The sequence below is a fragment of the Cladophialophora immunda genome (genome assembly GCF_000835495.1).
Source record: "Cladophialophora immunda strain CBS 83496 unplaced genomic scaffold supercont1.5, whole genome shotgun sequence".
Classification (NCBI taxonomy): Eukaryota; Fungi; Ascomycota; class Eurotiomycetes; order Chaetothyriales; family Herpotrichiellaceae; genus Cladophialophora; species Cladophialophora immunda.
Window position 1 is genome coordinate 4361418 of NW_015622545.1, and position 248315 is coordinate 4609732.

The following is a 248315-nucleotide window of genomic DNA, read 5'->3' on the forward strand; positions in this document are numbered from 1 at the left end:
CAGTCTGGCTTCAGGCCATCGAATGAGCGAGCGGACAGGGAGAGAACAGCAACAAGCAACATCAAACCGGCAGGTCTCGACGGCGGCTCAGTGGCGTTCTTTCAATACCCTACCCTCGGCGTATCGCTGAGGTGGGTTGCTACTCACCGTCTCTATCCAAGGGGCTCAACTTGGTGGGCCAGTCGAGACCTTTTAGAACATATACCAAATTGCCATGACTGTATATACGATGCTGGTTCCTTTTCCCTTCTCTGCTTTGCCCCATACCTAGAAACCTACGAGCCGAAAGGACCTCCCGGATAACAGTCCTGAAACATCCCACTCATTGCCCTGATTCCTTGGTAGGGTATCTAGGCACCCAGGTACCTACAAGGTACGGAGTAGTTACAGGTCAATCTAGACCTTGACCTTGACCTTGACCTTGACCTGGACCTGGACCGAGTCGAGATCGAGGAGCAAGCAAGGATATGAGTGACGGCCTTTGATTCGATTGCGGATTGTCTTTTTCTTTCCTTCTATCTCCTCCCAGCAAGCAGCCATCCGGCTTCTCTTGAACAGGAAACTTTCCATCCACTCCCCTCGCGGCCCGTCAATCATTGTAATGCTGTGCTCTGGCATTCCGTGCTATCTATTCTATTCGGTATTCATTCTCGCACGGGGAGGCAGGGTGGGTGGCGGAAAACGGTGCTGTTCATCCAAGCGCCCTTTGGCCCCCGCAGATGTAGGTACGTATCTCTTTTCTCGACGTTTCATCATGCGACGTTCAGTTTTCCCTTGTCTCTAGCTGTGGTGATATGCGTGCGTATTCTCTTCCATATAACTTGTTGGCTGGGGTCTCTATTTTCCTTGACACTCCAAAGCATTTCCTCCAATTAATTCGTTAACATCATCCTGTCGTACGCTTTTGTCATGGTACAAGCTGAAGCAAATTGTATCTCCGTGCAAGGAAACCACGTCCGTCGCAAGCTTCTCTCTAGCCGTTTCAGAATATGTGGCGAAAATGTGCGGAGTGTCGTGGGTAAAACACTCCCTATACGGTTCAGATATAGCGTGAGAAAGAATAAAAATTGAAGTGGTGTCAACGCCCGCCAGATATGCTGCAATTCGCTCTGCACACTTTCAAGGACTGGTGATGCATAATCCTCCGATTTGGCGCTGAACTGTCCGTTCCAAGGTCGACAAGAGGATCCGTGTTGATTGCTTCGTTGCAGTGTCCGAGACTTTCTAATTCTGGATTGTAATCTTCTCTTGAGTCAGTCCTGGTGCCTTCTCATCTCAAGACCATTATGAGGTCGCCCGTCACGGCAAAAACACATCGACGCCGACCTCGTTGCTCCATCCAGGCTCCAGTTCCATCTCCTCCCATGCTGAAGCAACGTCGATCTCTAGGATACCACTTCCCTCAGGTCCATGTTCTGCATTGAACGCAACAACATGTTGTGGCACGGCTTTTCCTTGGATGATGACCATCAATTCTTCCACCTTGCGCTGCCGAGACTCGACATCTGAAATCCAAATGCCGAGCACGCCAAGGGCCTTCAATTGCACATGTATCTTCAGTCGATGGGGAATAGATTCGGAGTCTACCTCAGCATGGTTGAAGCTCGATTCCATAATCGCACACGCGCCGGTGAATTTGCCCAGTAGACCCAGCACGGCGACGTCGACATCCAAGTTCGAGGCTGGGAGATGAAATGTGTGCACAGGAAGGGACGTCCAGACGTCGTACCCTCGTGGTGGTAACGTGCACTGAAGCAAGCTTTCTGCTCGAATCGGATCCGAGGGGTGAATTGGAGGGGTGATGCGTTTTGACATGTGGGAGCGGGCGATCCATTTCCGACTCGAAATTTGCGTTGCTCCGTCCGTTGAAGCTGGGGCATTCACGCCAGGGAACTTTGTGATTGGCAGGATGAAGCTGATTTCCGACTCGGCAATATTGAACACACCTAGCATTCCCGAACCAACGTCGGACCTGCCATCGTAGGCGCCAATTTTGAGAACCCCTTTCTCGTCGTACTTGTCGTAGACGCCCATGGTCTTGCCAACGCAGCTAGGACGCAAGATGACCGTCTGACCTCTCGGATTCAAAGCTGTCATCTGATGGATCAAATCCACATCGTGCTCTCCGGGTGTGTCCGTAATATAGATAGGTCCGCCTGATACACAACGTGCCGCCGCGTGGAAGCCGCTGTACGGGTGACTTGATTGAAACATGTCCCAATCAGGAAGTATATTCAGGTGTTGTGTAAATAAGGCGTTATGCGCATTGACAAAGACGTGCCAGGCATGGGACGTCGGCACGTCAGGAAAGAAATCGTCACTGTTGCGGAGGAGAATCCTGGGTGTGGTCGTGGGAAGGAAGCTGTGGAAGAGAATTTGTGGAATCATCGACATACACGAGATGGCTTTTCCAGAAAGATGGCGTAGATGTGCCTGCGTCCACGCCGACTGGTAGGTGTTGGTAAATGATCGTCGATCAGATGTGTCCGCCAGGAGATCAAGTGAAAACTGAACATCGGTTTTGACGCCAGTCACCCCAGCGTTAGACAGGAAGCGGTAGAAGTCGTCGTACATTCTGTGGATGTCGTCCGGGTGGATGGTGAGCTTGCGTCCAGCCATGGGAGTTCCGTCACGGAATGTGACCTCGAGCGTTTTGTACTTCTTCGCGATATCGCCTTCTGGAGAGATACCGCCCCAATAACCCATCAATGCGTGCCAAACAGCGACGTCACGTATCTTGGGGTGAGCCTCTTTGATTTTGTCTATGGAAGATTTGAGTCCGTCAGGGAATCCCAGAGGGTTCGCTTCGAAGTCCTTCCACCCTCGATGGAACTGGTTCGTGGCTCCTTGAGTGCCGTCGAGAGACTGCCAGTTGTCGTCGATGATCAAGGTTGAGATATGAATCTGGTGTTGTGCAAGGGAATCCAACCCGGCCATAATCTTTTCAGCATTCAGATCCTGCCCGAGAGAGTTCCATGTGCAGTACGCCAAGCTATCGTACCAACTTGCCAGCCACTGTGGGTTGATGGCGGGTTGATCCGACGAGGGTCTGTCGTGATTAACAAGAACCGTGTCCGAGTCAAGCGATTCCGACCTGATGCTCTTTGGCAGCTGCTCTAGTCGTTCAAGGTTTTGCTGATAGACCGCAGACTGTCGGACCAGCTTTCGCATCTCATACATAACGGCAGCATTTGCGATTTCGAACTTCCATGCTGAAGCCGCCAGGACCTTGAACTTCCGATCCCGCCCAGAGTCGTTTCTCGATTGAACCACGATCTCGCCATCGCGCGTCGACCCAAACTGAGTAAGGACGTCGTCAATTCCATTGATAGCCAGGATCACAACATGGAGACCATCATATCTCAGAAACGACAGTAATATCGCTGGTTCCGATAGCTGCAGCTGATGCTCGCCATGCCGAGGAGCAAACCATGGTTCCCATATGCGAACCAAGGCAAACCACCGGCAGAGCTGGGTCACTCTGCCCAGGACGAGCGATTCGAGTTTCGCATTTCCTTGACTTGAAGGGATGGGTTGAGCTGACTCGATGGTGTAGAGGCGCGCTTCTGGCGCATCGCTGGGGGTCTTCCTAAGAGTCCAACCTTCACCGACTTCGACTGGTGATGCGCCCAGGAAGTTGGGATCGACGGGAGGCTGTAGAATGAGTTCCCCATCACGGATGCCGAAATTGTGATAGACCCAGGACCATTCCGAATTGGGATCGACTCGATAGCGGACGGTAAAAGGGACTCTGCGACCCTTGTAAGTTTTTTCGGCCGAAACGAACGGGCTGTCGAGGTCTCCAGAAAATGTGTAACGATAATTAACTGTTTGGCTATCGTCATAAAGGACCGCTGGAGTGGTGTCGACTAATTTCAGATCCAGCGCAAGCCAGGGAGCCTTGGTCCCAGAGTAGCTCGCGTGATCATACCATATCGATACCTCCCACGGTCTCTCCGGCAATGATTTCGAGGACTCGAGGACGACTGTAAAGTTGAACTAGGGGAAATGTCAAAGCGATGAACAGGGTGTGGAGGAGGGACGGTCAAGGAGACGTCATGATCACGCAGGGAATCATGCGACCATCGAATAATGTTCGCAGGCTCTCCCTATTGAGTGCCAAAAGACCACGGGAGAGTGGACAGGGAACTTACTTTGTCTCTTGTCGGAGGGACAACCGTAACCTGGGCCAGCGGAGGATATGTTGCCAGTTTGGCGAAAAGGGCCATTTGCGCAGGACGATAGAACTTTATCTGGGTCGGCTTCGCAGGAGGAGAGGCGTGGGAGGGAGAGGAAGAAGGAACGGCGAGATCGGAGAGCGACATGTGAAGAAAAGGTGCATAGCAGGACTCGGAAATGATAATCCAGTGCGTAACAAGTGGCGTCTTGGGAGATACAGCAATGAAGCAACGGCTATGGTCGAGGGGAAAGCGATACAGAGCCGGGGGGTTCCAACTGTAGTGAGCTTGTCGGATATGGTAGAGGGACCAATAATGGCGTAAGCCCTGGATAGAGAGCCGGGCTGCCAGACGTACGCCACAGAGCTTGATGGGACCCAGAGTTTGGTAACACGACAATGTGGTTGGTTAGACGAAGGGGGGCGATACAAGGCCCAGCAAGGGGCCGGTTGTGGTCGTCAGATGTAGGGATGAACTCCCGTGCTCCCCCAGAAACTCCCACTATTCAAGGCACCATGACATATTCTCGCAGCTTCTTCTCACGGGTGCCAATTCCGTCCCACAGCGCCCGAGGAGGTATTGTTTGCTGAGCAGATGGAGGCGGGGTCCGAGAGTGACGGTCTTTGACTCGACTCTGAGCGTTGAAACGTCGATCGAGGATCGTGGATCGTGGATCGTGGACCGCAGAGGGAAGAAACTGCTCGGTCCTCTTTCCGAAGTGGCCCTTGAACGTCTAGAAATTTCTGTTTGTCTTCTTCCTCTTTGACCTTATTGGGGGGGGGGGGGTGCAAGAGAAGATGTGAGGGTTGTTGAGTTGTTGGGCAAGAGTTTGAAAATGAACAGCGACCAGAGGGCGAGTCGAGCAGCCTGAGAGAGTCACGTGCCGTTAGAAGCCACACATGCCATTTCATTGACGGTGCATGTTCTCCGTCCACGACACAGCTACTACTACTAGGTACCAAATGCCTTTGCAACGTTCATCAGTACTTGTATATCCTCCAGGCGCCTCCTGTGTACGGCGTACGTATCCTGCTGTCCTATAACGGTTCTCCTACAGACACCCTTGATAAGTGCGCTGGGAGCAAAACTCAAAACGGGAACCCGCTTCTGTCGTGGTCTCATCTTAGTGACCGCTTTGAATCCATCGCCCCAGCCAGGCTCCGGTCGGGTAGCAGTACATGTGCCGCTCTAGCCTGAGAGGACTCAGTTCTACTGTAGCTATCAAAGGACTTGTACCGGGCATCGCCCTGCCGAATCAAACTGGCCGAAGATGATCCATACCCCCCAGTAATCTCGTCTACTGACTCGGCACTTCATATTCCGTATACATCCTTCAATTCGTCGTCCTCAGATGCTGAATCACTGCCAAGGTCCACGCCGCTGTCCACGAACCCAGTCTCGGTGCCGTCTGCACCCACATGGCTCCGTTCGCGTGGTAGCTGATGCACCAGATATTCCACTGGCGCCCGTTGCTTTTTGCTCATCACTTCCTTCATGTGTTCCTGCACCACCGGCAGTATCTTCGCTGCTTTCGCGATCGTCTCTATCGTCCGGTGATTCAGGGCCTTGATGCTCATGGTCACTGGCTGATAATACTCTTGCTCCGCTTGCCATTTGCCTTCCTTTTCGCCCTTTTCTTCCGCAGGCTCCCCGCCAGCCGTCATCTGCGAACCTTTCCGTTCCACCAAGAACGAACAGATCATCTCCAATCCTCCCGGACGGATTTCCAAGACCGCATACTCGGGAAAGAGCCATCTGTCCGGACAGGCAGCTTGATTCCCCGATGGAACGCTCGTAATCTCCATTACAATGTGCTTGATGAAGGGCTCTGGTCGGGCTGGGGGTGGTGGTGGCGGCTGCGGCGGCTGAGGATGATACCCAATGTAGCTTCCCATTGGACCTCCACGCCCAGTTGGTGGAGGAACATGTGGAAACGTGTGCATCACTCCGGGTAGTACGCCTGGTCCTAACGGTGGACCTGCAGAAGCAGGAGGAGGGGGAGCAGGGGTAGCAGTATCTGGATGCTGACGTGGCGGCGGTTGTGAAGGATTGTATGTCGACGAGCGCCCAGGGACCATTGTAGGTGAGGGATTTGACGAGGGTCCTGGGGGTAAAGAACTAGGGGCAGTGGGGTTAGACTCAATGGCCGACTGTTTTGAGGCTTCTGGAACTGTTGGCGTTGTTGACGGTGGTTGCTGGCTTGGTGGCCGCGAGTCGCCTTTGGGAAGGCGCTCGACTTCCTGCCGCCGGATCACTTCGTTGAATTCGTCAATATGAGCCTGGAACTCTTTTAACTGCTCAGGTGATGCCCTTGAAGTTGCCACGATTTTCATCAACTCCTTCAACTGAGGATCAGACGCTGCTCGTGCTGCTAACATTTGGATGACTGGATCTGTCGTACTCCCTCTCCCCCCCGGAGGCGGATTTGGCCTTGACTCCGGACGCGGCGTCTGAGGTTGTTCGCGCGGGGATTGGGCCGGAGGAGGGTTTGGCGGAAAAGAAGCAGCGCAGGGTCTTGAATCCTTTTCTTGTTTGATCTGGTTCGGAGGAGGCCCAATTGGCGAGGGGGACGGAACCGCTGAGGGTGGGGTATCTCTGACCGGTGCGGGAGGGTTGGGAGCCCGAGGCAGGGCTGATGTCGACGGCGATGGCGATGCAGACGGAGGTGGATGCAGAGGTTTGGCATGGTGGTATGGACCAGGAGGCGGAAAGCTGGTATAGGGAGAGTGAGGAGGCGGCGGCGGAGCGGCCATGTGCTTCAAGGCATGTTGATTTGGATGGCGTTGAAACGGTGGAGGACCCGTTTGATCACGAACCGTGTAGAAAACTATATCAAACGTATGGGGCTCGATCGTCATAGTCGCAGCACCTAACCTTTGCATCGATTTGGCGTCGGGGTTGTTGGGAGGAGCCTCTATAACACCCTTTCTCTTGACAGGCTTGACCCAGTACTTTTCGAAGATGCCATGGTATAGCCACTGCATCCGAGAGCGGTGAAGAGATGCGGCAATGACCGCACTCTCTGCAATTGACTGATATTCCCGCACGGACAGGTTGGAGGGTTGTTTCTCTTTGATCGTGGGTAGCGGCTGATTCGCAACAATTCGAGTGGGAAGGACATCCTCGCCAACAGAGATCGAGGGGGGAGAGCGTGAGACCGAGATTGGTGTTTGAACTCGAACCAGACTGGCGCGTTTCTTGTAAGGACGCTTGTGGCGAGGTTCTGAAGAGACAGCGGAGGTTTGCTTGCGAACAGCAGGAGTTGACGCAGACGCGGGTGCAGCAAGTTGCGCAGGCGAGGACGCTCTTCTTTTCGATGCGGGATCTCGTCTGTCACGCGCGGGCAGAACCCGTTTCTGAGGAGTCACCTCGGCCATGACCGAATCGAGGGCGACCTGGAGGTTAATAAGCCCTGCTGCCGGCCCAGATTCTGACAAAATGAGAATAGTATACAAGGTGAACCTCGTGCATAGGAGAGATATTGGATGTCTGAACAATTTCGCCGCAGCAGGTGACTGTGGAAGGTTAGCCGGATTCCCTACACCGCGCCATAGCCACCGCCGCGCCAACCTCAGTGGGCGCAGTGAGAACAGTGATTGATCAATCTCGTATTATGTGTCTTGTCACCCAAATTGTCGCAAGTCCCAATAGCTTTCGCCTATCTGTACACACCCAAATTCTGCAGGTGGCATTCAGCCTGTCTCGAATAACAGGCTTCCACAATGGACGTGGGCAATTGATCCGTCTTGTATCAAGGCCCTTTTTGTTCCCATAAACAGCGTGCGGCCGCTTGAATCCACCTGCTGGGCTTCATGCTGAGATGGCTTTTGACAGCTTGTTCCGCAAAGCCTTCTGGGCGCTGGCTGGATGCGGATTGATCTATGCCCTGGCTATGGGTGCTTTGACTGTGCCGGTTGTCCAGCGCAATGCGACCTATGTCCACAACATCAATCCCACTTATTTCCAAGATCTGAACAATACTGAGCAGTTTGGCTTCCTCCATCACCAAATCCAGCCCTTTACCGTCGTCACTCCGGACAATGTGACACTGTTTGCCTGGCACATCCTACCGATACACCTGTACCACAAGCACGAGAAATCCTTGACAGAGCAGTCAGATTTTGGACTCAAACCGTTCGAGGTTGCGTCCAAAAGCACTGGCCTTCAACTCCTCCTCAATGACCCTAGAGCCACTTTATTCGTACTTTTCCATGGTAATGCCGGTCATCTCGCCTCCAACTACCGCCCTTCTGCATATCAGCAGATTCTGGGGGTGACGACACCGGAGAAACCGGTGCACGTCATTGCTTTCGACTACCGTGGATTCGGCCTGAGCACTGGCAGTCCCACGGAGCAGGGTGTGATTGAGGATGCGGTATCGTTATTGTCTGCTCTAACTGGGGAGTCTGATGACGGCAAGAATCGACGCAACACAGGGCAACAGTATGTGGACCCAGCCCGGGTAGTTTTGGTGGGACAATCCATGGGCACGTTTATTTCGACGGCCTTTTATCACAAGTGGTTGGAGCTCAACAGAACCCCGTTTAGGGCTTTGTTGTTAATCGCCAGCTTTACTTCATTGCCCAATTTACTCGAGTCTTATTCGTTCAAGGGCCTCACTCCTCCAATCTTGTCCCCGTTGATGGCATATCCTCGACTCCAGCAATGGTTGCGCTCCCAAATCCAGGATCAATGGGACGCGAGCTCTAGGCTAGTGGAGTTGGCAAAGACGCCCGAGGTTCAACTCAAACTGGTCATGCTACACGCGCGCGACGACTACGAAATCCCGTGGCGAGAGGGACGAGCCAATTGGGACTATGCACTGGAGGCTGCAACTAAAGGCAAAGTCGATTTCCCTCGCAACCTTGACCGAGAGGAATGGAGAAGCTCAGACGGCAGAAAGCATCTACGCTGGGAAAGGGTGCGGCATGGAGGGCATAATAGAATCCAGACAAGTGAACAGGTTCGGCTAGCGATATTGCGACTGATAGAAGGTGAATAGACGGGGCTGCTAGAAGAGATGGAAGCATTGCAAGCCCAATACCTCGTAGGCCTGTGTTGTTGTCGGGTGCCTATGCTGACAGGGGTTAAGCGGGAAGACGGTGCTGGGCTGCCCTGGAGATCGTCTTTGTTCACGCCCACAATGGACTCCACCACGGTCAGATTCAGAGATTTGGATGACGCGAGATGCGAATCTTTTTCTGCTGCAATGGGTGGCATTGAATAATATGGCAGCCTAGTTTTGGTGCGTGTAGGGATGGGAGACGTGCGCTTCGGGGTGTCTGAGTGGTGACCATATGGACATCTGTCGTGTTACCATAGGACAATGTGTTTTTTCAGTAAACACGTACCAAGCACAAATTAGCCTCCCCTTCAGCCACGAGCACTGGGCATAGAGGTATACCTATCTAGGGATTAAATGCTCAAATCCCATGGGACGATTTGCCTGCAACCAGCGACCCTCCGCGCAGCCGTCCGCCCTTAGTCCGCCCTTCGCCTACCCACCTCGCCAGTTTCGCCACCTCAAATCACCACCAACTACCGCTGTTACAGGAAGGTGGCTTGCTGTGACGGGCACAGACCTGGCAGAGACTGGTGGCTTGGATCATGGCATCACCGCTGGCTGAGACTATTGACTGAGTTTTGAGACTCTGGCTTACATTCAGCTAGTTGACACCAACTAACACGCCCAGTGACCAACCGCCATCCAGAATCTTTTGCCGACTCAGCAACCCGCGGTTGCGGCATTTCAGTAGCAGTCGGTGCACTCGTTCGTTCGCAATTCCAGCACTCAGACATCAGGCACCAAGCTCCCTCTATTCGGTCTGAGCCATTACCGCCTCGTTCTCTGGATCGTCTTGCAGCTGCAATGATCCCGTCGGCCCCTGCGCGCAGGAAGCTGCGATAGTCCCTGCAGTGCACCTGCGCTCTATGGGCAGGTGACTGAATGTCGACGTCTACACCTCCAAATGGCCGAGCTGCCAACGACGATGTCGGAGGGTCAGAGCACCTGGATCCCAATCACCTGTCTCTGCCTACCTTTCACTCCGTCCGCGAATCTTCCAACGAACGAGACGGTCGAGGCTCAAGGACCGAGTCGACTGCTTCAGGTTCTGCGAGCCGTCGAAGTCGAAGTCGCAACCCCGACCTGCCATCTTCCCGATTACTAGAGCGTCTTTCCTTTGGAGGAAGCAATGCTCGAAGCGACGGGGACCCTAAGAGCAAAGAGAAGGAGAAGGAGAGGGAGAAAGAGAAGGAAAAGGCAAAGGAAAACGACGCTCCGCGGCACAATGTCTCTCGACGTTCTGGTGGCTTTCTTCTCGAGCCCGTCTCAAATTCCAAGCGAGTGTCTCGCGCATCGCCGGTTCCTCCCACTCGGAAAGATCCTGAAGGGAAACGGAATAGCGGCGACTCTGAATTGACGCTGGTAAAGAGAAGGCACAGAACAAACGGCCACGCCAGCTCGTCGTTCAAAAGTTCTCCATTGGCGGGCGAGGTCAAACAGGATCCCATCATATACAACTATCCCAGCTCGGATCAACTTGTTCCTGGTACTGATGTTCGACGGTCCCTCTCATCCTCGCACAATGGCTCCCAATTTACAGGCATTCCCGCATCAGCCTCGCGTAATGTCGAAGTGCAAAGAACGCCCGTTGCCATGGTCGGTTTTGACAATGATCCAGCGCAGATAGTCAATATGGCTCTGAGCCTAAGTGAAGGTCGACGACGCCTCGCTTCAGGAAGGAGGTATGTCTCGACCGAGCAGGGCGAACGTCGCGTCGTTTCCGCTGCATCAACCTCAAATCCGAACAACACCGTCCGGAGACGAAGCATCGCACCCTTCCTGGCGACCAACCGTCAGTCATCTCAGGGTGGCTCTCCCAAAAGGCACACTTCTAGCAAACACCGGGACTCGAACACGCCGGCGACGCCGGTGTCCGTTGATGTATCCGTCACTGAAGTTGTCCCCAATCTCGACATCGATCCTGATTTCGTGGACCAAATCTCGCCGGCCACTGCAGCCCGTGTTGAGAAAGCAAAGGTGTATTTTGAACTCGCCCACGAGCATCGGCGTCTTCTCCCACATCTACCTCCAATACGAAAACCAGGTACTCAACTTGGATTTACTGGACCAGAAGCGATGCAAAAGGCGTACAATCCTTTGCAATACGTCCGAAACCGTAAGCTCCGCATTTGGGAAAAGACACCGATCAACAGCGAGGCCGAGGGATGGCATGATGTCCAGAAGGTCAGAGCCTGGGTTGACGCAGTGGTTTCGAGCCACCCAGACACGCAGCATGATTCCTTGGAATGTGTCCGGTTACCTCCGCTGGACCTCCGGAGTGCGGATACTGATCGTGAAGATACGGACGACTCGCCGGATGAGCCAAAGAGTACAGTCCTGCCTCGCGTTTTGGACCAACTTCATCCCAAGCCCACTCGCCCGCGATCTGACTGGGTCACTCATCCAGGCGACTTGATAGCCGATGCATATTGGTTGGAGCAAGGCATGAACAAAACGAAAATCCAAGACCGAGACAACAATTTGATCTACCCGCCAAATACTCATTTCACATTCTCGGGCTGGCGCAACCAAACACCTGTCAATATCCCAACTAGATTGCAGCAGTCTTCTCCACCTCTGGAGCCTCAAGAAGATTCTTTCCAAGAGACGCCTTCATCCGCTCTGCCCGAGCTGCCGACTTTTAAGTCAGCTCATCATGCGCACAAGAGTGGGCGCCATGGCCGCCGCAGAGACATCATCAGAGACTCTGTTCACGGCAAGAGCGGCAGCAGCTCCAGGGAACGTTCCCGAATACGCAAGAAGCTGTTTCAGGACAGTAGCGATTCAGACTATTCGGCGTCGATGTCTTCCGATGATGCGGGCATTGAACGCGGCCGAAATCGACTTCGGCGGAAGAGGCACGAAACTCCGGTCAATAATGGTGCGGAGAAAGGGAGTCATTCGCAGTCGAAGCAGACATCGCAAGCATTTGGGCACGGTCACGGTGACTCTAGTCAAGGGTCCTCTGCCCCAACGTCGAAAAGAACCTCAATGGATCATACTGGGCTCAACAAACTCTTCCGAGTGGACAGTCTCAAGAAAGCCTCGCCCTTGACTCGGTCACGGAACAGACAGGATTCCTCGCGGCCTCGATCCGTACAGGTCCCCATCCGGTCAAGCCTCGAGCACGAACACCAACCTCGCGCATCTACAGAATACGATACTACTACAGCCCCGAACTCCCCTAACGGAGTTGAATGGCCGAGTATCGCCATCAACCTCTCCCCGCCTCCGAGTAGACCAAGTTCGCCATCCAAGAATCCGATATCTACCATCTTGCATCCCTTCCACCGCAAACCTCACAAGGGTCAGGGCCAAACCAGCACAACTGACTTTGCGCATGTTCCACCAGTGCAATCAGTCCACGAACATGAATTGGAAAAGCATGTTGACAGTCCCGATTCCCGTGGTCAAAGCCCCATGACCAGGGGCCTCAGTTCGCTGTCCAAAAACCAGACACACTCGACAGAGCCAGACGACATGACCCCGCAATCGTCCATTGAACACAGACACAGTACGGCGAGCAAAGTCAGCACGCGGTCAACTACCCATGCAGGAAGCGATCATTCGAGGATTCGCGCTATATTCAAAGGAGGTCGCATTGCTGAAATCGTCGGGAATGAAGTTTCCCGAGTTGGGGACTTTATCTGGAAACGCGACCTCCCGATCATATACAGACACAGAGGCTCTGCTTCCGAAGGCAGTATTCGTTCTTATGATGGGTCGGATTCAGAAATAGAGCAGCACCATCGTCATCATCATCACCAGCACCAACAACAACAACACCAACAACAACAAAACGGCACGATTCTCAAAACACCTCCGCCCCTTGCACGCTCAAGATCATCCACCATCTCAAGTACTAAAAGCGACCATGTCTCCCCTGTTGCCACGAAGACAACCAACACAGGTAATGATCGGCCTAGATACAACAATCCCAATCTACCCAGCTTCACCTCCCCTTTCCAAAAAGATCGCGAACGTCAAGAGAAACAGCAAGGATACCTGGCCCCAGATGATGCGGCGACACGGGGTGATTCTGCTGACCACATCTCTCGGCTCGCCGCCCAGCGTCGCTCGGCCTCACATTCGCCACGACTCGCTGCCCTACCCAGGCTTGATACCGGGGCGCCCACTACGCCAAACGAAGTGAGCCGACAGAAAAGTTACGGCTTCGGCGCAGCTCTGGACCTCAGCAGATCGCGAGATGCATCCGACCAACTGAACTCTGTCATCGGTCCGGTGACTGGGCTGAGCGGTCTCCGCCCTTCCAGATCTGCCGGCGATCTTTCGAAGATGGGAGGATCCGATCTAGGTCAAGAAGACGGCGAACCTGCAGACGTGACGTGGCGCGATATTGAACGTGCCCAGGTTCTCCTATATACCTCAACCGTCAAAGCTCGGGAGATTGGACGTCGGGCTGAGGACTCGGGTGAAGAACTGCCACCATTCCTTCTCGAAAGCCTCACGCCCGAGAACAAAGCCTTGCATTCTGCGAAACCCCTACGTGTCAAGAAACGAGAACGACATATTGTGGCAGCACAAAATATCATGAAGACGCTGGAAGGCCACTCCTTTACCTTCAATAAGAAATTACACTCATTTACCACATCGCTCATACCCGCTCTGCACAGCCAACTCCAGATCCTCGAGGATCAGGTAGAGAACAACATGACTCCGCAGGTTCGAATAACGGCTGATTCAGCGGGCGAACTGAGCATGAAGCTTTCCACCACTAGTACGCTTGCCGTCAAAGAACTCAATGACTCGATCGAAGTCGCTTTTCGCAGGAAGCGGAGGGGTCCCATCAGGTTGTTCCGCAAGCTGTGGTTTGCAGGCATTGAGTGGACCGTTGTCGGGCTACTGTGGCTCATCTGGGCTGTTGTTTCCGTGGTCAGGTTCACTCTAGGAACGGGCAGGTGCGTGGTCAAGGGCGTAAGATGGTTGTTTTGGATCGATTGATCCACCTCAATCTTGCAGACCAGCCAAATCGAGCTGCGCAGCCACCGCCCTTTGTGAAGAACATGGGTTTGAGGAAGAATCTGGGTATGCTGATTAACTGGCAAGACGTCCGAGACGGGGGACGTAAAAAGCTCTTTGTGGGTCGTGTTGTTGGATCATGCTTATATTCGAAACCAGCGAGGCGTTCCGGCACCGATTGCAACCTGTTTGTCGTCATGGCATCGCGCGATCGTTTTTGCTGCTTTTGAGATCACACGTTGGAGAGTCATGAATCACGAACACCCCATCAATGGCCTGCCCTGTTGGACACCGGGGACATACGCCATCTTTGTGGCTGTTACACGATACGTATACTTTTATTTTGTATAGCTTTGTAATCGACGGAATTGAGGGAAGCCAAAAAGACCCATGATGAGCATTTCATCCAGTAGTTTTAGTATTCAGACTTTACATTACAGCAGAGACCTTCCAGCGAACCTATGCCAATCCCCGCTGGCTTTCGCGAGCCTCATCAACATCCGGTGAGAAGCAGAAGATGCGCGCGTATGGTGCGCATAAACGAAGACGAGAAGCAGGGCACTGCACTCAAGTCCCACGATCCGGGCAGTCTTGGTGGAACCCTATCCATGGCAAGTTGCAAACGGCTTACTCTTCAGCTTCAACCGGCCTGCTTCTTGAATCAACTACTTCCGCAAGGAGGTACAGATAGTATAGATTCTATACTGGTGTCTATTGTAGAGGATGATCGCCCCGTCGAAAAGCAAGAGTCCCTCCGGAAGGCGAGGCACTCTGGAAAACATTCTGCGCACTATCGTCGTCGACGACGACGACGACGGAGGAAACACAAGTAACGGGCCATTGCATGATGTTGTGGCTGCGAAATACATATGTATACACAAACCCGCCTCCTCCTCACCCTTTTTCGGTTCCTGCCGCTCTACCTTTCCTTGGTCTTTCCCATCCGCTGTCCCTATTGCTGTCTCCCGCGTCTATCATCCTGACAAGGACCGTCAATCAATCATCCCACCCTCAGGCACTGCAACCGGGCTTCCGTCTCGATGACGTCCAACGCCTGTCTGACCTCGAGCACCTTCCTCACGTCTCCCAACCAATCCCTGCTTAACACCTTCGCCCAGCCTGTCAGAGAGTTCATTTCCCTTGCGGCGCCATCGAGATCTCCTTCTTCCAACATTGTCTCCGTCCGGGTAAGGATGCTCTCCACGTCGTTGCCTTCGGGTTGTCCGTGCTTCTTGAAGAGCACGTTCGACAGGACTAATGAGGCGGCATGCGACGCGATCCCCGCGTTCTCGGGGAGGAGTGATGCTTTCCTTACTTCGTGCGCGACACGGCGGAAGCGGTCGATCAATTGTGGCTGTGAAGGTATGCCCTTTTGGTACGAGGAGGGGTTGATGGATGCGATGGCTGCATCGACAATGGGGTCTCCGTCAGCGCAGAGTTTGAGAGCGGCCAGTTCCCGTACGAACGCGCGAGGTTTCGCATCTGAGGCGGCGCTTGCATCAAGCGCAGAACGGACGGCGTCCACGGCCACTTGCAACTTCTGGGTTGCAAGGTTGGAGTCGATCACGCCGTTCCAGTTCGATGTGAGTTCTGTCAGGTTGTCGATGTTGGTGCTGAGATCAGATAGCTTGCTTAATCTTCCTTGTCGTTCAGACTCCACCAGATCCTTAATCTGCGCCACGAAGTCGCGCTTCAGCTGGATTGCTTGCTCGGCGAGCTCGTTCTTAAGTCTCTGTTCCGCTAGCTCGGTGCTCCGTTGAACTTCGGTCTTCACCTTCTCCTCATATAGCTGCGAGAGACGGGCTCGCTCAGTCTCGAATTCCTCGCGGTAGCGCGCGTCATCCTCTGCCTGGGCGGTCTCGATCCTCTTCAGGAGTTGCTTGGCTCCTTCGTCAAACTCGCTATGTGCTTGCGCAATTCGCTCCTCAGCCGCCTTGCGTTCTGCTTCACGTAGCGTGGTGATCTTGCTGGCGACCTCTTCGAGTGATTCCTTTGCCTTGGTCATGGGAGCGGAGTATTTGTTGGCAGCATCCGCGGAATCAGAGTTGACGACAGTAATAAGGTCATTGACGATTTTGACCAGTTCTTGTACTACGGGTTCTTCGGCGTTAGGCACCGTGACTGGGGAGATATGTGTGACTGGTGGAATAGCAGGTGGTCGTGAATCAGCCGTTGATGAGCTTGAAGACGCTGCCGAAGCTGTCTCGGCGGCGCTGGACTTAGCAGAAGTATCTTGCGCTGCTGATGGTGGAGACGCGGCCTCTGTTGGTTTCCCATCTTGTTTTGCTGCTGCGCTCCTCTTTGCAGTGTCAACCGAGACACTTCTTTCTTTTGCTGTAGCGCCGTGCGGATCTTGTTTGGCATCGGTAGCTTCCTTTGGTGTCACCGTTTGGTTTGCATCCAAAGCACTCATGTGCTTGCCCTTTTGTGTGACATCGCTTCCCTTTTGTTCCGGTTCCTCGACGGGTCGCCATGAGAGGCCAGATTTCTGGGGAATCGTGGTGACCTTGGTGTCTTCCGGCCTTGCGTCCTGTCTAGGAGTCCTTGTGACATTATGTCTTGCATGCGGGAATCTCTTCTGGAACGACCTCTCCTCGAAGTATAGGACTGCATCCTCGCCAAAGGGGATGTATTCCGTGAAAAAATCATGGAAATTATCATTCCTCAATGCGTAGAAGACAGCTCCACCGTAAGACATGGCACTCAAAGCAAGCAGGTAGAGTAGCAGGCGAAATCGGGAGAACCTCTTCCGGGGTGTTGGTGGCTTCTGAGGAGGTGGCGACGGCGGCGGCGGAGGAGGTTCGGCTGGACTGACTGATGACGGAGTCGTAGGAGGAGCTGTCTGCGTCTTTCCCGGGCTTGGAGGAGCGAGCGGGACATTCTGAGGGGGAATAGTCGAGTTCGAAGAAGGTGAAGCTGGTGTGGCAGATGTTTGAGGAGCTGGACTTCCAGGCCCTCCCGGCCCCAAGGGGACTTCTGTCTTGACCGGAACAGCGCCAGATTGACTACCTGGCAAAAACGCCGGATCCGAACTCAAGATCGAGTCTTTTCTGTCTGCAAATGCCCTCCTCTGGAAACTGAAGTCAGTCGCGCGAGCTCCTCACAATTGACCTCGAAGACTTCCAGACACATACCTGAGACAAAGCAGCGTGGGCAAGTAATTGCCGGCGCACAGAGGCGCCAACAGGCCTCGCTAAACGCAGCATTGTAAACTGCGCCGCCCGGTCCGGGCCCTTTTCAAAACGAGTGTAGAATACAAAGTTGGTGATTGAATCTGTTGAAGTTTTATTGCGAAGCTCCAATTGATCTCCGAAGCTCGGGTGCCGCCGCTTTTGTGATGGAGACCGGGGCGAGGCACGTGACCTTCCTCGACTTCAATCCCCTTGGTGGCAGCCTTGGGTGGCTAGTATTTGATGTTTGATAGACGACTGGATTCTTTCTGATACCTCTACCTCCTACTTTTTGAGTTTTGTATTCTAGGACCTCAACGCCGCGCTAATGGGCACAACAATCGTAAGCTACGAGGGTAGATCTGGATCTCTGGTCTCATCTTTTTCCGGCCTTTTCCAGCTTCCTCCGCTTCCTTCGCAATTTCTCGGCCTCTTCATCCCGCTTGTTGTTGGAGTGTTGCATCTTCTCGTACAGCTTGCGCTTCTTGTTACTCATCATCATCTTTTGACGTCCAATCTCCTCCTCTTTTCGAGATCGTTCTGTCTGCCGGGCCTTGATGGACTTGGCCTTGTGGTCTGCTCCGTTCGAGTTCGACTTGATAGGTCGTCCAGCTGCTTCTGCCTCAAGTTCTTTCTGGTGTTGAGCGTCCTCGTCCAAGTCAGACTCCTCTGAGACATCATCGTCGAAGCCGGCGAAATCGTCCGCCTCGTCGTCAACTTGCTCTTCCGATTCGTCATCCGAGGGCGCGATATCCATGCCATTTGCATCTATTTCATCGTCGTCATAGTCATTGTCATCGTCCTCTTCCTCCGTTTCTGCTTCCCAGGCAGTGAGCTGAGCGGTCTCTTCTCGTGATTCTTCATCGTCGCTTTCTCCAGCAGTAGCAGCATCAGCCTCGCCTTCACGCTCCTGCTCTTCTAACGTCAACCTTGGATCATATTGGCCGCTGACGGGCTTGACCCATGGGCTTAAGTGGGGGGGCAGCGTCTCTCCGGGAGCATATAGGTCAGTCCGCAACAATTTGCCCTCGTTTACACAATCCCAGATCCATTGTGGCTGGATATATATCCTTCCAGGCATGATATGCCCGGGTTTGACGGCCTGAAGACTTTGATCTTTGGAGCCTTCTTGGCCCCCGATGGAGGTAAATGGTTGCGCCGGCGCGGGTCTGTCCGCAATTTGATGCGTGATTCTGGGGTCTCTTTCATCATGGGTGAAAGCACCTTCTCCCAGAACGGCATCCCATCCCACTCGTTTGCAGCCAAATGCTCTGAGTAAGAACTCAATGGGGTGACGAGGGGCTTCGCGGGATATGAAAAAGGTGAAGTCCGAGAACAAATGTGCTGCTTCGTCGCCAGTCATGTCAGGCTGCGGTAAGGTATCGCCTTCTGGTGCGGCGGGAGTGAAAGTGTCAATCGCATCAGTGTGTGCTTGCTCCTCCGCAGGCTCGTCCTGCTTGATGTCTTCCTGAGCCGGGGCTTCTTGGACAATCTTGTCTATTTGAGCCTGAACTGCCTCTGTATTCTCATTTTGTGCATGACCGTCATTCAAAGTTTTCTGTTCGTCTTGTTGGCCAATTGCTCCACCAATCCCACGCCCCTCGAGAGTGAACGCAGCTAACTCTGCTCCTCGCTCGTCAGACACCACATCGAATTTGGGCGGGTACACGAGGCCGATTGAAGTATAGAGCCTGTAGTTGACGAAGCCCAGAAGTGTGCAGTAGAATTCCACGAAGGTGCCCATGATCCTGTAATCCACATCTTGTGTTACCTGCTGAACAAATTTGTAAGGGACCAACCACATTATATCCTGCCCCTGAATTGTCGCCTGGTAGTAGATGCCTTTGATTGACAAGAAGGACTTTCGTAAGGAATTTGTGGCAATCAGGTAATGTTCGAACTCGTGGCAGAGGCGTTGACAGCGCGAAATCACCTTGGCAGGCACTTCGGTGGTCGAGGGAAGGTTTGCGAACAAAGACAGCAACGACAGTGCATCGTCCAGGTCCCGTAGGGCATCAACAAATGTTGGGTATCGTTCTCGCACAATGTGATCCAACTTTATCTTGGGCATGCCATGCTTCTCCAGCCGGACCGCATCTTGCACTTCATTGCGACCTAGCGACCTCGCAATCTTCTTCTCGAGGGCCTTTTGTTCACGAAACTTGGCCAGCAACGGTTCGTGTAGGAGGTATTGGATGTCTTTGGTATAGTAGAATGTGGTCGAGTGAGTGGCAGACTTGCTGGCTTTTTTGATATTTCGTGGTTCGCGAGGGTAGATGCCCTTGAAAATGCAGAGCCGTCGAAAATCGGGGAGGGATATCTGCAGCCTGCGGACAGCTTGCGTTCGAGTAAGGTAGTTCTTCGCCTGGCCGGACTGGCCCTTTTTCTTCTGCTTCGCCATCTCGGAATCACGCAAGAAGGGCAATTGGTGTTGGCGTGGGTGCAGAGCGCAGAGATTGAGAGACAGGAAAAAAGTTGAAGATGTGGAGAGACCAAGTGCCGGGGTTTTGCCGAGATCCACATCCTCGCCTGCGGCCAGTTGGTAACTTTGCATCAGCCTCGACCTCCTTTTCCTAACATCTTTCGACAAACCAACAAGAATATCGAGCCAAAACACCAACAACCAATAAACCAATGTGGTCGACAAGATTGAGCGCGTTATAACAACAATGGCAATATCGCTGGACCGCAAGACGGTCGCGATATATGCCGGTGCGATTGTGCTACGTCTGGTCATTTTTCTCGCCTTTCCCGATGTCCCCGAATTCCTGACCGCGAGAGTGGAGATATCGACGCCGATATCGAGCTTCCAAAGACTTCAAGAAGGCCTCTTTCTCTATCAGCACGGCTTGTCACCTTACGATGGCGGTGTCTTCCACCAAGCACCGCTGTTACTGGTCATCTTCGAGATGCTGCCGCCCACGCTGGTCTTCGTCGGGCTGGATGTCCTGAATGCAGCATCCTTACAAGTCATCGCGGACAAACTACGCATCCCGACTTCCCGCTTCCACCAACTGGATGGGTCCCTGATCGCTGCGGCTTATCTCTTCAATCCCTTTACCATCTTGTCATGTCTTGGCAGGAGCACCAGCATCTTTACCAATGCCGCCATTATCCAAGCAGTCTTGAATGCTCAGTCAGGAAATGCCATCCGGGCCATGTTTGCGCTTGCAATTGGTACCTATCTGTCAATGTATCCGGCTTTGCTTCTTCCACCCACGCTGCTCATGATCCACAAGAGCAATCAGTCCGCGTCTCTTGCTCCTTCAATCCTTTCCTATGCCGCAGGTCTCGCTGCTCTCCTGGTCACGACGCCCGTCTTGACCAGCGGGTTTTCGGACTTCCTGGCCTCGTGCTACGGCGTCCAGATAACGGTTCCCGACTTAACACCGAATGTTGGACTGTGGTGGTACTTTTTCATCGAGATATTCGACTCCTTCCGGGATTTTTTCATTGGCGTCTTTTGGTTGCACTTGGTAGGATATGTAGGAGGCATGACTCTCCGACTTCAGAGCCAGCCTCTTTTCGTCATCACCAGTCTGTTGGGCTTGTTTGCCATTTTCAAACCATATCCTAGCATTGCAGACGTCTCGTTGTATCTTGGATTTCTGCCAATGTACCAACATGTGCTTCCATGTGAGTGTCTCTCCGTAAGTCCGACACGTGGCACTGACAATTGCAGTAACTCGATACACCTTCATAGCTGCATCAGTGCTGCTTTATTCGACCCTGCTAGGACCTGCATTCCACCATTTGTGGATTTACGCCGGGTCGGGCAATGCCAACTTTTTCTATGCCATCACGCTGGTTTGGAGTTTGGGCTTGACCATTCTTGTTGGAGACACCTTGTTTGCGGTCATGCGCGATGAATGGGAGATGGAGAGACCCGAGATGAAGGGCAAAAGCGTACGCCAGATATAAAAAGGGCCCTCAATGGGATTGATTATCTTTTCACTTGCTTCGAGAGAATGATGTGACCCGGTTCTTTGACAGTGCCGTTTCTCAACTTACGTGGAGCGGGAGAGAAATCGTCTTCTTCATAACCCAGTCGCGTATACCAGGTGACAGCTCGACTGTTTGCCCTGAAGACAGTCAACATGACTTTGGTGATTCCGACGTTGTAGCCAATGAGCTCGGCGACGGTCATGAGCTTTTTGCCCAGTCCCTTCCCCTGCCACTCGGGCGTAAAATGAATCTCGTAAATATAGAGGACCTCGTAACCATCCTCATAGGTGATCATGAAAGAGACGAAGCCGGCAAGATGAGAGTTCCCGTCAAAGAGAATGATATATTTCATGTCCGGTGACTTCATCTCCCGCCTCTTCTTGGACGTTGACCATTTTATCTCCGAGTTTTGATAGTCCTGAGCACTGGTCTGCTCGATCAACTTAAGGCATGCATCCAACCATCGACTAGGCAGGTTTGCAGCATCCACCTGGAGTCTTGACAACTCCACCTCAGGGTGACCAACCCCCAATTCGGTCAACGATTCCCGTGGTGCATACTTTGCAAAGAAGTCGTCCGCTGACAGAGCATTCACTGTTTCGACAAGTTTCCTCTCCGCAATTGCCCGACGTTGCGACTTGTTCTTCAAACTCTGCGGCTCCTGGGGTTGAGGATCTGCCATCTTGAGGGTGGCCCGTAGCGTTGATTTGTAAACAGCCCTGTCTGGCTGCAGTTGGTGGTCAAGGCGCGGTCTCCGGGAAAATATCGTAGCGCCAGCAGGCTGCTCGGTGCGCCGTAGTTGATGTCGAGGCTCCGTGATAAAGCAGCGGCGGGGACTGCTGCAGTGGCTCTATAATGCGCCGTACCAATGCGATGACATCACGCACTTCTCCGCGATGCACACATTTTAACCTTGTCAAGCTTCAATTCGCATGAAGTAATTGTGATATACAGACTCGAGCCAGTCAAACACCCTTCAACTCCTGCCTGAAGCGGATCCCCTCTTCAGATTTTAAGATTCTCAATGCGACTACGCTCACCCTATTGGTCATGACTTAATTGAGGAGGTCAAGACATATTGCACGACGAATACTAGGCAAAATCTCCTCCCACCCCCGCTGAAGCGCCGCCCTTCTTCCTCTCACAATGGCCTCCTTATATATACGCACCCTCCTGTCCTCTTCTCGCCCTCGTCTGGCCTCATCCTTGAGAAGAGCAGCCCATCCCTCGTATCGAATAGTATCCGTCGCCAATATGCATTCCGCTCCCAAACTCAAGGACCCATCTCTCCTCATCTCCCAAGCCTATATCAACGGCGAATTCGTCGACGCCGCCTCCTCAGAGACCTTTGATGTCGTCGATCCTGGCTCGGGCAAGAAGATCGGGTCATGTGCCGAGCTTAACACAGAGGACACCAACAAGGCCATCGCCGCAGCATCAGATGCATTTGCTTCCTTTCGCAAGACTCTCCCTCGGGAGAGAGCGACAATGCTAAGAAAGTGGTATGACTTGATGATGGAAAATGCTGATGATCTGGCCACACTGATAACCTGGGAGAATGGGAAGCCGTTCAATGACGCCAAGGGCGAAGTGGTCTACGCGGCCAACTTTTTCCAATGGTTCTCGGAAGAAGCGCCTCGAATATATGGAGATACCATTGGAGCCACCGTTCCAGGCAACCGAATAATGACATGGAAACAGCCCGTCGGTGTCTGCGGCCTGATCACGCCTTGGAACTTCCCGGCCGCCATGATTACACGAAAGATCGGCCCAGCCATCGCGGCAGGGTGTACCGTAGTGGCCAAGTCTCCTGGGGAGACCCCCTATACAGCCAATGCCATTGCCGAATTGTCCCGCCGAGCGGGTGTCCCTCCGGGTGTTGTGAACGTCGTCACAGCTATGAAGAACACGGCCGAAGTCGGGTTGGTCATCACCACCGATCCACGTGTTAAAAAGGTCTCCTTCACGGGATCGACGAACGTGGGGAAACTTCTCATGAAGCAGTCGTCCTCGACGTTGAAGAAGCTGTCGTTCGAACTCGGCGGCAATGCCCCCTTTATCGTCTTCGACGACGTGCCCGACCTGGACGCCGCAGTGGCAGGAGCAATCGCGTGTAAGTTCCGGTCCTCGGGCCAGACATGCGTGTGCGCGAACCGGATCTACGTGCAAGAGGGCATCTACGACGCCTTTGCCCAGAAGTTCACCGAAAAGGTCAAGAACTTCAAGGTCGGGTACGGCTTCGACGACGGCGTGACCCACGGCCCGGTCATCCACGACCGCGCCGTCGCCAAGGTGGAATCGCACGTGCAGGACGCGACGAAGAAGGGCGGCAAGATTCTCTGCGGAGGGAAGAAATTGCCCGACCTGGGATCCAACTTTTATGCCCCGACGGTCATCGCCGGCGCGACCAACGACATGGCCTTGGCCCACGAAGAGACGTTTGGCCCCGTGGCCGGGTTGTTCCCCTTCAAGACGGAGAAGGAGGTTGTCGCGCTGGCCAATGACACCGACGTGGGCTTGGCGGGCTACTTCTACTCCCGTGACATTGGACGCATTTACCGCGTGGCCGAGGCGTTGGAGGTGGGCATGATCGGCGTCAACACCGGGTTGATCTCGGATGGCGCCTCTCCCTTCGGTGGTGTGAAACAGAGCGGATTCGGAAGGGAAGGCAGCAAATACGGCGTTGACGAGTATGTTGTCATCAAGAGTGTGACTGTCGGTGGAATCAGCAACGACTTACAGGGTTGAAAGAAAGGGAGAGGTGAATGCGATGTGTACACGCACCGATTGCTGAGCATGAATAAGAGGGGCGCGAGACGTTGATACCTTGGTGCTGTGCCGCATACCCAAAATGCGCCGCATACGGCTTGTACAACAGCAAAAAGGAGCGGGCAAGTCGGAAAATGTGTCGGGAGGGTTTCCTGTACGCCATGCAAAAGACGAAAGTGTCAATGTAAGAAGGTCTCGGTCGAACAGGTGCAACGATGGGCAATATGTATTATTGCAGGCTCTCCATCTGTCTCGCTCCCCTGCGTCGGATTTCATTGAAATTGTCCACTGTCTCTCCCATCTTTTTGTCATCTGGGCATTCATATGTCCCTGGTCACTCGGCAGCTCCCTCCTAGAAGTCACAGCCTCGGCTTTGAGCAAGATGTAGTGTTTGATGCCCAGCTACGTAGTATGTCCGCACGTCAAGCAAACAGCCAAGTCGATCTGTTTTCAACCCCAGCTCCCTTGTAGGAACCAGCTCGTACTCCGCAGCCTTGATTGATATGTGAACACGATTGCACGGGCCGGTGACCGGGCGAATTTTGTTGCTGGTCGCTGGCACGTTCAAACCTCCTCATTTTATTGGTAGCCCCTCCCTTCAGGCGATTCCTCAGCCATAGCGTTCCTTCGCCATCGCTCGGGCAGTGCCGGCCAGCTCATCTGTTTCCTCGAGTTGCTTGGTCACCTTCGACAGGAGATCCTCGCACGTTTCTCCGTAAGCTGGATAGACCTTGAACAACCTCTGATTGTCTTTTGAGGGCTGGATCGCTTCGAGGTCCGATTCGATGGCCTCGATCTCGAGTTCTAACGACGCTTTGATCCTGGCCCTTGCGCCATTGATAACATCCTGAAACTCTTCCAAAAGGTGCGTCCTGAAAGCCTCGACAAAATCCTCACTGCCAACACGTTTTTGCACGGTAGAGTGGCGCGTCTTATTCGAGCCAAGACCTATCCATTTGTCAGCTTTCAGTAGTCATGTAGAAGCCCACCCGGGGGGGGGGGAGAATAGAAAAGTATACCTGTAACTCTACTGGCTTCCCGATATGTTTCGAGCATGCAGTCCACAATGTAAGAGTCCTGGTGCGTTCCAATTGCGTGGCTCCTCATGGCCCCAACTCCCTTGAGATAGAACTTTCTCTCGGCTTCAATGGTACTCTTTAGGACGTCGACCCTCGCGGCAAGGGAATTTTGGAAATTGACGGGGGCTCGGAGTGCAGAGCATTGGCTTGCATAACCCTGGAAGACCGTGATGATGTTCCCGATTTCGGTGAGTAGTGGATCAGTCTCGACTTCAAAATGGTGCCAGCTCTGACCCATGACCGCATCGTCGAAACACTGCAATAGCTCGTTGTTCCAGTTTCTGGGACCCAATGCGCCTCCCGTATAGTTTCCGTCATGCCTCACACACGAGGCTACTGACCCAGCTTTCCATTTTTCCCATCCTTGAGCGACTTTGAGGCAAGCTGCTCGAATCGATTCTGAGGCAGCTTTCAACGGCGTATTGAAACATCTTTCGAAGACTCCGAGCATCTCATCGGCCCAGGGTCCGACTTTGTTAAGACACATTCTCAGCTCACTCGCGTCGGGAAGCGGCGGGCGATTTTCAAGTTCGAGGTCAATCCTGCAGGACTCCACCCACGTAGCATAAGAGCTGACAAGCGCTGGAATCTTTTTAGCTAAGAAAAGATCACTTGCCTTGAATAGAGACTCGGCCGGAAGATCTCTGAGATGTTGTCGGAGAGCAGGAATGCCGCTCAATTCTCGCTCTTCGTCCCCCGTGGCGTTCCAGTACATGACGTTGTCAACACAGAACACTTTGAGTATCCCGCCCTTCACGTATGAACCATACTTTTTGAGCAGATCTTTTTGTACCTTCTCATTTCGAGTAGTGATGAGAAGCGTCGTCAGTCGGCGCTGGGCATGCTGCTTAACTTTCTCATCTGCCCCTTTGGCCTTTTGCACCTCAGCCTTGGCATACAGGAGCTTGGAGGTATTGACCAGCTTTTCTAAGCTTCGATTTCTGTCCAAGTCTGCAGCAGATTTTGTGCATATAATGGTGATATTGACGGTTGTAGCTTTCTGCGCTTCGGCCCTGGCTCGGATGTGTTCCAAATTCTGCTGAAGAAGGGGATTATCAGTTGCCCTTGAAATCTCGACCACGAGGCAAACTTCGTCACAGTTTGACTGGGCTTTTCTTGCCGCCCTGATCCTTGCCAGGTTAGTGTCATTAAAACCCGGCAGGTCGATCAACGTGAGCCCGTTTTCGAGTATGGGGCTATCGGAGAAGATGGAGAAACTTATCACCAGAGGCCAGAGACCACGGTCATGGAGTAGTGATTGGTGGTCATCGCACTCATCTGCATCTTGTGCTTCCTCCACCCATATGCCGTCCGGTGTCATATTGTCTGGAAACTCCAACCGGCTGCACAATTCCATCAAGTAATTCTTGGCTTTAGTCATGCTGCCGTTATTGTCGTCATAGTTGAGGCGGTCCATGTCGAAGTCGTCCATTCCTCCGAAGGTTGTTTCAAAGATGTCCCGTGCCGCCTTGGTATCCTCGAAGATCTTCGGGTCGTTCTCTTCAGAGTCTGTTTTGTCGGCCGATGAAATGCGCCATAGGTCACGGAGCAGATCGCCGACGTATTTTCCCAACTCATGTTCGACCATTAACCTGCAGCACAAGGTGAACGGAGCTCCTTGGTCCGCCTGACGAAATCGATATTCAGCCGCAAAAGGGGTCACGGCAGAACCACATGAACCAGTCTTCGCAAGGCCATCGTTGTCAAAAAGAGAATTAATCGTGCTGCTCTTCCCGGCCCCGGAATTCCCGATGAATCCAACGAGTCTTTCCACTGGTCGCTGATAGGCTGCGAGGCGTTCTGCTTCTTGGATCAAGCGTTGCGGAGGATCTCTTGGAGAGGCTTCCAAGATCGGAACAATCATTTTGGCAATATTAGAGCTTTGAGCTACAGCCATCTCGAACGACGGCTCACGATAAGGAGGATATTGAAGTTGCGTTGGTGGTATGACTGCAGACTCTGAAGCGGGTGCTTCGGCTGGCGGCGACAACATTATGCCTTTGGGTTATGAAGACTTGAGCTTGGTTGAGTGCAAAGAGTCTTAAGATAGAGGTCGATACATGAGAGGCTGAGAGGGGGAGAAGATTCTAATATAAACCGAAAGACAATCGAGTCAGCAGAGTACCGGGACTGTTGGATGAGATAAGTTTTGACTAACCTCAGACCGGTGAATCTGAGCTCACACTTCGTAGCAGCAGCTGATCTTGCAGCGACAATGCAGGTCAAATTAATCAAAGGATTCAAGAGCTGTCTCAGATCAGAACAGGTTAGAGTAGTTGCGCTTCAGAAAGTATGACTTCCAAATGAGATGATTGTGTCGATGAACAGGGGCAGCAGAGAATAGTAGACAAAGACAGATAAAGGTGAAGTTAATAAGAAGAGATGAAGTAGAGGTTAAGGGCGGGCGAAGTGAGACTTGATGGAGGCGTCGGAGAAGAGACCTTGCCCGTAACAGAGTGATCGTTGCTGTGATGAGGAAGCGAAGCTGAGAGCAAGTTCTAGGAACAGAAGAGAAGATAAGGAGAAAAGGAGAGGTTTGGGATACCATAAAGAGAGCAAAAACAGAAGAGAAGGGGAAGATGATGAGAGGGTATTTATAAGGTCGCCTTAGGTAGGTATGCGGCAGAGTTGTCCATGAGGAAGACGCTCGAGTCAACCCAAACGCTCCAAGAGGTGAAGATAGAGGACTAAGTCGGACCTGAGATGAATGTGAACACAGTATTGAGACAAACCCGATTTTCAACGGCTGTACTTTTCTCGTCCAGCGTCTGCTTCTCTCTCGCCACAGGGTAGATTCTTATGGTCTACGCTGGATCGATATTGGAGCTGGTGACAGGTTTTCCAGGCTCACGTCGTTGGTCCAGCACGGGATTGCGACGATACCGCGGTGTCAAATATTGCACGCCCAGCTTCATCATGCAAAAAGCCAATCCAGGGAAAAGCGCTCAGCTGCCTGTGTAGAACACACCAGCTATGCGCATCGCACAACTGGAGGTTGACTCGCACCCAGGGGATCAACCAGGCGTCATCCTCAGGAGTGAAAATCGAGAAAGAGCCAACCATGAGGAGCCAGAGAAGGAGCTGCGGGGTCAACATGCTAGGTAGCTTAAGCGTGAGGAGACAGGTGCGATAGAGATGAGGAAGGGACGTATGGCGCGGTCTCACATCTTGCCAGTTGAGGAAGATATGAGACGAGAAGACAAGGAGGCCAAGGCGGACGGCTTCGTCGAGCGAGGTGGGATCGAAGCTGCTCATCTGGATCAGGCGGTACATTACTGCAGCCATTGCCTTCAGCAAGGTTTCCTTGGGCAACTGGCGATTGGTTTCAGCGGCAGAGTTGACTGTTGAACAGAATGCCTTCAAAAATGTCCAGGCCTGGACTAAGTCTGCGTCGAGGTCCAGCTGAGCCGACTTCCAACCAAGCTCAACTGGCCGAGTACTTGGCTCTTCGGCGGCCAGCATTTCCAGATCATACGGCATCAGAGGTTCCATAGATGGGTCGTTGAAGAATGTTGGAGAAGTGTTGTTATGAAGTGCGATCCCCAAGTCACATCTATAGTCCGGTGAGGCACGTATTGATTAGAGCAGGTCGTCGAGGGAGGCGTTCGGGGATGCTTACTTCAGTAACTCGATGACCAGCTTAGTGTTGTAGTTGAAAGCTATTAGACCGCCTCTCAAATCGACAATCTTGCGCAGTCCCTCCATGTGCTGCATTGCTGTCTTGTAATCGATCATGAAATGGGCGTGCAGGGCAAAATATAACACCACAAGCACGGTTGCGTCCGAAACTTTGTTATCTTCAGCTGACACTGATAATCTCTCGCGGAGCAAGTGAAGTGCTGAAGAATAGTGTGCCATTGCTCGTCTAGCCGCTATGGGAGTTGCCTGAGCGGATGTATGGAGGATATAGGCCTGGGATGCGAAAACTGCCGCGTGCACGTAGGCAGCATCGGAGGTCAAGAGCTCGAACCATGAGGTATCAACCTTGGTCTTTCTGTGGAAGACGATATATCTCTCCAGAGGGTACATGACTCTCTTTGCGAGGAACGAAACTGGGGTGTGCCAGAGGTGAGAAGGATGGTCGCAGGAGTGTCTTGCCACGCAGCAGAGGTAGCGACTTACATTTCAAAAGGTCGTGCAGGAAGGGCTGTTCCACAACAGCGGCAAACTGTGTAAAGGAGAGATCTGAACCGACCTTTTTGGGGATCGTGGAGTAGCGCATGTTGATCAACAGACCTGAAGCTTTATCTTGAGCCCCCTTGTCCTTAAAGGGAGACGGTATCGTCGTATTGACGGGCTTGACACTCCGAGTTTTGCCTCGGTTCTTCCCGAGCATAACGTACTTCCTGATGAGCTTCCGCTTGGCTGGTTCGGCCTTGCCTTTGCCATCCGTGAAGATGAACGGGATATCTACTGTCCGTGGCTTATCAGAGTCTCGTTTCGGGGTGCTTGGTGAGGGCTCTGGGCCTACCAGCTTTATCCGGAGCAGCCATATTGCACCGGTTTTCTCGACGATGGAAAAATCGCTTGGATTGGTTGCTGCTGAGATCGTGTGGAGTCCGAGAAACTTAATATATCAATAGTCCAGCATATCAAAGCTGCGCTCACAGCATCTGATATGCAGGCTTGGGGCCCTCAAGATTGATTACCTAGATGTATAGACCAACAGTGAAAGAGATGTATGAGTTTGGAGTCGAGATGCTGGCAGGTTGCGAGATTTGACGTTGGCCAAGGCAACTGGATCCACGACACCAGGGTGCTAATGCAGGGCGATTGACTACCGTATCTGGTTTAGTGTCGACTTCTCATACTCGCATCGTATTGGCTGATCCTATATTTGGCTCTATGAATACACCGTCCCTCCACTGTATATATACCCACAATCACTCCCCTTGCCCCAGACAATGTCAAGCAGACAGAAGTCGATATCTTCATCTTTCCATCGTTATTATTCCTGCAACACTATCCGCACCCCGGAACAAAAATGCCGTCCTCCAAGGAAATGCCTCCTTCCAAAACCCCTTTCTTCCCTAACCACTTTATTCAGAATCAATTTTGCACCAAACCCCAATTCCCTCCGCAAGATACCGACCTCACAGGCAAGGTGGCTATTGTGACGGGATCCAACAGCGGCTTGGGCCTGGAATGTGCCTGCCAACTGCTCTCCTACAAGCTCACTCGGCTGATCATGGCGGTCCGCTCCACCACAAAGGGTGAGAATGCAGCTGCTGCGCTACGAGAGCAGTACCCTAATGCCACTGTTAGCGTGTGGCAGTTGGATATGGCATCTTACGACTCCGTCCGCGCCTTTGCGGCACGCGCGGATAGAGAGCTCTCCCGTCTTGACATTGCCCTCCTCAACGCAGGTGTAGGATTTGGCGGCTTCAAGATCGTGCCCGCCACCGGCCATGAGGAGACTGTTCAGGTCAACTACCTTTCAACGATGCTCCTGTCCATCCTTCTGCTTCCTATATTGAAGGACAAATCACCGGCGGGGTCGCCCGGGCGATTGACCATAAGCACAGCCATGCTCTCCATCACGGCCAAATTTGCCAACAAGAACGAGGTCCCGCTTCTGCCCTCGTTCGACGACCAGAAGTATTTCGACCCCATGGACATCTACTCGACCTCGAAGCTACTCGGCCAGTTGTTCGTGTGGAAACTCACCGACTTGGTGTCTGCCGACAACGTCGTGGTGAACCTGGTTGAGCCGGGCTTCGTCAAAGGCACGGATCTTCACAGGGATAGATCCATCCCCGCGAAGGTGTTCATGAGCTTCTTCAAAGCAGCAGCTGCCAGAACCGTCAAAGTCGGTGCTTCAACATATCTCGATGCTTCAATCGTAAAGGGCAAAGAGTCACACGGCTGCATTTTGATGAACTGGGAAATTGCACCGTAAGTTTGGATCTTATTGTCCGGTCATTCGAGTTTGAGCTTACAAGATACTAAAGGTATGCCCCGTTTGAATATACACCGGAAGGCAAGACTGTTATGGAAAGACTCTGGCAAGAGACAATACACGAGTTCAACTTCGTTGATACGATGGGCATCCTTAAGTCGCTATGAAGGCATCAGTGGAGTTGATAACGGATGTGAGAATGAGGCTTGGACTGAGGGACGCACACAGGCGCCTTCAACAATTTTATTTCCTAGGACGGCTTTCCTCCTCTTCCAAAATGCACAGTCTTTCCCTGTGCACAATAACCTTTAGTTGGGATATGGCGTGGTCCCTTTAATGTACAGCGATCACACCTTCGCCTCTCTGGATCCTCTGTATCAGCGACAATGACACCTCTTAGACCCATCTAGACGCCTTTATTTCCTTCCAGTGCTTGAAGACTCTACTCCTCGGCCGACCGAGGCCGAGTCTGCCTTCCAAGTCCGTAGTGTATGCGCCGAGTACCCAATTTGGTTGTGCCAGAAAGACCATCGCTTTCGAGATCACAGTATGCAGCGTGCCGTTCTCCGCGCCAGCAGCGTATATAAGCTCTTCAATGAGGGATAAAGTGAGAACATGTCCATCACAACCTTTTCATTTCAGAGTATTGCAGCGAGAAATTTGTCAGTATCTGCGTCATAGATTTGTTGTTCTTCCTGATAGCATACTGCAATGGAGATTCGTTGTTGACGCTGGGCGTGGTGGGATTTGCACCTTTACCAAGTAGCATCGTCGCGATGGATATGTCGCCTCTGTAGACGGCGCGATAGAGTGGCGTTTCTGGGTTGTTGGGATTGCATTCGTCAGGCGGTGCTCCGTGCCCGAGTAGTAACGAGACCACCTGCGTATTTCCAAGGTAGACCGCACGATATAGACATGTTTCTCCTGAGGGACTCCCAGTTCTCAGATTAGCTCCATAACAGAGTAGTAGGGCACATATTGAGGCGTCGCCCTTGGAAACTGCCCGATACAAGGCCGTTTCTCCCTTCTGGCTCTGCACATCGGCTTTAGCTCCGTGAGCCAACAGAAGCGATGTGACTGCTGCATTCCCATTGTAGACTGCGCGATATAGGATTGGATCCGCAGAGGCATTGACAGCATCGACGTCCGCGCCAGCGCTTAGCAAAAGGCTGATCATGAAAGGGTCACCGCGCGATACCGCTTGAGAAAGTGGACTGTCTCCAGATTTGTTGGCAACGTTGACGTCCACCCCCCGGTCTAGCAATTGGTTCACCAATGTACTGTTGCCGTGTGAGACTGCTAGATTGAGCACGGTTTCCTCGTTCGGAGGTCGTTTGTTGGTGTCGGCGCCATTCTTCAGCAGCAACTCGGTGATTGAGGAATTCCCCTTCGATATGGCTATGTACACCGGGGTTTCGCCCTTTTCATTCGTCGAATTGATGTCGATTTCTTCCGTGGCGAGGAGTAGCGACACTATAGAGGAGTGACCATGAGTAACGGCAACCGACAAAGGAGAATCCCCTTTTCTATCCTTCGCTTTCGGGTTCGCGCCATGTTCCAGAAGAGTTTTGACCATGTTGGTACTTCCGTTCACGGCGAAACGGTTGAGTGGCGTGTCGCCGTTTCTAGACCTCTGGTTAGGGTCGACGCCGCCGTCCAGGAGCAGTTCTATAATGGAAGAGTCACGCCTGTTGACTGCGACGTCTAGCATTGTATCTTTCCCCAGTGGCCTTGTGTGAGGGTTGGCGCCAGCCTCCAAGAGGGCCTTGGTGTTCTTTGTCTGGCCGCGAGCCACGGCGAGATACAAGGGGGTCTCGCCTGCCGGAGTTACTTCTTCGAGTCCCTCAACTGACTTCTCAATTAGCATCTTGAGAATACTTGAGCGGTCGTAGATTACTGCCGTGTGAAGAGGGCTATTTGCCCCCGGAGGTCGAGCTTGTGGATCGGCGTTATATTCCAGCAGCAATTTCACAATCGATTTTTCTCCTTGAGAAACCGCACGGTAGAGCGGTGTCTCGCCTTTCTTGTTTCTCGCATCAATGTATTGTGAACCTGTCTCGAGGAGGAGGCGGACTTCGGATTCCTTGCCTCTAGCGACCGCTTTGTGAAGCGGAGTTTCCTCTCCATCTCGCTGAGAAGTTGGAATCCCTCGAGCGCTTTGCTGAGAGGCTTGCCTCCCGGCAAGTGACGAGTCTTCGGGGAATAGAAGGATGATTTTCAGGCCACGAGGCTCAAAAAAGCCAGTGTTCCACTCAGCGACGACGGACTGAATTCTGATTCTCCGAAGACGTGAAGAGTCTGCAACACGTCCGCTATCAGATGCAGATCTCTTGTTCGGTGGAAGAGAGAGCCTATCAACCAGTTCCGTAAGCCCTTCTGCTCTTGATTTGGCATTTTCGAAGCTGCTCGATGAAAACTGCTGTACTCTAGCGGTCTGGCTCGGCGTAGTCCGTTGGTTTGACCCGGCGAGCCCGGACGAACCCCCCCTTTGCATAGGAGGAAACAAATGATTCACAAATGTTCTCCAATCGTATTCATCGACTTCCCGCAGCTGGAATAGAGAATTGCGTGAGGGATATGGTGATGTCTCTGCGCTGGCATGTGACTCAATCACAATGGTATGGACGAAGAAGTCGTGAGGCTGTGGACGACTAGGTGGACGAAGCTCAAAGTACGGTATTGCCGAGATGAACCCGGACTGCTCAATTTCCTGAGGGCTAGTGTTGTGCGTACCCGGTTCGTGAGATAGGACAGCGGTGTCTTGCGAGCCATGTGGTTGCGAATTGGTGGGAGCGGATAGTTCATAAACGGGGGCCGCAGTCGGTCGTACATTCGGGCTAGGGTCATGAGCGTGATATGGTGGCGGTGATTCATTCATTTTGTGTCAAGTACAGGATATCTGGCCGACTGTTTGCGAGGGACTCACAATGAGGTTGTTGAGAAAAGCAGCGAACACCGGAGATTTATTATACCAATGTCGCTCTCGGGCGCTCAGGCTAGGCACCAATCATTCCAGCCAACTTCTAGGCAGAACCGTTCCACCGAGAGCTGAAAGACTTGGTATTAGCTAGAGTTTGGCCCCCAAGAACAAGCCCAATCATCCAATGTTTCGAAGGGATAAAGGAACAAGCATTCGCTTCTTTAGCTAGATTTCTTCCTTGCTTGCGCCTTCACCAAAAGTGGCCCTTTTAAATCACTGATACCGACGCTCACCATATCTGGTATTTGTCCCACGTAAAACCCTCTCAGCGCATCAATATTCTCCTGGTCAGACGCCAACTCGAAGTGGAATTCTCTCAGCAGCGTGCTCATGAGCTTATAGATATTTGTTGTTGCTACGGTTTTGCCGATGCATTGGCGTCCGCCGAGGCCAAAATGCATGAGGAGGCGTGATTTTGCTGCAATATCAGGGCGTTCCCACCTTGAAGGATCAAAGTTGTTGTGATCGGGACCCCAGACGTCTGGGTTGTGATGGAAGGCGTGATTGCAAACAGCCACCGAGGTCTAATAATGAAACACGTTAGCACAGTATTCCGTACTCCCATTGAGAGTCGACGGCCATTGAATTGGAGGAAATGTCGACTCACTCCTTGAAGAATATGCTCCCCCGCAATGACAATCCCTTCTGGGGACATTACCCGCCTAGCAAGAGGCATGGTGAAGACGGGAGTGATGCGAAAATTCTCCTTGATACAATTCTTCAGGTAGGGCAAAGACGCTTCTGCGACGGTGACTGAATAGGCTTCCTGGCCGGCTTCCAGAGACGGGAGATTGGCGTCAATCTCAGCGACGCATTTGTCCATTTGGCCAGGATTATGGAGCAAGTGATAAAATAACAAAGAAGTTGTAGCGCTTGTTGTATGTGTCCCAGCAATACTATAGAGGACGATGTTAGTGATCTTTAAAGTGACCAAAGATTGCAGAAACTCACATGAATCCAAATGCTTCAGTCTCCAGGTCGATTTGAGTCAGCCTTTCGCCAGTGTCTGGATGTTTGGCCAAGATCAAGTTCGTCAGGATGTCTTTTCTTTCGGCCACATCCGGGTGCTGCGCCTTTTGGTATTCGACATCAGCCAACCTCCTCCGGACACATTCGGCGGCTAGGTCGGCGCACGCCTGACGTCCCTTGAATAGTCTTTGAAGTCCAGGGTGAGGGACTAGAGGGAGATATTTCTTGAGCCGCTTCGTCATCAACGGCCATGCGCCCGTGACCGCGGCGAGCAGACTATGCTCGACCACTGGTGGGATTCGTAACTCATCATCTGTCTCCTGGATTCCAAAAGATTTGCTAAAGGCTAACTCTCCGAGAGCATCAATCACGTAGTAATGCAGTAGTTTCTTCAGGTCGAATATCTCCCCTGTGTTGCAATAGCGCATAATTTTGTCTTTCAAGAGCCTGATGTTCAGGTCAAGAAATGGTTCCATCTCTTTGACGTAGCTGATAGAAAAGCTGTAAGACATATGGCGTCGTCTAATGGAGTGTACCTGTAGTTCTCTATTGTTAAAAGAATGGACCCGAGAGAAATCATGAAGAGGAGCTGTCCTCACATTTTCATCCCGCATCCCGAAGACATTCGGATGGGCGGCACCGTATGCATCGTAAAACTCCGTCTTGGGCATCGACTTGGCGGACTTCTGATAGATTATTGGGATACAGTCTTCGTCGGTGATGCTCAGCTTGTCCGGGCCATATCGCACGATAGGGCCATATCTCTCGTGCAACTTGGTCAAATGGTATGGCTGCTGCAAAGTCATGAACTGATAAGCCTGCCAAACATCGGTCAAGGAAGCCAGAAACGGCCCCGGATACTTGGCCAAAGGGTGGAAAAAGCGCTGATACACGACGTAGACAATCAATGATACGATCAGCAGACCAGAAGCCCATGGCAGAGGACTTGCCAGGACTTCTCGAAGTAACTGTACCATGGCTACAGTATCGTACTTGGGATTTGATGATCTCGCGTCTTGATAATCTCCTGGGCTTGTCTTAAAAAGGGACTGAGAATCTTTTCTTTCGAGGACGATTGGAATTATTCTTTTATACCATTCTGTGATCTGAATTACCAATATATCAGCATAAATCCTCGACATCTGCCGTCGGATAGACATGTTCTGACAGGCAATGGTGTTTCGGGAGGCTGCCAACCGATTGGTGCGCTGTTTCCACCTAATTATATTCCCCCCGCTTTCTGACCACCCACATTGTGGTGTGGAGAGTCGAACTTACCACTCCCGCATCCTCCTCCCGCTTAATACGAAGAGCCCCGGTTTCCCTCGACCCGCGGTCCGTCTTCATCATATCTACACATAGCATGGGAATCGGAAACTTGGAACCGCGCTCTTCCCCAAGTTTGGCAGCTTGACTGGCCCGCTACATCGCTTCCCGACCGCCAAGGTCTGTGTTCGCCATGTCGCCAGAGTCTTTGATGAAGCGTCGCCGAACTGAACTAGCCTGCTCCAGCTGCCGGCACAGGAAGCACCGCGTAAGGCTCTCTGCTTGAAGATTACTTGCTGACTAGACACTACCGCAACCTCTTCACCTCCTATCTCAAATCTTCGTTGACTCTTTTGCAGTGTGACGGCGCCCGACCAAAATGTGCTTCCTGTCGACTTAAGCGTCTGGAATGTGTGTATGAGCCACCTCCTCGCGTGCAAGGGCCAAGCGAGAAAAAAGGTGCTGGAATGTATGTTTCTACCAGCGATTGGCCAGATATCTCGCCTAAAAGGAGTATAGGACACTGTTACGCCTTCCTCAGTCTGCGGCCTTGCCAAACACCCAGGAAAACCGAGGCGCTACAAACGTCGGGCTTAACCAGCAGCATACCCGAAGCCAGCAACAACCCGAAAATGAGGGCAGGTCAAGCTCTCGAGACGAATCCGCAATGCCACCACCAGACGAATCTTACTTGAAGACTCCTAGATCCCTAGCACAGGGGCAGGCAGTCACAGTCGACGATGACGGTCTCCCAGATGTGCTCGCAACTGCCACCTTCAGCGATATGCCGGATGCCGATATGGGTTATTTTGGTGGGCTCATTCATTTCCGCCATCCTCTTACCAGAAGCTGACATTCGCTTTCAGGACCATCGTCGAACCACTTTCTCTTCCGCTCCCTTACTGATGTATTTGTCAAGATTTCAAGGATCTTTGTTGTGGGAGAAGTGCAAAGTCACGAACAACCCCCGATCATTCCACAGAGACAGACGAGTGAGAGTGCACCGGCACACACCGATCTAAGGAAAACAAGCGATCGAGATTACCGACCGGATGGCGGTGGCATATGCTACGCCTTACCTCGGTATCAGGATGCGATCTTACTGATTAATCACTACTTTGCTACAGTTGGTCTTGTGTTACCGTACGTGGACAAGGCTGCATTGGTATCTCAGTACCTCCAGGCCAGCGGTCAAAGACCTCCTCACTTCCGGCGAGGGTTTTTCGCATTAATATCTATCGTTTGGGCGCTCGCACTCAACTCTCTAGGCAATCCGCAGGCCGAGACTTACTATCAGAGGGCCTTGACCGTACTTAATCCGCGATGTCTGCGAGGATCAAGTCTGGAAATCGGTCAGCATTGAAGTTCTCCCAATTGATGATACGTTGAAGCTCTGACTCGATTCCAGTCCAAGCTCTACTCTTAATTATAGCTTACCAGCAGAACAGCCAGCGCTCGATAAGCAGTTGGACGACACATGCTCTAGCTGTAAAGGCTGCGATACAGCACGGACTTCACTCACCCACTACTCGGAGTGGCCAGGTTCAGACTACTGGAGATCTGATGGAACGTCTTTGGGCCGGGATTGTCTTCAACGATGGGTAAAGACACCTCTTCCACGCTTAGGTAAAAGCTTAGTGGTATTAGGATACTGGGTTCCGCTCTGGGAAGACCCGGTCTTGTCCATCCTCGATTCCTGCGGTACCAGCCATCTCAGAGACTCCGAAATCCATACCGTCCAAAAGGTGCGGTTTCCACTGAGCCGATAGGTGGACATGCTTACCTTTACTCACTCACGTGGGAGAAACCTTCCATCTATTCTAAACACATCTAACGTCCATATAGGTCTTCCTCAACGCTACTGGCCTCGATAATCGAAGTGATGTACAATGATAACATTGGACTTTCGGAGCCACGCAGTGTGTCAGAATCACTACATGATTATGGTCTACTAATGGGTCGCTTACAAGAATGGCGCGAGGGTCTCGACCACTTTGGTGGCCTTGCCTCCTCCGGGGATCTCAAGCCTTTGGCGAATTGTTCTTTGGAACCGTTAAGGTTGCGCATTCTTTTGTCCATTCACTATTACCGCCTCTACTTTATGATAAGTTGGCCTGTTCTTATCGCGCTGGTCGGCATGCTAGTGGAAGATCAGATAAACTCATCTCCTGAACGGTCCGACCTTTGGAATGATCTTGCGGTAGTGGCCAAAAGCGATTGGAAAGTCGCAAATGAGCTCAACGAAGTGATCAACACAATAACTGCGTGCACGGAGCCGTTCTTGCATTCGAACGCGGCGTGGTTCACCTGCAATTACACATGTGAGTGCGAACATATTCCCTATTCCTGCAGGGGGCATATCAACATATACTAATCTATGAGCGCAATATTCACAGCACTGACTGTATGCCTTCACGTTTTCGTCTTACTGTTAGCATGCAGTCAAGACAAAGACAACAACCTCGGATTTTCCATGCTAGAGGCCCGATCGGCGATCGAGTCGAGTCTGAATAATTTGAAATTGTTGGAACGAACCAGTTTGATGTCCTACAAAGCTCGTCGATGCTTACTCAAGTTGATGGGAGCGTTTGATGCATTACGTAAGTCTCTCGCATATATCTTCCTCTCTTTTTGGTGAGAGTTGTGTTCGGCCTGTTCAGAGGCTCGCGGCTCGCCACATTGTACAAAAGACCGATATCTCACAATTGGGCAGTGGAACAAGAGCGAGATTCGCCTCTTCGACTAGCAAGTGACGGAGACATGGACGTTCCTGAGTTCATCCAAAGTTCAGCCAATGAGTTCCTCTTTGAAACGAGTCTTGACGACTTCTTGAACAGCGATGTTGGATCTTACAGCGACGACAATTGGTTCGGAAGTACCTGATTGCTCTTCACTCAAGTTTCGGCAAGATGCCTTGCTATAGTCAAAGACCAGTTCCACCTCCAGGCATACATTGACTAACATTTACCGAGATTCAAACGTGTCCGAATGATGTGTAACGAGTATGGTTACCCATTTTTCCAGCATGACTTTCAAAAATAACTCCCTTATTTGCGTCTTTCTTCGTAAATATCCACCATAGCATAGCTCCTACTCATACGTATTGAAGAACGTTAGAGGCCTCAGAAAGAGGCACAATAAGACCAACTATTTTCCAGACGCGCGCTGTATCCCCATCTCATGCGTAGGCGCTCCTGTTGATTGAGGCGGTGTTCACTCAACGGAACATATATCCCTTCCATTGAAGATATATCGTGGGTAGGACACTCACGGTGACCAAGAGCGCAACAACGATGCCGGCAGAAGCGTACAGGCCGGTATTCTCGATCATCTCGGGGAACCTGTTACGGCCTCAAGTTAGTAAAGGTTGCTCGGTGTCTCAATAACGGCGTTTGGATATGCCTCCGCCGAGTACACACTTACCAAAAAGGGCCAATGAATCCCCAAGTCTGCCTCACAAAGGTGATGAAGACGCCAACCGAGGCCGCCTCCTCACGGTAGCAATCCACCGCGTAGGTAATCATGACAGTGGTAACAATCTGTACGCCTGCATACCCAATTCCAGCGCCGATCAGAGGAGTGACGTTCCACTTGTCCGATGCTCTACCAATCTGGACCAGGAAGACCACGACGCCGCAAATGCTGAGGAGGTGTCCGATATGGCTGAGCCACAGCCGATACTCGGGCTCCGGGCGTTTGAGATGCCGGCGTTCGCGTCTCAGCATCCACTTGTCCGACATGAGGCCGCCGATTTGTTCACCTAGGATTGCCCCGATCATGAAAGAGATATTTTGCAGACCAATCTGTTGTGTGTCCAGGCCGAATTTCACCACGAAGATTTGCGGGACCTCGATTGTGGGGAGCACCCCTGCAAGGAGAAATACCATTGAGTAGACTGCCGCAGGGACGACGACGCAAACTCGGCGGGCCATCGCCAGCGGCCGTAAGAAGTCCCAGATAGTAAGGGGCGTGGGGTCGATACGGCGGAAAGAAAAGTACTCTCGTCCCAATGTTGAGTTCCGTGTGATTGTCAGAGTGTTGCCGGAGGTATGGCTGCGCATATAGAGAGTTTCCGGCCCCAGGAACAAATACAGCACAAATTGGACGCCGTTGATCTGTAGCATAGGTTAGCTCCCGATATTGCGGCACAATATCCACGTACTAAACAGCACGTGTGGCGATACTACTCACGATACAGAGAATCCAATATATCCACCGGTAGCTTAGTCGTTCCGCCACAAAGCCCATGATGAACGGGGCCGAGGGTACTCCCATTGTCACCATGATTGTCCAAACCCCGATGTACCTGGCGCGTTGCTTCTTGAAGAATGTTTCTGCCACGACAGCGCTTCCGATGGCAGCTGCAGGGCTGATAAACCATGCGGTGATGGCGCGGCACAAGCCCATTGTGGCGTAGGTGGAGCTCTTTGCACATCCCACATTGCCTAAAAGGCTGCACAAAAGGGAAAGTAGGAAGATAGGGCGACGACCGAATCTATCGGCTAGGGGCTTCCAGAATAAAGGGGCGCCGCCCAAGACGGCGATGACAAGCGAAGTCAGGTAGCTCGCACGCTGGAGCGAAACGCCGAGATCCAAACCAATCTCGAAGAAGGCAGATTGGATAGCCCCTGCCGTAAACGTTGCCATCATCGCATGAAAGCTGACAAGAGCAAGGTTCGTGATTTTCTGGAGAGCGAGACCATCAGCGAGTGTTCAAAAGGGAATATAGGAGATCTCGATGCACTCACCTTCCACATTGGCCAATTGTATGGATCCGCGTCATCCATGGACGGGATCGGGTCAAGTTCCAATGTACCATGCACTCGTAGAAGATATTCTCGATGTTCCGGCGACAATGTATGAATGGCTTCTTCTTTGTCGATCGGAACGCCGTGCTGGCTAGCTTCAATTTTTGGATGATCCTCTAGATCTTGATTTGTACTGGAGTCGTGTTCTCCTTCAACATGTTGGGTGATATTTTTATCCATTTCGGTTTTGACAGCGTTGGAATTATAGACACCAGTGAAAGACAACTTGCCTCTACTGACAGTCAGGAACACAACATGAGGAACACCAAATCATTGCCAGGAACCCCGCCATTCTTATATATATCAAAGCAAAAACCCTCCCACGCCTGAAAGGCAAGGCTAGAGTGTGGGATGCGGAGATCTGGAAGCACATTACGGAGAAATCGTGGGGACCACCGGATAATGATGCGGGAGCCGATCGGGAAGCCCTCGTTTGATAGGCTGGTGTGGACGTTCGTCCGGGGAGGAGGGACCCACCTTGGGACCCGATCGGGTCTGTGGTGCTTCACATATCCCCATTGTGTGGAAAGGACTCGGGAGGATCTTTTGTGACGGACACTCCTCCTTATCTGCGAGAGTCTCGCCTGCCTCGCTGCGTGGGCAATGCTCTGAGACTGCCATTACAATTGCATTACTCCAATTGCATCTATTCCTTTAATCCCCACTGCGTTCGAGCATCACCGAACCCCGACGTCCATCCTTTTACCCTCATCAGACAAGTCAATTTGCGCAAGGCAAGAAAGACGGTCTGCTGAATCATCAGAAGTGGCTCTTGCTCTAGCCTCACGCCTTATCCTTTAGTGGGCACTGTCATTCCCTTGCAACTCGCCATCGGTAATTGTCGAGATAATGAACGCAGTTTCCTCAAATACCGCCCAAAGATTTGCGTTCCGAATGGCTGCCACTTCTTGCACAGCGCACAAGGTGTGTTCACTGTAGAGGCCACTTCATTGACTCAGATCTGGCCAGACCTTGTCACCGTTCAAAGAATCTTTCGCCTGACTCAATATCATCCAAATCTTAGGAGAGGGTGCTTGGTCTGTTGGCGGGAGGCCATTCCCAGGGATCGCTGGACTGGCTGGGGAGAACAGGCTTGCGGCAGAGGCCTCGAAATAACGCAACCTAGCTCTAGCTCCAGTATCTGATCATTCAAGGGGGTGGTGAAGTGGAAGAGTGTTGATATACTCGGAGGAGAGGCTTGTCGAACAATGCAAGTTCTGCACAACATACGATGCAAAATTGTACACTATGAGCTCTACAGACTAGGGATACCTGAACCGATGACAATATAACAATTGGAGAGGACAATGCCCCATATCACTTGGGACGACCGCTCCTTCGGGCAACACCCGGAAAAGTTGCTGCTCCATCCTCAGAGAATCAACTTCAGTCTACCTCGACCAATCCCGTCGTAAATTTGTTCAGGCAGCTTTCGCCTTTTTTTTTTTTTTTTTTCAAAAGGGATAGGGTCTGTTAAGACATCTCGCAATCAACTTCTCTCTGGATTGAAGCATTTTGGCCAAGTTTGCGCAAAATTCAAAAATCACTCGGACCTGGCTTGTTGTGGCCATCTCTCCAGCTAAAAGAGACCGAGACGCTGACCTGGTGAGGCTCTTGTACTAAGTCACTAGAGTATGAAAGAGGCAAGTACAACCATTCCGCAAGAGGAAATGAGCCCTCTTGCTACTTGGATGACTGGACTCAACATCACGGCGGCTGAGGGATGTCATAGCTTCTTGAGCCAGGGGCTCGTCTCTCGGCTCATCGCTGGAAGGTAGACTAGGAGGAAGTCATATATTGGATTACGTACGAAAGAACCTCCGGAGCATTCAGGCCCTAGGATTTGATCCACGACGAGGCGGCCAAGCCAGGCGCATGAACGGTTGTCAAGAAATAATCCAGCACTGTTTGCGCTCGGTGTGCTAAATCTAGTTAGGCTAGAAGGGGCTTGCATTTACAGACTAACCATTCTTGGAGTGCCGCGCGCTCGTTCCTGATGCGGATTAGTATCAGCTCGACAGCGGGAACCAATCTATATCACCGCGCGACAATCAGAAACAAGAAATTGGGATGCCTGGGACCAAACTCAAGACAGCTGATCTTCATGGTGTGACTTGATTTCCACTGTTGCACGCAGGAATTCCAGCGTCATAGCTTACAAATCGGTTCAACTACACTCGACGTGCCGGAGTGTTAACCTCCCGAAGGATGGCAGAGGGACATGCGTATAAATACAGGCCGTCTGGAAGGTGAGCAGGAGAACTCAATTCTCAACTCCAAGTCAAAGCTCGCCTCGAACTTGCCAGGTTCCTCCACCTATCTCGACCTAAGTTTATTGTTTCCACAACATCGGAGTCATGGTTACCGTCGCAGTCGCTGGAGGCACTGGTAATGTGGGCCGCACAATCGTTGATGCGTTGAAGGAGAGCCCCGAACACGAAGTCATTGTTCTGACACGCACAGTAAGTGGTTATCACAATGTATATTCTGGTTCTGCGGTTGTTACTCACCCAACAATCCATAGGAACCCAAGGACCAGGAGCTGGGTGTCCCTGTCTTTGCCGTGGACTACGGAGATGTCGAGTCAGTCTCTCACATACTCGAGGCAAACAACGTCCATACCGTCATATCTGCCCTTAGTATCAGGGGTCCTGTAGAGGGCGCGTCTGAAATTAGCCTTGTGAAGGCAGCAGCAAAAGCCGGACCGACAAAGCGTTTCATGGCGAGTGAATATGGTACTCCGGCCCCTGTCGAGAAGTTAGTAACATTCACCATCTCAGCTTTGTTCCCCCTAACAAGTGACTGAGACATGAGCTAACAAAGCTTTACCGACGAGACAGAAGTCTACAATTACCTCAGCATGAACACCGTCTCGCAACGATAGCCGAGTTGAAGAAGACGGACCTCGAGTGGACCAGAGTTCACAATGGCTACTTCCTGGACTATTTCGGCATACCCTACATCGAGAGCTACATGACCCCAGTCGCATTTGCAATTGACATGGCCAACAAAGCTGCTGCAATACCGGGCACGGGCGACGACATGGTGTCGTTCACGTACACAAAGGATTTGGCAAAGTTTGTCGTTGCGTCCCTGGGCCTGCACCAATGGGACGAGTCTATGTTCTGCTATGGAGATAAGGTGACGTGGAACGAGTTTCTGGGTATCGCGGAAGAAGTGAGAGGTCGGTCTATCTGGTTTTGGCAACATTTTTTGATTTCTACGGAAGCACTGACATGGGTAATCACCCTCAGGTTCCAAGTTCACCGTAACCTACGACAGCGTGGAGAAGCTTGCCAGCGGTGAAATCACCGAGCTGCCCTCTCACCCCACGGTTTACCCTTTCTTTCCGAAACCGCTTTTCCAGCAATACTTTGGCAAGTTTGGACTGTACGTTACGCAAGGTCTGTTCGATTTCCCCGAAGACACGACTCTGAACAAGAAATTTCCCGAGATCAAAACAACCACGGTCAGAGAGATGCTCAGTGTCTGGGTTGGCAAGTAGTGTTGCTTCAGAAAGACTGAGAACAGAGGGCTTGTCGACTTGCTGCTCACACATTTTGGGGTGTTTTACTAGCAAGCAGGGTGGGAGGGCAGAGCATCCAACATCATCATAGTGTCACAATGGCTGAGAATGTTTTATTTCGAGCCATTGCCAATATTCGCCTGATTTGATCCCTAAACCAGCAACGCAGGCGTGCCCAGGACTCGGAAACAAGCCGCAAGATCCCACGTCTGACTATCCAGGACGTCGCGATTCTCCCACACTCGTTCCATGATTTTCCTCGCCTCCTCCAGCGCACCAACCAAGCTGAGTCCGTCCATGCTTGTCAGCAAGTGTCGAAATTCCTGTTCTTGATCGCCCGCCTCTGACATACAGCCGGCCACGCAGAGCGGCCAAGCCAGTGTCCGCAGATGATCAGGGCAGCCTACCCCTCGTAGGAGATCCAGAATTCGAGACACGCCGGAGCGGACTTCTGCGTTAGAGGGCTGCCAGCCAGAAACAACTACCGCGAGGTATATATGGGCCGCGCAGGCCCCAATCCGGGTGTGGGTCGTGGACTGCTCGGAAAGGCCACCTTTTAGGTAAGATCGCAAGTTGAAAGAGGTGGCCTTTCCAGGGATTGCTGTTGACCTGTCGAGGGTTGACATCCCGTCATCAAGAGTACGGGATATTTGGTTCGCCCGGCCCACCAGTTCAATCATTGACAAACTCGCAGCCTTTTTCATATCCTTTTTCCATGCATTCAGAACACTTATCTGACTGATTGCGAGCAGAACCCAGTTCTGACAGCCCACGAGGCCCGACAACCGGAGTGGAACCAGGCCAAAATCTGGCTCGCCATTGTCTTGAGCGTCAAGAAGATGTGGGTGGCACTCAAGTAACCGAGGCGGCTGCTCCAGGGCCGTGCTGGCAATAATATCGATGAAGACCAAGAGGCCCGCGAAGAACCGAAATCCGGCCTGCTCTGGGCTCCAGATGTAGTAGCCTCCATGGTCGGCGCCGAAGCGAAGAGGTAGAGCTATTGCATCAAGAGCGGCAAGCAGCTTGGGTGCCGACCCTGTCGTGGTATCGCTGTGCCATATCTCTTCAAAGAGAGCGAGCGCCGGCGTCAGATGGAGATTCCAATCGGCGGCGCTGCTGAGCGCTATCTCGAACATCAGAAACTGACTGATGCTCTCCATGACCCGTGCTTTTTCAACGACAGTAGACTGCGGGCCGCGAAGCCTGAGATCATGGATGTCGTGCTGGATCATCTCAAAGCACATATCCGTTTGCCTCCCCACTTTCTCCCAGAGCTGGTGTTTGCACGCCCCGTGTTGCCCTGGGTATGTCTCGATCAGCGTAAAGATGAAGAAGTACGCACTCAAGCTCATCACGGAATGGAAAGCCACTCGGCTGCGTCTCAGAAGTGCGAGCACCCAGCTACGGCCGGTTTCTTGAAACCCGGGTCGATAGAAGGGGAACAGGAGGGGGAACACGTAGTCCAAGTATTTGGCCAGAAAGTCGATGTCGAAATCCCGGCCCCATGCCAGCATGGGGTGACGGTCGTGGACTTGCTCGTATTCGTCGAGAAACCCAAGCACGGACGCCATCCACTGTCCCCTATCGGCCTCCGTGGTTGAAGAGGACGTTGTGATATTGGGGTGTCTCGTGTGGACCGGCGGCTGTCCTCCTCCCGCCGGCTTGTGGGAAGTGGCCTGTCCTGACTCTATGATGAAGTTCGGGGCTCCTGGATCGTCGGAGGTCGCTTGGGCTGTTTGCCTCCCTCGCCGGGCGTCGGCGTGTCGCTTGATCTGGGCTTTGATTTTCTCTGTCATTTCCCTCTGTCGCCTTCCTCTGTCCATCCAATCTGGCTTGACGGTACCACTGTGACAACAGATCTCTAACGAAGCGCAGTTCCTACATTTCGGTCTTGCCCCATCACACTTCTTTCGGCGGAGGCGACAAGTCCAGCAGCCACCTTCACTCTTGCCCTTGCCAGCCATTGTCGGACGATCGCCTTGTTTGCTATGGTTCCCGTTTGCTTACAGGTGATTTGTGAGAAGGAGAGGGTTGTCGTTCAAGGATTGGGGAGAGATTTCGGACTGGAGGGGCATCTGTTTCACCACGAAATACAACCCCAGCTACCGACTTGCTTCGGGCGGCGATCTTAAGGCCAATCCTGTCTATTCACCCCATGCAGTCCGATGTATTACTCGATTAAACTGTGCTTTCAGCTGGATAGCTAGACCGTCAAACTCGAGTGCTTCAATGCTCAACCGCTCCGGCCGAAATGGCCGCAGCTCAAGCTGTCGATCAGCCGCCGGAAGCCAATTGCTCCGCGTCCGATTCTCGTAATTCGTTGATTGTTCCGAACGCTGCCACGCAGCTCTGGTGCTGTCCGCCCCAGCTGGAGAAGCCAAGCCAACTGTCACTCGCTGATCGGGATCTCGACAATTACTTCTCACAGCCTTGTTCGGCCATCTTTTGCCTCTTTTACTTCGTCACTTAATATTGCATTTCATAATGCCGAACTTGAGCATTAATGGAACGAGTATTTTCATCTTTCTAACCCCAAACGATGTGAACGGGACTTGTTCTTTGTTTCATGCACTCAATACAGCTTTCTTACGTGTAAGGAGCTCCTAAATGATGGGACAAAGATAGGTTTTCGGGTTTTCAGACGAACACTATCATTTTTACGGTCAAAGTTGTCAACTCATCCACTAATTCTTCCAGTACATCCACCAACATGTTTCTAAAAGAAGGAGAAGAAACCCTACATATTCCTTCGACCAGCTAGTTGGCTCCCGCAGATGCAGACTGTCTGTCATCATGGTGAACATCCTCCAAATGAATCTCCGTATGTCGCTTTGGCGCCATTTCACCCTCAATCCCTGTTTTGTCGATGTCTACAGGGATCTCCGTCTTTGCGAAAAAGAAGTCGATCTCTTCCAGAGATTTCAACTTTGTCTCGGGATACAGGAAGAAGACAATGGCGGCAATGACCGCATTGAACACACAAAGGATGACATAGAACCGATAGCCGATGTTCGTGAGGGCGATGGGGGTGATTTCGACAATCATGAACTGGAACATCCAGTAGAAGAAGACGGCAATGCCCATTCCCTTCTCGCGGATTTTCAGAGGCATCAGCTCGGCTGGATAGAGCCATGTAATGGGAAACCATGAGGTGATGTTGATGGCGTAGTACAAGAAGAGGAATGCCAAAGTGACGATGCCGTATGTCGAGCTGCCTCCTTTTGGAGCGGTTGCAAAGAGTGCTGCGATGATGGCAAAGCAGATACATTGGCCCGCGCTGCCGATCCAAAGGAATGGTCGCCGACCGAGCTTGTCAACCCACAAGACGGGCGGAATGCAGAAGACGACGCAGACCACGCCGAAGAGACCGCTAACCCAGAGCGAGGTCGAATGGGAGGCGTGAATGAAGGTTGTCACCAAGGTAGGGACGTAGTAAGTGACGCTGTTGATACCGTTCAGCTGATGCATGATCATGATCCCAGTCCCGAAGCAAATGCGCTTGAAGTTCTGGGTTGGGCCATTGACGAAGACACCACTGAAGAATCCGCCCTCCGTTCCTTCGAGTTGTCTGGCCTCGGAGATCTCGAGGAGTTGTTGTCTGACACGCGGGTGATCTCGAGTGGCACCATGCCCCTCGAGGCGTAAGATGACCTGCAGGGCTTCCTCCGGGCGATCGTTCTTGAAGAGCCAGTGAGGAGACTCCGGAAGCATCGCGACCAGGACGCCAATGATGGCAATGAAAACAATCTGAAGCGCCAGAGGGAAGACGAAGGCGGTGCGGGAGGTGTCGCTGTGGAAGCCGTAGTTGGTGTAGAAGGCAATCACCAGTCCACACCCCCCAAGCATGAGTTCCAGGCACATGAACATGCCCCGGATCCTGGGCGGCGTCGTCTCTGCCTGCCACAAGCCGACGGTCGAGGTCAGAACGCCCACACCGACGCCCGTGACAATGCGGCCGACCAGCAGCTGGGAGAGTTTTTCGGCAGTGCACTGGATCACCACCCCCACGGCCGCAATGCCGCTGCCATAGAGAATGCTCTTCCTACGGCCAAGGTGGCCCCCGAAGAAGAAGGCGAGAATTGAGCCCCCCGCGCAACCCACATTGTATAGTGCCGATATGGTGCCTAGGATATCGGAACCGGGGTGGTGGAAGGCATTTAAAAACCACGGCAGGACAATAATGCCTCCAAAGACGGCGTTGTCGTAACCAAACTGTCAGAGAAGCCCATGTTAGCCCGCTGATGGCGTCCAGATGTCCCAATGTAATCTGTTTGGCAGCATCGTCTTACCAAGATGAAACCTGAGGAGGCGGCGATTGTGATAAGAAGGAGCAAGGGCCTGCCCTCAACTTTGCCAAGTGGATTCCACATGGTCACCCCACACTGCCTATCCTTGTATAGTACTGGTCAAGGTTGACGTGCAAGAGGAACGAGAATTGGAGAGTGGTCTGGAATGGCCGAGCTCTATATACAGGATGAATCTCGAGAGGGCGTACAAGGGCGCAGAAGGACGCCACGAGCCGGCCAGAAATTCTGCAGCTTCTTATAAGTGACAAACCGACCGTGCGAGGTGCGAGCCGCGAGCCCAGCCGGGACTACTAGAGTTAGGCTGGGGGGATGCTGGCCTTGAGGACAACAACGGCGACATGCTGATGGTGGCGCTGATGGTGCTGTTTGCGGGGACCCCAGGGCGGGCCCGCAACCTATTCACCAGCACTCACACCACCCTGGACCACCTGCAGTTGACCCCTACCAAGTAATACCTAGTTAAACTGCCCTGCCCAAGCCGTTGCCAGAGATCTGGGGCCCCCCTTTTCCCCGGCTGCGCTCCCCTCGGGTACCTACCCCAGCCACGGCATACTAGGCCCCAACGCCGCTCTGGCACCTATTCCGGAGCCTGTTGCTTAGCTTGGACTGGGCTGTGTCCGGCGGTATATCCAGGCTATAGGTATGCAGACACTCCATCAGCACAGTTGAATCGGCCCCAAGGTTATACTCAGTTTTATTTTGCGAATTGGCAATAATTATATCGACACAGGCAGACAATCAATGGTGGTCCAGGCTTGATGCGATCTTTCCTAGTTGTGTAGCTTTTGAACAGCCGGGAGAAAGATAATGCCATGTATCATCTTCAGTCTGAGTCAACGTTGTGGAACAACAACCGATGATGCCGGGTTCAACCCGTCAGTCCAGGGTTTAGGATAGGCGAACTGGCCGAACAGAGCCCAAACCTCTTTTGATTCTTCTGACGGACTCTGCCACAAGGTAGCATTGGGTATCGCAAGCCTTCAGACGCGATAGTGACAAGCAAAAGCTCCTGGCCTCGCGAACAAAGACGGCTAATCGAGTACCGCCATTGATGAGATAGGAGACTTGTCTTGCAGAGAGTTGATATAGACGGTCTCGAAAATGTCCCATGTCAATTTCTGAGTCAATCATCCTCCACGGCTCGGCGGCTCGGGTTTTGGCGGTGATCGTGGTATGTACACCACGTGGAATATGTAGGGGGATAAGCCGTACTGTAGCACCCTACTGCACGCAGACTATCTGGGTCGCCCCGGGTCAAGAGCCTACCCAATAGCCATACTTTTCCATGCAAGGGACGTGGCCCATGGGGGCACCGGGTCACAACCCGGAGACGAGTGTTTTAGGGTTCACCTTCCGACACAGGCACATAGGGTTGAACTCCTCCTCGGCTACACGGCGACACTGCGAATAGCGTGTGTATGCTTTGCCAATGGCACGTCGAACGTCGTTCATTGGATTGGTAAATTCAATGCATCAGGAGAGCACTGGCTTGGAGTCGTTATGACTCCATCTCTGAATCGCCGATCGGTCAAGCTCTCGACTATAGCTATCCAGAAGTCAAGACTGACGTCCCGACGGAGACTTGGAGAATAGTTCATCGCCGTTCCGCTCACACTTGGGGAAGGATCGAATCATCTCTAATTGCCCTTTCCCTTGCCTTGAAAGGTTCAAAGACGTCAAAATTTGGGGTCTCCCGTGCCTAGACAGCAAAATGGCCTGAAGAATGCTCAAGATGGGAATTCAAACATTACCAAATTCCTGTAGAAAACTATCATTTCGACTTTTTTAGCTATAGCAATGATGAAGCAGGTCCCAGTTTCAGTGCCGTAGCTCCGTTTCCCATCTAACCTATAAAAGCCGGTCAGGTCAATGACACGTTGACGGCCTTTTGCTGAGTGAACGCGATCAATTCGTCAAAGCACTCCTCCCTTCCCAATCCCGAGTTCTTCTGCCCTCCAAACGGCATGTTCAGATAATGTTTTGCCACGTTGTTCACCCAGACGTAGCCCGTCTCGAACCTGCTCACCGCGTTCTGTGCCGTCTTGAGGTCGCGAGTGTACACGGCCCCGGTTAAACCGTAATTGGTGCTGTTGACTATCTTCCACATCTCCTCCTCGTCCGTCCACTTGAAGATGCTTTGGATGGGACCGAAGACTTCTTCCTTGGCGACCCGCATGTCCGGCGTGACATCCGCGAAGATCGTGGGCTCGAAGAAATTGCCCTCTTTCATCTGCTCGGGCTGCTTGCCTCCGAGAACCAGTCGAGCGCCCTCGGCGACGGCATCTTTGCAAAATCCTTTGACCCGTTCCAACGCCGCGGAGGAGATCAACGGGCCCATGGTGGTCTTCTCGTCTGTAGGGTCGCCGGGAACGAAGGATTGCTTGACCCGTTCGACTACCTGTGCCAGAACCTTGTCGTGGACAGACTCGTGGAGGAAGACACGAGACGTGGAGCCGCAAGATTGTCCTGCCCACAGGTAGTTCATTCCCCGAGTGATGCCATCGACAAGCTTGTCGAGGTCAGCGTCCGGATAGGCCACGAGGGCGTTCTTGCCGCCGAGTTCGAAAAGAAGAGGTTTCAGCGTGCTCGAGGCACTCCGATAGATAGCCTTGCCGGTAGGGACACTGCCAATCAGCGTGATCATTTTCACTAGGGGATGTGTGGATAGAGTGACTCCGCTGTCGATACCACCATTGACAATGGAGACTACTCCCGGAGGGAAAACGCCGTCGAGGAGTTCGGCGAGATAGAGAGCAGACAGAGGTGCTTGTTCGGCTGGCTTCATAATGACCGTGTTTCCTGCCGCGAGGGGCGCGGCCATTTTCTGCGCACAGAACATAATCGGGTGGTTATATGCCACGATCCTCGCCACGACGCCCAGTGGCTCTCGCAAAGTATAATGGAAGCCTTCGGTCCCCATGGGCACAGTTTCACCTTTGACCATTGGAATCAAGCCGGCAAAGTAGTCCAAGGCGTCGGCGGCGGTGATGGCATCCGGGATCATCTCTTTGAAAGGGTTTCCCGTGTTGATGGAATCGATCAAGGCCAGTTGTCGCGCATGAGCCCGCACAATCGACGCGGCTTTCTGAAGGTATTCCCTCCGTTTCTCGGGATGAATGTCGCGCCACGCGGGAAAGGCTGCGTGTGCCGCCTTGATGGCTGCTTCAGTGTCGGCCGCGGTGGCCTGCGCGACTTTGGTGATGGCCTTGCCGGTCGCGGGATTGAATGTTTCGACATAGTTCTTGGGTGTCTCGGGCGCCTGGAACTTGCCCGCGTAGTACAGATCGCGCTGCTTGGGCAGCACTGTGGCGAGGTGTTCAGGAAGATCAACCATTGTGTGAAGGCGTTTTGGATGGGAGAGTCGATAGCTGCCTGGATAACGAAGCGGCCTTTTCCAGACCGGAGAGTACCTCGACATTGAATATGATATTTGCAACTCTACAGTTGTAGGCCCTTGGGTGGTGGCTGGACATGTTGGATACTTCAACCATGCTGGACGGGCTTTGTTCCGCGGCCTACAACCCGTCGTATTGACCAATGCAGGTGCGCTCTACCCCGCAGTTGAAGCTGTTCTCGATGTCTGGGGATTTTCTGTCTGGTCGGTACTTGGGTGTGGGTAGTGTTCGCGATCGAGGAACGGTGGGATGGCGGGGGTGGGGGATGGAGGGGACAACCAACGCTGCATGTTGTGTGATCAAGGTTGGAACAAGAAGACACCATGCTCTAGACCCGAGAGGAAGAAGGCTCTCTCAGTGCTCTGCTTCCTGTTGTCTTACTCCAAGATCCACACCATCGAGACTGACAAGACTGGGTCGCCGTTCTTCGGGACATGTGCCGGGCGCCAATCAAAACCTACCCATTTCCGCCTTACTTGTGGATCTCGCGATGCTGGATGTATTCCGTCCGTGGGTCAGCGATAGTCCCCATGGCAGCTCGCAGAGGTTCGTGCGAGCTAGATTTGGAGATCGTCTTTAGAGGCAAACGATCTAGGATAAATTGTTCAGATATCCTTGTTGTTCTCTTTATTCAAGTTGAAATTTCCTACACACCTTAAAAATCACATTCTGAACACTCCTAAGCGAATACAGAACCACAGTCGTTGATAAAAATGGGAGAGATTGTATCAGAGAACGCCGTCAACGGTGAAATCGGTGCGGATCATACCAATGGCACGAATGGTGTGGTGACCAAGAGAAAACGCCCAATTGCCATTGACGAACCCGTTGGCCTGGACGAGAAGACACATGCAATAGGATGGGGCAGCGACGCGATTGCCGAACAGATTGCACGGTTAGACATCCCCTACATCGCGCTGTCACCGGGATCCAGTTATCGAGGACTACACGACAGTCTGGTTAACTACAATGGTAATACTCCACAGATGGTTGTTTGTCTGCATGAAGAACACACGGTGGCGGTAGCCCATGGATATGCCAAAGTCACAGAGAAACCGATCCTGGCCGCCGTACACGCCAACGTTGGGCTCCAACACGCTTCGATGGCTATTTACAATGCATTCTGCGACCGAGTTCCTGTCGTGATTCTGGGCGCCACCGGGCCTCTGGACTCGGAGAGAAAACGGCCGTGGATTGACTGGATTCACACATGCACGGATCAAGCAGCCATTGTCAGGCCGAGTCTCAAGTTCGACGAACAGCCGTATTCAGTCAATGCTGCCACCAAGGCCTTAGCTCGCTGCTATCAGGTGTCGGCCACCAAGCCCTGCGCGCCCAGCTACCTGTGTCTCGATGTTTGTCTGCAAGAAGATAAGTTCGACGCCTCCAAGCTGGAGTTCCCCGATCTTGAGCGCATGAAGCCACTCCCACCCCAAGGACCAGATCCAAAGGTAGTCGATGAAGTAGTCGGTCTGTTGGCCGAGGCCAAGCGACCGCTTTTGATGTTTGGACGCGTCAACCGCTCGCAAACTTCTTGGAACGAAAGGGTCGAGTTGGCTGAAACAGTGGGCGCCTATGTCATGACCGATCTCAAGCAAGGAGCAGCATTTCCATCTCGCCATCCTCTACATCCCGCCGCCCCGGCCGTTTTTACAACTCCTCAAAACATTGAGCTGATCAATGCGGCTGATTTGCTCATCTCATTCGACTGGGTGGATCTCGCAGGCACTCTGAAGGCAGCAGAGACAACTCTGCAAGACACAAAAGTGGTACATATCAGCATGGATAGTATTTTATACAACGGCTGGTGTAAAGATCACTTTGGGGTGCCTCCCACCGACGTGCCTGTGTTTGCCGACCCAGACAAGACTCTGACGGCCTTGCTTGCCGGCATCAAGTCCGCCAAGATCCAGCCCAAGGCTTGGAGCAGCGTGGAAGCTACTCAGAGACTGCCGCCGCCGAGCATGCCTGATGTTCCGGAGAACGAGATTCTCATGGGCCACCTTGCAGCCAATCTCTTCGAGGCTCTCGGTAACGCGAACCAGGAGTACTGCCTGATTAGATTGCCCTATGGATGGCGAGGCTACGATCTGAACGCCACCGGGCCCATGTCGTTCCTCGGCTTGGACGGCGGTGCGGGAATCGGATCAGGACCAGGCCAGACGGTCGGCTCTGCATTAGCCTTGAAGGACTCCGGGATCCTCGCCGTGTCGGTCCTCGGTGATGGCGACTTCCTCATGGGCGGCAACGCACTGTGGACAGCTGCTCACTGCCGCCTCCCGTGTCTTATTCTGGTCGCCAATAACCGCAGCTTCTACAACGACGAAGTCCACCAAGAGCGTGTTGCTCGAGCTCGTGGTAGGCCGTGGGAGAACAAGGGCATTGGCCAGCAGATCACCAATCCGATCCCTGACCTCAATGGATTTGCCAAAGCGTTGGGTTTGACCGTCCCAGGTCCCTGTGTGACCGACCGCAAAGATTTGCCTGGCATGATGAGCAAAGCCGTCCAGCTCGCCCGGGAAGGCCATTCCGTCGTAGTTGATATTGCCATTCGCCCGGATGGGTATTCTAACGCTCTGGAGAAGGCGAGATGAAGTGTGTTTGTGTCCTCATGGCCATGAACCTTGAAGTGGAGCTAAATGCTTTCAAGAAAGGGGAGAGGTCCTTATTGTTTTACGTGCTTCATGTAGATGAATAGATACACTATCACCTGAATAACGAGTAGCAACCGATCATTAAGAAGCCAAATATCTTCCTCATAAGATTGTGCGCCGATAAGGTGTGACCTCTGACGGACAGCACGGTTCTATTGCAATCAACACATACATCGAGCAAAAAGAAGTAGAGAAGCTCATGAAGCTGTAAGTGTACATCTTGAGCAGCCGTATAACAATCCCATATCCAGGCTAGTGGTAGGAGTAAGTGACCACACGTGCCGAACCAAAGATATAGTCCGGACGTCTATCCCCTCAAAATTACAAGGATATTACGTCGCGAGAGAAAGAAAATATATGTACACTTTATCTCATGGTATACCGGCCAGATAGCAGAAGGCCTTCGAAAATATCGAAAATAAGAAGCACAGTCTGAAACAGAAGAGCTGCCATCTTAGAATATAGCCAAGGGAACTCAATAGTTGCGAGGTGCCTGCCGGAATCAAATTTCGCTGGTATCATGAACAACTATCGGGATACCACTGTAGCCAACCATACACTAAGTACCCTTGTGAAAGACGACAACTCCCGAGCTAAGAAGTCAGAGTAAATACCATGTAACTTTTCTGGTCAGAGAGTGCCACTCATTTTGACGCCGGCTCGCCAGTCAGTCAATCAGCCCATACGAAAGGTGTCATATTCCATACTGTCCAACGAGCCGAAGCCGCCACCATTAAAAATATCCGACGTGGGATACGGTTGACCCATGGTCGAGTATTCGACACCGATAGAACCCATCGATTGGTCTCCAAACCCATCCAGCCCTTCCATGAAGAACAGATCGCCCTGGAGGGGCATCTCAGGCAGGGGATGGGGAGCTCCGGACGGCGGTGCTCCGCCTCCAGCATCGGCTGCATCATTGGAATTTCCACTGAATAGCGAATGGGGTCCGTTGAGAGTCCGTTGGCCCCCTTGGCCTCTGCTAGAAGTTGATGATTGCTGGCCACGGGAAGGAGCAGCACCAGCCGTTTGGGGCCTTGTTGTGGGGACAGTGTCTTCGTCCTGGGAAGCCCGAGACGTCCCCGCCCCGTGTCGTTCTTGGGCAATGGTGTCTTCGAAAAGCTGTTGCAGATTCTCGGCGTACCGGTGGATCATCGAGCTTCTCCTCCCAATCTCGCGGAGGAGACTGATGCCTAGTTTGATGCTTTTATCTTCGGATTCTAGATTGTCGAGGCCGGAAATGGCAATCCGCCTAGCGCTCTCCATCGCCCTGCAGCCGACGAGGGCGGCGACCGACATGTAAAGGTCTGCACTCAGTGTCAGTCTTGAACCTCGCGCCAAAGTCGTGGAGAAAATGTCAAGACACTCCACTCACATTGTGCGTCGGTCCACCACATATTGACCGTTTTGCTTTTGTGCAGGCCGTCAAGAAAATTGATCAGCTCTCGCGCGTTGTTCATGCACTGTCGGACGCTCGAGATGATCAATGCTTGCTGGAAGTCCTCCTGGGGCTGATTGTGTCGGAATGCCACAAACGATTTGCGGTGCAACATGACTCGAATGGTGACATACTTGGTGTAAAGGATGTTGGCTTGTCTTTGGAGCTTCCAGTCCGAGTTTTTGGCATCGGGTCGGAGGTGAGCTGGTAGTGTCTGATGCCAGTCTACCAGACCACAGTCCAAACGGACTACAGTGGAGAGGAACCTTCCATCGGATCGCAGTTTGCTCGAATCATCACCGCCATTGTCGACAATATGACTGCCGTTGCTTGGATAGCATTCAAGATAGAGTTCTCGTACGATGGCGGCGATATTGCGTGAAAGGCTAATGTCAACCAACAAACTGTGGCAGCGAGCTGGCTGCCCATCTGGTTGGCGAGATTCCGCAGCTTTATCTCGCAGGTACTCTCCATCAATTAGCTGTGGTAGCCGCACATCCGATGTCTTGTCCAGGTCTGATGGTGGTCGACCATAGCGCAGACTCAACATGCAGTCAACCACATAGCAACCCCACCAGAGCCGGCGGCGGAATTCCTGCTCGATATGGCTGATGTGCCAGCGCGATGGATCTAGATGTAGGCCCATCCCATGGGCCAGGCGGATACAAAGACCCACGACACTCCAGCATTTGTTGAGATTGTTTGTGCCCTGCAGATAGTGGCTGGTGAGAAGAAGAGTCTGAATTGTTTCAAGATTCGCCGAGTGGAATACTTGGGAGAACAGTATCGTTGTTGATCGTTTGAAGAATCGTGAGCTGGAGAGACAGCCGGCGCCGCGCGGGCTGCTGTCGGCATATTCGCTCCCAAAAGCAAAAACCAGATTGAGCAATGCAAGCCATGATAAGTCCTGGACGTCTTCTGGTCCTGAATTGTCTCCCAGCGGTTGCCAGGTGCGATCGTACTTGGCCCTGAAACTAGGTTCGTGTATGAAAGGCAGGATACTGTCGATGTAGGTAAAGTACGCATTGACCAGACGATCCGCAACGTACCGCTGAGGAAGGGCGAGACAGTCATCCAGTTCTCGACCGCTTGTGTACCTCGCCAGTCGTTGCACCGATGAGACTGGTGGACTGCCGTCTGACGGTCTGGACGAACGCACCGACGGCGACGGACGGTTCCCAGATTCAGTCGATCGCACAGTTGACATGAACGCCACCATTGAAGACTCGCCGAAGTAACCTGGATGTGTAGTTGATCCGGGCTCGCCTAGATCTCTTTCGTCCTTGACCTCGTCGCTGACGTTTCCGCTATCGTCATTTTCAACCCAGCCACTGGGTGGGTTAGCAACATTGTCATGCACAGTTTGATTTGGTAACGTCGAATCAGGCAAAGTAGGAGTTGCAGTGTCAACGCCTTGCAGGGGATTCTCGTCCAAAACACCCGCTGCTGCAGCGCCAGAACTACTACCTCCTCCAACACGTTGAGGTGGTATGGGGTTCTGTGGAGGCTGGCTTTCTCTGAGATCTCTTCGCGAAATCGAGGGGACGCGCTTAGAGAAGGTTGATTGATTAACTGACGCGGCAGAGAGCGTTTCAGCCGCCGAATCGACATGATTCTCGTTCACATCTTGTGAGGCATTCTGGCCTCCAAGAAATGACTGCAAATTCCGTTCCAGATCGCGATTTCTGCCTTCGAGGTGTTCAATATATCTTTCATGCACAGACACTGGTTAGCCACCATGATCATAACCGGTTCAGTGCCCGAATGCTGCAGCCTGAAGAGCACCAATGCATCATTCTCACAATCCCAGCAGGGCAGCACTCACTCTTTCGCAACGCTTGCGCGAGCTCTCCATGGTACATAGAAACACTCGGTCCGACGATCTCGACATCCACTGCAAGGCGGTTTGGAGCCATCGCAGCGACTCTTGCGCAGTCGACAAGCCTCGCAAGCCAGGCGTACCCTCTTTCGAGCTGTGCTGCCACCATCCCAGGATGATTGTCTACGCTGCCCGTAGACGTTGTTGTCGACGGTTTCCGGAGACAACGCGCCCTGGCTGTTCCTCCCGCCAGATGGATTCGTGCTCTGCATGGTCTCCATTGTGTTGGTGACAAGAGGATCCGCGGAACAGGAGAGGAGGACAACGGATAAAGAGCCGCCTCGGTTCGGGCGAGATGCCGCAACAGTAGCCTTCAAAAACCGGCCAAGTTCCTAGTGGCAAAGCTACCTAATTAGTGCCGCGTGAGAAAGGGGGCGCCTTGCTTCCCCCAGGTTCTCACAAACCTTGTCATGGGGACAGTTATCTACGAGTCCTCCTCGAAAGAGAGATAGAGGTGTAACTGCCCTTTCGGCACAGAGGGGACACAGTGGAGTTAAGTATAGCCAACCAGTGTTGTACGGTGATAGAAGTCACCAACTAGGATGCAGCCAGACCACCCCGCATTGGGGTAATTTGTCTTTCCTGCAGGTCTTCGCTTTGAATTTAGCCAAGAGGATCTGAGGATCTAGAAGGCTGAAGTGCAACGGGCACGACTGACTCCGCGACGCGTGGTTCGGGGACGTTGGACAAGAAGGAATAAGACTTATCAGCGAGAAGAAAACAGCGACGGGACGTGATGGGTCATCCAAAATGCATTCAATTTGCAGAACACCCCTGATTAATCGAGGACTAACAAAGACAACAGCTGGTCAGGGATCAAAAGCATCAATAGCTCGCCGCATTCAGAACATGACAGCGCCTCAGATGATATAAGACGTTCGTTGTCTCTGCAGTGTGGATGTAAAGTGTGGACGGATCAGTCTTGAAGTTGGCTTCTCTTATCGAACCAAATATTCATGAGTGCCGCAAGGAAATTCTTCGATATCATGGCAGAGTGAGCTGAAGGCGGCACCGTCGTAGTTGAGGCCGAATAACAACTCTTTTCATTCTACTGGACACCATCATTAGGGACATATTAGCCTCGACGCTGTCGAAGAACGAAAGTACACGTCGCTACAGAAAATGTGACAATCAAACCCACCTTAAGCGAAGTAGAACTAGTAAATATAGTGACCTGTCTGGCTCTTGAAGGCTGGTTCTAGATGAAAGTGACAAGGCTTGCACTAAGAAATAAACGAAGGTACGAGCTTAATTGATGCAGGAGGACATCGATTCCTTGGAAGGAGGATAGCAGGGGTAACTGGGAACCGGACTTCACAACAAGATCCCGCGTTTCCCCTGTTTTAGTCTCCTATCTTACGAACCAGATCCGTCGTGGGAGCTCGACTGTTAAAAATCTTTCAAGTTACTTAACCTGGTCAGCAGTTTCTGTTCTGTTAGATAACAACATGATCTTGGGACGAGTCTCGAAGACACTGTTCACCGTTTTCCACTTCCTCAGATCGAACCGTGTATTCGGAAGCCGCCTAGAGCCAATGCTGGCCAGTCAATTCGAACGCCTAGTTAGGTAGCAGTTGGCCTTCTCCGCTGCTCTCGCAGGGCTCTCACATCCAGGCAGACGGCCTGGCCGCGATCATTGACACGTTTCATGATGCAGGATGGAAGAGATGCTGGGCCTGTTATTTTCGTACGACAAGCTTTGGACCCGTCTCCTATTTCTTCCAGTGAGGAACATAGGCGGGCGTTGCGGGCCAGTTCGAGGGCTCAAGAAAGAGACTCGACATCGAGGCGCCAATACCCCCTTCAGCAATTACATTCTGTCGGGGTCGTGAAGCCGTCCCGCTGGAAGAATGCTAGTCTGCCGATGTAAGTGCACACTATTGTCTCTTGCAGGTAATGAAAACATTCTTTCTGTATCCTTAACTTTGACTCCCCTGCAGCAGCACCGGGAGACATGCTGCTGGCGTGCAGTATGTACAATTGTCGTCTCAATTTGTCGTATGTTTGCTTCGCCATCGTGTTGGAGAAAAATTCTGGACAGAGCCGACCTTATGAGTCCTTTTGTTGAAAATGCAGAATGATCCCTTCGGAAGTGTCACTACATGCATGGTAAGGGAAAAGATGCCTCTCCTGAGGCCGATCGGGATGAGCAGCAGAACTGAAGAGGCGACCTCGGGGGATTGGAACAAGAAAGAACATGCGAGAGTTGAGTTCTCCTGACTTCATCGGATAGGCATATCCGGAGTTGGCGACCGAACGCCCACGAGGCTGTTGATGATGAGGTCCTCAATTTATTTTGCTAATATATTCCTGACAGAATCTTTCGCTGGAACTGATCGGAGTCCGATCAAGGGATTTTGACAATATGCATATCGATGGAATCCGCGAGACTCAGCTCGGGGCTCGAAACGTATCATATTACCATGTTGAGAGGCCATATAGTAATGTGTGTACATCTGAAGATGTGGATCTCACGCTGACACACTGCTGAAAACAAACACTCGAAAAGGGTTGATGCATGCCGACCTTGTCAATTTTGCTTGATCTTGACCGTGGCAGACAATCATTAACACCGTTAAGCTCGCAAATCGTTCCCTTGTGAGGAGCTGTTCCTAGAGTTCTGAGGGGTTCTGTCTTTAGCAACCAAGGATACCATTCTCCATCCCCTGTCCAAATAAAGGCGTGATCCGAGGTATTCTATGGGCAAGTCCGCTCTCACGAATCAAAGAAGTCACATTTTCCACACGGTGCAGCCTTTCTCAGGTCGACCTGGGGATCGGGTAAAGGGGGCGGGTTGCTTGGTGCGCTACCTGTTTGAGGATGATCAAGTGCCCACAGGCGGAATAGGATGGTTCGGAAGGTGACTTTCTAGCTCTCGTAAGAGGAAATGGAGCTGTTGAGCCCGGCGACAGCAATTAACCCAGATATTGGGACAAAGAGGAGGCGAGCTGCAGAAAGTCCGCGTATATCGCATTGCGGTTTATGAGAGAACCTGGTAGGCCAGCTCAAAAAGAGGGGGAATGAGAGAATTTTGCAGGATGTCTATTTGACACAAGCGAGGAGGTGTTAGGCTAGTAAAGCGCTGAAGCTGCTGCTAGCGCCAGCGGCACCGGCAACAGCGGAAGGTTGGAGCTGGTGACTTTGACGGCGCCCTTACCGGCACGCAAGCATTCGCAGGCACTCACAGACACTGGAGTCTCCCATGGTTGGCCGCTGTGCCGGCGCTTGACGCCTACAGCACCAGTCTCGCACTAACCGCCACGTCCAGGCATTCATTCTGCGGAACAAGCAAGCTCCGACCCGGTGTCTGTCAATCAAGACGTCCCAAAAGCGATATTAAATGCTATCGCCTCTGACCCAATGTGTGGTTGTGATGAATCGCGTTGGCGTTGGCGCGGGCTCCAATCCTCGGTTAAGCCACAGGCCCTGTAGGTTCCCCGCAAGCCACTGACGACAAGTGTCTACCTGTACGTAAATCTGTCGTGTTCGATGCCGGTAAACACATGGCCGAACTTTTAAAAGGGGGCGACCAAGGGGCGTAGCGAATTAGTCGCAGTGGCTATCACTGTGAGCTCTGGGGAAGAGCGCCAACGAGGGTCCCTGTGTTTGATAATATGCGAGCTCTTCTGCTGCTTTTTCTAGACGGCCGAGCTGACTCTTGGAGTGTATCGCGATCGCCGAGTACCGAGTGCCGTGATGGAGGGAATGACGACAAATTTTCAGGGAAGTAAGGATACGAGAAGAGGCGGAGGAGGAACACTGGTAGGCTGCTGTGAGGAGGGTGAGAAGATCTCAAAATCGACGAGGGGCGATGTTTGTCTGCATCGGACTATCGGACACCCATAGCAGTGTCAATAGACCACTGACTTGCGGACGGGATCGATCGGCTGAAGAGTTGTGATGATTGATGGGCCGTGTGTTGATTCATTTTAGTCTTCCAGCCGCCAGTTTTTGCCTCAGCTGCATCATGCGCCGAGCCAGCTAGTGAGGCGTCAATGACCACTCAATCCTCACTCATCATTCATCGCCCAGCGTCCATCGGTGTGACCGCAGTCGATGACCCTCCCTCCTTTGCGTCCTTACGCCGAATTGGCACACAACCACCTACCCTTCTCAGCTATCAACCCCTCACCTCTACCTCAAAGTGGCGAGGAGCGACCAGCACTGGTGGGCGCCAGCCTAGTGGTCTGATCGAATTGGATCACATCCAGCCTTGAAGCCTCAAGTCAACCTTACAGACAGTGCTGTGACCTCCAAGTTTGTTATCCACTTTTACTCAAAATAGCCGACACAGTGACAAACAGGGGACTACTGAGTATGTCACCAGGATGCGACCGACAATGGATGTGGCAGGCTGTTGGACTGTAATCCACGCTCCATTCCCAACCAGCTCGCCAGATCACCAGGTCTTATTTTCGGTCACAATCTTCATGCACTGCAAGAGACGCTCGGGATGAGGTTCCGCAAACCTTAAGCACAATCGACCATCCATGGTTTTTGTGATTGGATCAACACCAAGCTAGCCAGACGCTGGGGTGCCCGTGAGTTGCTTTTGCTGCAACAGCTGCATGCACCGGTCCAAACGCTCCAATCCTTGGCTTCCACATGTGAGGGATGAAGATGCATTTGTTTGCACTTTCTGCAGAGCTCGCAGAAGCTTGCCTCCAATAACCTCGAAGCCCACAGCAACCACAAGGACATTACATCGCCCGTATAGCCTGAGCTGCCGTTGGCGCCACCATGATTTGCTCACCCTGCTGGAGTGAGAAGACGTCACAAGTCCAGTTGGGACTCTTTAATTCAGGTCGTCGCCCACCTGTAATTTCTAGGTGCCTCTTCTATGCTGCTTTTGCTCGCTCGTCATTGGAATTGAGCCATCCTTGCTGCTTAAGAGCGAAGATACTTTCTGTACAGTGAATCTATCGTGACTGAATTATCCTCACAACAGAGTCGAGAAGCCTCAGATCTTTTAGAGCCATTCAATATTCAGGTCTAGGCAGATCAACATGTGTTACTTTGAAAGGACTGATTTCCAATGCGGCGATTTTAGATGGGGAAATTTGCGATTTCGGTGTGTACGACAAGATCGCATCGGAGAGAGGTGCCCGGCGACTCTTCTCGACCATCTTAATCTATTCAAAGCCCACGGCAGTTGCAAGATATGCCAAAAGATTGCTGTCAAAGTAAGGAGGCTACAGAGAGAAGAACGTAACATTAGGAGATGGCAGTCTGAGGGCAACAGATTGCCGATGATGATGGACAAAGCCATCAGAACTGCGGAACGGCTTCAACAAGAAATCGTCACCTTACATAACAAGAGGACCTCAGTCCGATTGAGTCCCAAAAACAGCCACTGCACCTCTTTCCGTGGACTATGGCTTTTATATGCCACTGCCTGAATGGCAAGGTCACCAAGGACCACTTTTGCCGCACCATGTCGCCTTGCCTTTGTATATTTGGTCGGGATTCAAGCAACCTCAGAAGAAGGACAGTGTGGGGGACACACCTGCCGAGAGTGCGCCTGGAGTTAGCGAGACCTGAGTCTTCTATCTAATGTGGCAGCTGCTGGAGACTGATTTTGGAGGGAGCTTGGGAAGTTGTTTTTATTTCGGAGAGGAGCGATCAACTGAAACAACCAAGCCAGAACCACAGTCAAGCCCTACAAGGGACCGCCTTCGACTGGGCACGGCTGACGATGACTTATGACCTTGGTTGGGACATATGGGGGACAATCTTGAGACATCTTTGAATGATACCCCAATTGATTTCGGAGAGCTGCTGGAGAAAGGTACTGATCTAGCGGGACTTCCTTTTCCAATTTAGTTACTGAAAAAGGGCTGTCGTTTCGATGGCTTTCTTGTTGGCTCTTGTTTCTCATTCGCTCTCACAGAGCCGTTGGATATATACGAATCAATGATAATTCTGCGAGAGACTTGAAGCACTTCTCGGATTCTACACAAGTTTCTGGCGACCATGTTCCGTTCAATCTTCTTGCTTAACACTACCGGCATGACTTCCGCCGCTCTCGGAAAAGACTTGGGCATATTGCGGCATCTTGTCGCCGCCATCGCTCTACTGACGTTTCGTTCGCTCTAGGACACTGCTGAAGAGGCCCTTGATAGACGGCCAGCTAAGATGACGACCACTCACACATGGTCTCTGAGTGTCACGCTTTCATTCTGCTTCACACTCATCAATGATGCGGGTTTGGTGGGCAATAGCCGCTAATACTATTCTTAGTATAGGTTTTAGGAGCCGAACGGGGGCTCAACGTGATCAGGCTGGAAGATAAGACACAGAGCACGGCTGAGAATAGTTGAACCTCGTTGTTTGTTATGAACATCTCTATGTCCACTATCGTTTCAAACAATAGATCTCGACCGCAATTCCGGTTGACACATATCGGCCGAGTTTTGGGGGACTCGAGTCGAAAGAAGGAAGCGAGTTCTCTCTGTCCGTTCACCCAGTGATGCAGCTAGGGGGGGGGGGTGAATCAGGTGAGCACCATCGAAGGTCCAACAACCTTTGTATCGTTCCAAGACGGGCTGCCAGTATCCATTCTTCCCTCTCCCCTCAGTCGGGCCAAATTATGTTTGGCGCCAGTATGTCCACAGCAGCATTCTTGCCGGTGAGGGCAGAGGCAAGGAAAGGACAATCAAGGCAAAGTATTTGTTGCCGGTGGCCGAGAGCGTTTGCCAAAAGCCAGGAAGGCAGTCAGTTTCGGACAATCAATTTCTAATCTGTTGGCTGGTGCAGTAATTGTCTGTTGTCTAGACCTTGATAGTGAATGGGTCTCGAACCTCGTCGCTCAGGTCGATCATGACGTTCTTGATCCGCGTATATTCCAGCAACGCCTCAGTGCCACGCTCTTTGCCATATCCACTCTGCCCGTAACCGCCGAAAGGCGCCATGGCGGCGCCGGCCCGGTAGGTATTGATCCATATTTGACCCGCCTTGAGTTGACTGGCCATCTTGTGAGCACGTCTGATGTTCATCGTCCATATCCCGGCGGCAAGGCCAAAGATGGTACCATTCGCAATCTTGACTGCCTGCTCGTCCGAGTCAAATGGGATCACGGCAAGGACGGGGCCAAAGATTTCTTTTTGAGCGAGGTCGCTGTTCGCGTCAACACCCCCAAAGACCGTAGGGGCAACGAAGAGCCCTCCGATCTTTTTACTGGCTTCTCTTCCTCCCGCCAGCAATTTTGCTCCGTCCTTTTCGGCTTTCTCAATATGTCGATGTATTGATTCCCATTGTGCGGCGTGTGCAGCAGGTCCAATGTCCGTATTCATGTCCTGCGGATTACCGAACCGGATTGATTTGATCCTCTCCAGTATTCCCTGGACCACGGTATCGTACTTTGAGCGGTGAACCAGTAGCCGTGACCCTGCAATGCACGTCTGGCCCGATGCTGCGAAGATGCCCGCGACACTGCCTGGGATTGCCCGGTCCAACTCAGCATCATCCAGGATGATGTTTGCCGACTTTCCTCCCAGCTCGAGTGTCACCGGAACAATATTTTGTGCGCCTTGCTGAGCGACGATGCGCCCAACATCGACGCTACCCGTGAAGCTGATGCGGCCAATGGCCGGGTTGGTCACCAGAGCCTTGCCCACTTCTGCCTTGCCAGCCACGACATTGAACACACCGGGCGGGAATCCGGCTTTCTCCACAAGCTTCGCAAAGTAAAGTGTACTCACCGATGTGTACTCGGAAGGCTTAACAACACATGTATTTCCCGCCGCTAAGCATGGGGCCAGTTTGTTGGTTAGAATCGCAATGGGACTGTTCCAAGGAGTGATCAAAGCGCAGACGCCGTAAGGCTCGCGCATGGTGTAGTCGAAGACCTGGGGGTTGTCCATTGGCTTCACCTCGCCCGTCAACTTGTCAGCCATTCCAGCAAAGAATCGATAGTTTCTCGCCGAAAAGTACATCTGGCTCTTTGTCTCGCGTCGAATCTTGCCATTGTCGGACGTCTCAATTATGGACAGTGCTTCAGCTTCTTCCTCGATCAGATCGGCTAGCTTGTTGAGTAACTTGGCCCTCTGCCCCCCTGGAACTTTTCCCCAGGTTTCAAAGGCCACCTCAGCCGCCCGAACTGCTGCCTGCACGTCTTCGACAGATGCTTGTGCCACTTTCGCCCAAGGTTCGTTGGTGTACGGGTTAATCGTGTTTTCACTGGGTTGACTACCCTGACATTCTTTGCCGTTGATATAGAGCTGATATTCTTGTGCCATCCTTCCGGGAAAATGATGGACTGGGATCTTGGCTCAGCGGGTGCGACAACTCTATCAGTCAAACACACTATTTGGTAGAAACAGAAACACTCAGAAACTCTATCAACGACGGTATCCAGACTAGCTCAGTTCTCCTTTTGATATTGATCTGAGACGTCCGCACTCCGCAGGAGCAAATGAGTGCCGAGGTCGTGCATGCAATGCGTCTCCGACTGGAGTGCGTTCTCCTCAAAAGGATTGAGGATATTTGTCCGGTGAGGGGGCGGCTGATATTAAGGCAGAGAAACTCATTCTCCGCGTCTTACAAGGGCGCTGGTAGAAGTACCTTTCGATGCCTGCTGACCTCGAGTGGGAGGGGCATGTTTGACGCAATGAATATTTATTGGGCTCTACAAAGCCAGATGCGAAAAGATTTAGTCTTGAAGCGAGGGGCGAAGTTGAACTGTTCTGTATGGGAGGAAAGGTTGGTCGAAAGGGGATATTAACGCTGCAGTGTGCAGGATGGCTACCCAGGTAACAAGTAGTGGTAGATAGCCACCCAGGTGCCCAAGTACACCTGGCATTGGTGCCCCGGACGGACGACTTAGTTAAACCTCTACGGGCGCCGTTGGGGGCCGCCCTGTCCGCTAATATAGTCGGTGCTCAATTAGGTAGATACCTCAAAACTTCGAAATCCTCACTACCTCTGATTACAGAGCCTCACGAGCCGGTGGCATGCAGAGGTCAAGGCACACCAGAGCGGCCCACGTAAGCCTGCCGATGGCAGTGCCTCAGCCCAACACCTGCTCTCCATCAACTCCCACCGAGTGATCCGGCTGATCCCCCGCGCCTTTTGCTGGTCCAAAGCCCCTTTTGAAAGCAATCTGTCACTCCTAAACCCAAGCTTTGGGCGACAGCAGATGCCCGGGACAACCAGGACAGTCCAGCTGCCTCTCCTTGGCCCCTTCTTTCGTCCAGCGAAAGCACCCTAGATTCGGGAGTCGTCTTTAACAAACTCAGACACCCCGCCATTCTCGGCCTTATCGTGTTGACGGCAGGCATTTTAGCTCAAAGTCGACGGAGGTTGTGGACATACTAGTCGAGACAGAGAAAGCTGGAAAACGGGTCTTAGGCGGTACTCCGTCCCCAACAAGCTACAATGCCCGGACCTGGCATGCTTTGGCATTCATGCTGCGAGAGTACGCTTCTCCTGCCTACGATAACCTAACAAGGCTGTGCTTCATAGCTCACAGGGCCGTTGTATCCCATTTCCCCCTCATTCCTGTCTTCACCAATTCATTGCCTTCCGGTCTCCTGTATTCTGTTCGGTTCAAGCCTGGGAGCTTTCTACAGTGGCTGAGAAATGAGGTGTCTTATTCAGGTCGCAGCAAGCTTAGCACAAGGTTCGGTGCTTTATTATCTCTACGCCTGTCGAGGTCCTCAGGCCAGTTCCAAGTCCGAGTATTTCCCAGCTGCAACGTCGTCACACCTCTTCCTATAACCGGGAGCAGGTCCCATATATCGCGCAATGGTCCTCTTCTGCTTATGAGCAAGGTTCTTATTTATGCCTGTCATCCACGAGTCGACCTCGTTTGTCAAAAGGCCCTCGGAGCATTTGTGGACGTGGTCGGTCCAGTCTTGCACTCCCTTTTCGGTGGCTTCAATCCGCGTAATGTTGTTGTCACGGCAATAGCGAATACAGTCGGCAATCCAACCGACCGCAAATTCGATACTTCGAGGAATATTGCCAAACATCTGATGGGGTCCCATGACCATCATCATATTGGGAAACCCACGGACGAAGAGACCCAGTTGTGTGCGAGGGCCTTCGCTCCAGACGTCGTTCAATTTCTTGCTATCAACTCCCTGAAAGTCGACCGCCGTAAAACATCCCGTCACTGCGTCAAAGCCGGTAGCGTATATCAGGATGTCCAGCTCGAATTCTTCGCTGCGAGTCTTGACCCCTTTCTCCGTCACCCGCTCGATTGGGTCCTCTCGGATGTCGACCAGTCGGACATTATCTTGGTTGTACGCCTCGAAATAATGGGTCTCCATGGGTATCCGCCGCGTCCCCCAGCCGTGGTCTTTAGGAATGAGCTTCTCTGCCGTCACGGGGTCTTTGACCCTTTCTCTGATTTTATTCGCGAAGAACTCACTGCAAGCAGCATTTGCCTGTCGATCGTATGCCACGTCCGGAAAGTTGCTGACCCATTTAGCAAACCCTGGTCGCGAGTATATGTCCTCCCAATGTGCGATTCTTTCCGCTTCGGAGATGTCAACCGACTTCCTGGGTTCTGCTGGATGGACAAAGCAGGTGGCTGATTCTTTGCACTTCTTGAATATCTCGGGATATTGCTTACGGATTTCATCCATCTCCTCGGGGCTGATTTTGGCGTTGCGCAAAGGCGCCGACCAGTTCGCTGTTCGTTGAAACACGGTCAAGTGACCAACGGTTTTCACAATCTCCTGGATGATCTGTATCCCCGTGGCTCCAGTGCCTATTATCCCCACCCGTTTACCTTGAAGATTGACGGGTTCCCTTGGCCACCGGGCTGTGTGGAAAGCTTGGCCCTTAAAGTCGTCGAGCCCAGGAATGTTTGGGAGAGTGGGCTTGTTCAACAGACCCATTGCAGTGATAAGAAACCTCGAGTTATATCGGTTGCCCTTGTCGTCCGTCAATTCCCATGATCGACTGGCGTCGTGGTAATGTGCCGACTTGACTTCGGTATTGAATTGCATGTCTCGTCGCAAGTCGAACTTGTCAGTCACGAACTGAATATAACGCAACGTCTCCGGTTGAGGGGCAAAATGCTCCGTCCAGCTCCATTCGTCCAGGACCTCCTGTGAGAAGGAGTAATTGTACGAGTAACTCTCGGAATCGAAGCGGGCACCGGGATAGCGATTCCTGCAGACCACGTCAGCCTCGTCCATCCCATCCACTCAACACCACCCGGCTGCACCCACCAATACCATGTTCCTCCTTCGCCTGTGCCAGTCTCGAGGACTCTCGCTTTCAATCCAAGCTCCCGCATCCGGTACAGGGAGTAGATTCCACTCAATCCAGCGCCAATAATCAGCACGTCGAAGTCGAGTTGTGCAGCCATGGCGGAAGGTCAAGTCCAGCCCCGGTCGTCGGCTTGGTTGTTATCGATGCAGCGATCAATGGTCGAAGGAATCAATAGATTGATGATGAAGGCATCGAGGATGGTGTTTATCGCCATATCAATCCCGCACTTCTCCGCGCGCACGACCAAACCTGCCGAGGCTCACCATAGCGTGTCTTGGTCGTGCGGAGTGAGGAGATACAATGACGCGCTGTGGGTGAGCCAGTCACACGGAGTCGTCAGGAGATATCTAGATATCATGCAATTGATGAGGCCACTGGCAGAAGGATACGGCATGCCAGTTTTGAAGCAACGTCATGCTTGAATGTGGGACGAGGCCCTGACCGTCGACGGTCCAGCCTGTTTTGTGGCAACCACTCGCTCAGTTTCCTCTGCGACATATTTGGTATCGCCCGTCGAATAGGGGGGTTGAATAGTTTGAGCGATTCCTACAAAGTGTTTCAACCGTAAGTAGATAAATTATACAACTCTAAAACAGTGACAGAGTCCGTGTATTCACGATAAGCCTTGCCCTCTTTGCGAAGCAAGAGAAGAGGGTCTCGCATAACACGATAGAGGACATTGTGTGTGTGTCTCATTTATAGGGGCTGGACAGGTCTTGCCGTTGCAAACAGTAATGAGACGGGAAATGAACGGAAATTGTCCTAAAAGGTGGATGACCGACCATCAAATAACTTGAGACTTCTTCTTGTGGCTGGCTTGGGGAAAGGTGGAATTGATGTGTTCCGCGCCAGGGAGCACGCCAATTTGATACCAACTTCAATGCTCATGAATCGATTTCCGCCCAAGAACTGATTGGGAAAAGTACCAAGCGGAGGTATAGTATGTCCAAGGGTTAGAGTTGTAGGGCCTTGCACGGCTCCTTGGTGACAGAGCAGGTGGATATCGGCTTTGTGAAGGTCGGGACTACAGTAAGATCGACACACGATGACCTCGCCCCATTATGAACGACGACTCGAATCCCTTCAAGTCGTCACTATCCTCCTTTGTGTGGAGTGCTCAGCCTGAGGGGTAAATGGTATACAAAATCTGGCACTTCCAGAGCTCCACACGCAAGATCTCAGGATGGAACCATAGGTGGGTAAAGCTGGATCGAGCAACACCCCACGCTTTTGGCAAAAGACCATCCCCTTACTTTGTATAGTGTTGTGCGAAATCGGCGTCCTATCGGGACAAAAGAGATACTCTTTCTGGATCGTCTAATTATGGGAATGCCTACGGGCAGCAAGTTCGACCGCAAGTTCCGCTGACCGCAAGTTCGCTTAAATGCTTAGCAGAAGCGAACGCCAGCAAATTTGGCTGGCGTTCGTTTTCGATAATCACACAATTAAATATTGAGCAATTCTTGCAATCTAACCTCGCTGTCGCCTGTTTTGTATAGCCAACCTTAGTGTTGAGATCCTCCTGTTCTGTCTAATGGTTAGTGCCCAATCCTCAGCCTAGCGCGCCAGGCCAGGCTGTCCTAACCACCTCCGCCGACCTCTTGAGAAGGCTATGAGGGCCTTACCTCCTGGATTCCTTGCCGATCCTGTTACAGACGAGGCGTTCGATACCATTGAAGACTGCTATAAACGCCTCGTCGGATATTCGCTATCTCAAGGCTTCGACGTTGTCAAAGGCTCTGGTGGAACAAAGCAGTTTCCTGACAGTAGCTTCCTCTATATCTACCACGGCCAGGGCACGCGGAACTGGCGTAGCCTTAAGGACCACGTTAAGAGGGACGAGAACGGTGTGATCTTGTCAGATCGCCAACGCGAGTTGACTCATATCCGTGGCACTAACTGCGGATGGTCCTGTCGTGTGTCCTGGAGGTCAGTTGGTAAGCGGAACAGTGGGATTAAGGCCTTTATCCTTACTGTCAAGTCTCTGCAACATACAGGCCACCCATTGAGCGATAACCCTTTGATATTTAAGCGTCATAGAGATCGCCTTGCGGAGTTCCAGGCGGCCCTAGCGCAGGCAAGGCTACACCGATTCAATACCATGCCGTTCTCTGCTAGTCGCAGGATCCTTGACTCTCACGATTTTAGTGTTGTTTTGACGTCCAAGGAGTACTATAACTTAGTCAGATATAGGCCTGCTATCAAGGATGATGAAAAGACAATCAATGGCCTCGTTGTTACCTTGCAGGCCGAAGGGTTTATATACGAAACGCGACTACAGGAGGTAGTTAATGACACTGGCAGAATAGTCAGTAGGAAATGTCTGCAAATCTGGTTCTCACACCCTAACCTTCTCAAGGCTACCTCTCGATTTGTCGCAGGATCTGTCTGCGTTATCGATGCGACCTTCAATATAAACAGGCTGAGAATGCCTATGATCGTTGCAGTAGGTGTACTGAACACAGGTAAGACCTTTCCTGTGGCGTTCTCGTTCTGTCCAAGTGAGAGCCATACCTACTATTCCTTCTTTTGGGAGAGCCTTAAGTCGCACTTGCCAGAGAGTGTTATTCCACCTGCGGTTATCATCTCAGACTAGGCGAGAGCGATTCTTTCATCGATAACTAAGTCCTTTCCGTCCGCGAGACATCAGATCTGTAGCTGGCACGCCGTCGAGGTAATGAAGGTTAGGTTCCGTAAGATGGGCCATAAGACTGATCAGATTAGTGGACATGAAAACGCTACGGAAACACTTACTGATCTCGCCTAGGCTTATATCAATGCGGGCACTTAAGAGGCACTTAAGGCTAGACGGAACGACCTAAGATCGCAACTACTAGAACCTAAATATCTCGATAAATGGCGTAATAAGGAAGACCGAGTTATGGCAGTGTATACGTCTGAACTGGCAAATCTCGGCCACCGATCTAGCCAGCGATCTGAGTCCTATCACAACGTAGTTACACAGATAACCAACGGTCAATTGGACCTTGAGACAGCGATAAAACGCCTCTATCAAACGGTTAAGGGCGTGATTAAGGAGATCGCAGAACATAAGGATCGCTCGCTTGTAAGTTATCCACGAGGTGCCCAGGGCGCGGCGTTCCAACACTTACGATTCGCAGTCAGCGACAATGCCCTTAAACAGGTTACGATCGAGTGGTCATTTCTCTACCAACTGAAGGCCTCAGGCGCTAACCTCGGCGCCTGTCATTATTCACTACTGAAACAGTTCCTCCTACCTTATAGGCACCACCTTAAACACGCCTGGGAGACTGGCCAGCCTATTCCTCGAACGCTCCTACATCCGCGATGATAGCTAGATGGGCCGCAAATCACCTCCCTAGCATGGGTTCCTACCTATCCAAACGTCGAGACTCAAGCGCGTCCGGAACCTACAGAATCGATAGTAAATATAAGGAAGATTACACAGATTCGGCAGGCTCTAGAGGACACTGAAAGAGCGCGGTTTAATAGACAACGAGACCGATTACAGACACAGATAGAACGGCAGTTAATCGACCTAGGTGAACGACGTCTCCAGGAGCAGGACCTACCTATCAGCGCGCCTGATCCTGTACCTAAGAGAACCTGGATAAGGAGGCATGAACACGGCAGATCTACAGAGAGGGCCTTGATCACTGTCGAGATTGGCGAGCGCCAGGAGCGCAGGCAACACCAGGCAGAGAGGCAGGAACAGCGCTATCAAGAGGCACTCAATCGACGGCCTAAGAGGCCTCAAGAGGCGTTCATGCACAGCTTTCGATTTACGCCTAGTAGTGTCCAGAACGTCGTTCAGGCACCACGGCAACATCGACCACCTCCGATTACTATACAAAACACTAGGAAGGAAGAGGTGGAAGATGTGCCAGAGACCCCTCCGCCATCGACCTTGACTAGGCTAACACGCCTAGTGCCTCAGACGCCAGATCGGCCACGGCCGCGGCGCAGTCCTTCGCCTGAGGACTCTCCTGAACTGGCCTTGCCACCATCGACAGCGCCGCCTGCGATCGGTAGTGGCAGAGGTAAACGAGTCCGCAAACGGACTACTAGGCTAGTTGAGGCTAGGCAACAAGGCTTCCTACCTAACTCGCAGGACGAGTGAGAGATCAACACCAAGGTTGGCTATACAAACGGACGGCGACGAGGTCAGGCGGCGGCGAGGTCTAGGAGGAGGGATACGGAGGATGGCGAGCGGAAATTGCCACTAGCTAAATTAGGTGTAGTTGGCTTCTGCCAAGCACTAAGCGAACTTGCGGCCAGCGGAACTTGCGGTCGAACTTGCTGCCCGTAGACATTCCCCTAATTATTTGTGACTCTTCCTATTGCGTAAATACATGATTTGAAAATAATACGATGTAAATTTCCGTTTAGGGTTGGTTTCCCGAGGCGGGGATGCCCAAATCATTCTAGGGATAAATGCCCGAGATCAAAATTACAGGGACAGTGATAAAGAACTTTGAATAGATAGATCTATAATAAAGTGAAAGGGAAAACCGAAGACAGTATCTCATGAAAGTCCGTTACAATATCTAGCCGTCATGAGAAACCAGTGGCTCACCTTGCTGTTCTCGAATACCACATGATAGCGGAGATTTTGGAGGGGCAGGGAGGGGTAAGCTTCAGGCTCCCGAAGTTGCTACCCTCAGACAAGGCTGCTTGATGACCCCGCGTCCCGCACGAGATATACCATGAACGGCGGCATTTTACCTCACCCATACTGTGTTCATAATTGATCGTGGGCTTTACACAAAGCTAATTGTGTCAGTTAGCTCTAAATATCCAAGCCATCACTCCGCCATTATGGTCATGAACGAAACTACACCCGAAGTCCGAGATATACGAGCTCAACACCGCCCGAAACGTTCGCTGATAACCTCGATTTGAGCAGCTCCTCGGGGCCTTTCCCAGGATCTACCTTCATCATCCGCTCTGTCTCGTGCGGACGCTGCCTCTCGCTGTTTGACGGAAGGATTGTGCTAGCCGAACAGAATGGCCGCGGTTCTATGCACTGGGAGTGCACGGAAAGAGATGGCTGGCTCGGCCTTAAGAATCCAGTCTCTGGCAGGTACATATGTTACTCTGGCAACAAAATGCTACATTGCTCAGCTGAGCGACAAGGGAAACATGAGTGTTTCGTCGTTCGTCCGATACCGGGAGGGGGGTACATCTTGCTCATGACGTCTTGGGAGAACCTCTGGGCTGTGGAGATCAAGAAGGAGAATGGAATAGAGGGCTTGGCGACAATCAACAAAGAGATATCTGGCGGGCTTGTTTGGGAATTTATTACGGTTTGATTCCAGGATCCAATACAGGACTAGGCGTTGGATATATGTTCCGCCGCACCACGAGCTTGGTATTACAGCTTGTCAAGCAAGCGTTACGTTTCCGTACGTAGTGGAATCGGAGTTGAATTTTGGGAAAGGGAGCTAGCTGCAGAGAACAACAACGTGAAGGATTAGGCATTCTGTTGTACACAATACAGGAGTGGTCAGGACTAGTTGATGATATCTATCTCTCTACCTACTCAGAGAGACTTTGGCTATTTATGCTATATACACTTTGGCCTGTTATCTGAAGGCCTTTCCTGAAACCTCCTCGCCGACAGTCATGCTATTGCAGATCGGCGAGATCAACGGTGTTGAGGTATGTGGAGCGATTAGTGACAGTTGACGTCTCAGGTGGTTTACCGCGGTAGCGTTCTTGTAGCACCGGAGAATACCCGTTCACCTCGAGCTGAACCGAAAGCTACCTCGATCTCTTCTTTCCAGCCCAGCTTTTTGTCTTTGGACCAGCATGTTCTTGACGAACCAAAAGGGGTATTCTCTTCGTTCAAAACAACGTTTCGAAACTGTGCTTGGCTGGACCACCCTCTCACCCTTGAATAGTTGAATTTCGGAACTAGATATCGAGAGAAAACACGTTCGTGGCATCCAGGTAGCGGAAGGTCTCCTGGTTAGACGCCTTTCGACAGCGCAACGATGCCCATTTGGACGAGTGGTCGGGAGGAGCTCCCTTCGAGTTCACAGGGAGACAAATGTACAAGTGGCGATTCTGGACTACGGGCCTTAGCAAACTCTAATCAACAAATCAAGCTCTGATCTTTGATGCCCGGCGGCACCGTATTCGTACCTGAGGTCATCACCTTTGGGATCGTGGTCTGAAGGATTTCCTCTCGGATGGTACGAATTGGTTTAACCTCGGATCGTGAACCTGTCTCACCGACTTGAATATTACTTGTTAGGTTGGGCTCCTCAGGTCACATCCATATCAGCAATAACCGAGAAGGGTGCACTAGTGTCAGGTCTGGGCCCTTCTGGAGCGAGATGGATAGGGAGCTTCAACCTGGGGCTCCATTGTGGGGGGTCCTTTTGCATAGGTCACGACTCCGTTCAGGCCTCCACAGGCACATTCAGTACTTTGATCACAAAACGAAGAACACCTGAGAAATGAAATCGTGGTTATTCAGATCTGTGAACAGAAACTTGGATTCTCGTCTGGTCAAATCGGGCGGGTGAGTATATTGGTATCGAGAGGCCTATACACAAGATTGACCAAGAATGGTACTGGGTACGGGCATGAGTGACATGAGATCTAGCTAAGCTTCCTTTTCGGCGACTGAGGTCACCAATTCAGAGCCCTCAACATGAGCTGTCTCATGTTTGGTCCCGGCTTGTGCCCCTGTAGCTTCTGTCGCGACCCTGCGTAGCGCTTCGTCACCGCTCCCTGCCACTGTGTTGCCCGTATGTAAATCCACGACGAGGTCGTGCGTGCGATGGTCGACGTGGATATCCTCCGAGTAAACCATAACCTCCTCGGTATCTCCAAAGACAGCCGCGATTTCCTCAAGCGGCACGCCTTTAGTCTCTGGCAGCAGCAGGAAGGCTGCGATGCCACCAAGACCTGAAATGATAATGAAGACGAGGAAGAACTTCCAGCCAATGTTCGCAAACGCTGTCGCGGTGACCTGGAGGTAAACGAGATCGGTAAGCGCAACAGCAGCAATGGACATTGCCACCCCCTTTGCTCGAAGGTGATTCGGGAAGATTTCGCTGTAGAAGACGACCCCGGCGACGTCGATGCCGCATCCGTAGAAAAGAAGGAAGATGTAAAACATGGCAACACCAGCCCGCAGCGCTGGAAGGTTGGGCGTGTCGGGAATCGGACTGGCGAAAGTGGCAATGAGAGCGGCTTCTATGATCAAGCAAGCACAACAACCGAAGACTCCCGTGAGCATGAGAACTCGTCGGCCCACACGATCCATAATCACTGCGCCTGTAGCAAGGAGTCAGTCCAGATCTCGACTTTCTCGATGGCAATTGTCGTTCTTACCTAGAAGATTGGCAGGCGTGCCCATAGTGATCCAACCGCACTGGAGCTTCAACTGATCCAGGGTACCATATCCAAGAGCGGCGTACAACGTGGGACCGTAGTTGTTGATGACCAGAACCGCAGTAGACTGCCCGATGAAAGCGAAGCCACAAGCCAGGATAGTACGCTTGCGGTATGACTTCTTGAAGAACATCGCCCGGTACGTAGGCGTTAGGGTTCGGTCGAACTCGGCCTGTTTCTGCATCTGGTAAAACTCGCCGCGCGCATATTCCTGGTCTGGATCGCCGGGCACTTGATGTAAGTCCATGACGATCTTCCGAGCCTCCTCAACTCGGCCTTTCATCAACAGATACCTTGGAGACTCTGGCGCCCATGCAATAACAAGCAGCTGGAGAGCTGGGAAAATGAGCGCAAGACCGAGGGGCCCTCGCCACTGCGCGGCAGGATCGTTTTCGACGTAGTAGAAAGCCAGACCCATATAGGAGGCAAGTGAATAGCCTATGGTGATGCCCATTCCATTCATGCCGACAAAGAATCCTCGCAGTTTGGGCGGTGCCAATTCGGCCGTATAGACCGGTGCTGGAGAAAAAGTCAGCCTTGCGTTCAGTGAGCTGGGCGTTGTGGATTACGCACTCAGTGCGAGAAAGCCCCATGATCCAGCGCCGGCGATCAATCGAAATATGATGAACATGGTCGTGTTGACGGATCCGGTCAGACCAGCGCCGCCGATGAGGCTCATGACCGCACAGAATACTGTTCCTGCCTTCCGTCCCCACCGGTCCATGATGAAGCTTCCGATGATGATGCCCAGAAAAGCTCCGGCCTATGAGGGATTAGAGAACTCGTACATGCCAGTATCGTGGGTCTCCAACCTGGAAGACACCAGACATGGCACCGATCAGAGAGTCAGCATCGTGGGCCATCTCTCCGGTTTCTGCGTTGATGAGCTTCATGTAGGTCAGGAAGGACGGTTGTGCGAGGGTGACACCAATGATCGAGGCAGGGTAGCCAAAAGCCAGCTGGCCGCAGCCAGCAATAGCGAAACAGATCAAGAAGTTCCTCCAATTCCATTGTCGGTCTTGTCCAAACCCCTTTCCGGTCCTGCCATCTCTGGCATACGTCGTGTTGCGGATCGCCATGGTACTCCGAAGTTGATGTTGGAAGCTATCAAACAAGACTTGCGACAAGAAATCGAAGAGATACTAAAGGAAGCTGGGCAAGCGAAACCCCGCTTGAACCATTACCTCGGGCCTTGGGTCTGGCCCAGGGCTAACCGAAACATTATCGAAAATCCAGCCGAAGTGGCATTGTACCTACTGATATCAGTAAACCGAAACGCAACAGCCTGGGGAAGGTGGGTCTCGCTACCCCGTAACCTCCCCAGAGCTGGTGGGCCTCCCCCACCGCATTCGCGGGGCTTCTCCGGGCTGGCCACGCGGTCGGGACCTCCTCAGAACTTGGTGAGTTTAAGCGATGTCTCAGCATGCCAAATCATTCGCGCATGGGGTCGACAAGAGTCTCGCACAAGACCAAACAAGCTCGTAGAAGCTTCCTCAAGAATCTTGAATTCGTCACTATGTGGACGCAGAGCCACTGTGCCGGTGGTGGATGTTGTCTTCGTTGCCATCGATTTTCGCGTCGAATTAATGAGACAGAACATGTTCTGGTCTGTCAATGGTCGGATCAATGCGGCTGCAGTTTCATCCAACTCTATCGAAAGAGCCACCTGAGTATTGGACGAGGTAGCTAGATGCTAGAATTAATCTGGTGGCTTTTCTCGACCATTGTTCTAACCTCAGTTGAAGCTTAGCTACCATTGAGATTGAAGTGCTTCAATAAAGTTATTTTCATTTCGTCCTGGTCGATAAATCTGCTAGTCTCAGTCTTCTTCATTCATCATTCTTGCTGCTGTTGCCACATTCATGGCACACCCTGTGCTTGCATCTGGCGGTATCTTGAGATCCACCGGCATCACACAAGTCCTGAGGCCAGAATTCGCCTTTGAAAGTTGTATAATATGGCTCGGGTAGCAGTTAGAGAAGAGCAGCCCTAGAAATGAGAAGGATGGGAGAGCAACGAGCTTCTCATCGGGGCGGATCCTGAAGAGATCCCATGATTTTGATGTGGTCTGTGCCCGCTTTTATAGCCTCCGTGAAAGCTGATCGAGCGCCCAGTTTCTCGAGTTGGGTTATGGCCCTGATGGTACAGCCTTTTGGGGATGATATGGACTCTCGAAGCTCGGCCGGATGTGATCCATTCCCGAGGAGTTTTCCGGTAGCAACGAGACATTGACTCGCCAGTTGTTGAGCCTGCGAGCGGGGCATACCTTCCATGACCGCGGCGTCGAGGATTCCGTCTACACCAATCGTCGTCAGAGCTATGCAAGATGCAACTAGAACGTTTGAGAGATTGAGGAGGGAAGGTGCCACGAATGCGACTTTGCCTGCCCGTTCAAAGAGCCATGTGGTCTGTTGTACCAGCTTGGAGGGAACATCAGGCGAAGGCTCAGCAATTACTGTCATGGACTCTTGGACTTGAGCACCCATATTAGGCACAGCCAGTAAGATGAAGGCTTGAGATTTCTCTCCTGCTCCGTAAAGCCTTTCATGGATTTGCTCCTTTGAGATTCCTGCAAGGATACTGATGATCAATTTGCCTCTCAACGCATTCGACAGGCCGGCTGCGCCGAGGACACTGTCGAGCATGTACGGCTTATGACCTAGAAGCACCACGTTGGCTTCCTCAGCAACCCGAGTATTGTTTCCAGCAAGGACTTCCATGGCGTCACCTCGTGCGGCAAATCTTGTCTTCAACCGCGCTTGGGACTCTGGACTCCTCACGCTGGCTAGCACTTTCCTCAGTGGACTTCGCGATGTGCCCGTTGATCGGAACACAGCTTCAAGCACCGCCGTTGCCATTTTTCCTGGTAGGAAGGTAAGCTAGGGATCAGTGGAGAGCAAGCCTCGGGGGACTGACCACATCCAATGATACCCAAGACGATCTCATCATCCTGAAGAGCCATCTTGTCTCGACGCGCTTGTGCAAAGTTTTCAGGCGGATTTGATTAAGCCCTTGTCAAAAAAGACAGCAAAGACCACAATTAGAATGTTGCAAACAAAAGACAAAAAGAAAATCAGCTTGACTGGACCACAAATGAAGATATCTGACAGAAAATGTAGCAGTGAATGTAGAGTAAGGAGAACTCGGTTGGTTCTTCCGACCGTGGAAAACTCCGATGTTCGATAAGCAGAATATGTGGGGCGGACGCTGTACGCCGGCCGGATGCTCTTCCGTCCACTTTCCAACTTGGTCTGCTGCAGGACCTTCCAGATGCAATTGTGTCGGTGTCAATCGTAGGCTCGCCAGGTCTCCAAGACCTCAGCTTGACTTCTCGAAATGTGTGAATGCGCGGGGAGAGGCAGCGTAGACCACGGCATGCGCGCGTACGTCGTATCGTGCTCTTGACAGCAGTGGCATCTTGTAGACACCCCCTCTGTTCATGTATGGGCTGGGGCGCCTTCGGCATATTGAACGCTTGGTCTGGTAAACCTAGAGCCGCGGCACATTGTTGACGATGCGTCAGAGCTCGAAATATTGACCCTCATCAGTGAATCCTTTGATGAAAACGACCTTGAGCTGACGGACTCGCCTGTAGCCCTTTAACATGTGCATCCGAAAAGGCTTGGCTAGGCAATTAAGTAATATCGGAATAGGAGCCGGTTCGTTGCGGCTGTTAATGTCCAGGTTAATGCACGGGTCCCTTGGTGATAATGGTCGACGGAACAGATGGAGGCATTTTTATGGACTTTAAGCTCCTAAACTGACTTTGATTTGGCACAGCGTCAAGTAAGACGACGGTTTCGGCCATAAAACCATCTTCCGAAACTGGAAGATAAGTAGCAGGAAGAACAACGAAGAGACGAGTAGTGATGAGTTGCTGGTGAAAATACGCGAACAAAAAAAGATCTAACTTATGAGAGTGGTTTCTTACAGTACCTTTACTACTTCTTCTATTGCCTACGGCCTAGGAGATGTAAAAGAATCAAGCGAATGACAAAAGCAGAAGCTTTTGGTAGTGTTATATAATGTCGTTGTAGATACCTAGTACAGCATCCTTCAAGATTTCCAGCGATTTTGAGCCACCAATGTTTTTGCGCCAACCATTTCCCCATGCCTTGAGACCTAACCGTATCTCATTCCACCGATGCTGCTTGTGGTCGGTACATCTCTCTTTTTGGCTGTGGTTGGCGCGATAGTTGAGCAGGCTGCGATAGCACCTTCAGCTGAGACAAAGCAGAGCTGGGGGGGATCCTGGCAACAATCAGTGTACCCGTTACAGACTCCCCCGAATGGGACACAGGTACTGGTCGTGGCCTGTTCGAACTCAGATTCAGACCCATCACAATGTTCACGGATTACTCACTGTGCTGGTTGTGGTTGTGGTTGTAGTTGTAGTTGTAGTTGTGGTGGTGGTTGTAGTTGTAGTCGGAGTTATCTAAAAGCGTGCCCTTAGTTATGGCACTTTCACGGCTCCGAGAATTCAACTTACGGTCTTTGTGCTGGCCGTTTGAATGCAGGAACAGAATTTCGACAAAGCAGCACCGGCTTCAGACGATAAAACAGACCATTGCGAAGCCTTAGCATCCTGGGTAGTCGTCGTGCTTCTTGTAGTGGTGAGAGTTGTCGATGGGGGCTTCGTCGTGGTGGTGGTCGAATGTTTGGTCGTCGTCGTGGACGATGGTCGAGTATTTCCACGTTTGACTTTGACCGTGACTGTAGAGACTGGCAAAGGATATTTTGCGCTACAGAATGATTGCGCTGGGGGATAGCCTTCCAGTAGCGGCACGGCGATGGCATAGATCCCGCTGGTGCAAACTCCAGCTTCAGCAACAGCAGCCACACCGAGCAAAACCAAAAGAGAAAGTAGTTTCATATTTCCCGCTGGGGCTGTGACTCGAGTAGATATAGGAGTCTGGGATCTGGTGAGACGCAATGCAGGAGTTGGGTTGGAAACTGCTACTCGTAACAGGATGAGCCTGTTTCCCGAAATTTATGATCGAGTCTTTCGTAGGTACTTGGGGAGGTTGCATGGACTTGTACACTGAATCTATACAAGGGCTGGGACGTCTTTTATAGATTCGAAGGTTATAACCAAATGATTGAAGGTATCGAGCACATCTGGCCCTTTGAGGTCTGACAGAATAGGGTGGAAACTGGTGATCTCTACGGTCTAGAACCCCAATTCTGAGACGGTGCTAAATGGATAGGCAAGGCTACAGCCATAATTGGCAGGTGTCGAACCCAAAGCTGCCCATACTGGAGTCGTCAAAAGTATATCTGGTATGGCATTGGGAAAGCGTTGAATCTAGCTCTATTTAGGCTTTGTGTACCTGTGACGTCCCTGAAGCTTAGCAAATTTACTTAGCTTCGCGCATATCTTTTCAACTTCTAGCTAATAATTGGGTCTCCAGGTGGCTGGCTGACGGTTCGGCCTTTCTGCTCAGCTCGCCTAGGAGGCGAGTGTTCTCGACTTTGCACGACCCAATCGAGTCTGTACCAGGGACTACAGCTGGAAATGTTTATGAGAACACGCATCCCACATGGACAAATGCGGCCTAATTTCTAAGCCAGGGTGGCTCCAGGTCGAATCAGTGGCCTAGGCGGCTCGAAGACACTGCGGCATGGACATCTCTGGGGGTGCGAGAGCGAGGTTGCCCTGTACAACGAATAGTTCGCAGCGAGCCACAGCGAAAGCCACCGTTAGATCGAGTAGATTCGGTAATAGACACTCTTGTACCGGGGTCTGTCTGCACAGGTTAACGAGGAACTGATTGGCGCGGCATAATCCAGAATCAATACAGTAGTAGGCTTGCAGACCTGTCTCGGAATTGCGACATTAGAGGCCCTCTGATAAAATATCCAGAGAGAGAGTCGAGACGGCTCAATGACTGGCGGGGCGCCGTATAAATCCACAAGGGAATTCGCACTAGACAAGCATCTTTCTGGAGAGTAACTCGTTGTCGCTTTGTGAGAAGGTAGCTATGCTTGAGGACGAGCAAGGTCAGCATAACCACGGGGAAGCGTGTCTTGTTCAGGTCACGGTTGAGACTATTGTTGCTGAATTATACTCAGTGTGTCTAGATCAAGTTTCATGTATTGAGAAGATTGCAGACGGATAAATGTCTTCCACCATAGGAGGGTAAAATGAGAGACGGTGTTGATATGGTCACTCTGGGTTTTGTGAGTTCGATTCGGCGGCGATCTAATCTCCCGGAGACGCTGAAGTCTGCCTGTGTTAGTCGACAGAGTGCGTTGTTAGGCCTGACAACTACGATCTACACCTGCTACATAACCTCTGTCTGACACTACACACATTTTACCTCCGACATACCTCTTACGCCCCTCTTACGACAGCACCACCATCGTCATTCAGCGCCTAAACACCAAGAGTTGATATTTTGCGCTTATTATCCCAGATAACCCTTGCGATCGGTGCTGACATGATGATCCTTGTTCTTGGTATTCTTAAAGACCTGGGACTACCGAAACAACTCAACCGTGTCACCACGATCGCCGAGTCGAGGCCATCCATCCTTCCAGTGCAGGCCAGCCGTGGTCCACACCGACTTGATAGTCCGCAGAATGGGCCTTGAATATCTTCCTGGGAGGCTAAGTGAGTGTGGCACCATCTGCTGATATCTTCGGCTTTCTTATTGATTAGTAACGAGGGAACTCCATAGTGAGATGCCCACTCAGATGAGATAATAGCCAAATTCATTCCCAACTCTGGGAATGGATGGATATTGGTAGATAGACTCGACGAAGACCATGATATCGCAAGCTCATGCGCCTGTCTCTACCGGAGAATATCTCCAAGGGGGTTTGAACAGCTCGAGATATGTAGAGTTCAACCATTCGCTTTGCATTTATTTGCACCAAATCGCCATTAGCCCTGACTCTGCCAAGTCCAATATCCAGCTATCTTTCCTAAGGTTAGCATGATTGTCTTCTGGAGGTACCTTCGATCGAAGTTCTCAGACCTTGGGAGTTGCTGGCCTTAATTTCTGTCTTCAGCGTCTGACTCCGTCCGCTCGGGTTCGGTTCCTATGGGATGATAGTTAGATTGGACATATACCAAAGAAGGTGTTTTGCCATTTCGCTGACCGGCTTCGCAAGAGATCGATATGTTCAATCAAAGAACTGACGTGGCTATCTTTGCTACCGGAACGGTGAGGGGATTCCTCGAGCGTAGTGGTCTTTGGCGAAGTGGGTGTAACACTGTCTTGAGAGCCCGGGACTGGGGAGATTTTGTTCTCCTCGCAAAATCCTGGCCAGCAGGGAAACAGGATAGAGAGGAAGATGGTCCAGTACGTGAACAACGAATCACAGAAGTGGAAAGATGTTGCGGGAGGCGGAATCCTGCCGCAAACTTGCCAAGGCGAGACATCCTGTTCGACGTCAACTTACCGAGGTTCATCATCGGCGTGCTACGAGTTACAAAAGCTTCCAAACCGTTATCGATACTTACTTGGAGCACCGAGGATTGTCCCATTACCTTCGCCTTTAACTCCTTATTTCTTACTCAGGGGCATTCTGGAAAAACGATAGACTTTTGACGGCCCCAAATTTCATCTTGCATCTCTCCGCTACCTTTAGAACAATGCGTACAGCACAATAGACGGGATTGCTGGTGTCTCGGCAACGATTTCCACAAGCCATCTCATGATCGGGATCAATTCTTCGAAGACCTACGACCGGAGGATCACTTGGCAGGATATTTCCAGCAAGCATGGCATCCAAATTCCACCCCGACTTCGATATTCCCTGGTGCGAGAGCCTCCTGCGCTCCGACATCTCCATTGTCGAAGTACCCTTTCAACACCCATCCCGAAATGACACTCCCTTGAACAAAGGTGTCTCCAACAGTATGTTCAGAAAAACCCTCTATAGCGCCGATGCCATTCGCGCTCAGATAAGTTTCAAGCGGCCTACGACTGAACCCGATTCCATCATTCCTTGGGAATACTGCTATCTCATGTCACTGGGCTCCGGGATCGACGGCAAATCAGGTCGCGCACACGGAGGATTCAATGCTTTAGTCTTGGATCAGATCACAGGCACGGTGGCGTCGATGGTGTCGGGGAGCTTCGCACCGGCGACAGCCACCATGACAGTGGACTATAAAGCGCCGATTGACACGCCAGGGGTTGTACTATGTCGCGCGTGGGCAGTAGAGCGACAGGGAAGGAAAACGTGGGTTAAGGCAAGGATCGAGGACGGCAAGGGTAACCTCCTCGCAGGTGCAAAGTCGCTGTTTGTTGATCCGAGACCGCAGAAAATATAGAATATATACAGTCTGTTTTGGAAAATCTCTGAGGTTGAAAGTATGCTCCGCCGAGCTGATATCACCGAGCACTTCCTCGGATTTCTCGATGTTCTCAAGTTGTTCCTCAGTAGTTGCATCGACACCAATTGAAATTAAAGTGCCTGTCATTTGACTATGTCAGACAAGATAGTTTTTCTCACTAGAATGGCATGCGGAAGGTTACCCGAAGATAATAATTGACCAATGATAACAAATCTGCTCTGGACAACAACAACTGCGATCTGCATTCCGAAACGACTGATCATCTCGTTCATAATTGAGGAGATGAAGACAGCAACTAATGATAAGGCCCTATGTAGGGCAGGGAGCAAAATGACACGTACCTTGCGACGCAGCCACCGCTCGTTGGGATGAGCTCGCCGCCAGTCGACGCCCTTTACCCGCCTACCTACAGGTATTTGTTTGCCTATAACCCAGAATCGGGCAGTTTATTCAGCTTGAGATGCTCTCTTCCCTCAAACGGTACCATGGCTCTTCGGTGCCGTCCTTTCTCACTACTGAAACCAAAGATGCCACCCACTTCTGAACGTCCCTTTTATTCTTCCAGAGCCTAAGCTCGACTGACACTCCTGTCACCATCCTGCGCTCAGCGCGAGAAGGTACTCTCGATTTCCGACTATTGGCCAACTGAGGACATGAAAAGAAAACAAAGAGATATGCACAAGAGTTCGAGATGGCTACATTATGTGACACCGGGAAAACGTGTCTTTGAAGTCATGGAATACCACACCCGTCCCGACTGCCTCAGCCTCGAGTGCTTGTCCTACTTCCCAGAGACCGATATATCATATCACCTTCTGTACGTCTCGTATCCTTGCACTCGCACCAATCAACTCGTCTCTGATATTCCTTGCCCAAGAAGCCGCTGCCCCTTTCCACTCGCGACGGCAGGCGAGCATCCCCTCAGAAGCAATTCTCTGCGTCCACTATCTGCCATCCTCCCGTACAACCACCTGCTCCAAAACTTTTCAATCGCTTTTCAGTCAGTGGCTACACCGTCTCCCCTTCCAAGTACAAGAGCACATCACCCTCACATAGCCGCAAGAAGGTCGCCATAGCTATCGCAAAGCATCTTTTCAAATGGTCGCAAACTTGTCCCTACGAACTATCGACAAGTCTCCGGCGAGAAATGCCGATCACACTGGCTATTCGAACATCAACAGAAGGGTATCATAGCGTGTATAAAGGAGTCATGGAAATCTCATTGTTTGAGATGGAATTCACAACTCCGATTCCAACAGAGAACCCGGATATCATCACCCATCTTTCCCTCATTTGTTTTAGGGGCCGCTCCCTGAGAGCTCTCGAGAGGATGCAGAGGCATAGCGTCTGAATTGATATGCCTAGCTGACAGGGCTCGGAGCCTAAGCAGGCAAGCAAACAGATGACCAGTGAAGTGCAGGTGAGCCCGAAATCGAAGTGAAGCATTAAACTTCGTCTCCCCTCGTGCATGGTTGTCGCTGCAGATTGATTGAATACGTACCTTGGCCTGCTTCCTGAGCCTGCTCTGGATTCATCTACTTGCTTGTCAGATCTAACGCCACGAAGTCGCCGGGAGTCAGATTCTACCTTTACAGGACATGTTCATATCCTGGAACAACCTGGAACACGCTCATCACTGTATCGGCGCTCCTCCCCCCCTTCTCAGACAAGCCTCTTCTGCTGGCACCTTTGCACGTTTTGCATGGTGTACCTATCGAAACATTAGGGTGATTCATGTACGTCGATGGCAAGGCTAGAAACGGAACGTTGATGGGCCTACTCCTACCAGATGTGCCTCCTACGAATTAAGGTATGTTTCCTTCTTTACTCGCCCTCGGATATTAGATGGCAGTCTGGACAAGAACCTACTTCCACAAGGACAGGACAGATAAAGGTATGAAAATTGGTCTTCGTCACCGGAGCCTCACCAGTCCATGAAAATTGATCTTCGCGTTGTCCACTGCGGATGAATAGATTCCTTTTCTCATCATCTTTTCCTGACTCTAATGATAAGGCCATGCAATCTCTGCTTAAGACAAGACATGTGGGTTTGTCTTATGGCAAGTGTGGGATTCTTCCTCGGGGTCAAGAAAGTGATGGTATCCTACTTAATGGCAATTGTAATATGCATACAGCACCAGAACGAGATCCCCACTGTCTACTACCTTTGAATAGTTGGGATCATTATGAGTTCCTGGGGTCAAGTGAAAACGAGCCCCGGGGTAATCTAGTGAAGGGTGCGCGGCAGAGCTGATGCGAGCACTGCCAGGCATAGTCGCAACCCACAATACGACTGTTGCGCGTGTGCTCTTGGCCTTCTGAAATCTCTGTGCAGCTTGAATGACGGCCTCATCTCCCCCAGCAGCCCAAAAGAGAGCGGGATGCCCATCCAAAATCAGGAACTAAAACAGCTTAGGCAATGTGGCTCGGTTGTCGTCTCGTATTCACCACGCATGCCGACGGACAACTTCTGTTTGGTCGAACCCCGGCTGGAAGTACCTGGCATGTGAAGAGCCAGCAACCCTGGAGGAATGAAAAGGTGAAGTTCCTGCGCAAAGTGCCTCATCCTGCTCCATTTTCATCTGCCAATCCCCGTCAACATCTGCCAGGGTCCCCTCTTTGAACGAGGCAAAACAGAGTTTCAGTTGATATCCACCGCCAGCTCTCACCTGGCAGCTGAGCTCGGTGGCCCACCAGCCCCCGCAAAAAGGCTGCAGGAGGGTGTTCAGCTTGCCGACGACCTTGAATGAGGGTGTGATGTAGCGCCACCGTGATCGGGTTGTGTTCACCTGGAAGTGGACCAGGGACAAGAGAAAGATAACACTTACTCCATAGTTGTCACATACAAGGTCGGATTGCCTGCCGTAGCAGTCATAGCTGAAATGGGCCCTCTCTTCGCCGTACTTGAGAAGCTGAATTTGCTGGGCAAAAGAGGTCATCCATGCGATGCCAAGTCGGGTTGCTCCTTTGAATGTCTTCCCCCTGGCATAGACGGTAGGCGAACTCACCACAGAAAGCGGGGTTGTCCAGGGATTGGAGCCTCTGTGCCTGCAAGGGATGCCACCCACCATCTCAACACACCAACCCTCAGGCCCACCAGGTGGTCTGAAAGCTGAATGCCAATCGTCTCGGCCCATGTTCTCGCAGTACCTGCCCCGTGCGATTGGCGTTTGTCTATGCAGAGTAGCCACCAATATCATCAGCGATGAGATTCTACAAACGACTCAGAATGGGCACGATGTTGGGCGAGGAAGTATGATACGAGGGGGGCGGGATGTCAATGCTCCGAAGCAGCGAATGCCTAGAGAAAACTGTAAAACCATGGTTTGGGCTTCTTGCCCAGATATGCACAAGAGTGAGCTCAGGGATGTGGAGGCAATCCGATCGGCGAGTGCCGGATCTCTCTGCTCAAAAGGGACACCTGAGCAAGCTCGCTTTAGACGAGAGGAGTCTACTTATACAATTTGATTGGTTACTCTTGTATTGCAAGCTAGCAGCGAGCTAACCAACCACCAACCCAAAGGCCCCTCCAAAAAAGGAATCACGACTCGACTGTATTCATACGAGTGAAAACCTGTTGAGGGGGTGAAGAGGGGGGGGGGTTTGAGAAAAACTAATCCCGGACCCTTTCCGTCTGCGACTTCATGCAAAGTCCGATGAACGTTGCCAGACGTTGCCGAGTAAGATGCATGCTGCGGCCATCTGGGCGAGTTGTTTAGCGACGGAAATCTGTGTCCCTCCCACATGTCTGGAAGGTTTGCGCCAGGAGGAGACAGTCTTGCACATCCCGGCGCGGTCTAGGCTCTTGACAATCCGCGGAAACCAGGATCGTGAACTAGCACGCCCCGCTAGGCCGAGTGAGGAGGCAAGTAGTGGTGTAGGTGTATTGGCAGAGAGTGACCTATTCGATACAAATAAACTGGCGAATGCGAATCTTAGACCCCCTAGTTTTGCGAAAATTTCCTCTGCCGTGCTTGTCGGTGGCTTCCGTGCGAAACTCTGCTGATTGTTTGTATAATAAATCGCGGTATGAAGAGTGTGAATGTTTTTGATTTTCTGGACCCTGCCGTCAAAGTTAGCTTGCCCAAAAAACCACTGCCAGGCGATCGCCCGCGGTTGGCGATTCCGCAAAAGGTGATCAACAGGAGGATCACCAACAACAGACACTCTGTTGGGCAATATCATTACAGCGGAGATGAAAACGAAACGGTGCCGACTCGCGGAAGAGCTTCTGCCAGCAAATTTTTGAGCGCGGGCAGAGCGCGCATGCCGGCACAGGTGCTGAAATACAGCTATACTATGCACAGATGCGCATCATGCGCGGCATGTGAGCCAAATGTCTTGAACGCTATGGATACCGGCAAAGCAGTCACCCAGTGTCTTTACCATCGGCAGCGCTCGGTTTCTGCAAGCCATGCAAAGACGTCAGGCGATACCTTTATCCCTGAAATGGCTGAGTTGGTTTCTGAGGCTTTGTATTTCGTCGGCCATATGCCGGAAGTTGATCTCGGACTCGTGAATGTAGGTGATTGCATCGTTGATAACATCAGACTTCTTCATGCCACCGGAAGGCTCACTGATGATGGTTCGATCCGAGGCCGCATTTCGCGACTGTTGCAGATACCTGACCTCGCGGAGCGTGTGATAAAGCTCCTTCAACTTGTTATTTACCTTGTCACGGTATCTTCGTTCGATTATCGAGTGGGCTCGTCTTTCGTCACTGGTCTTTTTCCTTTCCCGATTGTTCGTCTTTGAGCCACGCTTTGCCTCCGTTTGTCCACCGGGCTCTGGAGTTGTGCATTCGAGGCGTGTTTGACGGCCCAAAGTCATGTGAATAGGTGTTGTAGCACTGGGGTGATTGTGGTGGTTGGGTTGCTGGGAAAGCCAAATAAAATGGTCCATATCGACCCATTCGGACGGGGAGACTGGCAGAAGAATCCTGTCGCACAGCAGATCGACCCGCGATTTCTGTGGTTCTTGTAGGTGCCAGCCATTTCCCTTGTATGCATGCTCAGAGATCTCGACAGGACCGAGATTCAAATTGGGATCAGGCAGCACAAACAGAGCACCATTTTCGCTCGCTGTGTTCAAGTGTGGCTCATGGTGGGTAGATTTGTAATACCAGCAGCTGCCTGGAAGGCTTTCGTTGTGGTTGGACGACATGAGCTCAAATCGAAGGGGCCAGTATTGGACTATCCAGTTGCACCTATTATCGTATGCTTTGCCAGCGTTAACAGTCTCTGCCGGCAAGAAAGCTCGTGTCGCACTTGTGATATCTTGTGATGTTCACCATCACGGTTCAAGGTCTCCATTTTGAACGCAAGGTATTTGCGACTCACTGCACGGCTTCAACACGTCTTCTTCCTACGTAGTCGGAGTGTTGCTTGCACTATGCAGCATCATCATTGGATCAAATGGTTGGCAGGCCGCGGGGATGGGCAATCAAAGTAAGAAACTCCGGGCGGCTTGCTCGGTGCTGTGGGGAGGATAGAATCCATCCAATTAGTCAAATAATGCATTGAGTGAACTCTATCCGACCTTGTCACCTTGCGTCCTGTGGACCTGCCAACCCTGGCCCTTCGCACTCAGCGGAGACAGAGATTGTGATGTGACAAACCCCCTCAATTTGCGTTCCACAGTTCGTCCGAGCAACAAATCGATGATGATCGTTCCCTGATGGAAAGCGGCACCCCAGTGGCTTACGCTTTCTAAATCAGGTATTTGGTGGGCAATTTGCCATTTGGCATCGACTGAGCTGAACTTCTAAACGCCAATCACTCCCTTCAGAAGCATGATCCATCGAACACAATTTGCTCAAAGCACCAAGATATGCTTAATGTCAGCCGACCTCGAGTTGTCAATAAATCAGAACTCTTCAGCCCATACGAGAATACCTCGCGGAAGAGCGTTTCACGTGCACCAGACTACCAAAATCGCCTCTTGAACTTACACACTGTTGGAATACGCCTGGGGAAACTAAATAGCGTCTTGGTGCCAAGGCGATATGTTCTCTCGATCTGGGAAGGGGGCGGTTCGCTTTGAGATGTTCATGCTTTCGCACCAATGCACAGTTTCGTCGAAGAGATCGTGAGTGGGAAATATGATTTGTCCGCATATTTGAGGACGTCCGTAATTTGGCAGGATTGGTTGCCCAAGGGTTCTCAACCTTGCATGTCATAGGCGGAAATGGAATGGATCCCTGATCCAAAGGCAAATTCTTCAAAACCATGGGTGGCAAACCTCGCACGTCGGCAAGGTGGTGTATACGAGGGAAGCTCGCATCACAGGAGTCCTTTGTATTCGTCCAACAATATCCAATAGCCATCCAAGCTTCCCTGACACGCAATCACATGGTCATTACGTACATATCTGTGCGGTAAGTGGCCCGTGTATGAGAAGTTGAGGTCGGAGAACGCCAGCTCGCACAGACAGCCCCGTATATTCGAGACCTCTCTCACGCCGAACGGATTACCATGGAATCATAATCCGCTCCGCTGCGCCACCTTCGGACTTCCATGTGACAGTTCAAACACTACGATAGTGATGTCAAGCCGTTGCCCTGCAGTTTCGCCCGGAAGAGGTTTTCAACAGAGCTATCAAGCAAGGGCAGAATGATCGATAGACGGTAAATGGGGCCGAAAGAGGAGAGATTCGCGGAAACCCCGCTCTAGACAATGCGCCACCAAAATAGACGCCTAGCTAGAACGATGCTGTCACTAGAGTACGCAACCGATTTTCGGCTGTACCTTGCTTTCCTGTTATTGTCAGGCCATTTGCATATCCCCCGGCTAGCGAAGGTGAATCAGCGGGCAGGTATAGGCGTCCACGGCCCAAAGGCGCCTCGAGATACAGAGCACTGGCCAATGGCCCCCATGTCACGTCACCACAGGAACTCTAATGGAGGGCAATGTGGGAACCGCTACCGCTGATGCAGTTGGTCGACTTAACCGAATCACCAAGCCAGAAGAGGGTTGGCATGACATGCATCACGCAATTTTAACTTTGACATGGCGCTGGGCGCTCGCTTGGACAAGACTCCTCTGGATCCACGGAATTGCAGAGGTACCTTTTCCAAGATGGCCGATGATCATAACTACTTCAATACAGGACGTATGGGTCCATGTTATATGGGGATATCATGCTGGACACTTGTCTTCCAGATATCAGTGGATGCAATAAGTTCATTCAGCCCGGGCATTCTCCATTTCTTCTCAAGTAGCATCACGTATCTCGGGCTAGGCATAAGGCAAAGGACGGGAGTTGGCAGTCGCCGTCTGTAACAGATTGGTGTGAAGCTCGGATAATTACGAGCAAGCAGAGTGTCCTCCTCTTCTTATCCTCGTAGAGATTGGAGGCTCAACCCCTCCCACACCTGGTCTAGACCTCTCAAGGTGGCGTGCGCCCTTGTTGATAATGTTCTACTTATCACCGCCCGCTGTGTCTTCTGTTGCTCAACTCTGAAATTCATCTTCAAGTTCCCCACCTTTTGCTTGTTCCTTCAATTCCGTCTTCCCAAGTTCTGACCGTTCAAGATGAATGGCAAGTCCAGGCTCTCTTATTCACCGGGGTACATGAAACAGTCGCAGACGTCCCCGAATCGTGTGCTTAAAGCATGTGATAGGTGCCGATTGAAGAAGACCAAGGTTAGACGATATCGACCATTGCAGACTCTACCAGAGCTGATATCTGAGCCAGTGTGATGGCAAAAGGCCCTGCAGCCGCTGTGAAGCCGAAGACACGGTTTGCTCGTTTGCGATGCCAAAGAAGTTTCGCAACGTTGTACATCCAAAAGGGTTTGTCATCTGTAAAATAACCGAGAACCAGACTGACGGGTTGCTAGCTCAGTGGAAATGCTGTTACAGCAGCAGGAATGGCTCGTGTCCGGCCTTCTTGAGCTGTACCGGCGTACTCAACTCGGCTGCGGATCTTCAAGCGACTCACCTCCCGACGGCAAGGCTGGTCTTCCTTCAGTGCATCACATTCTGGAGCAGTTGGGGGTCTTGGAAGAGAATCATCATTGCTCTCCCCCAGACCCGGGAATAGTAGCGAGCTTGAGACAGCATATATGCGAAAATTCTGACGAGATGTACGAGGCGACACTTTATTCCCCCAAGAATGATCCCGGTGATAGTCAAATTGTGACGTTTGACAACCTTGAAGATGGATCGTGCTATCATACTTTTGCACCTCCACCCACCGATAGGATTTTGTTTCCGCCCCGTGGCGATCAGTACGCTACATTCTTCGAACTCCACCATGCCACGCCGAAAGTCCAACTGACGCCATCAAGCCAACATTCTGACACGGCATTCCTATGGGATTACGATTCTACCATGAGGCTTGATGAGCCCGCTGGGGAATTGCTATCTGCCGAGGCGACGGTGGCGTTTGGCATTTCTCAGCCGCCCGCGATCTATGGTAGAGGCACTGTCATCCCTACAGATACCTTCCACCAGCAACACTCGAGATCTCCCTCAGATCAGAACATGCTCATACCGGCCAGCACAGAGTCGATTCAACACGGCTTTGGATCGATCGCCATTCCCACCACAAATGCTGTGGATCAGCGGAATAGGTAGAGTCATGTACCGAGATAGCGAAAACTACAAGTTACACCATTAACGCGACTTGTAATTATGGTAATGTGGTGTGACCAGGCGTTCAAATCTAGGGTGCAAGTTCGTGTATGAAAATTTACAAACTCCCTGTCAGAAAGAATCGCGTTTCAGTAGAATCTGCTCTGGAAAGGAGACGAAAACCTGCAAGCAGAAATGAAGACGTGCAGCAAAAGCGCCAACGGCTAACTATTTTAGTACTGATTTCAAAAGACTAGGACATATAGATTTTCCTATCTGATTCAGCTGCAACATGCATTGTTTGAATGCTCAAGTTATCAGCAACCAGCAACCAGCAACATAATCCCCGCAACTGAATCAGTATTATGCCAGCGACGTGGTAGGATCGAAGCTAGACTTGAGAGCAACAAGTAGGGAGCAATACTCTCGGTTCCGTCTGCTCTCAGACTTCCGTTGTTCTGTCCCAGGATTACCAAATGGACGGAAAATCTCAGTTAGGACCGGCACACTGGAGCACTTACCGGACTTCGGGCCTGACCACCTCTTCTTTATGAACATGGCGATCTCTTGTGCACACGTACAGACCCTGCTCAACCGTTAGAACATCCTCTTCTGGAAGACAACACCATTCACCTACGCAGAGGCCACTCCCAAGGAAGAGGAAAGCTGATATGAAGATAAAGGCGTTGCTTGTCCTCCAAGTTGCACAATTGGCGGTGCCAATGAGGGCTCTGTTTGCACTGGTGATGGGAACCACGCGATACCAGTGTCCCCAGTAGTAGCCCCAGCTACTCCAGTACCACCTGGAATTACATCCTCCCGATGATGTGAGCTGTCGAGATGTGTTAATCCTATGTACACCAGGTGACAGACGGTGGGTTCTATAGAAGAGACTCACATCAACCAATAATCCAAAGGCGACGATCCAGCATATAAACAGGGCAAAGTCCAAGGGCCACGCCCAGAAAGAGTATTTCAGTGGAGGCATGAAGATGAGGGCGGCAAGGATGCTGATGCCGGCAATAACTTGCGCATATATGATTCGGCCATTGGCGTGAGCGTTCGCATCGTCAAGTAGATGTAGGTAGTAGCCAAGTATACCGGCTACAATTGCAGCGCTGATGACCTCGCCAATGCGAAGACAAAATGAAGCGACCTGGGATCCTGCACCCATGATGTAGCATTCAGGATGTGATATAGTCTTCTTTGGGAACGAAATGGGAGCCCTTCCTCACTTCCGAGGGTTTAAAAGAAGTAGGAAAACTGAACCTCGAGAAGATTTCGAGGCGCAAGGGAAGTTGGTTGATTCTTTCTTCTTCTCTGCGGGAAGTGCAAGGAGAGGTATCTTATACCAAGATCGTTCTCAACTCCCACAACCCCGCGTTCCCTGGGATATCCGGGAGCCAGGATCACATGTATCGATGGGATACGGGAGACAAGAGGCCAGATGCACTGTGTTATCAACACGACTTCTCGCCCGCTCCAGTCCGAGCCGGGTGGAAGTCAAAATATTCTACCTTTCTAAAGCCTTGCAGCCTATCAGAGAACAGGCCGAAGAAGTCATGCGAACCACGCACTCCAAAAGAGTTCTCATAACGCACACACCCCCGCCTTGCTCCGGTGAGCGACGCTCAGATCCAGGGGTGGCCATAAGAGGCGGTTCTGGGACGTGGAGTGACTGTAAGCGAGTAGGAGGCTCCACATTTCTATTGCGGGCGGTGAAACGCTTTAGGACAATTCGCCTCCACGCGATGATGCAAAAGCACTAGAAGCCGCTGTTGAGACGACGATCGCTGCATGTGCATCTGTCGCTTCTATAATGCTCCTTGATGGCGCCGATCAGTCTCCTACGCTATGGGATTCATATAAGAAGAGGCGATATCGGAGCAGATTCGTCTAGCACGGATTCAGCGGGAGACCCTCCAGCAGATCTTACTCGCGCAGGCAACTTAGCGCCGGTATATGTCAGTGCAGCATTGGTTATATTGCTCTTAGCGATCGGGTAAGCTCAGTGATAAATACCTACCGTCACAAGTCTATGATGCATCAAACAGTTCAAGGCTTGGTGGTGGTACTTCCACGTCGCTCGTTGAATTCGGGGCTGATGGCGTTCAGGGCAAAAGAGTATTTCAGAAGCAGAAAGGAAAAGCGACTGCAAGTCCACATATCTACGAAGAGGAGACAATGGGAAGAAGAGTTTCTCGCTACACTTCCTTGTGTCACAAGTCTTAGAGAGTATTGGGAATCCGGGGGCCTAGCTAGCCATCTTCTTGCAAAACCCGACTGCTCAACAATCCCGGAAGAAGAAACAATCTGGTAAGTCGCCCTTAGGCCAGACGTTATGAGGATGTGTATCTCCAGGTTGCTCATGCTAGGAACATATCCGCAGCCCCTTTTGTCTCGAGACAATCCAGTTGGAAGATCCTATAAGGAGGCTGCCTCAATGCAGGCATTTCTTTCACCAGCACTGCTGCGACGAGTGGATTCGACGGAAACTGCAGGCTCAAGAGGATCCCAGGTTTGGAGTGACAGCGCTCGGCCAATTGGGACTGCCGTTCAACCGAATTCCACTTTCCTGTCCGGTCTGTCGTACAAGGATTGATTCATTCTTGAGCTACAGTCTGGCAAAGCCAGAAGCTGCACATATATGCACCTAGTGCGCTCACACTGAGATGCAATTCTGGTATACTATACTCCTACATTGGATAGCTTTCGCTGAAGCCACCTTCAAACTTAACCATGTCTATGTTGGCCTTCTTTCGTCGCTCCAAGAGCTGCATTTTCATCAGGCTCGCTGTGAAACAAATCTCCGTGCTTCCCACAAGGAGAGCATCTGATGAGTAGCTTCATTGACGGGTATCTGGCGTGCAATATTGACATTCGCCTCCTAATTGTCCAAGCTCAAGTCTACGGGAAACCTGGTGACGGCGGTTCCGAGATGCTGCGGGGATAATGTCCTGATTGAGACTCCCAAGTACTCTCTCTCTCTCTTGGCTATAAACGCGGATTCGGCGTCTTCCTATGAGACTTTGAGGCTGAAGAATGTCTTTGAATTGTGGGGTCATAAAAATCCAGTCGGCCAGTCGCGGGTGCTCAGCGGCTAGCATTCCCCACAATCAAGCACATTCCGAGGTAGACCGAGCTGAGCTCAAACTCAATAGATCAATATCCGCGGGTCCTGTCAGCAGTCCTCACTGAGAATTTTGCGTTGTAGTCAAGGTTCAACTGACTATTGTACTGGGATTTTCCTAGAAGCATATTCCTTCAATAACGCCACATCGGAAATATAAGGGGAAAAGGAGAAGGAGGCAGAGTAGGGGGCTTCACCTTTGGAGTCTACATATGTCGCTTTTCTGCAATAATTCTGTTTTACAATACTCTCTCAACTTTTCCGTCCTCGTCACATCACCATGGGGTTCAAATCTCGTTTCGGCACCCATGATGCTAATGTAGCTATGGGGTTCCTGCGCGACAGCCACAGAAATCATACCACCGCCTTCTTGTCGGAGCTCGCAGGGACCTTTCTCTTCCTCTTTTTCTCTTTTGCCATTGCCCAGGTGGCGCATACCCCACCACCTTCTGATGCGGACTCACCACCAAACCTCTTGGTCATTTTCTTCATTGCGCTTGGGTTCGGCTGTTCTGTGGCCGTGAACGTGTGGCTGTTCTACAGAGTCAGTGGTGGCATGTTCAATCCAGCGGTAGGTCCGCGTGCTCGAGCGAACAGTTCCAACAGCCATGACTAACTCACCAGGTCACTTTGACACTTTGGCTCATTCGCGCCGTGCCTACTTCACGCTGCGTGGTGGTCTTTCCGGCTCAAATTATCGGCGGCATTGCTGCAGCTGGTGCTGTGTCTGCGACGTTGCCCGGGCCGATGGCGGTGAACGTGAGGCTGGGAGGAGACACGACCGTTGCTCGAGGGTTGTTTATCGAGATGTTTGCAACGACTCAACTCAACTTTGCCGTCATTATGCTAGCCGCGGTCAAACACAAGGCAACTTACCTCGCACCCATCGGCATCGGCATAGCTCTCTTCATCGGCCATCTCTTCAGTGAGTGCCATCTGATGCTCCGATAAGTGAGCAAATGACCCCCAGTGCCGCTAATTTCGCCTAGGCATTTACTACACCGGTGCAGGCATCAACCCTGCTCGAGCATTCGGCCCAGACGTTATCACCCATAGCTTTCCGGGCTACCACTGGATCTACTGGGTTGGTCCGTTCCTTGGCTCCTTACTCTCGGCAGTTTTCTTTTTCCTTCTCGAAGTTCTCAACTGGAAAACGGCCAACCCTGGCCAAGACTACGACGACTTGGAGACTCAGGCCATCACCCCGTCCAAAACGACCTCCCGGCCCAACGTGGCGCTGACTGAGCTGTAGGGTGCTCAGAGACTGTTGGCTCTCATGCGGACGCAGCCAATGATATGTTCGGGCGGTGTGCTGAAGGATGAAACTGAGTTCAAAAAGTGCCATAGTGACACATATACCCGGGGAGAGGCGGATAGATTACGTTCGGCAAGAAAAGGAAAGACAAAAGTACTCAATATTTTAGTGAACACCACAACGATAAGGCTCGAAATGAGGGATGGGAAGCACCTACTACTGGAGGTGGCATCTGTAACACTCACTGATATATGGCTTAAATGGTTAGACAAATATTTTGGATCTTCTTCTGCCACCTCGATTCTTAGCAGGCTTTATATTTTGAGCCGAGCATTTCTTGATTCACGTCAAGAGCTGGATTGGAACAGAGTAAGGAAGTATTCGTAAGGAGGCTTAGCCTTGGATACATCATGCCAGGAATTCCAGCCTGAGTTATGCAGCCCAAAAATTCTTTGGCACTGTTCTTTTGTGCCTTTTCCATTGTTCTCGGTTCCTTGTTGGCTCAAAGCGTTATGGCGTTACAATATTGAATGCAGGCGTGGGCGTCGCCAAGACTGAACCAAGCTCGCGCATGACTTGCGCAGAGTCATCGCTCTTCAATCCAGGAGGGATGCGACGAAATACGAACTCCAGCAACTGTTCCTTGTTCAGCGTGACCTCTCCGTCCGCCGATTCTCTTGTACATCCTTCGTACGGTAACTTTCTGTGGACGAGCACGCCGTTGCTGAGAATGAGGCGGCGCTCTTGGCTTTCGTCTTCAATGCGCAGGTCAACTGTCAAGACTTCTGCCTGTGCCTTTGGGCCGTCAACTTGAACGGCGAGCGAGGTTAGCAGTTGATCGACCGTCAATGCCTCTGGCAATCTGTTGTGTGACGAGAACTGTGATGGCAAAGGCGGATTTTGCAGCTCCTTGGCCGCCATCAGGAAACTGTTCCGCCATGTCGCATTCTCCGCCCCGTAAGCAAGGTGATTGTAGACGGACGCCAAACATTCTTTTGCCTCCTTGTGATCTGGATCCGCAAACACCGCGTGATTAAGTAGGGTTGCGGCAAATCGGTAGTCACCTTCGGCCTCTGTAAGGTTCCGAGCCTGCTTGACGACGTTATCGATGCCGCCCATGCAAGCCACATATCGGCGCGCAGCTGCCGCGGGAGGGTGTTCGTATAGATGGCTGGGATTTCCATCGTACCATCCCATGTGGCGTTGGTAAATCGCTTTGACGTTGTGGCTTATCGACCCGTAAAACCCCTGTGCGTGGCCCGCGTCTCTCAGACTAGGCGGCAGCTCGAATTGCTCAGCGATCTCCGCGCCCGTCAGTCCACAGTTCATCATCCTTATGGTTTGGTCGTGCATGTATCCATACAGATCTCTCTGCTCCGACAGAAACCGAGCAATGTCAGTCTGACCCCATGTAGGCCAATGGTGCGATGCAAACACCACGTCAGACTGTTGAGCAAAGAGGACAATGGCCTCGTCGATATACTTAGACCAGGCCTGTGCATCTCGCACGACTGCCCCTCGGAGAGTAAGAATATTGTGAAGAGTGTGAGTGGCATTCTCGGCCATACACAATGCACGGGACGCAGGGAGATAGAAATTCATTTCGGCCGGTGCCTCCGTGCCCGGTGTGAGTTGGAAGATAAACACAACTCCATCTATCGTCTCTTTCTGGCCTGTTGCAGTCACATATTGAGTCGGTGCGACGAGCGAGGAGGTTCCGATAACTGGTTGAATACCGAGTCCACATCCAAGTTTCCCTCGTGGTCCTGCTTCTAAGCCGTCGCCGTACATGTAGACGGCCCGTCGGGACATTGCTGGCCCCGCCATGACATTCTCTTCCACAGCATGCTCCATGAAGCCGGCGGGCGCAAGAATGGGGATCTCTGGCCGCTCATCTTCCAGGACACCTCGCGCTCCTCCAAAATGATCCGCATGAGGGTGAGTGTAGATCAGCCCGGTCACGGCTCGTGGTCCGCGCTGCTCTCGATAAGTCTGCAGGGCGGCTTTCGCACATTCAACGGAGGTGAGGGGATCGATGACTACTACGCCTCGTTCACCTTCGATCAAGGTCATGTTGGAGACGTCCAGACCCCTGATCTGGTAGATACCTTCGCTGACTTTGAAAATGCCCTGAAGGCCGCACAACTGGGCCTGCTTCCAGAGTTTGGGGTTTGCCGTGGAGGGACAGTTCGTCTCCGAGAGAAAATCGTAGTCAGCGGATTTCCAGATCACTTTACCGTCAGGTCCACGTATATCGCTGAAGCTGAAAGGAGCGATAAGCCCTCTATGAGCGTCATCGACAGAGTCATCCATTGCTTGTATAATGGGTCCGTTGGGATAGAAATTTCGGCACTAGTTGGAACACCAGGTCTGGTAATGATTTGGCAGCGTGTCTGATATGTTTTCAGACAATATGTTCTTAAAAATGAACGCGCGAAGAGAAAGTGGAAAAGATCTACCGAGATAGGACTTTTTTGGCATTCTTCCGCAATATAGTATCACCTGGGCCGTAAGCTATAAATGTCATAGGGCCAGCGATTGTTTTCACAGCCGTACTTTTGCGTGGATGCTATTCTGGAGAAGCCATGTATGTTTCCATCGCCGTTGCGTAAGGTCTCTATCCATTACTCTCCTGGATAACCCCTGGAGTGACCAGATATCGCGGGAGATTATCTTTAAACTTCGGCTGTCATCAGGGGTTCATCGTAAGGTTAAACACTATCCGGCGGACATCCGGCGGATCTAGTTTTCCCGCTTTCTGAAAAAAGGCTTCTGAAGGGATCGTTTACTATCGAGATGGGACAAATCAGCATCCCCATTTTGATCCTAATTTGATATTCGAAGTCGCGAGATTACACAAGATCCCCATCCTTGATAAAACTACCCCTTGATTCACCTTGGTGTATGTGATTTATCAAATGTGAAGTCGAAAGGAGCATAGATCCGTGTTGGTCTTCGCAATGTCCACCAGAGATTCACTCCCGACCATACATCGCTTTATTACCACACACTCAACCTCGGGCGAGTCTCTGCTCGACACCACCATTCCGTCCGAAGCTCTTTGGCGCGGCGCCCCAGAAGCGTCATTCTTCCTCGCCTACACCACCAAAACCTTCCCCGTCGTCCTTAAAGGCGACGCAGACCTCGACGACTACACCAATGCTTTTGCCTCGACGCCAAAGTTGACCATATCCGGCGGCACGGTTCTCCGGGTGATGGACCTAGGACCTGGGATTTCCTCGCCCATGCATCGAACCGTAAGCGTCGAGTACACCATCGTCATGGAAGGGGAGGTGGAGCTTGAACTGGACTCTTCCACGAAACAGGTGATGAGGAGAGGAGACATTTGCATACAGAGGGCTACCAACCACTCATGGAGAAACATGAGCGACACAGAGTGGGCGCGTATATTTCTTGTGCACATTGATTCTGAGAAACCTGTAGTGGGTGGTAAGGAGGTTGGCGCAAGCATAGAGGGCAGGGATGTTTTCTCAGATGACCCATAAAAACTCCTGGTCTCTCCAGAGGTAGCGGAAACCAATCTCACAATACAGACCTGAGCCTGCCTCAAGAAGCTGGAGAGTTGTAAATGGCATCTATCGTCATTGAGGTCACCTTGGCTGTATCTCTCGGTTAATATCGAGGAATGTGTCTGTCAACGAGTGATCATGCAAAGCGAAGTGAACTCAAACAAGCCAGAGAGCGCGGTGGAGGAAGAGGTACAGGTATCATTGGATATCGATGACGCCGGTAAACGTGTATGCAGGTAAAGATGATCTTGGGTGGCGTCTGAGCGCCCGCCCTGGATCCGTTCTCTCATGGCTTCCAAGTTCACTCGCTAAAGAGATGCAAGTCGTTGACCCAGTTCCGCATCCAGCCGTCCTCAGGAAAATTATTCCCAAGAAGTTCAAAGTCTGGAATGTCATCCAGTATAGCCCCGGCGCCTAGGTTGCTTGGTGTTGGCGTGAACGATTGCGTTTGGACATAGACCATGTGTGACATATTCAGATCTGCAGAGTATACATTCTCGGCAGTCGGGCCAGGCCGCAATGCTGTGCTCGCCGAGGGTTCAAGCGCGGTAGTAATGCGGTTATAGTTTTCTGCAATGTCCGCTCCGTACGAATCGAACAAATCCAGAGGGGAAAAGGACAAAGCATCTGCCGATGTGTTGGCGTTGAGCCGCGGCATTGGAGGTGCTTCCTTGGATACCAATACCTTGCGGATCTCCTGGATGTTCCGTAAGTTATTTGCGGCAGATGGTCTGGTCGACGCAAGTGTCCGAAAACAACGCTCGAGTGTGTCGAGATTGCCCCTGGATTCTTCCCGCAGCGATGGAATTCCAAGACAAGAGAGCTGCGGAATAGTGGTGACAAGCAAATGCCATGCAAAGCCGGAACTCAGAGAACAGGTATGCCCCCGCAGCTCCATTGCTTCAAAAATGCGGAAGCTGATGTTTGATGCCACAATAGCCGGTGAACTAGCCGGGGGGACGTAGAAGATTGATCGTGGACGATAAAGGATAATGATCGTGGTCAGCAGGTGTATATGTAACTGAGCCAAGTCGAAAGAATATGGCTTTGCGGTCCCATCTACCTGAATAAGTCGGAGGGCGGGCGGCAAAGATCGAACGAATTCCAGCAGTCGGAGGCCTACTTTATTCTTTTCTGCCGGTGGAGGATCGTTCTGCCTAGTCAGCAGCTGGCATAGATCACACAAGATCTCCGTGATAGCAACATAAGATACAAAGATCTGCGCGCGAATATCACTAGGGTCCGGAAAGTCGTATATAGATGGCGGTTCGACACCGCAATCGGTAGGGTTGACGATTCGTGGACGGCCATGAGCGGATGACATGATACTGTCCCTTGCCTGTGTGAAATAGTCTCAGTTAGTTTGTGAACGACTCTTCCGACGATGTAACGCACGTATAACGTCCACCAAACTCTTCGTCTGAGCCCCTCCTGGCTATTACGCCTGGTTGACTTCATATTCAGGCCCATCTGCTGAGCGAGACCCAGCGCATAGTTTCCCCAGAATCTTGGGTGGTCAGTGGAAATGTCTTTTGGCGCGGCCGGCGCATAGAACTGCACCAAACATAATGCTGCAAGCAAATTGAGCGGGTTTCTCTCAGCACCGGTGTCAATGATAGCTTTGATCCGACGATATTGTGGATGGGCTGGAAGGGTCATGTCACTTTTGGGCTTGGTTGAAGCAGCAGCTAGGAGAACGGCCTGGAGAACCAGCAACGAGGGTACCCTCGAGGATGCGTCGGCGGGGACAGTTCCATCATCGACAACCGGCATCCAAGTCCAGCATTTTTTGTAGAAGATTTCAAACAATGCTTGACGGACGGGAATCGACGGAAGTTCGAAGGCGTTGTAGAGTTCAAGGACTTTCATGTCGCTCTCAGTCAAGGTATGCTCATGTGGCTGGCGACCTCCGTGAGAGTGGTCAATCCCCGGAAAATCGTCTCCTAGGACAGCGCGGCGCGAAAGGTACGACGAGTTGTAGAATTCGTCGACTCTTGGAGACGAGGCTGCTGCGACTAAGTCAATCGGGCTCGGAGCTGCGACGCAGTGGTGGATGAAGAGAAGCGGTGCCATGCCGGTGTCGGCACGACTCTGTGCTGGTGACGGGGCGGCCACGTCCCAGTTCTGCGGTTGGGGGTTATTCTGCTGGTACGCAGGACTCGATACAGAATTCCGAACATGGCTCGAGATTCTGGCTCTTTTATCCGGCTGTGGTCGCTGCTGACTGTGATCTTTCCGCCGCCGTAAACGGGGTCTAAGAAAGGTTATGTTCTGACCCATGTGGACAATGCTGGCGCACTGACTTGCAAGTGAACCCATGCTCAGCACAATTGGAACATGTAACAGATGTGCCGGTTATATCACAACGTACTATCAGCGTCAGCACTGGGCTTGGCCAAGGTATCTTTCTAGGCTCGAGGTGTGGAATCTTTCGTACCTTTTCGCGCATAACAGGCTTCACACGCACGAGCATGTTGCGGACGAGGATGGATACTCGTTGGGTCATAGTTTTTGAACGTAGCCATATCCTAAAGACAAGACACTTCCGTCATTACAGTGTCATATTCTTGAGCCTGGCGGAAACAACGGATAGAGGCAAAGAAAGAAAAATCTCGAGTGAGAAACGGATCTAGACCAAAGATGCGGAGTTGGTCGATTGAGTCAGCCTCGTGCGGAGTTTGCCAACTCTTTCACCTCGGTGTTAAGGGAGACCCTTCCCGGCCCCCTATGTTCGTGGACCCACCTTTGTATCCGAGGCTGTTATTACTTTCAACATAGAGAAAATGTTGATCGCAGGTGGGTGGCTCCACTAGACACGCCAGCGAGGGAATGTATACCCAATCTCCTCTGTCACACAAAGAGGTACTTCCAGAGAACAATTTTTGATACAAGTATCCTTACAGTTTTGCCTTGAGTCCATCTTCCTCCCTGCTCGGCTGGAACTGCTTCCACATCTGCCTCGTATTCACCATCATGGGCCAGAGATGTTGCATGTGGTTCATCTCACTCTTTCGAGCACCGTCCAGCAGTGCCTCGTACGGGGTCTGGTCGCTTCTTGCCAGCGCACTGTCGAGCTCAAACTCTGTGAAGCCGTACGCGTTGATGATATTCTGCGCATGCTTTTCTGCCACTTCAACAATGACTGCGTCGTAAGCCATACGCAATGAAGAGCGTTGATCAGATGTCAACGCGAGAGGTGGACATAGCACTGCATGAGCCGACGTCATGATCGAGAGAGAGAACTAACAGAGGGACAGGGAGTCAGTGTCATTCCCAAGTCTTTGGGAGAAGATAAACATACGAGTTGGGCCAAGGCGGTCATGGCTCCCTTGTAAGTTGCACCACTCGGGATACCGTCAACCACTTCCCAGAACCCCTTCCAATATATGAAATCGCCATGTGCCATTGTCAATGCATGACATGCGTAGCTAGTATCCCGACCCGCGTTTGTGTCTTCGATGTGTTGCCGCACAAGCACAACAACCCGCTGTTCGAGTATAAATCTCTGTGCATCACGCTCAAGCCATTCTAAAGGCGACTTAATACAGAGTGGCTCCGGCGCTGTGGTGGCGCGCAGGAAGGAAAGGTATGAGAGCGAGGGAAGCGAGGATTCAGTGCCGCTGTAGACGGGTCAGTATAAATCTTGAAAGGATACAAATGAGGTTAGAGTACGCTTTGAAGTGCTTCAGAATGGCTCTAGGGACTTGCTGCGCCACAACGTAGTTGTCTCCTTCATAGGTCACAGCGTTGATGGAATTGGCGTACATCCGACCGAAACCCGAGAGAGCACTGTAACCATGGCCGCCACAAGCAATTCGACATGTTTCCACCCCGTATCCTGTGATCTCGGTCGAGTACACTTTAGCCCCCACCGTTTGGAGGTGGAGATCTTCTAACTGAGAGGTGTCGTCGGTCCTCAAGTAGTTTGCTGTATAGTCATCATATGCGCGCTTGATAGCTTGCCCGACGACGACGAGTGCGGTGGCCTTCGAGGGGTGTCAGCAAGCATATATTGTCACTTGTCGATCCAGAATCTTACCTTGGCAAGGAGTGGAAGCAACCTATACCGCACACTCGCATAGTCGAAGACAGGGTTTTCGCGACCATCCCCGCTCTTCGAGAACTGCTTCCTGAAGGTGGTATAGTGATACGCCACAGCCACGGCTTTGAGCAGATCCCAACCTGTGATCTCGGCCATAAGGGCACGTACTGTCACCATCGAACCATAGGAGTGTTTGAGATTCTTGGGTGGGACATAAGTGCCATCTCGGAGAACCTGGGCGTTTCTGGCCAGCATTTGAGAGCGAGGAATGCGCACATTGTGAAACTGAAGCGCACCGTTATCGGTGCCGAGCATGCCCTGGAACGCTTTTGGACCGAGCTCATAAATCTCACAGCCGGGTATAAGTTCTTGAGTGTCAAGGTGACGCAACTGGACCAAGAATAGATGGTTGCCATAGTCCTTGCCTTTGAGGATCAAGCGAGCCACAACGATGCCATGTGTAGCCCATACACCAGTCGCGCCGATCCAGTACTTGGTGCTACTGATTGTGGGCGAGTTGATCAAGAACTCGTCGGCCTCTGGATCAAAAGTTGCCGTGGTTTCAATGCCTTTGACGTTTGACCCATGGCCTAGCTCGGTCTGACAATACGACCCGAAGATTTCGAATCGCTCCGCCTTGGGAATCCAGATTTTCTTTTGTTCATCCGACATTTGACGCTCTAAATTTGACATGAATACTAGGGATGTACGTTAGTCGGTCGGATGAAAGTGATATTCTGCAGGGCTTACTCCTAAATTGTGGTTGGACTGGCAACATATTGTCTGTCATTTTGATTGCTTCCATGAAATGGCGATGAGGCCAATTATTCTGGAACTTGAGTCTGATGAGCTCACGACTCTGCAACGCCGCGCGAGTCCACGCATCTTTGCGGGCCAACGATGGAGGAGTGACGATCTTCTTGTCAAATATGGGATTGCCAATAAAGACTTTCAGCAGGGCTTTCCTTCTCTCTAGTTTTTCCTCCCCTCCCCAGAGGAATAATGTGAAATCCGAATCTTCGGGCTGAACTGGAATGCTTCGAGACATAATGGGAGACTGTTTGTACTCGGACTGCCGGCTACAAAAACTACAAGTCAAGATGAGATTATATCATTTCCTGATGCTGGTTACTGCCGGACTCCAAAGTCCTGGTACTTTTTTGGCTAGCGAGATATTGTCCCCGCCACTACCTCACACTGGACGCCTGGACCGTTTACCGTGGAGTATGAGAACCGGGGATATCCAAATTTGGTAATACCCAGAACCTGCCTCGGCGTTTGCATATTTCGATTTTGATGTTCTCCGCACTCCAACGATGGACCGAGAGAGTGATTCGGGTAATCTGCGGACACTCTGGAGAACCCTCCGTGGCATTTGGTAACCGGAGACTGAAAAGAGCTGCATGGGAGACGACAGAGTAACTTGGGCTTACAGCAAATTCTCAGCGTGAGACAGTATGAGCTACCAGTACCTCACAGTCGAGCGCAAAGGCGACGTATTCATAATTACGTTAAGAAAACCTCCCGAGAATCGCCTCAATGTTCCATGCTGTCAAGAGCTTATCAGAGCCTATCACTCGATTCAAAAGGAGCTGGGCCAAGATGCTGAAGGGGCGGTAGTATTGACTGGCAGCGACGCCAAGTTCTTCACCACGGTCAGCAAACATGGATCAAATGCCCTTGCCCTGCACAGCTCTAACATCTTGCTAGGGACTTGATCTTGACGAACGAGAAGGCAATATTTTTGCTTCAAGCGACGGCTTCTATCCCGTAAGTGAACCGCCCCCTTGCTCAAAGGCAATTCTTCTGACGCGAACGCCAGCTTCTGGCCACCATACTTGACTTTCCATTCCCGACTATAGCGTGCATAACAGGCCACGTCATGGGTGGTGCTTGTCTTCTTACCCTCGCTCACGATTATCGGGTGATGAACTCGCAGCGCGGATTTTGGCAGATGCCTCCTGTCAATGCTGGTCTACACCATGATGGCATGGGTTCACTAATTCGACTCAAGCTCGCTCCCAAGGTTGCGAGAAAGGTGCTGCTGGAGGCGCACAGGTACACCGGAAAGGAAGCACTGGAGGATGGGATCGTGGATGTTGTTGCCCCGCCGGATAAGATGCTCGACGAAGCGATTAAGATCGCAGAGCAATGGAAAGGCAAGGCGAAAATGGGAGTGTATGGGCTTCTGAGAAACGAACTGTGGGGTCAAGCTCATTCTGCATATCAGGCAGTGAGCTACGTCCATTCCAGGCAGACCTCCAGAGAGCCAAAAGTGAAGTTGTAAAGATGCCTTCAAACAATGTCCGGGTTCAGGGAATCGAAAGTCGAGCGACATTTTCTCAAGTGATTTCACCCCAGCACCCAGGAACTTCTATACTCTAGAGCCTACTCTCACGCTTTTTGGAGTCCCAGCGTTGCACGTCGGGATGTCCTTCAGGAGGGAATAGTTCCTGGACAAGCACCTTCTTAACGACCTTCCCCGTGGCGTTCTTCTTGAGCTCATTCACGACACGAAGCAGCGTCGGCATCTTGTACCCGGTCAGCGTCGTTCTCAGGTCATGCCTAAGCTTGTCTAAAGTCAAGTCTCGTGGTGCCTAGACTCGTCAGCTTCTGCATACACGGTTCACCTGTCGAGTCTTACATCTGGTTGGAGGACTAGTGCTGCAGCAACCCTCTGACCAAATTCCTCATCCTCGACGCCGACCACCATGGCCTCGGCAACGTAACCGAGACCCAAAATTTCCCGTTCGATATCCAGAGCGGATATCTTATAGCCACCGCTCTTGATTACTGAGAATTGGTTAGCGCTTGTACGGCGTATCCCATAGAGTTGCTTACTGTCGATTGAAGCTCGACCCAGGATGAAGTAGTATTTTCCTTCACGCCGGGCAATATCGCCTGTCTTGAAGTATCCATCAGCGTCGAGCGCGTTCTCCGTCGCTTTCCTATCGAACAAATACCTGTATCCGTCAGTGAAGCGCTGAAAACGGCTGGACATAAACAGCGTACTTGGAGAATAAGATCGGGCTTCGCATGAGCACTTCTCCTTCATCGCCGTTGGATAGTTTAAGGTCGACGCCTGGTGCCTTCTCGCCGACCGAGCCATCTGGCACGCCTTCTGACCGCGGAGTCACTGTGAAAGCATTGCCAAACTCTGTACCTCCGTAGCGTGTCAAGATCGCTCGCCCTCCTCTTAAATTTGTCCACTTCTGCTGGAGGGGCCGTGGTAGGGCTGAAGTCCCACACAGCAGAGCACGGATTTCATTGACGCCTTTGATGTACTCCCCCAGTTCCTGCGGTGTCAGTTTTGATAACCGCTGCTCATAGTATGCCATCAAACGCATGTAGATGGTCGGCACTCCTGAAAAGAAGGCCAATCCTCCCTGTCGAATCCGTTCCCACGTCCATTCAACGTTGAAACCACCGCTGCGGAACTCGATGCAACCTCCACAGTACAGGAAAGGAATCAGAGTGACGGTTACTCCCGTCGCATGATGCACAGGCAATACATGCAATACCACATCCCCTTCCCTGATCCCATGCTGGTCACTGAAAGAAGCCGCCACGTCGTAGAAGAAGCCTCTTCGCTTGACTCCTCCTTTGGGAGGCCCACTGGTGCCCGAAGTGAAAATGACCAAGCCTGACTTATTCAAGTCAAAGTATGGATCGGAGGAGATTTGGATCTGGCTTGGATCCAAAGGCTTCTGCATAATATGTGGAGTGATCTGAATGGCGCGGAAGCCATCATTCTGCTGGTTGCGGACTGCAGATTCGAGGTCTCGTCCAAGCTGTATGCTGCGCTGTGCGACAAGGACAGCCGAAGATCTTGATTTGGTCGCATAATATGTCGCTTCCTTTGTAGGAAGATCGGGGGCTGCATCATTTAGCCTAGAATCACGCCTGTGTTGAGCAAAAGCCACTTACAGATAGGTACAATAACGGCACCCAGTGCCATCAGGGCAAAGAAGCCCACCACAAATTCATAGCCGCCAGGACCAAGTAGATTGATGAAGACTTCTTCATCTCGATCAATCTTCTGGACAACAGCACGAGGCAGCGTTTGTCTCAGCACGTTTCGGAGATGGAGGACATCTGTTAGGAGTTGAGTGTAGTCGGCCGTGTACCCGAAGGTAGTATCCTTGACAGCGACGAGGTTTGGCCTATAGGACCAACGTAACAAGCGCCCGAACAAGAAAAAGTTCGGGAAGACCTTCGGGCCTTGGTGCTTTGGTACCCATTGTGCTCGATCGTCCGGATAGTCGACACGATCAACGATAACGGCTGAACCACCATCCAAGGATATCTCTGCTGGATCAGCTGATCGTATTGACATCCTGGCGATATTGAACGAGTCTGTCTTCAGTCGGGGTTGGCGCTGCTGCACAGGTACAGGTCAGGAGACAGTCTCGAGTTTTTGGTGTCAATCAACCATGCAGTATTTGAGTATCACCTTTCTCTTGGCCTTCAGCCTTGTGGCTTAGAACAAACATCAAAGCTATCTCCGTGAGGGGTCGATTTATCTTGGAGAGTCTGCGATTTCCTAGGTTGGCAATCCCCGAATAGAATCTCCCGGAGGGAACAGTGTTGGGGAAACAAGGTACTAGCCGGTCAAATTCCGTCGCCAGGACCCTGTGCATCTGGGGCCCCATATGGAGACCGCATGGATGCTATCGCCGCCACGTTCCCCAGGGGTTTATATGAGGGGGTTGACCGACTGACTGATTGTGGTGTGACCCTTGTTTCGCAACTGCCCCTTGCAAGAAATCGTCGAGGCGTCTTCTTGTGGCAATTAAACCAGGGACGTGATCCATATATTGACAATGTTTGGGTGGAAAGAGGCGAAGGCAGCCGTCGAGGCTGAGGGTATCTACATTGGAGGCTGGGGCCTGCGAAATGCTGTTTGGCCAAAGCGGGTTGATGGCCACCATGGTCAGCTCCCCTCAAGCTGCGTGAATGTTGATGAAGAAAAGCTTACCCTCCACAGCAAGCAGTCAAGATAGGATTGAGCATGTTGCAGCAGTCCAGGACTGGGATAAGGACGAAGAGCGGAAGCTGGTGAGGAAGCTTGATGCACGAGTCTTGTTCCCTTGTTGTATCATCTACTTCCTCGCGTACCTGGATCGGGCGAACATGGGATTCGTGAACGTGCTTCAAGCTGGCAAACCGAGCAGCTTCGAGGAGACCCTACATCTCGAGGGTTCGGATTTCAATTGGGTAAGAAGTGCCATTGCATGTTTCGAGCCTCTTGAGCACTAACGAAGATGCAGGCTGTATCCGTCACTTATTTCATGGTTACCGTCCTCTTGATTCCGTCGAATCTGCTGATGAAGAGGTTCTCTGGAAAGTTTTACTTTCCCGTCATAATGATTCTCTGGGGCACAATCGTCATGTGCATCGGCGCAGTTCATAGCAGAGCCGGCTTGCTTGCTGCGCGGTTCTTCCTGGGGATACCCGAGTCAGGCGTCGTACCAGCTTCGATCATGTACTTTTCTTTCTGGTACAAACCGCACGAACGAGCATGGCGGATTGGTATCTTTCATGCCGCAAATGCTCTTGCTTCTGGAGTAGGGGGGTTCCTAGCCGTCGCCATCGACCATGTAAGTCATCGAGATATATTCCTACTAACACGCATCTTACTGACGCAAAAAGCTCAACGGAAAAGCCGGACTCGAAAGTTGGCGCTGGCTATTCATCATCGAGGGAGCTATGCCGTGAGTCCTGCCTGCCTTTCTGAAAATCGACATGTTGAGCTGAAGATTAACTATGCCGCAGGATTGTGTGCGCAGTCCCCGTTCACTTCCTCCTACTTACTTTCCCGGAAGACTCGAAATCATTGACTGAGCGAGGTAAGCAGTACTATACCCGCCTGATGGTGAGATATCTCGCTAAGAACTTCAAGAACGTTACATTGCTGTCAATCGGTTTGGCCGTGGAGCCACTCGAAAGACGGACGTCACATGGGACTGGCCAGCCTTCTTCAATGTCATGTCTCGACCATCAACATACGTTTTCTTCGTGTCATACCTTTGCTTGCTGATTGTCGCGGTGGCACTCGGGACATTCTTACCGACCATCCTGAAAGTGGTAAGCAATTATCTATCCCTCCATCCCAAGAGCTTCTCACTGAGTGTCGCAGTTTGCCAAATTCAGCAGCACTAAAGCAAACGAATACAGCTCATCAGTGTATTTCGTGGCAATTGTCGTATATGCTTTCTGGAGCTGGCACTCTGACTGGACTCGTGAGAGAATCTGGCATTATATCATCCCGGCAGCCATGGCGATTCCGTGCTTCGCCATTTGGACCCATGTGGCCACACAAAAGAGCTTTGGTGACATGACGCCGATTCAGCTCTATGGATTGGCGTACCTCGGAAATATGGTCTCAATCGCGCAGCCAGCTGCTTTGGCGTACCGCACGTCAACATTGTACGGGGCAGCGGAGCAAGCCATCGGTGGCGCTACCGCCGTTGCTTCGCTGTCGATCGCAAGTATTATCGGGCCTCAGGTAAGGAGCAACCATTGTCACAGCGTCGACGACCAAGGGGCTAATCCACGCAGATTTTCCCGAGCACAGACGCTCCATGGTACTTGCCAGGTTTTGCTGCTGCGTCTTCCACCATTGCCTTTACTATCATCAGCTTTGCAAGCTTGCCACTGTGGCTGCTCTGGGAGGCCAAAAGACGCAAAGCCAAGACTGGACATGCGATGCCTCTACGTGCTATCGAGGATGCGGAACACAGTACTATCTCGGCGGCCAATCTCGCCCGCCTTCACGAACAGAAGGCAATGGAAGAAAAATATGCTCTGGATTTAGAAAATCCCCGCCATATTGAAGAGATCCCCGATACCAAGGTTTAAACACCGGTTCGCACTCAAGGATATGAAGGAGCATGAGACAACTTATTTGCAAGGCCACAGTCACCCCCATCTGAAGTCGCTAGGGAAGGGGCTTTATGTGCTTCCTATGGACGACTCTCACTTGGATATCTGTTGAAATCTACTCCAGGAACGCCAATCATGGCTACTCGGAGATCATACTCGTAGTGTTACCAATTGAAAGCGGTAGCAGAACTCGGGAAAACCATTTTTCCACACCACATTGGATATAAACCCATCAGTACGGTCCTCAGAGAGACTATTGAGAGAGCCGACTATTGGACAGTTATTAGGGTATAGCAAGATTATTACTTTCGTCTCACGCTGGCACCGCTGATCTCTAGAGAACTCACAATCACATGTATTCACAATGCCGGAGGTAGCATTACGGGACTTTCCCCCCTACATCTGGCTCACCGACTGACATGCACCGCCCTGACAGCTTTCTGGCATTATGAGGCACGTTCTGGACTAGCTGATAATCCGAACTTGGCGGGACCCACTGCCGGGCTCGGATATTACCCGTTTTGTGAAATCGCCTTCAAAGAACTCCATTTTGACTTGCTTTGGTGAACGCAGAAGGAAAGCTGCTCCACATTTTATCAGGCTCATCGCCTGACAATAACTCCTCCGAGAAAATCAACTCTCCGGAATCAGGTGAGCCTGACCGGCGCTCAAAGACCGGTCTTTGATATACTACTGCTACTATCGCAATATTTATGTTAGAAGTTATGGAAATGTGAACTCCATTTACTTCTAGCTACAAAAGAGTCACGGGATAAGCCAAACTTCCCACAGACTTCAGCCAATCATGGATAACCCAAGGGACTGGACCGATGGGCTGAAGCCTGCCGCGCCTGGTGGAGCTACTGTTATTGCCAGCGAGCGAAAGCGATCGGACATCAACTTACAGCAGCTGTCTGAGCACCTGATGGGGTCTGAATATCTCGAGCGCCAGAGACGAGTATTGGCCATCTTGGGAAAAGAAAAGATATTTTCAAAGTCGACCCAGGCAAACCTTTCGCGGCCTGACAGGTACAAGCTTGGCCTGGCTCGCGGGAAGCGTATGAGACAGCTACAAGACACGCATGGCTGGGACGACGATGACTTCTTGATGGCCGAATATCTTGTGGACGACATTCAACCATACCATCTCCACATATCACTCTTTACTGCTGCAGTTCGTGAGCAAGCGAGCGATGAGCAGAGGGCTTACTGGATGCCCAAGATCGCAGCGTGGGAAGTCATCGGTGCCTATGCCCAGACTGAACTCGGCCACGGCAGCAATGTGCGAGGGCTAGAGACTGAAGCACGGTGGGATCCGACCACGAAAGAATTCATCATTCATAGTCCCACCATCACGGCCAGCAAATGGTGGAATGGGACACTGGGCCGGACAGCAAATTATGCGGTTGTCATTGCCCAGTTGATGCTACCGGAGAACGGCACCTACAAGTCATACGGACCGCACCCGTTCCTCGTCCAGATACGCGACCTAAAGACGCATCAACCCCCCCAGAGTATTGTCGTAGGCGACATAGGTCCAAAGTATGGGTACGCTCCCATGGACAACGCCTATTGTTTGTTCAACCAGCACCGGTAGGAAGGATTTACCCGTCTCCTGCGTCAAGAGAGCCTTTCTGGCTGATAAAAGCGAACAGTGTCCCCCACAGTGCCATGCTGTCCCGACATTCTCGTCTCGACCCAGAGACCGGGGTCTACATTAAGCCTAAGAATCCATCTTCGGTCTACGGCCAGCTGACTAGAGGACGCTCAGTCATTGTCATGAATGCTCGTCTGGTGTTGGCCCGCGCCGTGACGGTAGCAGTACGCTATCTGTCCATCCGACGCCAATTTCGTGACCAGGATAATCCGACTCAGCCGCTGGAGACACCTGTCCTCGACTATACCACGGTGCAGATCCGGATTTTGCCCCTCTTGGCAACGACCTTCGCCCTCCACTATTCAGGTGCTCATATGCGCCAGCTGTACGAACGTACACGAAAGAACGATACTACAATTGATACCGTCGATCAGGCTGCTCTCTCAGAGCTTCACAGCACATCGGCGGGTCTGAAGAGCTTGGCCACCACGCTCGCAGCAGACGGAATCGAGATCTGCCGACGCTCTATGGGCGGCCATGGATTCGGCGGTGGCACGGGCCTCGTGCAGCTGAACGCGGACTACCTGTCAAAGCCAACCGTCGAGGGTGACAACTGGATGATCACACAGCAGGTTGCACGGTATCTAATCAAGAAGGTAAAGGAGCAGGCACACGCACCTGCGAGTCGGTCATTGAGTCAGACCGAGGCGCACATCAAAACGTATCTCTCCGCCCAAACCCGGGAGCCGAAATTTAACGTTCTGAAGAGCGATCAGGCGATCGTGGATGCTTTCAACTGGCGCATGGCCTGCCTGGCCTGCCGGGCATATGATGCTCGAGAGATCCAGAAGAAGTCCTGGAACAGCCTGCTCATCGAGTTCCACAAGCTGAGCAGGGCCTACTCCCAGGCCATGCTGGTGTCGAATTTTTACTCGGCGATAGCGGGCCACAGCAACGACATCGCGCTTCTAGATCCGCCGACCCGCTCTGTCCTACTCGACCTCTTCCGGTTGTTCGCCCTTCACACCATGGATTCGGAAGCTCGAGACTTCCAGAACTCGGGCGCTGTCTCCTCGGAAGACCTGAATGAGTTGCCCGCGCGAGTGCTGGAGCTGATGGAACGAATAAGGCCACACGCTGTGAGGCTCGTGGATGGATGGGCAATCCCGGATTATCTGCTTGACAGGTCGGTTTATTCCACTAACCATATCTTGGAGAAGAAGACGCTGACAACTGAAAAGTGCCCTGGGTCGCTACGATGGCCAGGTCTATGAAGACCTCTTCCATCGCGCACATGTCTTGAATCCTTTAAACAGGGTGACCTTTAACCCCGACTACAAGACCGACGAGATTGTCATGGGAAGCGGTGATGCAGGGCAGATCCTGGCCAAGCTGTAGATATCCAGGCTAACCAGGGGCAAAACGGCACATTGTGATAGGCACTTGAAGCACCGCTTCATTGTGAATTTGTGAGCGGGGTTGGACCAACGGAGTACAGTAGTATTGGTCATAGCGGGTGCAAAATTTAGGACGTTGAGCGTCCCAGTCCCACCGCACAGGAGAGATTGTTGTAAAAGATAAAGAAGTCAGTATGGTGCCTCAACCTCTCTAGAGATATCGTACTCACTGAGTCTGTTATTTGAATCATCTACTCTTGGATTTCCCTTGCGCTGCTGGACGCGACTAAGAAGAGCCACACCATATTATCTTGTTTTTGGTGGAATCATTTCCAGGGTATGACTTTCTACCAGAGGCCTGTGGACTCAGTACTGGTGCAATTTAGGGGTTATATCACCTCTGTCTCTCACCTAGATCAGCTCTGATTGGCGACCTGTATCCTGGACACCCCAACTGGGTTGTGTGCCGTCGCGCCGCCTACGTCAGTTGAGCCCCGTTGCATCCCGGGCAAAGTTGGAGAATGTTCGAAAAGTGGCTGGTGTGGAGCCTGGAATCTTCTACAGGGGGCGATAGCGACATCCAGGGCTTAGCATAAGTATTGGGCAGAAAACGTGGAGGGACGAACTGATCCTCATATCGAACTTCGTTGATCACAACTCTCTCCAAGCACCATTTTACCCCCACAAAGAAAATTCCACAACAAGGCACAGTGACAGAGAAGTCATGACATCGAATCAGCCACCACATTCAGAAAATCCATCTGCGAAAGGCAAGGACGATGGTCCGACATCGTCAACGCCGCTCGCGCTGCCCGCCCCGCAGGATGCCCCTACTTCAGCGACAGAACCATCGCAGACATTCAAACTTGACGCTCTGGGCCCGCTTGTCATTAATTCAGACGGTACGCTCTCGAGAATTCACAACTGGGCCGAGATGACCGAGCTGGAGCGGGAACGCACCCTGCGCATTCTTGGGAAGCGGAATCAACTCCGAAGAGAAAACGTTCTTGATTCTGAGGCTGACCATGTCAATGCCGAGCCTGGGAAGCAATAAGTGGACACACGAGATAGCAAATTCCGAGATGGATGATGTTACAGGACTCAAACCAAAGGGGCGGAGGGAAACCCAGTATCGTCAGCGTCATGAGAGTTTGAGATCCAGGGCAGATGCTGAAACCAATTCAGGGCAGGCGATAGCGGCACCTGCAGGCCACGAGGCGATGGCTAAAGCTGAAAACAAGCTATTCAGGGATGAGATGGCATACAGGGCGAACATCGTCTTGAGAGCAACAGCGAGTCCCCACGGATTCCGTGAAATACAGACGGTGGCAACCAGCAGGAACAAGATATGCGACAGTCCCAACATCAATGTCGTCGAATGAATCACGTTTGGTTTGAGACAGGGGTGTGTACGAGGTCGTTTGCTGTGTAACGATCGCGATAGCACTGGAACCACGGCTTGGTGACCGAGGAGGACTTGCTTCCGAGAGGTGGGTTTGAGAGCAGAAGAGGGGAGAGATAGCCTTGGTTATCGACAGTTCCAAACTCGGTTGCGTGACGGGCAGCCGCTCGAGAAGAATGTTGCTAGTTATACTCGTCCGCTAAAGGAACCTCTATTGTTAAGTCGATGATGTAGGCCCCCTCGGCAAATTTGACAGCACCGGCGAAAGGGCCGTAAGCCCGAAGAAGGCCAATTGGAAGAACGTCCTGTGAGACACCAGAAATCATTCGTCCTGTTGATTCCCTTTAGCTGGCAATTAGGCTAATTCCCGGCCGTTTACAATAGCCTTTGTCCCCATGAGTGGAAGGGCGTCCAGCGTGTATATCTGCCATGGGCGATCTCCACTGATGAGATAGCTGGTCCTGGGATGCTTGGTCAGGTCTCTCACTTTCGAGCGACACTTCTTTCAAAGTAGAAAAATGCCTGGAAAGATCAGCGACTGGTCTGATTACTCCTTGACGGAGGAGCAGAAGCAGCATTGGATGGAGCACGGGTTCATCAAGATTGAGAACTGTTTCTCTCCCGAACTTGCTGAGAAATGGACCAGCTCTATCTGGACCAGGCTTGGGGCCTCTCCGGACGACAAGTCGACGTGGCCCACGGAGAAGTTGAACATGCCCGGCCACACTGTCATATCCGTGAAGGAGCATGCGCCCAAAGCATACGCCGCAATGTGTGAGTTGGTTGGCGGAGAGGATCGAGTCGCTGACTGGTATGTATTCTGTCCCGGCAGCAGCCAGTTCTACCAGATGAACGAGCTTTCACGAATATGGGGGGATCCATGTCCGCGCCCCTATTGATTTGTCAACTCTGCCACAGGTGCAAATACTGGAAAGATGGCTGGATTCCCAACCTGGGCAAGCCCGAGTACAAGGAGTCGGACCCATTGGATATGAGGACACTGGACAACTGGCACTGCGACGGAGACTGGTTCACCCACTTCCTCGATTCCCCCGAGCAAGCGTTGTTGGTCATTCCTCTCTTCACCGAAATCAAACCCAAAGGCGGAGGCACCGTCATCTGTACTGATGGGATCAAGCTGGTTGCTGAGAAACTGGTATGTTGACGGCTACTGCCTTTGGCGTCTTCGCGACTCAGTGCTCTTTTCTTACGGCGTTTGGCTCATAGTATTCGCTGCCGCAAGGTGCCACACCGTACCTAGCGCCTCGAGGAACACCGGAGATCCCCAAATCCAACCCCGAACGTCGCAAGCTGTGGAATTCATGGGTTCAGGATCGTGGCCTCTGTCGCGACGAGTCATTTCACGAAGCCACCGGTCAGGTGGGCGACGTCTATTTCTTGCATCCTTTTATGTTGCACTCGGCGTCGCGGAATCTCCTTCGGAGCGTCCGAATCATTACCAATCCGCCCGTGGCGTTGAAAGAACCGTTCAACTATAACCGCCCCGATGGAAAATACAGCCTTGTCGAGGCCAAAACATTGAGGGATCTTGGTCGACCGGAAGGCTTGCCTGAGTGGAGGATTACGGGACCAAGGGAGCTGCTTCCCAGTGCCGGTGGCCGGATAAAGGTACGAGAGTGCTTCAATGCAGACCTTCCACCACGTTAGACCCACACTGACACTTCTTCTGTCAATCCAGATGCAAGAGGAAATGAAAAGGAGAGAATTAGAACGCCTCGAGAAAGCCGGGATGCCGATTCACACCCTAGAAGGATCGAGCGAATATGGTCTTGAGTATTATCCATCCTAGCTGACCCTGGGACGGACTCTTTAACAAGAAGAATGCTTGCCCCAAGCTTCGCAAGGCCCATTCCAATGCTGTAATAAGAGTATACATGTGTTTGTGAGTATCCCTCTGCATTTAGTGTTTTCTCAACTCTTGATATGATTCTATTACGGCCCAAGCATCTCACCATTCCAAAGATGTGGCTTTCGATGACTCTTCTACCAAATCAGCATCAGCAGCATTTTGCGCAGCCTTTCCAGCCTTTTGATCCAGGCTCTGCAGCTTGGAGAATAGACTGGGTCCATATCTCTCATATGTGCTGATCAGCCCGCCTTCGGCAAGTAGTTGTTCCTGAATGCGATCGAGCCTGAAGTCCCAAGTCCGCCCTTGACAATGGATCTGTCGGTTGTGAACATCAATCATCACCTCTTCCCCTTCTTGAGCGAGCCGATAGAACTCATCGTCCAGGAGTTTGATTCCCATCAAGCCATTGTTGACTTGATTTCGCTGGTAGATGAAGGCGTACGACTTTGCAATCACCGCTTGTATGCCTGACCACATCAACGCCTTCGGGGCCTGTTCCCGAGAAGAGCCACAGCCGAAGCTCTTCTCCGCAACAACGATCGAGGCACCAGCCTGTGCACGATCATAAAACTCTGGTCTGGTATAGCAAAATGCACCACGGGCAACCTCTTCTTGGGTGAGGTGAGAATGGCATTTGTCGGTCGGAATGATGCTGTCTGTGTCAACGTTGTCTCCGAATCGCTGCACCCGTCCTCGAATCGACTCAGGGAGCGATGGCGGTGGCTTCTCTTCTGTTGATGCTAAGTCCGCATCTCCTTTCGTCGGGCCGGCAGCAAGAAGTTCCGGCTCGACATATTGCGGTGATGCTCGTGGTTCTTGCGCACCATACCTCCTCATGTCGTCGAACTCGGCCATATTGATCTTACCAAGGATATCCGTGGGACTTTGCAGGGACATGGAAAAGCTGGAAACGGCTACCGTTGCCGCAGAAGTGATGTTGGCGATTGACCCGGGACCCATTCGGTCACGGTAGTTTCTGTTCTGAGAAGACAGCCACACCTCCCCTTTCCCGGCCTTGTCGACTCCCATTCCCACGCAATAGCTGCATCCAGGTGCGCCAATCTCGAAGCCGGCCTGCTCATACACCTCCAAAAGGTTCAATTCCTTCAGCCTGTTGATGATGGAATTGGAGCCAGGGGTAACACGCCGCAGTCCTGGAGCCACGGGTTTCCGGCCTTGAGACATCGCCTCCTTTAACACCAGCGCTGCCAGTATCAACTCTTCTTCAGTTGTGGTGCATGCTCCTATGAAGACACCCTGCAGGTGTTGAAGCTGCTGCTCGGCTTCTGAGACGGGAACGACGTTATCCGGAGAGGGGTAAAGCGCAATGAAATGCTCCAGCTCCGACAAATCCACATCGAATGTTTCAGCATACTGCGCGTCATCGTCTGGCCGGAAATACAGGCTGTCCGATTTATGGCGCGGATCCCTTCGACGTTGGATGTACTGCATGGTTACTCCGTCTGGAACAATACAAGCACCAATACCGCCAAATTCAGTCGTCATGTTTGCGATGGCGAATCTTGCATCGCACGACAGGTACTGAAGTCCTTCACCGGTGTACTCGACGAGTCGGCCTGCTGCAACAGTGTTTCTTCGGAGCTTACGCATGACTCCCAGAATAACGTCCTTACCACTGGTCCCAAGCGGTGGTTTGTTGATAAAGTTGATACGGACAATCTCTGGGACCTCGAGATAGGTCTCCCCCGTGACAAGCTGCAAGATCATATCGGTAGCGCCCACGCCAATTGCGAGACTCCCGAGTGCTCCAGCAGATGAGGTGTGAGAATCAGCTCCAATGACAAGCATGCCAGGTTGACACCGGGAGCGATAATATTCGGTGTGCATGATGGTGGTGTTGTGGCCAGCATAGTTGTCTCCGAGGTCCATTTCTTTGGCAATCTGGTCGCACGCCTCGATGAGAGACTTCTCATAAGCCCTGTGATTCACCCGTGGATCCACGACATGGTCCCCTGCCAGCCAGAACCTGTCTCTGCGGCGAATGCCGGGGCGTCCCATCCGCTCATAGTTTTTGTTCATGCCAAACCAAGCAACTTCAGATGCCAGAAACCAGTCTGGAGCGACGCGAATCACCGTCCCTGGCTCCACGTATGGAGTCTCAAGGCCGAGAGCATGATGAACCAATATCTTCTGGCATGCAGTCATCGGCCGCCGGTTGGTGTGGTCCATGGCGCTTTCGAGATCTAAGAGACAAAGGCGGTGGCTTCAGTCACAAGAACTTTGGCCCGACAAAAACGGTGTGAACCTGAAATATCAATTTGCGAGTCACAAGGTAGGTGGAGGTCAGCTGCGTCGTCGTATCCCCTGTGTATTCCAATCCATAAATTCAGAAGTGGTTTCGATGCTGCTATGCCACACGGGACAATTGCCGAAATTCTCGACGCACCGAACCCACATGAGCGGCAGTCGCTTCCAACGATTCCCCTGGTAACCAGCACTTCGACTTGAGAGAGTTGGAGGTATTCATGTCCAGAAGCCCCACTGGCGAGACTCTCTCCGCTCGGTAGATGCAGGACAATATGCAGAGAAAGTCGGTGCTGTATGGGTCAAGCGAGAAGTTTTTGCACGCGACGAGGACACAGGTCCATCGGAGGAAGCCCTGGCATTGGTGGCATTGGAGCCACCGGCCAGATTCCGGACCAGGCTCGCCGGAATTCAAGCGGCTGGGATGCTGCCCCTGGTGTCCGATCTTACCCCGGATTCATGGGGCCCAGACTGTTGGATCAATATATTCAACGAATGGATGCCGTTCTCATGTACCAAATCTTGCATACTGCACTGCCATACCACGAGGTCTCCACGTTCTAAAGAGGCAAGATGATCAGCGAAGGAAGAAACAACCATCTCATCGACAACTGGAAATGTCTGATTATTTGCTGTGCGGTCAGCATGGCCAATTGCCAATATGGCTTTGGTAAGGGCTTTGCCAGGACAAGAATGCATTGTACAAAGCTGAACTCTTTGCAGATACCGCTGCAGTCGCCGGGTTCCAGGCCATGATTGGTTTCCTCGAAGTCTTTGGCTACAAGGATGCCAAGGTCAAATCGGGCTGGAACATTGCCACGAAACCTCAGCAACTAATTTCCAGCTTCCTTAACGTCGGTACCATCGTCGCGGTGCTCCTCGGCGGTCCGTTCTCCCATAGATTCGGTCGCAAACCGGCGATCTGGGTTGCCGCCGTCGTGTCGATGGTGGCATGCGGCGTCCAGGTCGGAGTCAACAGTCTTGCAGGTCTCTATGCCGGTCGGATCCTCCTGGGACTGGGAAATGGCTTTTTCATCCTGTACTCAAACACATACTGCGTCGAGGTTGCTCCCCCACAGCATCGGGCATTCTTGGCCTCGTTCTTCGGGTTTTGGGTGAACCTTGGGAGCATTCTCGGAGCCGTTGCCGACAACTACAGCAAGAACCTGCACAGCAGATTGGCATATCAGATTCCTCTGGCTTCGTTGTTCGCGATCCCGTTTCTGCTCAGTATCTTCATGTTCTTCGTCCCCGAGTCGCCCCGCTGGCTTCTGTTACAAAACAAACCAGAGGAAGCTCGCAGGGCACTGGAGAGCCTCCGAGGGAACTCGCTCAAGCTCGAGCTCTTGAACGAGGAGTTCATCGAGATGCAACGAGGAATTGATCAAGAAAAGGAGCTGGCGTCGACAACCTCGGCCTTGGACATGTTCAAGGGCACTGATCGCCGCCGCACCATCCTCGCAGCTGGGGCCATTGCATCGCATGCAGCGTCTGGAGTCTGGTTCACCATTTCGTACAGCACGTTCTTCTACCAGATGGCCGGCATCGACAAGCCATTCCAGGCCACCATTCTGCAGAATTGTCTCGGCTTGATCGGCGCAATGTGCGGCATGTTCCTCATGCACAAAGTCTTCGGCCGCCGCTCCATGCTCTTGATCGGCTCTGCCGGCTGCTGCATTTGCATGTTGGTGATCGGTCTATTGAGCCTTGCTGGGCACGGACACAGTGCTGGTCAAGCCCTTGTGGGTTTCGCACTCATGTTCAGCTTCTTCTACAACGGCTTCACTGGGACGATCACCTGGCCGATCGCAGGTGAGCTTGTCAGCTCCCGTCTGCGAGTCTTCAGCGTCGGCCTCGGCACCGGGATCAACTATTTCTTCAACTGTAAGTTTGGCCGCAATCGTCTAACTGAGGTAGACTGACCACTTGCAGGGCTGATCTCGTACTGCACACCATATTTCCTGAATGCCAACAATCTGAATTGGGGGGCGAAGTATGGCTACATATGGGCGGGCTCCAACGCGGTTGCATTCGGTGGGTATCTTCCAGCGCCTCGAGACTCTTTTGGGCTGACTCTAGAGCGCAGTGTTCTTCTTTCTCCTCATCCCGGAGACCAAAGGACGTTCGTTGGAGGAAATCGACGAGATGTTCGTCAACAAGGTGCCGCGCAGCCAGTTCAAGACATATCAATGCGTCTCGTCCGAAAGGGCGCGCGAGATCGCGGTGAAGGAGCTCGATGAAGTTACTAAGGCGGACATAACTGTTCACGCCGAGAAGGTCTGAACGTGAACACTGCGGCGAGCGGATCCATGGCTGTACAAAGTCACATCCCATCGGCACCCACCTTTAATCAGTTCTTGTTCAAACTATGACTCTTCCCTCTTCATCTGGAGCTCCTTGGTCGAAGATTTGATCTTTCCACTGGGGGACTTTCCGCTGTTTGAATTTGCGGAGTTGTTATGGCTACAGCCTTACCTAATCTAGCAGTGGAGCGTACTAGCCCTTTATGGAGCCAATCCACGTGACTAGCTGCTATTCTGTATTGGGAAGGTAAACCAGACCGTGTGCAAATAGTGGGTGTGAACCCTGCCAATAGAAGTGTTTTACGGAGAAATATTGTTCCAGGAGCGATAAAAAATGGAGGACTTCTATGCGCAGTGGGACGTAAGATTGGTCATGACTACCATCATCATGACTTCTATGACTATAATCCTAACAATCATGCTGATTTTGCACTAAGCCGATTTTCTGACCTGCATCCACAGAGCTGAATATGGGATGATGTCCGCGACGGAAGAAGTTCCCGCATTTCGGGCCTGGGAGCAGATTTCCAGTAGTGCCTGAGCTCTCCGACAGGGACACTGGGATTGCATGGTTGTGGGAAAAATCACTAGATTTCTACAGCAAGAGAACAAAAGCGGTGGCGCTGTTCGGCCTCCTGGATCCTTCTCGCACTGACCTCCACGTCTATCGCCACGGGAAATGTGCAGGAGGTATACACAGCGAGATTATGCTATGCTAGCGATTAGCATAGCATATCTACAAAGACCGTGGCCGTCCAGGAAAAGGTTGTTCTAGCCAAAACATGCAGCAGCCGACATAACAAGTTTACGGATCTGAACCTGCGCCAAGGAAATGCTGACGCGAGAAGGATGACAGGTATCAGCAGTTCATTCTTATCTCTTCCTAGGCTACTCATGGGTTGAAGAAGCGAGCCACGATTTCCTAGAGTAATGTTACATTTAAATTTTTATATCTCTTGCTCATTATCGTTCTGAAAGAGGACCTTGAGCTTGGTCAACGCGTCATCGCAGTTGACTTCCATGCTGGTGATAACGTCAACCGCTTCCTCTTTGGCCATGATGAATTGCAGAACGATCCAGAAGTGAAGAGCATTCCTGTACATGCCTTCAGCTTTCAGGGATTTATCCGAAGTCTGTGAGCGAATAATTTCCCACAGCTGGCGCCATCTTTCCAAAGCGCCCTTGATCTCTTGGGCCATTGGGCTCATGGCAAAATTGGATGGCTTTGCCCCATTGATCCTGCGACCAAAGTTCGTTGTGGGGAGGTTGAGTGACATTGTCATGACACAGGAGTGTACGTATGTGTACAGAACTGGGAAGATGTTAGGCGGCTCTAATTTGTCCTGTCCTCGCAATGGACGGAGACGACAGGATGGTGGATTAAAGTAGTTGACGGACTTACAGTGGATAAGAATGAACAGATCAAATATAGTGAGATCGCAGCTGCCTTCGGTCTCCTCCAACGACGTTCCGTTTTCAGACACGTCTGCCTGTGATGCTGTTGTTGAGTCAGAAGCTTTTGCTTTTCCATCAAAAAGAAGAGCAAAGGCTTGAGACATTGTCAACCGCGGTGCAAAGATGGAGTCGTCCTGCATAAAAGGATGTCGTGAGCTGAAGATAGCTTCTTTACAGGGTAGATCATTGTCGAGTTCGCCAAGGGTTATGCGGCAGGGGTAGTTTGAATAAATTCTCATGGCACAATCAAGCAAAGCGATGACTGATACAGTTCTGCAACGGATGCAATCAGCAAAGGCTAACGACGGAGGTGGAGGACATACCGGATCTTCGTCTCTTTCTGTAGCCAAGCGACTTCTGAGATGCGATCGGACGGCCGGTGACGAGCATGATGCAGCTGCATGCTCCGAGCGACCTGGAGAAACTGGTCAGAGACGATCTAAGCAAGCTTGGGAAATTCCGAACATTTATGACGTCTCCGAGTCGGGATTGCATTGCTCGTCGTTTAGATCCCCGTGAGCCGCCCCAATACTGAGCAACGACCATCAAATAACCCGCCTGAAGCTCTTGGAAAATCTCCCAATCGCGGTCCTGTTGAAGAGACTCTGAAGGTGTGGGCAGGGAGTCACCTTGTATACATCGAGTGACTTCAATCTCAAAGGAGAAAATTTCTGAATCGAAGACCACCAATTCCGCAACGTCAACCAGCCGCTTCGCGGCTAGCCTTTCGGTCTGGTCTCTTGAATACATAGCACCAATGAAGACCACGCTAATGACCAAGCCAACTGGAACTTTAGCGGGATCGAATGACGGTCGGTGAATGATGGGGCAGTTCAGGTGCCAATTACGAAAGTAAAGCGAGATGAACTTGCGGATCTTCTCCGAGGTCAAGAGGAAATTCAGGCAAGCAGTCAGTTCTTGACGAGATTTTTCATCCAAGGCCAGGCACCATAGCTTGTTGTAGATTGCCATATTCAGTGCTGAGACATACTGCGCTTGATCCGAAGGCTGCTGCGTCGAGCTGGAGGGCGTGGAGCCAATCTGGGCCTCTGGTGATATCATGGATGGGTCGTAAAGTTCCAGCTGCAGTTCAGTATATGAAGGGGAGTGAATTAATCCAAACGGCCCTGTCCAGAAGTCGAGATACTGATCGTCTATCCCCATAGGTGTCTGGAACATCCCGGAGAAGTCGAAAGTAGCGGGACTTTCATCTTCCGATTTCGCATCAACGGCGTCGTTCTCCTCATCCTCCCCTTCTTCATTTTGTTGGTGGAACTGCAGCCCTCTTTGCCGATCGTCGCAAGGCGGAAGGTTGAAGGTCTCTGTGAAAGTGTCGGTACCACCGTTCAGGAGTGCTTGAATCGATACACGGTCGCCGAGGGGGCCTAGCTTTTCGGCAACTGGGACCATAGTCAGCATCATCGCCAGTCGGTTTCCCATGTGTGGAAGATCGAACTGCATACTCGACTTGTCGCGCAGAGAGTGTTTTTGGCGACATTGTACTTGTTTCTTCTTGCAGGGTGCACAAGGATTGCCTCCATCACAGCGAATCTTGGAGGAAATGCACTTGGTAGAGGTCAGCTAGATTGCACGGCGCAGGTGTTGTTTCCAATGTAATCACCGTCACACAGGCATGTGGGCGTCGGCCCTTGGGAATCGAGTTGGGGACGTCTCGGTCACCCCGCCGTTGACAGTGGCTGTAATGGGTTTGGAGGCGATCCCTGCCAGAGGCGTCAGCAGAGAGACCGTGTGGAGAGGTCACAACAATCGTACTTGCGCGAGAAGTCTCGAGAGCAGAAAATGCAAGAGAACGGTTTGGCTCCGGTATCTCCACAAGGTACATTAGCGGAATTGCGCAGCCTTTGCAACGCAACTCACGTCGGGTTTGATGGCGCTTCAAGTGTTCAGCGCGCGAGAAGCCCTGCCCACACTCCACGCATCGGTAGCGCTTCTCTGGGGTGCTGGACACGCCGGTAGTGGTTGTTGTTTGCTTGATACAGGCTGAGGAGAGGAGAGCCTGGTTTCTGATCAAGTCGTGGAAGTTTTCCATGGTCGCAGCCGGCGGCCAAAATGCCTGCGAATTATGGCGACTGCGGCGGTTGCAGCGACTGGAGAGAAGCATGGATGTTTTTTTGGGAGGCACCGGAGGGGTTGACGGCTTAGATAAGTGCGGCGGCGGCGGCCACAGCGGCGACAGCAGCCCGAATGACGGGGAATCTTACTGGTAGCGGCGGGCGAGGACGAATGAGGGGCGAGTTACAGGCACCACAGGGACTCTCTCAGGGGTGGGATGCGGAGAAGCGCCCCCACGAAAATGTTGTGGGTGTCAGCTCTCCCCGGCCCAGTTGGTACAGCGCCCAATAATTCTCACCTAAGCGAGCCCCCTGCACCTGGTGCTGCGGAGAGCATTGGCATCGCTCGGCATGGCCATTCGCCTATTTGCCTCCTCGACATTGGTGAGTGACGTGAGTTTGACACCTGCTCGGAAATACCCCCAGTTCACGCCAAAGGGGTGGACAGCCGGGCGCAAATCGACATAAGATTGCACAGCTGCCCTCATGGGTCCCGAGTTGTGTCAACGAGCCGAAGTTGACGACAGCAAGATTCATCATGAACGGTGTATAGACGCATCGCTCTATCCTTTCGACCTTTGAGCCTTCCTCGAGAACCACACGAGTCAATTCGCAGCAAATACATCACAAACTGATTCAATCTATTCCCGTCGACGCAATTCAGACGCAGCTCGCGCCATGCACGATGAAGAGATTCGTCACACTATTTCGAAGACGTAAAATGAAAGAGCAAAAGAAGGCGCAGATGTCATAACCATAGTTCTTATCGAAGCACTCCCTACAGGAAATTCCTTTGTCCTTGGCAAGAGTCGAATCAGGCTGCACAAACACTTCCCGTCGCCGCCGAGTCTTGGACACCATATTCCTCAGGAGTGCGTGAGGCATGGTGTTCCCAGTGGCCTTGAATCTATCACGATACTCGAGGCATGGCATTGCTCAAGTTAGGTACTCACCAAAGTACTAACCGAGACCGACAAGGTGAGGCCTGGGGTTGTCGATGCGACAGTGCAGAGCTTGCCTGGCATGTAGCTTCCTGTCTTGGTCCAGTCAAGCCTTCGAAGCAATTCGATTGTAGCGGAAAGAGCCGCGGGTAAGATGTTAGATCGCAAGCCCAAACAACCAAGAGGGCTCCGTGAATAGTCCAAGACCTCGATTTGGGTGGCCGAGGAACTAAAGACAAGTCTGACACTTGGGATCATAGAGCATGTTGAGATGAGTGGAGAATTGTATTCCGGTGCAAACAGAGGGAACTCGTTCGCAAGCATTTACCCTCGGCACTCCGTAAATATATCGAATTCGAATGCTATCTCCTTTTTGGCTCAGATGGAGAGATCAATCCACAGCGTCAATGAGCATCTTAACAGGGCTAGAAGCGACCATTGGGAGCGTACGATGTTTGCCGTACGATCTCTCTTTGCCGCGTCCCGGGGCAACTCAATCTTCGAGAGAAAAAAAAAAGGGCAAGAAGAAGGCGAACTGGCTGAAAATATGGCCGATTTCGTGGCCTCATCATGCAGAAGGCTCTTGTATGACCCGATTAGCATGGTCTGTCCGGCAGAAGCATGAAAACTTGATGGGTATATCTGCCATGGCCGTGGCATGCGCTAGCTGGGGCCTAATAAGCCGAGCTTCCGCGATACGACCCAGCTTCATCAGACATTCGAAGTATCCACGGAGTGCCCAAACATTGTTTGGGTGGCGAAGAGCTCGAGGAAGCGTGTCGTCGAATCCCAGGTCGGCACTGTAAACTGCTGTGGCCAGCTCGGTATGGCCTTGTTCCAAAAGAAGAGCACCATAAGCATGTCGAGGCGGTTGCATCCATCCCCAAGGCTCGTCATACGGAAGGGCATCATCGAGAGCAATGGCTTTACGAAGATGTTCAAATGCTGCGTCGAAGTTGCGCCGGCGATACTCCACTTCACCATCTAACATTGACCGGGCAATTGCAAGAATGTCAAGGCAGTTGTTGTTGAAAAGGGTTCGTGTTGACTTCACCCGCGACACTGCTTCATTGAAGATGGTGCGTTGCTTCTCCGCTTCCTCTACCTTTCCCGTAGCTGCCAGTGCGACGCCTTTTGCATAGTGTATCAAAGCCGTCGTAACGCAGTAAAGCTCTTGGTCTTTGGGCAGAGGCAGGTCAAGAATTTCTTGCCACAGGCCAAAGCGAATGAGGGCGTGCACACGCATCCCATGGAAGGCCTCGAGCCAGTCGGCCATTGGCGGTGACTTGACGCGAAGGAGGTCTTCTGGGCTGTTGCTTCGATCCAGTCGGCAGTCTGCAATGCGATTTTTGACTGGCCAGCAAACATTGCAGCGTAGAGGCGAAAATGATAATTGTGGCATCGATAGAGAGTGTAGAAGTTCAGCGGACCCGCGCGAGCCAAAAACCTCTCGTCCGCGCGGATTGCGTCCGTATTCGAAGCGATCGCACGCCGGTAGTCACCGCAAAGTATGTCGAGGTGGGTAGGCATATGGTGCAGGTGGCCAGCATCAGGTATCAGGCCTCTCAAATGGTCTGCTATAGGCATAGCAAGCTCGGGGCTGCTGGACATTTCCATCAGATGTATGTAAAGGTGTAATACGCCGGGATGCTGGAGCCCGCCCTTCAGAGCTAAGGCGTGATCGAGGACGGACTTTACTTCTATCGTCTTCGCTCCAGTGGCTGGCTGTCCAGTGGACAAATCCCAGAGTCTCCAAGGTGTGAGATTCATCAGGGCGTCAGCGTAGAGCGTTGCGACATCTAGGTCGTCAGGGAATGCTTCGTACACCGATCGCATGGCATCCGCGTAAGGTTCATTCCAGATGGAGCAATCAGCAGCTGCTTGTGCTCGAGGGTATCGGAATTCGAGCGCATCAACCAGGGCCTTCTCGACCGCCGTGGCATTGACGGCTTCCGCCTTCGCCTTCTGAACAGCATCATGTGTCCGAGTCACGGTGGATTCGAGCTCCTCTCCGTCAAAGAACTCCCATGGCTTGTTGTAGTTGGGCCCAAGGGCGTACGCCAGACCCCAATAAGCCATGGCACATCTTGGGTCCAGGGTGATGGCTTTTCGGAAACATTCAGCCGATTCCTCATGGTTGAAGGCGTAGCTCCAAACCAGACCACGATCAAACCATCGCTGGGCTTCTTTGTTGTTTGTGCTTACAGGTCGATTGAAAGACCCTAGGTTGTAATACGAGTCTGAAGGCTTTGGGGCGTCGTCTTGTACATAGCCGTCCGTCATCTCGGCCGCCATGGATCGACAATGTTTGTTTTGCGGTGGTTAGATGTTGACAAGTGACAAGAACCGCAGGCAGGAGATGGTTGGCCTGTGGCGGGGTTTGTTCGGAAAGAAGTCGGCGCTGCGGACGGAATCAACCACGCGACAACTACTGTATGAAACTGCGCCTGGGTATCACTTCGACTTCTATCTGCATGGTATCTTTGGTTTCAGACGTTCCTTCATCCTGCCACCTGGCTCGTCAATCTTGAGTCCGTCTTGAGGACAGAGCACCTCGATTGATATCTGATTGTTCCACCACTTTGTCTGCTCCTCCGCCGCTTCGCGCTCGTCTGGCACGGTTGCTCTGCCACGTCCCTCCCAGTAGCCCTCTCCACGCCTTTGTTCGAAGACCTTCTGATAGCACTGTTGGTGCCTTGCATGCCGCTATACTTGAGATTGTCACGTATCCCTACAACGAACTCTGAATTGCCCACCGAGGTGGCGATTGATCGATGGATCCTTGCAAGACAAGAACCATGTGCTCGGTGGCTTCTTACAATGCACGGTAGCTGCAGCGCGGGTGCGACGCGCAAACACATACAATGATGTCCATAGGTACAATATCTCTATCCAGGGATAGTCCTTGAACTATCGAACGAGTTTGTTCCAGATCTATGTCATCAAACCTGTCGCCTTTCCAGTTGTGCGCTTGAACGAGATGATGCTACATTGTACAGATCCAACACGGTAAATTTCGAACCCATCCGAAGCACATTGGAACTTCTCAAAACCCGACGTCCTTCTCGTGGAAACGGGGATTGCCCCAGTAACCCATCCTTCCGTTCAGCTCGCTGGAATTCCTACAGCGTGGGTGCTCCCGATCTTCCACGTTGCCGAATGGCCACATTGGTATGAAACAGACCTCGTTGAATGCACATTGAGGACACCTTTTCCAGACTGACCAATCCAAGTACTCGATGAGCGACCGCAGGTTCTCCATTGACTGCGATAGCGTGACGTTCGCGTTGAACGCCGCGAACAGAGTCTCGCAGATTTTTTTCGTTACACTCCGAATCGAGCGGCCGGCAATTGAGTTCGTGGTGTAGCCCCCGACCGGATTGAACTGGGCCACACAGCGATTCACCTCGGCCGTTGTGTTTCGTGCGTCTGAGTCGACAAAGACGCGTAGATTCAGCTCCAGCTCCTCAAAAAGGTCTTCAGCACTTGTCAAAGTGCCTCCCACCAGGTACTTCAGCAGCCCAGCATACCGCTCAACGACCATATCTGCAATGCCCTGCCAGTTGACAGAGCTCTTGTCGTCCAAGGTACTGACTGGATCAAAGGACTCAACCATTCTGTCTACGTCTTCCCGGACTTTTTCCAGGGCTGAGGCGGAAAGGTTTTCCAGCCTAGGCAGGTCGGTTTCGCCTTGGAACAGGTCGAGGTCATAGGTATATGCAGACACAAAGTGATCGTAGTCTAGCTTCACTCTGCCACCGCCAATGCCGTCATAGCGAGCCGCGACGAATTTGATCCATTTCCACACTTCCCAACCGAAGCCTTTCTCGTTGGTATCTGATACCGCCTCGTCTGGAGAAAATGGGCCGGCCCTGACCGATTGCACAAAATCCAACGAGTCAGAGAAGGAGCACATAATAATCTCGAAACCGGCCTCCATGCGAATGAAACCCTTGATCTTGCCATGCCAACGCTCATTGGCCAGTTTGCAGAGGCCATCTGCTCGTTGTCTCTCCCATGCCATACCACCGTCCTCGGAGGTTGCATTCAGCAGCAGAATGTCTTGTGAATCCAGGGTGCCCTTGTCGCATTTACCAGCTGAGGTGCCGTCGATGTAAAGCAGCGGAGTTATCTCTTTGGTTCGGTAAGTGTGTAGCCAGCCTGGGTCGACGGGAGGCCTATCGGGCCCGCGATCATGACTTTTGGGCGGGGGATTTAGAGAGGCCTGTTCTCCTTTCGGAGCCGAGAAGCTCGTGTCGTGCTTTGCGTTGCGAAAATGAGGCCCAGTGGCATACTCCACCTCCTTGCCCCTCGGTGGCGGCACACCTTTTGGTGGCCTGTGGAACTTTCTTGCAAAATTGATAGCATGTTCGGGCTCAAATGCTAGCCATTCTAGGCCTTGGACGGGCTCTTTGTTTGGGTTGCCATGATAGAACTGCGTTCCAGCTGGGATCAGGGCTGGGAAAAGCGACATGCCATTATGATGGAAGGATGAGCCCCATTGCCGCATAGAGGAGTGGATGGCGTTGAACACATGGTTTGCATTGCGGACCTCGTCGGCGGCCTCGGCAGACTGACGGGGAGGCAATGCTGTTTGTTGCGCGGCTCGTGGGAGGATGAGAAGGGCCAGGACAAGGATTTGCCACATGATTTTGATGGCGTGGTAAGATGAACAATGGGACAACACCAGACGAGGTTTTGAGGAAGACGGCGGGCGCCTGATAACCTCTGATGGCCTATATCAATGGCACCGAGTCGACTTGTTGGCATCTTATCTGATGGATGCCTGGGCGGGTTGCGGTATCGGACATTGATTGGCGTTGGACTGAGAGTTTAACGACATCAGGGCGCTGGTTCCATTGGCTGACGATTCACCCAGAAATTTGGTTACGTGGACAGCAGACGCGGCTTCATCTTCATCTTCATCTTCCTCTCCATGCTTCGTGCCCAAGGCCATATCTCTCGCCAACTATAGTTTGGGTGTTTCTCTAGCTCCTGGGACCTCAAGCCACAGTGTCGCACCTTCTCCCCTTCAGCGTTTCCAGAAACCATCGCACTGCATAACCCACCAATTCAGGGTTTCTCATGGGACTGTCATGCCCCCAGTCCATGAGCTCTCTGAACAAGATGCTGCCATTGCCATTGCCGCTGTCCCCAACCAGATCAACCTGTGCCTTCACCATCTGATAGCTATACATCTTCCACTCCTCCATGAAGCGTCTCGCCCCCTCCCGCTGCGCCTCCGTCCCGCCCCCCAACCTCACCCCCTCGTCGTACATCTTTTGGTAGTCTCCCGCAATGTTACACCTTATCACGGCCAAGATTCCCCCCATGGTAGGTGTGCTCTTCAAGCTGCCTCTTCTTCGCCAACGTCCTTGCACTCCCATGGGTGTCTTCTCTCTTGACACCCTTGATCGTCCGCATACTAGCTTGGATCGCAGCATTCCATTCCTCGTCGGTCATGCCAGACTCGGCTCTAAGATTGGTGAGCTCCTCCCAGTGCACATCCTGGGATACAGCAGTGAGGTCGGCACTCGGGATGCGCGGGAACAATGCCCATGCCAGCTCTCCACTTGTGTCATATAGCACCACCCAAGATATGATCTCAGTGGCTCTTCCTGGCCGGTATTTGACCAATTGATGGCGCAGGAACTCTCGCAGTGGGATTCCTCCATACGAATGTCCGATGAGCAGATACGGTGGAGGGACATTGATCTTGTCGAGGAGTGCATCGAGGTCCCTTGCCCCGTCTTCGGCTGTCAAGGGCTCGGCATTGGAGGGTAGCGTGCTGAGGTCATAGCCGGCCCTGTCGTAGAAGAGCGTCCTGACGAACGTACTGAGGTGCTGTTCCACCTTGACATAGGTTGCGAGGGGTCCGCCTGCGCCCGTGAAGAGGATGGCTACGGGGTCGCCAGGACAACGTGCTGGCCCGGAAGAGCGAGCGAACAGAGACAGGTCTCTCGACGGTAGCGATATCAACGCTGAGATGGTGGCGTCTTCCTCCCACGGATTGTGCTTGCGGATGGTCATTGCCGCTGTTGCAAGCCACCATCCACCATCCACCCACCTTTCTCACATGGTTGTCGCCCTCCGGTTCGAAGATACCTCGATTCCGACCAGAGGCAGCGCAGGCATGAGCGACAGGCTGCGATGACGTCACCCGAGGACGGCTCAGGCGGCAACAGCCAGCAAATGTGCACCCATCCGGACGTCCTTCGTGTTGGGTACAAACTCGACCATCGTATTTGAGCGACGACAGCCACATTCCAAACTCAACTTCGACCTCAACATCCCTCCCTTCCCATCCTTTCCCTCGCCTAGCCCTCGCACTCTCTCCCCGCAAAGGCGACGAAGAGCTCACCTCCGGCGAGAGCTCGGTCTCGAGCTGCCCCACAGAGAGCCCGGTTCAGGCGTCCGACGGCCATCTAGCCATGATTCGCCCAGCCCATACCTGTTGGCAAGCTAGCTGCTCGCCCCATCCTCAAGCAGCTGTCCCAGATCCTGGCTTGACCAGTTTGGTGCCTGGTCGGACTCAAGCAGGTATCGAACAACTTGGCTGCCGACATGGTGTGATTGCCATCTGCCGGTTCTGTTGGAGCTGCTGCCAGCTTGTATGAAGAGCCCGCGCATCCCCTGATCGCTTCCAGACACTAACAAAAGTCACATCATGTCCAAGGACGGAGTACATACCAGCTTATCGCCTCCAACTCCAAAGTGCTCCTCGTCGTCTTCCCCAACTTTGCGGAGATGTGGTCTTGTGGGGCAGTCAGGGAGGGTGTCATTGGGATTGAACAGCAGCAGCCCGTATCGGATTTGGAAGGTCCAGATTCAGATGACTATTCTTGGGAGTGACAATCCTGCGCCATGCGCTCCTGGTCGGCATGTACCCCAATCTCGCTAAAGGACCTACCGATGGGTGATATTGCACTTTTGACTATGTCCTTCCCCTTGGGGTAGAGGGGATGCCATCAAACTGCCGTTGCTTGGAGAAGCCCTGGACTTCCACAAGCTGTTTCCAGAGGACGCATCCAGACCCGTTGCAGAAGCTGGCATAAAGGCTGCAACCCATCATGAATCACCAGAACAGTCAGCCAGAGACCTCTTGACTATTCCGCGAACTCTCGAAATGGGTGCAGGAAACAGATACAACTTTCTCGTCGTCTTCTTTGTGACCTTCGGGTCCTTGACTTATGGGTACAATTCGGCGATCATTGGCGCCGTCATTGGCCTGCCGTCCTTCTTCCAATACTTCAACATCGACATCAAGTCAAGCGGTGGCTCCCGAATCACTGGAGGTGAGCGTTTGACAATCCCCCAAGTATGGAGATTGACGAAGTACGACTGACATGCTATCGGTAGCAACCAATGGACTCTTCGCCGGAGGTGGGTTCATAGGCTGCTATCTCATTACATGGCTGGCCGACAGGGTGGGCAGGAAGAGGTCCATACAAGTCACTGCCTGCATTTGTATCGTTGCGGGTGCTCTCCAGGCTGGATCCGTCCACATTGCCATGTTCTTGGTTGCTCGCTTCATGATGGGCTTGGGCGTCGGCATGGTCAATGTCATCACACCTCTCTATCAATCAGAAGTTTCCCCTGCCCACTCACGTGGGAGAATGGTAGGCAGTCATGGGTTTATTTTGTGCGTTGGATACGTAAGTTTCCTGTCCCCTTTCTCAGTCTAACTGATCTCTCACACTTGGTACAGGGGCTAGCCGGATGGACGGGCTACGGCTGCTATTTCTTGAAGAACCAGGTGGCTCAGTGGCGTCTTTGCCTCGCCCTTCAAATCGTTCCGCCGCTATGCCTATTGGTCGGCTCTCCGTGGCTTCCTGAGTCGCCTCGATATCTGGTTGCAAACGACATGCAAGAGCAAGGCTTCGAGATCCTCAAACGATTGCATCACCACCCTGAAGATGAGGACGACACTATTGCCCGAGAAGAGCTATATCAAATCCGTCAACAGCTAGACCTGGAGAAGCGCGAAGGTTGGAGACAAGGCTGGGTCAAAGGCTGGGTTCTCTTGTTTTCGAGAAAGTCTTACCGAAAACGCTTGCTCTTTGGCTTTCTCCTCCTGTGAGTTTTGTCTGACAGCCTTTCGTTTTCATTGACCGCCATCGCGGTATGCGTTATTATCCTAGCATTGAAGAGTCGTCGACCATGGATTACACAGACGGTCCACTGTCTTGTGTCTGGGCACTTCAGCGAATATCCTTCGTCAATTGGCACCTTTGAGGTTGAACCATCTGCTAACAGTCGCAGGGGCCTGGTCCAGAGCACAGGATGCCTGGTCATCAACAACTATCAAGTGCTTCTTTACAACGGCCTCAGTCTATACGGGGCAATGCCTCTGATGCTGTACGCACTCTGGGACACTTGGGCCGCTTTCATGAACTTCATCAACGCACTCTTACTAGACAAAGTCGGCCGCATTCCAATCATGGTTGTTGGACAGGTACGCTGCTTGTGATCTCTCACCTGCAATCGTTACTGATGATCTAGATTGGCTGTTCTATCTCCGTTGCTGGGTTTACCGCTTGTCTTGCGAGATACGGCGGGACCGACAATCGAGTGGGGAATGGATTCGGCGTCTTCTTCCTCTACCTATGTAAGTCACCGTCAAATGCAATGCCTACCCTTCAACAACTGACTCCAAACTAGTTGTGACTTTCTTCGGCGGCTCAATGGACGCCTCATCCTACGTTTACTCTTCCGAGATCTTCCCAACTTCAATCCGCGCCCAAGGCGCCGGGTTCAGTGTCTCTGGTTTGTTTGCCTTCAGCTTGATCTACACCATGTGCGCTCCTGTCGCATTCAACAACATCGGCTGGAAATACTACCTCATTTTCATCATCGTCCCGTTGTTTGGAGCCACGATCATGGCGCTGTTCTACCCTGAGACCAAAGGACTAGCCCTTGAAGAAGTCGGGAAGAAATTCGGGGATGAGGTCGCCATCGATCTCACCCATCTCTCCGCTGAAGAGAGAGCCAAGCTTGATAAGACTTTGGTGAATGCTGAAGTTGTCGAGATGGAGATCAAGGCTTGAAAAAGGCGGAATGTGTTAACGCAACAACGGACTGGACTGCAGTGCCTCCAAAATCGGGGTGGGGGAATGTAGTTGTCCTCAGTTTCTGTCCTCAATCTGACCATGGATTGCCAAGACACATTCGATTGATGTGGGAGCAGTGAACTACGAGAGGCTTTGCTCCTGTTTAATAGAGCTATCGCTCAAAATCAAAAGGTGCAAAGCCACTGCTCGCCAGAGCAAAATCTGTCTCCATTGCGAGATGGGACTGCCACTACACTAATATTAAACAACGCTGTCTTATATGTATGGACTCTCTCTCTCTCACCAAACCAATTTATTCCTTCGACATGATGTCTCATTCTCGCCTTGTCAACACTATTCCTTGATGACGGGCAGCTCTATCACGGATATCGTACTCGCATCTTGGAGTCGGTTATGTGCCGTTTCCTTCTCGTCATAGGCTTGTAGCCGCGAGCCATGTGGTTTAGGCGGAACGCCTATGGCAGTGCTGACATCTTGTCTCGTCCGGTCCGGAGTCCTTTCCTCGACAAAGTTGTTCTGATCCCTGGGGGAAAGATGGGGAAGGTTTTGTCACAGCAGGGAGAGAGATCTCTAACGCAACACTTCATCTCAATTTTCCCTCAGCTGGAGAGAGAGAGGCATTCTGTTGTTTTGCTTGCAGCCAACCCAAGACTGTCTCAGCCCACGGGCCTGAACCTCGATCTCTGTCTAATCTTCGCGCCATATATGTAGAAGAGGACCGGGACCGGAAAGAACACCAGGCAAAGAAATGCCAGGAGCGAAGTCGCCCAAGGCACACCCAGGTTGTGGTACATGGCCGGGGCGAACAGGGGGAAGCCGGCGCCAGCTATGGACCGAACGAAGGTGTTCACCGCGATGGCGCTGTTGGAGTAGAACCCATAGCAATCAATGATGAAGTTTGTGCCCTGCCAGAACGTCGACAGGCATCCCATGCCCAGGAGCGCCGTGGCGAGGACTTGCGGGACCCAGGTGATGTGTGGATCAGAAGTCCTGCGATGGGGTCAGTAAAAGAAATGTTCCCTGTTAAACAGGCTTGTAGGAATAGCGAGCGAGAGTGGTCCTTACCAAGCAAATAGAAACAGACCGATCGGGAGAACGGCGGCTCCGACGATCATGGGGGGCAGCCTCTCTTCGGGGATGACCCTGCCGTGTTTCTTGAAGGCCTTTGTGAAATTGGTCCGGGTTGAGTAGGCGATCATACCTGTCCCCATGGCAATGCCGACGATGAACGCGGCGAACGGGAGGGATCCGACCCCGGGGTTCCAACCCCGTTGTTCCTGGAACGAGATGGGATAGGCCTCGAAAAGGAGATACAGGATGCCGTAGATGAAGCTCATGTATGCGGTGATGAGTGCGAGGATTGGCTCCTGCACAAACATGACAAACGGCCGGACGAGATATATGGTCGTCAGTGTCTTTATGTTGACTCGGCTCTCGTCCGCTTTGGCGTGTAGTGCCCAGTTTTGCGTTTCGTATCGCAGTCGCTTCGCTTTCATTTGCAGAATCCTTGCGGCCGAGGTCTCAGGGATCAAGACCAGGCCAATGCATCCAAACAGTGCCGTCATGATCAAGGTAATCCAGGCGGTCCATCGCCAGCCAAGATATGACTGGGTGACAAAGCCGCCAATGATGGGCCCAGCAACTGGACCTGTGAAGGCAGAGGCCGCAAACACGCAAATCCCATACGCCCTCTCGATGGGTCCCCAGATATCAGCCATGGCGCCTCCGACGACAGCCAATGGCGCCGAAGCGGCAAATCCTCCGAAGAAACGACCGAGCATGATCGTCTCTACATTCTGAGCGACGGCCACCGGAATCTGGAAGACGGCGAAGACGAGGTATCCCACAAAGAGAGGGATCCGGCGGCCAAAAACTTCCGATGCTGGTCCAAACAGGATAGGTCCAAACACAAACCCAAGAAGGAAGAGGGACACCCCCAGGGTAGACGAGACCTCGCCTATATGATATTCTTTGGCGACAGGCCGAATGGCAACGGAATAGATCGAGCTCGCAAAGGTCACGACAAAGGTCTTTCAATACTATATCAGCGACCTGGTCTCTGTACAGAAAAGGACGTCGGTAGTCGGGATTCTTGAACAACATACCATAAGACCCATGGAAGCGGTAATCCCCCAACGTTTTGCGTTTGACCAATTCTTGGGGTTTTCTGGATCGTCGGGGCCATCGAATTCGACGAGGTCGCTGCGAGGCCCACGAGTTGAAGGTGCATGTTCTGGAACAACGGCCTGTTCGCCTGTGTCGATTTCCTTGAGCGCCAGAATGTCTGATCCAGTTTCGAGAGGCGTTTCAGGCTTCTCCATCTCCGGAGTGTCGTCGAGAGTGGACGAGGAAGCCGAAGCAAACGGTGTTCGGGTGGTTGTTGGTTCGGGTCCTGCCATCTCCTTGCAATTGGCGCCAATGTCAAGTCGTATGCATCATGATCACCACCATGATGAACGTCGGCAGTAAACCACTGCTGAAAATATATTGAACAGCAACGCGAATAGATGTCGTGCCAGCAAGGTCTGTCTTCGTCACAAGCGGCCGCATGGCGCTGGATTTAAAAAGCTCCGTTATCGGATATACGGCAAAGGCGAGGCATGTACGACGATCAAAGATGGGGTCAACCATTGGGGGCGTCAAGGAGTGTGATAACTTGCCCCGGAAAGGGTCCATCAATGGAATCCATGCTTCGAGATGGGCTAATTAGCGCTCCAGCCTTCTGCGCAGGTTGAGATAGACTCTGGAGGGCTGAACTGGTTCGCCCCAGAACACATGTCACTTTTCGACCGGGTTCCTGTTCAACCGAGGAGATGTTTTTCGCAGAAAAGAAAGAACCCGCCTATCCTCTCAGGGTAGAGTTGTATCTTCAGCAGGTCTTCGTCTCCGGCTCAGAGGACAAAGTCGACCCTGGACGGTTGTTCAGCGCCTTCTCCATCCAGCTCGGCCCGTCAAATCCTGTCGATCCTGTTTGGCGGGGTTTTCTCTCTCGGCACATCTTCGCAGTCTTGGGCAATAATGCATGTGGCGGACCGGCACAGCAGCAAAATGACCCATTCTCCCTTCCTGCAGGACGTAGTCGTCATCAGTATCGGTGACCCTTTGCAGCGGCTATCAACGATAGGTAGGAATAACGTGAAAAGAGAGCCGTGATGAGGAGGGCCAGCTGCGATTCTTGTACGAAGTCTCCGATGGACGCCTAACGTACAACGTATTGTGAGGCACTATCTCCGCCTTCAAAGGACATGTTCTCAACCGGAAATTAAATATATATATCTATGTGGTCATCACCAGGGAAGATATGCTGTACTGAGAAAGGGAGACCGCAGCTTTTGTTGAAACAACAGCATTCCATCGAACAAGAGAAGGTGAAACGGGCAATGCTGTAGGCTACAGAGGTTCCGATGTGTCGGAATTGAAGGGGGAGATTGGATGGTCATATCGACATTTGCCGCATTGTATAACGGCCAGGGTCCTCCTTTGTATCTATGCCAGAGGTTGGCCCCGGAGCTAACCTGTCGACATATCGAAACATGGCCCGTCTCGACCGTCTTGCGCACAGAATACCGTTTCCCAATGCGGGACAGTTGAATGCGTAGAGGTGGCAGGCCCGCGTGCTCTCACAGTGTCCTCAACAGGCCCCAGGAATATCACAATGAGTGATGGCCTTGAGCCCTGGAAGATGGACGCATCGGCTTGAAGCATGGGAATCCGGCTGTGAAACCGACAGTCGGGGTTTCGGTACCAGAGAGTAAGATTGTCGGGTCATTTAAAATGTACATTGCATTCGGCCATGTTAGATCTCCGGATAGACGTCGGTCCTTCTAAGCAAGGGGATGCTTCGTCTGACGTCTCTCAGTGAATCGAGATCAATGTCAACTGTGAGAATATCCGGCTCCCGCGCTTGTTCTTCCTCCTTCTCAGTGTCGTCCACGTGGTCCAGCCGCCCCACAATCTGGCCATTTGGCGAAATGACTATGGTATCACCATAACTCACGCGCTTCCCGTTGTGTCTACCACACTGCGCTGAAGCTATGACCCAGCACTGAGTCTCGATGGCTCGACATCTCAGCAAGATCTCCCAGTGTAGTTTTCCGGTCGGGACGGTGAATGCGGACGGGTAGAGCAATATATCGGCGCCTTGCCTACGCAACCTGAGTGCGGGCTCCGGGAATCGCAGGTCAAAGCAAATCAGGCTACCAATCTTGCCCAGGGAGGTCGAAAATGGCGAAACAATCTCATGGCCCGGCTCGGTCGAGTCACTCTCCTTCAACCTCGGTCCATTTGGACGAAGATCAAGGTCAAAAAGGTGCAGCTTCTGGTACCTGTGTACGATATCCCCCTCTTTATCGATCCAGATCAAGGTGTTACGGATTCTCTTGGAGGGTGGAACTGTTGGTTCGTGGATTCCGACATTGATGGGCAAGGAATGAGCTCTGGCAGCTTGTTGAAGGCCGCGGACAAAGGGGCTATGGGAGACATCTTGACAGAGCTCTACCGATTCTGCTGCTGAGGAGGCGATGTAGTCGGAGGCCTCAGGGAGGAAGAGTGCCTAGAAAGATGGATTCGCTGGTGAGGATCAGGTCGATGGCCTCGTCGAGATGGAGAGCCAGGGACCCTGGACGAGAATACGAGCATCCCACCTACCTTTGCTCCAGCGGCCACGGCTTTTTGCACCAGCTTCTGGCATTGCGCGAGGTTATGGGACATGGATGCATTCGAGCAGATCTGGCCAATAGCCTGGGCAGCGAGGGCGTCAGCCAATCCCGAGACTTCATACTTCACCGGGCAACATAGGTCCATACGGCGAGCACCATGGTGGATGAGCTGATGCGTGGCTTTTCCAGTTCGGTCGTGCTGAACAAGCACAGCAAAGCAGTACGCAATGTTTCTAGGAAGGCGGGCCGGTGCACCTGTGAGATGTCCTCCGTTCACCCGTTCACCCGACAAAAGGAAAATGGGGAAGACGAGGAGGATGAGGAGGAGGGAGAGGAGGATTGATTGAGGAAATAATGCAGAGCCAAAGACCCACGCTCCAGTGCCGGCTCCATTGGATGCGCAGTGATGTGGCCGGAGGACGGTGGCGTTCCGCGTGTTGGTCGGAGCCGTATTTCGTACGGCTCACTTGCCTGGTATGGATTGATTACTCGCTGCCTGCGCCCTCCTGCGCCCCTCCGCCAACAGCCATCACTGATATGATCTTCTCCCTGACTCGATACCTCCTCATAGGTACATGGTACTCCGTCCTGTGACAGCTGTTGTACACCCATCCCACATCGCGATGGTCTCTCTCCATGCCAGCGAGTTCGCTATCGTCTACTGACTGTGTCTGCGTCAACTCCATGTTTAGTGTTCCGAAAGGGTCAAGCCGCCACCACCTCCCAGATCGCTTTCATCCTCCGACCATGGGCTCCGTACCTAGTGCAGGCCACAGATGTCAATTCGGCTCGTGCTACCGGCAAGCGATCAACGCATGCCAATGACTTGAAGACCAATCAGCTCCCCAGCCAAGGGAGATACAAATTGCTGTATCTGTCGGACCCCGTCGACCATGCTTTGGCCCAGTGCTACTTACGTCCTCCATCCTCAATATCTCCACATCTCCTGACCGTGTACCCCGCCTTTCGACAGCCCTCGACCGAATAAGGCTGCTTTGCATCTCCAGTGACTGCGGGGCGCGACTCTATGCAATCGACTCGAGCTGCAGGGGGAGCATGCCGAGGACTAAAGGATGCTGTCCTGCATCACATGTATCATAGGCTGGCTCAACGCTATAAAACCTCGTCTTGTGCTCCCTTGGGTGGCCTTGCTGCTTCCCCTTGGTCTTCTTAATTGTCAGGAAATCAACCTTCCCTTTGATTTAGTCTCACCGTGATCCTTGCACTGAACCACCGACGCAACCACCATGACTACAGTATCGATTCCCAAACAACAGAAGGCTGCGGTCAAAGTTGGTGAGGGTGCTGATTCCAAAGCCCCTGTCAAACAGGTCGATGTGCCAACCCCTGGACCCAGTGAAATCCTGGTCAAGATCAACTGGCAAGTTCTTCCCGAAAGCAAGTTTTCCGTATCTGATAGCCAAGCAGGACCGGTCTTTGCGCTTCGGACAAGTCCTTGATCAAGGATGAGTGGGCGTCGTTTGGTCTGTCAATGCTGCCGGCCACAAAAGGTATTGCCGGCCACGAGGGTGCAGGTGTTGTCGTTGCAGTTGGAGACGACATGCATCATCGGTGGAAGGTAGGAGATCGTGCCGGCATCAAATGGGTTTGGGGTACCTGTGGCGAGTGTGAGTTCTGCACAAACGGCGTCGATGAGCTCCATTGTCCGAACCAGAAGAACTCGGGCTTCAGCCAAGCTGGGACGTTCCAAGAATACGCTTTGAGCGACGGACGATATACCACTCGCATTCCAGAAGGCGTTACCGACGAGGAGGCTGGTCCTATCATGTGCGGAGGAGTCACGGCATACACGGCTTGCAAGAGAAGCGCCGTGAAGCCCGGGCAGTGGATTGTACGTGTTGATCGGCTGAGGTATCGCGAACCCTACTCACCACCCTGCCATAGGTACTTCCGGGAGCTGGTGGCGGTCTCGGCCATTTCGCAGTGCAATATGCTAAGGCTATGGTATGATATTACGCAAATACAGTCCGCAAACAAGGCTCACCGCGTCATCTAGGGTATGAGGATCATCGCCATCGATGGTGGGGATGAGAAACGCGATCTTTGCAAACGGCTGGGCGCCGAAGAGTTTATCGACTTCACAAAGACCCAGGATATCGCCGCCGAGGTCATGCGAATTACCAAGTACGGAGCCCACGGAGTCATTGTCACGGCGGCCACAAAGGAAGCCTACGCCTCTGCACCTGGACTGCTTCGTCCAGGCGGCACCGTAGTTGCTGTTGGCCTGCCAAAGGATCCAACAGTCCTCGCTGGTGCACCTCCCCTCATGCTGTGCCTAAAGAAATTGAACGTTGTGGGCAGCGTCGTCGGTACATTGAAGGACGTTGAAGAAGCACTTGACTTCACCGCTCGGGGTTTGGTCCATGTAAGTCAACAAGGACCCCTTTTACAGCCGCCACGAGTCCCTATGTTGCTAACTGATATCTCTCTCCTCAGCCGATCCTGACCAAGGGAACTCTGGAGGATCTGGACAAGTATATCGATCTCATGGTTGCCGGCAAGCTTGCAGGCAGGGCAGTGCTTAAGGTGTCGTGATGGGCGGTGTATCAAAATTAGTATCCGCTATTCAACATTTGAATGAATGGAAGTATATACACCTCATCTCGGACTGGGACGAACCCCATTCTCTTCATGTCCCGTGCTCCTCGTTCGCCATCGTAATTTGCGGGAGGAAAAAAGTTCCCTGGCCTTGAGATAAAGAGTAGTGGTATGACGGAGTATTGTAATTTGTGCCTTATCTGTGACTGTCTCGGTATATCGAAGAGTTACGTCAATTACTGAAGACACCCCTTGTGCCAAAGACCATCCACCCATATGAAGAAGACTATAGCAGCGCCAAAAGCATTGCGAACTTCCAAGCCGACCAAGTTTATCTATCCATTTTCTGGTCCAGACCGCCAGATCTGTCCGCCCAGCCCGAGAATACACCGCTTCCAACCACAAGCCACTGTTCAAGCGACTGGGTTGCCCGGCCATGGATTCCTGGATCATGCTTTGTCACCACGAGAACGTCATCAACGCCGGATTCAACACGATCGGTAACAGTAGATGGCTCGCAGTAACTGTGCTCATGGGCAAAATGGCAATGAAATCCTTGATCAGCCAGTCGAATGGGATGTAGCCCCCGGGATTCGTGGCCAGGACGATCATGCCGACGATCCCGACGAGGGCGAAGGCGATGCTGAATTTGAACTTTCGGACTACCTTGGGCACCTCGATGAAGAAGTTTGAGAACTCGGCTTCCTTGGAGGTGGCGCCCCAGGTCATGTCGACTTCGAACATGTGCGCCAGCAGCGCTTGGGAGACGTGGAGCGAGAGGCCGCCCAGGAAGATGGACAGCATGACAATCCACTTGAAGTTCTCCAGAAGAGCTGGGCCGAATGATTTCTGGCCGATGCGGTACCGCATGACGGCGAGGGCGATGTTTCCCAGGCCGTTGAAGACGATCACGATGCTGAACCACACTTTCCAACTGTCGATGTAGTACTTGTCCAAGTACCCGTTGAACCAGCCGATGGCGAAGTAGTTGGCTAGGGTCATAATCCAGGCGGCGCCAATGGCGTAGTATGTGCCAATGTAGCTGATGATGGTGATCTTGGAGGTGAACCGGATGTTGGAGAAGAGGAACCGTCGGAAGAGCTCAGTAAAGGGCCCTTTGTAGATCCACTTCCTCATGGGATGGAAGAGAAGCTCGTTGCATCCGTACGCGTACTTTTCCCACCGAGCAAGTTCGTCGTACACGGTCAGACTGACGCCCTCCTTGAAACCCCCGTGGGCCCAGGACGCCAGTCGGATGATATAGCCGTCGCATTGAAGGCGCAGGGACATGTCGAAGTCTTCGCTAACGTGCGACTCGGACCAGAATTTCTCGTAGCCGTCTTCGTCGGTGTAGGAGACCTGTTGGATGGCACTCCACCGAAGAATGGCATTGTGGCCCACAAACGGGGCGACGTCGCCATTTGCAACCGTGTACTCAATAGCTGTGTAGATGAGGTTGGTGAAGAAGGTGATGCCATTCTCGAAAAAGGTATGCACAACCTGCATGACGCCGGATGCGAATTGCATGATTCCAACGTCGGGAGATTGTTCCATCTCGCTCACCGCATCTAGCAGGCAGTCTACTGGCACTCTGGTATCACTGTCGATCAACAAGATATAATCTCCTACCCGAATATTACCATCGGCCCATGCCCGTGGGGTTTCGTCAAGAACTTCTCGCAAGCATTGGTCATAGGCTTCGGACTCGTCATTTGGAGTCCAGGCGGAGTTGCGGTGATATCTCTGAAGTTTGTCCTCGACTTTGCATGACAGCATCAACCCATAGTTCATGTTGGAGGCCTTTTTGAACTTGCCCTTACGAACGAAGCCTTCGCTGCCATGTTTTGGACGAGCAGTCCAGCCAATATTGTGGTCCTGGTAGAAGTCGATCCGTGCTTTCCGTTGCTCTTCGTCAATAATCTGCAGGCCATCGTCGTTAATGAACATGTTTGCAGTGCCGCCCTGCAGCTCGTACGTTGAGATGGCGTGCTTGATGGATTTGACCGTTGGCGCAATCACTGAGATAAGTCCCTCCTTGTAGACAGGGCACTGAACAGTGACATGCGGCAAAGTGGGCGTGCGTAATCGTGGAGAGCATTTTGCCGAAAAGTATTTGGAGTTGAGTTGCATCTGTTGTATAGGTCCAAGGCATTGTGCCACGCAGCCAACGATGACTTGGGCGAAGAACTGAGGATCCATTAGCAAGTCCGGTGAACCAAAGATGTGACTTACCAAAGTAAAGAAGATCTGTACAGGAACCAAGGAGAGAAAAGCAAGACGAATGTATGAGCCATCGACGGCGATCTCAGTTGCCAAAGACCGACATGCCAAACCAAGCAATGTGACAACGATGATTAGTGTGAACGCGACTAGGATGGTATTCATCAGATTCGTGGGGCGTTCCTGGGGCAGCAGCTCTCCGGATTCGAAATCGACAGAAACTGCGGAAGCTCCATGCTTTTCGTTGGTGACTTCCTCATTCCCGTCCTCGCCGGTGTGCCAGACCAGTTCCATCAGCTCGGACTCGATGGAAGCTGCTCTTTTCATAACGTTTGAAGGGTCATCGTCCCATACAACCAACAAGGAGTCGGCGGCAATGAAGGCAGCGAATTGATATTTCCGCGCACGTGGTAGGTGAGAAATCGTGGGTAGGATCTGGACTCGCAGGCCGTTCGTCAGAGGAACATCTGTAGCATCAGGAGCCCAAGCCAGGAAGGTTTTGATGACTCTTGAGTTCACGGTCATCGCAACCTATTTTCGAATGAGTTCATTGTTCGGACCCGGGTGATGTAGCCTACCTGTACATTGAGCTCGGCACAAACTTGTCCAAATTGTGAGTCTCGGAGCGTTGGTGGGCATGATAGATAGATGCCACGAGATTTTCGTAGCACCACCCCTTCGATTTCTCCGCTCCCGTCGCTGACCCAGAGGCGCGAACATTGTTGCTGATAGAGATGGTTCACCATAACCTCATGTTTGATGTCTTCGAGGGCACTTCGGACGCTCCGCATCGACCTGCCACTGATAGATGCGGCATCATTTTGCGAAGGAGAAGCACTAGAATGGGGAAAGCTTTGAATGGGTGAGCCAGAAGTTGGAGGCGACATCGACGCGGAAATTTCTTGCCGGGTCACTGACCCAGGCGAGATCGTTCGCTGCGCTGTTTGCTGATTTAGATTCATGGCACCAATCGTGAGATGCCCGCTCCTATTGAAGTGTTCGAATAGAGAGAATTACCACTCTTGAAGCACAGTGACAAGGAAATGGGACAGAGAAGGAGGAGACGTGCTTTGTTAGTAAGAAGAGAAAGTCTAGGGATTGCTTTTGACATTGACGATACCACTCCTTCCCGCGATGTTTTATGAAGGACCATATGTGGTCTCAACGACGGACCAACAGTAGACATTGATATCCACGGAGGGTAGCAGAGATTGTGGCTGCAGCAGCCTCTAGCCTCAAGGACTTGTCGATCCAAACATGAGATGACAACCAAAGCCGCTTTCCACAACAAGAGCAAGATTTGGCTTTCGGCTTACCAAACCCCTTGTCCATCGTGAACCCACCCGGGTTCTTTCGCACTCGACATGAGCCCCGCGATGAGACACCATCAAAAGCGTCTGCGACAGCAGTCATTGCCAGGGGTCGAAATTCGGTAGCGATACTGGTTTTCCGGGCCCAAAATAGCGGACGCCCGACGTATCAAGAAGGAAAACCATTCTGATGTGGATGTGGCTAGTCCAATACAGTCCAGAAGGGAGCTGAAGATATCTGGAACAGGGAGAATAGAAGAAAGGGATGTTGTGCAAGGGCCTTACCTGACAGGTCAGCACAGACATAGGCCCACAACTATTCCTATTTCGGTCTAAGCCAGCCTCATCTCAAACGGGCATGCAAGGGGAGCAAACGATGCTTCATGACTGGACATGGTCAGGCCAGATCTCTATGCGTGATGCAGGATGTGGTGCCATCTCAGACACGCCAGGGACAGATTGGTGGTAAATATAGAGACTCACTCTCTTACACGGAGTTTCCATCCCTGCCCAGCGTCTGCAGAATTAGGTGTATGCTTCTTGATTTCCACTTTGTCGCACGCAACCACAGCTCTTCTTCGTGCTTGTGGAGAAGTGGCTGCATTATATGGGAGAGGGAGCCCTTTTATCTCGGTCAAGATATTCAGGGAGACTGGTAAAAAGCGGCTCGCTCGATTCGTCGCTCGATCTTGGTCGTTGTACGCTGAGACATATGAGCAACCGGGCCGAGACAGACTCAATTTTTCTGCGCCGACCTGGAAGTACGCCTTCGTCAGCATTTTGGAAGTGCAAGATTGGCACTAAACTTGTTCTCATGCCACAGCTCGTTCCATGACAGCTGCCGGCACGTTTGGCTGTTCAGTCGCCATTTCTGTTGTCAAAGAGCGTGCAGAGCCTCACAGTCGGCCAGCTTACCCTACCACGTCAAAACTTTGAACAATATCGCCGCTCAGCTCTCTCCATCTTCACCATGACGCATTTTTCTCGTCCAAGCTATTCTCGAGCGGACTCCACGATGAGTCTCGACGCAACGCCTCGAGCTGGTTCGCCAGACTCCGCAATTGCGAGTGGGGGATACCAACAGGAGAAGCCCATGAATCCCTTCCTCACCCCATATGCTTCTGGAGATCCGTCGAGGGCGGCGTCATCGGCAGTACTCTCTCAACCGGTGCTCAACCAGAGATACTTCCACTCTCGCAGAGTCAAGAAAGGAGAGGTGGAGCGGCCGTGGACAAAGGTCAAAGATCCTCGAGAGAAGTGGGTAACAATCATCCCCCTAATTGGACTTGCGATCGGTTTGGGGCTTGCCGGTTTGCTCATCTGGGATGGTCTTCAAACCGTGGTCAATCACAAGTACTGTCCGGTGTATTTGGAAGATTTCTCGGATGGCTTTGACTCGAAAATTTGGACTAAAGAAGCCGAGGTCGGAGGCTTCGGCAATGGCCAGTTCGAGGAGACCACCGTTACGGAGGAGAATGTTTTTGTGAAGGACGGAATGCTCCATATCAAGCCGACCCTTCAAGATCCTAGATTGATCGAGACCAATAATGTGATTAACCTGCAGGCTAGCGGCATATGCACATCATCAGTCTGGAGCAACTGCATCATAGGGACAAATACGACCAATGGCACTATCATCAACCCCGTCAAGTCCGGGCGCATCAACACAAAGAAAGGCGCAGTGATCAAGTATGGTCGAGTTGAGGTCGAAGCGAAGTTGCCTGAAGGTGACTGGCTGTGGCCGGCAATCTGGTTGCTCCCTGTTGACGCCAAGTACGGGGTGTGGCCGCAATCTGGAGAGATTGATATCGTTGAGTCTCGAGGTAACAACCACACCTATCCGCAAGGTGGCAACAATATCGTTTCGAGCGCTCTGCATTGGGGCCCAGACTCTGCCAATGATGCCTGGTGGCGCACCAACGTCAAGAGAAACGCATTACACACAACTTTTGCCAAGAAGTTCCATACATTCGGGCTCGAATGGTCGGAGAAGTATATCTTCACGTATATCGACACGCGGCTGCTGCAGGTGCTGTACACCAACTTCGACAAGCCGCTCTGGAGCCGTGGCCACTTCCCTCAGGCTGACGAAAACGGTACTCGCATTGTTGATCCGTGGTCCAAGTACAACCGAGCATCGACACCATTCGACCAAGACTTCTATCTCATTCTGAATGTCGCCGTGGGCGGTACGAACGGCTGGTTTGATGACGGCAAAAATGGTAAACCCTGGGTCGACGCTAGTCAGACTGCGAAGAAGGATTTCTGGAACGCACGTAACACGTGGTATCCAACGTGGAAGGACGGCGGCCAAATGACTGTTAAAAGTGTAAAAATGTGGCAGCAGCAAGGATATAATGGCTGTCAGTAAATGATTGTTAGAGGCACTGAGGGAGTTCGTCGGGGTGCGGGTGCAAGGGTGAAATCTCGTTCTTTCTGACAGGAATGGAGGCCATTCGAAGGATCGAGGTGTATCGTCTCATTTCTTTTGCTGAAGTTTAAACAGTCAAATAGACTCATCGATGAAAGATTGTGAGTGGTAGACAGCGGACAGTGATGGTGCACAGCAGTTCAAACAATTAGGTCGGAACAAGGTTATTCCGTCCCGGCATACCTCACCACCAAAGAAAATGTCGCAGTGCAGTTTGAAGTACTCGATTCTGGAATTTTACTATCATTTTGAGAAGCGCCCTGCTGTCTGAACAGAACAGACTGAAGGACGCCGATCCATCCGCGTAGACAAGGCAAGTTTATGTACAACGATTCCTGCTAGACAGACAAAGTTACACCAATTTCATGAGACCTTCGAGATTGATACTCTTAGGTCGTTCAATCGGCATGCCGAGAGCACGATCCCAGATCAACTGAGCCAAAGGCCCAAGACCTCTGCTGACTCCGAAAGTAACAGTGTAGTACAAGGGATCCTGGAAACCATAGTGGTGGAAGAGGACACCCGAGGCACTGTCCACATTCGGATGAGGGTTCTTGGTCTTGCCGTGTTCGGTCAGCACGCCCGGTGCGATCTCGCTGTTCTTCTTGACCAGCCGGTACACGGGGTTCTTCGCAATATCCTCACGGGCATCGCCGAAATCAATCAAGGCCTTGAAGCGCGGATCAGGCTTGCGGAGCACACCGTGTCCGTAACCCGGAACAACCTGACCGGAGCGAAGAGTAGACCAAAGGTAGTCTCTGACGTCCTTGTCGGAGAAGTTCTCACCGATTTGCGATTGCATCTTCAGGATCCAGCGGAGCACCTCCTGGGCAGCAAGACCATGCAGAGGTCCGGCCAGACCTAGCAAACCAGCAGAGTACGACAAGAACGGATCAGAAAGAGCGGAGCCGACCAGGTGAGTCGCGTGAGCCGAGACATTGCCACCCTCATGGTCACCATGGAGGGCAAGATAGAGACGAAGCAAGTCCTGGAACCCTGCATTTTCCTTTCCTGGCTTCCCGAGGAGCTTAGCAAAGTTGTAGGCCCAATCTTGGTCAAGGTCCAAGGGCATGTCGAGGGCAGCTTTGTCAAAGATGGCCGCAGCCACTCGAGGCAGCTTGGCCAGGAGGCTGATGCTGTCATCAAAGGTAGGCTCCCAGTAGTCCGCCTTGTTCATACCCTCGGCATACTTCTTCGCGAATGTGGATTCGGTGTTCAGAGCGGCAACGGCACATGACAGCTGGGTCATTGGATGGACATTCTTGTCGAACGAGCGGAGCATGGAAACGACATGGGGCGGCAGGTCTGACTTCTGGGCCAATTCGCGTGACAGGGCTCGGACTTGGGAGGTAGAAGGGACTTTGCCGGTCAAAAGGAGCCAGAACATGGCCTCAGGCAACATCTCGGTCCCAGAGGTGCCCTTTGGAAGCTCCTTTTGGCAGTCGGCGATGGTTCGGCCGTGGAAACGGATTCCTTCATTGGCGTCCAACACGCTGCCTTCCCAAACCATGGACTTCATTGTTCTCATCCCGCCGATAACTTGGCCGACAGTGATGTCTCCAATCTTCTTGTCGGCATGGCTCTTGACCTGCTTGAGCAATTCTCTCTTCTCGGGAATCACGGACTGGAGCGTGGCCTTGAGGTCGGGCTCGGCGGCGGAGGCGTATGTCCGGAGGGTGAAGGAAGCATAAGGGCGGGTTGAAGAGGCAGTACGAAGGCTTCTTAGGGCGTGCTGGGTTGTCCTAGTTGTGGTAGCCATGGTGATCAATGATCCTCCTTTTCACACTTCAGTCTCGATTGTTGCTGAGTGCGGACTTCCTGTGCGGGGTACGTCGACTTCAATGGACGCAAAGGGGGAAGATATCGATGCCGGGAAGAAGCAGTGTATGATGGCTGCTGGTGAAGGCGGAAGCAGAAAGATAACAGTCTCTACAACAGCAGCATGCACGAGCTTTGAGCTTCTGAACCAAAAAATGTGAACTCCGAATCTGTTGTTAGGGACAAACCCTAGCGAAAGGCGCATTTTCGGTGGACAGCTTCTCACCAACAAAGATGGCTCCGAGCCTAACCGACTCGCCGATTCCCGAGGCTGTTGCCAGCCCTCCTTTTCTCCTCAAGAGCAATCCCCCACAACCCCTGCCGGAGCTCATCGCTTGCCGGCCCGAAGTCGCAAGAGGCTACTTGATCTCCAGCATCTTTGGGAGCCCTCGACATCATTCTTCTACACCATCGCGGTGTTGACTTCTTACAAAGCAAATTCGGGCTGGTGTCCGCGGGGCTCATTGAGGTGCACCTTTTCTAATGCTAAAATTCATGGGAGTGCAACTTGTTCATCTCCCTCTTACTACAGTTTGGAATGTTTAGAAGAGGTCAGTAAAATTGCAAAGAACCATGCTTCGACGACTCCCCAGGAGCCTTGACAGGCTCGCAGCCAGACCTACAATAAGAACAGCAGCATCGAAACCGCTTTTTGCAGCTATGCCTCGATATCTGTCCTCCTTGCCCGCTGTTGAACCTCCCGTGTCCACCTCGTTGCCTTCCGACTCGTTTCAGCTTCTCTCGACCGAGGATAAAGCAGGCGATGCAGAAGATATCTTGTTCAAACAACAAGTAGAAGATGTAAAGGCATGGTGGGCATCACCGAGATACAAAGGCATCAAAAGGCCATACAGACCAGAGGATGTCGTGAGTAAACGAGGAACATTGCAACAAGTCTACCCCAGCTCGCTCATGGCGAGGAAACTCTTCAATCTGCTGTCTGAGAGAGCGGCAGAGGGCAAGCCAGTCCATACCATGGGGGCAATCGATCCCGTCCAGATGACGCAGCAGGCACCCAACCAAGAGATCCTTTACGTATCGGGCTGGGCTTGTTCATCCGTCCTGACGACCACAAACGAAGTCTCCGCCGACTTTGGCGACTATCCCTACAACACGGTCCCCAATCAAGTCCAGAGGCTCTTCAAAGCCCAACAACTCCACGATCGCAAGAATTTCGACGCGCGGCAGAAAATGACTGCCGAGGAAAGGAAAAAGACGCCCTATATCGATTACATGAGACCAATTGTCGCAGATGGCGACACCGGACATGGTGGATTGTCTGCGGTCATCAAACTGGCCAAGCTCTTCGCTGAGAATGGTGCTGCCGCAGTGCATTTCGAGGACCAGCTTCACGGAGGCAAGAAGTGCGGCCATCTGGCCGGCAAAGTGCTGGTGCCCGTGGGTGACCACATCAACCGTCTCGTGGCTGCAAGATTTCAGTGGGATATGATGGGCAGCGAGAACCTTGTCATTGCTCGAACTGATTCGGAAAGCGGCAAACTACTCTCCAGCGCCATTGACGTCCGGGACCACGAGTATATTCTTGGCGTGACCGAGGACACGGAGCCTTTGGCCGAGGTTCTGCAAGAGATGGAGCTTAAGGGGGCAGATGGACCAGTGGTTGACAAGTTCGAGGCTGAATGGGTAAAAAAACACAAGTTGGTCACTTTTGACGAAGCCGTTGAAGCTCATATCAAAGCCGAGGGTGGAGATGCTGCTGAGTATCTCGCCAAAACCAAGGCAGATCGCAACATGTCCCTCTCTTCACGGCGCAAACTCTCTTCCCAATACACCAAGTCTCCTGTGGTCTGGTCTTGCGACGTCCCTCGAACCCGGGAAGGATACTACCATTACCGAGCGGGCATCCCTGCTGCGACCAAGCGTGCCATTGAATTTGCCCCTTATGCAGACCTTCTCTGGCTGGAGACAGCGGACCCCAGCGTGTCGAAGGCGGCAGGTTTTGCCAGAGAGATTCGAGAGGCGCATCCGGGTAAGAAACTGGTCTACAATTTGAGCCCGTCATTCAACTGGATGGGTCAAGGCTTCGACGATGCTTCGCTGAAGTCGTTTGTTTGGGATCTCGCCAAGGAGGGCTTCGTGCTTCAACTGATATCCCTTGCCGGTCTCCATTCCACAGCCACAATTACCGCAGAGCTATCACGAGGCTTCAAGGAAGACGGAATGCTTGCATATGTCAAGCTGGTACAGAGCCGAGAGAAGGAGCTTGGTGTTGATGTGCTCACCCATCAGAAGTGGAGCGGAGCACCATATATCGATGGCATCATTGGTGCCATCCAAAGCGGCAGCAGTTCCAGCAGGAGCATGGGCGAAGGCAATACGGAGGCGGGCTTTTGAGTGTCGGGGGCTTGATCCTCTGTCATGTAGCGCAGTCTGCCTTGAACCCCAGTCTGTCGAGCCCTGAGCCATGGGGCAGCCAGTTTCCCCTTCTTGCGGGACTGACACTCACCCATTTTCATGGCGGCCACCCCGCGGTCCCTAACTAACATTTGATGACATGAGCGTGGATAGCAAAATGTTTTGTTGGCAGAAGTATTCTACTGTAAATATACGATAGTCAAAAGCTATAACATAGTCATTTACCGGGTGTTGGACAGGAACCGACACCAGTTTGAGAGTGGCAACGAACAACAGAGACATTGCCCTGCTTAGTCAGTCACTCGCCCAGAGTTTGCCTATCTGCGAGGATCTAACGAGAAGTTACGGGTGCCATGACGCCTGTCGCTTATCGATTAGACAACCCCCATGGCGCCCCCGAAAAATTTCAACAAGGCTGCGGAAAAATTGCCTTCGACCCTTACCCAAGTAGCCAGTGAAGTCAGAGGCTGGTGGGCGCAGGCTGAATCAGATTTCTCTCATAGGCTGGTCCTCCGCCAACAGACCCCTCGTCGCTTCAGCGATATTCTTTTTTTGTTGTTTTGCGTCTCTCCCCTTAGATTCCCTTTCCACTTCTTCTCGGGCTGCGGCGGCATAGGGAGCGGCACCATCATCTGTCGACACTCGAGGGCTCTGTCTTTTTCTCTATCCGCCTTCCTGAGACCTAGGAGTTCCGCCTTGCACGGAATTTCGGGTGCAAAGTAATGCCACATTTCGACAGCCCTCCCCTGGCTCCCGCAATGGCGACGACCATCGTCCCTTCGAAGTCGAACTTTTCCGGAGTCGCTCCCACGCCTGAAGAAGTCAGCAGCATTCTGAAGACCATTGTCGACACCAATTCTGCCCAGACTTCGCTGGATGCCTCCTATGCGCTCACAAGCCTCCTCGTTCAGTCCGTGGGAATCCGAGGCTTACTCTCCTACAACCTTATCCCAGAGATCAAAAAGGCCGCTGCAGACAAGAAGAATGGCGCCAAACGAGAAAGCGCCATGTTCGTCCTCGGGGCCATGTTCGAGCGGTTCCCTCGCGAGCAGCCGTTGAGCGAAGTGGTCTTCCTGGTTCAGGACGGTGGGCTCTTCAACCTGGTCCTTGATGGGTTGGCCGACAAGGGTTCTTCTGTCCGCGAGTCGGCGCAATATGCTGTCGACGAACTGTTCAAGAACCTCGCGCCGGAGGCTATGGTTATAGGTCTCCTTCCAGCTTTGCAAACATATCTATCCAAACCAACCGGAAAATGGCAAGGCACGGTGGGCGCATATACTCTCCTCGGGAAAATGGCCGACAAGGCCCAGATGGGGACAGGCACGAAAGAGGAGGAACAAGCCAAAGATGTTCTGCGGGAATCCATGGGTAAAACGCTCAAGGAGCTTATTCCAATCGTGGAGGGTGGCATGCACGACCTCAAAGCCGAAGTCGCCAAAGCCGCTACCAAGACCATGACCTCACTCACGACTTTACTGCAGAACGATGATGTGGCCCCCAGGATACCGTTGCTTATCGACACCATGAAAAATCCGTCCTCTCAGACGCTTCAGAAAGCCATTCACGCCCTTTCCCAAACAACTTTCGTCGCAATAGTCACTTCCCCTGTCCTCGCCCTTCTTACCCCTTTGCTGGAGCGATCACTCAACACCCCAACCACATCTCAAGAGGTTCTTCGCCAGACAGTGGTCGTTGTGGAGAATTTGACCAAGCTCGTGCACGACCCAGTGGAAGCCAGAACCTTCCTGCCCAAGTTGCAGCCCGGCGTGCAGAGAGTTAAAGACAATGCATCACTCCCGGAAGTCCGGGAACTGGCTACCAGGGCCGTGAATGTTATGAAGAAGGCTATGGGTGACGATAAAGATGGTGTGACTAATGGCCAAATTGCCAGAGCCACTACCGACGATGTCCTCAAAGTCCTTGACAGTCAAATTCGCGCACAAGGCGGTCTGCACAAGGAGGATATGCCGGTCTGGAAATACGGACAGACCTATGTCTCAGAGATGGTCAGAGAAGATGTCAATGCTCGAGTTTTCTCCCGTATTCCCTCTCGAGTCGGTCCATATCTCAAGTACATGCTGCCAGACGAGCTTTGCACGGCCGTTGCGGAGGCTGTGCAGAAGCACTTCGTTGAGGACGACCACAAGAAATTTGGCGCCCCTATAGTGGAGGACCCGAATGAGGTTGAGATTGTCAATGCAGAATTCTCTCTCGCCTATGGCGGCATGCTATTGCTCTCTCACACCAACCTACGACTTCTGAAAGGCCACCGCTACGGTCTCTGTGGCCGAAACGGCGCAGGCAAGTCCACATTGATGCGGAGCATTGCCGAAGGGAAGTTGGAAGGCTTTCCTCCCAAGGAAGTCTTGAAGACATGCTTTGTGGAACACAATCAGGGTGAGGATGCCGATATCAGCATTCTTGAGTATGTGTCCAAGGATCCTGAGATAGCCAAAGAAGGGCAATCGCGGATCTCAGAGGTTCTGAGCGAAGTTGGCTTTACAGCTGGCCCGGAAGGTCGACAATCCCATAAGGTGGGCTCTTTGTCCGGAGGCTGGAAGATGAAACTAGCTTTGGCGAGAGCCATGCTGATGCGGGCTGATGTTCTGTTGCTCGATGAACCGACCAACCATCTGGACGTGGCGAATGTCAAGTGGCTCGAGGAGTATCTCCAGAAGCACACAGAGATTACTTCATTGATCGTCTCGCATGACTCTGGCTTCCTCGACGCAGTATGCACGGACATTTACCACTACGAGAACAAAAAGTTGGTGCACTATCCTGGCAATCTTGCAGCATTCGTCAAAGTCAAGCCTGAAGGCAAGAGTTATTACACACTATCCGCGACTCAGGTGCAATTCAAATTCCCCCCTCCGGGTATTCTCAGTGGCGTCAAGTCCAACACTCGATCCATCATCAGAATGACGAACGTCAGCTATACCTACCCTGGTGCATCAAAGCCCAGTTTGACTGACGTTTCATGCCAACTCAGTTTATCATCCCGGGTGGCCATCATTGGCGCCAACGGTGCCGGCAAATCCACCCTGATCAAGCTGTTGACGGGCGAAACCATTCCTCAGTCGGGCAAGGTGGAAAAACATCCCAATCTGAGAATTGGGTACATCAAGCAGCATGCTTTGGAACACGTTGAGATGCATTTGGAGAAAACACCAAACCAATACCTGCAGTGGAGATACGCCAATGGAGATGACCGAGAGGTGTTGATGAAAGCTACGCGGCAGCTCACCGACGATGACAAGGCACAGATGGACAAATGGATCGACCTTGGAGATGGCAAAGGTAGCAGACAGGTTGAAAACTTGATCGGCCGACAAAAGTACAAGAAGACGTTCCAATACGAGGTGAAATGGCGAGGTATGCTTCCGAAGTTCAACTCGCAGGTCTCGAGAGAGACGCTGCTGGAGTGGGGCTTCCAGAAGCTAGTTCAAGAGTTTGATGATCACGAAGCCTCCCGCGAAGGTCTCGGTTATCGCATCCTTGAACCCAAGGTGATCGCAAAGCACTTTGAGGACGTTGGACTAGATCCCGAGATCGCCAATCATAACGAGATCTCGGGTTTGAGTGGCGGCCAAAAGGTCAAGGTCGTGTTGGCCGGCGCCATGTGGAACAACCCTCACTTGTTGGTCCTCGACGAACCGACCAACTTCTTGGATCGGGATTCCCTGGGTGGTTTGGCCGTGGCTATCCGCGATTACAAGGGCGGCGTTGTCATGATCAGCCACAACGAGGAGTTTGTTGGAGCGTTGTGTCCGGAACAGTGGCATGTGGCCAATGGAAAAGTGACACACAAAGGCCACCTTGCTATTGACCTGAACCGGTTTGAGGACTCACGCCCAGGGTCTAGCAATGTCAGTTCTTCGGCAGTCTCCAGCGCCACCGCTTCCGCCGTCAACTCGGGAGTTGAGGACAACAGCGAGATGAAGTTCAAGGCGAAGAAGAAGAAGAAGATGACAAGGGCCCAGTTGAAGGAGAGAGAGGTGAGAAGAAGGCTGAGACAGTAAGTTTTGACCCTGCCCGATCCAGCATCGTGATCCATACTAACGAATTGACTTCAAGCATTGAATGGCTCAACAAGCCTCCCGGGACACCTCACCCACCTGATTCAGATGACGACTGAGAGTAGCAAGACGGACGGAAATCATAGCGTTGGCGTTCTTGCATGCGACCTTTTTTGAACATGATATGGGTATGTAAGTGTTCACGTGCGAACAATAGACGATAGACTGGGCATCTGGGAAGAACACGCTATTAGACTCGGACTCGATTGCCATCTGGAAGTTGACTAGGATTTTGTATATGTTGCGGGTTGGTTCCAGAAACGATGGGTAGATCACGTTGATAGAGATGATGGCACCAAGAGAGGATACCTCTTTAATGAATGAGGGATTGATCATTATTTCATCAGGCTTGCTCAGACGCACAACGGGCCACATGTTTGTGGAATTGGTCTGGGCTTGTCCCACAGACCCCAATCCGAATAATGACGTCGAATTTGGTATAGACGCCATTATTAAATTGCAATTTTTGACATTCGATCTAGACTTCAGCCGATTCGACCTCTAACGATCCCATCTCCGATTCTTTACACTGCCCCTCGACCGGTGCACCCATCGAAGCGACTCGTCTTGTCGAAAGAACACGCAGCACTGCTCCATGCGACCATGAGCTCCACAAACGACGGCACAGCTCCATCCGACATGAAAATCACCATAAATCCGCAGCGCGCATCCGCCCTTCTACAGAACATCTCCTCCGTGCAGCAACGAGTCCGCACCGCGTGGTCTTCGTCCTTTCCTCCAGGCACGAACCCCCCGGCTTCGGTGCCCGTCCGAGTCGTCGCCGTGTCGAAGCTGAAGCCTGCCTCGGACATCCTCGCCCTGCACCGCCCCGCAGCACCCGGCGACGGCGAGGCATCCAGCGCGGCCGCCTCCGAGCAGACACCAGGGCACGACCATTTCGGGGAGAACTACGTGCAGGAGCTGCTGGAAAAGTCGAGGCTGCTGCCCACGACGATCAAGTGGCACTTCATCGGCGGGCTGCAGTCGAACAAGTGCGTGCCCGTGACGAGGGACGTGGACAGCCTGTGGGCGGTAGAGAGCGTCGACAGCGAGAAGAAGGCGAACCTGCTGAACAAGGGCCGGGCGGAGAGGAACGAGAGACTGAGGAAGGAGCACGGGGATCGCTGGCCGCAGATCATGGACGAGAACGGCCTGGAGCAACAGCTGAGGGTGTTCATCCAAGTCAACACCTCCGGCGAAGAGTCCAAGAGCGGGCTGGATCCAAACTCGCCAGAGCTGTTGGCTCTTGCAAGGCTCATCCGCGATGACGGGCGATGTCCGAACCTGCACCTCCAAGGACTCATGACCATCGGCGCAATTGCGCGCTCAAAGGCCACCTCCCCAGAAACAGAAAACGAGGATTTCATCACGCTTCGCTCCACCCGCGACAGGCTCGCCGCAGATCTGGGTCTACAGAATAAGGATGAGCTGGAGCTTAGTATGGGCATGTCGGAAGACTTCGAGAGCGCAGTGAGATTGGGAAGTCGTGAGGTGCGGGTAGGGAGTACGATTTTCGGGGAACGGCCGCCAAAGAAAGATGCCAAAGTGCTAGAGCAAACGGAACAAGAGAAGAAGTAAATTCCATCATAAGAGAGCTTGAGTTCGTGAAATTGTGGTCAGTGGTGGTGTGCTCTGAAACAACCACGCCCGCGGAGGGATGAACGGCATGATGATATTTGATGGTCAAGAAGATGCTCATATTATGTCTCCCTTGAGGACAATGCATGCCATACCCGCTCCGCCTGGGCCGCAGAACACCATGCAACATATGCTGGAAAGGACAGAATACCCGGACCTGATAATGCTGATGCTGGTGCCATGGATCGAGGCCATGTCTAAGCTGGAGGTCCTCTGGCCAGCCGTTCCTGCATGAGGTTCAACAGGATCTCAGGAACCTTTTCCTGCGTCGCACGAATCGTGACGCGGAACATCTAAGAATATAGGTCAGTCTTGATCATGTGCAAAGGACAGGGCTCACAGGGTTCATACCTTTTGCTGATGATTGGGCTCTAGTCTGAGCAGACATCCAGTCTTCCCCTTCTCCAGCTGCAAGACCGCACATCCAACAATATTCTTTGGATTTGGATCAACGTTGTCCAAGAGCCGCCAGCGAAATCCTGCCACGGTATCGCGGACAAATTTGTCGTCCATCGGCGCCAAATGATTGCGCAGACCGAATGTGCTTTGCGCTTCAAGGGGACCCGCCCCAATCTGTCGCCAACGTTTGAAGAAATCCTCCGCTGAGAGCTCCGAGGGATCCATGAATCGATGCGGAAGAATCGGCAGCTTTAGAGTATACCCCTGCAAGGCACCAGCGAGATATGAGATTCGGATGGTTGGTGCTTCGGAGAATGGGGAGATGGAAGTGCACACAATGGTCTCTTGGACTTGGGAGTCTGCACCGACCGAGGAATCGGGGAGGCTTTTAGTGTCGATTTTGAGGCTGGGGGCAGATTTATTGTCCAGAGTAGTCGTGAATGAGCCAATTGAGAACGAGGCCTTGTTGGTAAAGTAGAGTTTGATCACCCCGAGGTGGCCACGATACTCCGCCCTGATGCCGACTTGAATCTGTGGATCCTCATACAAGACACCTTCATCGGCAAAGAACATGTTGTCATAACCAGTCTCCCAGTCCGGTGAAAGATGAGCCGCGCTCGTAAGCTTGGGAACAGTCACGTCATCGGTATGGCCATTCATATCCAGGCCTTCAAGGTCTTTTGCAGCACTGGTCGTTCCGTTTTGGGCTGGTGTGGCAGCAGCACCATTCGTACTTGCTGGTGTTCCATTGACGATAGTGGTAAAAGATCGCTTCAGTCCTGTTTGTTGAGCCAGCAGAACTTCCTTTTCATCGGCATTGGCATCTTTGCCGCCAACCACCCAAGTTCTCCTTTCACTTATCCCTGCACTCTTCTTGTGCAGCCTTTGTAAAAGGATGGAGGCTCGTTCCGAGAACGGGGGCATTTCGTCGCAAATGGTGCGAAGCAAGTCGTCCGTTGGCAACGTCGCAATGGTCAGGTACTCGCACGCCCTCTGTTGCAACTCTGAATCGGGTGAGTGGCTGTAGAATTGGAACATCTGTAGCAGCTGTGGCTTGATTTCCGGGAAGAGGTTGACGAATTTGACGAATGTCGACAGAAGTAATGCCCTCGTAGGGTCGGGGGCTGATATCATCTTTGTTTGTAGCACCATCAACTGTTCAATCGGGCTGCATCCTTTGTTGTCAGCTATCAGGTGGCCGAACTCCCCAAGAATGTAACCGCCAATCTTGACAAGCGTATCGTGGCAGTTGTCCGCTTTCAAATAGTCGAAAATATGTTGTGCCGCATAGGGTTGCAGTTCTTCGTTATTGGTGACGATCTGGACCACTCGTTGCCAGACTTCGTCGCTGACATGATCACCAGCCATGGCGAGCAGTCTCAGTGTGATATCAATATACCACTGAGCATCGGTTGCATATTTCTCCGTCAGGATCGCAATTTTGAGAGTCATTTCTTCGCGTATCGAAAAATCTGCTGTTTGCAAGTACTTTAACAATTCGTTGACAATGGGTTGAGAATTGGTGGTATCACACATGCTGTACAGCAAATCCAAACCCTTTCTCCGGACACTGATATCTCGGTCTCGTAGAGATGAGATGATGATGTTTTGGTGTCGTTTGATGGGATCAAGTGTGTCGGACCTAGCAGCAAAATGGGTCATGGCGTCCAAGCCCAAGTATCGAACGTTTGTTTCGCGTGACTGAATGAATCTTCCTAATTTGGAAGAAATCTGCATCATGAGCTGGTGCTCAGTGTCGAGGTGAATGAGAAGGTTGATGGCCTCAAACAGTACCGCATTCTGAGCGTTGTTCTGTTGTACATTTTTGGGCGCCTCTGTGGCTGCTTGCATAATAGCCTGAAGAGATTCGCGAATGATGTCGCGGACGTGCGAATCTTCTGCTTCGAAGTCAGAGCGGCTCAAACATCGCCGGGAACGTTGTCGCACTCACCTGAAGGGGGGTAATATTGCAGTAACTTCAAAAATTTGACTTGAATCCACGGACAAGGAACCTTGTAATACAAATAGTCCGGCGAGATGTCATTCTCAATGACGATTTTCCTCAGCCTTTGAGCGGCCTTGACATAACTCCCTTTGTACGCCTCAGGATTGTCTTGGATCAGAGCCATGATGAGAGAAGTGACAGAGAGCACCACGCCCATGTCGGGGTCGTCCATCAACGATATTATTCTTTCTGCCCACTCTCTTTGAATGATGGCCGGGTGCTTTCGGTAGAGACGGAGGAGCGTCAAGGCCGCCTTCTTCTTGACAAAGGATTTAGAGGTAGGGGAGATCAGCAGCCGATGGACGTCGGCACTGAGCGCCTCGCCCATTTCGCGGCCACCCACATTTGCCACGGCATGCAGGGCTAGACAATTGTTGAGTTCGTTGTAGTCCAACAGGTCCTTTCGAATGCTGTTGACGACCAGATGCAGGAGCTCGTGCTGCTCGTGTAGGAAGAGAGTGACGGCCAGATAGCCAATCTGCTTTTCGGAGTATTTGGTTGCGGAGATCAGATTGACGGCTTCAAGGTGTCCAAAGTCGACATTGTATCCTTGGATGTAGATGTAGAGCAACTTGCAGACGTATTTCTTCTTCTGATAGCCATCCAATTTCTCGCTCTTGAATTTCTGGCGGATGTTGGCGAGCTCTTTGTTGATTCTCTTCTCCTCCAGTTCTCTCGCCCGGGCATTTCGGAGGTCGGCTATGAACTGGACAAGACCGCGCATCGACGACATGGTGACGGTTCAGAAACGGACGGCATCGAAGGCAAGCCGCAAGGGCTGCGCGCTGGATGCAGCAGGGGATTGCAGGCGGGCAGGTTGGTAGGGAGGAGGAGTTAGTTCGGAGGGCACTCGTCTGGTCAACAAGTCATTGTCTGGAGGAGAGAATCACATTTCACGGTGATTGATCGTAGCAGTCAAAGGACAGCAGGGTCAGCATTCATGATTGCCCGGCTTCAAAAAGAATAAGACTGCTGAGCAAAGACAGCCTCGTGTTCGAGAGGGTGGATGAGTACGGAGTAGTCGTCCACGTCCGCACCACCCGCCCTTGGACCCCCCAAAAGGAACCCGAACCCCTGCACAGATCGAACCTCCCGAATTTAGTAGCGCAAGCAGCACCCACCATCAAGTGTCTTGGTGCCTCAGCCATCGACCATACTGCACCTGTCACATTGCATCACACCGCAGTCGGCGTGGTCGGGGCTTTGATTGCTTCTCGCTCCGATCAGCATAATTATTCGTATGCCCCTGTTCATAGCGACTACGCATCAGGTGGCACGGAATCTATTTGTTCATCTCGAGTTCGCGACCTCTGATTGTAATAACCATCCACCTCGATCGAGGCAGCCCCTATTCGCCCTTTCCCAGAGCTATCATTTCGTCCAACAGGGCCACAGTCTCTGCGGGACTGGCAATCCACGCGCAACAGCATGCACTTCTCGCCTTGAAGTCATTTCCCCCTCCGCTCAGAAACTGATCGCCCACGTGTAGGGTACTAGACGGTGGAATGCCCCCAAACCATTTCTGACATGATTGTACCCCCAGTGACTTGTCCCCAATGTCCAGGAAAACGTCAGCACCTCCATTAAAGACGGTAAAAGGGATGTCCGCGTACGCGGCAGGTTTTTCAGAGTTGGCCGTGTTGATCGAGGTCTCTACCACCTGCTGTACGACTAGGACAGTCTCCTCCAGTTGTTCACGGGTGAGCTTCTTCGACTGGTCAGCTGCATAAATTCCCACCGCTCGTTCTTTGCGGAGCACTTTGGCTTTCAGCCGAAGCGTGCGAATACACGATTGAAACGCAGACTCGGCATCGTTTAGAAGCTCTTGGATGGCTGACTCCGACCAATGTTTCATGGTATCCAGAATCCATTCTCGCCGGTGAATATACCGCAAGCAGTGCTCTTCTTTTTCATCGAACACGAAGAGGAAATTGGATTCACCACCCATGATGATAAGGTTCGATTTTTGAGCTGCGCTGAGATGCTCTGAAGCCCTGACAGCTAGAAGGAGACCAGATAGTCGGTTGAAATAATGCTCTGGTTGCATGTATCCGGCGGCCGTCACGATCCCGATTTTGACGTTCTGGGCCAAAAAGTGAAGGAGACGTAGGATGACCGGATTTGCCTCAGGTGAATGTAAGGATGCTCCATCTTCGTACAGTGTGACATCACCATCGAAGGTCAAAAGTTCAAGCCCGGGATTCAGTTTGATCTTCAGTTGTCTGTATGGCTTGGGCCGGATCATTGCCATCACTTGAGCGGTGTTGAGGATCAGCCGGATGTCGTTGAACGAAGGGGCGACAAAACGACGAGAGGAGATGGCGCGCTTTGCATCTTGGTATCGGAAGGCATCTTCTAGAGCCAGAGGCGTGAAAAACGCAGAGATGGTAGGGACCAGCATGTTAAGTTTAGACCTTGGGTTCGACACAGCTTGCTGGTTGACTGCACCGAGTTAGTTGATTTGTATTCCGTCTGGCGGGCTCGAAACCAACTATGATCGAGTATCAAATCCTCGACATCTCTGAAGATTTCAGCATATCGCTGCTGCGCCGATCTCGCCATTGTGTCCAAGCTCTGGCCATTGGTGCCGTCATATTCGACTGCTGGTTGCGAGTTGAGGACAAATGGAACCGCAAGGAGACCCTGGGGGATATGCTGTGAGAGTTGTGCCAGGTGCTCCAGCTGTGAATTCTTGGCTTACCTTGATCCATTCGATCTATCCACGCGGAATCAGCATCCATACGAAATCCGACAAGGTCATTTACGTACAAGCTGGTCTCTGCGATGGGTCTTCAGTCGTAGCAAAGTCAGCATAATCGTGATTCGCTTTGCGAAAAGAGGCTTGACTTGCCTTGAGTGCATCTAGCCATTATTAGCACGGGTTTCGGGCAACTGCGCGATATATGAGATTGGTGACGAACACTCGACGCGGTACCGGGTAGTCATCCTGTTCGTTTGCAGGCTGCGTAACGTATGAGCTGCAGGATCGGGTGCTATAGAGAGGATGCTGTTGGATTGAACTCGATGAAAGGATCACAGAGGTTGATGGAAGGGGATGCTGGCTGACAAGTTGAACGACACGTTTGCTGTTGACGCCAAGCGATTGGAGACTGAGTAACCTACAGACCGACCTCCTTGCAGTTCACTCCAATTCAGCCTCTCAATGATGCCGCCCTGTTCAATCCCGCCATCACAGGGGAAATACTTGTTGACTTCCTCACTATACAATTCATCCTGCTGCCTTCAGAGGCGGCAACCTCTTACGGCTCAATCATAACTGTCTTACCAACACCTGTCCACTCGGCCGCAGTGTCAAGCGCTTCCTTCCACTCCTCCATCTTAAACACCTTGGGATCCACGAATTCTTTTCCGCGTGGAAACAAGCCGCGCTCCAACATCTTCACAAACAATACCATGTCCTCCCTCTCATACATCAGTTTCCCCTTCAACGTAATGTTCAGCGCCATGACGTTCCAATTGATCACATCTTCGACGTAGCCCATCATGCTGCACCGCCCTCCACGTCGTAACGAGCGAATTGCACTCTTCAGATGCTTCGACTGGCATGCAAAAGGGGGTGTCAAGTCGATGACGGCGTCGATGGTCCCAAAAACTTCCAGGGCGGCGACATCGGTCTCATAGTGGCCTGTCATCTTGACGGTCTCGATGTTGGCGGCCGGCGTCCCTTTCTTGATGTGCTCCTTCAACCGGGCTAGCTCCTTTTCATTCCTGCCCATGGCAATGACCCTGGCCCCCATGGTTACGGCGACTTGAACACCCGCACCACCAAACCCTCCGGTTGCCGGACAGACAACGATCGTCTCACCGGCCTCGAGGCGGATGTCTCTCAGCCCGCCGAAAGGCACCAATAAGTACATCATATACATCAGCTCGCGGGCGGTATATCCCAACTCCTGGCACAGCCTATTCTCGTCTAGCCGAATACAATTCTCCAGCGGCACCTTCATGTACTCGGCGAACGCCCCGTCGCGCCAAACATCGCTGCTCAATTTCCGACTCCCAGCGTCCATACCCTCATGGATGGCCGTGAGAAACAGAGAGTCCGGGTTGTCTCGCGCGTGGATCACGCAGTCCATCCAGACGAGCTGCCCAGGCTGCAGCACCACTGCATCATCACCTACAGCAGCTATGCGGGCGACGGCACTCAATCCCCCAACGATTGGCTTTGGAAAATCATAGTGTCGTTCCCCGTTGTAGATCTCGCGTTGGTAGGAGATCACTCCGGCTTCGAGGATGCGTACGATGGCACTACCCGGACCTGGTTGGGGAGTTGGTACGGTCTTGACAGAGAAACCCTTTTCGAGGGTTTCGAGCACGAGGGCTTGGTGATGGGTGGGCAAGGCTGATGATGCCATGATTGGTCAGGGGTGTGGACAGAGACGATAGGAAGGTGAAATGTATTTGGGTTATGAGCCAAATGAGAGGCTCTCCCAGGTTCAAAGGCTGGCTGCCCAGGTCTTTATACATATACATACACATAATAACCGCCACGTGCCGGAAACGAGTATACCATGTTTTTTTATGGCCGAAACCCGCTCCGCGCAAACTAGAGGGCCGACAGTCAAAATTAAGTGGAGGAGTCTGACGAGAAAGGGTGCTAAGGCAGCAAAGTAGAGGTGATTCACTGTTGACTCAAAGGGCTATCGTCATCTATAATGCAATTACTCTGGGCCTACGTATAGTGGCATTCCTACCCTTATTAATGATATTAGCCATATCTGAGCTAGCAGTAACCTTCTCGCTATTGGGTGACTAGCTGTAGTTTAGGATAGTATCTATTCTCTGTCAGAAGGTACCATTTCCTTGTAACGAAGGGTTGCTCGGTCTGGCTGCGGATAGGACGTCCGATAAAGCCTAAATATTTATATTGCTTGCGTCGACCGATGGGATACTACCCCCGAAGTCGTCGAGTCCACAATAGTTCACCAGGCGATGGTCAAGGCTATTCTCCGAGTGATTGATTTCAGGATCCGGGTGAGGAATGGATTCCTATAGTCCGTAAATCTTGGTTGATAGTGGCATTGTAACTGGAGATGGTAGACTCTCCTATCCCCCTCCTCCTAGGATTAAGGCTGCCTCGCTGCGCCATCCATATCAAAATCCGCAGGAATGAAGAAGAGGTCGTCCAAAGAGAAGTTGGAGTCAAGGAAGAAGCTCTCTGGATCAAAGTCTTCAGGGTCGAAGTCCTCGGACATCCCGCCGCTACCTCTGGACTCGATGTCAGTTCCTTCATGAGTTGCCCGCGCTTGCATGGTGGCATAGGAAGCCTCCAGGCTCTCCTTGGCACTTTGAGCCAACTGCTGCATGGATGAAGAATGTGCGCCTGCCACTTCTGCCTGACGCATAGCCATACTCAACTTCATATGTAGCTTGACATTAGTCTCTCCAAGTCGAATCCGCTCGGCAGACTGCCGCAGCGCCTCTCTCAACGCCTCCGTCAACATCTTTCGATATCCAGAAGGCTCCCGTGAGGGCGAATGGTACTCCCCCGGCCCTTGCTCTTCAACTTCGATGAGTAGCTCCGACGCCACCGCCAGGGACGCGTGGATCATGCGGTTCTTGAACATCCCGGCCCCGAGCAGCACGAGGCGCTCGAACTGGGCGTTCTTGGATGCCGAAGAAATTAGGGCCATGGCGGCGTCCAGGCTCATCTTTCTAGAGAAATAATATTGTGGATTAGTTCGGGCTCGGCCGGCAAGAGGGCGATGAAGATGAAGTATGAAGCGCCTGAGAAGGAGGTCTGCAAGATTGCTATGGAAAGAAGCAATTTCGAAGCTATTGGTTTTGAGGATATGGGCACTGCAGCTCCGGCAGGCGCTGGCAATTGAGGTCGTTAGAGCGATGAGTTCGTTGTACGACATTTCTGACAAGGCCGGTGTTATACTGTTCATACGTTGGGCGACCTCCAGCCTTGGACGGAGTGACTGAAAGAGGAAACGCTGGAGGGAAGAGTCTGTTGTCGCAGTTGCGGGAAGCTCCCGGAGCGCCTCGGTCTGCTCGTCAATGTCTTCGTCATTGAGATTGGAAGGGCCCTCTGTGTCGAACTCATCTAATGAGAGGGTAGGTGGCATTCCGGCGTCTAAGGCGGCTTGGACATTCAACTCTAAGACGGTGGCCCAGAGTCTTCGACGAATCTCGCCTTCACTGATTTGAAGAACGCCGTAGTCAGTCAAGGGGATATATACTGTTCAACTTCGGCAAAACTTACAGAATACCCATTCTCTTGAAGTGCTTTGGGTCACGGTGTAGGCCCATTTGCATTGCCGTCCGTACAACTAGTCCCATCGATATCCAAGCAGTATCTCCTCCAACGGACAGAGCCTGCCGAGCCAGAATCAATAGACACTGCACCTGTAGGCTACCGATGCTGATACGGCTCTTTTTCAAAGGTCCAGACAACCATTCCTGCGCGGCATATAGCCATTGGCGCGCCGTCGAGTAGACATCTGTGGTATTAATGGTGTCTTGGTGAATAATCATTCCAAGGGCCGTGACGAGCTGGATCTTGAGTTGCGAGATATATTCACCTTCTGCGGGGTCGCTCCAATATTTCTCATATTCGATCCAGAAGGATGGAATGTGTAGTATGCGAAACACAGACTCAAAGTGAGTGACATACAAGTGTACCATATTATCAGCATACTCTTTTGCGATTGATAGATACGCCCGTGGAAAGGAAGAGCACCTAGTTTGTTGAGACGACTTGATATTTTTGGACAAGGATTTGCATTTTTGGAGAAGAGCAGCAATCTCCCACTTCAAGCGAGCCAGGACTTCATTGTCCGTGGCATTTCCCGTCTCAGGATTCAGGACAGCCGCTGTCTTTTGGAGCTGTTGAAGATTAGCCAAGATTATTGAGGAACAGATGAGCGGCCGGCATGCAAGGGCTACCTCTAGAGTAGAATTTGTCCAGTGGCTCCGGCCGAACAGCCTAGATTTGTTTAAGGAAATCTTCCCGTCCTGTGGACCAGCTGCGACATTGTCGAGGTTGGCGCTGGTAGCCGCTCTGGGTCCTTCCGACCTCACAATGCCATTATCATGAGAGGACTGGGAACTGAGTTGTACGTCTGGCACACGTCTAGTGAGGTGAAATGAATCTGAAGCAGGACTCGATCCCCTCGCGATAACCGAAGCCTGCGGCCGCGGAGCAGAAGCTACCTGTGCATGTATAATGGGGGCAAATTCATGGGCGCTTTGGCTGGCGGGAGCAGGGCCATTAACAATCCGACCGGATGGAGCTGATCTGGGATCGTAATGGCATTGCTTCTTCGAGAGAAGGCAATGCCCACACGGTTCAGACCGATCACATCTGACTTTCCGCCGTCTACATTCCTGGCAGGATTGGGCGGACCGATGTCGTTTACGTGGACATGACTGGACACGGTCGTTGCCCGAGGAAAGAACCATAGCGCTGAGAAGAGAGGATAGTTTTCCGTACCGACGGCAGGCGAAAGTGATTGAATGTGTTACATGGAGTCTCGAAGTCGGCTGTATAGAAGTCGCTGTCGGAGTAACGGGTCACGTCACGGATTTATGCAAATGGAATTTTTATTATCTCCGCCGGGCCAACCACTACTCCGTATGTGTGAGGTGCGTCGCCCAGCCTTACCCAGGATTCCACCCACCAAGAGAATCGATGGTCGAGATATTTTCCCAGGCTTGTCAGATGACTTTCCAGCGTACGACATGTAACAACTATGCATGGTCAGCTTGCCCACATACCCGTCTCTGGAAGCATATCATTGGTCCTTCATCCTTACACTGTGCGACTTGGGATAACTCCCTCACATGAGGATTTTGTTCGTGCGCCCCGTCCTCCCCCGAAGCAGCAGTATAGGGCACTGCCTGGGGCATGCGGATTAGATACTGCTTCTATGGCTACTGCTCTCGATTGCCTCCTTTATTGCTGCATCAAACGTGATGTCTGCCTCCGCGGTTGTCACAGTTCCTTCTGTCTTGGAACTTCCAGTGGATGTCCAGGACCACACCACATTCTGAAACCCGCTTCTCTTCCTCGCTGGATGTAGTTTGACGCCGATAACTTCGGGCTGCACCACAATCTGTAGCTTCTCGATGGCCTCCTGAGCATCGTACAGGCTCAACTCGCCGTTGTGGGGCTGTGAGACTACCCATCCCACTCGTGTGCTCTTGTTCGTCTCCGAACGTGTCGCGGATTGCTCTGCTAGGGCCAGCGTCTCGCTGTGCGCAACGAGATCCAATACCAGCATGCGTCTCACAAACGACAGCGCCTCGTCGCGAGTTTCGTGACGAGACAACGGTACAGTTGCAAGTCCAAAATCAATCGACGATACTTCATAGCGGGAGCCAAACAGAGGGGGCCCAAGAAACGTGGCCAGCCCAATCTGTAAGCTGCGCCCTGCTGTCAGGCTTATTCTGAAGCACGTCTTGACGGGTAACATCAGCTCTGAAAGCATCGTGCGGGGCGTTTCGATCTTCAGAGATTGGAACACTGCGTCGGTTGAGGCTTCCGTCGAGACAGTGTTCGGCAAATTCGCGCTCTTGAAAGCACGTAGCAGCGCTTTGCATTCGTCCCACAAGGCCCCGGCTTCTGCACGGTGCCGTAAATGTGCTAAGACAGGTCGGAGCAGCGCGTACTCGGGAGTTGGTCGTGTTTTCAGGGTCATTGGCGGCGATTTTTGCGACCGCCTGATGAGATTCTGCTCATGAGCGACAGCCAACAACAAACGCAGGGATACGGCCACAAATTGAGCTATCAACTGGTCTTCGGTATTGACAGATGGCACTCCCTCTTGTTCGGTGGAGGACACGAGCCACAAATGGTACTTGCCACCAACGTCAATCTCAACGCTCTGCGAACGCATGGTAATACCTTGGTTGGCCACTAGACGTGCTTCCCGGCATATCTCATAGAATAATTCTTCTTCGAAAAGGGCGTTGCGGTAGTCGTTGAGGTTTCGGTTGAGTTCTGTCGTTTCAACCGAAGTATGAGTTTGAAAGTCGAAAGCGCCAGTTTTGACGCCGTCCCGGACAACAAAAACGCCTATCCGTTTGCTTTTTTTAAGCCCTACTTGTCGATCCAAAACGACAGAGCCATCAGCAGCCTGGCGAAGAAGAGCAAAGCCTCGATCGCGGAATTGCGGTGCTGATTCAGCAAATCCGAAATGAACGCCAATGGCTTTGTGGTCTCGTGGAAGTCGCGAAACCGACCATCCTTTGCTGTTGAGATCAGCAATCTGGTGCCAATACTCTGTCTCACGCTCTGCTTCCGTCTGAAGGCGAGCAGAAGCTGCGGCCAGCTTGTTTGAGGCTGCCTGAAAGCCCTCAGACCTCCAGCCTTGAGAGACAGAGGCGAGCCGCCGCCTCGTAGAAGGAGGGATCGGTCTGTCTTTGAGAACTCGAGAGGCCAATGTCCCTACAGGGACAGCCTGTTGGAGCGCAGGTGACATGGAATGCTGAGCGGGGATTGACTGCTGAGAAATCAGGAATGACACAAAGTCCAGGGCGCAGAGGACTTCGTTCTGTGCGTAGCTTCAAGCGATCAGATTTCGAAACAGTGGGCACCGAACGGGGACTTACTTTAGTCGGTCCAGCATCTCATCCCTGCGCTTCCAGACGCGTTCCTGGCGCTTCTGAGGAGATTCATCTTCTTCAGTTTCAGGCTCGTCTTTCTGGCCAGCGTGGATTGTGTCCGGCGCTGCGCCAGTGCCCTGGATCTCAGCGAGAAGAGAACGCTCGGTGACATGGCGGAAATGACCTTTTTGTGCAATGATCTGCTGTATCTGCGTTTGGAGATTTTGGGGTTTTGATGAAGGCTCGGGAGGAATCAAAAGGCTGATGGTGTTCGAGTCAGGCATGATACTTTGATGCCGCGCCAAAGATGGACCAGCGTTCGCAACTTGTTATCAGTCCGTGATTCGGCGGAAGGCCAGCAACTGAGAGGCTAGCTGTGACTGAATAAAATGACAGGAAGTCGTGGCTGCGCTGTAGAGATGTGAAGCTTGAAGCAAGTTTTGATTGGTGAAAATCCTTGATTCATGAACTCAAGTTCGCAGTGAAAGGGACTCCAGGGCCCTGAGTGCCTTGCCTAGAGATAAGTTGGGGCGCTACTGACCTTACCTAACATTGCTTCTGCTGCCCCCCAACGTCGCCTGGGCGATGCTTCCTGGCCTATCGGCACGTTCGGCCATGGTGGGGGTTCGGGATCTTGGGCCGCTAAGGCTCTGCGGGCACCCACAAGCCACTTAGCTTTGGTGCACAGCATTGGGGATACGCGAATGACGTTCTGCGACCTCAGCTGGTGTTGCTGCTCGGCACGGCAGACTTCTTGTGCTATCTGCTGATAGACTCCTGCATTATCTTCCAAGTCCATCATTACCTCCACGAGCCCTCATTCTGGTGTCAAGTCTCACGTTTCTTTTTCCTCCTCGAACACATTTAACGGAACCCTCAAAGTGACCTTGCCCCTCAGTCAAGCAATCCTCGATAGACTTTCACCGACTCCCCCGCCGGAGCCCTGTCTGCACCTCCAACCATCCCATCTACCCTGTTGACTGCCTACGGTCGCCAGTAAAATGGCCGCCAACGGTGTGCCCGCTCCTCCCAGGAAGCGCAGAATTGGTGTCATGACCAGCGGAGGCGACTCCCCTGGCATGAATGGCGCTGTCCGAGCTGTTGTCCGTATGTCCATTCACATGGGCTGCGAGTCCTACGCGATCTATGAAGGCTATGAAGGGTTGGTTCAGGGTGGAGATCTGATCAAAGAGATGCACTGGGAAGATGTGAGAGGATACCTGTCTCGAGGAGGAACACTTATTGGCACCGCACGGTGCATGCCGTTCATGGAGAGATGGGGCCGAGTGAAAGCAGCAAAAAACATGGTCAAGCGCGGCATTGATGCCCTTGTCATATGTGGTGGCGATGGTAGCTTGACTGGCGCTGACAAGTTCAGAGCAGAGTGGCCGAGTCTCCTTAAAGAGCTGGTGGAAACTGGGGAGCTCACCCAGGCAGAAGTTGACCCATACCAGCACCTCAACATCGTCGGTCTAGTTGGCTCCATCGACAACGACATGTCTGGCACTGATGCTACTATCGGCTGCTACTCCTCCCTTGAACGCATCTGCTCCGCAGTTGACGACGTTTTCGACACTGCCGCCTCCCATCAACGTGGATTCGTGATCGAAGTCATGGGCCGTCATTGTGGCTGGCTAGCTCTTATGGCATCCATAGCCACGGGCTCAGACTTTGTGTTCATTCCAGAGAAACCCCCTCGGGTCGGCTGGGAAGATCAGATGTGCGACATCATCGCCACTCACAGACGGAGAGGGAAGAGGAGGTCGATTGTTATTATTGCGGAGGGTGCCCATGACCGAGAATTAAACAGGATCACCGCAAACCAAGTTAAAGATCTTCTGACCCAGAAGCTCAAGCTAGACACACGAGTTACCGTTCTAGGTCACACACAACGAGGTGGGCATGCATGTTTCTACGACCGTTGGTTGTCGACACTGCAGGGCGTGGAAGCGGTGAAAGCAGTCCTGGATGCTACTCCAGACACACCGAGTCCAGTCATAACTATCCGGGAAAACAAGATTGAGCGATCCAATCTTATGGAAACAGTGGCGTTGACCAAATCTGTCAGTGCTGCCATCGCGGCCAAGGACTTTGACAAGGCCATGCAGCTGCGAGACGTCGAATTCAAGGAATACTACAACAGTTATGTCATTACTACTTCTACAGACCACCCCGCCTTGCGCCTACCCGAGGAAAAGAGGATGAGGATCGCAATCATCCACGTCGGGGCTCCTGCTGGAGGTATGAACCCAGCCACCCGCGCTGCCGTGGCATATTGCTTGACCCGAGGTCATACTCCGATCGCAATCCACAATGGGTTCCCGGGCCTTCAACGTCACCACGACGACAAGCCAGTTGGATCTGTACGCGTGTGTAAATGGCTCGACGTGGATCCATGGGTCAACGAGGGTGGCTCTGAGATTGGCACCAACCGCGGTCTGCCTAGCGCGGACATGAAGAAAACTGCAGAATGCTTCGGGCTATACAAGTTTGACGCGCTGTTTCTCATTGGCGGGTTCGAAGCTTTCACCGCAGCCAGTGAGCTGAGAAAGGCTCGAGAACAATATGACGTCTTCAAGATCCCTCTAGTCGTCCTACCAGCGACTGTGTCAAATAACGTCCCAGGCACCGAATATTCTATTGGCAGCGACACGTGCTTGAACACGCTGATCCAATTCTGCGATGCCATTCGACAATCTGCTTCATCTTCGAGGCGACGGGTATTCGTCATTGAGACACAAGGCGGTCGATCGGGTTATCTCGCCACGATGGCTGGCCTTTCGGTTGGTGCATTGGCGGTGTACATTCCAGAAGAAGGGATCAATATCCACATGATCGCTAGGGATATTGAGTTCCTGCGCGAGAATTTCAAGAATGATCAAGGAGCATCAAGAGCGGGTAAGATCATCCTTCGAAATGAGAGGGCTAGCACTACGTACACGACACAAGTAATTGCCGATATGATCAAAGAGGAAGCCCGAGGTCGGTTTGAGTCTCGATCAGCGGTACCTGGTCATTATCAACAGGGTGGCAAGCCTTCGCCTATGGATCGAATCCGTGCACTCCGGATGGCAATCAAGTGTATGCAACATATCGAGGACCGATTCACCGGCAAGTCCAAGGACTGGATTGCGGACGACCCGTTGTCAGCAGCAGTCATTGGTATCCAAGGGTCCGAAGTTGTCTTCACCCCAATGGGGGGCGCCACAGGACTCGAAGCTACAGGAACCGATTGGCAGGATCGGAGGCCCAAGGATGAATTCTGGTTATCTATGAAGGAGACGGTGGATATCCTAAGTGGACGACCCAAGCTCTCGGACTGCTGTGAGGAGTGTGGGAAGCCGTTATCTGGCGAGATGCTGAGGCACACTCTTTCGAAGCAGGTCTAATGGGAAAGGGCAAAGGGAGAATACCAGGTTCGTGCTGTCTCTTGGGAATGAGTACGGTCTACAGATGGCTGGTGTTCTGGGGGGCTCGATTGAAGGAATGGTGTCTGCAGGTGGCCAGCCGCCAGTAGCAAACGTTCGCTGAGACAATATCAATAGATGACCCATTTTTCCAAGTAAATATTTCTGCAAGGCACACGGTCACCGCACGCTATTCAAGCGGATCCTGCTGCGGTTGACTGAAACGGCCACCATGGGGGAAGGTCATACCACCCGCCTGACCACGTTTGATATGTGAGAAAATGGATGAATCGAAGGCGTGCTTTGCAAATGCAAGGACCATGATTAGCTGGTACAAGCTCTGGTGGGCCCACAGCAAGCAATGCTGGCCAATCAATGCTTAACTGATTGTCAGCCCTGGTCTTAGGGACGTCATTCAAGGACGATATAAACCCGTCGAGACTCTGAGACACTGGCCTTGCGATCTGAAATCTGCCACCTGTACCTACACCTGAGCCTCCATTGCGAATATCCTCCCATTCCTCAGCAGGGACATTCCTCGTTGAACCAGCAAACATCCGCTAAACGCATCAAGCCAAATCCTCCCCCGCAACTATGGTCAAACCAACCTCGTGCTGCGGTCGCAGCGACGAATGCGTCTGCGCCCAGAAGGCTACCTGCTCGTGCGGCAAGACCTCCGCCATGCACTGCACCTGTGAGAAGAAGGAGCAAGAGAACACCTTGCAGGGACCTCGATGCTCATGCAGTATGTTCTGCCCTCTTCGTCCATCTCCATCATTCTTCCTATCTTACCCACCAGCGAACTAACCTCTGAACCTTTCTTCGACCCATATAGGAGCCCGCCCTGCCGGCCAATGTACTTGTGACCGAGCTGCCACGGAGAATACCGCTCCCACGGGTGCCACCTGTGCGTGCGGCCAGAGGAGTTCGGGAAGTTGCACATGCGAGAAAGCCGCCGACGGTGGACTGCTTCCGACGGAGACGGATTTCACGACCAAGGCATAGCGGCACCCTTTATTTTGCCACGGGTTGAATGTACAAAAGAAAGGAGAAGACCAAGACGAGGAGTGAAAAGGAGTGCATTTTATCTGTTCAGGCGGGAGATACCTTGTACTTTTTGTGGGCATGGATCAAGTACCGGAATATGGGGGGAGAAAGGGAACAGCACGAGAACCTCAGGGAGATACGAGTCACAATGCGGCGTCTTAGAATACTGTGCTTTGAGAGACCGAAGAGGAGTACACACACTGCAAAAATAAAAAATAAAAAACCGGCATGGCTACAAGATATCATCGGGCCAAATGGTGATGTCTCTCCCAGCCAATAACGGGGATTCCTCAACCATCGACGCTGGGCCAAGCAACTTGTGCCTTTGCACCCCCAAGCGCCCTTCAGCAATGTTTGGGACAGTCTCTCTCAGAATGGGCGCTTCTTGCGGTTAGCGACGAGCTGGCCGCCAGCCCAGGTATATTAAATATTGTCAATAGGGATACGACTACCGTGGTACCTACGTGTGGACTAATGCCCTTTGGGCTCACAAGGCAGAGTAATTTACTACAAAACCCTTTTGTCAGATAATGGCACATATTTTTGAAGTCGGCTGGACCAGGATGTCCTCAACCACGATCGGTCAGAGAAACGATTTTTCGATATAGCAATTTCGACCAATGAAAATAGTGTCTACGTCCAGAGGTCACATCTAGGCTCTCTCTCTGAGCTTCGTGGGACACAACACGACGCGTAGTGCGATTTTGGGTATCTTGACTCTTGCCTTCACCATCGGTCGACTTATACGACCTCATGCAGCGGATCCTCCTCTCCCACGTCTGCGCCGAATCCCTCCGTCTCCTCAGCCGCAGGGCCATCTTGCTCGTCCGCCACCATCTGAACATTGACCTGTCCGCCCAAAGCCTTGACCTTTGCCTTGGTCATTTCGTACACATATTGGCCCAGGTGCTCCACGCCTTCCATCTCCGAGGTATCTTCCACCTCCTCCTCGAGCAAGCGAGCAGTAGGAAACATCTCCCCAGTGGTCACAACCAGTTTATTCGGCCTTCGCGATAAGATATCCATGGCAGGCTTCATCTCAAAGCAGCTTGCAAAGAGCTCCTTTCGGCCAAGGATATACAATCCAAGCCTTGCTCGAGACAGTGCGACAGTTAATCTCCTGATATCTCTAAGATATCCTACCGACCGCGTCCTTGTCATGCTCACAATGACGTAGTCATTCTGCTCACCTTGGTACTTATCGACCGTTGTCACGATCCTCGGCATCCCGAACAGCGAGTTATTTTTGCATCTATGCTCCAGCACGTCGCGGAGCAACGCTCTCTGGCCAGCATAGGTAGCGAGAATCGAGATACTGTGCGACGAGTATCCAAGGAGGCGCATGTACTGGTACAATGCCACTGCGTATTCTGCCTCTCCGAGGTTTTGGATGAAATGTGGGGTTGGTTCACGCTCGCCACTGCCTTGGTAGTCAGGGACATCAATGAACTGGTAGTCATAGCGGAAGCCTGCGTTGGCGCGTGAAAATTCCGGCCGGGAGACGAGCTGAGTCAAATTTCCCAAGTTGTTGTAGCGCCACTTAAAGAGGCTGGCTATTGAAGGACGGCAACGACCTTGTTGGTCGAGGTGGATGGTAGGGACGCCAAGCCGTACGAGACGTAGAAAAAGGGATTGTTCGAAGTTGGCGTATTGGCGCAAAGCCAGGTTCTGGATCACGGGGGAGTTCTGCAGATGATCTCCTATGAGTATAATTCGCTTCAGGGGCATTTCGCCAGTATTGGGATCTGGGTTCTGCATCACGCATGGAATAAAGGTTTCGATTTCAGTGATTTGTGCCGCTTCTTCCATGACCAAGGTATCATAATGGAAGCCAAGTTCAGCTATTTCGGATCTCCGCATGGCTGCGTGCGTTGATGTCATGGCAATGATTCGTGCTTCGTTGACCAGGAGGTGATTCGCTTGGTCGCGACCAGCGCGTAGGATCTCGAAAGGTCGGATTGACTCTAGCTCGGAGAAGATCTTGTCGATATGATACTGACAGCCGGACGCAATCTCCCGCGCTTCTTCCATCGTGACATCAGGAGGAAACAGCGTTCCAACTGGCGCGTTGCTGAAGTATTTGTAAAAGGGGAAAGCTCCGAGAACGGACTCAAGAGTGGCATTGTCTGCGTTGACGATATCCCAGAATCGTTGCCATCCGGGTCTGATGAAGACCTGATTAAAATAATCGGCAGTCTCGCACGAAGCGCCATGTGCCCCTTCAGCGCCAATTGAAGTGGCAAGACGGTTGACTTCGGACAGATAGAATTGGCGATTCTCCAAGAATGATTCCACCCGACCATATTTACCGTAGGACGCCTCCGTATCAAGCTCCTCCTCACCATGGCCCAAACGTAACAGGTGACGAGGGTCGATATCGAGTGCAATTATTTTTTGAAAAAGCTGGTTAAGCGCTTGATTACTGTGTGCCACGAGCAAAATACGTTCCGATGGAAAGTTGTGGTAAAGCAAATTGATGGTTTGTGTTGCAACATCAGTCTTGCCCGTTCCAGGTGGACCAACCACAACAGTCAGACCGGGTTGCGTCCCACACACAATAGCATCTACCTGCTTCGCCGTGAAGCGAATCTTGTTCTTCCTGGGGGCATCCATTGGATATGGTCCCGTGTTGCGAGGTTTGTAGGTCGAAACTTTCACTATGGATGAGTCTTGCTCCATTTGATCGCGACGTCTCTTCTTCGGGTTTGCTGGGGCCTCTGTAGAGGTGTTCGTCGCGCGTTGAAGGATGTAGGGTGGCTCGAGCGGAGTAGGCTGACCAGTGCCGGTTTCAACTGTCTTCCCCGGAAAGCTGTCTAATAGATGCTGCCAATCAAGAAATGTATCCAGGTAGTCTATGGAGTCAATGTGATCCGGAAGTGACGGAAATGAGGCACTCTGTGGATCACCATAGCCTAGGTAGACTTCTTGTAGCCAGGATGGAAGCACAGTCTCTGACGAGACTAAAGCTTGGATTGTCTCCAGAACAGGTTTGAAGTTGTTTTCTCGCCCTTGTCTGCGAGCGATAACGTTAAGAGACGCTATTTCTGATATGGCCCGGCCTTGTTTCTGCTTGTCGCTATCGTAGGTACTCGCGTCCAAGTCGAGCAGCAGGCGCCTCCGTCTAGGCCTTGAAGGATGTCCGTTCGTTTGTGTATCTCTGAGAGTTCGCCCATCATCGGTCAGGACTTGGACGACTTCGGCCGCTCTGAGACCGGTGAACATTCTCTGTTCGTCGTCTCCGTCGCCAGAGTGACCATTGGTAAGAAGTCGAGAAGCGTTGGTGGCATTCACCGCCAGGAGAAATACAACATCATGGGGTCTAAGATTGTCCCATTCTCTTCTGATACCGTCCGTAAGGTGGCTGACATCCAGTATGACTTCTACTCGCACAAAGCTTGGCTTCAGGTACCCAACCTTCGGAGGACCAACTTCAATGACTGCGGGCTCTGCGATCGGAAGAGCCATTTTCGAGAAGCCTTCAAATGCTGTGGTGTTCCGGTCTCGCCCTACTTTCGGCTTCATTCGCTTCACAATGCTTTCCATGTCCTTTCTTATGCCATAAAAAGCTTCGGCTTGATACAGCTGAAATGAACGCCACATGAAGTCGCTAAGGGTGAGATATTGTAAATTCAATTTGGGAAATCCAAGTGGGCGTGAGCCATCATAGTGCTCGTTTCTTAGTAAGGCTGGATCGTAAAGTGAGGCAGCTGTGGGCAGAACCGCTAACTGCGTGACAACCTCACGGAAGTCTTGAGGTTTGGAAAAGGATGACAAGAGAGTCTCCATCATAATTGCCCGGGAAGCCGCGATTCCGGCAGCAGGGGGATAGCTGGTTCGAAACCCAAGCTGCGTGCAGAGCTCCTGCAATTCAGAGTCGGTCAACGAAGAAAAGTGAGACTCTAGCTCGCTTCTTTTGTCGATGGATCCGAAGTTCGATAGTGCGAGAACCTTCAGCTTGTCCTCAAAGCTCTGGAGGGCCACCCGCTGCAGCCTCTCCAACGCTTGATAATGTGCTCTGCGCAAGCCACCATGACTTTCTTCCGTGCCTCCCAGTTCATCAATCGCAAAAGACTGGAAATGCTCGAGAAGATTGGTCAAGTCATGCAGAAGCACGGCATCTTCTCGTTCATATAGCTTTGATTTCCGAATTATGGGAATGATGTTGACGTCTTTCAAAAGAGGATTCGTGTAACGCCTGGTGGGCAACTGACTCGTCAGGTCGATCAAGAATTCCACAAAGCGCTCACAGTAGACCATTTCTTGAGAGTGAGTCAACTTTGGCGCGTTGAGCCTCGCAATGAAATCAATCAGCATCGTATAAAGCCATGCTCGATCGAACCGCAGGCGACTTTGAGTCTCTAGATCGGCCGCATCATATCTTCGCGCAGCGGCCCTCCATGCTTTTTTCCTTGCTGGATTCGCCTCCAGAAGTCTCTCTCTTGTCCTTTCGTCATGTAGATTATGCCATGTTGCAATCGACACCAGCGGGGCGCACTCTTTCCGAACCTGATCATTCTCCAAAGACTGAAATGCACCGAGCACAAAATGGAGGAGGGATAACCGGGAAAAGATGGATAGAGAGGAGTCGAGGATCAAAGAGAGGACTCGACGAAGTAGGGTTGAAAACTCTGCCGGGCGGTTGTTGAACAAGGCCCAGTCGTGGATACGGGCCCGTTGCTTCACATTGAAGAAGACCACGATCAGCAAGACATGGTGGTTGGAAGAGTCTGGCGAGAAGGTCGGCCAAAGAAATCTTTCGAGAATCTGGTAGTTCTCAAGGACGGCGAGGGAGTGAAAGGGAAAGGAGTCTTGTTCCAGAGGATCCCAAATGGCTGCCTTGATCACTTCTGGTTTGACATTTGCAGTTGTTGTGTCCTTATCCCACCAGTATTTTCTTGCCAGCTTTTCCCACGGATTGATGCTATCTTCACCCTGAATACTGACATCTGCTTGCACATCCAGTGCTGGAGCCATAGCCGGCCGTAGTTGAAGACCCATTAACCGTGGGAACACGCGGATGGTGGGTGCAAAAGAATGGCGAGGTCAATTGCGACCGCGCCTCCTGCGGAGTTTGCAACTGCGCTTTCAGAAATTAATTTCTCCGCAGAGCCGCAGTCTAATGCTTCACTGTCCTTCCCGTAAACAACATCACCCTTCCAGCCATCCGCTATTTCATGATAACGTCTTGCCCGTGGATAGATAAACGTCATCTGCTTATAAAATATCCTGCCAGAACGATCCTCGATGTGAACCCGGTAACAGCAGCAACTCTCCCTACCCGCCTCTGCACTCCTTTCTTCGCTTTGTGACAACATGGCTACCACAAGCGTTCCCTGCGTCGCAACCTACAAACCTGTGATTGAATCCTGTGTCTGCGGCCTGACTGGAGCGCGGGAGGACGGTGATGTTGATTCCCTCGTCCTCGAGGCCGACTGCGCAGAACTGCTCCAGAAAATACAGGCAGTTCGCGAAGCGATCGTCCCCGAGATCCTTCAGATACACAATGCTGCAGTCGAAACAGTCTGTCGCGATATTATCGTCGATATTGTTGCGACAGTTGACATCTCGGAGCCAGCATTCGCCCAGGTCTGGGTCCTCCTAGACATCATCAACATTCTGTCCGACAACGAATTATGCGAACCGGGTTTAGGCTTTTGGCTCATCGAGGAACTGCTGGACAGCCAGACTATCGATGGCTGCAGAAAAATCTTCGATTATTTGGAATCACGCAGAGAGAGGATGACGGCGAAGCATTTCAAACAGAAGAACTTGGTCATCCTCAGATGTTGCAATGAGTTGCTCAGGAGACTGTCGCGGGCTGAAGACACTGTCTTTTGCGGGCGAGTCTTCATCTTCCTCTTCCAGAGCTTCCCTCTCGGCGACAAGAGCTCGGTCAATCTACGTGGAGAGTTTCATGCGGAGAATGTCACTATCTTCGATCCAACGCCTGTCAAGTCAGAAGATGCTATCAAGCCGATGGAACTCGACACTGACACACCGCAAGCAACCTCTGGTGGCCACACGCCTGCCTCAAGTAGCCAGGTTCAGGATCACGAGAAGGCGGCAAGAAGTACACCAGTCCCCAAGACTTCCAGATCCGAGCCTAAAGAGCAGCCTCCCGACCTCGACGCTCTGTATCCCAAATTCTGGTCTCTGCAATCCTTATTTTCTTCCCCAACAAAGCTTTTCGATCCTGCCAACATGACTGCATTCAAAGACGGCATCGCCGAGACCCTCTCCTGCTTCAAGTCAGTCTCGAATAGTTCTGGTTCCTCTACAAACCCTACCGATGTGAAACGCGGCTTGAAGCGCAAGCGCAATGATGTTGATATGACGTCCGGCTTGACTTCGACATTCAACCCCAAATATCTGACAAACAGAGATTTGTTCGACCTTGAAATTCATGACATTGCCTTCCGCAGACACATCCTCGTACAAGCACTGATCATGCTCGACTTCCTCCTCAGTCTCTCGCCGACTGCCAAAGCAAAATTCGAAGGACTTACCAACAAGTCCGTGCTATACTCCTACATCCTCTCCGAAGAAGATACCAAATGGGCACATTCCACTCGTTCTCAGATCGCAGCTTATCTACAACAAGGTGGGAGTGGTAACGAAGGAAAGTTCTACTACCGCATGGTAGACACGATCTTGTCGAGAGACAAAAATTGGGTGCGATGGAAAGCCGAGAATTGTCCATCAATATCGCGGGACAGCGTTTCGCCACAGATCTATCTCGAATCCCGCAATACGTTGACGAAACTTACTGAGTCTGCGCGAGCGCCTCTCGTCAATCCACCTGGGTCAACCGACCTCGCGTTCCTCTCGAAGATTGAACCCCTTGAGGCGCTCAAGCATCCATCCAAACGCCATCAGGTTCCAAGTTTAGAGGAATACTATAGGGGTATTGAAACGGATGATCTGGACATGGACTTTGCTGTCACAGACGAGGAAAAAAAGGAGATCGAGGAAAGGAAGGCCGGGAAGGTGTGGAGAGCATTGCGTGCCAGCAAGAATCGATTCGTCATGTGCGAGAAGGTGCAGTATGGGGGCGATTTGAAGGCTCTGCTCGGGGCGGAGTCACTGGGAGACCAAGCCGAGAAAGGCGCGGAGGGTGAAGCTGAGGCGGAAGAGGATGGGGACAAGGCTGAAAGGAACGAGAATGAAACAGCAGAGGAGGCTGGAAGTGGCGACGACCATGCGGAAGCCCACCCAGAAGACGAAGGAGGAACAGATAACACAGCACCCGTTGTGTCGCAAGCCATGCAACAGCCAGCAGAAGGACTGCAGGAAGCAGACATAGCCCCCAAAACGGAAGACGCGGAAATGATGGATGTGCCTAATCCAGCATCTGTCCCTGATGCACCTGACAAGCCAGAAGAGGCGAAGAATGGCACCAGCGACGTCGCTCTGGATGACGCTGATCAGGCCTCGGGCAGTACAGGCGACGGTGGCGACGGTGGCGAGATACAATGAATTACGTCATTCTACTTTTGGCGATGCGAAAGGTATCTACCGAGAAACCAGTTAGTTCGCAGTAGAACCGTGAGAAACCACATGGAACAAGATACAACAAGATCTTCAGAAGATCAGCGGTCATGCCAAACGAGAATCATCTCGAAGCTTGCTCGATTGAGTAATTAGAGTGCAATTTGGTGTTGATCACTATTTGGTAGACTCGATTTGCCTGTTGTTCCACGCTGATGCCCAGCTCTGCAGAACGCCTAATAGATGGTGCGAATCGCTCATGATGCCCGTGAAACAAAAACGAAAGGAAAGCCAACAGTCTCAATTGGTGCTCCATACCGTTGGAAGCACCGTTGAAAGTCGTCGACTGTAGCATTATATTCCAACATGATCCAAAGCCACAGTCGCAATTACAGTCCCAAATAGCAGTTCGTAACCTGTACAAATCCCAACATACCCTTCGTCGTTCGTAAAATGCTTTCCATGGTCGGTCAGAGAGTTTACTTCATCTTGCCGTATACCTCCCGTGTCCAGTTCTCCCCAGCCTCTTCCACAGATCCATTGCCGGACATGCTGGCGAAGTTGGTCATGTTGCCGAAGCCTGCGTAGGGAGTGGTGGTTGGTCGAAGGCAATCGTACCACTTGCCCTTGGGATAGCAGATCGATGAGACTTGCCGAGGTGAGGGTTCAGGGATTGACGATGTAGAGCCGTTGGAGGAGACAGAGGTGCGGCCAGCAGTAGACATTGTGTTTATCTGGCCAAGTTGTGTATTGTTCGTGTCAAAGGGACAGAAGTGGCGCTGTGCGGAGGGCAGCTTGAGATAGCCCTTGTAGTTTTGTGAGGTAGGTTGTGGTGCTTCTTGTGAACGTTGGGCGCTCTCAGATACTCGTGGACTGAGATCTATAGCCAAAATTATGTTTTTCGAGTAAAGTTAATGTGGAATGCTTGTGTCAATGCTTGTTCTGTGTGGTAGACCACCCCAGGTTCCTACGCAGACTGGGGCCTTTTATAATCATGAAATCCGGGGTAAAGGGGTCCATGTTCGAACGTCAGAGGGCAGCAGGGGGAAAATTTTCACCTTGATCAGGCGAGCAGAAAGGGATCTCAACTGTACGATTGGTGAAAACGCACGACGCAGGCGCCGTGGCCCTCCATAGCCTCAAGCTACACCAGAGGGGTGACATCAGCTGGCTGAACAGGAGCAATTGCATCAATTCTTTTCATGATCACGAGCAACTGAAAATTCTGAAGGCGCTGAAACTTCCAGGGAGAATGTCAGAAGGCATCAAGAGATTGGATGTTGTCGCAGGGAAAGAATCAACTATGTGTCATGGAATGGTCGAAGGAGGAATGAGTTACGTAGGAGAAAACAATAGGCGCAGAAGGGCAGAGAATTTTGCAAAAAGGCTGTACCGCAGCCCTGCCGACGGGCCGTGGAAATGCGGAGAAGGAGAATCTATTCTCCGGGGCATGGCAGAAATTTTCTCGCTTAGCTGATGCAACGTGACCACCAGCCGAAATTCCGCGCATCGGTGGGACATTCGCTTTCGGAGGCCGCCAAATGCCCACGAGTCACAGGGTGAAAAATCTGATGGCTTTGCCACGGGCTGGTCGACTGGTCTGTGCGCGGTGTGAGTGCGGGGTAAGGCTATTCCCAGTGCAGGAAGGGCGGACGAAGGAAGGGAACCTGGGGCCATGGGGCGTAATCTCCCGCCGGCAGGGTATAACTGTTCCGTATCAGCATGGGTTAGGGCGGGCTCAATCTCCTGCCCCGGGATGCCGATGGCGCTTCAAGCCATCTAATGCTGTGATTGTGATTGTGACTGTGACGGTGGCTGTGGGTGTGTTTGCTTGACCTTCTGATAACGCGACATCCATATCGGGATCGAAAAGGGAAGGTGCGATACGCCTAGTTGATTCCGACATGTGGCTGGGAATGCCGATATCAGGGTGGAGAGCGACCGGGGCCGCGCGCCCAGATTCATTCCTTGCTTCGGCGCACTTGCCAGGCACCTCACGAAAGCAGACTGAGGGAATCAAGAATGATGGTGAACATCTTGGATCGAGTGTCAACAGATTCATCGGTGTAGTGATACCGAGAAACCCACACAGCCTTGGAAGGTGCCCGGTAGAGCCGGGGTGAGATAGTTGAGTCTGACCAGCCCATACGCGGCACATCAGAGAGATGGACAAATTCCATGGCAAGAAAGCCTACTCAGTCCTAGGCAAGGCGGCGGTGAGGCTCGCCACCAGGCATGATTGTTAAGCCGGGGCAAGGCTTTGAGCCTTGTCCCGGTTTCTGGGTAGGCTGAAACCTGCGGGGGGGACGCGTTGAAGAGACCAGGCTGAGCCCAAAAATCAGAGATTTCGGACAGCAATCGTTAAGTACTCGGTACAAGCACACGCGAACATGAATTATTCGCACTCGATTCGCTGCAAATGGAGCACTGGGCATCAGATGCTTCGGTGGTAGTGAGGCAAACGAGATGCAACGGTGAGTGGTGGGCAGCAGCGTTTGGGAGGTCGAGTTGGTAACCTCTGATTGCTGGAGGGCGGGCTCGAATCCCTTTAACCTTGGTATCTGTTTGGTAACATTTGGTGCTGATGGGCTGATGAGCTGATGGGCTGGCTCGTCCTCTTGTAGGGGGGCAATGACTTCGTTTGCCATCGCCATTGGTCTCCCAGTTAGCCTTCTCGGAGGCAATATCTTTTGTGGGAAGGCCGTGCTTTAGCCTGGCCAGTCAGTGGTGCCCTCCCTGGCCATTCTCCAAAGCCTTGTCCTGTCAGAGCCTGTCACGGCGCCGCTCCCTTGCTGGTTGTCTCGGTGCGTTGGGCTGCGCCCCCTCTTTTCTTTGCCGTGCAGTGGCCCTGGCTGGGGTGGCTTTCCCACCACACCTTGTCGTGCAGCCTCGGCAGATCTCTGCCCATTTGGATTCGAAGGGGCTTGCTGCCATTTGAGCATTGCCACTACTCGCGGATTGTGCAAATCAGAGGATGATAAGGGTGACTGCTGCTGTAATTGATTTTCGTCCACAATGACGGCAGGTTAGATTCGCGGTTTTGCCATCAGAGGATGAGGTGATTGATGGGTGGATTGCCGCAATCGCCAGGTATCTAGGATAAAGATAGAGAGAAGGACAGCCGTGGTGCACTGACACGTGCTTATTGGGTTCTCTAAATGAGAGAGCTTGGAGAAGGAGAAAAAGAGGGTTGCTTCGGGGGAAGTTCACGGGAGAGACCAGTCCCAGCCAGTAACAATCCTGGGTGCGTCTGGGTCCTTTTTGAAGCCTGACTCGGTGCTTGAAGCGAGAGCCTGACCGAATGCCTGAGGCTGATTGCGAGTGCGCGACGGCCACCTTGCCCCCCTCCAGGAGGGTCGAGTTACGGTGCCTCGTTCAGTGAAAATAGGGTCCCTCCGCAGCCTTATTTCAGGCTAAAGCCTTGTCCAATTCCTAGCCTCCTCCCCCTCTACTATCTCATTTGCACACCTACTGCAGCATCCCCTCTTCGTTCGAATTCCTCTCACCCTCCCGCCTTTTTCCTCCTCCTCCTCTCCCTGCCAGAGACTGTTCAACTCTTATCGCTCACTTCTCCCACCGAGCTCTCTTCACATTCCCGCGATTCACGCCCGAGAGAACATCTCTCGCGTGAACTCTGCATCTCCATTTCCCTTTTCCATCCTCCCTTCACCCACCGTCTTCTTGGCGCTCTCGCCACATTTTTTGCAAGCTCGTATCTGATCCCAGCTTGCGCGGTCGCGAGACTGTCCATCTGCTGGATATCCATCCAGCCCTTCATCGATTTCATCCCCCAACTAGACTGCGTCAGCCGTCGACCTTTCTCTCTTGACCGATTACAGAGTCAGAAGATGATCCACGTCGTTTGAGACGCCACAGTGACCCGAGTCCCGGAAGCCTTGTCTGCTCGCGCCTTGTTGCCACGCCTCGTTGGTTGACTCGCTCAACTCCGCTTCTCAACCCCCCCAAAGCTCACCCACCACAAGTCACTCTCCTGTCTTCTCATCCATCATGGCTACCGATACAAACATCAACATCACCACTGCATCTCTGCGTGGAAGTCCATCAGATCGCATCATCAAACCGCGCCCCCGGAAGGACTCGTTGCAGTCGATTTCCGGCTCTGATACCCACCCTGGGCGCGTGGTGAAGCCTCGTGCGCGCAAATCGCCTGGTTCTGGAGCTAAGAGGTCGGAACCCGCGAAGCGCAAATTCATCTGTTCATTCTCTCACTACGGCTGCGACGTCGCTTTGAGTTCCAAGAACGAGTGGAAACGTCATGTATCGATTCAGCACCTGCAGCTGGGATTTTATCGCTGCGATGTTGGCTCGTGCAACCCAGACTTGAACACCAATGTTCCCAATCACAAGCGGGTCTACAATGACTTCAACCGGAAGGATCTCTTCACCCAGCATCATCGACGCATGCACAAGCCCGAGACTGGTCCAGGCTCAGGTCCCATCGCACCTGGCAACGCCGGCGATAAGGATTGGAGAGCCTTCGAAGACAGCCTTGAAGAGGTCCGCAGCCGCTGCTGGATGGAGAAGAGAAAGCCTCCTCAGCGCAGCACCTGTGGCTTCTGTGGCAGGGTCTTTGAAGGTGAAGGCAGTTGGAATGAGCGCATGGAGCACGTTGGAGGCCATTTCTCCCGCGACATCGTCGAAGCCAAGGAGGAGAGGGAGGATGAAGACTTGACCAATTGGGCCCTTCAAGAGGGGATCATCAAAGACGCCGGGAACGGCCGTCATGTTCTGGTTGATCAACCCCCTACCATCAGCGAAAGACCTTACTCATCCCGCGATCGGGACGTCGCCATGACCGACGCTCCTAGCTCTGACGGTGTGTCCCGCGACCCTGAACATTCTCCTTCGCTGAGTGCCTCGTCTCGAAGACCAGAATCAGAAAGCAACTATCCCAAGCTCGATAGCCCTCGCGAAGCACGCCGACTCAGCAATACCATGAGCCCCAATGGCACCCCACGCGCGCCGTCAGTGCCATTGCTCCAGCCTGCACCTGGAAGTTCAGTTGCCGGACAGTCAATCGCCCCTGCCCTCGCGGCCGCCGCCCTTGGATCAGCTACCGTCCCTGATTCGCCCGAGAACAAGCTCCAACCTCCTCCAACACCTCCCGAACGGCGAGGCTACAATCTCGCACCGCCTCCGTTACAAGGAGGGAAACCGGCTCCCGGCACTGCGGCCCAAGGTGACTCCGGGAGCGGGGATCGACTAGAAGATCTCATAAATCAGTTGATCAGACCCAAACCTCCCAAGACACATCGCCGTCTGACATGGAAATGTGTGAGTTGAGCGATCATGAGCCTCGCCTGAGTACTTGGACTAATCAGTTCCCGCAGGATTGTAATCTGGAAATGTCGGTGGATATTGACGATGCAGACCGACAAGCCATTGAAAGCCTTCAAGACATTAGCATCATCTGCAGCAAAACATCGAACCCGTATCTCAAGGTCGCTAAAACCGGAAAGTATCATGTGGTTGCGTGTGACGAGCTTGCTGGCTACATTTGGAAAAACTCGAAACAACCAGTCGAGCAACACAATCGTCCCAGCGAAGTTCCCGTCAGCTAGTGGACTATCCGCGCAAGAAGACTTCGTTTCCGGAATGGGTGGAATGTTATGATGATAGAGAAACATGAGAAGCGAGATATGTCTTGTCAAGATTCCACCAGCCCTAGGCCATTCGTGGCACAGGTCCCCTTCACATTTTCAGCATCGATACCTCATTCTTCATCAGCATCAACAAACACCAAGCTCAATGGGAATGCTGACAAGTTGCACACGGTTATCGGTTTATTGATTGGCAACTAGTCACGGAAGCGAAAATGGACGAAGAGAGAATTGCCTCAGGGCTTGCCTACCCACATACTACATACAGGTTTTACGTTTATGGCACGAACTGGAGGGACAGTATGAGCTTCTTTCTTCTGTGTACCCGAGCAAAATGAATCTTATTGAGAGTCCTGGTGTCGCAGATCACTCCCACTCGATTTCACATGTCTCAGGAGGTCCTCTGAGCGTGCTTGCTATCTTGCCCCCAAGCCACGAATGGAATTTGAGTTGCTTGAGACTTGGTAGAACCTCCTGTTGTCTGTGACCATAGCTTGAATGGCATTGTTTTTCTTTCTTGTCCATCTAAGACACTTCAGTCTCTTTGCGAGTCAATGTCCCAAACCTCATTTAGTGTAAGTTGGTTCCCACCCGCAAACTCCACGTGCCGGTGATGGTACCAAAGGCGGCCTAGTCTGTCCATCTCCCTTCAAACGGGTGATACTACGAATCGGGATTTTGTAGTGGCGGGTTGGAGCAGTCAGCGGTGGAAGCCTCCACAGCTGTTCCTTTTGGCGAGTGGAGAAGAGAAAATGGTACCTGGTGTGATGAACGAGGGGGCAAGGAGGAGATAATGAGGTTGGATATACGCCGCGCTGGCTTGAGACACAGAACAGGCATGGTACATACCAGATGGATATCTTCTCAAAGGAGACGAAATGCCTATTTGTAATATCAATGAATGGCATTCATGATCCGGAGATAAATTATCTTGCTTTGCTGTCAGTGGTCGCCAGTCGGATATCGTGCCATTTTCTTGACTCGGCTCAACAAGAATAAGGAGGACATGGAGGGTGAGGAGAGGGACGCATCTCTGACCAGACAACCAGAATAACGTGCGTAGTGTCTCCTCCCCCAAGAAAATATCGCCGCTTCACAATCATAGGGCAAAATACTGTCCAGGCACAAGGCGTCACCGAACCACCTGGTCAGATCACTCGCCCTTGCTCGCCCCAAGACTCACAGACGGCAGAGCAGAAAAACAGCCGAACATGCAGCGGGCGGCGGGCGTGCATTGGACGTCCTGCTGGGGGGCGGAGGGGAGCGCAGCCCAGGCCCTTTTTCCCATGTCGAGCTTTTCTAGCCACACGCTCAACCACGTTCCTCGCTCCTCCAAATGCCACTCCGCCTAGCCATGCCATCGCAGCCCACTCAAACATCCTCCCATTGTTTCTCTCGACAAATGGCCGTCACCAGGGGCCGCCATGCCCACCACCGTCCAGCACGTCCCAGGCTGCGGACGAAGTATCTCATCCCGCAGAATGGCCTGCTCGAGCTCATTGCGCTCTCAGGAGATATCTTATCCCTCCCGATTTGCCATCTGGAGCCTGCTTTCGAATCTCACTCCTGAAGAATGGCTCCAAATGAGACTTTCTTTTGCCTGCGACTGTTCACCGCAACCCGCAATCCTGTACAGCGTCTCCTCCAGCCGGCCTTCGTCCTGAGCTAATCATAATTTGGCACCCTACGTGGACGATCCCTATTCCGACTGGCAGTTGGCCTCAGCTGGCTTCTAGAACAGAACCTTGCCTGAGGACTGACAGTTTAACGGCCCTGTCAGTGGAACCGGACCGGCGGCAATGTCCAGCCAGTCCAACTTCCTCGACACGACTGACTGGCCCCTACAAAAATCACCTCGACAAGATAGCATAACGTCGTTGGATACACCTTCAGATACTGCCAGTGTACACTTTACCAATTTCAATCTGCCGCCCACTCCAGCCCTTTCAGGGCACGGTGATCGAAGTCGACAGTCAAGCTGCTCGTCAGAACAGATAGTTCACGTCCCATTGAACAAGCCGGTCAACATGTATGTCCTCCTCCTGCACTTGTCCCCCTCTCCTTGTACCTGTCCCTCTCTTTTGGTACTCTCGCAGAGCATCTGTTGACAAGCTTGTATGGCATCACACAGCTCCTTCAGTAAGGGCAGCAAATTGTTCAAGCTGAAATACGCGCAAATCCAACTCCGCAAAGATGTAGCAGGGCAACTCAAGCAGATTGAGCTGAGCGACCCAGCGGGCCTCCAAACGACCTTCATGCACTCCTGTTAGTCGGCCCTCCCTTGAGATGACTCGGTACTGATCTCGGGTAGTTCCTGGCACAAAGATGCCCATTCCTCATCTCGAGACCCCTGTAACATCCAGCACCAGCCATATCTCCCGGGTATCATTTCTCGAGGAACAGAATGTACGGATGGCGGCTACCCTTTTTCAGGCGCAGCCTTCATATACATTCGAGACATGGGAAGGTCTGTTGATACTGAATGCTTCCTTGCCACGACCCTGGCTAGCCCAGTCAGGAGTCGAGGAGCCTTTGAATAACCTCTGACCAGTTCCTAGACTGTGTACACTTTCAGGAAGCTTTGCTCAGCCAAACAGTTATCTTCACTGCGGGTATTGCAGAGGCAAAATCCAAAGGAAGAGGCGAAGAATGCATCAGCCAGAACCTGCGCATTCTCCGTTCGCGGACTGGAAGGCAGATCATTCTCTTCTTTGCCAATTCACAGCGAAAAGAAAAAAAGCGCTATATCACTATCCCCCGTGAGTGACCACCTAGCAACCAACATGTCAGATGCACGATTGCACTTGTCGCACCCTACCCGACAAAGGAGGGCATGTGAATATCCAAGTGTGGTTTTGATTAATGGTCAACTCCGATTCTGTCAGATTCCTTGCAACCCCCTGCGAACCCGAGTCGTTGAGACACACTGTACATGTTGATGATCGGGTGGACTGATTGGTGGACAGTTGACTGCATCGACCATATCGAACAGAGCAAGAAATCGGGCCGTCCGATGACTGTTTCATTACGACCAAACTTCGACTTATTGGCCCAGTTGAAGGCACTGCACATTACATTCCTTGACGATAACGGTATGGAGGTTTTCCTGTCTGCTTTACAACCCGACTAATCGACCTTTCTAGACCAAAAGAAGTTCTTCGGCTTGTTATGTCACGGCGTAGGGTTCCAGGGATGATGATGGGGCATATCTAGATATGATGATGCACCAATTCGCGTTATGTGAGCGTATGAGCGATTACGAGGATACCCAGTAATGAATGACCTATACTTTGGCATGAATCAGCGTCTCCGCTGGAATATATAGATTGACATCAGAACCAACAATGTGAAAGATCTTGGTCGATTTCACAAGCTTTTGAGATACAGGGTTTGAGCCCGACCTTAGCCGTGACCCGTTTGAAGCTAGCCTACCACCACAAAGGCTCGTACTCGCACTGATATAGCGCCATTTAAGTTAGGGTCCTCAAGACTTGGTACGGCTAGCCCATAGGAAGGTCCATGAATAGGATGAATGGTTGGGACAAGTGTGGGCTGAGCCTCGGGCTGACTGCAAGCTTTAGCGTCTGCTAGCGAGGGAACAAGGGGGGGTGGACTTGCAGTCCTTCTTGTTCCTTTTATCGACAAGGGCAGGAGTCCAGCGTCGCTAGCTTAGGCTGTTTGCCAGAGAGTGATCGGTGATCTCGCTTAGGGCTCAGAGGCGACGAAAACATCCAGTGGGGGAGCGTGGTTTGACGAGCGAAGGTACTGGAGAAAGAAAAGACTTACTATCTCTTGTTTTCGTCTGGACGGACTACACGGGAAACTACCGGGTGTCTTGCCAGAGGGGCAAAGGGAGAACAGTTGTCACCGAAGCCTTCCAGAATCGTGCTTCCCCCTTTCGACGCGCATAACACCTTTCGCGGTCATCGGGAGCCAGCGAAACAAGGCAAGAGATTAGTCGCAGGATAGCGAACGAGCAGTGGCTGGCAGCATTGTTAAGCAGAGCCGTTGGATGGTCGAGGGCGAACTTCTCACAGGAGGTGTCTCATCTGCCTTTAGATAAGGCGGCGCTCTTCCCTCGTATACTTTACAGATACTCGGTATACTATTTGCTATACCTTGATTCAGAGGCTCCCTCGTCATCTTTGAGTACTCCCCGGTCTGTGTCATACTATGCCACTCATTTTTCCCAACCCAGCGCGACGCATAACGGACTGGACAGGGTTAAACTCGGAGTCAACGAAGCCGTGCTGGACCAAAAGCAGAAGGTAGTCGTAGATTATGCAAACTTTAGGGACGGTGGGCAAGGCAGCGTGGGGAGCAGGACTCGTTCTGGGCAAGGGATCGCGCAATTCCTCTGAAAAAGATGGCTGGGAGAGGTGCATGATGCTGAGACTTGGACAGTGTCAGAAGAGACAGGATGGATTATATTGTTGTGACCAAAGCGGAGAAGTTCCAGAGAAGGCGTCAAGGGCATCTGACAATCGAGAGACCCAAGAGACCCTAGCCTCTTGACCCCGGCTTGGCCACTTCCCACGTGTAGGATGCTGTGAGCGCTGAATGGACCGTGGGCTGGATGTTCTCGTCCCCCCCCCCCCCCCCCAAATCTCACACCATTAGTACCTCGCCAAAGGTCACCACTTCCAAGGGCAAAGGGTCACCAGGAGCAAAGGCTGCATACGGTACGGCTCCTTGTAGCCCATGTCCACGCCAACAACCTCTCACCGATGCGTCACTCCTCCAGCTATCAAATCCCCCCTGGGTACACTCACCCCATCACCATCACATCCAGCTACTCTGGCATGGATCTAGGGTGGACTCTCCCCCGAAACCTACGGCAAGGACTGTGCTTAAGGGCTCGGGCTAGTTGAAGCGTGCAAGGAAGTTCGGATCTCTTTGGTGACAGCCATCGATAACTGCTCTTCCCAGCTAGCTAGCTGCGGGATGAAGCGACTGAGAGTGGGCATAGGCGTGGGCGAGGTCACCGGGGGACGAGGGTTGTTTCTGGCTCCTGCATAGAGCCTTTTCACACGCCTGCTGTGGTTCCACGCCCTGCACTGTGCCCAATCTGAGCAGCATGTGAGGGAGAAAAATCAGCGCCGACTGCTCGCACGGGGCGTCCCTCGCAGTTGTGGCACACTAGATGGTGCCCATTCTACTCGAGGTATTTCATATCCGAGTCCGCCTCATCGTCAGAAGAAACTTCAGGTACCTGTCTGCGCCATCCTTCTTGTAACCCCCAAAAGCCTTCCCATTTATTCCCTCTCCGAACATCTATCCCACCACCCTCTCGTTTGCTTGCAGACTTCCAATTGTAACCTGGCCCAAAAACAGGGCTCCCTGCGGCTTATTGTTTCCACAGCCTCGAATCACACTTGTGCGCTATGGATGGTTGACCCTCTCCCTATACCCCTCGCTTTTGGCCCCATTCTGCCTGAAGGACCCTGAATAGCTTCATGATGGGACGATGGCGTGGACGTCTTTATGCGACTGATCGCGCAAGAGACTTTGATCATGAGCGAGTACGTCTCAAATTTGGTGAACCGGAAGTCTTGACTTTGGAAAGAAATGAATGCCCTGACATGTTCTTCGTCATTTAGGATCGCCATGTCCGTGTACGCCAGATCTACGAAACTATCGACCGACAACCTTTCCAATGGGTTGTTGTCCTCGTGGCGGGAGTCGGGTTCCTGCTCGACGGGTTCTCCCTCTTTGCCGGGAATATCGCCCTTCCCATGATCTCCTATGTCTACTGGAACCAAGAAGTCTCGACATACCGAGTAACTTGCATCAACATCGTCACGCTCACCGGGACCCTTATCGGCCAAGCAACATTTGGCTTCCTCGCCGACAAAAAAGGTCGGAAGACAATGTACGGGATTGAGCTGCTCCTGCTCATTGGTTCCACCTTGGGTGTGGTGATGAGCTCTGAAGGCTACAACGGAAGCATGAGCGTCTATGGGTGGCTGATTTGGTGGAGGCTCATGGTCGGGATAGGCGTGGGAGCGGACTATCCGCTCAGCGCCGTCATAACTGCAGAGTCAGTGGTCTTGTTGGTTTATTCAGGCAGCTACAATCCAGCTAACGACTGCCAGGTTTGCTCCCACAAAACACCGAGCACGTATGATGGCTAGCGTCTTCTTCATGCAGCCACTTGGACAGATCATGGGCAACCTGATCTCGCTGATCGTGGTCGCCATATCCCGTCACTCCAACAAAGACGATCTGCAGCGTTCCGTGGACATTATGTGGAGATGGATTATTGGTATCGGCGTGGTACCTGGTGTGATTGCTTTGCTGTTTCGATTTGCCATCCCTGAAACCCCTAGGTTTCTACTCGATATTGAGGACGACCCTGTCAAAGCCGAGTTTGACGCGACCCAGTTGTTCGGAGAGACCTCCATGATCAACGAGCTGGAGATTGGAACGTGGTGCGATTCCCTTGAGGAGTCAAACTTGTCCAATCGGTCACTCGACGAACGTTCCGATGCCAGACCCTCGTTTACCGTGACCCCAGCGCCGCTGGCGACATTGAATTCATCCTGGAAGATATCGAAAGCAGATATCAAACAGTATTTCTGGACGGAGGGCAATTGGCGTACCTTGATGGCTGTGTCAGTATGCTGGCTTCTACTGGATTTTGGGTACTATGGTATTGGCCTGTCGAACCCTCAGTTTCTTGCGAAGACCTGGGGCAGTCTGCACATTTCGAATGCCCGACCGATCTGGAAGACGAACGATGACCCCGATACCGACATCTATGACATGTTCATGGATACATCGGTACAGGCACTGGTCGTTTTGAATACTGGAAGTTTTGCCGGAGGGATCCTATGGATTCTTTCGGCTTCTCGGCTGAACAGGGTCTCTCTGCAGAAATACGGCTTCTTGGCTCTCGCCGCATTGTTTATCGCTTTGGGGACCGAATTCATCGTAGTTCAGCAAGAAGGGGCTTTGGCCATCACACTGTATGTCATTGGACAATTCCTGTTCAATTTCGGTAAGTCGCGTCGAACGCCATTCGAAGTATTCGTGGGCTGACACGTCGAACAGGGCCTAATTCAACAACGTACATCATCCCCGCTGAGCTGTTCCCAACCCGTTATCGATGCACCTGCCACGGTATCGCTGCGGCCTCTGGGAAGCTAGGATCCATCTTGGTGCAGGTGTTTTCTTTCTACTACAAGTTCGGGTCCTCGTCACCCGGCGACAACCAGACAAAGCGCTACGGGACAATTCTAGTGGTCTTCAGCGCATGCATGATCCTGGGAGCGGCGGTCACACATTTCTTTATCCCTGAGGTACAGGAAAAGGCAAGGCGAGGCTCGATTTGGTCGGGACGAAGTAAAACGCTGGAAGCACTTGCACTGGGCCGATGGGGAGAACACAGTGAGTCGGTGATTCGCTCCCGTCCCACGAGGAGTATTGATGGGCTATGAAGTTATGGGTGTGGCTAATACTTTGTCCGTGTACAAATCATATGGCATGGCGATGGCGGAGTCTTTGCGATTTCACTTGTGATATGGCCCAGATTTCAGTTTGCCATACAACAACCTCACGTCAGGCTTTTTGGCAAAGGAATGAAACAGCTCTAGAACCCAACCTGCTTTGATTGAAGAGCAGGGTAATTGTATCATATGCGAAATAGTCGGATGTATATCTCCCAGTGTATCAAGATCGAATATAGAGACGCTCCAGAGTACTTGACAGTTTTGCAGCCTGATCCGTAGGTGCTGCCTACTAAGGTACTCTGCGGAAAGTATCCGCTTTCTCTAACATGGCTTGGGTACTCAATAATGACGAGGCAGCCGCTATATCATAATCGGATAATATCAACACTGAAGGTGGGCATACTGCTGAATTCAAGAGTAGGTCGAATGCCCCTCTAGTGAATGATGGTGACATTGTAACAACACAGCGAAGTTACTCCTACTTTGCTACGATGGTATCCTTGTCTCGTCAGACCATGCCAATTATTTGTGATATATGCTCGTCGTCTCAAGAGATATAAAGCACATGTGTTCATGTGGACGAGATGAACTTAGATTGACAATTGCTTCATATCTAAGACGAGAAGTGTTTTGCGTTTGTCATCAAATCCTATTCAATTTTTCCCCACGTTCATGTTAAGCATCTTGATAGATGCTCAGAGTCGAGAAATGTTCGGGTTTTCTCGCGAGTATCCAGCTTCGCGGGACAGGGACTTACCACCGAGACCCAATTCCCGAATAAAGATGTCGGCTGCTTTCTCCCCCACCAACAGAGCAGTGTTGTTCGTATTTGCACCCACGTTCTCAGGCACGATGCTCAGGTCCGCCAGCTTCAAGCCCTTAGTGCCATACACGCTCAAGCTGGCATCTACGACACCCTTCTGTTCTCTTGGAGCCATCTTGCATGTTCCCAACGAGTGCCAAGTAGTGGTCACAATCTTCCTGACGTTCTCTTCGATCGCCTTGTCATCCTCAGGCGTGTACTCGATGCGCTTCGCGTCGTCAGCGACAGGGCCATCGGCCTTTTCAACGACAGCAGCTTTTGAGCCTGGAGGGAACTTGGGGTGATCTGCTGCCAGTTCACCGCGGAAGATGTTCATGCGGCGGAAGATCTCGCGCTGAGTCTTGTACGCCCAGATATGCTTCTTGACGTCAATGTCGTTGGGGTCCTTCAAGTAACCGACGTCGAAATCAATGGGATCGGATATGTTCGGTCCTGTGATGTGGATGTGCCCGCGCGAATAGGGATACGCCGTCCAATTGGCTATAGAAACATACTCGGAGTTATCCGGCAATGTAGCATGATCACCAAAGAAGCTATCTTCACGTCAATAAAATAGTCGGTGGTGAGAGTAGATAATCCCTCTTACCTCAAGTACATGGCGATGATCATTAGAGGCCTGTCAGGGGCATTCTTGAAGTCTCGATCCCAGGCTCTCTTGAAATCGGGTCCGAGGGCTTCAACTTCAGCCTCGGTGGGACGGAACTTGCCTGAGGCATCCATGGAGTTCCAACCCAGCTGCTTGTTGTTCTTCTGGATCTCTTCCTGTACATTCAGTCGCCCGTCCGCAAAGGCGTTGATGGTCTCGTTCGGTGTCAGGCTGGTTCGATAGGTGTAGAGTGTCAGGTGATGATCCTGGTAATCATTCCCTACACCAGGCAGGTCCTCGATAACCGGGACCCCCGCGCGCTTGAGGATCTTCGGGTCACCAACGCCCGACCGCTCGAGAATCTGTGGTGTCGCATTCGCGCCGGCCGAGACGACCACCAACTTCGAAGCGCGGGCAGTCAGGAGAGCCTTTCCACGGGCGGCAGCTTGAAATTTGGGGTTGGGCCTGTACTCGACGCCAACAGCTCTCTTTTTATCATCCAGAAGGACTCTCACAACTTGGTTCTCTGTCAGAACATGCAAATTCGGGTAGTGTCCGCTCTGCAGCTTCGGGTGAAGGAACCTGTGGGCGGCATCCTGGCGCCGTCCATCTGGGCCAACGTAGCGCAGCCAGCGCTCGGTTCCGTTGTTGGAGTCAAGGTTCTGCAAGTCCTTCAGCTCGGGGTAGCCAATTTTGGCTGAGGCTTCAATGAACTCGTTCTCAGCACGAGTAGCTCGGAACGTGCCGCTGGAGATATTGATGGGACCACTGTCGCCATGCAGCTCCTTTTCACCTCGACCATGGTAAGTCTCGAACTGGTGAGATGGTTAGAAAGCCCAAAGTGTGGGAAGAGACGAAACCGGGGGTCTCCTAACTTTCTTCAAGAGTGGCAATAGCTCTTTCGACGACCACCCAGGCGTCTTCCACGACTCGAGATCAGATCTTTGTGCCCGCGTGTAGACCATCCAGTTTATTGAGCTCCCACCACCCAACGTGCCGCCGCTGGGGACGACTGGCTCTCTATCCGCAAGTTGCGGTGCCCTGTTGCCTTTCCAAAAGAGGGTATATTTACTGTCGTGATTTAGGTTCAGCGGGAAGAGGGCGGGCTGGACGACCTGGGGCACGTTGTAGTTGTTCATACCCTGCTCAATGACGAGGATCGAGAGGCTTGGATCTGCCTCGGCGAGGCGAGAAGCAATCACGCACCCAGCCGTGCCTCCTATCATGCGAAGTCGTCAGCGAGAGTAATGTGGTGAAGGGGAAGAGCTTGCCTCCTGCGACGATCACGTCGACCTCCTGAAACTCCTCTGGTAGTTCCGTAAACAAGCCCATGATGAGATATGGCCCCCTGGGATTTCTGTGCGAAACAGGGGTAAATGCTTCCGGGTCCACGAGTACCACGGCGTGCAAATGTGATTTACAGGAAGCACATGTTGAAAAGGCTCACCCAACCAGATATATATATGGACAACTAGTCAGCTTTGCTCTTCGAGGAGGAATATCTGATACTCCTCCTCTCTCTACCCCGCCGATAAGAGGAATGATCCCCGGTGAGGAGAAAGGGTATTCGGATCAACCTGGGAGGAGACTGTGACATCAAGCGAAGGATCTTCACCAATGACCATATTTGCTCAGCTCTTACCGCCCGTTTCATCAAGGATCAAGGAAGAGCGTTGAAGAGGAGAAGGGCGACGTAACGGGTCTCGACCCCGCGTCCCATCAGGCTGTCGGGTGTACTCCGTGTCCATACCTTCTGGTATGTAGACCGCAGGCGGGTCTGAGGTGAGCAAAAGGGAGCAGTCAATGTAGAACATTAACCGGATCATCAGGAAATGAGGTTTTGTCAGTAGCCTTTGTTGATCTTCCCCGCATTTTTGACTTTGGTATTTTTCTCAACTTCTCCGCAGCTCCAGGTCGTGGATCACACTGATGCGGATAGTTGTTGCCAGTTTTCGAAGCAAAGTCTTTCACTTTTATATGTAAGTAGGTATCCAGGCAACCAAATGAAGGGCAGATCTCTGGTGACGCCAAGCCGCAACATTCCTGCAGAGGATCACATTGTGACTTTGCTTCTCTTCATGTCTGTCCGGGGAGGCGCTGGCTATAGAGGGCTCGGATCCCCGCTGTTCTCGGCTTTTCGGGGCCCCAGACGACAACCATGGGTGAGATATCAAGTAAGCAAAGCTGAGTAGTCGAGCTGTCGCTGTGCGGTCCCGAGCTGCAGCTGGGCGGGTACAAGTGAGCCTGATGCCGGCAATGGGCGGAGACTCTGAGGGCAGATAACCGCAGAGAGGAGAAACTGAGCATGGCTGGGGATGGGCCGGCGAACCCGAATATCCTCCTTCCCTGATCCTCTACATGGGGAGAGGAAAATGTTGTAGCCAGCACAGCTGATGTCAATGGGCCCTGCAGGCTTTGGACCGAACAAATGATGAGCCTGGCTGTTGGTGAATCACAACCCGAAGCCAACATGACGATGACGTTCGCAGATGGTTTTCTGAAATGTGAGCCTTCCCATTTTCAGCAGCAGATACCCAATCAGAAACCATGCGTAGGTCTTCCTTTAGCCCACGGCGAAACGGAAGACAAATGGCCGTCTGACAGCAAGAAGATTATCATATTTGGACGGAGGCATTGGGAGATCATGGTTGCCACAGAAATACGGAGTATGTGGCACAGTCTGACACGGAGGCGAAGCCATCTCAGAAGGTAACCACAGTGGCTCATTTGACATCGGCTCAAGGTGAGGTGCAGTCGCGAGAAAAGATTTTGTCAGACAAGAAACACTTTGCACCTTGGCTGGATATTGGGGCTCCTCAAATTCTGCAAGCCTGTACCTCTCTAGCGCATACGGAACGAACTGCCTTTCCACGCCTCGTACAATGCCGCATATGCCCTGAAACCATATCAGGCCCAGAAATGCCTCGCTGTGCGTGGCATGAGGGTCGAAGAAGGTGGCTGGAGACGCACTTCCGGATCGAGAAAAACTTACGCGTGTGATTTGTGGCAGAAGGGCAGCCCCCAAACCCCTTCCTCAGACGAGGCAGTGCTCTTGCCCATGTCAGAGTTTCATGTGAGTCACAAACAATGCTATGGCTACCACCAAACTGCTTCTGAGCCGCAAGATATGTTAAGAAGAGCTTTCCTTCACTTTCAGCTGTAGCTTAGTGTTCATCCCCAACACTTGGTTTTCGCTGAGGAGCCTACACGACAGGCTTGAGGGCACCGCATCGCGTGTGTTATTTCCTCACCAACTATTGACAAGTCTTCAGTGCGTTGTGATTCCCATCCCTGCTCTAGAGATATGGGCGGCTCCGTTTTCAAACCCGATGGCCTGTCCACTCCACGCATGCCCCCCAAAGTCTACGACTCGGTTCTCTCTCACGCCGAGGAACTTCTCAGGGCACACTTTAAGCTCGTAGGCCACGCAATCGAAGCACCCGCCAAGGCCTCGCACGGAGATATCGATATCCTTGTGGCAGACCCTTTCGATCGAAATGTGACTGCTGGGCGTGAAGTTGGGCGTTTTCTGGCCGATCTGCTGGGCGCCGAAAAGTGGAAGAAAATGAGCGGCACTTCGACATATCATCTAGCCTTGAGGTGGCCAAAGGGCTTCGAAGACCTGTTGATAGCAGACGGAGACACGAGTCAAATGGCCAGCGACGATGAGCCGAGTCCAAGAGCTGCCGATGCAGTTGGTACCTCCTCCGCTACAACTGATAGCTCCACGTCCTCATCTTTGCCCATTCCTCTTGGCTCGACCCAGAAATACATCCAAGCCGATATCAACGTCATGCCTACCTCGGACTACTTTCGTTGGCACACCTTCATCCAAGCGCACGGCGATCTCTGGCAAATGCTTGGAGGGATCGTCCGCCGCTTCGGCATTACCCCCACCTCCAGAGGATTGTTTTTGCGGATAGCAGAAGTGGAAATGCATAACAAGGATCAAGCAAGAGTTCTGATGAGCAGCGATCCGGATACAGTCTTGGACTATATGGGGCTGGATAGAGAAAGGTACTGGAGGATGTTTGGGAATTGGGAGGAGATGATGGACTACGTGGCGACTTGCAGGTTTCATGACCCGGCTCGCTGGAAAGATCGGGCCAAACATGACGAAAGGGGTGAAGAGGAGGAAATCAAGGAAGAAAATGACACGGGAGCGAATCTTTTGAAAGCAAATGACCGCCAGCGCGCCGCCAAGCGACCCGTTTTCGCGTACTGGATCGAAAAATACCTTCCCGCTCACGTTGATGAACCACCAGGCAACTCTGCACTCCTGACAAGGCAAGACGTCATCGAAGACGCCAAGAAGTACTTTGGTATCGAATTTGCGAACAAGTTTGAAGAGAGGAAGAACAAGATGGTCCGCCAGATCAAGGTGGACAAATTGTGGGCTGATATCAGGAGGAGCCTGCCAATAGAAGGCATGGAAATAGGATACGTCATGAAAGGCATGAAGAGAGAGATTGTGGGACATCGCGAAGGACAATCGGTGGAGCCGGAGAAGCTTGAAGGATTAGACGAAGCCAGAGCGGCATTCGAAGCAGGGAAATTTGACGAGGTGCTGCAGTGGGCAACACTCAACTGGAATGAGATTGGACAAAGACAGAGGAGGCTGGATCAAGAAAAGAGTCAGGTCCATCTCTTGGAGAAGGCCAATGGCGACGGGCGGCGAGGGAAGGGGAGGAAACCAAGCCCTCGAAGATGACTCTACACCGAGACCTCAATATCCTTTCGTCGATCCTATCATCCGGTCTCTTCCGAAACCCAGCAGTAGCACGACTTCCAGTCGAAGTCGCAGCCCTATGAAACGGAAAATAGACTTCGATATAACGTACCCCCGAATCACGTTCAATGAGGACAAAAGGATGTTTATAGACGAGGATTGGGCACTCCCTGGCCGTATAAGGAAGGCTATAGTAAATATACCCAAGGAGATGCGCGAGGATTTGGAAAGATATCCTATTACCAGACGAAACTTAGATCTAGTTACGTAGCAAGAGGATCATCGCCGTTCGCTCTCCGAGATCAGAGACTTCTAGATAAAGGTCTAGAGTATTGAAGAGGCGGCAACTATATGCTCGAAAGAGGGTCGGTCGGAGGACTCTTGGAGTGATGATGTTGTCCTCGACATCATAAGACTGGCCCTCAGCTGGTTGGGCTTGAGGAACAAGTTGATGTTGGCAAAGTGATCATGATACTAATGATCCAGATGATGGCGACGAATACGAAGGATTCACAGAGGAAGAACTCAGATGGTTGGGTATGAGAAGCGAGGAACGCAGGGCGCTGATTCACCAGTGGCGGGCCGAGGCAAAGGCGAGAGTGTGAGGATGTTCATGTGGGACGAGCAGAGGAAAGAGTGGACTGCAGAGCGAGAATGAATAGCATTAGCCTTCGACGACCAAGAACCACGTCCGACGCATGACCTTTGTCCCTCACAGAGCTCAGTCCACAGTATTCATATCTGACTTGAGAAAGTCAAAGGCCTTGGCTTACTATCCGCATAATAGCAGGGCGTGACTCGCTTGTCGCCTCGACTGGCTCGGTCCTGACACACCGGCGACGTCGCCGTAGCCGCCAAGGACATCACTACGGCGTCAGGTATTGCTTTTGGAAAACATGTTCGTTCCCGTATACACTTGTGCATGATACTTTTCAGATTTGGTGAGGATTCGATGAACCTCTTCCAGCAACAGAAGATCAGTCCCTACATGTATTAGCCATATTTATTCGAAGGAACGCCGCTGGAACCTCGATCAAGAACTTACCGGGCAGAGACATGAGCCCAATGACGAATGGTAGCTTTTCTTCTTGTCTAGTCACTCTTGATTGATAAGGTATCTCGTCAACTTTGTCATCATTAGCCTGCCGTGTCGAGCCATCTTGTCTTAATAACGTACTTGGAACAAGCAGCTCCGGGGCGCCGAGGACAGGGGACAAAAAGATACTATTGACTCCTGGGGGTGGTCGTCGGAAGCTATCATTGTTAGTGATCATGAGCGCAGATAGATTGATTTTGAAAGCTCACTTCGGAAATTCGTCTCTATACCTCGGCGTCATGTTCTCGATCGGAAGCAGTATGAGGGGATGCGAGGTCTCTGACTGCCATATTTTGGCGTGAAACCAGTTTTGATAGACCCTCATGTGCTCCATAGCTTCATTGAAATCACTTTCTGTTACGTCGGAAATATTGTCACTGGAAACTGATTAGCAAACGCACGAGAGCTCGTGCCGCCAACCTACAAGTTCCGCTGGACAGGAGGACTCAGGTAAGGCTGTGTTCCAAATTTCTTTGTAGTAATCCTGACGGAATTGCTGCATATTCTTTCCAGGCTGGTAAGCCAAATCTCGTATAGCCTGAAGCCAAAGTTACTCGAGATGCGTCAGTCACTATATTGAGTCGAGCATACCTTGACCATGTAGTCGTCGAGCGATTGCCCTAGTGCTTCTTTGGGAGGGTCTTCGGCCCACTTTTGAACAAAGGATATCTCGCTTGAGCTGAGACCCGTCTGCGACTTCAGCAGCTCGAAAAATCCTTTGGCCAAGTCGCGCTGATTTTGGTCCACACTTTCCCAGATATCGGTAGCCCATACGACCGACGTAAATGGCTTTCTTGTCGTCAGATCAGATAAAGGGCGCCCACAAGATTGGTACTCACCTTTGGATGCATTTGGAGGTGGCCATGATCAAGCTAAGAGTTGACGAATGACTTCATTTTCCCTAAGTCTCTTCCGTACACACCGGGTGTGTCCATGAAGCTGCAAATGATCAGTGAGTTCCCATTGGGATATGAGGTAAGGTGCCGCTGCTGCATGCAAGCAACTCTCGGCTTGATAGACGAGGACACTTACCGTATACTTCGTCTCATCCCTTCAAGAGGGACTGAGCCGGTTGTGGGTCGAAGACCAAACAGGCCACACCAGAGCGCTGGTCTCATGACACTACCCCAGGCTATTGATTTTGAGTCAGAGTTGCGAGCATATTTAGATCGGACTTCCTATCTGGTCCAATGGTGAAGTCAAGCCAGTCGTAGGCAGCGAGAGCTGCGGCTGGCCCTGTGCTACTGCCTTCCGAAGATTGATATCCATCTGCACGAGGATTCCACGGAGCTTGATAATCGACATACTCGACTGGTTCTACCCAGTGACCAATCGGATTCATTTTGAGTGTTCTTAAGATGTGGGCTCCGCCGTCTTGGAGCTTCGTGACGCACTTGGCCGTTTCCGTATTCGGACCGTACGTATCGTAGAATGCTCGACACTGAAGAGAAGTTTTTATTCCCTTCAGAAACAGGACGTCCTTCACAGCGATCCTGAATCCACAGAATGGCTTGTTCAAGCATGATCGGGACTTGATGCGAGAGGGAAGTGCCACCGCTGAGAATTCGTCTGTGCTACTCTTCAGCCGCAGGGCCTCGAATGTGTCACTTAGGGTTGTCAGCGTGACTGTACTGAAGAATGAACCTTCATACGAGGACAAGAGCATACCTTGTTGGGGGTCGGACAGCAGTCATGAAAGTGCCATGCATGTCATCTACTAACTTGAACGTGTCGTAGAGCTTGCCTTCTAGGATGATGTAAGGGCCCGGCTGGATATCGGACGAGATTGTATCCACGGGAAGGGTGTCGATCCAGCTATTGCCCAAGCTCTTGAGGTAGTTCTGCACTTTGATGTCAACGTCGGAGGCGGTAGTGTGGTCGACGAGGAAGATGACGCCAGACAAGAACGCAGCTTGCCAGACATCGTCAATTTCCTTGTACTCTGCTATTATGTCTGTGATGGATTCCACGGTGATAGCATGACCCGGTTGTTGTTCAATCACTGTCACGAGATGTCTATTTCTGTTGTTGAAGGTTGGGCCGGCCTGAGACTATCAGTGGAGATCAATTCAACGCTGAACGGTTAAGCTTACCTTTGGGCTAGAGGACACTAGATACCTTGCGCCGTTCACGACAATTGCTCTGTCTCCCCAAGTGACCATGGAGGGCTCCAAGTGTCCACCGTGTCCGCGATTCAGCGGTTCAGAAGACATGGCGGAATTGGTAAACAAGTCAAAGCCCATCCATAAGGACGCGACAGAGAAGAAGATATAGAGTATGAGCTTTTGGATACCCATGAACCGTGTCGTGCCGGGAAGACAAGCAGAGGGCGACATGTGGCGATGTGCGCAGAAAGACAAGTGAGCCTTGCCTCACAAATATATCTATCCTGTCTCTTTGGCGTCTGCCTTTCGGACAGGTGCCTCCCTAGACCGTTTAACTGGGTCCCACAAAACACTCCTCCAGGCTGCGTAGGTCTTGGCGCGCATGCAGTAACAGTGGGCGCTGCCTGACATGTGCAGGGGTCAATTAATCTTAGCGCCCCAAAACCGTTGGTTTCTCAAACCCCGCCAGCTAACCCCACTCCAACCCCAAGCCCAGCCCAGCCCAATCGAATCATGCGCGCCCACACACCACAGAGACCGAGACCTAGGTTGCAACAGATGAACACAATGCTGTCCTCGTCAAGCGAAGGTCGGGGACCGTCCTCAATCCATCTCGCGTCTTTGAGCCGCCGAGTCAATACTATGGTAACGGTGCAAAGCTATCCGACCGCGATTGCTACACCAGCCTTCTTGCGGCTCTCCCGGCATACGAGCTGTCCCAGGCGTGTCCATCATCCGAGCACATACACAGCCTGACCAGCAGGATAGGTAGATCCTGCGAAAGAGTGTGGTCACTAGTCGTGGCATTTCCCTGGACTTTCGACAAGGCACGGCGCAATGTCTGGTGGCGGAGCAAGCCTCATGCACCACTACTGGCACATAATAATCGGGCAAAAAGCAAAGCTGGTGGACTTGCATATTTGCTGCTTAGGCGCTCGCCACGAGGCACAAAAGCCCCTCTCAAATAAGGTCTCACACCGACCAACCATGTCAGGTTGTGAAACTCGGGTGGCTGAGGATGGACATCTTGAACAGAAAGCTGCGCACATCTAGTGAAAGCTGATAGCACATTTCGTTACGACGTACTCTTCGCCGATGCTGAGTCTGTGTAAAAATTCTGCAGAATATAAGCAGATAGCACATAACAAAGAGGTCCGTCCTCTGTTGAAGCCTCACAAAGTGACCGTTGAATAGTCATATCACATAAATCACCTAATCTTAAGCAGATGACTTTCCGTATCTCTGCAAACCTCTCTGAATAGATTGCTTGTTCATACTTGGAGTCCGCGCTCATTCGCGCCCGGAGTGTATCATGCTACGAGCTATCAATCGAGGGTCTGCATTAGCGGAGCCGCAGTACCACCCAAACATATTGTCTATTTAAGGGGACAAAGCTCTGCCCCCAATATATTGTACATTCTTTTCTTCACACCTAGCCACTTTGTGAACAACAATGGCTGCAAGAGACGATTTTAACGCTCAGCTAGTCTACCTGGAAAAGAACGACCTCTTCGAAACAGAGAAGCCGTACAACCTTCAATATAAACCAAATGACGAAACACTACTTCGAACTAATTGTGCTCGGTTAATCAAATCCGACATATTGATCCAGTGATGCCAGGACTGCAGTCCGACTAAAGACTGCAGCCCTACCAGCGACAAGGACTGCATTCACCAGTCCTGACTGCAGTCCCTTAGTCATCCGAAAACAGAGTGATCTGATTGGTGGAACTAGTTTGGATCTGCGACCTGATATAGACCTTAATCAATCTAGTGTTTTAGGCACTACGCTGCCTCAAAAGACCTCGCTAAAAGGCGATTACGATCGGCAATTATCAAGTCCTCCTCGATCTAGGTTCTATAGATTCCGACATTTTCACACACAATTTGCTAATAAAACAGTTGTCTCAGGTACTAAACGGTATTTTGTGGGCTCTGCCAAGGTGCCAAGCCTGACTGCAGTCCTGGCAAAACTGTATTGATTAGAGACTTTAGAGGACATGAGAACAAATTCAGTATTGAGAAACAGGGATTTGAGATCATAAAGCTAGAGTCCGAGATGCAGTATGCAGACTTTGACTCGGACGAAATGGTCGAAAAAATTTACTACCCAGAACTGAAGGCCTTGTTGCGGTCACGCTTCAAACCACGCCGCATCGAGATACTAGAACACATCGTAAGTAGTTCCGCAGATCAAAGCGTTAACGAGGCCTCAAAATGTATCGGTTGCAGATCCGCAAACGCCACCCCTCATACCCCATCGCTACGGGGAAAGATTACGACTTTCAGCAGCCGGCCTCGATCGTCCACATTAGTAAGATCCGTACAATGGTTCCAGACGGGGCCGCCTGACATTCCTCAGACTATACGCCGGCAGCCACACTCAGCCTAGCCAAATCGAAGCTTGGCATAAATCCGGAAGAATTCAGCCAGTTGCGTACAGTAAAGTGAGTAATTCCCGGCCTGCTCGTCTCGCTCATTCTCACTGGCCTGAAGCAGCGTCTGGAAACCACTCAAAGGACCATTGATGGATTGGCCACTTTCGATATGTAATGCAGAGACGGTTGATCACATCAACGACTTGACTCCATGTGAAATCGTGGGGAGAGCTGAATATACGGAAAATTTCCAAGTGTATCACAATCTAAGTCAAGAGTGGCATTACTTGAGTGGCCAATTGCCCTCGGAGCTTATGGTCTTTCAGCAGTCAGACACTGCCCAGCACGACTTCAAGGGTAACTCATGTCGCCGAATAAGAAATATAGCTAAAGCCATTAGGGGTCCCTCATGCGGGTTTCCGACACCCGGATACGAGGCAAGAAGACGATGCACCGGAAAGTATTGAGGTTCGGTTGTTCATGTTCTACTAGCTGGGCTGGCCTACGCACTTGCCTAAACCGTTTCTTACTACTTACTTCGGGCTTGATTCTAAGACCATTGACTTCTATGCTAATCTCCCATTTCCGTTCGTGTTGTCCTCTTGTAGGTGATGACTAGTGGTGGTTATAGGTGTCCTGCACTTACCAACCGTCTTTTCCACCCTTCCCGAGCTTTCAGCCTATCCAGCACGATACCCTCTTCCCGAGAGAAAAGATCGAGTATTTTTGGGTCAATACATGTTGCACGTAGGAATATCACCCTCAAAGAGCATTCCCTTTACGAATCTTGACCTTGCTCGTGTTCGCCCAAGCTGCGGTAACGCTAAGAACAGGTTTAGTTCTGGGGGAAATCGTTCTTGTTATCTCGCCGCCTGGAGTATCAAGCATTGAAATCCCCACGCGTACAGACAAAGCCCAGAGCTGGCCACAGGAATTTGCCTCTGTAATACTATGTCTGATTACAACAGCGTGGTTGTTCGTTGAGGTACCGGAGCTGGGGTTTCAAACAAACTTGATGTTACAACAACGTCGACTAAGCATGTCTTTTATTCTTTTCAAGGATTTTCCATTCATTAATGAAGCAATATTTCGACTCACATCTCTTCCTGAACACCCCCATACAAGACTTGTCAAGCTTCTAGGAAAATGGGAAGGAGCCTGAAATATTCCTACAAATCCTAATTCACAGTCTCGATACTCTGCCAGCCTTCAAGGCACTTTCTTACGCCTGTGGACCAGCTTATCAAGACCCTACTGATTCAACCTTCAACAATACAGCCCCGGCTTCTGAGCAGTTTAATTGCAGTACCAAACCGCTCACGGTCATCTCTAACTTAAAGGCTACGGTACAAATATTGCAAAATAGCCACTTTGGGGACTTCATATGGATCGACGCACTTTGTTCATATCCCTATTGATCCGCAATGAAATACCTCAGAATTCTGAGGATTGCACATGGAATTCGACGTCGGAATCTCGACACGAGGGCATTCCCTTTCCATCTCTGGACCTGAGCGTGGCCCTGAGCATGGCCCTGAGCATGGCTACTTCAACCTGAGATGCTCCTGCACATAACTGAGTATGATGGTATTTGTGCCTCCTTCGTACCTAAATCTCCCACAGTTACATTGTACAAGTGTGTTCCTTTACGAGTGTGTTCCGCTCAGCCCCGACTACAAGGTGTATTGATAGAAAGGGCTCTTATCACCTAGGTCAAGTAGTTCTTGCGGAGTATACCTCTGCCGAAGGCTCTCTTCTCCCTCGGATTGCAAGAGTGCTTCCTTTGCCTTGTTTTCCTTGGCATAGACTGTTCTGAGAATCCAAGTCGAGATGAGTCCGGCAACGCTAATCCCAAGAGGGACACCATAGCCCACAGGATACTTGGGAGCCTGTCTCGCCAGGAAAATGTTGCCTCCACAGATCCCGCCCAGAGCTCCCATGCCGATGAGAAGTGCCATGCCTACCGCACGCTTGGACGATGGCGCGGTGTTGTTGCTGACAAACGTGATGATACTCGGGAGTGGGGCGTACACACCAGCGGCGATGAAGAAGAAAAAGAAGTACGTGAGCCCCGGCAGTCGTGGATGGGGAACGGCCAATTCTCCCAGGAAACCAATCAGTCCCATAACCACGCCGATCATGATGAAGGGAGTGCGCTGCTTGTGACGGTCCGCCCACACCGATAAGACAAGTGTGATGATGAGAGCGAATGTGTAGATCGGGATCGTCATCAACTGTGCATGGGCGGAGGTATAGCCCAACTGCTCGATTGCAGTCGGGGCGGTCGCGGTGAAGCCGTAGGTGCCGATGGAGCATGACCAGTATGGGATAATCGAAAGCCAGATCTTCCAATCACCAAAGGCGGCTTTGATGTGACGCATCCCGATCTTATCGGAATTAATCGCCTGGGTGTGACCGGCGATGGTGTTTATATTCAGTCGGTTCGTGGCGAAAAGACGCTCTTCTTTAGTGAGAAAACGCGCCGTCGCGGGCCAATCAGGCAATACCCAGTACAACGAGAAGGATATGGCGACGGGAACAAGACCCTCGAGGATAAAAATCCACCTCCACCTGTCAAGCTCGTCAGTACAAATCTGGCGGCATGTATTGATAAAATTTACGCGGCGAGCCCTGCGATTCCATCCATCTTTTCAATGGCAAATGCAAGCAATCCCGAAAATGCGCCAGCGAGGGAGGCGGCCGAGTAGAAAATGGCCATGCGCGTCTGCATTTCGTAGCGTTTGTACCTTCAATCAATCTCGGTCAGTTACCAGCGTTCCTGTGGATTCTTTGATTCTTCTCGTTTCCAAACTCACCACAAGGATAAGAGGTAGGTCGCTGCTGGGAAGAAACCCGCTTCGGTCAGACCCAAGAACAGTCTCGCAGCCACCATTCCATGGTATGATTTGACCACGCCCATGAGCGTCATGACCGTGCCCCAGGAGAAGCAAAGAATCGCCAACCAGATCGAGGGGCGGACCATCTTGAGCATGATATTCGAGGGGACTTCGAACAGCGCATAGGTGACAAAGAACACTGCCACCACGGCGTTGTATCTCAGTCCATAGAGTTCCAGATCTTCGTACATGCCAGCTATTTTGGCATTGCCGATATTGGATCGATCGAGGTACGAGCACCTATTTGAATCAAAACTCAGTAATCAGGCATCAGGAAAAATTGCAGGAGAGGATGGACCGTACAGATACAGAACAGCCAGAACAGGGAGCAAGCGGACGTCGATCTTGCGAACAATGCGTCGCTCTTCATGAGCGTCGAATTGTGGTATAATTGGACCGTCGTCAAGGTCTCCAAGGCTGGTCAGCACTCCGGCTTTGAATTCAGCATGCGGACGGCTGTTTTCAAGATATTCGATCGTGTTCTTGTCTGCCATTTTACTGCTTGTGGGCCGTTTCAAGTTACAAACAGACGGAAGTAAAGCAACAAGAGAGACTGAGACTCACAAGAATTCGACGAGGGGTTGAGCCGATTCAAATAGATGGTGGATATGTGTCCAGGCAGGTGCTATGGTCTGATTATGATCGTGTGTTCCAAAGGCCGCCGGAGCAGGGAGCCATTGGTTGCTGTTTCAGCGGTGATTCGTGGAGAGTAGGCCGCTCCAAGTCCGGGCGGGCCTTTTGGGCCAGTTCTCCGACCGACGAGAATCTGGGGTATTGGCGGGGAAGGCCGATTCAAGGCCCGTGGGATTATTTTTTTGAGCATGGGGGTAAGTATGCGTGGACTACTATATCACCGTGAGCATCGATCATTCTTGTTTCCCGCTGTTTGTATTGAGTAATAAGTTGTGACGGAAAGAAGGAGTTTTTGTATTACATCTAGACAAGATGCTGGCATTCACCTCTGCGTTGACCACGAACGGTATGTTTCTCCCCATGAGTATCAATATCAATTTGAATTGCTAAGTTTCTCAAAGACTATTCCCCCCTGTACGTATGCCTGGCGATCATCGTGGCGGTCCTCTTTCATTCTCTGTTTACGTACCTCAGGGATCCCCTACACCTGCGACGATTTCCCGCACCCAGCACTGCTGGATTTAGCTTATTATGGTCCATCTACCACTCGTTGGGCCGAAAACGCTTTGTCGCAGTCCACGAGGCTCATAAGAGGTTGGGTCCCATTGTCCGACTGGGACCTCGTCATCTCTCGTTCTCGGACCCACAAGCATACAAGAAAATCTATGGTCACAGTGCCCCGGTGATCAAGGATGAACTCTATGCCAACCTCGGACTGGGAAACCCGTCGATGTTTCAGATTGTAGACAAAGAGCCACACGGACAGAGACGGAAGCTATTATCGCATGTCTTTGCGGCCAAACAAATCAACCAAATGGAACCTCGAGTCACGGAATTGGTCATGCAGCTATGCCGGGCCTTTGAGATTAAATCCACGGGCGGCCAGATTGCAACCACCGACGAATACCCAGCAGTGCAGGGAGCATTTGATGTCCGACCCTGGATGAACATGTTCGCTTACGATGTCATCACTTCAGTCTTCTGGTCCAAACCATATGGATTCTTGAAGACCGGGAACGATCGATGTATGGCGCTGACTGCATCGGGTGAAGCCCGAAAGGTCCGCGCAATCGAGACCCAGCACAGGAGTGGGAACTTTGCCTTTCCTCTGGTCCAACTTTCGAAAAGGTGGTGGGAGCTCGCCCTGCGTATCTTCAGCCAGGCTCCCGGCTGCCGATCGATGAAGAACTTCCGATCGATGGCTCGCTACATCGTCCGCGAGCGTATAGACAAGCCGCCCACAGAACCAGATCTTTTCTCAAGCTTCCCGCTGGAGCCCACCGAAAAGCGCAAGAGTACCTTGTCCGCCGACGAGATCCTCGCCGAGTGCTCAACGATGTTGCTCGCCGGTCAGGGGACCACGCAAATTTCGCTCACCAATTGCATTTATCATCTGGCGAAAAATCCAGACAAGCAAGACAAATTACGGAAATGTCTTTACGCCGCCATCCCTCCCGAGTCCCGACCAGTTGCCTCTTACACCGACCTACAGAATCTTCCCATGCTCCGAGCCTGTCTCGACGAGAGTTTTCGATGCAATCCTCCCGTCACGTTCGGCCTCCCTCGACTGGTCACCAATCCGGGCATGACGATTTGCGGTCATTACATCGCTCCCGGAGTGGTCGTGAGTTCACCGTTACATGAGATCCACCACGACGAGAGACTCTTCAAAGATCCCTGGAAGTTCATTCCGGAGCGATGGCTCGAGGGTTCGGATGCAGACTACATCCCTTCCGCGGCCGAAAGTGCGAACCTCACAACCTATGTCCAGCCGTTCGGCATGGGCGGCCGAGGTTGCATTGGCCGCAATATAGCATATTTGGACCTCTCGGTCGCCATTGCGGCGCTCGTAATGGCCTTTGACTGGGAGCTGAGCGACCCAAATAAGCCGATTGAATACAACGAGACCGTAGTAACCACGCCTATAGAGCTGTGGGTCAAGGCGAGGTTGAGAGAGGGGATGGAGATAGATGCACAATTGAAGAGAAAGCAAGAAAGTACCATGTCTAGGCAGCCTGTGGAATAGCCTTGCCGAGGGAGCCAAAAGAGATAATAGGTATCATGACAACAGGCGTCCCTAAGGTAGTCTTGAGGAGTAAGCAGGGAGTTACATAGATGAGAGGTAAACTTTGGTACAACGACGGTATTACAATTTACTCCACGTAGAAGAACTAGAAGAACAATCAATCTCGGCTTTCTGAGCTTTCTCAGTGCACCGAATGATCAGACCATACTAGAGAACCAACCACGGCAAGGTGAAATGGGACTGATCATTGACTTGATGGAAGATTTCAATTTTCGACCTGCAGAGCCTACGTTCTAAGAGCAGCCCTGCCTATGAATCAGAACAGTGTGACTCGAGAAGGTATGAGTTCTAAGGTTTCCTGAAAGGTGCGCAGCGGAGTTGAAAGATCGGGGAGAGTCTGGACAGATCTGTGGCGTGCGCTGCAAAGGCCGCCCCGGTGCCCGATTAGGCCCGCCGGCGTTGTCGGTTTCTAGAATTCTTTGCAGAGCATTGCCTTCGTAGGGATGGTGTGATGCCCTTTTGAGCAGATGAACGGCCGCTTTCCAGCTGAGTACCTCATTTTGAACAGAAAATCAAAAACAACCTGCCGAACCTATGAAACTTTGACACTACATCTTGCCCAAGTACGATCAATCACCACCATGGCCATCATCAATTACCCCCTCCCGCCTCATAAAGAGCTCTTCTATAACGGTACCTGGCACCAGCCGACGGAAGGGGGATACCAAGAGACATTCAATCCAGGCAATGGGGAGGTCATCACCAAGGTCGCTGTCGCGTCAGTTGCCGATGTCGACGCCGCGGTGGCAGCGGCACACGAGGCGTTCTTGACGTGGCGTTCTGTCCCCCCCGTCGAACGAGCAACGTACATGCGCCGCGCTGCCGATGCGCTGCGTCAGCACGCGGAAGAACTGGCCTTCCTCGATTCTTTGAACACCGGAAACCCAATAACCAAAATGCTGTCGGACGCGAATGTCGCCGCCGCCAGCCTGGATTACTTCGCCGGTCTCATCCCCATGCTCAAAGGGGAGACCATTCCGCAAAGTGACGCGACGTTCCACTACACTACGCGAGAGCCGCTGGGAGTAGTCGGACGGATTGTTGCGTTCAATCACCCCATCCAGTTTGCTGGGGCTAAGCTCGCCGCACCATTGGCCGCGGGAAACACGGTTATCGTCAAAAGTCCCGATCAAGCGCCGCTATCCTGTCTTCTCCTAGCCGAAATCCTACAACCGATATTTCCTCCCGGTGTGGTCAGCATTCTATCGGGGGGCGTGGAATGTGGAAAGGCTCTCGCCACACATCCATTGGTGAAAAAGATCACCCTAATTGGGAGCGTACGGACCGGTAAAGCTATTCAACAGGCCGCCGCGGCTTCACTCAAGCCCACAATTCTCGAATTGGGGGGAAAGAACGCTCTCCTTGCCTTTCCCGACGCCGACATCGATAAGTTGGCAGAGGGCGTGGCACGGGGAATGAATTTCACCTGGGCGGGTCAATCATGCGGATCCACCTCGCGAGTTTATCTGCATCAATCCCATTATAATGAAGTGCTCGAGAAGGTAGTAAAGTTGATTCGAAGAGAGTTTGCGCCGGGGGTGCCGACTGCAATGTCCACCACTATGGGTCCGGTCATCAGTCAGGCCGCTCACGACCGAGTCATGTCTTACATTGAATCCGCAAAGACCGAAGGCGCTCGCTTAGTGATTGGGGCTAAAGTCCCAACTGACAATCCCGACATCAAGGGCGGCTATTTCATCGAGCCGACCATCTTTGCAGACGTGGAACCATACATGCGGATCGCCAGAGAAGAAATCTTCGGACCAGTTATGTCGGTTTTCAAATGGGAAGATGAGAAGGATCTGATAAGGCGAGTCAACGATACCTCGTATGGCCTCACGGCATCGATCTTCACACGAGATATGGCCAAAGCAACGACTATAGCGAGGAAGATTGAGGCCGGGTATCTGTGGATCAACCACGTCTCTAAACACTACATGGGCGTCCCGTTTGGAGGAGCCAAGGAGTCGGGAGTGGGAAAGGAGGAGAGCGTGGAAGAATTGTTGTCATTCACACACATCAAAAGCGTGAATGTCGTCCTGGATTAGGCGATGAGTATGCGCCTGATACAGAGATACACCATCGAGCATGATAATGATCTGCGAAATAGAAAATACACCTTACCTGGCCCCGTGACAGACATTTCCGCTGCTTTCTTCTGGCTTCCTCTGCTTTACTGTTCCTACTGCCTCCAGCCTACTACGCCTAGCAGAATCAAATGGGGAAGTGTACACAAGATATCCTACGTCTAGGATAGGATATGTGATGGTGTGCTGGTGAACTGAAACACAAGCTTGATTCTATACACCATTCGTATACATACTGCCTCCGGCCGCCGTATCAAAGTCAATCACTTCCTGCAAGCCGCACAGTTCAAATACGTTTTTGGGTGTCGTCGATGTCTTGGGAAGAGCACCATTCTCCTTTAAATCTCTCAAGACTTGCGATAGGCCCTCGACAACCTGCCGTGTAGACACCGACGGAAAAATGACAATCTTGAATCCCAGCTCTCGCGCCTCGGCCACGGAGATGTTGGGCGAGACTCCTCCTGATACCGCATTGTACAATACCGGCGTGGGATGAAGCCGTAGGCACAGTTCGGCGGCTTGCTCTTTAGTCTCGACGCCTTCGAGAAAGACCACGTCTGCTCCGACACTCACCGCTTTCTGTAGCCTCTCAATGCATGCTTCAAACCCGAGGGACTGCAGCGCATCGGTGCGGGCGATGATCACAATGTCTCCCAGTAATTTCTCACGCATGTTCACGGCCGCTCGGATCCGTGACAGGTAGATTTCTTCCGAGACCAGCTCTTTGTTCCGTAGGTGGCCACATCTTTTGTTCTGCACCTGGTCCTCGAGATGCAGGGCTGCAACGCCGGCTTGCATATACTGGGCCACGGTGCGACCGACCATGACAGCTCCTACACAGAATTAATTAGCTCGACTTCGAGTGAAAGGCGGATCGGGGATGCCCTCTTGCCTCCAAATCCCGTGTCGGCATCAGCAATCAGGGGAACACTCCGATCCAGGCTGGAAATCATTGCCGCGTTGTCTCTCATATCATTCAATGTGGTGAGTCCTAGATCTGCCATTCCTAATCTTGACATGGAGGTACCGGAGCCCGTCTGGAGGAGTAATAAATTCGAGTCAGCGAATCTCACTGCTGAAGCTATAGCGATTCCCAATTTACCATGTATAAACAGTCGAAACCTTCCTGCAACGCCATTCTTGCTGACAACCCATCATAGACTCCTGGACACATCAATGTCTTGGATGGGTCTGCAAGATACCCTCGAAGTCGGGCTGCTGCTGTCATTTGGGTAATTGTTCTGATGGCAACCATGATTGATGCTCTTGTGGTAGTGTTTGTCGGTTATCAGACAGAACAGAACGCTCGACGCGATTGGGTCAATGCCTACTAGAGAGTCGAGATCTTGGGCGAAAGGACATATAGTGTTCCGGAGGAGATCACATCTGCCGGTCAAGACAAAGCCGCGCGGCCGACGGGCCGCTCAGGGGCAGGCATTTCCCCGCTGCGCTGTGTTACTGTATATTCGTGATACGCCTCAACTCTGACCCCAGACTAGAGCGAGGTATATCTCAATCGAGCCGAGTTCAGGAATTCTTCTTGGATGGGCCTAACATTTACCCCAGAAATTTGGCCACCCGTGCGCAGATTCTGGCACCAGTCAGTGTTGGCGAGTGGGTCGCCAACTCCGTTGCGGAGCGGAGCGGAGCACCATTATTATCACGCGCCCCATTTCGGGTGCTCGTCAGGCCAACAATGCTTCCGACAAAGGTCCGATAATAATTCTTTGACGGTCATTTCCAGAGCGCCCTGGGAGAAGATGGGTTCGAAGGGTGGAACGCAAGAACTTAGAAAATGAGAGGGTCTGTTCGTAACAGCATGGACACTGGGTCACCACAAAATACTATTTCGCGGGAGAAAATCATCATGGCGAAGAACAACAGCGACAACAGCATGGAGTGGTTGCTGGATCAGACCTTGGAGATCTTGTGTCATACACGCAACATTGAATTACCTCTGACCTCTTTACCCACCGCCGAGCACTCGACAGCATTTGGGGACTACTTTGCCGCGCTGGAAGAGGTGAAAAGGGCCTTGGTCGACATGGACAAGCACCATGAAGCCGAGGCAATAGGAAGGGCGGCGGAATATGCGGCTGAATCAACAATGCAAGGTGGTCTGGGAATCCAAAGCACGCAGGATCTGGATCCTAAATCCCAAGAGAAGGTGTTGGCATCCGTCGAGGCTTGGTTGGAATCACTCAACGCGGCCGAAGCTGCAAGACGGCTCCTGAAACCACTGACTGCAAAGTCGATGGGCACAAGGCCCATGAATCTGACCGAGAAGATCTTGGCTCATCACTCGATCGACCCGCTTCCACTCCAAGGCGTCAAGGAAGGGGACTTTGTTCGCCTCTCCGTGGATTGGATCATCGCCTCCGAATCCTCGTGGTTTGTAAGCTCTATTCTGCCAACACCAAAGGCTCTGATGTATTTTATCACACGGCCGAGAGAGACTGATATATGTCAAGGGCATGAGTAAAACACTGCGTTATCTCCCTGATTTCAGACCGTGGCGCAATGATCGATTATGGCTTGCCGCCGATCACGTCGTGGATCCTAGAACGTACGAAACGCCTTTGAATCGACGGCTGATCGATGCGACGGACAATGCAGCCCGTGACTTCAAATTGACCGACTACAAGGGTCCCAATGTAAGTAACTTCATTACTTATGGTAAGATATCAGAAATCATATCTCTGACATTGAAGTCGCAGTACACCATCATACACACCGAGTTTGTGCGTCAACGAGCAGAGCCCGGATTATTTGTCCTTGGCGCGGATTCTCGTAAATTTTCGACAATGGCCTGTGGCGGATGAAATTTGGCTAATGTTTGATATAGATACTTGTTCCTCGGGAGCTGTAGGATGCCTCGCCATTGGCCTCGGGGCGGTTGACGTTGCCATTGCGTTGGCCACCGGAGAGAGTTGGATCAAGGTCCCAGCATGTATCAACATTCGGTTCGTCGGCCGACCTGGACTGGGAATCGGTGGCAAAGATGTCATCCTATACATCCTGGGAGAATTAAAGCGAAACACTGTCGCGGCAAACCGTATTGTGGAATTTTCCGGCCCGGGAATTCAACATCTCTCCGTCGATGCGAGATTTGCAATCTCGAACATGTGTACCGTATGTCATGTCAATTCAACCTCCCGCCTAACCCTTGTATGAATGCTAATGTACGGACTTAGGAATTCGGTGCCATTACGGGAGTGTTTGTTCCTGATGCGTTGGTCAAAAATTACATCGACAGTCGGAAGCAAAAGTCCAGGCGCTCGTCTCCGCTCTACTTCCGCCCCGACGCCGATTGCCAATACGCCGAGTCCTTTGAAATCGACCTCTCCAAGGTTCAATCGTACGTGGCCATTTACCCATCACCGGATGATGTCGTGCCGATCTCCCAGCAAGTCGGACGAGCGTTGGACGGTTGTTTCATCGGAGCCTGCACCACTACCGAAGAAGACTTGATTCTGGGTGCTCTCGTCTTGCAAGTTGGACTGCGGAAGGGATTGAAAAGAAAACGGGGCAAAAAGCATGTGGTCCCTGGCTCTTTACCGATCACCGAGCGCCTGGATAAATTAGGGTTGTTGGACTTCTACCGTGAAGCTGGGTTCGTTGTTGGGGTGCCCGGATGCAGCTTCTGTGTCGGCATGGGCGCCGATCAAGCCCAAGAGGGTGAGGTGTGGCTCTCGTCCCAAAATCGCAATTTCAAAAACAGAATGGGAAAAGGTCTGCTCTCTGTGTCCGGGCTCGTCTCATCGCCACATTCATGCATGCTGATACGATACGCACAGGATCGATCGGGAACCTCGCTTCGGCCGCAGCGGTGGCAGCATCCTCATTCAGCATGACGGTCACAGATCCAGCGGAATTCTTGGAAGAAGTCGACATGAGGTACTATGATGATCTGCGGAAGCCAGGAAAAAGGAGCCTGAAGTCCTCTCAGTCCGCTCCAGTGCCAACAACTCCATTGACCTACGTCGAGCCCAATTTCGTGAGCAAACCTCCAGACAGAGTGGATGATGCTCATTCAGTGTTACCGGAGGGACCAGCAAAAGCGACGGCAGGAGATGCAAGATCAGACTCCAATGACGGCCAAGAGCCTCAGAGCTATCACCCGATTCGTAGCAAGGTGATTAGACTGGGCGACTTTATTGACACGGATGCGGTAAGTTCCTCCATTGGCACCTTTGCAGATCAGTGACAACTGGGTCTAAATTCTAATCCGGTAATCCAGATTGCCCCGGCCGAAAGTCTTGTGACAGCAATCACCGACGAGGATCTGGGGCAGCATTGTATGAAGTATGTCATGCCGGAATTCAGGGACAAGGTCCGCAATGGCCAGCGCGTGATTGTCGGAGGACAAGCCTTTGGAGTTGGTTCTTCGCGTGAGGCGGCGGTGAGAGCTTTCAATGGTGAGTCGCGATAAACAATCTCTACCTAATGTAACATGTTCCTGGAGGCTGATAAAAGAGTTGCTTATTAGGCCTCGGCGTCCAATGTGTCATTGCACGCTCTTTCGCCTTCATCTATGGCCGCAATCAACCCAATTTAGGGTTACTGGGGATCACCATCACGGACGATCATTTCTATGATCTCGCAAAGGACGACGTCGACATCGAGATCAGGTTAGAAGACAGGACGATCATGGTCGCGGGCTTTGCGTTCGACTTTTCATTAACAGATATGGAATTGTCGCTCACGCGAAATCAGGGGATGCTACAGGCATACAGAAAGTTTGGGAATCGACTGTTCCAGGCCTTGGGCAATGAGAGCCACGAGGGCCACGAGGGCCACGAGTTCGCGGAAAGACCAACGACAGAGGTGCTCGAATTGTCTGCGGCAGTAGAAGAGCTGCAATGGTAGAACCGTGCTCAATGGAGCTTTTGCTTAAGCTTACTAGCATTAATAAGAAGAGAAACAAGATATCTATATGTAGAGAAAATGAGCACAATTTTGATCTTGGGTCCTTCATTACCACTACTATAGCACTGGAATGGCCATTGTCCTTGGTTGTAACTTGTCTCATGGGCAGCGTCGGTGGTCTGCAGCATTGCTACTACTAATAACTAGGTTGAATAATTGTCTGAAGTTATACATGCCACGTGGGAGCTCAATCTTCAAGCAATAAAGAGCGACGCTAACAAGGGTGCCCATTCCCCAGTCTTTGAAAGTGGCGCATCGCATCGATTACCGTAGCAGACCAGCCTTAGATAAGCAAAGAACGTCGTTTCGTTTCCTGGGGCCAAGACTCAAACCACTTTGAGCACACGACCTCTTCGGAGCATTATCTCGTGTCCAGGGCTGGCAGGATCAGGATCAGGCTGAGCTCTCGCCGACGAACGATGACTACACTCCGCTCGTTGATGCTGTCCCGCGTGTCGGGCCTCTCTGCCAAAATGGCCGAGCGGTACGGAGCTACAGTTGATGCCAGGGCCGAGGGGCTTGGTTTGGATGGGTGGTGGCGGATTCTAGAGCGCAGCTGTGCTAGCACGAATGGAGATCTCTGAGAATTGTGGGGAGATCAGCGTGGATGGTACCCCAAACGGCAAGTAATAGTCAGTCTTCAAAATTCAAAAGGTGCCGTTTGCCGTAACGTCAGTAGTCGGCAATAAGCGGGTCGTTGACTCGTGGCCTCCAACACGTCCCTCCCCCCTGCACCAACCAAAGTTCGCAGATTTCGCAGCTCGCTTCTGGTCTTGGCCGGCGAGGGTGTGTATAAAGTCCGCCTCCCTCCCCGCAGCGCATCTCGTACACACTCCGACCGGCCCGGAGAGAGGCATGTTGTAACTTGTAACTTGTATCTTGTATCTTTGCCGTGATGGACATCGCTCAATGCTTGGACGACGAACCACAACCCCATTCAACAGATGCCAGGGGCTTCACGGAGACAAGCGGCCAGCGGAAGATAGCCCGGGTTGCATGTCGAGCATGCAGACAGGCCAAGGTGAGCATCTCTGTTGCCAGCTTCACGAATGATCCGTAGATACAACGCGTCGAGTATCTCTGGAGTCTGCTTCTTGCCGCTCTACCAGGTCTGACCTTTTGTCTTAGTCGCGGTGCGATGCGGATAGCCGTTCAGTTCCCTGCTCTCGGTGTGAGAGATTGTCCCAGGAATGCCAAGTGGACGTCAAGTTCAAGAGGCATGCAAAGAGAGCGTATACGAATCCACCGATTACCTGGAGGCCCGGACAATTGCTAATTCTCAGACTTTAGTCGATATGATGACCTCCTTCAGCAAGTGCAACGACTGCAGTCGGCGATTCTGGAATCCAACCGGAGCCCTCCTATCTCGTCCAATGCTGCTGAGGGGGAAGTGGGAGTCGCTGGATTGAACTGGCTCAGCTCGAATGGTTTGGACAACGAAGCCTTGCAGATACAACAAACGGTCCGATCGCCGTCGACAGGCCAGTTCCTCAAAAGTGCCGACCGTGTCCCCTTCATAGAGACTACGGATGCGCTTGGCATCCAGGATCCAACCATGCCGAGCAGTTTTCTTTCAGAGAACTATTCCCTTTCAAAGCTGCCATCGTGTGAACCACCCTCCCCGGAGATACGCAGCGTTACCTTGGCTCGTACAATCGACACCGTTACGCTCACAGCGGAGCCGATTAACGAGCTGTTCCAAATGTCTGTTACTCTGTTACCACTCCGAGGAGACATCGTTCATTACCGTCTTCCCGGACACGTGCTAATCGTCGTCGTACAGATATTTCGCAGATTACCATCCATTGATGCCTTTTCTGGATCCAACTGCAACACCCAATGACTACTACTCTCGTTCACGCTTTCTCTTTTGGGCCATCATTATTGTTGCCAGCCGTCGATATGACAAAGAACCTTCACTTCTCGGGAGCCTTTCTGGGCCGGTGCTGGCTCTGGCGTGGAGGTCGATCGAGGCACTACCTCACACACCTTTCGTGGTTCAAGCGATTATTCTAGTCTGTACATGGCCATTCCCCACGACATCTATGTGGACCGATGCATCTTTCATGCTCATTACGGCGGCCAAAAGTGCCGCCATGCAGATGGGAATTCACCGGCCGGAGTGTATTCAGGATTTCTCACGGGATGAAAGATCACTGAGTCCTGAAGGCATCCAGGACTCGGTCAAGCTATGGGCGAGTTGTTATATTGCAAGCCAACGGTGAGTGCGTCTCTTTGATGGCTTCCATTGTTATAAGGAAACGTCAAAGTGCTAATGTAGGGCTAGCATCACATCTGCTTTTGGCCAGGAATCCATCTTCAAGCCAGATCGACTCATCAATCGCGCCAGCCAGTTGGATAACATCTATGCGCTGCCTCCAAGCCTTCACGACACCCTGAGAATGGCGCATTTCTCGGTGCGGATCAGCGCTCTCATGTCAGAGAACACCAACACTCAGTTTGGGTTTCCTGCCGAGAATGATTATGACCGAGTCATACAACAGCTTGAATCGGGATTAGATGATCTCGATCGTCAAATACCGCCCAACGCTACAGGTCAGAGTCTAGGGAGGCCCTTGTACCCTTGATCTCATTGTTAACGAAGCGATACAGATTATAACCGTGTGCAGCGGCACTCTGCTCGGCTCCAGCTCCGTGTCTTCCACTTCTTCGAAATGGGGGACGAAGATTGCCGCAAGACTGGTTTGTTAAAGGCCTTCCAGACGGCGTTGAGACTGGTCGAATGCGTTGTCTCGGCCGATTCCAAGTCGAATTTTCCGATTTGTGCTCCGACCCATTTGTATCGGTGGTTGATTGTCGCGGGAATTACGATTCTGAAAATTCTAAACTCCAGTTACTCCAGTCTGGTGGACTATGATTCTGGCAAGCGAAACTTCAATGCTATCATCAAGCTCTTGCGCCGCTACTCCTTGCAAGACAACGATAATTTTGGACTGCACACCCGGATTTTGAGTCAGCTATGGCACTTTCACCAATCTTCGCCCGAAATCAAGGCCGCTCCACCAACGCTTCGTATCAAGACAAGGCTCGGTGCGAGTGTCCTGCATGATGCTCTGTGGATATGGAGGAAACGGTACAAAATGGATGGAATGTCTTCCAATTCAGACCTTGGTATGTATCCCATCGCTTTCTTTTGTGAAGCTCAATCCCTAACTAGACAACAGCTCAGGGCAAAGGTCCGCTTGATTTGACCTTTTTTGGGATCTCAAGCAAAGCACCTCAAAGTTCCGAGGACCCAAATCTGTTTGGAAACGATATCGGCGGTCCGGACTGCATGGTGGACATGGATTTAACGTATTGGCTGGCTCCGGAAGTTGCAAACATGCCGCAGGATTGGCAACGTTTTTAATGGACATGACTTAAAAAGTGACCTTGTTTCGATAAACAGAGCATAGGATGGACTATATGCACCTCATAAAATAATAATGGTGCCCAAGCCTATGATGCCCAATTAGTAGGTGGTCCAGTTACTAACTCCCTAGCTTAGGAGCCTAAGCACTAGGGCTATCGAAACCTATAAGGTCTATACTTATAGGTGGTCCTAACATTATTGTACAAACATCGTAGGGTCTAAGGTTTAAATAGACTAATTAGAGTAGTTAGAGCTTAGTAGGACTAAGAGGTTAAAGGTTTACTTTTTAAAGGTTAAAAATTTATAGTTTTTCTAGAGATTTTTTGTTAGGGATCCCTCCCCAAACACAACAAACCGGCCAAGCATGGGCGCCAAGGTTACACAACATATCAGGGGCGCATGCTGCGCGCACCCTGCTCAAACCCTCTTCAAGGCTTTGAGTCTCTGTATATAGGGCTAGAGCTATCAGTACTAGGCGTTATTGCTTCTATCAACCTGTCTGTCCACCGCTTCCCTTACATTTTTAGAGGATAATTTATAAAGAGAGTAAATTAAGTACAAAGAATATACTAAGAATAATTTATTATACTGTAAGTAATCGACTTGATTTTGCTAGAATATAGTAGCTAGGTAGTCTCTCAGTAGATTAGTGTCTTGAACATCAAGGGACAATAGTAAGTCTCTGAGCTTCCCGGTTGGAGGTACACACAGTTTGCGGTTTGGACGTGCTTCGGCAAGGGCGCATCACAGATACTGACCGCGTTCACAATGTTGAGGAGTGACTCTGCAATTGCGATACGTCTTCGTCTCAATCGCGCACATCTTGTTGCGTCTTGCGTGCGGTAATAGATATTGCATCTGTTTAAGTGATCGAGATGTGTATATTAAGCTATGGAGGTGCGTATTATCGCACTGCAGGGTGATGCTTGGCGAGCTGTAGGATAGATAAAGTGAGGCGAGAAGCACTTCGTAGTGTGCCTTGAAGTCTTGACGTGGAGCCACGTCATTGGTTAACAGCTGGAGCATACACACCAGCCTCGCCAAGGAGATGCCACTCTCGATCATTCGATTTTGCACGCTTCACTTTGACCTCCTCGTGCTACAATTCGTCTCAGAACTTATTCTGTTGGATGAGACCCGCTGATTGAAATCCGCGTCCTTTTGATTACTCTTATAGTACCTGACCTGCCTAGAACGAGGCTGTGGCATTGTTTTCGTTTATAAATATACTTAGGAGCTCATGATCTGACACTGATTTGATAGTCAGGATGTCGTTTGCAGAGCGACAAAAGCATCTTCTACGGACAGGCGAATTTTCTGACTTTATCCTGACTGTCGATGAAAGAGATTTCAAGATTCATCGCAGTATCGTCTGTCCACAGTCAACTGTGTTGCACCGTCTATGTGCTGGCAATTTCAAGGTAAGCATATCATATGACGTGGAACATTAATAATTAACACACGTATAGGAAGGACTCGAAGGTCGCGGGACGCTCCCGGAAGCAAGTACCGATATTTTCGAGAAAGTCCTAGAGTTCGTCTACACTGGAGAATATGACCCTTCCACGACCGAAGACCAAAATGTAGCCGGCGACGACACTTCAGCCGGCGATGAGACTGCAGCCGGCGACGACGCTGCAGCCGGCGACGACACTGATAGTGTTAGCAATCAAGGAGCGCCAGAAAGTGACGAAGACGAGACAGCATCCCTCCGCCAGCAGTCGAAGCAGCTCATGGAACATACTGAGGTTTATCTACTAGCCAAGTACTTAGACATCAGCGAGCTTATGCGACATGCGACAAGCAGGTTCATAGGCGTTGCCAAGAAAAACTTCAGAGCCGACGCCTTTGTCGAACCGTTTTCTCGAGTTTTCAACCATGGTGGTGACGGTGACAGTGGACTAAGAGCTCAAATCCTTGAGCTCTGTCTGGAGAACTCTGAGCATCTCCCGCCAGATGGCGAGTTGACCTTGCTGCTCCTACAGCACGAACCCATTGCCTGGAAGATGTTATCACGGCAGGCTCACGAACACGCATGTCAAGTTGAAGAGCTCGCTAAAACGCAGCTAGCCCTTGAGGAGACTCTACAAACTTCGCAAGACACTATTGAGACTCTGGGGCAGAGTGTCGAAGAAATGACACTGGACAGAGACCGCATACTTACATTACTGGAGAAATATGACAGGTGTCGAAATTGCGAAAAGGACTTTGGCTCATATGTGGACAAGCACGAGCGTGGGATCATGCGGTGTAAGGGTTGTCGATGCCGGCATTATACCTAACTCTATGACTGTATCATTGCGCGATCCAGCCCGGGAATGTCGATCTTGCACAATATACTGTGAAACAACGCGATGAACTCCTACCTACTTCTTTAGCGAGTGTTTGAATAGAGTCCGCCCAGACTCTCAATGGTAACTCGAAAATCCATCATTAGAAATAGGAGTGAAGTAACAATTTCAGGACATTCTTACAGTAAGTTTATCTAGACTGAAAATTTCTCTTTTCCGTCTTACTTGACCTTTGTGCCACTTTATGAAGGAAAGTCAGTATTCCTACCTATTGCGATCCGTCACATTCTTTTCGGCGAATAATTCGCGGGGGAATAGCACCCTTCTTCTCGACCAGCGCGTATAGTAGGAAGCTCTTGAAGTTCATACAATATGATGCGAGACTATCCATATATATTTTCGTCACCTATTCCGAGTAGATGTTCGCATATAGTAGCAACCATTATTCTATAGGGTAACCTATAACCCCAACGCTATGCAAAGACTTTCGATTTATCTATATTTTTTGGCATTAATCGATAGATCTCCTCGCCCTCATCACGTCTATATTGTAATGGGAAAGGTTTAGAGAGGACCTGAGATGCAAGGTGGGCGAGTAAGGTGATTGGTCAACTTTTAGCTATACATTGTACAGGTAAACGTTACCACTCTCTAATTGGTCAGTTCGAGGGTACCACTTTAGCTTAGTAGTCTTTTCTTTTATTATTCGCCTAGGTAGACAGAAAAACAACAAGATAATCAATCAACTACTTGACAAGATGTGAACGCGCCTATTACCTACCGCCGTACGAGTTAGCGCCTATAGCTAGAAGCCTCGCCCCAGTTCATTAGTGCCTCCAATAAGAACCTAATACTTAATAGGAAAAATGCTTACGTATGAGCGTCTCTTTACGAGCGGTAGAAGAAGATCAAAACTAAAGAAGAAGAAACGATAACATAACCACGATGAACGACTGGACTAACGGAACTGAAGAATTACTTACTTACCTACCTACCTAACTGAATCTGGAGAACGCTAGCTATATATGTAGAACCGCTACGTAGGGTATACCTTAGGGATTACTAGCTAAGTAAGTCTGTCCCGCTGTACAGGACGGGTTACGTTAGCTGTTTATGGAGACCGCTACTCGGGGTGCCCTTTAGAACTACTGGCTATGTATGTTTACTACTACTATATAGGGTGGAAAACTAACGACTTTACGACTATTTAGATTATATAGAAGAACTAAGGAAGAGATATATCCCTCGAGGGATAGGGAAAGCGTTTGACCCTAAAAACCCCTAGCTAAGGAGCTCAGGGGAAGCTAATAAAACGTAGAACTGTTTAAGGAATAGCGATAACGGATAGGAAGGCTAAGCTTACGGAGGCGGGTAAAGTTAGAGCGCTATCGCCGGGAAGTGAAGCTATAGTATCAATGGAAATTACTAGTAGAGATAAGGAACGAGAAGGGTAAGGGACTTAACGAAGGAGAGGAGAGAAGTTACGAAGATATAACTAATAAAACCGATAAAAATACTGAAAAACGTATATAAAAACATAAAAATAACGAAATGTTATCCGCGAGAGGCTTAAATAGTAAAGGAAAGCTAGGATTATTAATAATGTTAAGCGTTAGCTTATAAGATCTATTAACGCCGGATTCTATAGTGTAGCCGCTATACATCCCTCCTTCTATAATATTAATAAGATAAATGCCCTAGAGTTCGGATAGAAGTGATAATCTTCTATATTTCAATAGAAAGAATATAACTTCTTTCTTTGAGGAGTTTAAAGAGCTATACGAATATAACTAAGTAATAGTAAGCGGAGAACGTATTCGTAGGTCTATTCGCTTTATATTAAAGGTAGAGAAGGAGCATTATAAAGAGCTTATCGAGTTTAATATAATAGATTAGGAGAAGTTTAAAGAGAAGGTCTTAGATAAATATAAAGACCGGGATAAAATGTAGCGGATATTAAGTATTTAATATCTTTAGGTACTCACGAAGTATCAGTAAGAAAAGTCCTAGAGTCTAGAACTATATCTCTATCAATTCCGTAAGGCTATAACTCACTTAATTTAGACCGGGGCTAAGATAAATTATGCGTACTATCGGCTCCTTCTATCCGGATTACTAAAGGCCTATATAGATAAGATTCGGAAGAAACAAAACTTAATGGATCGAAAACTAGAGAATTCGAACTTCCAGAAATACTAGGAATAAGTAAAGGAGCTATAGGATACTGATAATAAGACGAAGAAATTCATATAAGGGGTGCTTAATAAGGAATTCTAAGAGCTAGTGTACGAGAGGGAGACTTAACCTTTAACCGCTCGAAAGGAAGACCCTAGGGAGTAACGCTGCCGGGATGACTATATGGACATAATAAAGATAGATAGGAATACTTCGTCGTCTTTAGTAAATCGACTACTTACTCCGAAAAATAGTGACTAATTAGTGAAAGAATTAACTCGTCTAATAGGAGCGTTAATACTACTAGTCTAGGCACGAGACGCTATTACTTTAGAATTCATAAGTTAGCTGATTAAAGCACTAAAAGGGGTGCCTTAAGAAGTAATCTAGCCCTCGCGCGGTTAGTTAGCTTAAGATCGTTTAGTTCGGTTTAGAGAGAAACTGTTAGGGATCCCTCCCCAAACACAACAAACCGGCCAAGCATGGGCGCCAAGGTTACATAACATATCAGGGGCGCATACTGCGCGCACCCTACTCAAACCCTCTTCAAGGCTTTGAGTCTCTGTATATAGGGCTAGAGCTATCAGTACTAGGCGTTATCGCTTCTATCAACCTGTCTATCCACCGCTTCCCTTATAATTCTCAAAGCCTTCACCTAGATACGGTTTAACGGAAGCGATAATGGCTCCCTCAACCCGTAGCCAGTAGTTAGGGGTTGGTGAGCATAGTGGGAACGTACCCGCGACGGCTACGCCTAGCGGGGACGAAATACTCTCAAGCACCGAACCTGCGCAGGAGGGCAGGGAGACATTCGAAGAGCGTTATGAGCGCATTCGAGCCCTAGTCGTTGCCAAAAGGCACCAGGAGAACCGCGAGAGGGAATTAGAGGCTATGGAACTCGAACTCGCGGGAGAGACTCCTAGGAATCCAGTGCGCATCGAAGGGGCCGCGTACCCCTCTCATAAGCGAAACGCATCCAGCGACGTCCACGGACACTCCTCAACGAGGCTGAAAATGGCCGAGCCCCCTACCTTCTCAGGCAAAAACATTAAAGAGTTGCAAACATTCGAGATCGAGTGGTCGATTCGAAACAAGGCTGATGGGCCTTTCACACCCTCTGAGTGGGTGGAACGTATCCAGAAAGTAGCCACCTACCTGAAGGGTACGGCCGCGATCTCATGGGTGCGACACAAGGATCCAATCAATACTTGGGACGAGTTTATCGCTTTTTGCAAGGGTATCATCTTAGACCCTACGAATCGTATGTCAAACGCACTCTTATCGCTGGCCTTTAAGAAGCAGGGCGATAACCAGGGAGCGCGAGCATTCCTGGACGAAGTGGAGGCGCTGGAAAGGGATATTCCTGAGCTATCGGCAGAAGAGCGAGACGCGTGGTTTCTTCTCAACCGTTTACGCCCCGATATACGTACGGAGGTCATGCGCGAGAATAAGGAGATCCGTAGCCGAGAGCAGGTCCTCGCGGCAGCACAAAGGCAAGAGGAGCTCTCGCGCCAGAAGACGAGGCAAGAGAGGTCGGAACGATCTTACACCCCAGGGCGTAGGTCGTCCGGCACCCCAACGCATACGAAGCGGACCACTGAGCACCGCGTATCGACGGAGGGCCACCAACGGGAGAAGAAAGACACTACCGAAGAGACCACTTCTAGCATTATATGCTACAAGTGTGGTAGGCCTGGACATAAGGCCTATCAATGCCACCGCAATAGGCGCAGCGAAAAACAGCGCGATAAGGACACTACCTCGACTCAACAGGATAAGTCAAAAAACTAGAACCTAGTGCTATAAATGCGTCTATAGCACTAGGAGTTCCTGAAGAGAAAGTACGTAGATCTCGAGTACTCAACATTATTGCACATATAACTACACCGGGTGGGAAGCGCACCCTCAACGTACTTGTTAACTCCGGAGCGGAAGAGAACTTCGTGTCATAAAGAGTGATAGTAGACGAAGGGCTCAAGCTAGGGGGCCAACTGACCTTGGCGCGGAGCGTCGATAGTCATACCTTAAGGGTATATGGAATACATTCCCTTAAGGTGGAGGCGCAAGATACGCGGGGAGCATACGCTTCGTGTACGATGAACTTCATCGCGACTGATATCCAAAGATATGATATAATCCTAGGATATCCCTGGCTAGAGAAGGTCAATCCCTGTATCAATTGGGCTGACAAAGAGTGGTTTATCCGTGAACAAGAGCCAGTAGTCGAGGAAGTGAGTATAGAGGAAATCCTTAGAGAACCGGAGCTATATATGCTCTACCTAGTGCCATCACCTCTTATAGAGGACGCACCCGGAACGGAGTACCTTCTGATGGTAGACGTCAGCGAACGTCGGATCCCCGAAGAATACGAGGATTATGAGGACGTCTTCTCAGAAGAGAAATCTCGCGAAGCACTGCCGGAGCACCTAAAGGTGAGGCACTTCATACCCATAGAGGAGGGGAAGAGCATCCCCTTCGGAGCCATCTACCCTATGAGCGCGAGGGAGTTGGAGGTATTACGAGATTATATTCATGAGGCTCGGGCAAAACGCTGGATTCAAAAGAGTGAGTCGCCAGCGGGGTCAGGGGTCTTGTTCGCACCTAAAAAGGATGGGAAACTCCGCCTTTGCGTAGACTACCGTCCCCTAAACAAGATCACGATCAAGAACCGGCGGCCCTTGCCCCTTATACATGAGATCCTGGATAGGCTTACTCGGGCGCGAGTATTCACGAAACTCGACCTACGAGACGCCTACCACCGCATAGCAGTAGCGGAGGAGGATAGATGGAAGACGGCGTTTCGTACCCGATACGGACACTTCGAGTACCTAGTTATGCCCTTCGGCCTGACGAACGCCCCAGCAACCTTCCAGGATTATATCGACGAAGTCTTAGGTCCGCTAGTCGACGTGATTTGCATTGCGTATATGGATGATATCCTCATCTATAGCGAAGACCCCGAAGAGCATACGAACCACGTCCGTTCCGTATTACAAAAGCTACGGATAGGGAAGCTCTTCGTCAACCTTAATAAGTGCGAATTCCGCACCGTAGAGGTCAGCTTTCTAGGCTATCGTATGGGAGTGAATAGGTTAGGGGTTAAATAATGGAGAGTCCAGGTAATCCTAGAATAGCCTATCCCTACCTCTTTCCGAGATATATAGGTCCTTATAGGATTCACGAACTTCTACCGTAGGTTCATACCACTCTACTCCGCCGTTACAGCACTGATTACCAACCTCCTCAAAGGGATGCAAAAGGGGAGGAAGATAGGACCTTTTAAGTAGACTCAGGAAGTAGACGATGCGTTACTCCTACTAAAGGACCTCTTTACGCATACGCCACTCCTTGCCCATTTCGACGCTCGCTTGCCATCGAGAGTCGAGACGGACGCCTCGGTAGAAGCCGCAGGGGGCGTTCTCTCACAGTTACACGAAGCGGAGGGTGAACATACCCGGCCCGTATGGAAGCCAGTGGCCTTCTTCTCGAAGAAGTTCTCGAAGGAACAGAGAAACTATACAACGGGGGACCAAGAGATGTTAGCGATCATCATGGCGTTTAAGGAGTGGAGGCACTACCTCGAAGCCCCCGTTACACCTACGCTTGTGCTCACAGACCACGAGACGTTACAGTCCTTTATGTTAAGGAAGGAACTGAATCCAAGGCAAGTTCGCTGGGCAGAATACCTAGCAGCCTTCGACTTTACAATCCAGTATCGAAAGGGTAAAGAAAACCCTGCGGACGGCCTGTCTAGGCGTCCAGATTTGATGACTACCGCGGAACCTCGAGGGAACCCTCTACGCGAACTGATTTTGAAGCGTATGGCAGACGTGCCACAAGAGGACCCGTTACAGGGAGGGGACACACCGCAGGCAGTGGAAATAGGGATGTTTATGGCTACAATCGGGGCCTTGACTCGTAGCCAAGTCAAGAGACCTCAAGACCCTACGAAGAGCGAGTACTACACCCTGGCTCCGCGTGAAGGGGGAGTATACGTCCCCCCTCCGCCGGACCTACGCGCAAAGGGTGAAGGGAGTACTCCAGGAGCTGCAGAAGACACGGCCCACGGTCAACTACCACAAGGAGTGACCGAGCAATTACGGGCGCTGCAGGCAGAGGACGAATGGTGCAGAGACCGCAGGTGGGAGGTACCAGATGCAACACCACCACATGGGTCTCGGAGGAGGGGCTGGTCCGTCGACAGTACGAACCTAGTACGCTACCAAAACGCCGCGTATGTACCTCACGATCCCCGTATCAAGGCAGAGATCCTGCGCGTCAATCACGACGACCCATGGCAGGGGGGACACTTTGGTAACCGGCGGACCGCGGAGGTGATACGTAGGTTCTACTGGTGGTCAACGTTACAGAAGGACGTACAGGACTACGTCCGCTCATGCATCATATGCCAGAGAATGAAAGCACCAAGGCACAAGCCGTATGGTCTACTGGAACCACTACCGCAGCCTGAGAGACCCTGGCAGGATATCTCCATGGACTTCATCGTGGGCTTGCCACCGTCAAAACACAGGGGAAGAGTATACGACGCGATACTGAACGTGGTCGACCGATACTCGAAGATGGTCAGATATATCCCCTGCACTGGGTCAACAGATGCCCCAGAGATGGCAGAGCTACTAGTCGACGAGATCTTTGCAAAGTACGGAGTGCCTCGCTCCATTGTGAGCGACAGAGGCACCACCTTCACTGCAGAATACTGGGGGAGCATATGCTACCACCTTGCGATTCGCAGACGCTTCTCCACCGCATACCACCCGCAGACAGACGGGCAGACGGAGAGGATGAACCAAACACTGGAAGTATACATCCGGTGCTACACCAACTACGAACAGGACGATTGGGCAGCCCTCCTAGCCAGCGCTGAGTTTGCCTGCAACAATGCAGTGAATGTCAGCATAGGAAAGGCGCCGTTCGAAGTTGTCTACACCTTCACACCTACGATGCGGATCAACACCGCACCCCCAGAGGAAGGCACTCACAGTGAAAACGCACGGCGAGACGTAACGGCAATGGCCGAGTCTCAGCAGCGTAGCGAAGATACCTGGAAGTCCAGTCAAGAGAGCGCCGCGAGGCATTACAATAAGGGACGGAAGGATATGGCGTTCGCAGTGGGGGACAAGGTGTTCCTCTCTGCGAAGCATATACGCACCCGCCGTGTTAGCCCTAAGCTCTCAGACCGCTTTATCGGCCTATTCAAGGTACTGGAGAGGTTTAGTGCGAATGCCTATAGGCTAGAGTTACCAGTAAAATATGGGCGCTTACATCATACCTTCCATATATCCTTACTAGAACCGTACCACCAGAGAGAGGGCAGAGTCACTCCGGAGCCTCTGGATATCGAGGGCGAAGAGGAATGGGAGGTGGAACGCATACTGGACGTAGTCAAGACAAAGGCAGGCAAGGAGAGATTCCTGGTCCGCTGGAAAGGCTACGGCGAGGAAGGCGACACCTGGGAACCCATCGAGCATCTCACACACGCGAGCGAAGCACTGGAAGAATTCACAAGGAAAAAAGTATCATTGGCGGCCAAGCCGCAGCGCACACAGGGCGCAGGTTAAGCGCACAAGGCGCACAGATGCCACACAGGCGAGACAGAGCCACCACCACAACCCCTTGCAGACGCGCACGAAGCGCAAGCATATCGGGGCAGAAACGCACCCGCAGCGCAGACAAACCACCTTACCCTTAGGCCATAGCATTATTACTAGTAACATCAGGATAGTCAGGGTCTCCATTAGGCCAGTCGCGGTATGGGGTGACGTTAGACACTTGGATATGATCGGGCTAGGTTAGTAGGATGATTCCACCCTGAGAAGAAAATTAGCCATACGTTTCGCATACGCTTCGGGTACGTACACGTTGAGCGTTAACCTTGGCAATAGTGCGAGTTACATGGACCAGTATTTATATGGTTGCCTCAGCCGTAGTGGCCGGGGCCGCCTCCGCCGACGCGGCGGCCTTCCCCTTGCGGGGGGTGGCTGGGACGTCGCCGGCGTGAGGGAGGAGCTCGGCGGTCACCTTGCCAGATGTACTCATGGCCTTGGACACGGCCTCGGAGGCCTGGCGCAGATTGGGATCTGCGTAGGCGGTCAGTAGGGGGAGCGCACACAAAGCGTAGGCGAAGCGTAGGAAAAACGTATAGGACCGGGGGGGTTAATCTTCATCACGAGATAACTAATTATCGATAAGCTCGTCAACAATCCTCCAGCAGTTAACAGGGACCTGGAAAAAATTAGAGTGCGTTTCGCATACGTTTCGGGTACGCTTACCGTGCGACAATCGGCATGACCGGCCTGGCAGCGGGTGCACTTGACGGAACCGGGGTTGACAGAACAGACGGCAGCATCAGCGTCGACACCCAGGGCGCGGACACAACGTTGACAAAACTCATGGCGGCGCTGGTACGTTGTGGTGAACAACGGGCGCGGAGGCAGCACGTGGGCTAAACGCAGGGTTAGCGTACCCGCTGCGCTTGCAGAAGTGGGGCAGAGTACTCACCGGGGCGTGACTTAGGAGGCATCTTGAGTTGAACAAGCCTTACAGGCGCAGAGCAGGCGAAACGGACACAAAACGGATGGAGAGCGCATATGCGGCGTACACGAGACGCAGATCCGAAGATGAAGAAGAGAAAACAAAACAAAAGAGGAAGAGGAAGAGAGATTTATGGGAAAAGTTTCGGTGATTAGGCGCTAGTCCAGATTAGGACCTCCAATAAAACAAACACTAAAATAATGGAAGGTGTCTTAGCGCGGCGTATGTAGCACTCACGAGGTGCACCAGATTCACATACGAGACCCGCCAAGACTGACTGTACGTTGTTCCTGGCGGCCAACGAATACCCAGCGCTTGAGGGCAAGCGCCCTAGGGGGAGGGGGTAGTTATTAGGGATCCCTCCCTAAACATAACAAACCGGCTAAGTATAGGCGCCAAGGTTACACAACATATTAGGGGTGTATACTGCGCGCACCCTACTCAAACCCTCTTCAAGGCTTTGAGTCTCTATATATAGGGCTAGAGCTATCAGTACTAGGCGTTATCGCTTCTATCAACCTGTCTATCCACCGCTTCCCTTACAGAAACCGTAGTATTACGGTAGGTAGTTAAGTAGGCGAAGCTTAAACTTAAGTAACTCTAGAGCTAACTACTTCCTTTATAGGTAGTTGGGACATATATTACGAGAAGACCCTTAGTGAGTGCATTAGAAAGCTACTAGAGCGTTACACCTCAATCCCGACTATAAAATCGCCCTTAGGAAGTTTAGAGGCTAAGACTATCCTTCGCCCACTCTATTGATCCCTATTAAAGAGATAAAGGTCGAAAGGCTAGAATAGATTATAAGGGAAATTGATCTGAATTCCGGTGTCGCGTCTAGATGGCCGTATAGTACAAGAGACGCTAACCTAGTACCGCTAGGCGTAAGGATGAACGCCGTCCGCGTAGCCGGATCGAAACCTAATTATACTACCCTAGATAACTCTAAGGATGATTCCCAAGCCCTAAATGCAGTAGACTTAAAGGGGATTCGCATTGATCAGCCTTAGAGCGAAGTCTATATTAATACCCTAGGAAAGCGCCCAGCCCCTTAATAAGGCGGATATATGTAGGTAAAACACCCTTAGATTAGAGCTTATAAACCACCTATAAAGGGACTAAGATAATATATAACGTAGAGAGCGAGACTAACCGGAGAGATCGTATATGACGGGATCGTAGATAATTCACTAGGACTAATTAACTTAACTAATTAGAGGCTAGGAATTTCCCTATATAATATATAGGATAACTGATTACGTAACCTACTCTCCTAGGATACCGTAATGGAAGATCTATTAGAGCCTTTCTAGCCTCGCTAGGTATTATTACGCCCTTAGGCTATAAAAGAGGTTACATATAGACTACCCGGACCTAGACCTCTCCAAAAGGCTTTATTATAAGATCTAAACGGCGTTAGTAGAATTATAAACCACTTACTAAACTAAGAAGTCTCTATTTAAATAGGGGATTTACTATTAATAAAGGAAGTTTGAGACGAGTAGTTCTCTTATAAACATTAGCATTATAACGAAAATAAGTAGGAGTTAATCTATTAAGGTTATGCCTTAAGAGGTATTAGCGTACGGCCTATGTAGGCAGAAGGCGAGCCCACTACTAGGATTAGGACTATATAAATAAATCCATTAGTAGACCGTCTAATTTAACTATAATTATATCATAGTGGATATCCCTACCTACTAGTCAAAATAAGAGGGAGATACGAAGATTCCTTACTAGATACTAGAGTAGAGATTAACCTAATAACTCTTACTCTAGTAGAAGAGATAGGTCTATCTTAGTATCTATAGAAGGCTAAGTTTATCTATAATACCGTAGGGTTTAATGGAGACTGAGAAAAGTTCGTAAGTATAATTAAAGACTTCGTTATTAGTATCGCCGGAGTTAAGGTCCTAATAAACGTCTACGTGACGAATACTATAGATCTAATCTACTGTTTTATCTTAGGGAGATTATTCTAGAAGGTAGCGTAAGGGTTAGTCTAGGAAAAGGATAAAGATACTTATATCGTTAGGTTAACAGATAGCTACGTCAGTAAGAGGGTATAGATAGTTACCTAGACTACTCCTAACCTTACTAAAGATCGAGATATATCTACGATATTCAAACTTATATACTTAATATCTTTAAAAGGCTAGGCGAGTATAGAATAATAAAGAAGCCCGTACTCGTATCTATAAGGACTCAGAGGAAACCTAGGACCCTAGCTATCGACTTCTAAGTGGACCAAAATAATGAACTAATCTCCGTAGGTAAGTCTTTTGAATTAGACGACGAAGATCTCTAGGACTTATAATTTGAGACTAGGCCTTTTAATATATAAGATAACGGCTAGTTCATAAGGTCGTTAAGACTAGTGGATGCTAAGGTATTAAGATAGGATCTGGAGAATGAGTAACGTTATAAACGTTATTAAGCGGAAAGACCTTTTAAGGCTTAAATTAATACTCTCTATAAGAAAAAGGTAGATAAAGTGAAGCCTATAGATATAGACTAGTAAGATAGTTCAACGCCTAGTAGTCTTTCAGACTGGAGAGTATAGGCGATCTTAAGGGAATAAGCTACCTTCGATAGATAGCTATATCTATTTTCGTAATAGATAAAGCTAAGATTCGTATCTTTCCCCTATAGAGAATATTTAACGTTAGAACGTCTAGAAAAGCTAGTGATTAAGTCTGATTTAATACTCTCTAAGAAGGAAGTCCTTCTAGAAATCCTATATAATTAAGAAGAAGTATTAGTATAGGAAGTTAATAAAATCGGTTAAGTCTAATATAAAGTTATACTACCGTAGGTTATTTAGACCGTTTCTTACACCCCGTAGTAGGCGAAGAGTTTTCTAGTTCCTAAGGTACTTAAACTAGTTATAATTAAACTAGTTAAGGATAAGATCTAGTAGTGTCTCTTTAAGTTCAGCTACGGTTTATATAGAAACCTATTCTTCCTAGTTAAGAAGAAGAAGCTAGGGGAGTATCAGCTAGTTATCGCCACTTAAAATATTAACTAAGTTACTATAAGGGATATGAATCTACCCCCTTTATTAGATGACTTCATAGAAGAGTTCTTAGGGATATACATAACTTCTCTACTAGATTAGCTCTCTAGTTATGACTAAATAGAACTTATAAAGGAGAGTTATAACCTTATGGCTATCTAGACTCTGATTAGGTTAGTTCGATATGTAACCTTACCTTAAGAGGCTACGAATTTAGTAGTATAGTTCGTGAGGATTATGAACTATATTCTATAGGAATAAATCCTAAAGCGTACTCATCCGTTTCTAGACGATATTACAGTAAAGGGCCTAAAGATAGATTATTAATAATAGGAAGTAGCGCTAGGAATACGTCTCTTTATATTAGAGTACTTAATTAACCTTGATAAGGTAATACTTGATCTTAAAAGAGCTAGAGCTATAGTTATAGGCTAGAAATTATAGCTCTATATAAATGAAATAGAGGTAGTTAGGTACGTCTATAATAGAGACGGATAATATCCTTAAGAATTGAAGACTTATAAAATCCTAACCTAGTTAGTCCTAATTAATCAGTCAGAACTCTATAGGTTCCTTAGGATTTATATCTATTACTATATCTAGATTTTACACTTTATAATACTAGCTAAGCCCCTATACGTATTACTTAGGAAAAACGTACCCTAGAAATAGACTAAGGTTTAAGACTAAGGCATAAAAGCCCTTAAACTTACGCTATCTTCTCCTCTAGCCTTAGTAAGCCTTAACTATAGGGAATAGGCTAATCTTATTATCCTAGCGGTTAACGCTAATAGACGTAGATAGGGCGCGGTAATTATATAGATTGATCTGGCAACGTAAAAACGGAGAGCTACTTAGTACGAGAGCAGTATCTAGGTTAAAGCTAAACTAGAATACAATACTCTAAAACGAGAAGCTTAAGGGCTTCTAAAGGCCTTAAAGAAGTTTAAACGGTAGTTATATACCGTCTACTTCATAGTGGAGACGGACGTAATGACTCTTACGGCATAGCTTAACTAGTAGTCTATAGATCTCCTAGAGGTAGTAGTGAATTAGTAGTTAGTATAGATCTGAAAATTCAACTTTAAAGTACGATATATGCCTAGTAATAAGAATATAGTCGCTAATACACTATCCTAACGTCCTCTAACTAAAGAAGACCTAAAGGAAGCTGAGGAGGAGGAGGACATTAATGATTAGATTGAAGCCCAAATGCTTTTTATACGTAGGAGCCTTTAGCCTATTAAATAGACTACTACTAGAAGAGACTTCGTAATGGTAAGGTCAGTAGTGATTTGCGTGAGAGATCAGACTATAGACCCACAAGAACTATACGTAGTCTAGCTCTTTGAAGATAAATACTTAGAACGTTTAAAGTAGCTTACGAAATATCTCTAGGATTAGTAATATCTATAGGGGATAAGTAATAAAGAGTTTAAACGCTTATAGAAGAATTCTATATACTTTTTCATCTAAGGAGGTTATCTATTTAGAAAACTAATAGTAAATAAGCTAAGTTAATAAGTTATCGATAGTAGTACTAAAAGGAAGAGGATCCTTAAGTTAATATATAATAACTCTAGATACTTTAGGTATAAGGTAATATATTAGAGGGTATCTAATCGCTATTTCTAGGAAGGTTAGTATTAAGATATCTAGGTATTTATAAAGACTTACCCTAAATACTAGTTCTAGGAAAGTAGAAGGCTATATAATAAGATGTTTCCTACGTTAGTCGATATATAATAGGAATAAATTAACGTTAACTATACTCTAATACTATTATCGTAAGGAAAAAGGTACCTTATAGAAGCCTAGAGTAATATAAGCGGCTAGGTCAAGTCTAGAGGTATTACCTCCGCTAATAGTGCGATAGTAGTGAAGTTCCTATATAAAGAGATTATCTATTACTATAGACTATTTAGGAAATTAGTATATAATAGTAGGCTAGAAAATAAGGGATAGATAAAAGAACTCGCTAAAAGATACGGGATTAAACGCGTTATTACCTCTACCTACCACCCTTAGGCTAATAAGTAAGTGGAGGTAGGATATAAAGGTATTATAAATGCCCTTTTAAAAATGTATTAAACTAATGGAGGAGGTATATAGATAAATCACCTTTATACCGTCCTTTAGGCGGACTAGATAACCATTAAAGCTAGAACTAGGATAATACTATACGAGATTAAATTCTTAGATCGACTAATTTTACTAATTAAACTTAAGATTACGACTTAGAATATTATAAACTAGGATAAAGTTATTAATACTTTGGATTTGATTACTATAAGGGCCTGAGCTCTCAAAAGGCAGAATAAAGACTTAGAAGAGGTAGTAGCTCACCTAAATAGGATATAAAGACTTAAGAAGGAATAGTTCAATAAATAATATAGCTTATATCCTAAACTATTTAAGGTAAGTATACTTATACTTAGCTACGATACTGTAGAGTTAATAGATATATCTATAGAAAAGAAGTTAGCCTATCCAAAATGTGGTTCATTATCCTACCCAGACTAATGATTGCTCCCCATACAAAATGTATGGAGACCCTAACCCTATCCAAAATGTGGTTCATTATCCTACCTAGACTAATAATTACTCCCCATACAAAATGTATGGAGACCCTAACCCTAGTCTTAGCGGGTTAATTTTAGGATAATGATTGACTTCTCTTCAGACTAATGATTAGTTCCCAGGCGATTACGGTTCTGCATTTGGAGTATGTCATAATAGAGGCCCGTAGTTTATAACTTACGCGATTTGCACTACGATTACACTTCATGGACGGGTGGAATCGTAGATGGAAAATCGACCATTTTGTATAGGAGGAACATCAAAATTTCCACGGGAAGGTTGAGAAAAGGGGCTCTTAGGGTTAGGGTTGAAGAACAGCTAGGGTCGAGTCCAAACCGGGCAAGGTAAGCGAAATTAGTAGAGTCAGGAGCCACAGGTGAATCTAGTAGAATAGATGGGATGAATACAATATAGATAATAGATACGAGGACTTTAAGTTGAAGTATGATAGTTTACTAGTCACCATTAAATTCGCGTTCATCGATATCATCAGTTATTCGACGACGATGACGGCATTAGTTAAGGACGAACCCATCCAGGTCGACGAAGTATTTCAGTACTCGTGCCGCATCCAACTCCCCATTTACCGTCAATATCGACATGCCGTATAGCTAGAGTAGATTGCCAGTCATTTATAGCGATGACAGCATCGATTAAGCCCGTTAGATGCCCGGTATGTCCAGAATCAAGTTTTCTAGTAGCCTAATTTACTACAGAATCGTGACGTCGTGTATACGATCCACCAGAGGATTCAAGACCCCGTTCCCTAGTTAGATGTCCATACGGACGGGTTATTATGCGGTAGTCTAACCGAGTAATGTCGATATGTATGTCGCGGCGAGGCGACTATGAAGGTTCATTAGGCACGATATCATCCCGGTCAGCGAGGCTATACCGGTGCGCCGTATGCCGGTCGAGGAGACTATCCCCACGCCCGGCTGTGGAAATCGGTATATTACTAGCGGGTATTCCCCCGTAGTCGAGGGTCCTAGTATTTTGAGGTCTACGCCCCGGAGCGGGCCGAAGAAGCCGCCCCGAAGCCATCACTACCACTACCTAGCAAGGTCGAACGAGTACGACAGATGTTGTAGTAAAGGATGGAAAAGATCTAGGACCGTGAACGGTATACCATTGACAAAGGAGCGTACAACGAGCCTAGCCTATAGTTAGAACGAACCGGGTGGGCCCAGTATTTACGCAAATTGGACCGTGATGAGTTATTATAGAGTATCGCCACGCTAGAGATGGATCTAGAACCCGTCAGTCAAGTGATATAGTAAGCGATAGATAAGATGATACGATAATATCAAGTCACCGTCAGGGCGCATACCGGAGTATTTATACATAAGGAGGTAATGCGGACCGAAGAAGATCAAAGTCGATTCGTGCTATTGAAAGGATACCAAAATCCGGAAGAGATTTAGGATAAAGGTCGACATTAGTAGTAGATTATTATGTTTTTCGTTCGCACGTAGCGGTCACATTCATAGAAGAGTCCCAAATATGCATTGAAGCATCACTAGCAGCACGCGTTTCAGCAATTGATGCAGGAGGCCCAGTAGGAGGTCGAGAGGAGTAAGTTACAGTATGAGGAGGGTGAGCACGTTGCCGCAGCAGCTAGTGAGCATATGAGTGATATCGAGGTCGAATCGCCGGATAAGAGGAGTAGTGATGGCGAGGATGATATAGAACTATAGTGTCCCCAAGGATTTGTCCCGTTGGAGGGTACCCAGCGAGCATGTTTGGCGTTTTGCATTTCGTTATTATGCCAGAAAGCCCACCAACATGAATACGAACACGCATTAGTGTGCGCATTGGCTATATTAGGTGTCGATGCGCATAGATAGAAAGGATATAATACATATCCGCCCATTTTATCCAGTGTGATTAAAATCGCCCGGTTGATAATGATTCAGTATGCGTTCTAAGAAACCACCCTAGACCCCGATAGCGCCTATAGCGACAGCGACAGCGACGATTCAACCCCCAGCACAAATGATAGTGAAGACGACAGCCATAGTCACAACGAGCACGACCATCCATTTGGTCCAGAACCCAAGTAAGTGGGATGTATCGACGTAGTTCAGCACATAGTGGACCAATTTATGTTACGTACTAGTCACGGTCCCATAGAATGGATGTTGGATTTACGCACATACGGTATGAAGATTCAGTTTAGTAGTACGGCACCCGGTTTTATCGATTAGCATAGTGATCAAATCATATACAAAGACATCCAGTTCACCATAAGCCAGTTTCGCGGGATGGTGTACCAAATCGTACATGACACCCATGAGCGGTTATTACGCCGCGTGTTGGACATTAGTCCCCACCAAGAGTATGAATTACCCACCATTCCATAGGATGAATTACGTGACGATCCCGCCAACGCATAACCCAGTTGGAATTTTGTGTAGGATCGTCGGAACCCGTAGCCCGTGAATAGTGAATAGTGGTTATTCGATCGATTAATGAAGAGTAGTCAATATCAATTTTTGTAGGATAGAGACAATGTGCGGTGGAATGTCGAAGAGGCATAGAGGTGGTTAGGTGAGGAAGATACCGTCCGAGAAGGGTTATTATTATTGAAGCAGTTCGTCAGAGGAGGACCCCGACGGGCACCCAAGTTGTTGAGCATTTGTCATAGTAACACCAGCTACAGTGGATATCGCAACATCAGTATTGAGGGTGGATTAGTGTTCACCACCACCCGGTACTACAAAGGGTACAGCATAAGTGGTGACGTGAAGATCATTCATCAGTATATACCACGCGAGGTAGGGGAACTAGATATATTATGGATATGGTTAGTATTACTATTACGCCAACGTATTAAAGCCGAGATATACCACCGTGAGAGTCGAACGAGTTTCATTTAGCCGCGCTAGAGTCCCAGCGGACACACATTCACCCCCGGTCGATTACGGGAGGGTTTGAAGCGAGTCGGCATAGTCCACTTAGGCCACGCGTTGAACATCCAAATATATCGTCATTTGGGCATTGGCATTAGTTAGCGATATTTACAGACTAAGTCCGGGTTCGAGTATGACCCCGAGGACGAATAGGGCGAGATCAACGAAGATGAAGATAATATCATCGATCAATCCGCTGGATATATTAGCCACATCACGTAGTCGATTTACGCGCGAGGCATCAGTGAGCGGGACGGTGAAGTGGCCAATAAGCGCGAGAAGTTTCGACGAGTCAGTGTATCATAGCATCAATTTTTAGGGTTCGCGTCCAGTTGGGAGGATAGTCGACAATAACGTCGCGGTGGACGTGAACCGTTTGAGAAAGAAGCCGAGGCGGGACGGTTTCGACGATAGTAGCATTTACGGTAAGTTAACATTCAGATAGCGTTGGAGAAGATGATAGGTCGGGGCCGTCGATTTCATGGCGTGTAGCGAGATACTATTCAAGCCGTAATGCGAGGCGATCCGCGCATGATAGTATTCATAGGGACCGGTGGTGGCAAAACATTAATTTTCATATTACCTGTATGGTGTGGCGTTGGCCGTAGAGGCACGACCGTAGTGGTGGTGCCGTTGATCGCGTTACGAAGAGATATGAAACGGTAATGTCAGGAGTTGGGGTTGGAGTGTGTTGAGTGGTCAAGTTCACGGATTGCTGACGGGGCCGACATTGTGTTAGTGACGCCCGAAAGTGTGTTCAGTGCCGCATTCCAGAAGTTCATATAGCGCATGAAGAGCGGGAAACGATTAGATCGCATCGTGGTGGACGAGTGTCATGTGGTGTTGAATAAGTAGAAGCATTTTCGCTGTCGTATGTAAGAATTAGGCGCGTTAAATCAATGGGATATGTAGATTTTGATGTTAACGGCCACCATGCCCGTTCACATGGAGGATGAATTTCGACGTTGGATAGGTATTATCAATGTGGCCGTGAGTACATTTCGAGACGTCATAATACGAAAGAATATTGCATACCGTGTTTATTGGTTGAGACGTGCGAAGAGCGTGGGCAACACGTAGAAGAGAAGTTAGCGATTCCCACCAGATCAAGAGGAGGCACCAGCCCCGATGGAGACCATGGCGCATTTCGTACGCCAGCAGGTACGACGTCACCCCCATAGTAAGGTCGTGGTATATTGTCAAACCATGCCGCAGACCAAGGCGTTGGCGGCGTTGTTAGTATGTGACGCATACCACCACCACGCCGCCGACAAGGATATCAAGATGGGAGCGTTTCAGTCCGGCGTAACGTCGTTGATCGTCAGCACCAGTGCATTTGGCATAGGGGTGGACATCCGCGACATTCGCGTGATTATTCACATGGACGAACCGCGGTCATTGTTAGATTACGGGCAAGAAAGTGGTCGAGCCGGACGGGACGGGCAGAGGAGTGAAGCAATCATTGTGTTGCCGGCCGGGGCGGGTCGACATTGCCGGCTATCATAGTAACTCTGCGACCGGCAGGTGGACGAGGTGGTACGACGGTAGGTGTGGGATTTCATAGAAGCACGGTGTCAGCGAGAGGTGATGGACGGATTTATGGATGGGAACGTTCAGCGCGAGGGGTGTGGGAGTGACGAGGAGGCATATCAAGGTTATTGTCGGGAGGGAGAGTTCGTAGAGAGTAGTGAGGCCAAAGGCGAGGACACCGGTAGGAAGATTGGCGAGAGTGATGAGGAAGAGAGGAAGGAGACTGATGACAGCGACGACAACAATAGTAGCGAGTGTGAGAGCGAGAGTGAGGGCGGGAGCGAGAGGGAAGTATATCAAGAGGCGAGGGCGAGAAAACGAGGGGTGGAGGCCACATGGGAAGATAGTCAGGAGTTTCGTCAGTAACAGAGTCAACAACAGCACATTAGTCGAGGGTGGTAGACGTAGAAGTAAGAGAGTCGCCGCATGATGGAAGAGATTCGAGAGTATTTGGAGGTGGTGCGTGGGAAATGCATTTATTATTTTTGGCCCGGAGGGACATTGACAGCACATTCGTCAATATACCATTGCCCGTAGTCATCGGCGCAAAACGCTAAGGAGTTATACCGAGGGATCAAAGGTCGGATTCGCGAGCGGAAGGCGATAGAACGATTCGGCGGGTGTTCGTTTTGTTTTATCCCCCAGGCATAGTGTCACAGATAGCGTCAGCGGGGGGGTGGCGATAGGGACAGGGATTTTGAGCGGCGATTGGACCTGTATGGGAGGGCGACGCGATGTCAATATGAAGATATAGTGTTGAGCATCATCGCGGCGGCAATTATTTTCGAGGGTAGTACGGGGGCAGAGGCATACATCAACAGATTGGACCGGCGGATTCAACAGGGGGGCGGGTAGGGGGTGGAAGAACCAGGGGAATTAATTCGATATTTTAGTTAGGTAGCGGATGGCGGTAGGTTAGAGACAAGTCGGTTATTGCAAGAATGTTGGTACGCATGGCAGCATTTGCAGCGGTTTCCGGAGGGGTTAACGGGCGTACAGCAGATTGACGAGGGCCGGTTACAATATATATAGATATAGTTCGTTATATCATAGATATTTTTTCCGAATGGCACCATATCGGAGTCAATTCCGAGATCATTCCACGGGATATTCCTGTGGATTTTATATTATTATAGCCACGGCAATTCGCGTTATTTACGTAGAAAGTCAAAATAAAAATGAGCGTAGAAACAACAAATAAAGCTAAGGATAAAATCAAGAATAAAATGGGAATAAAATAAAATAAGTCAATAGGTTAATGGAGTAAGAGAGTAATGGAGCAATAGAGTGATGGAGTAATAGAGTAATAGAGCAATAGGGCAATAGGGTAATAGGGTAATGGAGTAGTTTAAAAGATAAGACAAAGAAAAAACATTAAAGGTTAATAAAGTAGTTATAGGTAATAGGGGGACAAAAAGGAGGAAAGCGTAGTAGAATAATAAGATAGTAGGAGTAGTAGTAAGACGTTAAAGGGTAATAGTAGGGGGTTAGTAAACGGCGAATATTAATTATTATTATTATAAGTTCGTAATTACGGATAAAGGGTGATTATTTATCGCAATTTAATTATAAATAGGTAGAGTTCGATAGAAGGAAGTCATATAGAAGGGGTTTAATATAAGAGTTAGGGGTATATCATCGAGGATTGAGAGAAGAATATAATATAAAATAGCTGAGTTATTGAAAAGGAGTAATTCCATAAGAGTTTAGTACGAATAGTAGGTCGAGGAGATTTGAGGGAGGAAGAATAAGTGATGAATTAGTAATGTTATTATATTTTATAGTATTCAAATTTAGGAGAGGGACGAGAAAGAGAAGTGATGAGTCAAATTAAGCGAAGAAGGTCGGGGACGGATTTTTGGGGCGGAGAAGAGAGATCGAAGGTAGTAATAAGAGGCAACGAAGAGAGGAGGGATCGAGTTAAGGGTAAGGGCGGGGAGGGGGTAGTTAGTATTATAGATAAATTAAGAGATAAGAGAGAATTGACATTAAGGTTAAGGTTAGAGAGAGAGAAAGGTGGGAAGGACGACGGGTTAGGGTTCCCGGGCGAAAAAGGGAAGGTTTACGATAAGGTTAGGGTCAGGGTTTGTAGTTAACGGGGCAAGGGTAGGTGGGGAGGGATCCGCGAGGGTTAGGGTTAACCGGTGAGGAGCCCAGGGAGATATACCGCCAGCGAGGCGGGGTAGGGCCGAGAGGGTTAGGGTTACCGGTTGACGGAGAGAGGGGTCCGGAGGACATCACGTGAGGTCACGTGATGCGATTTTAGCCCCCACATTAAGGGGTTCAATGGGTAGGGGCGGGCGTAACCTAGGCGCGAAGCGCGTCCCCCGTAGGCGGGGGTGTTCGAGCGTCAGAGGGGGAGCGTAAGCGACCCGGAGGGCAACCCGTAAGCGGACAGAGCGTGGAGAAGGGGGGTTTTTTCCCCCGGTGGGCCGGGCC

The 248315-nt window shown here is 51.4% G+C and overlaps 64 protein-coding genes across 69 annotated transcripts; 29 read left to right on the plus strand and 35 right to left on the minus strand.

Annotated features, from left to right (window-relative positions):
- Nucleotides 1-190: 190 nt before the first annotated feature.
- Nucleotides 191-4960, minus strand: PV07_09613 (uncharacterized protein). Its single transcript, XM_016396886.1, has 2 exons — nt 4155-4960; nt 191-3999 (listed from the first exon to the last, which is right to left on the minus strand). Exons 1-2 carry the CDS (start codon nt 4323-4325, stop codon nt 1300-1302), a joined length of 2871 nt encoding a protein of 956 aa, XP_016246742.1. The 5' UTR covers nt 4326-4960; the 3' UTR covers nt 191-1299.
- A 190-nt stretch (nt 4961-5150) lies between these two features.
- PV07_09614 (uncharacterized protein) lies at nt 5151-7627 on the minus strand. The gene has a single exon (XM_016396887.1). The coding sequence runs from the start codon at nt 7553-7555 to the stop codon at nt 5492-5494; it is 2064 nt and encodes a 687-aa protein (XP_016246743.1). The 5' UTR covers nt 7556-7627; the 3' UTR covers nt 5151-5491.
- A 156-nt stretch (nt 7628-7783) lies between these two features.
- Nucleotides 7784-9536, plus strand: PV07_09615 (uncharacterized protein). The gene has a single exon (XM_016396888.1). It carries the CDS (start codon nt 7999-8001, stop codon nt 9178-9180), a length of 1182 nt encoding a protein of 393 aa, XP_016246744.1. The 5' UTR covers nt 7784-7998; the 3' UTR covers nt 9181-9536.
- Nucleotides 9537-9718: 182 nt separating this feature from the next.
- On the plus strand, nt 9719-14649 carry PV07_09616 (uncharacterized protein). The gene has a single exon (XM_016396889.1). The coding sequence runs from the start codon at nt 10126-10128 to the stop codon at nt 14203-14205; it is 4080 nt and encodes a 1359-aa protein (XP_016246745.1). The 5' UTR covers nt 9719-10125; the 3' UTR covers nt 14206-14649.
- A 221-nt stretch (nt 14650-14870) lies between these two features.
- Nucleotides 14871-17509, minus strand: PV07_09617 (uncharacterized protein). Its single transcript, XM_016396890.1, has 2 exons — nt 17358-17509; nt 14871-17293 (listed from the first exon to the last, which is right to left on the minus strand). The coding sequence occupies exons 1-2, from the start codon at nt 17427-17429 to the stop codon at nt 15224-15226; spliced, it is 2142 nt and encodes a 713-aa protein (XP_016246746.1). The 5' UTR covers nt 17430-17509; the 3' UTR covers nt 14871-15223.
- A 126-nt stretch (nt 17510-17635) lies between these two features.
- PV07_09618 (uncharacterized protein) lies at nt 17636-19835 on the minus strand. Its single transcript, XM_016396891.1, has one exon. The coding sequence runs from the start codon at nt 19792-19794 to the stop codon at nt 17770-17772; it is 2025 nt and encodes a 674-aa protein (XP_016246747.1). The 5' UTR covers nt 19795-19835; the 3' UTR covers nt 17636-17769.
- A 131-nt stretch (nt 19836-19966) lies between these two features.
- Nucleotides 19967-21510, plus strand: PV07_09619 (uncharacterized protein). The gene is made up of 2 exons (XM_016396892.1): nt 19967-21029; nt 21076-21510. The coding sequence occupies exons 1-2, from the start codon at nt 20063-20065 to the stop codon at nt 21312-21314; spliced, it is 1206 nt and encodes a 401-aa protein (XP_016246748.1). The 5' UTR covers nt 19967-20062; the 3' UTR covers nt 21315-21510.
- On the minus strand, nt 21108-22046 carry PV07_09620 (uncharacterized protein). Its single transcript, XM_016396893.1, has one exon. It carries the CDS (start codon nt 22018-22020, stop codon nt 21337-21339), a length of 684 nt encoding a protein of 227 aa, XP_016246749.1. The 5' UTR covers nt 22021-22046; the 3' UTR covers nt 21108-21336.
- A 218-nt stretch (nt 22047-22264) lies between these two features.
- PV07_09621 (uncharacterized protein) lies at nt 22265-24562 on the plus strand. The gene has a single exon (XM_016396894.1). The coding sequence runs from the start codon at nt 22485-22487 to the stop codon at nt 24084-24086; it is 1602 nt and encodes a 533-aa protein (XP_016246750.1). The 5' UTR covers nt 22265-22484; the 3' UTR covers nt 24087-24562.
- Nucleotides 24563-24717: 155 nt separating this feature from the next.
- On the minus strand, nt 24718-27179 carry PV07_09622 (uncharacterized protein; the record flags this gene model as incomplete). The annotated part of the gene is made up of 2 exons (XM_016396895.1): nt 24718-25055; nt 25127-27179. The coding sequence occupies 2 exons, from the start codon at nt 27177-27179 to the stop codon at nt 24718-24720; spliced, it is 2391 nt and encodes a 796-aa protein (XP_016246751.1).
- A 607-nt stretch (nt 27180-27786) lies between these two features.
- Nucleotides 27787-29679, minus strand: PV07_09623 (uncharacterized protein; the record flags this gene model as incomplete). Its single annotated transcript, XM_016396896.1, has 4 exons — nt 27787-28739; nt 28806-29238; nt 29309-29599; nt 29658-29679. 4 exons carry the CDS (start codon nt 29677-29679, stop codon nt 28034-28036), a joined length of 1452 nt encoding a protein of 483 aa, XP_016246752.1. The 3' UTR covers nt 27787-28033.
- Nucleotides 29680-30170: 491 nt separating this feature from the next.
- PV07_09624 (uncharacterized protein) lies at nt 30171-31252 on the plus strand (the record flags this gene model as incomplete). The annotated part of the gene is made up of 2 exons (XM_016396897.1): nt 30171-31081; nt 31138-31252. The coding sequence occupies 2 exons, from the start codon at nt 30171-30173 to the stop codon at nt 31250-31252; spliced, it is 1026 nt and encodes a 341-aa protein (XP_016246753.1).
- PV07_09625 (uncharacterized protein) lies at nt 31186-34003 on the minus strand. The gene has a single exon (XM_016396898.1). It carries the CDS (start codon nt 33961-33963, stop codon nt 31708-31710), a length of 2256 nt encoding a protein of 751 aa, XP_016246754.1. The 5' UTR covers nt 33964-34003; the 3' UTR covers nt 31186-31707.
- Nucleotides 34004-34226: 223 nt separating this feature from the next.
- PV07_09626 (uncharacterized protein) lies at nt 34227-36194 on the minus strand (the record flags this gene model as incomplete). The annotated part of the gene is made up of 3 exons (XM_016396899.1): nt 34227-34589; nt 34673-34961; nt 35017-36194. The coding sequence occupies 3 exons, from the start codon at nt 36192-36194 to the stop codon at nt 34227-34229; spliced, it is 1830 nt and encodes a 609-aa protein (XP_016246755.1).
- Nucleotides 36195-43352: 7158 nt separating this feature from the next.
- PV07_09627 (uncharacterized protein) lies at nt 43353-44795 on the plus strand. Its single transcript, XM_016396900.1, has 4 exons — nt 43353-43570; nt 43633-43865; nt 43949-44292; nt 44363-44795. The coding sequence occupies exons 1-4, from the start codon at nt 43466-43468 to the stop codon at nt 44611-44613; spliced, it is 933 nt and encodes a 310-aa protein (XP_016246756.1). The 5' UTR covers nt 43353-43465; the 3' UTR covers nt 44614-44795.
- Nucleotides 44787-46457, minus strand: PV07_09628 (uncharacterized protein; the record flags this gene model as incomplete). Its single annotated transcript, XM_016396901.1, has 1 exon — nt 44787-46457. One exon carries the CDS (start codon nt 46455-46457, stop codon nt 44787-44789), a length of 1671 nt encoding a protein of 556 aa, XP_016246757.1.
- A 9208-nt stretch (nt 46458-55665) lies between these two features.
- Nucleotides 55666-58528, minus strand: PV07_09629 (uncharacterized protein; the record flags this gene model as incomplete). The annotated part of the gene is made up of 3 exons (XM_016396902.1): nt 55666-56297; nt 56366-58113; nt 58254-58528. 3 exons carry the CDS (start codon nt 58526-58528, stop codon nt 55666-55668), a joined length of 2655 nt encoding a protein of 884 aa, XP_016246758.1.
- A 9209-nt stretch (nt 58529-67737) lies between these two features.
- PV07_09630 (uncharacterized protein) lies at nt 67738-69684 on the minus strand. The gene is made up of 2 exons (XM_016396903.1): nt 69488-69684; nt 67738-69428 (listed from the first exon to the last, which is right to left on the minus strand). Exons 1-2 carry the CDS (start codon nt 69625-69627, stop codon nt 67964-67966), a joined length of 1605 nt encoding a protein of 534 aa, XP_016246759.1. The 5' UTR covers nt 69628-69684; the 3' UTR covers nt 67738-67963.
- Nucleotides 69685-84377: 14693 nt separating this feature from the next.
- Nucleotides 84378-85203, plus strand: PV07_09631 (uncharacterized protein; the record flags this gene model as incomplete). Its single annotated transcript, XM_016396904.1, has 1 exon — nt 84378-85203. The coding sequence occupies exon 1, from the start codon at nt 84649-84651 to the stop codon at nt 85201-85203; it is 555 nt and encodes a 184-aa protein (XP_016246760.1). The 5' UTR covers nt 84378-84648.
- A 427-nt stretch (nt 85204-85630) lies between these two features.
- Nucleotides 85631-86627, plus strand: PV07_09632 (uncharacterized protein). Its single transcript, XM_016396905.1, has one exon. The coding sequence runs from the start codon at nt 85881-85883 to the stop codon at nt 86301-86303; it is 423 nt and encodes a 140-aa protein (XP_016246761.1). The 5' UTR covers nt 85631-85880; the 3' UTR covers nt 86304-86627.
- Nucleotides 86628-89628: 3001 nt separating this feature from the next.
- On the minus strand, nt 89629-90390 carry PV07_09633 (uncharacterized protein; the record flags this gene model as incomplete). Its single annotated transcript, XM_016396906.1, has 1 exon — nt 89629-90390. The coding sequence occupies one exon, from the start codon at nt 90388-90390 to the stop codon at nt 89653-89655; it is 738 nt and encodes a 245-aa protein (XP_016246762.1). The 3' UTR covers nt 89629-89652.
- A 2300-nt stretch (nt 90391-92690) lies between these two features.
- PV07_09634 (uncharacterized protein) lies at nt 92691-93852 on the plus strand. The gene is made up of 3 exons (XM_016396907.1): nt 92691-92870; nt 92923-93020; nt 93068-93852. The coding sequence occupies exons 1-3, from the start codon at nt 92760-92762 to the stop codon at nt 93804-93806; spliced, it is 948 nt and encodes a 315-aa protein (XP_016246763.1). The 5' UTR covers nt 92691-92759; the 3' UTR covers nt 93807-93852.
- A 468-nt stretch (nt 93853-94320) lies between these two features.
- On the minus strand, nt 94321-94977 carry PV07_09635 (uncharacterized protein; the record flags this gene model as incomplete). Its single annotated transcript, XM_016396908.1, has 3 exons — nt 94321-94389; nt 94441-94635; nt 94702-94977. The coding sequence occupies 3 exons, from the start codon at nt 94975-94977 to the stop codon at nt 94321-94323; spliced, it is 540 nt and encodes a 179-aa protein (XP_016246764.1).
- Nucleotides 94978-97069: 2092 nt separating this feature from the next.
- On the plus strand, nt 97070-98563 carry PV07_09636. 2 transcript variants are annotated; one of them, XM_016396909.1, is made up of 3 exons: nt 97070-97504; nt 97558-97858; nt 97923-98563. In XM_016396909.1, the coding sequence occupies exons 1-3, from the start codon at nt 97214-97216 to the stop codon at nt 98183-98185; spliced, it is 855 nt and encodes a 284-aa protein (XP_016246765.1). In that variant the 5' UTR covers nt 97070-97213; the 3' UTR covers nt 98186-98563. The 2 variants fall into 2 exon arrangements, with proteins under 2 accessions (XP_016246765.1, XP_016246766.1); XM_016396910.1 differs by having other exon boundaries at nt 97558-98563.
- Nucleotides 98564-98698: 135 nt separating this feature from the next.
- Nucleotides 98699-100501, minus strand: PV07_09637 (uncharacterized protein; the record flags this gene model as incomplete). The annotated part of the gene is made up of 1 exon (XM_016396911.1): nt 98699-100501. The coding sequence occupies one exon, from the start codon at nt 100499-100501 to the stop codon at nt 98699-98701; it is 1803 nt and encodes a 600-aa protein (XP_016246767.1).
- Nucleotides 100502-101842: 1341 nt separating this feature from the next.
- Nucleotides 101843-104295, minus strand: PV07_09638 (uncharacterized protein). Its single transcript, XM_016396912.1, has 4 exons — nt 104156-104295; nt 104022-104088; nt 103114-103972; nt 101843-103057 (listed from the first exon to the last, which is right to left on the minus strand). The coding sequence occupies exons 1-4, from the start codon at nt 104241-104243 to the stop codon at nt 102020-102022; spliced, it is 2052 nt and encodes a 683-aa protein (XP_016246768.1). The 5' UTR covers nt 104244-104295; the 3' UTR covers nt 101843-102019.
- A 9155-nt stretch (nt 104296-113450) lies between these two features.
- On the plus strand, nt 113451-115735 carry PV07_09639 (uncharacterized protein; the record flags this gene model as incomplete). Its single annotated transcript, XM_016396913.1, has 3 exons — nt 113451-114238; nt 114301-115428; nt 115484-115735. The coding sequence occupies 3 exons, from the start codon at nt 113451-113453 to the stop codon at nt 115638-115640; spliced, it is 2073 nt and encodes a 690-aa protein (XP_016246769.1). The 3' UTR covers nt 115641-115735.
- Nucleotides 115736-116363: 628 nt separating this feature from the next.
- PV07_09640 (uncharacterized protein) lies at nt 116364-116693 on the plus strand (the record flags this gene model as incomplete). The annotated part of the gene is made up of 1 exon (XM_016396914.1): nt 116364-116693. The coding sequence occupies one exon, from the start codon at nt 116364-116366 to the stop codon at nt 116691-116693; it is 330 nt and encodes a 109-aa protein (XP_016246770.1).
- An 866-nt stretch (nt 116694-117559) lies between these two features.
- On the plus strand, nt 117560-118851 carry PV07_09641 (uncharacterized protein; the record flags this gene model as incomplete). The annotated part of the gene is made up of 4 exons (XM_016396915.1): nt 117560-117852; nt 117960-118197; nt 118269-118670; nt 118741-118851. The coding sequence occupies 4 exons, from the start codon at nt 117560-117562 to the stop codon at nt 118849-118851; spliced, it is 1044 nt and encodes a 347-aa protein (XP_016246771.1).
- Nucleotides 118852-121749: 2898 nt separating this feature from the next.
- PV07_09642 (uncharacterized protein) lies at nt 121750-123459 on the plus strand (the record flags this gene model as incomplete). Its single annotated transcript, XM_016396916.1, has 4 exons — nt 121750-121846; nt 121900-123060; nt 123109-123210; nt 123263-123459. 4 exons carry the CDS (start codon nt 121750-121752, stop codon nt 123457-123459), a joined length of 1557 nt encoding a protein of 518 aa, XP_016246772.1.
- Nucleotides 123460-124426: 967 nt separating this feature from the next.
- On the minus strand, nt 124427-126984 carry PV07_09643 (uncharacterized protein; the record flags this gene model as incomplete). Its single annotated transcript, XM_016396917.1, has 6 exons — nt 124427-124791; nt 124882-125207; nt 125258-125349; nt 125400-126334; nt 126398-126500; nt 126556-126984. The coding sequence occupies 6 exons, from the start codon at nt 126982-126984 to the stop codon at nt 124427-124429; spliced, it is 2250 nt and encodes a 749-aa protein (XP_016246773.1).
- Nucleotides 126985-127733: 749 nt separating this feature from the next.
- PV07_09644 (uncharacterized protein) lies at nt 127734-130273 on the minus strand. Its single transcript, XM_016396918.1, has one exon. The coding sequence runs from the start codon at nt 130240-130242 to the stop codon at nt 129094-129096; it is 1149 nt and encodes a 382-aa protein (XP_016246774.1). The 5' UTR covers nt 130243-130273; the 3' UTR covers nt 127734-129093.
- A 532-nt stretch (nt 130274-130805) lies between these two features.
- Nucleotides 130806-132676, minus strand: PV07_09645 (uncharacterized protein). The gene has a single exon (XM_016396919.1). It carries the CDS (start codon nt 132593-132595, stop codon nt 130994-130996), a length of 1602 nt encoding a protein of 533 aa, XP_016246775.1. The 5' UTR covers nt 132596-132676; the 3' UTR covers nt 130806-130993.
- A 42-nt stretch (nt 132677-132718) lies between these two features.
- Nucleotides 132719-133226, minus strand: PV07_09646 (uncharacterized protein; the record flags this gene model as incomplete). Its single annotated transcript, XM_016396920.1, has 2 exons — nt 132719-132916; nt 133017-133226. The coding sequence occupies 2 exons, from the start codon at nt 133224-133226 to the stop codon at nt 132719-132721; spliced, it is 408 nt and encodes a 135-aa protein (XP_016246776.1).
- Nucleotides 133227-133248: 22 nt separating this feature from the next.
- PV07_09647 (uncharacterized protein) lies at nt 133249-133977 on the minus strand (the record flags this gene model as incomplete). Its single annotated transcript, XM_016396921.1, has 1 exon — nt 133249-133977. The coding sequence occupies one exon, from the start codon at nt 133975-133977 to the stop codon at nt 133249-133251; it is 729 nt and encodes a 242-aa protein (XP_016246777.1).
- A 246-nt stretch (nt 133978-134223) lies between these two features.
- On the plus strand, nt 134224-137321 carry PV07_09648. 2 transcript variants are annotated; one of them, XM_016396923.1, is made up of 7 exons: nt 134224-134558; nt 134624-135242; nt 135307-135602; nt 135656-136023; nt 136210-136402; nt 136450-136555; nt 136609-137321. In XM_016396923.1, the coding sequence occupies exons 2-7, from the start codon at nt 135074-135076 to the stop codon at nt 136992-136994; spliced, it is 1518 nt and encodes a 505-aa protein (XP_016246779.1). In that variant the 5' UTR covers nt 134224-134558; nt 134624-135073; the 3' UTR covers nt 136995-137321. The 2 variants fall into 2 exon arrangements, with proteins under 2 accessions (XP_016246779.1, XP_016246778.1); XM_016396922.1 differs by having other exon boundaries at nt 134224-135242.
- On the minus strand, nt 137190-140115 carry PV07_09649 (uncharacterized protein). Its single transcript, XM_016396924.1, has 3 exons — nt 139124-140115; nt 138084-139048; nt 137190-138008 (listed from the first exon to the last, which is right to left on the minus strand). The coding sequence occupies exons 1-3, from the start codon at nt 139415-139417 to the stop codon at nt 137675-137677; spliced, it is 1593 nt and encodes a 530-aa protein (XP_016246780.1). The 5' UTR covers nt 139418-140115; the 3' UTR covers nt 137190-137674.
- Nucleotides 140116-140275: 160 nt separating this feature from the next.
- On the minus strand, nt 140276-141989 carry PV07_09650 (uncharacterized protein). Its single transcript, XM_016396925.1, has 3 exons — nt 141824-141989; nt 141666-141758; nt 140276-141570 (listed from the first exon to the last, which is right to left on the minus strand). Exons 1-3 carry the CDS (start codon nt 141833-141835, stop codon nt 140815-140817), a joined length of 861 nt encoding a protein of 286 aa, XP_016246781.1. The 5' UTR covers nt 141836-141989; the 3' UTR covers nt 140276-140814.
- A 242-nt stretch (nt 141990-142231) lies between these two features.
- Nucleotides 142232-144345, plus strand: PV07_09651 (uncharacterized protein). The gene is made up of 5 exons (XM_016396926.1): nt 142232-143057; nt 143105-143528; nt 143582-143641; nt 143694-144062; nt 144134-144345. The coding sequence occupies exons 1-5, from the start codon at nt 142924-142926 to the stop codon at nt 144230-144232; spliced, it is 1086 nt and encodes a 361-aa protein (XP_016246782.1). The 5' UTR covers nt 142232-142923; the 3' UTR covers nt 144233-144345.
- Nucleotides 144346-150404: 6059 nt separating this feature from the next.
- Nucleotides 150405-152217, minus strand: PV07_09652 (2-methylcitrate synthase, mitochondrial). The gene has a single exon (XM_016396927.1). The coding sequence runs from the start codon at nt 151953-151955 to the stop codon at nt 150549-150551; it is 1407 nt and encodes a 468-aa protein (XP_016246783.1). The 5' UTR covers nt 151956-152217; the 3' UTR covers nt 150405-150548.
- A 184-nt stretch (nt 152218-152401) lies between these two features.
- PV07_09653 (isocitrate lyase) lies at nt 152402-154683 on the plus strand. Its single transcript, XM_016396928.1, has one exon. It carries the CDS (start codon nt 152588-152590, stop codon nt 154367-154369), a length of 1782 nt encoding a protein of 593 aa, XP_016246784.1. The 5' UTR covers nt 152402-152587; the 3' UTR covers nt 154370-154683.
- Nucleotides 154684-154911: 228 nt separating this feature from the next.
- PV07_09654 (uncharacterized protein) lies at nt 154912-158959 on the plus strand. The gene is made up of 2 exons (XM_016396929.1): nt 154912-158408; nt 158468-158959. The coding sequence occupies exons 1-2, from the start codon at nt 155113-155115 to the stop codon at nt 158526-158528; spliced, it is 3357 nt and encodes a 1118-aa protein (XP_016246785.1). The 5' UTR covers nt 154912-155112; the 3' UTR covers nt 158529-158959.
- Nucleotides 158942-161254, plus strand: PV07_09655 (YggS family pyridoxal phosphate enzyme). Its single transcript, XM_016396930.1, has 2 exons — nt 158942-160412; nt 160483-161254. Exon 1 carries the CDS (start codon nt 159073-159075, stop codon nt 160045-160047), a length of 975 nt encoding a protein of 324 aa, XP_016246786.1. The 5' UTR covers nt 158942-159072; the 3' UTR covers nt 160048-160412; nt 160483-161254.
- Nucleotides 159965-163558, minus strand: PV07_09656 (uncharacterized protein). Its single transcript, XM_016396931.1, has 3 exons — nt 162458-163558; nt 160459-162404; nt 159965-160400 (listed from the first exon to the last, which is right to left on the minus strand). The coding sequence occupies exons 1-3, from the start codon at nt 163242-163244 to the stop codon at nt 160305-160307; spliced, it is 2829 nt and encodes a 942-aa protein (XP_016246787.1). The 5' UTR covers nt 163245-163558; the 3' UTR covers nt 159965-160304.
- A 153-nt stretch (nt 163559-163711) lies between these two features.
- PV07_09657 lies at nt 163712-165565 on the minus strand. Of its 2 annotated transcripts, XM_016396932.1 has the most exons (4): nt 165363-165565; nt 165213-165301; nt 165004-165154; nt 163712-164953 (listed from the first exon to the last, which is right to left on the minus strand). In XM_016396932.1, exons 3-4 carry the CDS (start codon nt 165071-165073, stop codon nt 163860-163862), a joined length of 1164 nt encoding a protein of 387 aa, XP_016246788.1. In that variant the 5' UTR covers nt 165074-165154; nt 165213-165301; nt 165363-165565; the 3' UTR covers nt 163712-163859. The 2 variants fall into 2 exon arrangements, with proteins under 2 accessions (XP_016246788.1, XP_016246789.1); XM_016396933.1 differs by having other exon boundaries at nt 163712-165154.
- A 206-nt stretch (nt 165566-165771) lies between these two features.
- Nucleotides 165772-166887, minus strand: PV07_09658 (uncharacterized protein; the record flags this gene model as incomplete). The annotated part of the gene is made up of 1 exon (XM_016396934.1): nt 165772-166887. One exon carries the CDS (start codon nt 166885-166887, stop codon nt 165772-165774), a length of 1116 nt encoding a protein of 371 aa, XP_016246790.1.
- A 711-nt stretch (nt 166888-167598) lies between these two features.
- PV07_09659 (uncharacterized protein) lies at nt 167599-169939 on the minus strand (the record flags this gene model as incomplete). The annotated part of the gene is made up of 2 exons (XM_016396935.1): nt 167599-168676; nt 168741-169939. The coding sequence occupies 2 exons, from the start codon at nt 169937-169939 to the stop codon at nt 167599-167601; spliced, it is 2277 nt and encodes a 758-aa protein (XP_016246791.1).
- Nucleotides 169940-170092: 153 nt separating this feature from the next.
- PV07_09660 lies at nt 170093-172544 on the minus strand. Of its 2 annotated transcripts, XM_016396937.1 has the most exons (3): nt 172091-172544; nt 170293-172042; nt 170093-170227 (listed from the first exon to the last, which is right to left on the minus strand). In XM_016396937.1, exons 1-2 carry the CDS (start codon nt 172366-172368, stop codon nt 170392-170394), a joined length of 1929 nt encoding a protein of 642 aa, XP_016246793.1. In that variant the 5' UTR covers nt 172369-172544; the 3' UTR covers nt 170093-170227; nt 170293-170391. The 2 variants fall into 2 exon arrangements, with proteins under 2 accessions (XP_016246793.1, XP_016246792.1); XM_016396936.1 differs by having other exon boundaries at nt 170093-172042.
- A 284-nt stretch (nt 172545-172828) lies between these two features.
- PV07_09661 (6-phosphofructokinase subunit alpha) lies at nt 172829-175647 on the plus strand. The gene has a single exon (XM_016396938.1). It carries the CDS (start codon nt 173086-173088, stop codon nt 175471-175473), a length of 2388 nt encoding a protein of 795 aa, XP_016246794.1. The 5' UTR covers nt 172829-173085; the 3' UTR covers nt 175474-175647.
- Nucleotides 175648-177121: 1474 nt separating this feature from the next.
- Nucleotides 177122-181592, minus strand: PV07_09662 (uncharacterized protein). Its single transcript, XM_016396939.1, has one exon. The coding sequence runs from the start codon at nt 181534-181536 to the stop codon at nt 177280-177282; it is 4257 nt and encodes a 1418-aa protein (XP_016246795.1). The 5' UTR covers nt 181537-181592; the 3' UTR covers nt 177122-177279.
- An 83-nt stretch (nt 181593-181675) lies between these two features.
- Nucleotides 181676-184148, plus strand: PV07_09663 (uncharacterized protein). The gene has a single exon (XM_016396940.1). The coding sequence runs from the start codon at nt 181852-181854 to the stop codon at nt 184012-184014; it is 2163 nt and encodes a 720-aa protein (XP_016246796.1). The 5' UTR covers nt 181676-181851; the 3' UTR covers nt 184015-184148.
- A 357-nt stretch (nt 184149-184505) lies between these two features.
- On the minus strand, nt 184506-185046 carry PV07_09664 (uncharacterized protein; the record flags this gene model as incomplete). The annotated part of the gene is made up of 2 exons (XM_016396941.1): nt 184506-184906; nt 184998-185046. 2 exons carry the CDS (start codon nt 185044-185046, stop codon nt 184506-184508), a joined length of 450 nt encoding a protein of 149 aa, XP_016246797.1.
- Nucleotides 185047-187473: 2427 nt separating this feature from the next.
- On the plus strand, nt 187474-190167 carry PV07_09665 (uncharacterized protein). The gene is made up of 2 exons (XM_016396942.1): nt 187474-189321; nt 189378-190167. The coding sequence occupies exons 1-2, from the start codon at nt 188035-188037 to the stop codon at nt 189606-189608; spliced, it is 1518 nt and encodes a 505-aa protein (XP_016246798.1). The 5' UTR covers nt 187474-188034; the 3' UTR covers nt 189609-190167.
- Nucleotides 190168-190504: 337 nt separating this feature from the next.
- PV07_09666 lies at nt 190505-193003 on the plus strand. 2 transcript variants are annotated; one of them, XM_016396943.1, is made up of 6 exons: nt 190505-191676; nt 191779-191912; nt 191959-192114; nt 192206-192406; nt 192614-192739; nt 192791-193003. In XM_016396943.1, the coding sequence occupies exons 1-6, from the start codon at nt 191447-191449 to the stop codon at nt 192841-192843; spliced, it is 900 nt and encodes a 299-aa protein (XP_016246799.1). In that variant the 5' UTR covers nt 190505-191446; the 3' UTR covers nt 192844-193003. The 2 variants fall into 2 exon arrangements, with proteins under 2 accessions (XP_016246799.1, XP_016246800.1); XM_016396944.1 differs by having other exon boundaries at nt 192206-192739.
- A 2103-nt stretch (nt 193004-195106) lies between these two features.
- PV07_09667 (uncharacterized protein) lies at nt 195107-197234 on the plus strand (the record flags this gene model as incomplete). Its single annotated transcript, XM_016396945.1, has 4 exons — nt 195107-195169; nt 195248-195687; nt 195743-196647; nt 196701-197234. 4 exons carry the CDS (start codon nt 195107-195109, stop codon nt 197084-197086), a joined length of 1794 nt encoding a protein of 597 aa, XP_016246801.1. The 3' UTR covers nt 197087-197234.
- A 559-nt stretch (nt 197235-197793) lies between these two features.
- PV07_09668 (uncharacterized protein) lies at nt 197794-199733 on the minus strand (the record flags this gene model as incomplete). Its single annotated transcript, XM_016396946.1, has 3 exons — nt 197794-198454; nt 198508-199322; nt 199383-199733. 3 exons carry the CDS (start codon nt 199731-199733, stop codon nt 197794-197796), a joined length of 1827 nt encoding a protein of 608 aa, XP_016246802.1.
- A 1827-nt stretch (nt 199734-201560) lies between these two features.
- On the plus strand, nt 201561-203401 carry PV07_09669 (uncharacterized protein). Its single transcript, XM_016396947.1, has one exon. It carries the CDS (start codon nt 201812-201814, stop codon nt 203216-203218), a length of 1407 nt encoding a protein of 468 aa, XP_016246803.1. The 5' UTR covers nt 201561-201811; the 3' UTR covers nt 203219-203401.
- A 586-nt stretch (nt 203402-203987) lies between these two features.
- Nucleotides 203988-206545, minus strand: PV07_09670 (uncharacterized protein; the record flags this gene model as incomplete). Its single annotated transcript, XM_016396948.1, has 11 exons — nt 203988-204220; nt 204282-204362; nt 204414-204490; nt 204542-204716; nt 204753-204870; nt 204924-205166; nt 205217-205271; nt 205365-205454; nt 205508-205939; nt 206001-206377; nt 206426-206545. 11 exons carry the CDS (start codon nt 206543-206545, stop codon nt 204111-204113), a joined length of 1878 nt encoding a protein of 625 aa, XP_016246804.1. The 3' UTR covers nt 203988-204110.
- Nucleotides 206546-208496: 1951 nt separating this feature from the next.
- On the plus strand, nt 208497-209307 carry PV07_09671 (uncharacterized protein; the record flags this gene model as incomplete). Its single annotated transcript, XM_016396949.1, has 5 exons — nt 208497-208613; nt 208670-208751; nt 208800-208884; nt 208934-209172; nt 209216-209307. 5 exons carry the CDS (start codon nt 208497-208499, stop codon nt 209305-209307), a joined length of 615 nt encoding a protein of 204 aa, XP_016246805.1.
- Nucleotides 209308-216731: 7424 nt separating this feature from the next.
- PV07_09672 (uncharacterized protein) lies at nt 216732-217773 on the minus strand (the record flags this gene model as incomplete). The annotated part of the gene is made up of 3 exons (XM_016396950.1): nt 216732-217351; nt 217450-217555; nt 217621-217773. 3 exons carry the CDS (start codon nt 217771-217773, stop codon nt 216732-216734), a joined length of 879 nt encoding a protein of 292 aa, XP_016246806.1.
- A 612-nt stretch (nt 217774-218385) lies between these two features.
- On the plus strand, nt 218386-224817 carry PV07_09673 (uncharacterized protein; the record flags this gene model as incomplete). Its single annotated transcript, XM_016396951.1, has 13 exons — nt 218386-218913; nt 218990-219172; nt 219236-219308; nt 219364-219650; nt 219713-220250; nt 220316-220689; nt 220759-220936; nt 221008-221383; nt 222738-223151; nt 223231-223668; nt 223735-224003; nt 224061-224579; nt 224633-224817. 13 exons carry the CDS (start codon nt 218386-218388, stop codon nt 224815-224817), a joined length of 4362 nt encoding a protein of 1453 aa, XP_016246807.1.
- A 1271-nt stretch (nt 224818-226088) lies between these two features.
- On the plus strand, nt 226089-227102 carry PV07_09674 (uncharacterized protein; the record flags this gene model as incomplete). Its single annotated transcript, XM_016396952.1, has 2 exons — nt 226089-226241; nt 226290-227102. The coding sequence occupies 2 exons, from the start codon at nt 226089-226091 to the stop codon at nt 227100-227102; spliced, it is 966 nt and encodes a 321-aa protein (XP_016246808.1).
- A 3075-nt stretch (nt 227103-230177) lies between these two features.
- Nucleotides 230178-231077, plus strand: PV07_09675 (uncharacterized protein; the record flags this gene model as incomplete). Its single annotated transcript, XM_016396953.1, has 1 exon — nt 230178-231077. One exon carries the CDS (start codon nt 230178-230180, stop codon nt 231075-231077), a length of 900 nt encoding a protein of 299 aa, XP_016246809.1.
- Nucleotides 231078-235211: 4134 nt separating this feature from the next.
- On the minus strand, nt 235212-235827 carry PV07_09676 (uncharacterized protein; the record flags this gene model as incomplete). The annotated part of the gene is made up of 3 exons (XM_016396954.1): nt 235212-235367; nt 235577-235749; nt 235806-235827. 3 exons carry the CDS (start codon nt 235825-235827, stop codon nt 235212-235214), a joined length of 351 nt encoding a protein of 116 aa, XP_016246810.1.
- Nucleotides 235828-248315: the final 12488 nt, after the last annotated feature.

Coding starts and splice junctions, on each gene's coding strand:
- PV07_09660 (XM_016396937.1), bottom strand. CDS start 172,368: ATGCCTGACTCGAACACCATCAGCCTTTTGATTCCTCCCGAGCCTTCA. Junction 172,043..172,090: donor GAGATGCTGGACCGACTAAA/GTAAGTCCCCGT, acceptor GATCGCTTGAAG/CTACGCACAGAACGAAGTCC.
- PV07_09650 (XM_016396925.1), bottom strand. Junction 141,571..141,665: donor CCGTGGCCGCTGGAGCAAAG/GTAGGTGGGATG, acceptor CCATCTTTCTAG/GCACTCTTCCTCCCTGAGGC.
- PV07_09649 (XM_016396924.1), bottom strand. CDS start 139,417: ATGGCAGGACCCGAACCAACAACCACCCGAACACCGTTTGCTTCGGCT. Junction 139,049..139,123: donor CCGCTTCCATGGGTCTTATG/GTATGTTGTTCA, acceptor TAGTATTGAAAG/ACCTTTGTCGTGACCTTTGC. Junction 138,009..138,083: donor GGTCTGTTTCTATTTGCTTG/GTAAGGACCACT, acceptor ACCCCATCGCAG/GACTTCTGATCCACACATCA.
- PV07_09652 (XM_016396927.1), bottom strand. CDS start 151,955: ATGGCTACCACAACTAGGACAACCCAGCACGCCCTAAGAAGCCTTCGT.
- PV07_09657 (XM_016396932.1), bottom strand. CDS start 165,073: ATGGCGAGATCGGCGCAGCAGCGATATGCTGAAATCTTCAGAGATGTC. Junction 164,954..165,003: donor GGATTTGATACTCGATCATA/GTTGGTTTCGAG, acceptor AACTCGGTGCAG/TCAACCAGCAAGCTGTGTCG.
- PV07_09662 (XM_016396939.1), bottom strand. CDS start 181,536: ATGGGTCTTCAACTACGGCCGGCTATGGCTCCAGCACTGGATGTGCAA.
- PV07_09644 (XM_016396918.1), bottom strand. CDS start 130,242: ATGGCGGCCGAGATGACGGACGGCTATGTACAAGACGACGCCCCAAAG.
- PV07_09636 (XM_016396909.1), top strand. CDS start 97,214: ATGGGGTTCAAATCTCGTTTCGGCACCCATGATGCTAATGTAGCTATG. Junction 97,505..97,557: donor GTGGCATGTTCAATCCAGCG/GTAGGTCCGCGT, acceptor CTAACTCACCAG/GTCACTTTGACACTTTGGCT. Junction 97,859..97,922: donor CTTCATCGGCCATCTCTTCA/GTGAGTGCCATC, acceptor AATTTCGCCTAG/GCATTTACTACACCGGTGCA.
- PV07_09656 (XM_016396931.1), bottom strand. CDS start 163,244: ATGTCGTCGATGCGCGGTCTTGTCCAGTTCATAGCCGACCTCCGAAAT. Junction 162,405..162,457: donor GCAATATTACCCCCCTTCAG/GTGAGTGCGACA, acceptor ACTTCGAAGCAG/AAGATTCGCACGTCCGCGAC. Junction 160,401..160,458: donor AGCCCAATCATCAGCAAAAG/GTATGAACCCTG, acceptor CTATATTCTTAG/ATGTTCCGCGTCACGATTCG.
- PV07_09638 (XM_016396912.1), bottom strand. CDS start 104,243: ATGGCTACGTTCAAAAACTATGACCCAACGAGTATCCATCCTCGTCCG. Junction 104,089..104,155: donor AGCCTGTTATGCGCGAAAAG/GTACGAAAGATT, acceptor TGACGCTGATAG/TACGTTGTGATATAACCGGC. Junction 103,058..103,113: donor GAGTTTGGTGGACGTTATAC/GTGCGTTACATC, acceptor TATTTCACACAG/GCAAGGGACAGTATCATGTC.
- PV07_09621 (XM_016396894.1), top strand. CDS start 22,485: ATGGCCTCCTTATATATACGCACCCTCCTGTCCTCTTCTCGCCCTCGT.
- PV07_09632 (XM_016396905.1), top strand. CDS start 85,881: ATGAAAAGAAAACAAAGAGATATGCACAAGAGTTCGAGATGGCTACAT.
- PV07_09614 (XM_016396887.1), bottom strand. CDS start 7,555: ATGGCCGAGGTGACTCCTCAGAAACGGGTTCTGCCCGCGCGTGACAGA.
- PV07_09648 (XM_016396922.1), top strand. CDS start 135,074: ATGGGTGCAGGAAACAGATACAACTTTCTCGTCGTCTTCTTTGTGACC. Junction 135,243..135,306: donor TGGCTCCCGAATCACTGGAG/GTGAGCGTTTGA, acceptor TGCTATCGGTAG/CAACCAATGGACTCTTCGCC. Junction 136,024..136,209: donor CTCTTTGGCTTTCTCCTCCT/GTGAGTTTTGTC, acceptor TAACAGTCGCAG/GGGCCTGGTCCAGAGCACAG.
- PV07_09666 (XM_016396943.1), top strand. CDS start 191,447: ATGTCCAGCCAGTCCAACTTCCTCGACACGACTGACTGGCCCCTACAA. Junction 192,115..192,205: donor TACATTCGAGACATGGGAAG/GTCTGTTGATAC, acceptor ACCAGTTCCTAG/ACTGTGTACACTTTCAGGAA. Junction 192,407..192,613: donor GCGCTATATCACTATCCCCC/GTGAGTGACCAC, acceptor ATTGGTGGACAG/TTGACTGCATCGACCATATC.
- PV07_09616 (XM_016396889.1), top strand. CDS start 10,126: ATGTCGACGTCTACACCTCCAAATGGCCGAGCTGCCAACGACGATGTC.
- PV07_09665 (XM_016396942.1), top strand. CDS start 188,035: ATGGCTACCGATACAAACATCAACATCACCACTGCATCTCTGCGTGGA. Junction 189,322..189,377: donor GCCGTCTGACATGGAAATGT/GTGAGTTGAGCG, acceptor CAGTTCCCGCAG/GATTGTAATCTGGAAATGTC.
- PV07_09617 (XM_016396890.1), bottom strand. CDS start 17,429: ATGCTGCGTTTAGCGAGGCCTGTTGGCGCCTCTGTGCGCCGGCAATTA. Junction 17,294..17,357: donor CCCACGCTGCTTTGTCTCAG/GTATGTGTCTGG, acceptor TTCAGTTTCCAG/AGGAGGGCATTTGCAGACAG.
- PV07_09625 (XM_016396898.1), bottom strand. CDS start 33,963: ATGAATGAATCACCGCCACCATATCACGCTCATGACCCTAGCCCGAAT.
- PV07_09645 (XM_016396919.1), bottom strand. CDS start 132,595: ATGTGGCAAATCCTTGTCCTGGCCCTTCTCATCCTCCCACGAGCCGCG.
- PV07_09619 (XM_016396892.1), top strand. CDS start 20,063: ATGGCAATATCGCTGGACCGCAAGACGGTCGCGATATATGCCGGTGCG. Junction 21,030..21,075: donor GTACCAACATGTGCTTCCAT/GTGAGTGTCTCT, acceptor TGACAATTGCAG/TAACTCGATACACCTTCATA.
- PV07_09634 (XM_016396907.1), top strand. CDS start 92,760: ATGAATGGCAAGTCCAGGCTCTCTTATTCACCGGGGTACATGAAACAG. Junction 92,871..92,922: donor GCCGATTGAAGAAGACCAAG/GTTAGACGATAT, acceptor TATCTGAGCCAG/TGTGATGGCAAAAGGCCCTG. Junction 93,021..93,067: donor AACGTTGTACATCCAAAAGG/GTTTGTCATCTG, acceptor ACGGGTTGCTAG/CTCAGTGGAAATGCTGTTAC.
- PV07_09618 (XM_016396891.1), bottom strand. CDS start 19,794: ATGGCGAAGCAGAAGAAAAAGGGCCAGTCCGGCCAGGCGAAGAACTAC.
- PV07_09654 (XM_016396929.1), top strand. CDS start 155,113: ATGCCACATTTCGACAGCCCTCCCCTGGCTCCCGCAATGGCGACGACC. Junction 158,409..158,467: donor GTGAGAAGAAGGCTGAGACA/GTAAGTTTTGAC, acceptor ATTGACTTCAAG/CATTGAATGGCTCAACAAGC.
- PV07_09613 (XM_016396886.1), bottom strand. CDS start 4,325: ATGTCGCTCTCCGATCTCGCCGTTCCTTCTTCCTCTCCCTCCCACGCC. Junction 4,000..4,154: donor TCCCTCCGACAAGAGACAAA/GTAAGTTCCCTG, acceptor CATTTCCCCTAG/TTCAACTTTACAGTCGTCCT.
- PV07_09655 (XM_016396930.1), top strand. CDS start 159,073: ATGAGCTCCACAAACGACGGCACAGCTCCATCCGACATGAAAATCACC.
- PV07_09620 (XM_016396893.1), bottom strand. CDS start 22,020: ATGGCAGATCCTCAACCCCAGGAGCCGCAGAGTTTGAAGAACAAGTCG.
- PV07_09627 (XM_016396900.1), top strand. CDS start 43,466: ATGGTTACCGTCGCAGTCGCTGGAGGCACTGGTAATGTGGGCCGCACA. Junction 43,571..43,632: donor TCATTGTTCTGACACGCACA/GTAAGTGGTTAT, acceptor AACAATCCATAG/GAACCCAAGGACCAGGAGCT. Junction 43,866..43,948: donor ACTCCGGCCCCTGTCGAGAA/GTTAGTAACATT, acceptor CCGACGAGACAG/AAGTCTACAATTACCTCAGC.
- PV07_09651 (XM_016396926.1), top strand. CDS start 142,924: ATGACTACAGTATCGATTCCCAAACAACAGAAGGCTGCGGTCAAAGTT. Junction 143,529..143,581: donor TGAAGCCCGGGCAGTGGATT/GTACGTGTTGAT, acceptor ACCCTGCCATAG/GTACTTCCGGGAGCTGGTGG. Junction 144,063..144,133: donor CCGCTCGGGGTTTGGTCCAT/GTAAGTCAACAA, acceptor CTCTCTCCTCAG/CCGATCCTGACCAAGGGAAC.
- PV07_09663 (XM_016396940.1), top strand. CDS start 181,852: ATGGCTACCACAAGCGTTCCCTGCGTCGCAACCTACAAACCTGTGATT.
- PV07_09615 (XM_016396888.1), top strand. CDS start 7,999: ATGGCTTTTGACAGCTTGTTCCGCAAAGCCTTCTGGGCGCTGGCTGGA.
- PV07_09661 (XM_016396938.1), top strand. CDS start 173,086: ATGGCCGCCAACGGTGTGCCCGCTCCTCCCAGGAAGCGCAGAATTGGT.
- PV07_09653 (XM_016396928.1), top strand. CDS start 152,588: ATGCTTCGACGACTCCCCAGGAGCCTTGACAGGCTCGCAGCCAGACCT.
- PV07_09630 (XM_016396903.1), bottom strand. CDS start 69,627: ATGGCTGCACAACTCGACTTCGACGTGCTGATTATTGGCGCTGGATTG. Junction 69,429..69,487: donor GAAGGAGGAACATGGTATTG/GTGGGTGCAGCC, acceptor CGTGGTCTGCAG/GAATCGCTATCCCGGTGCCC.
- PV07_09669 (XM_016396947.1), top strand. CDS start 201,812: ATGGGCGGCTCCGTTTTCAAACCCGATGGCCTGTCCACTCCACGCATG.